This window comes from Pholcus phalangioides, unplaced genomic scaffold, assembly GCF_987345545.1.
Source record: "Pholcus phalangioides strain wild (caught in Gottingen) unplaced genomic scaffold, Ppha-v1.0 ptg000015l_1, whole genome shotgun sequence".
NCBI classification, from domain to species: domain Eukaryota; kingdom Metazoa; phylum Arthropoda; class Arachnida; order Araneae; family Pholcidae; genus Pholcus; species Pholcus phalangioides.
Window position 1 is genome coordinate 115172089 of NW_028301608.1, and position 230319 is coordinate 115402407.

A 230319-nucleotide genomic window follows, 5' to 3' on the forward strand; every position below is an offset into this window, starting at 1 on the left:
TTGCGTGGTTAGAATCGCAGCCTAACGCTGATCTGCTTCAATTTTTAATGTTGAAACTATTACGGGATGAGACGGCAAAATGTCATATAAGCAAGTTGAAGCAATTAAAGATGGATTTATTTTTTCTTTTGTGATGCACTGCCATTTTTAATTTACTTTTCAGAATAACTCGGTTATAAGTCGGCCACCCTTTATCACAGGGGTTTTTAATTATTTTAAGGTTTTGTTGCTGAATTTGAATTTATTCCTTTGTGTTATCGAGAGAATTAGTTTCGAAATGGATTTTCCGAACCTTTCACTTTTCAGAACACCTTTCAGTCCCGATGTGTTCGGATAATCGCTGTTCTACTGTACATAGCTTAATGTGCACCAAAAATGTATATTTAGACATAATGTAAGATGCTCATTGATCATTTTTGTTGCACCATGGTCATTTTCTGCTAATTAGACTGGGACCTACAATTCATTGCCGATTCCGAACAGCATGCTTGTTTATTATACTCATCGAGAGGTTGGTGCGCTAACCCCTCGATGGGGGACTCCCTGCGGTAGCAATTTTTTTCTGCGGTCAACTTGCTGTTTTTTGTTGTACCCCTGTGTCAGGAAAGTTTTTTGACAAGGACGAACTGGGTATCAAACTCACACCCACCATATAAATCCAGAGAAAAAAATACTCACAAATGAAGAGAGTTCCATATATGTTATAACTGACAAGCATATTTGCTTATTTGCAGCTGTCATGGCAGTTGAAAGGAGAATTTTTCAAGCACTCCGAATATAGTGATTGATAGAGGGAGATGAAAATAAACCCTTTTTTTTAGGGTGGGGACAAAACTATAACCATGTTCCAAATTATAAAAACAAAAAAACATAGTTGCACACTCTTTTGCAAGGAAAAAAAATGATGCCTAAAAATGACTTTTGATTAGGATTACATTTGTGTAAAGTTCATACACAGATAATGAAATGGTTAAAAATTCAAGGCCAGAGGACCCATTAAATGGCTAGCATTTGCACATGGAATGTTCAAATCAGCAATTGAGTAAACCTTCCTTGGCAGCGATACATACTTGTGCACGTCTATGTAAGGAGTGATAAAGGTTCCTATTCTCATCTTGCAATACATTCTGTTGAGCATTCCTCAATTGTCGCTCCAGATTTGCGACATTTGGGGGTGCCCAAATCTGGCATCTTTACATGTCCCATACATAGGCGCCGGAACCTAGGGGGGGGGACAGAGCACCCCCCAATAAAGTATGTAAGGGGGCTGAGCTTCCCACTAATTTCTGAAATGCAATGCACCTTCCCCCTCCTGCATAAGCTCGAGTCCTATATATACAGGACAACCAACAACTTTCAGCCCCCAATGGTTTCTTTATGTCAGTGCCTCTGGTTCCATACATGATGTTTATTGGAGGAAGGTTTGGTGACCTTGCTTGCCAAGAAATATTATCAGCAGCATCCGGCAGTCCAGGGATATGTCAGCTGTATGAGGCAGAGAATTATCTTATTGGAAAATGGCTCCAGGATGATGTGCCATGGACAGGATGTCATCAATTTACCATTGAGTTGTTAAATTTGTATGCAGGATGACTAGGGGTGACCTGCTGTTATAAGACATAACACACCACACTATCACACCAGCGAGTAATGGCAGTGTGCCTCTGCAAAACAAAGGTTGATTGGGACCATTGAACCCAACATCTCCACTCCAGAGAAGCTGAAGGTAATCTGCTTCAAGACTGAAGCAGGATGCATTGCTAAAAATTATGTGAGGACAGTTTGTTGGCAGCTATGATGATGAGCTATGGTACAACTCTACAACGACTCTATTGATGTTAGGGCATAAAAAGACACGGTTTAAAAGCAGCTGTGAGTGTAACTTCACCTCAGCCAAGTGCTGCGAGATGGTGGAAGGTGCCATGGATGGTAGAGAAGAGGCTGTAACACATTGAAAGGTGGACAATGATGTTGTTGGAGAGTGTTGTACAATCATCAGATAATTTCTCATATCTGTGCACCTTGGCTTTCCAAGGGCTTCTTTCTACTTAGTATCAATCTATGATGCCAGCGTCTTTGTACTGCAGGACCAATAGTGTAGGTGGAAGCCTATTGCATGGTATGACCAACCAGTTTCACACATCTTAACTATGCAACCAAGCTTGAAAGCATCCAATAGGCAATGAGGTCCTACACAATGTCTTATGAAACTATTGTTGTCTCCCCCAGGAAATACAACGGCAAAAATGAAAAAAGATAAAGCAACTGTTAACTTATTTCACATGATTCCAATTACGTAGTTGAAACCAAAGTAGAATGACCGAAGTTACACTCACTGGCAGTGAAAATTTAATCATTTGAATACTTTTTGTAAAGGAATCTGCATGCAAAATTTTGAGATGATTATTTTTGAGGCATATTTTTTTTGCAAAAGAGCAATTTGAATAAAGAAGATTCTAGCATATGCAAATCTGATAAAATTGGTGGTAATTTATGGGATATACAAATGATTTCTCAAACTAAATGTTCAATGGATTTTTACTAGTATGTATGCATATAATTCCAATATGACAACACAATCTTGAAGATACAAAAAAGAAATTCTTACAGATTTTCAATCATAAAATTACTTGATAACTTCTTTTCCTAGATGTCTAAATTTATTATATCTATCAGATGCATGATTTACTTCATGTTGCAACTTTTCTTTACCATATCAATCAATCTTTTTTCTATCGATGGTATCAGAGCAATGTGCGAATCAGCACATTTAACTACACACTGTTCGAATTCCCCTTTGTAATGAATTGCATCGTCTCCAGTGGCATTTGGTAATTTGTCCCGCAGATTGTCTTGACATTGTAACACACAGCGTTGTATTCGATCCTGAAACACAATATAAAACTTGAGCATCATTCAATTTAATTTTCTATTAACAGTGAAAAATCTATATGCAGTTGACGCTTGTTATAACGACCATGAATAATTGTGATTGTTCTATTATAACGATCCATACAATATAAATACCTTTTATTTTTCTTATTCATCCCCATTATTTTTCACCCAATATATTGACCTACAAAGATCATTAAATCCCCTACACTGTCTGCCTGACTCTTTTTTCTGCAACGAAATGTACAAAATTTGGTATATAAGTGTGTATGTATGTAATTATATATATAATTATTACAATTTTATTATTTTCTAACCTGATAAATTTACACTACAACAGCTTACATGGATAACAAAATGAATAATTTTTCATTCTGTTCAAAATTGAATTAAAATTGTCTTGAGAAGCTAATTTTGATCCAGAATTTTGATTCAATTATCTCTCAACTCTCAATTTAACATTTTTTTCCACAGAATGAGGGGGAGGGAGTCATTATAATGAGCATAGACTGTATAATGATTTTCAAGAGGGATCTGAGAAAATATTTTTTTCTGATGGAATACATGCTTGTCAGAAAAGATTGTGAATTACGAAAATACCATTTGTTCCATAGGAAAATGATAAATATGGATAAAGTCATGTATTTCTTTTAAATTCTGTCAAGTTGATGACCAAGTCAATGATGAAGTTTGCGACTGGGTTTTGTCGATGTCTCTCCATATTCTTTATAAGGTCAATGACTGAATGAACACCAGAACACTGGCACTGGACTTATCCCATTGCCAAGATCTCTTCCAGCGCCCAGCATCGTGGCCGAGTTCAGAACACTTTATTTTGAGTCGAAAAGAGAAAAAAATTTAACAAACATACAAAATTTTTACAATATGTCTTCCCCAAATAACTTTGTACTATTGCGATTAACAGATTTTGTGGTGACAACAGACAAGATGGAATTGGGAGTTGTTGGAGGAAAGTTCTGAGGTTTTATAAGGTCACCAGAATTCACGTTGACAGACGAAAAGAAATGAAACTAGAAAAGCGACACAGAGTTCTGTGGGATAGCCGATTTTTTGATCTGTATTACTGATCTACTGCTTGAATACAGTATAGCATCAATATTATCCGAAACAATTGGGAACTGGGAGGGAACAATTGGGAACTGGTGTTTGAATAACTGATTTTTCGGATAACCGATCACTCCCAGAAAAAAATTGTAACAGTGTCATAGGAGCAATATGAAACTGTGATATTAAACATAAAACTGTATACATTTTGCAACGCACGTCTTACAAATAACACAGAGAATTAGCCATCCTAGTTTGAAAGTTCAAAATGGGCATTAAAGTTGGCCTACAGTTTCGGAAAAGAAGTTTTAAGTCCAAATTTTTTTTTTGCTTTCAGAGCTCGTTTTTTTTGCCTCTAAATCTTGCAAATGTTTTAAAGACAGCATCACATTCCTCTCGTTGTCTTAACCACTTCACAGCCATTTCAAGGCAATGAATTTGCCAATTAAAACGTAATTCGGATAATCGATGCTCTACTATAATAGATATAATGTGTATTCTTGCTGTACAGGTCAATCGATCTTCATCATTCAAAGTCATCCAGTATCCCCTACTACCCCTTTAGTTTTTTGTGAGTACTGGTCACAAAAGTTTATTTTTGCAGATTTTGTGCTAATTCAAAATAAACTGTCTGATTACTTGTGGATATTTGTTGTCGATTAAAGGAAACGTACAATGATACAATAACGAATAAAAGAAATGTAAAAAGGTGGTGTGTAATGTTTAATGAAGGACATACTAATGTGTATGACGAAACTCACATTGGATGCTCATCACTCATTATAGATGCTTTGCTGCATGAAAGAAATAACAATCAGCGTGATTTCAAATCAAGCAGTTCATTTTAAATTAACACAAAATCCACAAAAATAAATTTTTACAACCAATACTCACATAAAACTAAAGGGAATAGTGGGGGTTACTAGATGACCTTGAAAGACGAAGATTGTGTCACCTGCGCAGTGAGAATATGCAATTGGTACTTCATAGATGACTCTTGTATCAGTTTTTGTCTCTAATTTTAGGGGAGGTGGACCAGACCAGACCCCCCTGCAGTCCTTCTCCTCACTACGGCCTTGATGCAGCATATCCATGATTACTTTAAAGTTCTATAACGCATACCGAAAGATGAATTTTAAGACACTGCCATGATTTTTCCTTGGCATTTTTCTGTCTGAAAAATTAAATTTAACATAGTATTAGCTTAAGAACAAGTTAGGGGTTCTCAAACCTATGCTCTGTATGGCTACCTTGCCCTAGTCATTGTTTATCTGCAGTTCCCCAGAATGGTCAAGGAAAAAACCACATCAAAGAACTGAATAAGCACACATCAAAAATTTCTTTCTTAACAACCTCAAGTGTAAAAATATTTTGGTTAAACAAATTTTGAACTATGATGGAAAGATTTTAGGCTGTTTGGCCATCATGAATGTTTTTTTTTCTTTTTCTGTCGAAATAGAGTGCATGCTTATGAATCTGAACTGCCTCTCTGATATGAGAGAAGCATATAATAGGAAAAGAGAAATATAACAAAGAATTGTTTAATGATTTATTATAGGGATAAATTGACATTCACTCGAAAGTGCTGGTGTATCAGGGTGAAATATGAATTGAGTGGCAGATTATTACGCATATCAGAGTTCTTTTAACATTAATTCTCCCATTCTTCAGCCAGAGCTATCAAAAACTAATGGTATAAATGAAGTGAAGGTATAAAAAGGTGACAGCATAAATAGGTTTACTGTATCAGCATAACAAAACCTACTAAACTACAAAAAAAATTACCAGCTCAAAAAAAACAAAAAAACATGCAATTAAGGATTAAGTTTTGAAAAAGTTTAAAATCTTGATGATAATTGGCTCACAAATTATATTAGTGCTAATTCTTTAGTCAATGACCACTCATGTACACTTCTCCAGCCTAAAAATTGTTCTGCATCAGATACGAAAAGTTTTGCTGAGTGGACTACAAAAATTAAGAAAAAAAAAAATGTCTTTAAAAATAAGAAAAGCAAGAAACACCTGAAATTTGGTTTTATCCAATAATTGCGAACATAAATATGTGAATTTTTTTTTAGAAATTTTGCAGATTAGAAAATAAAAAGGACGAGGACGATTAATGTTTTTGGAAAATTGTTTGTCGTAATATGCAAACATATTCATGTAGTTATTGTCTGTGGAGATAGATAACAAGAGCAAAAATTCACATAACGAGAGAAAATGAATCAAAATAAATGTTCACATACGTGGAAATTTGATATTTCGTCCTGTAATAAATTTTGGACTGCAGTAATATCTTTGCCACATGATTCTATGCAATGTTGCACATCAGTTGATGAATATGATGTATTATCACAACATTTGGCCGAACATCTATGCATATCACCCTGAAGGAAATGAAAACAAAAAACAAAAATTAGCATGTAGAAGCAAGCATGAGAGGTTTCAATTGTCTTTTGGTTAAAACCGAATAAAGATCATAACAACTAAAACAATGATGAGCAAATCAAAGTATAGCCAGTCCCATGACTATTGATTACTTCACTTACAGAATTTTCAAGCTGAAAACCAGAATATTTGAAATTCAAGCTATTAACCAGATGAATCTTGAAGTGATTTTGACAAAACAGTGAATCCTAGTAATTTGATGCTAAAATTCCTTAGGGCTTCACACATGTAAGAAAGTGGACATATCTGACTAGCATTCTCCCGCAGTTTCACACTGCGGTCTTCAGAGTTTATCGTAGGGCTTAACAAATTGAAGAAAATAATAATTTAAGCACCAGCCAAATTCTTAGAAACAATGTCATATTTATTTAGAAATAACACTCCAAAAAACAATATTTATTTTGACTTATCCCAGTCTTGGTGACCACTTTCTGTTTGGTAGATGTATTCTGACATAATTTCAAAAAAAAAAATATTTTCTGGATGTTGTGCAGAGATGAACTAAAAAGAAAAGTCCTCTAATCTCTGCCGTGATTCAAACTCAAGTCCTCTGGTAAACTGGGCAAGCATGGCTGGAGACATGACCCTGGTCTCGTTGTTTCGCTCATCGGAATTCATTTAACGCACCACTTCAATATCCAGAAAATGTTTCCTTGATAACTTTGGCTGAGAAAAAAGCTGCCAAACTCTCTTTACCGTCTCACCTAGAGACCATTTGCTGAAGAGGCTACTAATGCCTCATGCTACAGTGCATGAAATAAGGAAGACAGGGCCCTGTCCCCAGTTTTGCACAATGGCCTGGATTAGAGTATACGGGGAGACCAGAACTTCTCTTTCCAAGTTCACCTTGGCATAATATCCAGAAAATATCTTTTTCCTTGATATCTTGGGCAGAGAAAAAAGCTGTCTATGATTCCAAAAAGCTTGTCATCTCCAGACTCAGTAATCACTTGTATAAAGTTTTTGGTTATGAATTGGCACCAATTCTTCAGTTGACATGGTACCTGGGATTTGTCAGGCCTTGAATTATAGTGGATCGGTGCTAGATTGCAAGACCATGGCACCCACAAGAAGGGCCTCTAGGCTGGAATCTTTGACGAATCCCATGCCATACTTTTTACGGGTCCCCTCTATAGTAAATTTATAGCGTGAAAAATAAAAAAAAATACTAAGAATAGGCCCAGGCCTGTCAGCCCCACTCTTATAGGGAGCCATATGCAAGGCAGCACTGTATTTGGCAAAAACACCCGAAATGACAAAAGTTTGAGAACCACTGGAGTACGGGTTATCAGGTTAAGGAATTTTATGTTTCCTTAGTGAAAACTATATTGCAGCCACAGTCATAAGCAGATGCAGATACATGCTTCCTGAACGGGATGGGGGAGCTTCTTTTGTTTCTTTCTTTCAAACTGAACACGACCAGGCTCTATTGGCTTTAACTAATTTTAACCACTGCCCTTGTCAAGGGGTGGGACTGTGTTGGAGAAAACTTTATTAAGCATAACTAATGTAAATGTGAAGAATTTATATATATATACATGGAATTTACACATAGGTATATAAAATATTATAGCACAAAAAAATGAGAAAAAAATTTTAAAATGAAGAAATGCAAAAATACAGACACTGCAAAAATATAAAACAATGCAAAAATACAAAAAGAATATATAGATTAAATGCTTAAAACATCTAGAATAAATTTAGAAAACACAAAAGAGGGAATTTGTCATTGAAGAAATAAATAAAGTTGACAAGGAATTATACAGCGCACCACAAAAAAATTCTGGAATTGAATCTTTATTCATTCAAAAGCCTCTCGTCTTTGCTCTTCAACATATGAAAGAACCGGTCATCTGGTTCTTGAGGATCTTCTGGGACTTGTTGTGATGGTACTTGGTTTCTGTTTTGGTCGATGGGTCTCTTTGTACCAGATTTGGATTTGGTTCCATAAAGTTCACCAAGTTTATGATCTTCATGACTAGAGCTTATCTTTCTGCATGGTATGTCCCCTCCAATTGTGAAAATTTCTAATTGCTGGAGTATGTTGGTGGTATGGTAGGCCTATAGTTGCTGGACATTTTGTGGTGCAATGCAACTCATTCCAGATTTCTCCGCACCTACACAATCAGGACTTATGAAGATTTTGAAGCGGTGGAGGTGCACTGGAAAAGGCCCATGTCCTATTAGGAACATTATGACCTCTCTTTTCTGGGGGATGTCTACCTCTACCCTCCCGCCTAAGCGAATATTTTTTTCACTGAGGGGGAACAATCCTCCACCCTTCCCTTTACCTCAGTATCCACCTGTTTGCAAATCATTGCAGAATCCCTAGGAATGACTTTAATGAGGGAACAGTGTGTTATTTCAGGGTTTCATTTTCGTGAAAATGTTTTTAACTTATGTGAAAATAATCTCTAATTTTCTGAAAATAAATACAGTAAAACTTCTCTCAATGGACATTTCTCAGATGCGGTCACTCCACCCTCTTTTACAGCCAAATAATAATTCCCTTGTATTATGTGCCTGTTCAGGCCTCCATTTTTTATATTACAACTGAAAAGTTGAAGCCACTATGAATAAAAAAAATTTGGATCTTTAATAACTAATAGGCCTCTTCTTGTGGAAACACACACACACACACACACACACAAAACATTGGTCTATCACCAATGGGAACAGATATAGGAAATCCCTTATTTCTTTCGCGACTTTTTTTTTGATAAATTTCGTTTCTAGCCTGTTGGCGCTTTTCTTTCTGGTTAGTGAAGTCAACCATTTCCTTCCATTGGTATTTTTTCCCCTGCCCATTAATGTTATTATTTTTTTGGCTTTGTTAGCTAGATTGTTATTCCCTATTTTTGATACTGGTTGTTGTCCGAAGATGACACACATCACCTTCAGAAGTTCACTATGATTATGATAGACTAGACTTTACAGAGGTGTTTGAATGTATAGAGTCTTTATAATATGCACACACATTTTCAGAACTCATCTTTCTTTTTTCATTATACGCTGTATCGTACACACCGTTTTCCTAATATGTCATTCGGAATTTGATCTCAGGATTGCATATAAATTTCCACAGATTGTACACATTTCATATTTCAATCTTAATTTTTTGCGTACTAGCCACTATAATATATGTTTATAATTGTATATATATTGTTTATAATTTGTGTTAATTGCATTTTTAATTGGGGTTACTGTATTTTTGAAATATATGACAACCATATTTTTATGGGCATCTTTTTATCAGCCACCTCGTTGGGCATTTTGTCTGTAGTGGCGTTGTATTTGTATAATTTTAATCTCACAATCGTGCTGTTACTGAACCCAGAGAATTTTTTGCTCTGACCATTGTATTTTTCAAAGTAGAGTCTAGGGGTTTATACTTATATACAAGAGAATATTTATTTATATAGCAAAGGGATGGTTGTTTTTCAGCGCTGGTTTTCATTACAGTGAAATCTCGCAGCAACGATACTTGATGTAACAATAAATCTCTCTATAACTTTTTGGTGCCCAGAATATCATTATAATGAAGTTTCACTGCACTTTCAATCCTGTATCTGTAGTCTAAGATGTTATATTTTAAATATCTATCCCTTATTTAGTCTGAGAATGTTATTGTTTTTGATATCCGTATTTCAACATTTTTTTCATTTTAACACTTCTTTTTTTTTAGTGATGTATTGACAATTTTTTACTTTAGAAAGAAAGACAATACAGATGCAGTATAATCCAGACCGCCAAAGCAGTATAATATAGATCACCAAGAAGATGCCAGGTTAATGTATTTTTTTTAGATTTTCCATTCCAGGTGGTACTAGTAATGCAAGCTATTCAAATGGCATCTCCCTTTGGAAAATAGTATTTGAAATGGCGTGATTTCATTTTCCGTTGTCTAAAAATGTCGCTGTCTTGTCTCACTAGGATTGTTTCCGGTTGTATTTTTCCGATATATTTATTCTTTTTATTTTTTGTAACTTCTGCCATTCCATTTTGAGTGTCGTAAAGAAATATCATTAATTTAAAGAGTCTGGATACCCAGTGACTTGTACCCAGATCAGTTTATTTTTCAAAGAGAGTCCAGGTTTTATTTTTTTTTTATGGAGAATATTTATTTTTACAACTAGAAGGACCGTAGTTTATTTAAGAGGGAATTCCTATAATAGTATGGATACCCCGAGAAACTTATGTCTGTATCGATTTATTTTGAAGAGAGTTCTGGTTTTATTTTGAAGAGAGTTCTGGTTTTATTTCTTTCACACTGGGAATATTTATTTCACTTTTGTTATGTTTTCGATGCTGGTTTATTTTTGTTCGTCGTCCATAGTCAGTCACTCCCCTGACAACTTTTCCTTGGGCTGTCAGACGTGTTTGGCACCAGAAAAAAATTCTCCAAGGGATCTGGATTATACTTCATCTGTTCCAGAAAGACATCCGAAAGCATGCCTGTTTCACTCTTGCCAACTTCTCGTCGTGGTTTTGGATGTTTTTCTCGACAAAGAAAAAAAAAGCCAACACATCGTCAAAAGGGGTTATACTATACCTGGTCCTGCCATTGTCAGCACCATCTTAATGAATGGGCCTGGGGCTTCAAAAAATGCTGTGGTTGAAATTTTTGAAAACTTACCAGGTAGGGTCACAAAAAAATTCATTTGGCCTAGAGGTCTATGATGCTCTTTTAATATGGCACTAATCATTTCGAGCAATTTACAACTGATTGACATCCCCCCCCCCATCAGAGGTAAGTATGGCGGAAGTGTGTATGCACCTAACAACCTGCCTGCACAATCAGAGTTGTATGTGAAGTCAGCACCATACATTGATAACTTATAGGCAGATCATGCTCAATTCATCCATGTGAAATTTTTTTCAACACCCAACAAAAGTTTGCTTAGTTTGGCAGTTGTCAAGACTGTAATTCCCACTTATCAGCAATTTTTTTCCCTATCATTAACTGACATTTGTGCAATTAAATTCGAGGCATCTTTGATTGCACAATCATTGAGGAAAAATGTTCATTTTCATATCAAATGGGCATTGCATATGGACACTGTTGATTAATTAGTGGTTGTAGTAACAGTGTATTTTTAGTCAAAATAAAATCTAAACATGGTCATTCAATTACGAACAATTTAATTAATTTTTGCTAAATGTTTAATGTTAAAAAATGTGTGCAGTAACGAAGTTAGTTATTTTGAATAAAGATAAAAGAAATTAACAATTCCTAATCAAAAACAGAGAAAACATAACCAACTTGAAGCCTAATTAAACAGCTGCTAAACAGATTTTCGACCATTGAATTAACGGCATCTTTAACACGTGCTGTGGCTAATTCAATCGCCATGATTGGTTTACAATGTTTTGGTTTTTTTGTGAAATTGTTAATGTAATTGCATCATACATCGTTGTAGTAGTTTTATCAACAGATATAAATTCATAAATTAATAAGACAAAAACAAACCAAATAATTTTTCATGCATCAATTTTTTAATTGGATTAATTATCTGTTATATATTATAAACTATAGTTTATAATACTTTGAATATTAGTTTTGTGTCCATTTTTGTCTGGGAAATTCCGCGCTGTTTACAAAATCCAAGGAACGAAGTCCAGGCCGTCCTGGGGTAACTCATTATATTTTGGCATAATTTGTTTGTTCCCCACGTAGCCATAAAATGAAGCTAATTATATATTTATTGCCTCTATTCGCTTTTGTAATTGCCGGAGAAACCAGTAATAAGAGAGTTTCAAGGGCTGTTGTGGAAGTAAAAAAATAAATATTTTACCTTTTATTGCTTTTAATCCAATGGAAATATCTTTTATTTGAAAGAAATAGGTTTTAATCATTTTGGATGGGGGGAATCATTCTTCATGGGGGAGAATACTTTTCGAAACATTTCATTAAATATTAGCAATTATAACTTCTAAATGTTCACAAATGAAAAGATTATTCACAGCTTCCCAAGTCTTTGTGTAATAAATGACAACATGCTATTAAGTATATGAGTTTTGATAATCATATTTTAAACTGTTCAAAAGAATGACTTGTACTTTAATTCTCTGACGTTTTACTTACTTTTTTCATTATAAGTTAATACTACTTTTAAAGGTGATAGTTAATATCTATTATAATAGATTAGATCAATTGCTGATTCATTTCACGCTTATCAGATCATCTTTCAGTTATTATTTATCAGTAACTTTGAAGATATATGGTAGCGATTCTCAAACACATTACACACACATCTGAGAATTCATAAATATAGAGGCCCAGGTCGATGAGATGCTCACCAAAGATTATTCAGAGGTGTTGCAACTTTGACACTTGATTCATCCTCGTCGAAATCTTTCCTGATATGGAGGTACAGTAGGGTAATTCCCAATATACAGTATACCGTTATATTGCCAAATTTTTGTCAGAGCCGAAACAGCGATATGTCGCCAACATAATCTTATGTAGATGTGCCACTGCTTAATTTTCTATACCAGCTTGTTGTAATTTTTTTTCTCTTATTCCGTGCCATTTTTTTAAGCTGTAGCTGCTTTTTCCGTACTGTTTTTTTTTGCTGCATTATGGCTGATCACATTAATTTCATGTATCTGCACCTATAATTCGAAGGGCCGAGAAGCGTTATTGACTTCTGTATGAATATGGGCCTGATACAACACAAATAAGATGACTGCAGAATACATTTCTTTCAAAGGAAGTTCCCCTACAGAAGGGTTAGCCTGCTAACCATTTGGCGAGATATAATGACATAAAAAACATTCTACCACTGCATTCAGATTCAGCAATACACTGTAGGTTCCAGTCTAATTAGTCCTGCTCGGCTTCCACTATGAAGGTTATCGTCAAGGTCCACGGGTTCGAATCTGGCCAAGAACATCCGAAACAAATTCTTCATCTACCGAGCCTGGAGCGACCTTTTTTTCAAACCAAGCACAACTCGGGTCTATCACCATCTAAGGGCAATTTATTACCTAGTGAGTTGTGCCAGAAGTGTAACTGTGTGTACCTAACAGTCTGAGTCATGTTTGATTTTTCAGTGCTGCTATCTAAGCCTATATTTCAGAAGTGAAGTGAGTGATGTGTTGCGATTGGATTACATTTATACTGTTTGTAGGTCTGTTGCTCACTGTGGCGAGACTTTTTAAAGGGTAGATCAGCTCGCATTCACGCCTTGAAGTTGGGAACCACAGAAAACCAACTTCAGCTGACCACCAGTAGACGGTGTCTTCATTTCCCACCCAATTCCACTGGTTGGAAATTGCTGTATGCCGATATATGATCAAGTTGGTGTGCGGCTCCAAAGCAGAATATGCCAAAATCTACGATGTACTTTGCAGAACAATCTGGAAGAATTTTGAGAAAAATGTAGAAAACACACTATTATGCAAATTTTTATTGCAGAACATTCCCTGTCAACCAAGGGCTCATTGCAGAACAATGCAAAACATTCTGCTTTAGGGGTGTGTGGTAAAATAGTCTAATTAGCCTTGGTGCGACAGAAGTCATCAAACATCTTATTTATGATGTTTCATCAAACATCTTATTTATGATGTTTCATCAAACATCTTATTTATGATGTTTCATCAAACATCTTATTTATGATGTTTGATCATTTTTAATAAGTTTTGAATTTACAGTAAGTGCTCGTTATAATGACTCCCATAGTTCCTTGGGAAAACAGGCAATTGGGAAGTGGTTATATTGAAAGTTTAGAAAAATAATTTGCTGCTTGTTTTCATATTTGGATGGAATAAAAAATTTCATTCATTTTGTTCTAACGTAAGCAGTTGAAGTGAAAATCAGTCAGGTTAGAAAATTATAAAAAAATTGTGATATAAATTTAGACCTTGACAAATTGAAAAAATATTTAGGTACCAGCCATGATTTTAATAAAGAAAAACAGTCCTAAATGTTTTTTCGACTTCTTTGGAACTATGGGAACTTATTGAAATCTGAAAATTTTGTGCCATATTCTTGAACTCTGATTTAGTAATCACTTACAAATATTTTAATCATCAATACCGATTTTCTAATGGCTTGTGTTTGTTTTTTTTCTTCAATATCTTGCCATTGGGATGTGGTATTTGTCAAGCCTTGATGTAATTAATTGCATGGTCACTCTTCCATTCATGCAATTTAAAGTTTGAGAGAAGACTCTCTTAAGAGCTCATCAGGCTCCCGGGTAAAGTTATTTTTCTGTGGCTCTTTACCTAGCTAGAAATGACTGTCTACCAATTAACATGCTTGCTTTCAAAAATTAGAACTGGATCTCATATTCATAAGGGTCCCCTTATTCAGAGGGCATTGGCTTGAGGGTATCACATTACGCTTATTTCAGACAGTCATGTTGGATGGATGTGAAAAAAATTGATTTTTTTTGGCATGAAAACACTATGACATGAATGTCGCGACATTCATGTCATATATATAGCTCTCTGGTGGCTCGTTGTCCATGAGCTATTAGCTGATCGGTTTCACCGTCCATTGCACGGTTCCGTTCGGCATATATACGCTCTAGCGAAGGAAAATCTCTATCTCCTCTGTAGCTTAGTGGTCAGTGCACTCGTCCGGCAATCGAGGGACCCGGGTTCGACTCCCGGTAGAGGCAGAGATGAGTTTTTCCCTTCCTTAAAAAAAAAATTAACATCTCAAATAATAAATATCTTCACAACATCCAGTCTTCTGTATATCTTGTATGAAAACACTAGTTAATTCATTCTTTTTATCAGTAGGGACAGCTCTAGAAAAAATCTGTACCCGTACAGGACCTATTTTTGGTATCATGTGAGAAAAATATCTATCCGTGTCTGACCTATTTTTGACGTCCCTCCACCCCCACCAACCTCATTTTTTTGGTTGACAATGCTAAAGCTTTCTTTTGCATTTCAACTCAGATTCCGCGCCCTTGCAGCTGCGTGATCCCCGAACCACCCCTGCTCCCCACCCCCGCCCATTTGAATAAAAGTGTTTCATTATGAACGCCTATTGGATAAAATGACCCTGTGTTGTGGTCAGAACCTTTCAAACTCTTCCTCCTTAATCCAGATTCCAAGAAATGGAGGAAGTCAGACCCATACACACTATCCCACACAGGTAGCTAGCTATTCTTGATGCACACTTGTTTTACATAAAAGAATTGAAAAAAAAACTCATCCTGCTTGACATGACCTAACCGAGTCTCGTCTCCTAGTTGGAGGACTGACTATATTTGTCAGATATCCTGTTGCGTTCTCGCCATCACCAGCAGTCTCTGGTTCTGTATGTGTGGGTTCCACGAAGGGTATATGAGAGTACCCAGTCAGATTTGACTTTAAACTTTATTTCCTGGTTGTTGTTTTTTTGTGTGCATAAAATGATTGCAGCATGACTGAAATGACTAAAATAAGTTCATTACTATAATGTTTTGTGAGACTTTAAATGGAGGAACTCAATAAAAAAAAACCTTGATGAAGCTTATATTATGTTTGATATTTTATTGCAAATTTATTTGCCAAATATTATTATACTTACATAAAATTTAGCCTATTATGTGATTTTTTTCTTTTGGAAAGAGTTGCGGTGGATGACGTTTGAATCGCCTCCCGGAGGTGAAGCATTTCATCTTCAATGACATTCCATTGTTGTATCCTTTTCACTATGAATGTATTCAAGTTTTTTTCTCTCACATGTGTTTGAACATTATTCATTTCCTGGTATCGAATGACATTGATTGTAGTCAAAAGAAATGTGAGTACCACACTCCCTTAACACAATATCAGTCACAATGTTGAGTTCAAGCAAGTTCGGGGTGCACCACCGGATCTGATTCTATTGAACAGAGCAGATGAGGAGATAGAAGTAAGTTTTTTTTTATTCTTGTATGACTCTTTAACAGGAAGATCAGCTCATATTCACACCTCGAAGTTGGGTATTCACTGAATGCTCATTCTTTGATTGGGTGATTATTAAAAAAAAACCCTTTACACAATTTTTTTTTATGCTTACATATTTTGCCATCAACCATTATTGAGTTGGAAAATCCTGACTTTTCATAACAAAACAAAACCTTATGGATGTCGGACCTATCCTTGTGTAACCCATGAAGGGGGGTGGGCGTAACCTCTTCCAGTCAGAAATAAAGAAAATAAGATGCAAACAACACTTTATGCTGATACTTCGATAAAAAAGCAACACTCCTGGTTCAGACTTTTTTTCCCTTGTTCAAAATTCAAAAAAAGGAAAAAATTATATTTCCTACTATCTTGACTAATGTACTCAAATTTCCCCATCATGTTCCCTTTACCATCTGTAAATGGTGGGTACTCCTGTTCACTACACAACAGAGTGCAAATTTACAAAACATCTACACATGTACAAATATTCTGAAAACAATGGTTCACTTAATCAAAAGCAAAATCACAGCAGCAAGGATTACAAGCCTTGCCAGATATATATATATATATATATATATGCCAACGAAAAAAAAAAAAATCTGTCCACCAGATTTATAAAACGTTTTAAATGTTACAAAAATAAGGGGGGAGAAAAACAGAAATGGATAAAAACAACAAAAATCATATCCACATGACTGCCACTACTAATACATAACCATTACATGTACAAGATATAGCATGTACTAATGGGACACGAACAAGAATTTTTATGACATTCCTGTTACTATGATGTAAATGTGATAACCACAAGTGTCTTTCATTCCGTTATTCTAGCTAGGGTGCTACGAGGGACAACACAAATGGTTTCATAATAACCCCCCCCCCCCAAATTACATATAGTTTATATTTTATATATATGAATTTTTTTTTAAATATAAATATAACCAGCCAGAGCGACTCAACTAAAACACCAAGACCGAAGCTGATCCTTAGCTAAAGCTCTCTCCAGACAACCCCCCATTTAAACCAAGCCCACATTGCTCACCAAAATAGGGTTAGGGCAAGACGACTCGACCTGGCTGTTATATATATATATATATATACACTGCTCAAAACAATTAGGGGAGCAAGCAAAAAAGTGAAGAAAACCGTGCGAGACAGCCACGTATTGGCATACAATGGATAGTATACGCGTATCAATGCGCAATACAGAAAAAAGACGTAAAGAAATTTGGACTTAAGCTTTAATTCTTTTAAAATATGGAAAAAACAATTTAGTTACATGTAAACGATAAAAAAAAGTACTGTTTAGACATGATGCATGAGTTTTAATAGGGCGTGTGGTCTCCTCGAACAGCTAAGACTGCTGCACATCTGTTTGCCATGAGGTTATCGATCAGACTTTGGGGAATACTGTTCCACTCCTCAAGAAGTGCAATCTGCAAGTCTCGGACAGTAACAGGCGGCCTTGGTCACGCAGCAATGCGTCGTCCGAGCATGTTCAGGTCAGGAGAGCACGCTGGCCATTCCATACGCTGTATTGTTTCAGCTTCAAGCATGTTCTCCACCAGAAGAGCTCTATGCGGTCGGGCATTATCATCCTGGAAAACAAAGGAATCTCCAATGGCTCCAGCGTAAGGGATGACACGAGGTCGCAGTATCTTGTCTGCATACCTTCGGGCCGTCAAAGTGTCATTCCGAATGATATGCAGGTCCGTACGTCCGCCTATGCTGATTCCACCCCATACCATCCAACCAGCTCGTCTGTATTGTGACCTTTCACGAACGAATGCGGGGTTATTTTGAGTGCCCCTGTCCTTCCATACCAGAACACGTCGGGTGTCACACTCCAGACTGAATCGGGACTCGTCTGTAAACAGCACTTGGCTCCAATCATGTTGCTCCCAATCTCGATGTTCAGCAGCCCATCTTCTTCGGGCAGCACGGTGGCGTGGGGTCAATGGAATGCAGACCATTGGCCTACGTGCATAGAGCCCTCCCCCATGAAGCCGATTACGTACTGTTTGGCTGGACACCCTTCGTCCTGTTGCCAAGAGCAACCGTCTTTGCAGCTGCGTAGTATTCTCTGTTCTGTTTCGACGGGCTGTTAACCGTCCATACCGGTCATCAGTTGCTGTAGTGGCGCCTGGCCGACCTTGGCCTGGTCGACGTCTAACATTTCCTGTTTCTTGGAATCGATTCCACAGCCTTGCAACAACACTTCTGGCGACTCCAACAGCGTCCGCGACACTACGTTGTGTTTGCCCGGATTCCAGTCTGCCTATAACACGCCATGCCATGGATTCTGGTAAATCACGTTGTTGAGACATCCTCAAGTCACCTTGTCTCAAAAAAAAAATACTGCGCAATCGAATTTCACAGTTACGGCAGTAAAACACACGTTTCTGCAACATCCCGATTTCTGCCCTTATCTCCTTTTTCTGGTTTTTGACGTCATGAATTTTGATTTGCATATGAAGTTTTCTTCTTCCGTTTCCTGCTAGGCTTTAAATTATGGATGATTCATTTCATGTTACTTATCGGTATACATCTTTGCGTAATTTTGTTAAAACCATGTGCTCTCCTAATTGTTTTGAGCAGTGTATATATGTGTTTCTCTTTCCTCTATTCAAGTTCATGCATTTCATGTCCACAACACACGTTCGTACTCATATTGTCGTATTCATGTTACTCACCAAATAAGGTGCTAAGCGAGATGGCACGGGTGATCCCTAATTGTATATATTCCCCCACACAATACTTCTATTTTGTATATTTTCATTAAATCCACCGGAGCGAATGAACTCAACCCAATAAAACTGATGCTGGCTTCTAGTCCGCAAGTTATCAAACCCATTTGCTCACCAATAAGGTGTTAAGCGAGATGACTCGCTCCGATGGATATATATTTTTTTTATTTCTCAATAAGATTCCCATTTCTTTTTCTATCCTGTGTATATAATGGCAAGTGTAAGATAACAGATGAGATGGGGGGGACTCAATTGCTTTTAAAACATACCCCCATCCTAATATGTGTACATTCATCCGTCTTAACTAAACCCCGAAACTTTTCTCCAGCTCCCAATCCTGCGTTGTTCTATGATTTGCCTAGGCTGTGATCAGTAGGAAAATATGACTGACTGCAGAAATAAGTATTTCTACTAGTTTGTGCAGGGTGCACACACATTATCTTTTTCATTGTTAAACATGGCATCATGCAGAAAATGGAAATTTTAATCAGCCGATATGAACAACATTCTGTTAAAATATATAAGATATATATATCGGTTATGATAAAGCAAGACTGAAAATGTCATGTTTTAATTAATTACAATTGATGCAATTAAGAAATATATTAGCAAATCAAAACTAGCATTTAAGTGAAAATCTGCTATTACAGGGCGATAACTGGGATTTTTGTGGAGGAGGATAATATGATTGTGTGCCACTAAAATATTTTTAATTTACAAGTATTTTTGTTGTTCCCTAAAATTTTCCCCCTCCTAAGTTTGCAGACTGGGGCAGTTTGTCCCTCTAATTCCAGCCCCCGTGCTATTTGGCTTATGTATTTTTTTACTAAATATAGGGATTATTTGCTTGCATTGAATTGTATGCCACTAATATGACTATAGTGTATTTAAATGTAAAGACTAATTTATGATTTTTCATTTTTTTCAGCGAATACCCTTGAGTGAAAAAACACAAGTAGAATGCCGCCAGTTACTTCTTGATAAAGGATTTTACATGAAAAAATCTGAGAAAGACGAAATACCCGAGGAATTCCGTGATGCACCCTATACATCTCAACATTCTGAATTTTAGATCTTTCTAAGAATTCTTAATTTATCTTTTTTTTCTAACACACACACACACTAAAGAAAGTTTCTTGATGCAATGTTATAGCTGTATATTTTTTGTACTTAAAATTGCGGTCAATATACTGTTGTATATAAATATACTTAACCTTACCTGGTTTACCAGTTTACTAACTCATCAGTGGAAAAATGCTAATCAAGCATGCTGATAGACTTAACGCAGAAACAAAGAGTATATGTATTTATTTATCAAGAGCATTTGCTTTTAATTGTCTTCTTGTTTTATGTCCGAGTGAGGTATATACTTACAACCTATGAATTTACCAGTTAAAATTCAAGTTTTTTTCCTTAAATGTTTATTTCCCTGAAGTAATTTCAAACCAGTTGATTTTGTTTCGAGAAAATGTGACTGAAGGAAGAAAAATATACTAGGATATAACTTCTATATATAAAACAACTTTTGCAGATTACATTACAGGGAGTCTACCAATGATCTGAGTGGTTTCAAGATTTGTAGTGGGTAGGGGTGGAGTTAAATTATGGTACTATAGAGCAGCATCCGCAGTTGATAAACATTTCCTATCACAACCAATTCATCGCTTTGGCAATCTGGTTCAAAAATTCAATAACATCATTATAGAAATAAAATACCTCCTGTTGTTAGAGGTAAAAGTTCACGGTGTGTCAGTCTGTAAGTGAAACTTGAGAAAATTTTCCAACATGTGTGTCCCATAGTATTCTATCTCCAGAAGGAAAAAGAGCAAACACCTCTTTTTGATGTAATCATACTAGAAGACAATCATTGTCCTTTCATCACCACAGAGATACTCTGAACATCAAACTTGATCTTTAATATTGCAAACATAAGGAAATCGTGAAACCACTCCAATTGATTGCAGATACCCTGTACAACCAGCTCATCGTATAAATATTTAGGTATTTTATACATGCTTATTTATTCCCCCTAGAATTCAACATTTTGGGACTAATTGTGCAATAATGTTGCATACAAAGACAAGGCCACAACAGGCAAAATGCCTAATGAGGTGGCTGAGAAAAAGATGCCCATAAGAAATATGCATGTCATATATTTCAGAAATACAGCTACCCAACCAAAAATGCAATTACAAAAACTATATACGTGATAAAATATGCAATGGCCATAAAAAATACTTATCGTTGTCTTAAGGCCCGTTTACACGAGGCAAGCGCTTTAGTTGGTAACTTAATTTTTAGTTGCCAAGTACGATACAATGTATGCAGACGATAAGGGCCGTTTACACGGCTTTAGTTGGCAAGTGATTTAGTTGGGATTTAGTAATTTAGTTGGTAAGTGAATATGAATGGTTCTATTTTTTTCCGGTTAAGTAGACGTATGCGCATGCGGGCATGACCTGCCGCGCTGGAGGGGTCTTTTTGCTCTCTCACGGAGGGGTTTATTTTGATCTCAAGCGTGAACCTGTTCATGCTCCGTCGTCTCCTGAAGTTTTGCTAGAATTCCGCGGAAATATTGGATGGTGAGTTGGCTAGAGGACACAAGCTTCAAGTTTGTTGAAAAATATCTTCGTCATGAATGTTTGTTGAACTATTGAAATGAAAATTACCTTAACAAACAAGCTAAAAATTATTCGATGTTGGAAAAAGCTATGGAATATTCTGTCGACGTGATGTCAGGAGTTGAAAAAAATTGAAGATTTATAAATTAAAAACTGGAAGGGGGCTTTCGAATATTTCTCTCGTCCAGAACGAATTTGCTGCCATCTGTTGTAAAAATACATGATCAAATATTCAACATAAAGATGTCATCTCTATAGATTAAATTAAAAATAATAATGATTTCGAAAATTTGGAAATTTTTGTTTAATGAATTTTTATTATTTAATTTTTAAACCTTAGAATTTCCTACGAATGCCAAGAATCTTCTCCCATATTTTCGGCTTACATAATTCATAATTTATCTCCTCTTTAGCATCGATTAAAATATCATATAATCGATATTTACAACTTAGAGGAGAAATAGAGAAGTCTTATATTTCTTCTCGATGACTTACATAAGTTTATAATATGTTGTGTATTCTTTTTTCACCTGTGGCGTCATCTCTCGCCCCCCTTACGTGCACCTCCTGATGCGTGGGTGGCAGAGGCGAAAAAAGGCGAGAAGCGAAGTGTTTCCCTTGTGTGACCTACTTCTTGCTCAGTGTGTTGCTCTTGCGCAAGTGATATAGTTTCCCTTTTTTTTATTGAATAAATTTATTTAAGTGAATAAATTTATATTCTTTAAAAAAAAATCATATAATGTGGCTGTGATCACAATATTCTTAAGTTCTAACTGATCATCATCCATCGTTACGAAAGCTATGAGCTTTAAAAAAAACACCTCTCTGAATGCCAGATAAATAAAAAATTATTGCTATTATACTCCCGCGCATTGCGTCTGTCTGTCTCCGTGGATTTGAGTAGACTGAAGCGCTAACTGCGCTCACCTCAGTAAAAATTATCCAATGAGCATCTACTTACCACTAAATCGTGTGGGCACCTTCAAGAAGAATCGGTAAGTTAAAATTAAGTTGCCCACTAAAGCGCTTGCCTCGTGTAAACGGGCCTTTATTCTAAGTATGGATAGCTTCTCGATTTATCCCAACATGTTTATGTAATTAATGTAGGTTTTATTTATTTTTCTACAGCATGTTCCCTGACGTTTTATTTAGTGGACCATCCAAATGAACCAAATTTTTTCCAAAATATCATTCAACTTTTATATTTTTAAACTCATTTTTAGGATTAGCATCTTAAAAAAATATATATATTTTACCAGATTTGCTGGCATCATAAGACTTGCATCTTTTTTATTTTCAAAGTAAAGAAACGTGTCTTATAGGTCAGCAAATACTTTGATTACAAGTGGCACAGATTAGATGGAGGAAAAAAAAGACAAACACAATGTGGTTAAGATATAATGAATTCTGATTTAACAGTTTTTTCTGTTTAAATATTTGTATTAATGTCAGTCTCGAGATATAACAATTTTCAATTTAACTAAAATACAAGTTGGTTTTATCCTATTCTTTAAATCAAGGTTTAACTGCAAATGCATGTCGTCAGATTTTAAAAGCAGCATTTTTAACTTGATCTGAAGCATTGCATCTATTTATAGCTGTTTTGAATTCTTCGGAGTTCGTGTGGAGAAAAATTCAGATCTCTTCTCAGCCACAGTGGTATTATATGGTGGAACCTCTTGTTAGAGAAAAAAAAATTTTGAATCACAGAGATAACTGACCCACTCTGGTGCGAAAAAATTGTTTAAACCATTCGTAACTCGATTCAGTTCTAATTATTAAGATAACTCAAAAAAAACCTATCATTCCTAAAAAACTCCCATAGCTGGGTGGATGCTTGTGTTGACCACAATTGTAATGAAGGGGAAAAAAAAAAAGAGTACTTTATCCACCAGTGAAATAGCTCTAGGGTGTTCGTTGAGCAATAATCACACATAATATGTTTTTTCTAAAATGTTCATCTTCACTTCGAATGATCTCTTGCATTTTTACTTCACTGAAAGTGTGATTTCATTCCGGCACTTATCTAAGTTGGGAAAAATGCAATCTTTATTTGTATATATATTTTTGGTTGATCAAATGGTATTATTATTGGTTGCATGAACAAATGTCTTCCAGTGATATTTTGAGCTATTCTGATGAAAATAAGTGTTGTTTGTTTGTATATTCTTTTTTGAAAGATCTTGGACATTATGGCAAATTTCAATTTTTATATCAATTGAACTAAATTTAAATATCTCAATATGTGTACTTTTTCACAAAAGATTTTTTTTGTTTGCGAAAAGGTTTAGTATTACATCTGACAGCGATTAGTTTTTTTTATAAATAATTAAAAATTATGAAACAGCAAATGATTCATTGAAAACCAAATTTAATGACAGTTCAGATTTAAAACTTGTGATCTGAACTTGATGGCAATTGGATTTTAATGTCTCCCAAGTTGTTTTTCATAATAAAAATGTTTTAAAAAATGTTTTATGGACTTTATTGAATGTTAGTTATTTCACCAATTGTTTGAACACACTTAAAATGTCTAATAGTAACTTTTTCATGCTGCTTTTCATTATGAACCTAATATTTTTTTTTACATTTATTCGTCCAGCAAGTTTTACTGGAAATATATTATGGGCATTAGTAAAATGTGTTAAAGTAAAAAGTGTTTTTGTATCCTTACAAGAACGAGTTAATTCGCCCCAAGCAATTCAGAAGAATTACATAAAAATTTCTATACTTTTATGACCATAGAGTGCGGTGATCTTTCAAATTGAAATGAGATATAAGAGTATTATCTTATAAATTTGCCATGTTTATAATACGAAACCAAAAAAAAAAAAAAAACCAGATGTTTAAAAAAGTGGTCCTTGGTCGATAACAGATGACATTCCATGTGGAAAACGAAAATATGAATTTTATACTTTATGCTAGCACTTGAAGCATACACTCGTGTGTAAAATTAAGAGAATTTGCATATTGTGTCGATTTACACAAAAAGTACTGAATGAACCAAAAGGTATTAATGTCACAGAAGTATGCAAATATTCAGTGTCGAATACGTAAGCGTGCATGTGGGTGGAGCTGTGACCACGGAGGGGATAAGGACATGAGGCGTTTTCCACAATTTGTTTGCTCGTACTCCTTGGCGGCATTCGCTGTGTTTCTTGCAATAGTTTGGTAAATTTTATAAGCTATTAGGTAAAATTAGTAGCCACAAAGGTATGGATGAAGGAATGAGATGGAGAATCATGGGTGGATTAGAGGCAGGGCAATCACAAGTGCAGGTGGCTACACAGCTCGATGTTACGTCTAGTGTCGTCTGCAATTCGTGGAAACAGTTTTAGGACACTGGAACCATATCGAGAAGACAAGGTCATCGAAGAGCCATGACGACCAATAAAGATCGTTATTTGACACTTTTAGCACAGGACTATCACAGCTCACACGAGCTGCATGCTGCCACTGGAACTCGTTTCATGGTTTACTGTTGCTCAAAGGCTTCACGAGAGGGCTTTATGCCAGAAGTCCCGCTAACTGCAGCACACAAGAGCACGTTTAGTATGGTGCAGACAACATCAGCCTTGGATCAGACTTCAGTGGAGCAAGGTGTTCTACACAGATGAATCAAGATTTAGCCTGGACACTGATTCTCGACATACACTCATCTGGAGAGCCTGGTACCCAATACAACCCTCCATCAGGAAAATGGACCAGTATGGTGGTGGTGTCATGGTTTGGGCAGGCATCATGTTGGACGGCGCACAACCCTCCATGTGTTTGGCAGAAGCTAAACTAACCTCAGTGACTGCTAGGAGGTATAAAGCCCTATGTTCGACTTTTAGGGGGAGCAGTTGGCCCTCGGTTCCTGTTCATCGACAACAATGCTTGTCCACATCGGGCTCACCTGGTGAACGATTTGGGTGGAGGTGTACACACTGTTTTGGGGGAGGCAAGGCAAAGGCATTGTGGTTGAATGTCCTGACTTTCTACTGCTGGGCGAGATGCCCCCTTGCCAGGAAAAACATGAGGGACTGAAGTGAAAAATAAAAACTTCTTTGTTAACAAGCAAAGAAAAATAGGAAGAAATTTTCGCCATGAACACAATTTTGGAAAAACCGCCATCTGCCAAAGACAAAAATTTCCTGCCGAACCGTTTTCAAACCAGCCCAATTTGGCAGGAAAACCGCCAATCTGGCAACTCTGATAGGGGATGTTGCTTTAGCTGTATGAAGATAGGAAGAAAATGGGTGACTTGGTGACCTTGAACCCATAATCTTCCTAGAAGACAGAAACATGTAACGTGCCGATGGTCCCCCGACATAAAAGTCAGTAGTCGCCGTTACGTAAATCTGTTTACACTAATATTGTTACTATTCATCGGCAGCGGTGATTGTATGGCGACGATCAAGGCCAATCGTGATGTCCGCCTACGATCGCATGCAAATGAGATGACCTTGAAGCCGATTGGCTTGGTTAGACACGTGCGGTCGGAAGTTTTTCCTTCAAATACCGGCCGTACGTTGTAACAGGTCTGATTCCGCGTTCATCTTTTGTTTGTTCTATTCAACTGAAGCCCTTTAGTAGGACGGTTCACCGTCTTACTACCGTATCCATTGGCCTTAAGCTGATTAGTTAAAATGTAATAATTTACAGTGTTTGAATCCGTTTTCCGGCAGGTCCGGAATCGAAAATATTAAATAATCTTCACAGTCAAAGTTCTTCATTGCTGATCAAGGTGGTCCGACCCTCAACCGAGAGGTCCCCCTGGAGCTGATCAAGGTGGTCCGGCCCTCAACCGAGAGGCCCCCTGGAGCTGATCAAGGTGGTCCGGCCCTCAACCGAGAGGCCCCCTGGAGCTGATCAAGGTGGTCCGGCCCTCAACCAAGAGGCCCCCTGGAGCTGATCAAGGTGTTCCGGCTCTCAACCGAGAAAACTTCTCTGATACTTGCGGGGAGAGGCTAACAACATCGGATGTCCGATCAATATAAAAGTTGACTGTTGATGATCATCAATTGGTGAGCCAGTATCTTTCTGTTTACGTCAAATAGAGGGCTCCACGTTATACTAAACTATTGTTAAAATTGACTAACTTATAATTAAATTGAATAAATAATATTTCATGCGAAAGTTTATTTGCAATCATTTTCCACTTGTCGTTTGCCACTTTATTACTGGATATTTCGAACCGTGCAAGCAACTCCCATAAGGGATGTTGCAAACGTAGCTACTGGAAAAGCGCGAAAGACGTAGGTCACGTTTTCGCTAAAAAAGTTACCTCAGCCCGAAAATACATAATAAAAGTGACCCGTGCCGAGCCCTGCGATTATCGGGAAATTTAGGATATTCACCATATGGATTGGCCTGACCTAAACCTTATAGAACATGTCTGGGACACTTTTGGGAGGGCAATTGCATCTCGCCATCCCCCCCTCTGAGAACCATCCCGGAACTCAACTGCCTCGTGTCCAGTATGCCGTTGCACTGTGCGACCTGTCTGACTGAGAGGACCATACCCCATAATAATCATTTTCGGTTCGATCTCACGTGAATTGTGGACATTCCTGCAATGATGAGCTTTACTGACAATCATGTGTGCGTACCATGACTTTTGTATGGTACATCTTTCGGTAATATATATATAACTGTATTCATACCAAATTTCATTAAAAACTGTCCACTAGTTTTTCAGAAATTTGACATGTGCTAAATTCTTTTAATTTTGCACACCACAAGTTAGTAATGAAAAAATCTAATTAAATGATAAACAATGCTGATGGTTCAATATTACAATTTTTTCCCTTCAAACCTAATAGTCTACGTGCGTATCTAGTGTTGTGTCTGATTTTTCAGTGCTGCCATCTACAGTTCAGAAGTGAAGTGTGCTCTCGGTGACAAGACTTTTTTAACGGGGAGATAGACTCTCATTTGCACCTCAAAGTTGGGAACCACAGAAAACCAACTTCAGCTGACCACCACTGTGGCGACAATGGAGCTTAACTCGGGTCCCCGCGATGCAAATCGGCCAGTATGAGCACTCGACCACAATGGCAGCCAATATCATTATTACCTGAAGACCATGTGAATATCAGAGTTTACAAGCAAAGGCACGTGGAGATCCTCTCAAACTTTCACTTCTACAAACACAACCCCCCCCCCCCCATATCACCCAGAAATTTTTTTATGAATTACGAATATTCACCTCTGACTTTTTCAGGTTTTTGCCCAAACTTCTTGTTAATGAGACATCCTTAGGAACGAAATTTAAAGAACTGAATACAGTGATAACTCTGTTTTTGTCGATTTGTTTGAAAATGACAAACTAAGATAATTATTTCCATATGAATCAATGTAAATCCAATTAATTCGTTCTATAAACTCCAAAATAATATCAAAACACGTGTTATAGAGAATAAAGTGTTTAATATTAAAAACAATGAGAAATGAATATAAAAGACTAATGTAAAGAATAAATGAACATTTAATATGGTATTTACATTTTATATCTTCTTGAAGATGGCAAGGAAGGGAACAAAAATGCAGATATTGTTTGGAAGGGGAATTCCCCCCCCCCGCCCCTCCATAAGGACCTCAGGTATCAAGGCACTATCTGGGGTCACTTCCCTTCTTGGTTTTTTGGCACTAGGACCTAGCTTCAGAGTCAATGGACCGATGTTGCACAAGAAAGCTGACCAAATGGGTCTGTTTCTGCTGCCTCCCTAAGACTTGACTAAAATGGAGGCCCAAGACATTATCATTAAACAAGTTGCAGCTTTCTTCAAAGGGCTGCTGGCAACTTTTTATAGTCCCATGGAATTGTTTGGCTAGACGCGTTTGCGGGGTGATGCTCAGAAAACGGCAAGCTAAACAAGAGAATGAAAATTAGTAATAAGCTCACATGAGCACGACGTCGAAATCCAAGGCAATTGATGGAAAAAACCACAAAAAATTGTTTTAAGAAAAAAATAGACCATAACCGAAGTCAACGAAAACAGTTATTGCTTTATTTCGCGATACTCTTGCCTGATCTCAAGGCACTTTGGCAGAACTTTTTAAATTCAATGATAAACTGAAAGAAAATCATACCCGTGTGCGTGTATCACTACATTCCGTATAATTTTTTTCCTTGAAATGTCTGCAGATATTTAGGATTTAGAGACTCAGATGTAACAAATTATGAATTTCACTATATACAGCGAAACCGCTCAATTATACTCTTCAAACCACAAAAAATCTTTATAAAGTGTTTGTTATATCGAGAGGTTAGCATTTTCATCAATAGCCACAAAATTTGTGCTAAAGGTGATTTGGGGCAAAATATAAATAAACTAGTTCTAATACCTGCGCTAACCGGGTTTTCTTCAATGAGGCTTTTTGGATCATGGATATTTCTTTCTTTGAGGGACATGCAAACAGTGTCCAAGTTAACCAATATGTTGACTTCCTGCACGAATCATGAAATAAAGAAATCCAGATTCAAAGAAACGTAGAAATGAATATTTTTCCTTTTTTTAAAGGGTCGCTAGGTATTTTGACCCCCCCATTGAACTTCAAGTTATCCATCTGCCTGTTTCTGCTTCAAAAAATACTTAATTAAAGTTTTAATGTGGAATTTCTTCGATGTACTTTACGGACCCATAATTAAACAATATGAATTTATGCAGTTCGATATCAAAAGACAATACAGAGACATTAATTTTCATGCTTGGTAATATTATAATAATTATAAAAAGTTGAAATCAATGTTATTGCATGGATATCCAACTGAAAAGCAGTTCCAGCTAATTAATTCATATTTAATTTTCTGGGCTTCGTATACATCTCTAATCAAACTCAATATTTCAAAAATCGAGAATTCAATACAATTTTTTAAATTATGTGTCGGAAAACCTCACTAAATTTTCACATTTCTATAGTAGAATCAGCAATTTCAACACTGATTTCTATGGGGATCATCCTTTGCCTGTCCCTCAAAGTGATGATGATTCTGACGACTATTGAAAAAGTGGCAAACCATTGTAAAGGCATATGCATGTCCGAAACATTGCTAGGGAAACCACGGTAACCAAAGTAAACGTTCCGAAAGTGATTGTTGAGGCCAAAAAATCATTGTTGCCAACAGTTTTTTTGCCTATTTGTCCTGCTCTGACAAAATTTTAAAGTAGCCTATCGTTCAAGTTGGGTCCCATTTGGTATATATGCGAAATTTGGCGACGATCAATCTAAAATTGTAGATTTGTATAGAGAACATACACACACAGAAAATCAATTTTATATACATTAGATATTGCAGTAGCTGAATCTCCTAAAAAATATTAGAGGGATTTATCACAGCAAAAGGTATTGTGAGAAGAGTTTATTATTAGACTATAAGCAAATATGAAATAGGGGAAAAAATATCATTGAAGAGAGGATTTATAAATTAATGAATATTCATAGCGAGATTCCACTGTACCATGTGTACATAAATGAATATCCCAACTTTGCAGGGCTATTGAAAGAAAACTAAATGAAGTATGAACTTGTTAATCGGAAATCAAAAATAACAGTTGAAAGTTTAAATTTGATGGTTATAAGTGTTTAATGTGAGCCCTTTTAGTAACACAAAGGATATTGAGGCGTATGATAACTCATCCTACACTCTTTTCAGCATGTCTGGTGTGACGGTTTAAAAGGTTGCAGAGATGCGTCTTAAGTTCGTCAACGTCATTTGGTAGCGGTGGAACAAACACCTGATGTTTGATGTAGCCCCAGAAAAAAAAAAAAAATCGCATGGAGTGATGTCAGGGCTGCGAGGAGGCCATTGATGAAGAGCAAGGTCCTGGGGTGCTCGGTGACAAATCCACCAGTGTGGCAATTTGTCATTTAAAAACCCACGAACAGCTAAGTGCCAATGGGGTGGTGCACCATCTTGCTGTAGAATGAAATCACCCAATTCTTCTAACTGTGGCAACCAAATCTTTAAAATATCGAAATAAGTAATTCCATTAACAGTCTTCTCATGGAAAAAGAATGGGCCAAAGATTTTGTCATGCGATATAACACATTCACCTTCGGTGAATCGAAATCCACTTCAATGGTGGCATGTGGATTAGATGGTCTCCAGATGCACACATTGTGGCAGTTCACTGTACTGTTTGTGAAATGTTGCTTTGTCACTGAACATAATCTTGGACAGGAAGGACTCGTTATCAAGCTCATGAAGTATGTACTCACAAAATTGTTTCCTTCCTTACTTTATCATTTTCAGTAAGCGCTTGGACTAGCTGCAACTTGTATGGTTTGAATGCTAATCTCCTCTGCAACACTTTTCAGACCATCATAACAGGCATTAGCAATTCTTGGCTGGCATGTTGAGTTGATTTGCTCGGACTGTTAACTAAAGTGTTTCGAGCACGTTCAACATTTTTTTCACTCACATAGGTGACCGCAGCTTTTACCTTTGTAAATACACCCTTCATTACAAAATTTCCGAAACCAACGTAAGATACTCCATCGATCGGATGGGGTGATTCCGTATTCATGATGAAATGCTCGTTGTACAGTCATACTGAGTTACTTTTCCAAAAAAACAATCATAGAATACTTTGTTGTGCGGTAAACATTTTAGCAAGAAATGAATCGCATACATTAAACTCGCAGCGTTCAGTCGTACAGCCTTGTGCCGCCATTTATCCCTATCTTCATGAACTTTCAACTGTTACTTTTGATTTCCAATGAACACAACAAGTTTGTACTTTTAGTTTTCTTTCAGTAGCCCTGCAAAGTTAGGATATTCATTTATGTACACACTGTATAGTGAAATATGTAAGCATTGTTTTAAGAAGTGTTACATTTCCAGAAGTGATCTTCTGAATTCTGAAGTAACAAATTAACCATCCGTTAATTTATTGCATCTTAAATGCTCTCATTATAAAGATAGTGTTTGCATTTATTCGTAATGAATTTAACATATTGGCTTGATTGCTTTCTGAGAATAGATTTCTTTTAAATGGGAGAAGCTCACATTTGTGACTAGAAGTTGGAACAAGCTTCAGCTGATGTCGGCTGAAATTAGTTTTCTATGGTTTTAATAACTTTAAGGTGCAAAATGCTAACCCTTTGCTAATAAGACATTTTTGTGATACATAAACATTGATACTACTACTTGGTTAGCCAGTCAAATTTGAGTTGTCAACTTTGTCTATATTTTACTTGAAACATTTTTAAAATATTTAAATATTCTTGACACACATGATGACCTTTGGTTAGATACTTCTGAGATTTAAAATTTTTATGAATCAATTGTTATGGAAGAGTTGATCAACTTTGCCCAAGAATATTAAAAAAACAACGAATTAGGCAAAATACACAAAAAATCCTAATGCATGTCAACACCAATGGATGTCATCTTTAGAGGAAAAATATTCAACCACTAATCACGCTGACCGAGTTTCCCACTTAGGTTGAATACCAAATCTTAACGCTCGGTTGCTCAGTGGAAAAAGTATGTATGTTCATTTCAAATGTCATCAGAATGAAGCTGTGAGCCTGCATGTGATACTAATGCAGCATCTTGATTGGATGTTTATGGTATGGTACTGTATGATTGGTCTATTCAAATTTTCTTGGAATTCCCACTCAAAATAAATTTAAGCCATGGTGTTGCAATCGGTGATGTAAATTTATTATCATTATAAATAAAGAACGATAAATTTTCACCACCCGATCGCAAAGATCAAAAGATCTTCCTATAGCTGGCAATGGAGGTCCATCAGTTTGTCTACAGTCACCTCCTGGCCAAGCAAAATTTATAAAAAAAACTCCAAGTGCTCATACGCATGGTTACAATGCGACATCTAGTTTCATATCATAACCAGTCAAGCCTATACACAGGTGCTCATTTTTCGAGTAAGGTACGCTGACTGGTGACTGTAGAGGAGAATGTTACCCACAATTCCATCGTACATGTGTGGATGAAAGCAAAAACTATCAGCTCAGTTGTAATAACATGAAAATAAACGAAGCACAAAATTTGTGGTTGTAGAACAAACCATCACTCATTAATCGAAGATTTTTGCTCCTTATGTGAATTGCTTGTTAACCAAAGTTCCACTGCATATAAAATTGATTTTGTGTGTGTGTGTATGCTCTCTCTACAAATCTAAAATTTTAGACGGATTGTCATCAAATTTTACATACATACCAAACAGGACTCAACTTGAACAGTAGGCTACTTTAAAAGTTTCTCAGCAGGGAAAATGACCCAAATGGGCAAAAACCGTCAGGCAACAATGGTTCCTGGGCCTCAACAATCAATTTTGGAATTTTACTTTGGTTACTGCGGTTTCATCCATTACAATGGTTTGTCACTTCTTGGATGCTGCCAGTATTATGTTTATTCCCTTATAATGGTTTGTCACTTTTTCAATCCTACCAGTAATTGAAGAGAACCTGCGCAGTGCTGGGTATTGTAGTTAATGGTAATATAAGTCTATTTTAGTTCTAGAATTTTGAAAAATTCTTAAGCTTAAAAAAATGTCTGTATTGAAACAAGATAATTTTTTTCTCATCCGAGAAGTTGTTCGGCGATTTTCGAAAGAAAAAAAATCAAATTAAATTCTGTATAGTCAAGTTTTTAAATAACTGAATACTGCAAAAATAAAACTCTGATAGACTCTACAGTAAACATTATTCATTGTGTGACTAAAATGGAGGAAGGAAAACACAGAACAATAACAAAAAAAACTTGATTTCAACAGTGGAATGTCACGCTATCCTATAGCACAAGTTCATTCACATCGCACATATATCTTTCTCATAAATCTCAGCTAAACATCAAAAGACCACTAATAACCTTGATTAAGAATGAAGAAGCATATCATATGTTTGCTGAACTGATGGAGCAACATCCATAGCACGAGACTTCAGGGAAAGCTAAAAAAAAAAAAAATTATGTTACATTCTTTACACTTACTAAAGCTACTCGTATTTAACTATTATTGAATCCTAAAGGGGTTCAATTTGAGCATTTATACTCTTGTTGGTTAAGTGTAAACCATGTGTTGTATGTGGTAAATTAAAAGTTTTTTTTACCTAGTTGACACTATTTTGATGTTATATATATATAATATATATATATATATATATATATAACATGATATATGATGTTATATATATATATAATATATATATAACATCAAAATAGTGTCAACTAGGTAAAAAAAACTTTTAATTTACCACATACAACACATGGTTTACACTTAACCAACAAGAGTATAAATGCTCAAATTGAACCCCTTTAGGATTCAAGAATGAAACAACTGAACTCTATGATTAGATGAATTTTTATGAGAAGCTTTAAAACTAGTTACTAGTACTACCTACTTACACTGATGGTAATTGACAGTGTAATGATATATAGTCACTATTATAGTATCTATTAGGCTTAGACCTTTTACTTAAGAGCACTACTGCACCACCAAATTGTTTTGAATGCTTGTATAAGATTTTGTAATCATGATATATTTGCTCTACACCACAATAAGAAAAATCTTATTAAAAGATTGAAATTACACTGATTTCAGGTCAAGCATGTGTTGCCATATGAGCAGTTTCTCCGATAGACACAGATGGTGCCAGTGACATGAAAAGATTCCTTATATGAAGACATACATTTATAAAGCACATTATATGCTTTGCAAAGTAAATTGTATAATATATTTTTAATATCACCCCTGTGATATTGAAGTGGATGCATACTTCTTGAATGGGGGTCGGGAATCACAAAGGTTTGTGTATAGTGAAGGGGAGATGCCCACCTCAATCCTCTTGCCTTGCCATTAATAATTTTTTTTTTACAGAATGGAGAGACACTGTATGTATTTGCCTATGCCCTGGGTTCAGAAAATTCTACAATGAACTCATGAACACTTTCTTTTTTTGCTCGTTGTATAATTGGTAACAATTTTATAACCGAATAAACAGTATTCTATGCCAAAGATAAGCTCTAATAAAAACTAATATGCAGAAATAAAAAATTCAAAATGTAAATGTGTAAATTGGAAACAAAACTCAACCACTGTTACCGTAAAAGATGGTAAACCAGGCTGAATCTTGACCTCAGCCAAGACCCAAATACCATTCGTCAGTTTTAATGATTGGTATAACATATCCTGACCATCCACATTGCGCTTTGCGATCGTGAAAATGTTGTTGTTCTGCAGTTTCTGCGACACTTGATCTGTGAAGGAATATTATAAACAATTATACAGTGTACATTCAGTAACTAAAAACTGAGGAAAAACAATTTAAAGCATCAACATTTCTCATATAGTTTCTCAATACAATGAAGACTCCAGAATCCAAACTGATCTAAAATTTCTATAGTTTTTCAAATCAAATTTATGCACATTTTGACCTGAAAAACGGCTTTTTAAAAAAAATGTCATCCTCACATATTTCCAAGAGATCTGTACGGTCTATCCAGGGGGACAGATCATTCAGTTAGTAGACATCTATGTCAGAACCAGGATTTGAACCCAGACCTGCACAGTCAGAGGCTGGCTCCCTAACCACTCGGCTGCTTTTATAATCCTTATTTTCTCTTTTTATTCCATCCATCTTAGAATTATATTAAAATTTGATATTTAACTAATATGAACTATTCTCAACAACGAGGAGTATATGGGAAAATGATTCTGTCATACAAAATAAGGATGTGTGGTCATCACCCATCAACTCATAACTTTGGATCTACACCTATTAATTAAGTGAAGAGACTAAATTGTTTTATGTTTAAAAATATTACAGCCTCAAATGATTTGAACTTAGACTGTTAGATAAGAAAGTGATGGAGAACGAAAGAAAAGTGATGGTCACGATCAATAGATGAGAAAATGAACATGAAACTTGATTTTGAATCAAAGAAAATTGAAAATTTCTTTGAATATGTCAAGGAAATATCGATGAAGAAAATGGTCCTAATCTGTAAACTGCGTAATATACATTCAATTACAATAGACCCTCAACTATCCGGCTTAGTTAAAAAATAATAATTTTCTAACAAAAATGACGAAAAATTTACTTTGCCTAATTGTTGCAAATGTACAATCATTTATCAATAAAATAAATTAAAATTTTACATATTTTTGTAAGAATTGAACTTGAAATAAGTTTTACATTAATATTTTATTTCAGAACTTTTCCATGGTATATTTGTGGTCAGAACTATTGAAAATGTGACACCACTGTAACTTTAACCCATCCACTTGTAAAGTACTGGCCTGTACTAAAAAGTCAAAAAATATGAATAACAGGTTGATACAAAAAGGCTGTATTTAATTGTATGGGGGGGGGGGGAAGAAGCGAGCATTTATAGAACTCTTGCATTTTTTTTAAAATTATTATCCGGTCTGCCCTTCCACCACATTAGACCGAATAGTTAAGAGTCTACTTACGGTACAGTCAAACCTCGTTAGTGCATCACCCGGTTAACACGTCACTCCGCTTAACGGGTCACTTTTTGGAAGTCCCAATTGTCCTAGAGCAGGAATTGGCACAGATATGGCTTACTCCGTTTAACGAGTAACTCCGCTTACTAAGTCATATTTTTGCTCTCCCAAGAGTGACTCATTAACGAGGTTTGACTGTATATGCATAAATTGGAAAATGAACATTTAATTTCCTTCCAAATGAACATGAAGTGAAGTTGCTCAGAAAAGAAAGACATCTCTCTCCAGGTCCTTTTAACCAAAGTCAATGAAAAAGCTGGATCGCTAACGAGTAAAAACACTGTGTGTGTGTGTGTGGGGGGGGGGGGGGGGTTTCAGGGATTAAACATTTGTGTGCCATTTCCCAAAAATCAGGTGTTTAACATGATATAGTGCATCAGTGACATCCATTATTAAAGATTGATTCCTGATGATTGCCAATAAAAAGTGAGAAAACAGCTTCTTTGAACCAGTGGGTTGAGTGTCGAGTTGCTTATAAAACAGGCAGTTTGATTCAAAATCTGGGCACCCATATGCCCAGAAAAAGAAAAAAAAAAATCAGTAAAGTCTGTTTCACCCCCTTTAAGTACGCTAAAAAATTCATCCTTGTTTTTCCTTTCAGCCGTCTCATTGTAATTTCATTTGCAGAACAATTAGGTTAAAACATTTATTAAAGAATCATTTGTTTACGAACTGCACCCTGTAATCTTTTTAGCAGTCACATTTCTTTTATTAGAAATTCAATTTTACATTTTTCCTGACCTTCAAACATTTCAACTGCTCAGTCATCAAACTATGCTCAATCATCCATAGATAATTTAGCAGTTGCAGGATTAAATATATCATTTACATACATACTGGTTTTAATGTAAGAAGTTTTGATTTGTCTAAAGCACATTTTTCATAGTAATTTGCATAATCAATTTGCAATAAATCAAACTCATAACTCAATTGAATATTTGTTTAAGTCAAAGTTTTCACTCAGGCTGTAAAACTTTTTTCATATTTTAGGTTTAAAATTTTCCCCTTAACTCAAAGTTTTCTTCCTTTAAGTTGAAGTTTTTGAGAGAAATTTGAAAAATAGCATTTAATAGAATTTAGCTGATTCATATGTCTGCTGACAAAAAGTGAATGACTTTCTCACGAAACAACGACAAAAAAGACGCCGTCGAAAACTTTTGACAGAAATTATCTTGTATACACTCACTTCACTTATAATTTGTTTCATTTGTACAACAATCATATATGCGTTCCTTTCCATGATACAATATGTACATCCAGTTTATTGCTAAATATCCTCATTCAATAACTAAATATGATTTAAATTAACTTATATTTTTGAATTTCTTCACCTCCAGTAGACTAATGTTTTACTAAGACAATATTTATAAATAGTACTGTTATTTTTATAAAAATCTTTATTTTTCCCACTCTGAAAATCGAAATATCTAATACGTTGAACTAAAAATAACTCAGTTTTTTTTGTCAGCTGCTGCACATTTTACTTAGAGATTTGACCGCAAAACTTGCAATTCACTTACCGGTGGTCATAATGACATTTTCGATAGTGTACTGAACTTCATTCTGAGCAGGTATATCTTTCCAAGTGGCTAAAAACACTCTCTTGTCCATCATTCCATCTTCTGCACATAGGACATGAAGTGGAGCTACGCAACTGAAGTAGAATACGTCCACATTGTTTTTCACAGCCACCTGCAAAAAATAAAGGAATAAAACGTTTGAGAAAAATATAAAGATGAAATTTGTAAAAAAATAAATCCATAGTAAATGAAACAAACTTTGCTAGTTTCAGAGAAACTAGACTTTGCCAGAAGAGCTGGTACAATGGAACTTCCACTACCCCTTTTAGAATCTGCATGCACATAAGTATAATACATAAATCGAGAAGCTATCCATATATAGAATAATACCCGCTGTATGCCTCTAGGGGCGGGACAGCAATATATATGATTGATACATAGAATAATACAACCATAAATACATTATGGGCATTGTATAGTATTTTATCGTGTATATATTGTTTATAATTTTTGTGATTGTGTTTTTAATTGGGTTGCTGTATTTTTGAAATATATGACATCCATATTTGTTATGGGCATCTTTTTCTCAGCCACCTCATTGGGCATTTTGCCTGTTGTGGCTTTGTATTTGTAAGTGAGGGTTGCTTTTTTAGCTTTATATATTCTTTCAGGAAGTTCAGCTCTAATTAAAAGGATTGTGTATGTGTTATCATCAAAGTCTAGGCTGAACTTCCTGAGGTTAAAAAAGAATATCTGCAGCAAGTAAAAACTAACGTTTGTTAGTACAGGGTCTGAAAGGGATATAAACACCCAGTTAGCAAATAACTCATATTAATTTTTCCAAGTAAACTTGCCAGATCCCAATGACAGCCGGCAAAGGCCATTGCGAGGACCACCTCTTATTAATAGACATTTCCAAATCAGTCTTGAAGAATTTGATTAATTTATAGTAGCCACTTGTTACTTCACAATCTGTTATATTGTTAAATACTTTGCTCTTTTACAAAAAAGCACTTAAAATTGAATTGACATTAGAATTTAAAAGTCATCAGGTTATATCACAATTTTCAGTACCTCCCAAAATGTGATAATGAGGGGTTACTGTATTTCAATACAAAAATCAGAGAAACTTTTATTGCGGATATTAAAACAAGGCAACCCAATGTCATTTTATGTACAGGAAATATAGGCTTACCAAAATCTGGGTTGCATTTTTATTATCAGGCCCACCTACTTATATCACGTTATTTTGCCTTGTTTGATTTCTAGTAGTAGTTTAGTAGGAAACTTCAAGATAAAAATATAAGCTAGGGAAGCTGTGATTTGTACAGAGCATTTTGACTTCAAAAACTGAACCCAATCTTGGCATGTCACTAGAAAATTATTATCTGCCATGTTCAGTGCACCACCATTTCAATACTCCCACTCTTTTTCACTACCGATATTCAGTTTTGCACAGCTAGTAATGACCAGCATCATGCACTGCTAAATTTATGTGCACACTGGGTTTTTTAATTTAAAACTTATTAATACATGGTTCCATAGCTGCCAACTTTTGAAAATGAAAATTCGGGAGATTTTCGAGCAAACCCGTATTTTATGCTAAAACCACTCCCTAATAAATACAATAGGGATTTTTCCAAATAAAATAGGGATTTTCCAAACATAAAAGTTAAAGCGTAGGGAATAAAATCCCTACTGAAGTCAAATTGAAATAGGGATTTTTTTACACACATGGAAGTTAAACCCTTGGGAATAAAATTCCTAAGCAAAAAAACAAGTGAAATTGGAGGCCAAAACTTCAATGATGTAAAAATAAATATTGTGTTCAATCAGAAACGCCGTGAACGAACATTCTGCGCGAATGACCCCAAAATCATCGGAAGATGAAGGAAAACACCGTCAATTTTTGAAGAACACTGACTTTTTGTGACACTTGCTTTTTTCATTTCACGAGTGATGATGGCAGTCTTTCCATGACCGATGTTTATGTCCGTAACACAACTTGTACGAAAAGGAAAAGTCGGCCCTCTTCTGGAACGTTTGATGAAAGGAAATTTATCGGAATAATTATCTTTAAAATTGATTAAATATGTTTTTGCTTATCATTATGCATGCTTTGTTATATCGCACGTACGTACTTCAACAAAAGAAATTTTGACCATATGCGCGTCACTAGAATCTTCAATTATTATCCAGGACTATTGGCTGCTAAGCCATTTCCCTGCACGATAAGACAAACAACTTTCTTGTTACCATCAGAGGGTTTGTAAAACTTCCTTAAAAAGGGAATTTCCCCATTTACGACGTGTGACGTCATTTCGAAAGGGGAAAAAAAAGATGCTTCATGCCCCACAAGAAATTCCTTAGGGATTTTTTTTATAAGCGGGGATTTTTTTTAATGAAGTAGGGAATTTTAAGGGACAATTAGGGATTTTTGTGATTTTTGTAAAAATTCGGGAGATTTAAGAACTTTTCGGGAGGTCGAGCGATGAAGCTAAAATTCGGGAGATTCCCGAAAAATTCGGGAGACTTGGCAGCTATGTGGTTCCCAGCAAAATCTTCTTGATCCCTGACCAAAACTGTTGAAGAAACAATGAGTTGAGAAATCTTAAGTTTTTTCAAATTTTTTCAAAACTCATTCTTTTGCTTAAGTTCATTAAGTATTTGAATATTTCTCTGACTATTACTAAATATTTTAAACTTTCCTTCACCATTTTTCATTCCCTGACTTCCAGATCACTGTGAACCTAATAGGAAAAACCATCCTAAGAAGATCATGCACTTGAACTTCAGCTAGAATTGTACATCAAATTAGGAATAAAAATGTTTCATTCACCTGCAGGTTTGTGAGTGGCTCCATTTTTTGCACTGGACCCACAGTATTAAGAGGCAAACTAACTTCAGCAGATGCATTCGGTAACAATGGAACAGGCACTTGCAGAGGCTGTGCTGGGGATAAACCAAAGCTAAAAAAAGAATCAAAAACAGTGATTGCTTGGAAACAAACTCAAAAAACATAGCTTACAAATTTTTTGCTGAAAAAAATTCAAGAATGTTATATAATCATGAGTTTGGATCTTAATTGACATCAAAATTACCAGATTTCATTTAATTGTGAGGATATTTAAGCACTTAATTGCATGTTATAAAACAACCCCTTTTTCTCCTTTAAAAGAAAAAAAAAACACCTGTTTTTGTTGAACTGAATAGCAAAAGATCCCATGGCCTGCATAGCCTTGTTTGAGAACGTCATTTCCATGGAAATCTGGTTGTTTGAACGAGTGAATGACCCACTAATTTCAAGACCTTTACCACGTGCAGCTGGTAGCCAAATCTACGACCACAAAGTTATTGAAATAAATTTGATGTAAATAAACAGAATTAAATGGCAATTACAAAAAAAGTCATTAAAATTGTCTATGTACAATAAAATAAACAGTTTATACGGTGAGACAATTTTTCACAGACACAGCAGACTATTACCTGTTTTGGAGGCATGAAAAATACAGGTGGTGAACTAACTCCAAACAACTCCCCAAGAAGACCTGCAGTTCCAGCAACAGGTGGAATAGCTACTGGTGGCACTTCAGTACTACTACCAGTGTCACCTCTTACTTGCACATCATTCAACTGAAATAAAAGTAATATTGAGGCATTCAAACTTAATACATTTTAAATTCATTTAAATGATACAGTACTTATTATTGAAATTTTTTTTTTTTCATTTGCAGAAACAAACACAAAATATTCTTAAAAGACAAAACCACATAGAAAGGACAAGACATGAACATTATGGTGGAACGAAAAAGGATGTTTTTCACGTTTTTTTGGAAATTGATGTTGCCTTAGTATTCAAAAGATGCCTTTCAAAGTTTTATGGCATTATACCAAAATCTAGGAAAATATTTTAATATCTTAAGGTTCTTAAAGGTTGAGCAAAAAGACTAAGCGCACATTATAATCTTTTTAAACATTATATATGTATAATAAACCCTTTATGGAGGGTGGGGACAAAACTATAACCATGTTCCAAATTATAAAAACAAAAAAAAAATAGTTTGATGATATAGGTGTTAGAAGAATGATAACAGAGGAAGCAATAGACACGGTTATTACATTTCACTTTTTTGCAAAAGAGTCAATTTTTTTTTCAAATGATGGAAGAGTACTTGATTTTATTCTGGCTTGAATGAAGCCTTCGTGACTCTCGATTGTTGATACAGCAAGAGATACTTCAGTTACGAGTCGTATGCACCGTTCAACTGCTTGTGTGACAAGGAAAATTTGGTATAGACGGAAAAGCAGGTTCAGATAATTTTTGTGGGTCCAGTTCCTGATTTTTTATAATAGGTGGTTCAGTCACTCGCACTTGATCACATGCAATTATTTCAGAATAGTGCTTAGCAGAAAAGTTTATTTTCGTAACATGGAATGTACGGATTTCTGCTTCTGATAATCCTTCATTTCTAATTTTTGGAATTCTCTTCATTCCCAGTTCTTTGCCCGTACTATTTCCACAAGATATCTCCGATCTGCACTTAAATCACTGTTGTCACTGTCCATTATTGGAAGGTACGAGATTGTAAAATTGTGAAACATTACCTATTGTGAAATTTAAACCAAACTTTTTCCGATATCACCTTGAAGCCTGTGTGGACTGAATCCATCTAGATGCTTCACAAGATGCCTTAGAGGTAACTCATTGAACTGAAAAAGACATAAGCCATTGCAAGGGATGGCCTATTTCTTTCTCTATTAATCTGATAACACCATTTTTATAACCAGTATTGGTAACAGTTCCGTCGCATCCGATCGCCATCAATTCTTTTATATCAAAATCTTACTTCAAAAAGTCTATGATTTATGACTTTATATCCCTTGCTCTACTGCTTCCTAGAGTTGTGTGACCAAGATAAATAGACCCGGGTTCCTGCAATATGATTATGTGTTCTTCAGATATGGTTCTTCTATGGAAAGAATAGCCTTCTTTGACATTAGCTAAGATTGTCTTTTCAACCATCAAAATATATTCCTCTCACATTTTGTTCTAGGAATTTTATCTTGCAAAAGAATTCTGTGATGCTCTTTCACGCTTTATTTTCATCCGGTCTATTGTAATATTTTGCTTCTCTTTCGTCAATAACCAAATATCTTCCAGCACAGCATTCGCAATAATTGCAGCTGATCGATCAGACACACCAGTTCGATCACAAGCAAGAGCAACATTTGGTAATTTTTTTTTTGTGAGGATGATGGCAGAACTTCAAAAGCAAATGAAGTACTTGCTTCGGCACTGATTGATGGACCAGCTTCAGGTACTGGTAGGTGCAAATGCTAACTTCAACGGCAAACTTTTGGCTCATATAGATCACTTTCCTCAGAATCGTTGGACATAGATGAGTTTTCTTCACACTTCCGCCGTTTCTTCTTGAAATGACTTTAAACGGGATACCATTTTCATTTTCCTTTGTTCTATTTTTCAATTTCTTCGTTGTTAGGACATTACTTGACCAATCACCATCTTGCGTGTACTTCTTTGATCTTGCAAGAAATCTCGCTTTAAATTTGGGACCTTTCTCAACTTGTCACACTTAGCCTTCAAAATCACATTTGCATGCTGCAATATCGAACAATTTCCATGCTTCGCACTGAAAAGGTTTCAAGTTCAACTTGAAAGTTTGAGAATCTTTCCTTGCTTTCATATTTTTCTGAAGATTCTTGTATTTACAGTAAAAGTCTTTGAAAATTTTACATATCCATTGCTGAGAAACCATAGGAATTAAAGCAGTTTTCCAAATATTTTCCATCTTTGGCACAATAGTTTCAAGAATGTCTGCAATAGCTGGATCTTTTCTTGATTGTTGCCTTCATATTGCATTGAGTCAGCAAATAACAAAGCATAACATCGGCATAGGTGGGCAAGACCAGAGAATCCAACTCTTTAGGGGATTTCCAAAAATGTCACAATAATAAAAGCTTCTGGTCGTCATTTTGACTGCTATACTCCCTCTCAGTTAAAGGGTAAGATTGCAGATGAATACTGAAAACAAGGGAAAAACATAGAGTTCACTGAACGAATCACGTGTTTAGGGGAATAGGAAAGCCTCCTCCGCAGTGTCAACACCTTCTAGAGCAAGAAGCCTTCGCTCGCGATTTTTCGATGCTGTGACGTCATCACACTCCGGCTTAAAACTCCGGCCTGTTTTTTTCCCGTCGATAGCTTTTCTTCCCTCTTCCCTGACCGCCATATTGACAAGTGACAACAGTAAGCACTCACGTGCACGCAGTTTTTTAGTGATAAATTTCTATTTTAAACATTTATTTTATTAATTTATGGACAAGGTAATAAACAATACTGTTGCACAAGCCCTTTTTAAAGAATAAGTTGGAGAAAACAACAGCTAATCCGGCCACCAGCGAGCTTCGTGGAAAGAAGTATAGGCCTATCTGTACAGCTGCATATAAAATCACACAGGTTAGTTCATTTTTTACTATTACATGAAATGCATTGATGAATATTCTTTAATATTATTGTTGCAAACATAGTTAATTTCATAATCCCAATTTTCATAAACTCAGTGCTTTACATAGGGATAGGGCTTTATTAAGTTAATTGATAATTGGCACTGTGCTATTTGAATCTTTTTTTTTTTTTTATGTTATCCTTAAACGTAAGAAGTTTTTGAAGAATAAACAGTTTTTGGGAATTTAGAATAATTACAGAAAATATATTTCATTTGTCGCCACCTCACATCCAGGAGCCGGGGTTCTATAAAATTTTTAGTGGATCCCACTCTAATATTTCTCATTGGAGCCTTTGTGATGGAACTTCAAATAATTACGTGATAGGAAATATTTTATTTCATGCCCCCTCCTGAAACTGGGTCCCTTGGTAAGATCTGCCAGGGTCAAAGCAATGAAAATTCTAAATTTTTTTTAATGTTATAATTTTGCTAAATTTCACAAATTTTGAAAAAATTCAAACGTCCAATGATGCTTTTATTTCATGTCAATAGGTGTGTATGACTTGGACAGTATCATGGGATGAGACCAGAATCATGTGAATTTGCTGAGCGCCCAAGAAGAGTGAGGACTGGATAGAACCACCAGACCAGAATCAAAGTTTTCCCACTGGCCAGCTCCATAAGGGCTGACTGTGGGACTACAGACGGGCCCAGATAGGCCTATGAAGAAGGGGAGATATGTGTTTTGTGCAAGTGTATGGATGTGTGTGAAAGAGAAAAGTTGATAATTTCGGGATTAAATGGGCCTGTTCGGTCATTGCTAATGAAAATTTTAGCCTTGGAAAAAAAAAACATGCCACCACAACATTTGAGCCTTTTCCTAAGGAGAGAAACAGTTCAAGAAAAATTATGATACAGTGGTCATTTACATGCGAGTTCAAAGCAAGCTCTGTATAACTCATTTTCTAGGTAAAGATATCATTTTTTGCAAAAACCTTAATTTGCAGTGAAACCAAGCAGGCACCACCATCACCAGTCAAATCACAAAGTTTGTAAAGATGTTATACAATAGTCACTCAAATATCAGTCAAACAAACCCTATTCGCCAGGGTGATTTTTTTTTTTTTAATTTTTGATATAAATATGATTAGTGCACACATCTATATTGGGATTACAATGTAATGTAGAAATAAAATAACTTCAAAGGTAAGTGTAAAATATGTGTCTAAAGTTTTATATCAAGAAATATTCAAGTAATGATGCACAGTTTTTAAAATTTCATGAATTTTCTCTTAAAATTAAATGAGTGTTGAAATATTTATAGAATAACTAAGAAGACAAAGTGTTTCATTATAAATGTGTGAATTTATGTAATGAAGCCCCTCTGAAACACTATTCCAACCATATTACCTGTTATAATGCCAAAATTCTTTGGGACGGGTGGTGGAATTATATCTGGGCTAGACTATTAGGTTAAAAAAATGTCAATTTATTTTTCCATATAAATTAAGATTCCTCAATACACAAAACAAAAAATATTTGAGTGATGATTATATTGATACCAACGTGGGAGTAGTGTATAATCATAGAATATTAACTAGAATTTTTCCCATGTCTATATAAATTTGGTCAGATACATAGTTTACCTGTCTTGAACATATATGGCTCATTGCTTCATAATGTAATTCTCAAAATTGTGTGATCCACTTTGGATGTTATTGGCTTTATTGGTGTAGCCATCGCAACTGATAATTAATTGCACTAATAACAAAATACTGGGTTTGTCTATTAGTCCCCATATAAATTTCCATGTTCATCCTTGCCCTTCAACATACACGGCCAGACCATTTTTGCCCTGATAGTGTATCTGATTAAAATTATCAGAAAAGCTGGCTGTATTAAAAAACTGAGGGTTTTTTTTTCAAATAGAATTTCGTCCCGCCTATAAATTTCGTGAGGTTCATGTTTTAGCCTTCTTGAACATAGATCACATGTTGCTTCATAATATAATTCTTAAAATTAATCTACGTTTGTCAGTGATTGGTACAGAAGGGGCATTTTCGAAATAGACTTGCAGTGCGTCATGATGAACAACTTTGAGTTCTTTAGAAATTACAAAATACTGTGTTAATGAATTGGGTTTTCCATGTTTTAACTGGAAAATATATACAAATACGTATTCAAAAGCCAGGTTTGGGAAATATAGACAGGTACTAACAATATATCTTTGAGGTAAGTTTTAGTATGTGGGAGGGGGTAATTTTCTGTGGAGTTTTTTGTGACGTATTTCTAAAGAACCTTCAAATAAAAATGCACTTTTAAAGGAAAATTATTGTCAATAAATTTTATGCAAAAAAGAAAAGTGACATTTTCAAAAAAGCACTATTTTTGATTTTTACTATTTTAATCTAGAGATATGAGGTGAGAATATTCTCAGAGAATGAGAATATTATCAATATTATCCTGGATGTAAAAATTGGAGAATAATCGAGAATATTCATTTTTCTTTTAAATTAAATTTTTTTTTTACTAACATTGTTTATATTGTGAAATGTAAATCAGTTTTCTTTGCCCGAAACATTTACAACAAAACAGTTTTTGGTATAGTCACCCCCCAACGATAACTTTTAGTTCTAGAATATTCTCAGATCATAGTGAGATGTTTCAAAAGTTTGGTTATATATAAAGATTTCAGAAACCTTAAAAAATTATTTTAGAATTAGTTATATTTTTAGAAATAAGTTCACAACAAAAGAAATTAAATGAAAGTTGATTGATAAAGGAAGCTATTCTTCCCACTTTCATTCTAAGAAGATACAGAACTCTTTTCTTCAATGCACATAAACTTAAATTCTGTATCACTCAGTTCTTTTAAAAGTTGTGCAATTCAGCTCTGTTGGTTTAATTTTCTTGCTTTCAATTTTTCATTTGTGGTCTACAAACTTCAACATTCCCATCTTGACGGGAAGAGAGACGGGGACAGAAAATATTCTCTCAAAGGACAACTATTATAAATTACAAGAGAATATTCTCAAGTTATTTATCAAGATTATTATAATACATGTTATTACATATATTCTTGATACTCTCTGGAAAGATTTTGGTTACTGAAGAATATTCTCTCTGCAAGCACTATTATTAATAACTTCAGAATAATTATTTTCTACATGAAAATCCCCAGTAATTTATGAAAGTTCTTCCAGAGAGTGCTCTCAAGGATATTATATGTAACTATATATTATAAATAACAAGAGAATATTCTCATCAAGAACTTATATAAGTCTCAAGTTATTTATTATATTTATTTCACGAAAAGTTCTTTTTACATATTTATTTTTTTTATAAATGACTTAAAATATATATTGTATGTGTTGAGAAATAAAGGATACTATATAGTTGAATTGGTCTCAATTTTCTTTTGGTATTCAATGGATATTTTTTTGGTTAAAGTCAACAGAAATGAAGTTCTGAAAAATTAATGCTCTTGGGGAAGTTTTGAGGTCAAGAGGTAATTTTTTTTAAATATTAAGTTTTTATCAAAACTCTGGCCCTAATTGATACTTGGAAATAATGAATTATAAGTATAAACTTGTCTATTCGAGTGCAAGTCTTTAATAATTTGGCATCTTTTTTTATATAACATTAAGAAAAAATATAGCAACATGGGTCGATGTGTTATAACACATCGGCGTTAGTGTGGTGCTGGAAAACGATCTTACAGGGAAGATGGGTTTCGTAGGACGGAATTCGATGACGTCACGAATCTCGGGGGCAGGCCTTCTGCTTTAGAAGGTATTGGCAGTGTCATGTTACAGAATTCCACATGTGCCTAAAACTTTAGGGGCGATGAGGAACCTCAAGAAATTTGAATTTGGGGAAAAAAATTAGGAATGGCATTTCTTCACATAAACACATATTTTAAATTCTATTACAATGGCGATTGCAAAAAAAAAAATTCGTTCCACCCTAAATGAACATATAATAATCATATTGGACCCCAAGGGATACAATGTCCTTCCAGGCAGCCCTATGAATTAAATTATATTTTGCCACAACTTTCTAAGAACCGTATGTTATGCTTTTATAAATGTTATGTAATAAGATATGAATATTTTAAAAAGTTTTGCACTGTAAAAATTTCGGAATTTTTTTTTTTCTATGGAATATAAATATACCTTTCCGTTTCACAATACTATTCATATACACATATAAATACTCTCATCAAGACAATATATTTATCCATCTTTTGTTAAAACATATTTAAAGTCATTGCTCTTTATACACTCACTGGCGAGAAAAATCAAGCGTTTGCTGTCCTGTGAAAGATATTCATATATATATACATATATATATATATATATATTTTTTTTCTCTCTTGAACGCGAAGTTACAGTTTATGGTATCAGCTGCCAATTCTTGAGACTGCCTTTTCTATCCACAGCTTTTTTTCTAGTGTTTACATTTTTCAGAATATAATCCCCACCATGCAATACCTCATTAAGATTAATCTAATAAACATAAAAAGTTAGAGCCTCTCTCAAACCTAAGTGTTTGTAAACAAAGGTGCCATTGCCAGATTTAATTTTATTTTGATTTAAACATAAGCATCTATTTAACCAAGTTTTTATTGCCATAGAAAATGTCTTTGGTTAATTATTTTTTTAAGCTCTTAAGCTGCACATATATTTGGAAATATACCTTTCTGCATACACAAGGGGGGAAAAATCCCACATTTTTCCTGTATCATAAATCAAAAAGTGATTCAGCAGACTATTATACTCATCTATTTACGATGGGAACAGTTTAAACATTTTTAAATGATTCGATTCTTTATATCATATGTCAGGATTGAACAAATCAAAAGACAAATATTAAAAATTTTTCTGTCAGATGACACCAAGTTCTTCAAGCCTATTTGGAAAAATTGCATACGAATTTCCATCTTTTAAAAACCATGGGGCTAAGTTGAAAAGACCATTTAAAAAAAAACCATAGAAAATCTTCAACGAAATTCACATATTTTATGACTGTCACTTAACAGTCAGAAAATAAATAAAAGTACTCAAACAGACATATAGCTGCTTTGAGAATGGAAATCTGTGATATACAACAGATCGATCCACAATCACCATGCTCCAGAGGAGTTTGCATTATTCTAACAGAATCAGAAAACAAACATAAAAAAAGCTTGTAAGAGCGAATTTTAAGAAAATTGACAAAATCAACTCTTAATATTGGAATTTGTTACCTACCAAAGTATCCAATCCACCTCCCAGTAAATCAACAGCTGCTGTATTAACAACTGGTGCAGCAGGTTGTGCTACTGCTGGTATACTGGCTGGTGCTGGTGCATTCAGATCTATGCTCAGCAAATCACCAATAAGTGTATCACTAGGTGGGATGACTGTTGGCTGTTCTGGCTGAGTTGCGCTAGGACTCCCACTAGCCACTGCTTCTTCTGAACTGTAAAATATATGTATTTACATACAAACTCTTAATTTTAACCACTTGCGTGATGGATTTTAAATTTTTTTCTGCACAGAATATGTCAGATATATGAATGGAATAAAAAAATACAAAAACCTATGACTAGGAATAGCAGACAATTACAGAAAATCATGTGTGCTTAATTTTTTAATTTGAAAATCTTAAAATATTTATTTTCTTACCTTTTTTGAAAAGCTTTTTTATTTCATTTTTTTTTAAATACTCTACCATGCGCTAAGAAACCGAAAATAGACAAATAATGCTGCAAATGCCCAAGTTTGAGTAAAAACAAGTAGATCACCAAAACAACTTGTCGATCGAAAGCAGCTGAAGAATGTAAGGACAAAAGAGAAATCAACATACTAATGAAAATATATTTACAAGAGTTTCCACCTATTGTCATTAGTGTGCAGTATGCTATAGACACCCGAGTAAAAAAAACTTTCTAGAGGAAGAAAACCGGGGCAAATCAGAACAGAAGTGCAAGAGATTACGATGCCCGTACTGTGCTCGGGCAAGTCAATTTTGGGAGGAAGAGAATGCCTGTGTCAAAGACAGTAGGAAATATCAGGCAAGTAATTAATTTTCTACATAGCGTATATGCATGTTGTAATAATGTAAGCATGTTATATAGATATATATTCTTATGTATGAATCGTTTTGGGAAAGATAAAAGCAGCGTCAATTAGTTATTTATCTAAATTAATGTGCTTTTATTTTCAGTTCTACTTAAACCTTTGTGACTAAAAAGCCTATTGAAATATTTGGAATGAAAAAAACTCGCAAAAATTTATAACCATACACAACATAACTAGAATGAAACAGTGATACTTTGACTACCATGGCTTAACCATTAAGAAAATATCCAATACTGAAAAGATTGTTTTTCAAATGTTAAATAGTTATCTTATCGACTTGAAAGAAAATAATTTATGACATATGATAGAAACCACGAAACATAAAAAATGTTTATGAAGAAAAACATACGAGCTTTGCCTAGGTGGAAGAGATTTGCGAATCCCAAGTCTTCCTTCAACAAACGCAGAAGGTGGCTTATGGTATACAGATGCAAGACTGCTGATGTGACAGATAAGTTCATCAAGAAGTGATGGCTCTAATAAATCGGTCTCCTCCGAGATGAGTGGCTTCTCTGCCAAGACGACCTCTTTGGCAGCAGCTGGATCTGTGGATAAGAGACGCCAATAGATGAAACCTCGATCCCTCAGATCAGGATTGTCACTGTCTTGAGTTGCAAGACTCAGAACTTGCTGCACTAAATCTTGTGTTTCACTGGGACGCTTGAGGAATAACTTTACAATGGCAGTTAGAAGTTGTAATTGAACCTGCAGTAAAAAAATCCTTTTCATCACTTGGGGGGAAAAAAAAATCTGAAATCAAGGTGGCTGGAAAAAAAAAAACTGAAAAGGTAAAAAGCCGAGACATAAATAATAAAAAAATTAAAATGTATGTTTTATTAAAAAAACATTGAAGAGGCTTAAAAATATGGCTGTCATAACCTAAACACAGCAACCCAAAATTAGGAATAATTCAAAAAATAAAATAACTAAAGGTAACTAAATAGGGTTTTCATTCAAAAGTAATGGTAGCTTCTCTTCTTAGGCCCTCCTCACACGGTTAAACTAAAATCGAACCCCAGTTGCTGTTCTCCCTCACACGGTGATACTAAAAAAATATTCAAAGCCCCGGAAATTGTGTGTATACGAGTAAAAACAATAGTCTATAGTTCTTATTTTCCGGTACTATCTTGTTAACCGGGACAGGAAATATCAAAATTTATTTATTTATATTTAAATAAATATTACAAAGAAATAACTGAAATAGTTTCTATTATAAAAGTGAAATAGTTTCTATTATAAAAGTGAAATAGTTTCTATTATAAAAGTGAAATAGTTTCTATTATAAAAGTGAAATAGTTTCTATTATAAAAGTGAAATAGTTTCTATTATAAAAGTGAAATAGTTTCTATTATAAAAGTGAAATAGTTTCTATTATAAAAGTGAAATAGTTTCTATTATAAAAGTGAAATAGTTTCTATTATAAAAGTGAAATAGTTTCTATTATAAAAGTGAAATAGTTTCTATTATAAAAGTGAAATAGTTTCTATTATAAAAGTGAAATAGTTTCTATTATAAAAGTGAAATAGTTTCTATTATAAAAGTGAAATAGTTTCTATTATAAAAGTGAAATTACTACAGAATTTCAGCTCACAGGTAAATACGCAATTTTTTTATTCAAAATGATATTTTGAAATGAAAAGAAAATGGGAAAATTATATAATTTTTTAGTATAATTTTGTTTGCTTTGAGTGAGTTCAATAGAAAAAAAATTCGCAATAAAATGTCTGTTTTCCCTCAATAACGGTACGTATATGTTGGATTGATTATTATATAAAAAAGTTATTATTTATTAGTTAAAGTATTGTCACGTAGGATTTTGAGTAGTTTCATTAGATGAAACAGCAAAAGCTATGGTTCCGAGAAGCAAAAAATAAACTGTAGGCAAAACTACAGACAAACAACATGAATCATTGTTTACGTTTAAGGGAATGATTTTCCCCAAATAATCCCACACACAGATGTGCATGTACGTGACCTAAATTACAGACATTCCAGGGAAGGGGAAAAATCAGAGACCATCCCTATACGACACATGCTTGTTTTGGTACATGTTGTGAAAGTAGACTGTATTTTGAAAATTTCTGGAGGTGCTTACCCAGGGCCGTCTTTTAAAAGCATCTTGGGTCCCTGAGCCATGTTTTTTTTTTTCCAAGGCCCTACTTGGCAAATTCACTTGGTTACTCCTGAAATTTTTTACCAGATCTAATTTTCATGATGCCCCATCTTCTTTTGAAATTTCCCCCCCGGGGGAGGATGGGCCCATGTGTTTACTACAGACCTGTCATTTGGGGGGATCAGGGGGCTATTGATCCCCCACGGCTTTCCAAAATGCACTAGAAATGGTGTATATATACATACAGTGTGTATATGTTCTTTGCCCCCCCCCCCCCCCGGAAAAAGGTTGGAATGACAGGCCTGGTTTACTATTTCATTCAGTTTCATCATAGCCGGAGGAGCTCAAGCACCCACGGTAATTTGTGGCATGGATCCGAGCAACCCCAGAATTGATTCAGAAATTAAAATTTCCAATATAAAACTAAAGACAAGTCCACAGTTTCGAAACAATTCAGATGCCCCTGATTTCATTATAATTTAAAAATAGTATCAATTTAAATAAAGAAATCGTATTTACCTGCGAGCTGAAATTTGCCAAAATTTCATATCCTTTCAACTGATAATTTATTACATATAATATATATATACTCTGGATTGCTTTTCAATTTACTTGAATGACGAAAATATGAAGGAATGCTAGAGGCAGTTTCTTGGTTTCCTCAACAAAAGTTGGCGGCGACTAGCATGCCAGTTGCCAAGTGATTAAGTTGCGTTCGATATTTGGTTGCCAATTTCCTCGTACGAGGGTGTCTATTGAAATATGCGTGCCGGTTTTCTGGAAACGGTTTCTCTTATCAGTTGCCAGACTTTAGTTTCCTGTGTGAGGAGGACCTTACTCTTAAAAGGTTGTACAAATACATCACCTTTTTTTTTAATTAGCAGCTTCAATTGTCAATCATAAATTGAATCTATAAAATTGATTGAATAAAAAATTAAGTATCAAAAGAGAAATTCTGTATTCCCCAGAGTTAATAATCTACGTTAATAAATCCAACAGAATATTTGCAGAAAACTTTTTCAGATAGTGAATCAAACATTGAAAATTAAAGGTGGATATGCTCATTATAATGACCATTCCATTATAGCAGGTCCCAAATGTTTTCCTATATATTTCCATCATGTTAATTTTTTATCCAACATAATGACCGGTTGATATGATTCAATCTGATAAAATGACTTACCTCACGCATCTATTTTTTGTTAGCCTTTTCATAAAGAAACGGACAAAATCTGTCTCGAGTGTGTTTGATCATAATCTTTGATGCTTTTAGAAGAACGGATATGGACATATAGATGGTTTAAAGATAAAGCATTGTCACTTATATGGAAAAATCAATTGACCAGCACCATCAGAGGAACCGGGGCAACCCATAGCTAAGCACAAAGTGCTCATGCAAAACGATTGGATAGGGAATGTTGGTGTTTCTTCTATTTGCTTACCATTCTGTTCTATTTTCGCACATGGTGGCTCACTCCCTGTTCCCTCGTGGTAGATTTTTCATCTTATTTTAAATTTCAGGCAAGTGAACCTACTTATATGTTGAAATGAGTAACTTACAGCATTCAGCATGGCTAATTCATATAAACAGAGTGCTATTTATACCTCTACATCTCAAATTGAAAGTTTTGGCAGAAGTTGACTAGAAATTTAGGTTGAGAGCCAAAATAGCCAAATCATTTCCGGAGAAGCTAAATTTTATAATTAAAAAAAGTTCAGTATAACGACCCCCCCCCCCCACAATATAATGTCAGTTTTCGTGGAACAAAAGGTGTTATAACGAGCCTCAACTGTATATTAAAAGTTAATTTCACTCACTATGATCATTGATAATTACTTTATAAACATGTTCAAAGAATATTCATACTAGTAAATTACGTACTGAGCATCTAAATTTTAAATATTTTTATATAAACACATCTTTTAAAGCTGGTGCAGATTAATAAATATTTTTGCACCTGACTTTTTAAACTGGTCAAGACTTTTTTTTCTCATACATATCCCATCTCTAATCAGAGTATTGCCGTTCTTTTAATACACAAATGAATTTTTAAAATCACCTGCATTCATACATTATTACTTACAAAGTATTAGCCAGCATGCTGCAAAAGAGTGAGGGTGACCGACTTGCCGGGATATTAGATTTTGGAAAATTCTTAAATATCTAGTCTAATAATTGATTGAATCAACAGATTTGAATCTCTAAATTTTGGAGATTGTTTCCACAAACTGCTTTTAAGTACTTCTAGTTTCATTTGTTACCACAAATCTTGATTTATTAAAAATGTCAGATACTAAGGATATTTGTTCACGTAGATTATGTGAATTAAATGTGGAAGTATGAGTAGACAGAAGTGTTTTTGTATTCCTTGATTATGTGTGTAAGATAGGAATGAGCAGAGCAAAAAATTAAAGCACAAATTTCATTGCAAAATATAATTTAATTCGAGAGCAACAGCATATTTCTTCGTTTTTTGGACATGCAGAAGATACCAAAATGGGGTACCCATTTGGTACCAAATGGGTACCCCATTTCATGATGATTATCACTCTGAATTTTAAACAAACAAAAACCAAACTTGGCGGCTTGCCTAGTCTAATGAACAGGGCACCATACTAGCCTCCCCTACTTGTGGTCCTGCCTACAACTGTACAAATATTAAAGCGTTACACTTCACTTACAATTCGAAATACAGATGACACCACTAATTTCACACACAACACTAGATATGCATGCAGATGATTAGGCATACATCAGTTAGGGAAAGGTTATTGACTGAAGATCATTTATTGTGGATTAGGTATGTTTTCATTTGCAATTTTAATTGAAAAGGTGAAGTGATGAATTTTTTTGTTCATTTTTTAATTTAATAACATACAATAATTGAAAAAGAAAAGATGAGATAATGGGGAAATTATAAGGTCATATTTTCATGCTTTTTAGATCATAAACGCTTGCATATTTAAGATTTTTAGGTCATAGAAATCTAAGTTCTATTCATTATCATTTTTTAAGAGAGGCCCGGTGTGGCCACACTTGTCGCACCTCTGACGGAGACTCTGCTCAACTAAATTAATACTGAATGTGTATTAAAAGTTGGAGAGTTTAAAACTAGAAATTCTTTTGAAGTACTGTATATACTCATGTATAAGCTGAGTTTTTTTGTGGAAAAATTTGTTCAAGTGGGGGGGGGGGGGGGTCGGCTCATACATGGGTCAGTTTTTGACGAGAAAATATCGCACCCCATAATCAGTAGTAATTTTTGTAACTATAGATGGTGCTAATGATTAGTAGCGATAGATGGTGTTGCAAATCATCAGAGTGATTTTTGTAGCTATAGATGGTGGTTGTGTTAGCACTTTCCAGGTTAAATCCACGTGGTAATTTTTCTCCCGGGCAGTAAAAGTCGTGATCACCCACAGAAAAATCATTGATCTAGTGTCGTATCAGTAAGTATCAACGATCAAAAATGGAGAAAGCAAAAAGATTTGCGCATGATGTGTCTTTCAAACTAAAAGTTATCAAATTCGCCAAAGAAAACAACTGTGCTGCAGCTCGGACATATAACATCAATGAGAAACAAGTGAGAGAATGGCGGAAAATGAAAGAAAATTTCAGCCATGCGGAAGACAAAAAAGGCTCTTCGAGGAAAAGTATCTGTGTTCCCTGAACTTGAGAACGAATTGAATGAATGGGTGCTATACCTCGGACTGAAAGGCACAATTGTGACAAAGACAGATATTCGTCCGAAAGCATCGAAACTAGCTGACAGCGTTAAATTCAAAGGCACAAATCCAGAAAATTTCTATGCATCCCCAGGTTGGTGCACTTGTTTCATGAACCATTTCGACCTGTGCTTACGCCAGCGAACAAAGATCGCACAAAAACTCCCAGAAGAACTGGAAAGCAGAATTTAATCTTTACAGAAGTTCATTATTGAACTGCGAAAAAGACATGGATTTGAACTGTCACAAATCGGTAATATGGACGAAACTCCAGTTACTTTTGATTTTCCAAGCAATAGAACTGTCGAACTCTGAAAAAAAACCCCATCTTTGTTAGAACAACTGCGTACGGGAAAAAGAAAACGATTAACTGTCGTGCTATCATGCATGGCCGATGGAAAGGAATTGCCTCCAGTTGTGATTTTCAAAAGGAAGAAAATTCCGCCGAACATGAAGTTCCCACCAAGAATGATCGTGAAAGCCCAGGAAAAGGGCTGGATGGATGAAAAGGGCATTCTACAATGGATCCAGGAAATATGGAACTAAAAGCCCGGAGCAGTGTTCGAGAAACCGGCATTATTGGTATGATATATGTTCAAACCCCCACAGAACCGATAATGTCAAAGCAGAGGCAAAGAAATCGAAAACATCATTGGCTTTGATACCAGGTGGGATAACGTCGATTGTACAGCCTTTAGATGTAATCATTAACAAGCCTTTCAAAGACTATTTGAGGCATTTGTGAATTGAATGGATGAGTTCTGATGATAAAGAAATTATAAAAAAGTGGTGCCTTGGAAGAAACCTGACATTGGCCTAGTGTGCCAATGGGTACATGAGGCGTGGAATTCTGTTTCCCCCGAAATTATCATCCAAGCCTTCAAAAAGTGTTGCATCAGCAATGCGATGGACGGAACTGAAGACGATATCCTCTTTGAAAGTGACAATGGCGATGACAGCCCAGATGAAGATGAAAACGAAAATGCTGCACCCTATGATGATCTGATAGATTATGATGACCTTGGAGACTCGAAAGAAACGGATTAAAAAGTTTGAATCATTTCACATGAAAATATAAGAATTTTTTTCTCTGTAATGCACGGATTTTTTGGGATCGGCTTATACACGGGTTTTCAATTTATTGCGGTTTTGGTGGTCCTGAAATTGGGGGGAGGGGGGGTCGGCTTATACACGAGTATATACGGTATGTTCACAATATCAAAATTTGCAGAATATGACCTCTGAAATTCACGAATAATCGTAAAACAAGCATTTATGGCAAGAAAAATTCAAAAAAGCGTTTATACAAAAAAAAAAGTTTGAAAATAGGTAAAAAAAAGCATTTATGGCATTTTGCCCAAATTTCCGGGCTCTAGTTATGATGAATAATCGTGTTTTTGTTAGTTTGAAAAGAGGTTAATGATTTTTTGAGCTCTTGTAATTTGTGGCTTCATTTTCACTTGGCAGCAGGGTTGTTTGGTTTTAACCAAGTGGTTTTTCTAAAAAAACCAGTTTCATTTTTTTCAAAAATCAAATAAAAGTGACCTAAATATAATTTTTTCCTTGAAAATATCATATTGGTTCATTATTAGCCAAAACATTTTTTTCATTCTTACCACATTTTTTTCATTCTTACCACATTTTATATTCTTGGGGACATTCTGATGGCATATCTTTAAATGGTATAAGTGGTTTTTTCCAAAAAGTCTCATAAAAGTGGCCTGAATGTATATATTTTTTTCATATAAAGTATCTTAGTTATTTAAAGTGATATACAGAAGCCAAAATTTCTCATTCTTACCACATTTTCCAACTTTTGGCTACATTCTGATGCTCTATATCTTTAGCAAATTCATGAATAAGGATTACATTACACATCTAAATGTAGTGGTGCATTATCTAGTTTTTTTTTCCCCACAAAGAAGCAGCAACAGTAGTGGCACAATCATGCTAGGGGCAGATGGTCTTATAATCCAAATAAAGACAGCAGCTGCCCTTAAAGGACAAAGACCAGTGTACTAGTAGCTACATTACCTCAGACATTTCAATTTTTTTCCCCATAAGTAGCAGCACATCTCTCACTATATATCACCCAGTCTTAATACTCGCCTAGTTAATCAAGGTTCTACTGTATAGTAGTAACAGATTTACAAAAAATAATCAGCTATATACAGGGTGATTATAATATAAAGTTTTTATTCCAAAACTATACAATATATACAACTACTGGTCAGAATGACTCGAAAATTTGCATGGATACTCCTGAAGTAATGAAAATTTATTTGGTAAAAGAAAAAGTGCAAAATGTGCAAGTAGATGATGCTGTACTTGGCCAGCAGGATAATACCATTTTGTGTAAACACATCATTTCAGCACTTCAACAACATTAGTGTGTGGTTAGTACAACTTTTATCAAGATGCACACTGCAATACCAGCAAAGCAGCTGCTGAAAAACCATTCAGACAATAACAGGATGGCATGACACCTGGCTGTCAGTTCACCTGACTTTAATCCTTGCAACTTCTGGCTGTGGAGAGGGGGGTACCTCAAAATGTTATGAACAGTGGTCGAATTGCAAACTCTGGTGGACATCCACATCATGACCTTTTTTCTTTCTTTATTTCAAACCGAGCACAACTCAGGTCTGTCACCATCTATGGGTGATTTACTACCTAGCGACTTGTGCCAGAAATGTACTTTACAGTCTGAGTGCGTATGCAGTGTTGTGCTTGATTTTTCAGTGCCACCATCTATATTTCAGAAGTGAAATGAGTAATGTATTATGATTGAATTACATTTGTACTATTTGTAGGTCTGTTGCGAGACTTTTTAAATGGGAGATTGGCTCGCATTCGCGCCTTGAAGTTGGGAACCACAGAAAATCAACTTCAGCCAACCACCACTGTGGTGACTGTGGGGTTGGAACCCAGGACCTCGCGACACGAGTCTGTCACTATGACCACTCGACCACCACAGCGGCTCCACATCATGACCATGGCATACTCTGATCTGTTGTTGAACAAGCATTTTTGTGCTTTCACCTCATAGCCAAAACACAGTGGACAACATATTTAACATTTTTTAAGTAAGTAGTTGTAGTTTTATTTGTTCAATTGCTTCATTTTTGTAATGTTTCCATGAATTATGAAATCGTGTAATGATAATTAAGTTGTTATTTTGCCCTGCCTCGCTATCATTTCTATTTCTATTCTGCGAGCAAATTTCCGTGTTGGATGAGTACAGTGTCGTTAATTTTACATCTTTAAATATTTTTTCCCCCTTTGCCATTCAAAATTCCATTGCTCCAGTAATATTCATGTAAATTTTAAAGTTATTCTGACGATGGTTATTTTTTCAAAGTGTTTTGAAATCACAACTTCAGTTGTAATCACTGTCTATCGTAAATCATTGCTAATTAATCTGCATTATTTATGGTTCATTAAATACATCATATTCACCTAATTTTTATAGCAGTTTTTGCAAAATAGCTTCCTAATTAAACATACTAAAAGTAACTGGAGAAAAAACCTTTATATGTTATATGGTTAATAACAACATTAAGAATTTTCAAACACAAAGTAATTCATAGAGTTAAGCAAAAAAATAACTAAAAAACAGAAGATGGTTTTTATTAAAATGTAATAAATATCTAGATTAATTAATATGGGAACAGTGTTAATTACATTAATAAACATTTTATTTTAGTTATTAGAAGTTTGAATGATTTTTCAGAAATTTTATTCTTTTTAATGTTAATGCTATTTAAACCAAAAAAACCTGTTATGGTTTTTCCCCCAATCCTGCTTGGCAGTCTACTCACAAGATCTGAAATATAATAGGCTTGAGAAATTGGCAGAAGTTGCATATGCAGAATGAAAAAAGTGAATAGCTGCCAAATCATGAGCAATGTAAAATATATATGTAACACAACTTTTCGATGCCAATCACATTGTACACTGAAATCATTTTGTCTAAAACATCACACCACTATAAAGCAGGCTAATTTATAGAGTGAAGAAAAAAATATATATATACAAATCGTCTCGCCCCCCTGGGCTGCCCTGTCCATGGGTAAAACTGTGAAAATGAAGGTTCTTTTTGTTGTGCAACATTGTACCAGCAAATGTAATACAGTAAAAACACAAAGATTTATAGAAATATTAAACAAAATAAATAACATGACAAGCTTCTTCAAAAATGCACCTTGGAATGGTACAAAGTATGTGATGGAGAAAAGCAAACACCATGATAGAATATCTGTTCCCTCAATATTATTGTTCCCATAAAAAGACTGATCATTTCAGCATGTTTTGCAATCATTAAATATCTCTATAGTTGAGAGCAAATTACAGCTACTGTCGTTCTAGGTAGAACTTCATTTTACCAATAAACTAGAAAACTAAAACATTTATATTTTAGGAATTCAAGAGCCTTCACAAGATGAGAAAAGTCATGAAATTTCACAACTTCAAACAAACCATTTGGGTGTAATCACATATCAAAGTAGCTTTGCAGTCAAAATTACTGCTTCCGTCATTATAGTTAATATGAATTATCACTCTTCAATGCATTTTTCTACCCTTGTTGTGAACCTAATTTTTCCCAGTATGTGAATAAAATACATAATATGCAATCTAAATTTGTTTTACCTAGAAATAAAGTTTGATGTACCAAATTTCCAGTACGTAACAGGAAATGATTCCAACATACCTGTGTGTTTTCATCATGGAAACCTTCTAAGAAGCTTTCAAGAAGTTCATCTGCATTATCAATTCTTTCAGCATATTCTCCTATGATCCATATCATTGATGCTCTATAAAAAATATTAAACAAATTGTTTATATATCTCCAATTTCACTTGGAATAAAAAGTAATAAAATCCTTGTGAAAAAAATTAATTTAAAATGTAAATAATGAATACAAAATTACAAAAATAATTTTTCGACAAAACCTCACTGAAAATAAAAACTCAACAGTTGTCATATACCTAACTACAGAAAACAATGGTTTTACATTTTATAGAATATATGGGGGAAAAAAAGGACAAACCATAGAACAGTAGCCGATATCAACCATTAATAAGACAGAAATTTATATTTGTATCATAATGAAGCTAATGATTTTGATACTGTTAACAATTTTTCTTAGATCTTTCCAATGATTTCCTAATTGCTTCTGCTAACCGATTTTTCTCCCTCCAACTGTTATAACAAAATACTTTGGGAAATTCTGCTTCAATTTTCCCTTTAAATATGTATTACACTATTATTCAATGTTTGCAAAAACCTAAACCTTTTCATGGATAAAATAATCAAATTATGAAATAGAACAATTAATTGAAATTGGGCTAAAGCAGACATAAAACAAACATGCAACGATATATATTTTTTAGTTTGATTCCAAAGCAATTAGGAAAATAAAAAAAAACAGAAAATACCTTGCTTCGGGTTCATCCAGCGTGTCTAAATTCTCACATAAAGTTGAAATGATACTTTCATATTTGTTCGGATATTTTCTAAAAATATCCTAGGCAAATAAAGATATTTGGGATTAGCAAAATTTCTTGTCTTATGAGAAAAGTAAATAATTACCTATATAAATTTTAAACAGATATAAAAAAGCATGCATTCAATTTTACTATATACTAACAATAAATCCTTGAAATTTTTACATTATAGCTTGGGCCTAGCAGGAACCATTAAGGCTACTTTGATATTTTGCCATTTGCTATTTTTTCTTTACCATGTGGTTTTTTGCACACAAAGGTTAATTACACCTGGACGTATGTATGGTATTCTTTATGTTCAATGCTTTGAGTGTTTCCGAGTTTTTGATGGAAAGAAGGCTGAACTAATGACTGACAAATCTAGTTACAAAAAATAAATCTTCAGAAATTTGAGAATTCTAATATTTTAATTATCGGTACAGCCAATCGTTTCTCTAATTATAATGGTCTAAAAGTTACAACAGCTAATGACTATATAGCTGGGGAATCGAATAACACTGATAAAGATTTGCAACCAAACTTCAATTTTTTTATTAGTACATTATATGGCAGACAAAAAAGAAAGTGATATACCTTTATGACAACAATTGCCTCTTGAACTACATAATTCACTTTGGTTTGTATTAAATCCAAAAGGGTGCTCACGCATCTCTCTGCTGATTGTTCAACTTTGATTGCACATCTTCCAATAGCTCTGACTGCTTTTCTGACAAAATCAACATCTACCTCAGTAGCATACCTATCAACAGACACATTAAAAAAAAGTTAAGTACATAAAACATAATTTAAATACATCTCATACACAAAAGGTGTTTATTAAATACATTTTTTTATGCAACTGACATCCACGAAATATATGAATAACTAAAGAGTAAAATGGAAGAAAGATTTTATTTGCTTAGAAAATTTAGGGGACATATTGGGATGTAAAATTTCTTTCAAGAGAGGGAAAAAAAATCCAAATTTACAAAATAACACAACATCCCTATAGCCCAGTTGGACCTTTATAACTCCCTGGCTGAGTGATTCATTGAGAATAACTGCTATAGACACATCATAACACTGGATTCTTCGGCCAATACAAATTTTATTAAAAGTTATTAAATATTTTAAGCTTCTTTCAGCTCAGTTATTATCAGCAACTTGAAAAAAAAACCAAATTGATAAACTTATTACTTTTTTATTCTGACTTATGTACAATTACTTCAGTTTGAACCTTGATAATACCAAGTAATTTACTGCTGTTTGAGAGCATATAAATGGAATTAAGAGTTAATTTAAACATTTAATTTTTTAGATACTTGCAAAGAACTAATACATAAGTAATGCCTAAAAGACTTCAATAAAAAGGACAATGCTGAAAAGCTTCACAATTAAGAAAAATAGACAAAGATAACTAATGTTCTAATTCTTACTCTTTCAACTCAGCCAGCACTTGAGCAATGTTTGCTTGCGATGCCAGACGTATCATTATATCCAGCTTTTCCAATTTAACATATATTGGATCGTTATACTTGACAAAGAACACCTTCATTTCATGCTTTAATATGTCAGGTCTGTGAAAAAAAAATTAAAATTAAAATAAGTTCACTTAATTAAATCAGTTAACTTCAATTCATTAAACAATTGTCAGAAATATTGAATCAAGTAGTACAAATTGTAAAAAAATTAACGCTACTTCAATTTAAAATATGGAAGAGTAACAGATAGAGTTAAATACTCAATATTGAAATAATTCAGAAACTAAATATTGTGTGATTCACAAATATCTCTACCTTTTCTGCACAATAAGGTTGATGTTCCTCAAAGCAACATATTGAACCTCAGGTTCACTCGAAAGCAATGTTACCAGTGGCGGTGCTAACTTCTTTGTCAGAGTTGTAACAAAATCAGTATCAGGACTCATAAGCTCCATCAGCTTCATAAGAACCTATATGTACATTAGAATTTTTCAAACGTTAAAATTTTAAACTTTGAATAAGATCAATGTATATTTGAGTGCATGAAAATTCAATGATAGTTTTAAATGCAAGAAAAATCGGTTCTTTACTGTTCAATGCAAATCAGAAATTTAAAAGCATTTCAGTCCTAAGTCAATTATTGAACATGATCATTAAAAAATGCTCAACACAATAAATGTTATTGTAAATTAATTGTACAACAGCAGGTGAAATGGTCGTACTCGTAAACTTAACGCACAAAATTGTTTCTTACTTTGACGGCAGATAACACCACAGCAGCATTTGCATGAGCCAGGCGAGGTGTGACTCTCTCAGCGATGCTATTTACATAACAGGAGAAAACATTGTAAGAAAATATTTGACACACAGACAGCACATTTCTACTAGTAATTTGATAACTTTTTTAAGGCTTAGAGCAACTACATGTTGAGAATACTTCTTTCAATTGGAATTATATTATCAATACTATTGAAGAAAATTTCATCAGAAAACAAATCTGCAATGCCACTTTACCATATCTTACAATAGCGAGCTATCAAATAGTTTTCGTACAGATAACTGTTATTTGATAATTTAACAAATTTTCCTTTGACCATAATGAATAACTAAAACCTAAATATCGTAACATTTTGAATTTTAATGTTTTCAATTAAAAAAAATACCTTTGGGCTTCTCGCTCATCTTTGGGAATACAATTGGCAAGGGAATCGAGAATGAACACCTGACCCCACTCTGTGCATTCATTAAGGGCAGTCAACAATTTATTGATGGTTTGGGCGTTCATATCAATCAAAGGTTGTCCACTGCTTGATGCTTCGTTTATCTCAGAGAGAGCAGCTACTGCATTTGCTACAACCTGTGAGGACCAGTTGAGAAACGAATGTTTTAAATTAGGAAAGAATTTTTTTTGTAGAAAAATAAAATTAAAATGAAAAAAGCCAATACAAAATTGAGAAAGAAAAGTTGAGCTAGTTGAAAAGTGGCGAGATAAGACTGCACTACTCTTTTGTCCAGCAATATAGACCCTAAATTCAGTTTTATATATAAGTGAAAAGAAATTGCTTCTAATATTAGATGTCTCTGCTTAAGGTGTGTTCCCATTGAAGAAATCTCATTTCCACAGTTCAATTCTTCCTATATCAAAACATTAAACAATCAAGAAGCTTCTAGTGCAATACTTTAAATGTAGTCCGGATGACATCTTAACCCATTTTTCACTGATGTTGCATTTGTGTAACGTTTTGTTTAAAAAATTTGCAATTAATTTTTAAAACTTTTGTATGAAACTTTTGTAACATTTTTGGAAATTATAAGGTTCAATGAATAATAATAGAATCCATATTTTTTAAAATTTGCTTACAAGGAAATTTAATTTTTTATGGCTTTTCAAAAATGTAAATTTTTAGAAATTTTATCCTGATTTTCGATCTGGAATTTTTTTCCCATGAACAGAAATAATTTTTTTATAAACATAAAAAAATATTTTTTCTTAATTTTTTCCTCACATGATACATGAGGTTTCCCAACATCATAATTACATATTTTAATTAGACTAAGTTAATTTACATTAATTACAAAGTTTATCAATTGTAAATTTACATTAATTGCAAAGAAAAACATGCTAAATTAATATGCAGTTTTTTTAAAATGTCTCAAATATGTTCTTTTAAGTAACCAGTTATACACAAAAAAATTATGCAATTAGGTCATGAATTTGAGGAACAGTCAAAAATGAGCTAAGCAGGATCCACTTCATCTACATCAATAGAGTAAATGCACCATACATTCAAGATTTTGCTTATGTTTTAATGATCCACTCTAAATAGATTTATTCACAGAAGATTTAAAACTCAAGACAGAACAGGGAACCAAATTTACACCCAGAGGTCATTGTTAATAAGCTTTAAATATCACTTGTTTAATTATGAGATTTCTTTTTATTTCAAAAACATAATATAAAAATATTACCATAGGATTTGAATCTGACAGCAAATCCCTAAGTTGATCGAGAAATCCCTGGTCTTCCACAAGTTGGGCATTGATATCATGAAGTTTAGCAACAGAAACAGCAGCTGTTTTTCGCACATATGGATCTTCATCCTTGAGACATTTGCGTAAGGGCTCACACAAATACTCAGTGATTTTATCTACGCGAATACAACCCATTGTACGAACAGCCAATGCACGAATCAATGGATTAGGATCCTCACAGTCCTAGAGATTTTTGAACAATTAAAAAAAATAAAATAATTGCTTATACATTCCAATAGAAGTTATAAGCCATTTCAGAAAAACAAAAATTCATCATTTAAAAAATTAGATACACAGTCGAATCCCACTTTAATGAATACAGTTATAGTGAAAATCTAATTTAAAAATTAAGAGTTTTTTTAAAACAAGTTTATATAGGACCAATGTATTGCGAATTCTGATAAGAAATAAAAAATCTGTTATAATGAATTCAAAAAACAAAAGTTTATGAAAATTAACAAAAGAGTACAGAGCATTAACTTGAACTATTGCGGAAGAAGGGCTTTGTTCTCCTGACCTGTGGGGGAAGAAATTTTAACCAATATGGAGTGTGAAAAAGAAATAAAACCTGTGGAAAGCCAGTGCTACGAATTAAAAATGTTTCCTACTTCTGTTTTAAAATGAGTGGCCTCAAAAGGAAGAGGTTTTCAATTAAAGAAAAACTTGATCATTTCTGAAGTTGATGCTGGAGTACATAACAATATGTGGCATTTTAAAATACAGCACATCTCCATCTACACTTTCAAAAATTTTGAAAAATCAAACCAAGTTCGAATTTCAAATTCAAACAGCTATAGGACACTTTTCTAGCACGGCCACTTCTTCGACCACCTGCTTATATATCTTCGTTGAGACAGAGCAGCATGAGACAGAGCGGATGATTATTATAGCATATATAGTATCCCATAAAAAAATATACTTTCAAATTTTCAAGATGTGGATGTAACTGTTTTTACAGGACATTTGTTCAAGACATTTTCTCAGATACGCACATGGTTTCAAGACTTTCATTCCCAAAATGGGCTAGTTACCAACCAACTCATATGAGAAAAGGCTTTAGAATTTACGTGTAGTTTTAGATACGAAATCTTTCAAGCACTTGTTTCAAGCTTTGCACACGTTTGAGTATGCATATACTTTAAAGGAATTTGTTGTTTCCTCAACTTTCACAATACTTGTAAAAAAACCTGGATTGTTTGCCTCAAATATGTTAAGTAAAACTTATCTAAAAAAATCCAATGTCTAGTTGGCTTTCGGCTTTTGAAGTTAGTTTCTGTGTAATGCTTGTTGTGTGTAGTGCTTCCATCTGCCATCAATTTTTCTAACTATGAGTAAAGTGTAATGATTGCATAATTGTATTGTTGTAGGCCTGTTGTTCTGTGACTCTCAAATACAAATACAACGCCACAACAGACAAAATGCCCAACGAGATGGCTGATAAAAACATGCCCATAAAAATATGGATGTCATATTTCAAAAATGAGTTCCCTGAGGAACTCCACTTGTGACGTCTGTCCAACCAGAGAATTCCCCGTTCACCATAACTCGTTGCGACCTATGTCTTAACCACGATTCTATCCAATTCAGCAAGTTGCCCCCTATTCCAATCTCGTGTAAACACTTCAAGAGTTTGCCATGTTGGACCCGATCGAATGCCTTCTGGAAATCAAGGTAAACAACGTCGACATTTTTGCTCTTACCGAAAGCCTTAGTCACGTAATCATAGAAGCAAAGGAGGTTAGTTACACACGACTTCCCCTTCCTGAACCCATGCTGATTATCCGACAATAAATATTCTCGTCTATCCACTTCACAAACTGCCTTTTGATGATAATTTCCAAAACTTTCTAGAGGGAGCTCGTCAAACTCAGTGGACGATAATTGGACACAGCTTCTCTACTACCCTTCTTAAATATCGGAACAACATTAGCAAGTTTCCAATCCCTTGGGACGATACCCTCAGCAACACTACTCCTGTATATCTGTGTGACTGGACCCAACAATTCATTAGCACATTCCCTGAGGACCCTGGGATAGATATCATCTGGTCCTGGTGCTTTGCTTGCACATACATTTCTTAGAAGATTTAGGACCTCCACGTCTTCTACTTGAATATCGTTGAGGGTTTTATTACCCCATGCAACACCCTATATATCGAATATCTTTATCTCCATTAAAAACCGACGCGAAAAAGTCATCAAAAGCATTACACATGCCAACATTGCTCTCTAACCTAGAGCCACCTATCGAGAGTGGGCCAACTGTCCCCTTACATCCATTATTGACGTATCAAAAAAATGATTTTTGGTCAGGGCCAATGTTATCTGCCAACCTAGATTCACCTTCCTTTTTACTATCCCTTATCACTTTCTTCAACAGTCTTCTTTTATCAATAAACAATGATAGGTCACCTCGTCCACTTTTATACTCCCTGAATGCTCTTTTCTTTTCAAGATAAAGGTTCCGCATGCTATCCGTGAACCATAGAGGGTGTGATGTACAAACACGCTTTTTTCGAACAAAGGGTATGACGTCGTGCAAAACAGAGGACAGCTTCGTACTAAATTCTTCCCATTGACTTACCACCCCTACTGATTCCAACCGGTCTTTGAAAACTTCCGCTAACCTTCTCAAAACATCAAAGTTAGTTCTCCGAAAACAAGGAACCAGTCTTTTGTTATCAACCTTACCCGAGGAAAAGACAGTGAAATCTGACTATACGATGATCACTGGAAGAAAACTCCCCCCCCCCCCCCCCGAAAAATGTTCAACTAGATCCTCAGAACTAGTAAGAACTAAATCCAAAATAGCAGTACCCCTAGTGGTTTCTGATACATGCTGATACAAAAAATGTTCGAGCACCAACTTAAGAAAGTCTCTTTCATACTGATTTCCAGATGAAAGGTTCTCGCAATCAAGACCTGGGTAATTGAAATCCCCTAGTATGAGAACCCTCTTTCGCTTACACATGTAGGAAATTTCATCATGCATTTTGGCGATGTAGTTTTGATCCCTATTCGGTGTATTGTAACAAACCCCAACAATAAGTTTATGACGTCTTTTGTTCTCAAGTTCAACCCATATGGTTTCAATATCACTTCTCTGCACGTTACACTCTTTAGTCTTCAAACAGGATTTCACGTATATCAACACTCCACCCACTTTCCTATCAGATCTATTTCTCAAAAAAGTATTGCATCCTGAGATGTGTAAGAAAGATTCATCCCCATCGTTTGCCCAAGATTCTGTAATGGCTATAAGATCCAAGCCCTCCACACCCACTATCATAGTTTCTAAAAAATCTTTCTTATTACCCAAGCTCCTGGCATTTATTAACACACATTTTAATTTGCCCGGTGATTTAGTGTCAATCGAGAAGCCATCCAAGTCAGAGGTGGGTAATTCCCCGTCAGTACTGTTGTGATTATCATTAACTAACCCGCATTCCCGACTACGGAGTAAAAAACCTGACCTAAGACTATCGTAAACCTCCCACCTCTTGATCGATTCCTTCTAGGTAATCTACATTTTGCTGTGATGTTAATTACATTCTAAGATTTCTACTGCAACTTTTCAAGGTTGATTGATGTTCAGCTGTTTTCATGTATTGTTTTCGAGCTGTGGTATGACTGGAGAGCTTTAATATTTGAATGTGTAGGATGCTGGGGCCGTGGATCTCTGGATGCATCCATCCTTTGGGAAAGTTTGAAACAGCACAATTGATGGGAACGTCTGTATCTGGTTCTTCAGGTTCAAATAATGTCAATGACTAACGGAAATATCAGTTTATGAAAAATAAACTAAATACCAATTAAGTCAAAAAACAGTTACTTACTTTTACAAATGTATTCACAGCCATAATTGCCATGTCTGGCTGACTTTTTGCATAATTCATCAAATACAAATAGACCAATTTCTTCAGTTCCAAATTATCGGTCTGCATGCAATTGACGACATCAGGAAACAACGCACTGTAAAGATAAAAAGAAAAAAATATTAATAAAATACTTTCATATATTTTGTTTTTTCATGATTTTTAACACTGTGCTTAAGATTTTTACAGCAATTATTTTCTTCACTAAACTGCATAATTGACGCTATGACCTGATTGCCTATATGAAAAAGTTGACTATTATTCCAGCAGTGAGCTCGCTCAAATTTGAGGATGTGTGAACAGTGAAATATTCAGTGATATTATTAAAATAAATTAAAATGAATTTTTATTTAAAAGAAATCCACTTGAATTCATCCAGAATTTTCTTTGTTTATATTGTTTTTAATCACTCTCCACTAGCTCTACAATATTGCAAATTATAGTTTCTCTAAATCATAGTTCCCCCCCCCCCCACCTTTTTGTCCCACACACATCGCCCCCTTCTTCAGAAATTTCTTTCTACCATTGCCCCAACACAATCTGGCCCATAGGATCCTATGTTATACCCGTAGCTTCTACCGCCCCCTGGAACATCCCATTGTCCCCCAGGGGGGCGTTAATGCCCACGTTGGGAATCACTGCTCTAAATCATTGTCTTGATCACTAAAAATGACTTCATGATTGTCTTTGAGAATTTTGTCTGAACTGCTTATGGCTGCTGTTCTCAAACAGTTGCATTCGGTCTAAATAACTGGTTCTGGTAACTTTTCAGACAGTGAAAATGATAGTGGGAGTAAGTGTAAAAGGAGGAATATGAGATGGATTGTATTTTCATGAATTTCAGAGCCCGCCTCCCCCTAACTTCGGGGGGAACTCAACCGACCCAAGCCCTGTATATTCCATACCTATGGCTAGATATATTTCTTTTGAACTAGTTACTGCTATTCAAACAGTTCTGTAGGCAAAGCAATTCCATACTAAAATAAAATTTGTTCACTATAACTGAAATTGACCAGCATGTGAATCACCAGACCAAAATCAGGTAATATTGGGTAGTTATCAAATAGTTGAAATATATAAAAGCAGTACCTCACATCTTTCCCAACAGTCATTGACGCTATGACCTTCTTTACAGCTTCCCGTTTCTTTTCTTTCTTATCACTGTTGAGTTCGCTTTTAAGCTCAAATATCTCACCTGTTCAAAAAAAATGAATGCAGATGAAACACTCAATTAAAATAACGCAAAAATGAAAAAGATTTTTGCTTGGCCAAGATACATGAAAATAGGCTGGATATTATGCAGAGGTGAACTTGGGAAAAAAAGTGTTGTTCTCTCCACTGGGAATTGAACCCACAATCTCTTGCATACTGGGCAAGCACACTGACCATTACTACCACACTACATTATACTAAAGAAAGAGACCATATTTTCTCCCTTAAAAGACGCGCAGTAGTGTAACGTGCTGAGTAGAGACTGCAACTCATCCATGATAGCCTATTGATTTGAAAAATGAAATAGTTTCTGTACTTTTTCAAAATGAAACACATGAACTATAATGTTTAAAAATTTGATGACAGTAGGTTTCTATTAACCCTTGTGAGTAAATAAGTCACATTTTGAAATCAGCATGGGCATATGCCATAATTTCTTGCCTATAACATACTAAGAGTAAATTGCTCAAGAAAATTTCGGTACTTAGAGGGAAAAAGTCCAATAACTTGTAGAGGCATCACACATGAATACTACGGTTAAAACTACATAAAAATAGTAATCTTTCAATCACACAAAACAAAGCATGATCTTTGTTATATTTTTAGGGTTAGCATTCCAGTAGTGATCTGTATTGCCACTACTGAATGACCATATCTCTAAAAAACAAGACATTTTATCGATGCACAATCCATTCAAAAATAAAATATAAAAATATTGAAGATAGCTTTTTCGAAGAAAAAGGTGAAAAATAAGCATTTCTACTAAACTGGTGAGACAGCCAAATATGAAAATAATTCAATCTCATGAAATAAGAGTAATATGAGAACACAGACATCAATGAAACCTTAAGGCTCTCCCATAAAAGTACAACGCCACAACAGGCAAAATGCCAAACAAGGTAGCTGAGAAAAAGAAGCCCATAAGAAACATGGTTATATATTTCAAAAATACAGCAATCCAAATAAAAATGCAATTACAAAACTACAAATAATACATATGTATACACACGATAAAATATCATACAATGCCCATAAAAAATACTTATGGTTGGTTTATTTTTATTCTAAGTATGGATAGCTTCTCGATTTACCCCAACATGTTTATCGCATTTCTTTTATAAACGTGCCAATTGTGTTAGAATTTACTACCTCTGGGATAAGCTATTCCATTTATTAACAACCCTATTACAGAAAATTCCCTGCAGCACCACAACCTAGAATTACCCTTTACCAATCGATACTGGTGTCCTCATGTAAAAGCAGTCAATTGACGGTATACTAATAATTCATTGTCCATCCTATCCATCCCGTTGAAACTTTTGAACACTTCGATCATATCTCCCAGACACCTGCGTTCATCCAATGCAAATATATACAGAAAATGAAGTCTCTTCATAACTCAAGCCCCATGCGGCAATAAGGACACCCGTAGTATTTGATTCTTTGATCACTGCTGAACAATGTTTAGAAAACCTAAGCCACTCGTCAATGAAAATTCCCGAATCTGCGACCATCTCCACCATTCAACTCAAAAAAGAAACGTGGGTTGTTCAAACCGAAATGAGTGACCATGCACTTGTCATCGCTAAACGTCATGTTCCATTCATGTGCCCATGCTCCAATCCTGTTTAAATTGGTCTGGAGCAACTCCCTATCGTTTTGATTCTGACTACCCCTGTTAGCTTCATACCATCTGTAAATTTGCTAGCAATCACATTGATACCCTGATCAAGTTTATTGATGAAAAGTGAAAGTAGTATGGGGTCAAGGGCACTTCCTTGAGGAACTACACTTGTGACGCATGCCCAACTAAAGATTTCCCCATTCAGCATAACTCGTCATCTATCTCTTAACCATGATTCTATCCAATTCAGCAAGTTGCACCCAATCTCGTGTAAAAACGCCTCATGAGTCTATCATGTTTGACCCAATCTAATTCATTCTGGAAATCAAGGTAAACAACTGTTAAAGACTAGGTGTTTGGATATTTTTAACAGATTTTAGAATTTTAATAAATTTAATCTAAAGTTGTGTTCCGTTTTGGCTTAAATGTAAAATTTTGTGAAGATTCATGAAAATATCCAAAATTAAGATTTGAAGTAACTAAATTTCATTGCTTGGTTTCAGAAAATAGAGCTCATACATTTAGGAAATGTACATGGAAAATTAAAATTTATCAACAGAACTGTTACAAAAGTTAAATCTTGCAGATTGAAAATCAATATTTAAACATCTAATTGCACAGTATTTTTTATTTTTTTGCCATTGTATACATACTTTATTATCACTAACTGATACATTAGACTCAATAGCCCAACCACGTGCTAGTTTGGCCTGTCCAGACATTTTTCTTCGAGCATAAAGGAGGAAAACATGTCACTGCATGTCTATGGGTAGAAGTTCATATTATTTAAATGGGCTTTTTCAACTAACTTTTTTGTAATCCGACAATTTCGGTGATCCAGAGTATCCTGGTCCAATACATGCCAAATTAGTGAGAATCTACAGTATAACTTTCATAAGTTCATGTTTGACTATGATAAAGTGAAAAAAAATCACTTAAAATTAAATTTCACTTTTTTCAATATTTCATCAAGAATTTAGGAAATACTGACAAAAAAAACCTATAATTACCTTTCTTGGTGGTGGTGAAGTACTTAGCATCAGTCATGTTTTAATCCTGAAGCAAAAAAAAAAAAATATTAAAAATATTATACCTGTTTTGCAGAGACAAAATATCATTCCCTATTCAGAGCAAACTAATGAGTAAATGTGTAGTCTCATCTCAGTATAACGTCACCCGGACACAGAATTAACTTTTTATAAGTTATTGTTGACGACTCAATGAGTTTACTTCACTAATTATACTGGGTTAGACCTTTAAATGTTGACATTGAAACGTTGACATTAAGAGTGGGTTATATGGAAAATGATAGACATCATACAGAGATCTGACCATACAATGGTGCAGATTAATACTACAATTACACGTAGATATGTTCACCTCGTACAAATTCCTCTGAGGAATTTCTAATTGGTACATACTACATGTGTAAACCCCTCGTGTATCTATGATGGCCGAGTTTGGAGTGGTTAGTGTTTGAGAAGTGCTGTCATTTGTAACAATGCACACTATATCATGGTTGGTAACCCTAACCTAAAGGCCCATTTACACAAGTTAAATGATGTAACAAAATTAAACTAAATTTTAAGTCAAGTACTTTAAAATCTATTCCAACATACATACATGGGTTGGTAATTTATTTAGTGGTTAAATAAATAGAAAAAATGTGTGGTCTAATTTTTAAATTAAATAGGCACTATGAGCATGTGGCCTCATATTATCCAATGATCTTTCACTACTTGATTTTAGTGATTAAAATCGGACAGATTTTAAAGAGAACCTGACCTAAACTTTAGTTAACTGCTAAATTACTTGACCCATGTGAAAAGGGCTTGAGGGCAACTTGCATTCATAAAAGCACAGAAGTAGGCTTTCTTAAAATTACTCCTTAAAAAACTAGTTCAAAAGACAGGCATTTGATACTGACTGTACCTGCTTGAGAGTAATCACAGGCAGATCTATGGTTTTGCTGCCTGTTGGCGTTTAAATTCTTCTGTCCTTTTCCCATTTTAGTCTGCATTTCTTGTCCACTCATTCCTCAAAGTTGCAATCCCAGGCTTTTGACAGCTTAGCTCCCACCCCTGTAAATACGTTTCTAAGTCACACTTTTGGTCTCTTCCCTGCTTGCATATGCTCTAGTTCAGTGGTTCTCAACCTTTGCAAGCCTGCAGCTCAGTTTCATTAATTTTTGTAAGTGGAAGGTCTGGTCAAATACACAACAAACAGAAAATTAATGGGGAGATGGCCAATCACTCACCGCCCAGCAGTTGAGAAACACTGCTCCAAGTCAATTTTTTGGTCATTCACACGCTTGCAGATTGGTTTGGTAACTCATATTTTTACACACATTCTGGGTTATTCTTTTAGTCACTCACAGATCTGGTCTCTTGTTCTTTTGGTCACTCACTGACCTGGTCTTTTTCTCTTTAGACAGAGCCATACTTACGGTTTTATCACCTGTGACGAATACAAATTTTTCTGCACTTCTCCTGATTTATTTTATGTTCTTGACCACTCAAATTACTATTATTAAACTACATTTTAGCTTTTTAATAAAGCAATAGCTTATATAAAATTCTTTCCAAGATAGGGAACTGCAGACCTGGAGTTTCCACCCTCCACGCCCAGTGCAGTCTTAAAGGGGCCTCAGCAAAACGAGTAGTTGAATTTTTCGACAACTTGCCAGGTAGGGCCTCAGAGGAAATCACTTGGCCCGGAGTCCCATGATGTTCTTAAGACGGCCCTGCCCACGGCAAGAGTGCACACAGGTTTGGTACCTGGGATGTTGGACTAGAAGGGGAGCACCAAGTTCTTTTTTTAATGTATTTAAAACTACATGGAGGGTGCATGCTTACCCCAGTCAAAAGAGTATTACCTCGACTGAATAGTAGCAGCAACTCTGGGTAGCGATTGTTTCGCCCTGACAGTTCTTCCATTGTCGCTTAAAGATATTGTAAACATGGCCAGGCTTCGCTCTTTTGGTGCTACACCACCCTCTCTCCAGGACAGATTTTTCACAAGCTTGTCTAAAACAAATTTATATGGTGAAGAGAGAAACAAAAATAAGAGTCGTTATGGGGTGAAAAGCCCCAATAGCTCCATCCTAGCTGGGACTGTGATTGCAGAACAGTGGTCCTAAACCTTGTGTGCCTAAATATGCACCTAGAATTATTCATGCCGAACAGTGAGTACTAGTGCCCAAATTTCTTAAATAACTTTTTATTACCATAAAATGTAGCAGCACATAGTGTGATGGTCGTTCTCGTGTGTAAACCTGTTGGGCGATGGGTTTCCTTAGTGTATTAAAAAAATCATGAAAACCATTTTAAAGGGCCGCAAAATACTCACGCCCATCCCTGTCAATAACCCTTTCAAATATGGTTCAAGCTGCACAAAACCTAAAAAGAATTCTAATATTCCGAATTCAAGAAATGGCATATAAATGTGTAATATATATACATTTAACCCTAGAATACTAACTCTGTCTCAGAAACATAGTCGGGGAAACATGCAGTTTTTATTTTAGTTAGTATTCTAGAGATTTCATTTTAGTTAGTATACTCTAGTTTTTATTTAAGTTAGTAATCTCCCAATTGTCCCATGGTAACAATCTATAAAATATGGATACCAGAATAATATGGGCAACACTACTGAGTAAAACACCAGGGTCACAAACATTTAAAACAAAACTGCAAGGGGAGCATATCCAGTAAATTATTTTAAATGAGAAATTTAAACAACATCAACAAATTATATTTAATTTTGAAAATACCTTTAACGTAAACTAAAACGCCCACAAATTCATTCGCCGATCTAATGAGCGAGCTCAGTTCTAGAAAGCGTCTTTTTAAGGAGTACTCGTAAGATGACAAGGTGACGTAATAAATAAGGATTCTTGTGAGCATTTAAAATCATATCATAATATATTTATCATAATAAAAGTTCTTATTATTAATGAGAGATATAATTAGAATAATTACTAATATAACTCTGAACATGAATGATAAATTTCAAGCAATTTACTAAATGGCTGTTTAAATACATTTGAAAAGGTTTGTCTTGTTTATAAAAATATAGTGACATTTTTGTTTATGAATAGTTTATTAAATTTGTTGGAAAACTTTTTTTGTTTTTTAATATTAGTGTGTAGTCTAGTTTAAAAAGTTTGAAAAAAAAATAAATTAAAAGTATTGATCATGTAAATCTTCTGACCATATCATGAAAAATTAGGACGGTAAAGTACGGGACATAGTCAATTATAGCCAAAACTGATGCCAAAAATGAAAACAATTGCCAATTATTGATAAAATTACGAGAAAATTGCCAGTCATATTCTCCTAGGTAATGAAGCACCAATGCAAATTGCAATGAATTGAAGTTAATTCCACTGAAGAAAACGTTTAAAAAAACGACGAATTTGTGTTATGAATATTCATATTTATATTCCTACACTCACAATCATGATAATGAAACTGACAAGTTAAGAAAATAATTTTAATTCTCGATTTCAATAAAGAATAAAAATTCAAGATGACTTCGATGAAAATACGTGAAAAAATGAGACATTTGTACAGAAAAATCGGGTTGACCAAAATACTCGACGTATGGTCACCCTATCTATGACATGATAGTTTTCATTTCGAGGAATCTCCAGTGAGGGCAGCACAATCGATGTTGTTTACAATTAAAGTGTAGGTGTTGCGCAATAGTTTATGATGCAAGGCTGTATTCATGTTTGATTGTTGTTAGTCAGACATTTCCTTGTGAGTATTTTTTTTCCAAAGAGTTTTTAAAAACTAAACGAGATCGATTCCAAAAGAAGCGGAGATTGTTTCGAGAGAAAAGAGCTGTGACATCGGTGAGTAGATTTCGAAGCGACTCGTTGAATATAAACAAGTCTCTGTACAAACATCTTTGTTTATATTTCTGAGCTGTAGTCACATGGTCAAGCCCCCATCAGTTGATGAATCTTTGTGATGGTGACGGGGGTGTAGCTGTACTAACTACTGCAGTATTGCTGCTGCTCCTACTGCATTATTCCGATCATGTCGGACAAATAAGAATATATATATTATATTAAAAAAAAAAGGTCGAATTCTTCGGGATTTCGCGATCCGCGCTCGCAATTTACAACGATTGTCGAGTTTCGGAAACAATAATGAAAATTAATAAATTTCCTTGTTTACATACATATCGATTCATAGTTGTGACACAAACAACTAGCTAAGAGAACATGGAAATAAAGAGTTTGCGCACTGAAGGAACATTTATAACTGGAAATTTAATGTTTTTTGTGGTATTAGATACAAATACAAAGGTCACAATGGGCAAAAAGTCCAAGGAGGTGGCTACAAGGAGATGCCTGTAAAAAAAATATGGATGTCAAAGTAACAGCAATTATCATGGGAAAACAAATACACAGTGAAATAAAACTAATGCAAACAAATGGTTATGATGAAATGCAATACACGCCATAAAAACTTATAGTAGTCGTTTATTGTATTTCTTTTTTGAACATGTCAATTGTGTTGGAATTTATGACCCCCTCCCCGAGGGTAAGCGAAACGTTTATTCGGCATACTACTGAACAGAGAGTGACGTCACTTTTGTGTGTTCAATGAGAGCATATGTGCATTACTCACAAGTGTATGCATAAGAATTGATGAATTAAATTAGTATTACAACTAGCATGAGCTATTATCTCGATTGGTAGAGTGTACAACTAGCAGTATAAATTTTGGTGGTTCAAATCCAGTTCGAAACTAGTTTTCCTTGTGTTATATATATATATAGGCTATTCTATTTTTTTCTCTTACTTTCTTGTGTTCGATGTTTTGGACGATTGCCAAATTATTTTTCTTTTCTATTCAAAGTTTATCAAGCATTCAGTCATTCCCCAGAGGGTCACCTCGTCTTGCATGACCCGGAACAATTATCATTTTTGCTTTTTCATGCTATAAATCCACTATAGAAGGGGCCCATCAAAGTTCCAAGCTTAGGAGCCTTCTTCTCCCCCAAGTTTGGGTGCCATGGTGTGAGCTTTTATGGCAATTAATAAATTTTTAATGACATTATTTTTTGGGGTGAACTGTCATGGTGCATTTAGTGAGCAACACATGCACATTGGGCCCCTACACAAGCCATCGTGACGAAACAAAAGTGAAATCCCTATCTCTAATTTTCATATTGATATAATGATTGTTTTATTTTTAAAAAGATCCAGCAAGGAGCCTGACCTCACTGCAAGTCTTCTGCTGTACACCAAATAAATGTCCAGCTTTACATACACATCCTCTGCCTAGAGAAAAACTCCCTGTGACACCACAACGTAAAATTTACCCTTACTAAATGATACTGGTGTTCCCTTGCAGAATATCAGTCGATTGACCGTGTATAAATAACTCATGGCCCATCCGATCCACCCTGTTGAAAATTTTAAACTTTGATCATATCCCCGACACCTGCATTCCTCTAATGTGAACATATTCAAGAAATCAAGTCTTTCTTCATAGCTCAAGCCATAGGCGGAGATAGACTTGAAAGTCTGGGGGCATGATGGTGATGTCAGTTCATAAGCAAATACATTATATCAGTCAGCTTTACCTTTGGCGCTGGACCCTGACCCCCGTATCTCGGCCCATGTCTTGAGCCTCGTGGACCAACAAGAGTACTTGTCGAGCTTTTCTGCACCTCCCCCCCCCTTCCTCAGCCACCTCTGTAGATATGTCTTCAAAACCTTACGCGTACTTCAGTCCAGAGTGAATGAACTAAGCCTCAGAAAATGATGAGGGAAGGAATAACTTTGACCATCTTAACGCATGGGCCCACCCAGGGGCCTTATGAAAAGGGGATCAGGTTAAAACTTTCAAGAGTAAACATGTAAACTGGTTGGAAAGTGTTTATACCCTCAGTAGGGCCTCCGAAAAATTACTTAACCCTTGGGCCCCATGGTGCTCTTAAGACTGTCCTGACAGAGACCTTTTTTAGAATGAAACCAAGTATTTGTTTCACTGCCATGGCCGAGCTTTTTTTACTGCCGTAGAACCAGGCGTGGATGATTATCTCCTTCTAAATGAAATGCGATAATTGATGCAATTTTTGGAACATCTATATGTTAATATTGCATTCAATTAATTCGTTGAAAATTACCTGTGTCAACACATTTTAGATTAAATAACAAATTCATGAAAAGTTCAACTAAAAAACAAGAAAACCTGTGACTTATTTTTAGAAAAATTTAGGATAGAAAAAAACAGCAAAACCGAAACTCCTGGAAAATGCGGGACATGGTCACCATATTCACAATGGCTAATTTTTTTTTAGAGATTTTCCAAATCACCCCTCCCAACAGTGATCTCCACACCCGCCCATGTGTGGAATAATATTCAGAAAAAATAATCAATAAAATAGTTTGAGAAAAAGCATTTCATCGATAATTTGTATATTAGTCGTGATCTGTCATTTTGATTATTAGATTTTATTGCTGGCTCAAAATCGTATGAAAGTCATCAAGGTTCAATGATACACAGTCAAATACACAGTGCCAAAAAACAAATTTTTTTGCGTAAAAATGAAAAACAAGTCACAAAAATTTTGATTGAGAAAAAATAAAAACTATACTATATTTTAGTATATACTAATGGAAATTATTTGTCAAGTTACTCAATCAGTGTTCATCTGAAAGAAGTTTAAATTGATGCACATTTTTTGTTTTTTTTAATCCTTCACAATGTCATGTATACGCAAGAGCTACGAATATTTCGGGTCCTATCTAAACAGTTTGTTTTTGATAAGCTTAGGGCTGGAAAGCAATTAAAATTTTTAACTGGTTCAAAAATTTTAATCACCTTTTTTGTTGTAACTGTAATATTAATTGATGCTATAAAAATATTTTTTATTCATTTCATGCAACTATTCACCAGATGTAAACAAATATGGGAATATGTAGATTAAAAAAATTAATTAACTGTCCAATCGAGGGAATTTAAAATGCTTAACATATTTTGTTAAATTCTGGAGTTTCTTCCCTTTGATCTTGACTTTTTTTTTTTTAAATCGGTTATTTTAGATCAGTCACTGATTTCGAAACAGCTTTCGATTATACTGTTGCTTGTTTTACTGCATAGAAACTCTCCCCAAATGGTACACGGGAAGAGAGGAGCTGATGCTGCCTAGAAAATAGGAAAACTACTGTTCATATTGGTGTCAATAAATTTTAGTATTGAATTCTGAATTTGAAACTGAAGTCATCAGCTTTCATGGAATCATTTGCATTTCCCTCATGACAAAAAATTTGATTTAAATATTTTTAAGTATGATCACTTATTTTAAATATTATGTGTAGGTACATAATTTAAGACATCAATTCAGTTTCATTAAACAAATACAGTTAAATTTCATACTTTTAAGCAGATTTTAATCGAATTGATCAAGTCGATTAAAGGAACTAAAATTTTTAATTGCGATTGACGATTGATTAACCAACCCGATTAAACGGGCCAGCCTTAGGTAAAATGCAGCCCTTTTACAGAATGTTTGGCATTTTTCACTGATACTTTTTCTAGTTTCTATGGATCATTTTCATCACCCAAGTCGGCCATACATTCAGCAATAATTTTTATATCAGTTTAGATGCTGCATGTTTGTAGTGAACTGTCCATTTCCACAAAACCAGGTGGCGTGGCAATCCGTGGCCTCTGTCTGTGATCTCACCCCTTCGTTTTGTTGAATGTAAACTCCAATGTGCTTATCAATTTTGCACACTTTTGTTGTGATCATAAGTGGATACATGCTCTTCGAATGGAAGACGAGTGGATGATAGTCTATTTCTGAACTCCCGCTTATGCCACTACAGTTTTTCAGGTTAGCTGTCCCATCCCTGTCAATCATATCAGCAGCCTATTATTGGCAAGATCTATCAACACAGTGGGTTGGGTTTCCGGAAAAAATCCAGATTTATGCGAAATAAAAGGAATTTACGTGTTTTCATTGTGGCTTTTGGTCTTTAAGATATAAAGTTTTTGAGAAAGAGAGGTTTTTGACTATTTAAAATTTACCTTGATTTCTTCTTTCATTAAATTCTCATTCTGTTCAAAATACAAAGCATATTGCAGTGAAACCACCTAACAACAGTCACTAACAGGACCAAGAAAACTTGGTCAGGGTATTATTGAAGGGTTACCATTGTTAAGAGGCACAGTATTCATAAAAAAATCTAATTTTTGATTGCATGTAAAATTGTAAAAATAGATATAGTAAAACTTTGATTAACCATCAGTGTCTGTTTCCCATCATCTAAAAAAAATACAAAAAGAAAAAAACCAGTCTCAGGTTTTAAGGTCCAAAAAGATAAGATCATTGCTACGGTCTGTGCAAATGCTACCGGTAATCATAGATTACCCGCTTGTAATTGGCAAGTCCAAAAAACCATGTGTTTTCAAAAATTTGAATATGAACGCATTGCCTGTGAATTATTATGGCCAAAAAGTGCTTCGATGGACCAAACAATTTTTTCAGAATGGTTCCACAGCATTTTCGTGCCTCAAGTTAGAGCTCATATGGTCAAAAAGCAGCTTCCGTAGTAAGCAAGCAGTACTGTTAATGGACAATGCCCATACACATCCCTCTTGTGAACTCAAAAGTGATGATGGCAAAATAACATGCCTGTTTCTTCCAGCAAATAAAACTCCACTTGTCCAGCCTATGGACCAGGGCATAATTGAAAATATGAAGCAACATTACAGAAAAGCTTTTATCGAAGGCTTGCTTTCATTTGATGATATGCCATGACTGTCAAAGAATTTTGGAAGAGATATAACATAAAGGACACTATTTTCAATGTCACCACTGCCTGATCTAGCCTTATATTCAAGTTTATATTGATCGTTTTTTAAAATTAATACAATATGTATGTAAAAGATTTTATTTTCATTTTCGTCACAAGTCCGCAGTGAAATAACGTTACTGTACATATGTATTAAGAGATTTCTGTTATCCGTCTCAGCCCTGGTCCGGTCGGTGACGGTTAATCTAAGGATCATTCCATTTCAAATCACCTGGCAAAATGCCAAAATGACACCCATAGTCTCAGATTTCAATGTTTTTTTTTATTTGTTGCTTTTACCAACTTTATTAACTGTGTGAAATATTATTTGCATATCTCTAAAACTTTTTGAGAAAAAAAATGTTGAAATTTATCAAAAAAATGCAGGTGGCTTTTCCGAGGCTTAATTTTTAAGAGGCATTGTTTGAGAAAATAAATCACAGCTTTTTCAATTTTCAATATATTCAAGTGCAATTTTCACTAAAGTGTTCACAAAAACATACAGAGTATGAATAAAAATAATTCATACACTTACATTTGAAATTTACATGCAAAAAATTATGTAAACTTTGTTTTTGTGGAATTTCTCGATAGAAAAAATACAATTTTTCTAACTTATTTTTAGACCAGAGGCACAGCAGTTACCAAAACAACTTTTATTTTAAATTTCTTTTAAATGTATGAAGTAAAAGACTGGAGAAAAAAAAATAATGGTTTTTTGATCGTTAGATATTTATTCTGACTCGCAACACAAAATTCATCGAAATAAGACTGGATCGCTCTGATTTCAAATCATTCAACTAAATACTGAAATGCAACCCATCATTCCAGATATTCCAATTATTATTTTTTATTTATTACTTCTACTATCCTTGTTGACCATGCAAAATTTCATGTACATATCTAAAAACTTTTTCAGAAACAAAAAATGTTTTCTAACCTCACAAATGACGTCTCTTAGGCTAACCCCATTCAAGCAATATTATTTATGAAAATATATCATAACTTTGCAGATTTTCAATACATTCAAATGAAATTTCCACTAAAATGCTCTCACAAAATGTAGATTATGACTAGGAAAGAGAATTTAAACCTTTGCATTAAAAAATTAGATTGCAAAAAATCATTGAAATTTAATTTTTGATTCTTTTTATTATAAGAACACAATGGCTCACCTTTGCTTTTTCATTTACAAAAGCTCTCCTGCTTTTCCCACAGCATATTCAGTGACATTGAACTCTTCACAGATTTTTTTCCTTGTTCCATGAAGCAGGGGCCAGAGTTAAAATTTGCAGTTTTCCCCTTATTGTGATGGTTAAATTGAGTCTTATTCCTAATTAACTTTATCAAAATAATCATATCATTTGCTTTCTGTTTAATATCTTCATTAAGTGTGCTTTGAGATTCATTTTCTGGTAATTCTTCTTCAAAAACTTTATAAACCTTTGATTTTAAAGTGTTAAAGGCTATTCAACTTTTCTTTTGGCATTGTTTGACTTGCACTGTGGAGCTACCCTATAAAGTTTAATTGGTGACTTTTTTTTTTTATATGTTCTGTAGAGATGAATTTATTTCTTCAAGTGCTTCTTGTTTAGTAATTGACATTTCAAAGTTACTTACTTCTACATTACTATCACTGTTCATCTCTTCACAGTATTCAGTTACTTCACCTATTTTATTGATGTTTATATTCACTTTGTCCCTACAGGCATGGTATATTTTTTGCCCTGGAATTGATTTTGTACAACCATCTATTTCATTTATACGTGAAAAAAAAAGTTTACTATCCTTAAACCTTTTGTTATTTTTTTCTTATGACATTTAAAAGGATTAAAGCACGCTTTCGGGTATATTTCATACTTCTTTGAGAGAAAAAGCTCTATGATGCTTACACACAGTAGATAAATGTTCAGAACTTGCTCCACTCCTCAAGATCAAAAGATTGATGTCTGATGGGTCCAATGATGTAATGGGTAACAGATTTTTCACTTTTGCATAACACTTTTTATGACAGTCAGATCCAGTTTCTTTTCCAACACTATAAATTTCAAGTGTCTTCTAACATTTTACTTTGAATTCCAAAATAATATAAAATATTTTGCTCAAATGGAAATTGTGTTATCATAAGAAAAATTTGTGCTGTAAAAATCAAAGTAATTAAACAAAAATTTAACACTGTTTTGGTAAAATAACTTTATAATTAAGCATGTTAAAAAAACTTCAAAATAAATGTACATCTATATATATGGGTCTACTTCTTTTGCATTCTAAGATTTTCTTTAGCTTTTTGCAAAAAAATGTGACCATAGCTTAATCCCTGATTAGTAGTATTCTTAATTTCTTTTAATGAAGCATAGAATACAACTTCTTTTTTTCTTTGCTTTCTTTTGCTGATTCACAGCCTGCCTTTATATCTTTAACAAAACACTTTTAAAGTTCTCTATACCAAACTGTTTTATTTTCCTTGGTTCCTTGCCATTATAATAATTTTAAGACATTGAAGCCTACCAAATATTTTCACAAGCTTGAACTAGTCCTCACATGATCAATTTGGTGAATTAAAAAGTAGCACATCAGACATTGTAATCGTAATCTGTGTCTGAAACATCTTAACAGGAACATATAGTGTTTGGAGGTCTGATGCTGTCCAATTGGACAGACTCGAATTTCTTTTCAAATTTAATTTAAAATTTATGCAATGAATCAATACAAGTTTATAATAATGATATCTGGATTTTTCAAATACAAAATAGTTCTTTATGTAAAAATATAATATCAGATTGCAAAAGTTTGCCTTTGTTGCATCATAAGAAATATTTATAGATCAATTAAAAGTGGAATTAATTATTCTTTTAATTATTTGGAATCTGAACATGAAGGTTTAATTTAAAAAATTATTTTATTCAACAATAAATAAATTTATTGTAAGTACGAATTTAAACCAAAAACCTTTTTTTTTCACCAACTCTTATTTGACACATTACAGCATTACAACTCTTATTGACACATTACTAACATTTCTAATTATTTCATGAATTCATTTAATCCTAGAATTTCAAAATTTATTAATTATTTTGAATTATTGCATTAACTACCCATGAAACTTAATTTAGTGAATATTGTAATAAATGTATAAGCGTACATGAAAAATTAAATACAAATTTCTTATTACTAAGCATGAATCATTATATTAAGTCAAAATGTACAAATATAATTAATGTAGTCATATAAGTATAATTGTGTTTTGTTACTCAAATGTATTAACTGTCAAAATAATGTTTACTCTTCTACAGTCTTCTTCTTAATATATTAATAGGATTAAATTTTAAAAAAATTGAAAATTCATGCGGTGCATCCAAAAAAAAGGTTTAAAAAATTGTGTTTTACAAAAAGAATATAATTTAAATGACTTTTTTCCTCTAAGGTTTAAATTTTCTTTTCTATTCATAATCTGCATTTTTTTGTGAGCATTTTAGTGGAAATTTCTTTTGAATGTATTGAAAATTATAGCCTAAGAGATGTCATTTGTGAGGTTAGAAAACATTTTTTGTTTCTGAAAAAGTTTTTAGATATGTACATGAAATTTTGCATGGTCAACAAGGATAGTAGAAGTAATAAATAAAAAATAATAATTGGAATATCTGGAATGATGGGTTGCATTTCAGTATTTAGTTGAATGATTTGAAATCAGAGCGATCCAGTCTTATTTCGATGAATTTTGTGTTGCGAGTCAGAATAAATATCTAACGATCAAAAAACCATTATTTTTTTTTCTCCAGTCTTTTACTTCATACACTTAAAAGAAATTTAAAATAAAAGTTGTTTTGGTAACTGCTGTGCCTCTGGTCTAAAAATAAGTTAGAAAAATTGTATTTTTTCTATCGAGAAATTCCACAAAAACAAAGTTTACATAATTTTTTGCATGTAAATTTCAAATGTAAGTGTATGAATTATTTTTATTCATATTCTGTATGTTTTTGTGAACACTTTAGTGAAAATTTCACTTGAATATATTGAAAATTGGAAAAGTTATGATTTATTTTCTCAAACAATGCCGCTTAAAAATTGAGCCTCGGAAAAGTCACCTGCATCAGTTTTTGATAAATTTCAACATTTTTTTTCTCAAAAAGTTTTAGAGATATGCAAATAATATTTCACACGGTTAATAAGGATGGTAAATGCAACAAATAAAAAAAAAATCATTGAAATCTGCGACTATGGGTGTCATTATGGCATTTTGTCGGGTGATTTGAAATGGAATGACCCCTGCATCATTTTTTGATAAATTTCAACATTTTTTTCTCAAAAAGTTTTAGAGATATGCAAATAATATTTCTCACAGTTAATAAGGTTGGTAAAAGCAACAAATAAAAAAAATCATTGAAATCGGAGACTGTTGGTTTAATGGCTGGGTGATTTGACTAATGCACAACAATATGTGAAACGTTGTGATATCAATCAAGATGCTCCTCAGTTATTGATTCGTCGTAGCCCTTTGCGCTTTTTTGTTTTCATTAATGATGTCTGTGATCTCAATTCTGCAGGCAAAATTATAACATGTGCCAATGATACAGTTTTCATTTATAAGGCAAAAGACTACCATTCACTGACTAACATTATTAACAGTAACTTAATTTAAATCAGAAATTGGTTTTCTGCCTCAAATGAAATAGTTCTAAAACCAAATTTTCATTAATTTTTCTTTGCAACAGATGTTCAACACAAAGCTTTAATCTTATCTTTCACAAATTTGACTGTCTCCGTACCCCTTGTGACTGTATTCATCTTGAGCAGATTAATACCATTACCTAGGAGTTTTAATCGATTCTAACCTGAAATGAAAATCACATATACAGCATATTCATTCTATAATATCTAATATATATATAGATTCTACTACACTTGAAATCATATATTAACTCTTCATTTCTTTCGGTATTATATTACTCCTATTGTCATTCTCATCTGCTTTATGATGGATTATCAATTTGAGGATCTGAGAATATATTACTTATCTACATGCCCTTTGGTTTGTATTCAGAAAAGACTAATCACCAGCAACTATAGTTCATCATCACACAAGCTTTACCTTTCATTAAATATCCTCCCTTTGCAGCATTTATATACTTTCTAAAATCTTCTTATTTTGAAAAAAAAAAAAAAGAAAAAAAAAAGCAATTTTCTTTACCTATTAATAGCTTTAGATCTTTCCCAAGATTTAACCATTTTTATTTGGTTCCAGAAATTAGTAATATTTAAACTTACATTTACCAACCCCCTTTTCTAAATCGTGTTACTTTTCATTTGCCAGGGTTACTTTAATTTTTTCTGACTACCTTCATAAAATAACCCTTTTAACTTATTATTATTTATTTGTTGTTTATTTTTCTTTTTACTTTTTGATTAAGTTCAATAAAATTTTGTAATAAAATGAAAAGAAAACAGATCAGTTTCTTTCCAATTACTAATGTTGCTGCATGGAATTGCCACCATTAACTATGTTTGTATTTTGTAATTTTTGAGTTTTTGTCTTTTTCTCTCATTTATTATTACTTTATCTAATTCTGGATCAAAATCCTTACAACAAGGGCTGTAAATGGGATTTTTGCAGCCCGGGACAAACATTATTTTGCCACCCCTACACAACTTTAAAATTTGATAATTTTGTAATGGTGTTCTTTGTTCCCACCTAAAACTGCCACCTCTAAATTTTTCCACCTTGGGCAGTCACCCCCCCCCCCCACCCCAGTTCCGACCCTGCTTACAACTAATGTCTAAAGCAACGGTTCTCAAAATTTTTTTACTCGCGGAGCCCCTTTAAGCAAAAAAATTCTATGGGGGAGCCCCGTAGGCCAATTTTTTAATTATTCATCGAAGTTACTGATTTATTTTTACTAGTTAAAAATATTTATAATTATTTTTTTTTACTGTTTTTTTTTTTATTTTCCTCGAGCGGCCGCAGAGCCCCTGAAGAGTACACAAGGAGCCCCAAGGGCTCTGCGGAGCACTGGTTGAGAACCGCTGGTCTAAAGAAATGTGATTGCTTGTAAGAGCCACTTCTTGGCTTCTTTGCAATTTTTTTCCCACTTGTATTGATCTGTATTTTCTGTGTTTATAAATAAAATTGAAAATTGAATTTAAAAAAAACCTATATGAGACGGAAACCTATCTGGAATAGAACAGAAAAATAATCTTGTGGATAATTAATGTTTTTTCAATCCTGAGAAACATCTTTAATAAGGGAACTGTCTAACATGGAAAAGGAATGCATATTTAGTCTATTTTCACATGGAAAAACCCTGCTAAAACAGAATTTTTAGACAAGTGTACATTTTTGTTCTTTGGACAGGAGGAAGTGTAGTCGTTCTGATCCCACTTTTGTTAGGGAACTCTTTAATTTCTTGAAAACATGATGAATGCTTATTATCTATCTGAACTGATTCTGAAAGTAAGGGGTTGGGCTTGAATGAAATACTACATACAGGCGCGAGTCCCGTATATACTGGGGGACTGGTAACTTTCAACCACCCTCCCCAATGTTTTCTTCATGTCGGTGCTTCTGCACACATTGTAGTTATTGGCAGGGCCGTAACTAGGAATTCCCCCACAACTTTAAAATTCGATAATTTTATAACGTTGCTCTTTGTTCTCACCTAAACCTGTCGCCCCTAAATTTTATCCCCCCCCCCTTCAGTTCCGGCCCTGGCATACGGTTTATGATTATGATCGTTATGATGATAGTTAATGTGAGCCTCTCTATACAGTGACCTGTTGCAGCCAATTCGCTCCATTCGTTATAGCCATGTGAAAATCATGGCTATGTTTAAACATTAAAAAAAAAACTGGCTGTGGTTCCCGCCCAAAAATTAAAAAAAGAATTTGATTCCAGTGATTTAATTACAGGTTTCAGCAACATTAAAAAAGATTTTAAAACTTCTAGGTCGAATAGCGATGCGATGCTGCACTTCCGTCTGTGAGTTGAAAAGAAAAATACTTTAGAACCAGAAAAATCAGATTCTGATTGAAATTGGATCAAACTTCCTTCCTGAGTTGGAACAGTGGAAAGGCGTCTCCCGTGTTTACATTGAAAGTGGTTTTTTTTTTTTTGGGTCATTCCATGGCGCTCATCAGGCGCCATTGTAGTAGTCCCTCTTTATTCGTTTACGAATTCCTTTACTCTCAGTACTATCGCCTTTTCTCTGAGCTGGTTATGTAACTGTAAACAAGCCTTTGCAATGGGGAAAAAAGAGTAAAATGTAATCTGTTTGCTTGGCTATTTGCCAACTAAAGGCTTGTCTCCTCCTCATCCTCTTGTAGTGGCAGCAGCTACCTTTGCCCTGCAGAATTTCTCCCCCCCCCCCATTTCAGTATTCTTCTTTTATATTTGTATATTTTTCTGCGGTCGACCTCCAAGTCAGCTGACTTCGTTTAGATTTTTCAAGGTTGTTCAGCAGATAACATTTATGATAATGCACTTTGAGGCATTTCCAATGCTTCTTCTCTTTTGAAACTAGAGAAAAAACATCAAACCTCTCTCTAATGTTTCGAAATCTTTTTTTTTTTTCCTTTCCAATTCCCAGAAGCTTGCTTTCACTTCGCGTTTGTTGTGTTGATCATAACTGATGTTTGTTTTAAAACTGGAGGATTTCTTTACTCTAAATAAAACGTCGCTCTGGTGATTTCCCAGAGGTTTTTTGTTATTGGATTCAAGATATACAGGAAACTGGATGTTATTTAGAGATGATGATTATTGGAAAGAAAAATTCACTTGCCTGACAAGTAAAATCAACATCTCCACATACCATCTAGTTTCTGTTTTTCTGGTATAAACAAGTGGTTTCACTTGGTGACCCATGGACCTCTAAAAGGGTAGGACTGACAATGCTCCAGCCCTGGGGCCCGGAACGATTTTCATCATTTTTTTGTTTTTCACGCTATAAATTCAAAATAAAGGGACACGTGAAAATCTGGCTTTGGGGCCCTCAAAAAATCTCATCCTAGAGTCGTCCTTCAGGAGTTGGGGGGGGGGACCATAGTCCTACCACGTCTGGGTCAAATGATGTAGGGATTCTCAATTTTTCCACATCCACGGCACCCTGGAAATCAGATTAGAAGAATTTTGTGAATATCTCGTGGCCTTCCATGGGTGAGGAAGGGGCATGACTGAAGGTCTCACGCCTCTATATGAGATGTCAGAGGCGGCGATTCAGTAACACCGCTATAATTACTGTTATACCCCGGAATGCTCAAAACGGAAACGGTCAAAAATCAATAAGCCTGAAGATATGCCGTATTCGACGAACGATGTCAGATTTTGTGATGTTATATAATCGTTACACGTTCATGGCAGACAAATTAATTATAGACGCGAAATGTAGCATATGCGTCTATGAAAATAATCGTAATACGTGTGAGCACGTGTTCAAGAGATGTTAGATAACAATAGTCATCGTAATGAAAAAAGCCGTCATCCAACACCCAATAAATCGACAACGATTCATGCTAAAATTGAGCTTTAAAAATAGATTTGGAAAGACCGATAAAAATATCGTGGAAACTGTGTATGGTGTTGATAAAAGAGTAAAAAAAAATTATGCGTTATTTGAGTGCCGTTCGAAGTCCAAACTTTTGCGTTTCTAATGTTGTCGTTACTCTCGCCCCACTAGATTTGACCCGGGAGATAAAGTCTTGCTCATTTGCAAATGAAGAGAGTGTGTCATAAGCTTAGTTAATTGAAGAAAAACTGAAAAGATTATGCAGTAGAACCTTCCATATCCGGGGCCGTCTCATCCACCTCGTTGGGCATTTTTCCTGTTGTAGTGTTGATTTGTATTTGAGCTTTATGGGCGCCCGGGCAAAGTTCTCCCTGTACCTCACTGCCCCCCCCCACCCGGCGTTGCCTAGGTGGTCCCATGCAATAAGATTATGGCACTATCCGTATCGGAAATGGAGGACTGAACCCATTTTGATGAAAAATATCTGGGACATGAATAGATATTTCTATGGAACAGAGAAAATATTAGAATAAGAGGCTTCAAGCCAATAACTATTTTAATCACCAGTGTTTCAAAGAAGTGGGCAATATCGGCGACGATAGAATTGTCCCGGGGGCTATTGAAATAGTCCAGCAGGGGTGGTAGAAGATATATGGGTTTAGTACAGGATCCTATGTGTTGGTTTGAGTTGGAGGTGATGAGGAAAAAATTTTAGAGGAGGGGGCGTGATAGAATAAAAAGTTTGGGGAACTATGGTCTAAACCAGGGGTTCTCAAACTGTGCTCCACAGACTGTCAGACTTCGAAAAACCTTTGTCGAAGATTTTTCGAAGAGGTTCTTTGTTAAATTGCCCTAGGGAGCCACCGATAAACGTTGATCGGGGGGGGGGGTAGCACTTAGTGAGGTAACCAAGAGGTATGGGAGTGCATGCATAATGGAGACTAGAAACAATTGTATTTTGTTCTACACCGTACATACCGGAGCAGTGAGAGAAAGAGGAAAGAGGTCACTCAAGGAGTTGCAAGAGTGCAAAGAACATATTTGTTTTCACCTTTATCTGTTGATTTTCGCTATCTGCTGATTGGCCTGTTTCCTCCCCCTTTTTTTTGTTTCCCTCTTCTGCAGAGGGATCATCATCATCACACCCTTTCATTTCAGAACCCCTCGGGTCATTTTCTCTTCTTCCACCGCTATGCATTTTTTCTTCCTTGTCGGAATTTTTGTAACTTGTACCTCCTTTCTCCACTATGAGCACAGCCTAAGGGGTGTGCCCCTGGTCTAAGCATCGTATTAATTTTCTTGTATTTATAAAATTTCAAAAAATTGCTCTCACAAAAAATTGTTTTCATTTGTTTGTTAGATCATTAATTTATGTATAATCTCAGCTCGCATGCAGAGCTACTGCAATGGTCTTGTATGGGGTATTTGAAAATAAGGGGGGGGGGGGGGCTAAAAGTTTCCAGTTGTCCTGTTTATACAGACTCGAGCCTTTATGTAGGATAGGAGGGTGAGTAGTATGTTGCATTGTGTATTCATTAATTATTGGAGGGTCGGCTCAAACAACCTCAGCCCTCAGGTTCCAGTGCTTATGGGCCTAGGCAAGATATTTTGGTGATTCCCAACTTCAAGGTGCGAATGCAAGCCGATCTCCCCTTTAAAAAAGTTTTGTCAAAGAGAGCAACAGACCTACAAATTTAATTCAATCATAACACATCACTCACTTCACTTCTGAAATGTAGATGGCAGCACTGAAAAATCAAACACAACACTCAGACTGTTAGGTACACACACAGTTACACTTCCGGCACAACTCACTAGGTAGTAAATCGCCCATGGATGGTGATAGACCTGAGTTGTGTTCCGTTTGAAAGAAAGAATGGCAAGATATTTTGGAGCCCTCAACCTCCAGCTAGAAGTACCAGGCTACTTAATTTGCATCACACAGGACAGGAACTATGGTCAGGGTATTCCCTCATATGTATCATTGAAAATGCACATTTAAAAAATTAGGTTGCTTAATCTGAATGCATTGGAGGTTCTACAGTATCGTCTATTGAAGGAAGCTGGATTTTCTACCTAGTTCATTATTTGCTCTTAACTTAAAACTCATTTTGAGATTTTTTGATTCACGATTTAGGGTTAAGAAATGTTAAAGTTCTGGAGCTTCCTGTGAGGACTTTGGTTTCTGATTCCTCAATTCCTTTATGGCAAAATTTTGTTAAAACAAAGTGATTTTCCCAGTCTCTTGTAGTTTGTTATGACAGGATTCGACTGTATTAGGAATATTATGTTCTTGATCTTGATTGTAAAGTGGTTAAAGTTAGTACATTACTGGGTATGGGTATAGAAATGCTTGCGCTATTTGAGGAGGGGGATGTCAAACTGAATCCTTTAACAACTTCAGTTCTGAATCCATCAGTCCATATATTTTTGGAATAGCCCCCCTCACTCTCATATACAGCCTATATATAGTCTGGTTTTTCAAAGTTTTGTGGGAAGGGGGGAGAACTTCACTTGATCTTTATTTTTTTTCTGATGTTTCAATATCAAAACTCAATTTGGTTAATTATTTATTTTTATCTATTTTATAGATCTATATTTTATCTATATTATAGATTTATTTTTATCTATATTATAGATTTATTTTTATCTATATTATAGATTTATTTTTATCTGTATTATAGATTTATTTTTATCTATATTATATATTTATTTTTATCTATATTATAGATTTATTTTTATCTATATTTACTTTATAGTAATTATCTATATTTATCATAAAGAAAACTGGGTGTTTCGAAGGGTGAAAGTGAAGTACAGTTTTCTCTGTTCAAAACTATCATGATTACTGTTCACTGGTAAAACTTTCCATTGGAAAAAAAAAGAGAAAATGTATTTATTTAATAAAATTTACGCAGATTTTCTTGGTCTTTACTTGGTTCATATTATTAACTGATTTATTCATATTTTTTTTGAGAAAACCAAAATAATGAATAATAACAATTTTTGCCACCAAACCATGAAGGTCCTTCAACAAAAATAAATATAATTTTTCAGCGTATATACAGTCTAATACTAACATGGCATTTTTTCTTCAAACTGTGTGAGTAATTCTGACTGGTGTACATTTTCTTTGTTTAGTCCAAGTGCTCAAAACTAAAGGAGTATGAGGGGGAAAAAGTTTTTTGCACAAAAAATAAACATTTGTATTTGTTTTAAAAACTGTTCGTGTGTGGATAACTCTGTCCCGATATTTATGTAATTCCAATAACAGTATCTGCAGATGGCCAACTAGATTTCCCTCGTGATTTTATTATAATTTTAATAATATTTACTTTTAATTTTCTCGTAGATTTGCTTCAGTATCTTAGGTTATTTTAATTCATTGTTAGCAACTCTCTTTCTCTTATCTTTATAAGTGTTGTTTATTTAGCTTTAGTATTAGTATGGTTCGCCCTCGATTAGTGTTGTGTAGGGGTTATGACGGGAGGTTTCCCTGAACTACAGGGATAGTAGCCATAGTTTCGAATGTAAGAGTTGTTTGGAGAGGGCGAGATTGCAGCTTGAGGTTGAAGCATTGCAGGAGAGAGTTAGAATTTTGGAGGGCCCAGGTATAACAGAGCAACCTGTTGTAAAAGTGTCATGATCGCAAACCCCCCCCCCTCCCCCGACATATTATTCTAAAATTCACACTTCATACATTTAAAATCGTGTCTTAGTTTTTTTCTTCCTCTTGCTTGGGAATCGTAAGATGCACACTTTTTTTATATAGATACGTACAATTTATTGCAATGCACTTATTGCAAAATGTTGCGCCATTAAATGTGGAAAACCTGTTTTACCTGCATTTAACACTGTTCTTTCCCACATTTCTTTTTTTTTTTTAATTTGAATATCTCTGTGAGTTAGAAACGTGGGATTTTTTTTTTGTTGGCATCAAGAGAGACAGGGCAACAACTTTTTAATTCAAAGTTATAGCGCAGGGGAACCGCATAAAAATTTAGATTTTTTAAAATTTGTTACACACTGTATTTTCACTCTCAAAACTGGTACAGGGTAATTTTTGAACCCTTGTTGAGCATTTTTTAAATTGAAATCATATCTCTATGACGGACGGTTGATGAGATAAAGGCCATGCTAGCACTTACAGGACACCCAGTATATATAAAAAAAGGGTGCATGTCTTACAATTCCTAAGCAAGAGAAAGAAAGAAACAGACTTGTTATCAAGATTATAAATTTATGAAATGGGATTTTTAGAATAATATGTTGGAGGAGGGGGATTGTGATCATGACAGAAAAAGCAATCTCAACGAACAACGACAGTTGTGGGGAGTGGTTGAGGATGAGGTAGAGGGGTATAAGGATAGAAAGATGAGGTATAATTATCGGCATTTCTATGATTAGGTAGGGAACTGAGGGTGTAGGGATTTTTGGGTTTTGAGCAGTTGTCTTCCTGCAGGGGAGATTAGCAGCGTTTGAGACCTTTTTCATCGAAAGTTCTGTGGGTGGGAAGGAATCAGGTTGGAGTGCATATTAGTGAGTCTGTCAGAATACCGGGACTTACTATTATCTGCTCGAAAGGGGGTTCAGATGTGGCACTGATTCCAGTACTGCCAAGGAGTAGTGGGGGGGGGGGGTATAGAAGCGGGATCCACAAATTCAACTTAGGCCTGATGGACATTTGCTCCTCACTTGGGGTCACGTTCTGGAGCTTTCTGTATTCACCTATAGGTGGCTTTGTTGGGATTCACCTGAGTAGGCGAGGTGTCTGGGAGGTTTTCGATAGACTTAAGTCAGGTTTTTTACTTCTAGATCACATAGATGAAAATGTGGGTTAGTTAATGATAATACTGATGCAGGTCGGATGTCGCCCGCATGTGTCAAAACCTATGTGCGGGCTCCGTATCCGCACATACAACTTTTGACAATTAGGTTATTCAGAGCTATTCACATGATGCGAATGGGGAGTGAATTCGTCCGCATCTTTGGTTACTTTTAAAGATGATTTTACACTGAATTTTTTTTTTAATTATTTGCCATAAATACCCTTAAAAACACCATATGAAGGTCCCTGTTCATCAATAGGATGTACCCACATATGTCTATCCCTCAGTTTTCTTCTGAGATGAAGGAGATATAGCATCTTTAACTGCCTTTTGTCCATACTTTATAATTTTATACAATAAAAGCTGCCAACAACAGCCACTGACGTGACCAATATTATAAACTGTTCTGTAATTCATTACGAATATTTAATTGACTAAATACTTTAATAACTTTTTAAATTTAACTAATAAAATGTTAATTTTTTTCTTTTTAAATGTTTAAAATTATTTTAAAAAATATAAATATTATTAATTATTTTAAATATTTATTTTTGTTTTAATTTTTTTATACTTTAAAAAAATACTTTTATTAAACAACGTTATCCACATACGGTGTTCACTCACCGCCGAATTAAGATGCTTGAAGGCCCTAAGTACTTGAATAGTTTTGGTGGTCCCCCCGATACCTACAAGTATATTTTACACAATATTGAGTCCATAAACTAAAAAAAAGTGAAATTTCAGAAGTGACTAATCTAAGGATGGGATTTCACTCTAAAAGGTTTATGAAAGTTATTTTATAAAACTTGAAAAAAGCAACCAATAAATTTATTGTTTGCATTCAAGCAAATGCAACCGATCAGCTTATTGGTTACATTTTTAAGAGAATTATTGTAAAATTTTTATAGTGCAATCTGGGCTTAAGGCCGGGATCACACTATAAAGTTTTATAAAAGCTGAAAATTCAACCAATAGGCACATTGGTTGCATTCAAGCGAATGCAACCGGTATTGCTTGAATTTTTCACGTTTTATCAAAGAGCTTTGGTGGTGGATATGATTGAAGTGCTTAAAATTTTCAATGGGATGGATAAAATGGAAAGAAAATATTAATACATTGTCAATCAAGGGCTTTGATAAGGGAACACCAGTATTGTTTGGTAAGGGACAATTGTAGGTGGTGTGGTGTTGCAGAGAGTTTTTCCTCTAATAGAGTTGTTAATAAATGAAATAGCTTACCTCCATGGGTCAGGAACTCTAAAACAATTGACACATTTAAAAAGAAGTAGGATAAACATATTGAAATAAACCGAAAAGCTATTCATACTTAGATAAGAGAACCACAATTTTTTATTGGCAGTATGTTTATATTTCATCATAGTTATTGGTTTTTTATTGCTCTTATTAGGTTGCTGTATTTTTCGTATTGTTTAGATATGTATTCCACATCATATTGGTCATGAGCATCTCTTATCAGCCATCTGGTTGGGCATTTTGTCTGTTTTGGCCTTGTGTTTGTATTTTGCAATAAATCCTCCTTCATGACCAAAGATGTTTTTTGGAATTTTTTACAATAGGGCTTGTTATGACAAAGACTAATCCTGTGTTTCATCACTTTAAAAAAGAGGTTTGACTTTGATTTTTTGAGCTCTTGTAATTTGTGGCTTCATTTTCACTTTGCAGTGCACTGATAAGGTTTGAAGTATAATACCCTTGAGAAATTTGCGGAAAGATTGCATGTGTGCAGGATGAAGAAACTGTGAATAGAGCTTTCAACCCCCCCAAGCCTTGAGCAATGTAAAATGCATACACAAAACAGCTCTTCGATGCCGATCTTAATGAATTCATTTTGTCAAAAATATCAATGACACTTATTAGTAGAGTAATAAAATTTTAAAATTTCTGGCAGAAATTTCCTTTGTCCGCAATTTAAATTTTGGTACTCAAGACCTAGATTTTCTGCGCTTACCAACTGTAGAATTATTTTTTTGCTTGATCGAAAGTATGTATGGTCGAATAATGACCTCTCCCCACATCATCCGGCTGATAGGGAGAAGAAATAAAAAAAGGATAAGAATCATCTTGGCCCTAGGCCACGATTTAACCCTTTTCATGAGTGAAACCATAAAAATGAAGATTCTTTCATCATGTGGCATATACTATTGAATGCAAGGCAGAAAAAGTGTAAAGATCTATAGAAACACTGAATGAATTGAACAACGTATGATGACAAGCTTTTTCAAAAGTTTATCTTTGAATGGTACAAAATGGGCATTGGAGAAAAGCAAACACCACGATAGAATACCTGTTCCCTCAATATTGATGTTCAATAAGAACTGTCTATTTCAGCATGTGTTTCAATCTTATTAGTTAATATCTCTAGAGCGGTCAAAATTACTGCTACTGTTGTTCTAGGTAGAACTTCATTTTACCACTGAACTTAACCTAGAACACTTATATTTTAGGAATTTCAGTGCCTTAACAAGATGAGAATGGTCAGAAAGTTTCAACAATCTGAGATGAACAGTTTGGGTGTAATCGCATGTCAAAGTATCTTTGCGGTCAGCATGACTGCTTCTGTCATTCTAGTGTTAAATAAAGACTTTTTGTAGAAAAAGACAAAAAGGAAAGGAACTGCACATAGATCGAGATAGACTTGAAAAGTTGGGGAAAGGGAAGATCAGTCAGCTTGTTCATTGATGCTGGGAGGGAGGCATTGCCTTCCATATCTTTGCTCATGAGGAGGAGACAAAGATAATAGAACATTTTATAGTAATGTGAGGGTATCAGTAATCTATTTTCATTTTCAAGCTAAGATACTGATGTGCAGTTGAAAAAAGGGAAGACTTAACAAAAATTTAAAGAAACTAACTGATGATATCTTAACCCTTTATAAGTGGCTGTTAGAAATCATTAATCCTGTCAAACTACTCTTCAAAACGCCATATCTTTTTTAAGGAAGTAGGCGTTCTCCCAATTTTCAGAAGGTGCAAATTAAAGGGTATAGGGAAAAGTTTTCCATTGAGAAATCAGTTTTACAAAATATCCAAACTTGTCAATGTTAAAATAGGAGGCTTTTATGGAGATGAGATATCTCGTCATAGCTGCCTAAAGGGTTCATTACAGCTTCTTTTTTTTTTTGCTCATATTTTCTGAGGTTTGGAGAAATCATACAAAATAACAATGCATATATAGGAAATCGGAAGGGAACGAATATGGTTTTTCCATTGTATCCAATTCTTTGCTATAAGCCAACCTGGTCTGCTACAGCTGAGTTTAACTTTACAACCACTGTTATTAAATTTATAAATTTAATTTTTGACATGAATCTTGCTGGTAAAGAGTACAATTCTGTTTTGCCTGCTAGAATTTAAAATTTTTTACACAAGTATGATATTTTAATATTTTTTATTCATTTTTTTTCTGATTCCTAAGCTTTCCGATGACTAATAAGGGCGATAATGTCTTCAACAATCATCAAAATGGATTCAGACGACTTCTCACAGTTGGCGACTGCTCTAATTGATTGGTCATCTGTTGCTTCACCCAATGTACTTTATGAGCAACAGTCTCCACCAGTTCAACAAACAGATTTCATTAACAGATCTCTTATAGGTAATGTTAAAACTGAAGTAACGATGAATCCAACATGTGAAGAGTATTCTGCTGGTGCTGTTGGAACACCTAGTTTTAATGTTGAAGGAGCCATGTATGCCACATCCTCTGAGCAAGTACCTATGGATGAGAACGACCCCCTGGAATCATTTACTTTCTGGGATGGAGAGACTTTCTATTGCAATCAGGATTTGGACAATACATGCAGAGTTTCTCCAGATGCATTAGTAGAACGGGATATTGCAGATATACAGGATTATCTTATGCAAGACAATTCCATGACAAAAGATGATCTTTCACAAATTCAAGAGTCAGATCTTATTCGAAATCCTACTCTTGCTGAGCTAAACTGTAGCGACAACATATTTGAATGCTCCGGTGATGGTAGCTTCCTTTCTGATGATTCTGGATATTTGATGACTTCAGATATGTTATCAAAAAGCATGCCCCTCAGTGAAGGCAGTTTTACGAGTCCTGTTCATGCTGCTTCAAGCAGCAGCAGTATTTATATCAGTAACATGAACAACATACCCATACCAAATTATTCTGAGCCAAGAGGTCAGCCAATGCTGTCTTCAAGTTGCCCTGTCCCATCAAGAATGATGAGCTGTCCACAGTATCTTAGCACATGTGATGAGAGACTCCTCCTGTGCCCTCAAAACAGTCCGGCTTCTGACTCTTTTGTTCCAAGACCCGAAAGCTTAAGTGTGGACAGTCGTTTCCTATTAGCAAGTAGCAACCAGAGCCCCATAAAGACTTTTTATTCAGAGAATTGTGGTTCTGCTACTGCGATTCTATCTTCTTCTGCTCCATCAGAGGGTTGCATAAGTCGTGCAGAGGGCATCAAGACAGAATCTCCTAGTACATCATCAACTGGGCGAAGAAGCGCAGAGAAGTCATTGAGCCAGTTTTCATCGTTGTCATTGTCTAATGATGATGAAAGTGGAAGTTATTTTGATGATTCAGATCGAGAAGAAGAAGACGACTTTTCATCTGATGAAGGTAATTTCTTTTTTAAAGAAAACATTACATAATAGTTGTAGCTTAATTAGTTCATATTTTACTATAACTCTTATGAGGCATTCTTCAAAATTCATGTGTAATGGGAGGGAAGATGGTCTCTTTTTCTCTGGTTTCTCACCACAACAGTCAGGGGCGGCTCGAGCTTACCTGCCCCATGAGTGCAAAGCCTCATGTGCCACCCCAAAAAGATGACACTGGTGAAAGGTTTACAGGACTTCGGCCATGGGGACCTTGAGATAGACCTGATTTTTTTTTTTAAGAACAAAGCCGCACACTACCATTGACCGAGCAAAATGTACGTGACCATATGTCTGGCTTTTAAATTTTTTTTTTTTTTTAAATTTCAATTTTCAATTTCAATTTTGCAATTTTAGCAAAATGTACGTGACCATATGTCCGGCTTTTGAAGAAGATTTTTCTGTTTTTTGGTCCAGAATCAGTTTGCCATTCTTAATGATGACAGATAACTTTATCCTCAAAACTTTTGAGGTTTTTGACAGTTTACTTATTTGTGTGCTATCATCCCACACTTATCTTGTAAAGATGATGTACATTGAGGTGATCGCTTTTCAGCCTTTTGGCTAAGCTCAAAGACTATGTTATAATGAGGGGATTTTTATTAAGAAGTTAATTTCAAAAGTGTTTCTGGTGCTCCAGGGGCCGGACAAGTAAGAAGCCAAATTCTCCCTTGGCCTTCATTTGACAGTTTGGAAAAAATACTAGATGAGGGCATCTCAGAATGCACACTTGATACTTGTGATAGAATATGGGATGGCTATTGGTCCATGTGCCACTCAAGAAGGACACTAAATCCGATGTGAATGGGTGAAAAAAGTTCATCGACCAAAAAAAAATTGAGTATGATTTCTGTCCCTCTTGGATGGGCGCCAAATCTGAGATGAAAGGACGAAAAAAAAAAATTCCCTTTAGAATTGTTGAGATAAATTTGGACAAATTGTGAGGGAGGCAATGCTGTCTTAATGCATGGGCTGATGCGATCACGGTCTGGAGGTCTCAGTGGGCAGTGGGGGGGGGGGGGCGATCCTAAATATGAGATGTGGTTTGAATTTTTGAAAGTAAACATGTCTGGCAAGGGGGTTCTCAGAGGAATCACTTTGCCCGGGGGGCCCAGGATGATTTTAAGACGGCCATGGAAGAAAGGGAGGGGATAAACAGGAGCCAAAAATAAGTCCTGAACATGTGTAGATCATGTCTCGAGCCGCCCACTGGTAGATTGTATTATTGTTTCTGATATTACGGTCCCATGCTCTGTCTGTTCCCCCAAGTTTTCTCAACATCTTCGTCGTTAATGTATGACTCGAAAGTGTGATGTTATGTGAATTTTTACTGTTGGAAATTTTTAAACATTTCGGAATCCAAACACTGCCTCCCCTTACAACCTGATGCCCGTGTGCACTCTCGTTTAAGCCGCCCCCTAACTACAGTAACAAGTTATTTGATACGTGAGACTAACAACAAAGACATATAAATATTAGTTAATTGGGACCAAATTGTTAGAACACCTGTCTTTTTGTAGAGGAATATGTCCTCTCCACTTGTTAATGCAAGATTCCTTGAAAGACTAGCTATATCTAGAGATGATGATTTTAAGACAAACAAATCATCTCTGCCTCCACACGGACTCGAACCTTGGTCTCTCGTTTGCCGGACGAGGGCTCTACCCCTATACTGTGGAAACATATGAAACATTTCTTCCTTGGAAAATGGAAAGGATATCTTCCTTTACATATATGTCACCATCTGGTGGCCTAATGTCATTCACGAGCGATTGATTGATTGCTGCCACCATCCATGTATGGAGCCATTAAACATATATATATATATATACATAGTTCCATCTGTTTCCATAGCTTAGGGGTATAACACTCATCTGGCAGATGGTAGACTGCCGCTGTGGTGGTCGAGTGGTCATAGTGACGGACTCGCATCGTGGGGACCCGGGTTCGAGCCCTACCGTCGCCACAGTGGTGGTCGGCTGAAGTTGGTTTTCTGTGGTTCCCAACTTTGAGGCGCAAATGCGAGCCGATCTCCCCATTAAAAAGTCTCGCCACAGAGAGCAGCAGTCCTACAAACAGTACAAATATTCAGTCACTACACATCACTCACTTCACTTCTGAGATATAGATGGCAGCACTGAAAAATCATACACAACACTAGATACCCACTCAGACTGTTAGGTACACACCCTTACAATTCCGGCACAACTCGCTAGGTAGTAAATTGCCTATGGCGATAGACCTGAGTTGTGCTCAGTTGGAAAAAAAAAATGATAGACTAGGGGTTCAAGTCCTCGTAAAGGCAGAGATGAATTTTCTTCCTAAAATTATCATCTCCAAATGTAACCAGCTTTTCATGGAATCTTGTACCAGTCTTTTTGTTTCTTACTATGACTATAAGGGTACTTCCATAGTGCACCGCTTCTCGCTTTAGCTCTTAAACCATGGCAGTTGCAGAAAACGAGATGGTCCTGCGCAATTCTAGCCAGTCGCTGTTATAGTGCACTGACGAGAGCTTCCACCTGCTTGATTAGTTGGCATCATAGAGCCATCACGTGGGGATCTATTATGTTTTTTGTTGACAACCAATAATATTTATCATAAAATTAAACCATGAAAGAATGACGAATGTCCATGAAGTGAATAGGGCTGGCCTTGAGAAGTTGTAATGGATTTAGTGTAATTGCTAATTGTAGTTAAAATTGATGATTAATCAGCGATTTTGCTTTTATGGTCATAATTTTCTATTAGAAAAGCTACAATTAATCATTACAGAATTCTGTTGGATTTAGTTTTATCATTAATTAAATAATTAATGGCAAAACTAAATCTCCATTGGAATGTTAATTAACAATTTTGCTTTATCATGTCATAACTAATTAACGATTAGTATTAACAAAATTAGTCATCACAAAAACTTCATTGGATTCACTATAATTATTAATTATCCTTAATAAACTAATGATTAATTATCAATTAATATTAACAACTAACTGCCACGAACTTCATTGGATTCAATATTATCATTAATTATTTATTAAATATTTTGCTTTTATTATATCATAATTAATCAACAATTAGTAATAAAGATAATTAATCATTACAAAAACTCTGTTGGATTTACTATTCCACTATAAAACAAATACTTAGAGGAAAGTATCCATTTTAAAGTGCAAGCACTGAGGCAGTCAAGCGAGAAAAAGGAATAATTCATTCTGGTTAAAGCAGGTAAAAGCAGGTAGGCGGGTGCACTCTGGCCGCCCTAATGAGTTTTCACAATCTTTTTTTCTGCAGCAATAATGCGAGAAGCTGTTCGCTTTGGACGCACCCTAATGCTGTGTTACTCGTCTATGGCTTCATAAAATCTAACTTGTGTTGTCACCAGAGGCACGGACATGAAAAAAACATTGGGAGGGGAGGCTGAAAATTGCTGGCCATCCTGTATATACAGGACTCAAGCACATATGCAGGGGATGGAGCATTGCATTGTTTTTCCAGAAATTATTGGGGGCTCAGCCCACTTGTAAAATTTATTGGGGGTGGGGCTCAAATGGCCTCAGCCTCTAGGTTCTGCCACCTATGGTTGTTATTGCAATCTGGTCCAGTTAAAGGACCGTTTTTTCCTAAAATCTGTTCAAATGAAAGTCATGTGTTGGATGCTTTAAATGTTTTGACACCTTGGCCCATTGAAAGAAATAAGCTTCTTGTATTTGGAGGCAAGAAAACAACTTTCAGCCATAAGTTGAAATAATTGAAAGTTACTCACCACTTGCATTTTCATCAAGGCGCATCACAATAATTATACTTCAAACTAGCATTGGACTTAGTCATGAAATCTTGCCCTTTGTAAAAATGGCCCGTGCCAAACATGCCTTGGGATTCCATTTCTAAATCCGAGCAAAGTTTTCATCTTTATATTAACCTAATGTAGCCTCTCAAAAAAAAGTGTAGTTTCATCACATATCATGTTCTGATAGAATAAAACAATTCTTTGCTTAAGGTATCCGACTACCTTTCTTGTCACTTTTCTTTAAAATGTTACTGGAGTGAACTTTGATAATATTTTTTGATAGAAAGTGTCTCGAAATGGTGAAAACAGTGACAAATTTTTTTCTACCTATGACATTTTGTATGAAAAAATCGTTTTTATGTCAAATTTTAGGCAAAATTCATGTGATATTTGAAACACGATTGCAAAAAATTTTATTAATGAAATGCTTTGTGATTTTCACAGTGCATTTAGCTAGTAATGTTGCAGGTTATGAACCAAAATTTGAAGGATTGCATGATATGTTCATAAGTTACACCAAAATATGTTTAAGTACGATGTGTGAATTTTTTGAAATTTCATCCTACATTTTGTCTATAAAACACTGTAATTCAAAAAAAAATATGTGATAGACCTTAGATTTTGGTTCATAACCTCAACAATATATAACAAAATATCACATTAAAATTTCGTAAGGATGCAATGCACCAATTTTTACAAATCATGTCACAAAGTCAAGTAAAATGTCAAAAATAGCATTCTTCGTAAAACACGTTTAAAGTCTTTATTCGCGTATTACTTGTATGTAAAAACGCAACACTAAAGTGAACGTAACTTTGATTATAAGCATCATATAAACAAAACAAGGACCGTTTTGGAATCACAACAAATAGGGCTTTTATAAAAAATGGAAATCCATATTTTCTTCCAAAATGACGTTTTCAATGTAGTCGGATACCTTAATTATCACGTAATAATCTCTAATATTTCAACAATAATCGTATGATTATGGTTGAATTTGAAATGTGCTGTTTTTTCGCAGAAAACGTGTAACTCTGAAATAGCGTAACTTGCGGTAGCTTTAGTTTGAGTATGTCACTGTAATACACTTTTATTTATTGGTTGGGGGGGGGGGGAAATTACCCCTTACCAGTGAATACAGAGAGGGTGCCCCCCTATATCTGCCTATGACTATGGGTACAGTCATGCTGCTTGTTATTTTAAGAATTTTGTGTTCTGAAGATTAACTCATACAGCCTGTATAAAGTTGTTTAACCCATTTTCATCATAAGTGCATATATATGCATGGAATTTTCCTGGCCATTAATCACCAAAGTGCATATATGCACGCTAGTTTTTTATACATAAGAACAAAACACTAGAGTACTACCATACTGTATAAAACTATTAAATTTAATTTTTCAAATTATTTTCAATGTATATCTTCATTGAACTAAGTAACATAAATTCTTTGTGTACGCCATTTTGTTTTTCGCTTTTTCTCATTTTGAAATATTTCTATCTTTTTACAGTAAAAAAATTGGTGGTATGGGCCAATTTTTTCCAATGATGCAAATGGGTTAATGGGAAAGAAAGTTTCAGTGTACCTTTTTTTTTAAAATATATGCCAGCACCACTTGCTTGCTCCTACCATAGTTGGAGAGAGGTTTTGAAATACAAGAAACTCATAATTTTTGACAAGGTTAAAGACTGTCCTGGAGAAAATTGATTTTCCCCCATTTATGCATGTGAGACATTATTGTGCATTTGATTATATTTCTAGATGCAAATAAGGTAGTTTTGAACTCAAACTTTAGTACAAGAATTGATAAATTTTTGAGTTAGTGAGTTTTTGCCATTGCTGGAAAAAACTATAGTAAAAAATGTCCTGACAATAATGGGTTTTTGCCAAGTATAAAAAATTTATACTTCCCACATTTATTTATATCTTCTAGCATCTCATTTCAGAAAAAATTTAATACGAAAAAATTGTTTGAAACACACAAACTCTGGTTTAGGAATTATATTAATGTGATATATACAGTCAAATCTCGTTAGTGCGTCACCCGGTTAACACGTCACTCTGCTTACCGAGTCACTTTTTGGAAGTCCCAATTGTCCTCATGCAGGAATTGGCACAGCTATGGCATATTCCGCTTAACGAGTCACTCCGCTTACTAAGTCATATTTTTGCTCTCCCAAGAGTGACTCATTAACGAGGTTTGACTGTATACTTATTAATTTTATCAAAGAATGAGCATAAATTATGTCTCACAAAAGTGTTTAGAACATCTAATACCCTGCTGTTCATTCAATTGTGTTTGCAATGAAAGTAGCAAATTGTGTCCAAAGTAAACCAATTATTTCTAAAATATACAAAGTACAGTAATACCCCGAAGTTATGTGATAGGTGGGACCAGCAACATCCGTGTAAGTCAGAGTACAGTTTTCTATAGAAATACATATAGATATTAGTTGATTGGGACCAAATTTTAGAAAGAACACTTTTTTCTTTTTTACTATGACTATAATACTATGGTACTCTTCTATGGGGCTTCATAAATTTAACTCAAAGAGGAAAATTAAAGTTTTCAGCTCACAATATTAAACTTGTAAAGCAATAAAATGAAAACAACATGGATGAATTGAACAACTTGCAAAGAAATATGAGTGATAAAAAAAAATTTGAGCATATCTTCATTGAGTTTATTGAAGGAAAAATGACACGCAGTTCTCTATATTTTTTAGAGTAAAGGTGATCATGAGAATGTCACTTTGTCAATCAACTTTAGTTTTATTTTTTGTGTTGAATTTATTTCTGAAAATTTATCAAATTTTTAAAGAAATTTTTAATTCTTAAAGGGTTCCAAAATCTTTATAACAAAAACTTTTGAAACCTCTCACTATGACAGAGAATATTCTTGAACTAAAACTTGTCATTATGAGGTGATTATGCCAAAAAAAATTCTAAATGTTTCAGGCAATGAAAACTGAATTATATTTAATAAATAAACAAAATTAGTAAAATAATTTCATTATTTGAAAGAAAAAAAAGAATATTCTAGATTATTCTTCAATTTTTACATCCAGGAAAATATTCTTGTTCCCTGAGAATATTCTCACGTCACATCTCTAGTGAAACCTCACTACAATGATGCTCAATATAACTAAATCCCTATGCAACAATATTTTTTTCTTGATCTACAGAGTATCATTATATCAAGATTTCACTGTATCAGGGTTGTCAAGTTTTTACCATAGGTGGAAAAAATCACTATAAAAACTGACCTGGCAAAAATAGATTCTTTCCCCATCTATGCGTGCGAGGCATTGTTATGCATTTATTTTTCTATTTATTTTGAAAATGGCATAAGTTTTGAACTGTAATTTTTGTTTAATTATCAGTCATTTTTAGGGTTGGTAAGTTTTTACTATAGCTGAAAAAACTAGAGTATAAAACATCTTGACAAAAATAGGTTTTTGCCAAGCATAAAATAAATTGATACTTCCTTCATTAATTTGTGTCTAGTATCATTGAAAAAAAAAAAAAACAAACAAGAGAATTGCATATTGGTGTAACAACTCTGATTATCCTGGATGATGGATGATCATTGTATGGAAAGGAAAAGTATAGAATAGAGTCGCTATATGAAACACACATTAAGGACTTTTCCTACAGGTAGTCGTAATGGAATGATCACTGCAACTTGAGCTCATTATAACAAGCATAGACTGTATCACTATTTATTTGTAAATGTATTTTACACCATATTACTTCACACTGCAACAGTATAAAGTTGATCATTTTAATGATTTCGAGTCTGAAGTTACATATAATACACATTGAGTCAAATATGTTTTTTTTTTCATAAAGCCATTTTTGCCTTGGTTTTTACCAGTGTCCAGTAAAAAAGTATTTTTGCCAGCAAAAATGCCCAACCCTGATTTTTCATTAATAAAACGAAGATAATTTGTTTCAGAATCACATTCTTTAGCCTAAATCTTCATTAACTGAAATGTGATTTCTCATGTCATTGAAAGTCATTCAATTTGTTCCAAGTATGGCATAATATCTGATGATAAATTTTATAAAACACTAAGAAACCCTATAGAAAAAACCGACCAAAGAATAAAATGAATGTCTTCACAATTGAATGAAGGAGAATAAAAAGATGAAATACTGAATTTTTTATTTTATTTTGCACCAGGTTTACAACCTAGTCAGGGTTGTAGGTGTCCTCTTCATGGCTTTCACATCCTGCAGCAGGGGCCCCTAGGCTGGGACCTTTGTTGAGCCCCCCAGTCAGATTTTTCACTGGTCCCTTCACAGTGAACTTATAGTGCAAAAATTGAGAAGAATTGTTCTGAGCCTCCAGGCTGAAGCTCTGTGGGCCTGGAAGGTCATGGTCCTCCTCTTATGTGATGGGGTCAGCTCATTTCTGTGTCTTATACATGCAAACAAAAAATATAATGTCCAGATCTATCAATTTGATACAAAGAATCTTGTGTTGAAGAATGTGTGTGTGCATTGAAGGCTTTCAAATCTTGACTTCTCTTTTTTTCATGCATTTTTTTCATAGTTTACCTATTCATTTTGCATGAAACCATTGTGTTGACTGAGTCTGGCTTTCTGCTCTTCAGAAAATTTGATCCAAGCCTGCTGGTTCTGTGGTCCATACAACTCTTTCGCGATTAGTTCACAGAATTACTCAAATCCTATGAAGCCTGTGTTTTGAAACTGTTGCTCACGACCACCATGGTTCTTCCTGAAGCATTTGATAGTGCTTGATGACAGAAGACATTATTATCATCTAAAAGTAGATTATTTTCTAAATCACTTCGCAAAGTAATCATCAAAATATTGTAAACTGTAAATGCATTACAATACTTCATGTAACTTAATACTAATACAAAAGCCACAGCAGACAAAATGCCCAACGAGGTGGCTGAAAAAAGATGCCCATGAGACAAATATGGATGCCTAATACATATCTAAACTATACCAAAAATACAGCAACCCAATAAGAGCAATAAAAAAACCAATAACTATGATAAAATATAAGTATACTGCCCATAAAAAATTGTGGTTGTCTTTTCTAAGTATGAATAACCTCTCGATTTATCCCAATATGCTCATCACATTTCTTTTTAGACATGTCAATCGCATTAGAATTCTCGATCCCCAGAGGTAAGCTGTTCCATTTATTAACAATTCTATTAGAGAAAAACTCCCTGCAACACCACAACCTACAATTGTCCCTTACCAAACAATACTGGTGTCCTCTTGTCGAAGCAGTTGATTTATGATGTATTAATAACTCATGGTCCATTTTATCCATCCCGTTGAAAATTTTGTCATATCCCTGACATCTGCGCTCTTCCAATGTAAACATTTTCAAAAAATCAAGTCTCTCTTCATAGTTTAAGCCCCATGTGCCATTATCTCCACACCCCCTTGACCAAGTCAATGTTCCCTCTGTAAGTATGGCTTCAAAACCTGACGGCATACTCCAGTGTGCAGGACGAACTAAGCCCTGGGGAAAAGTGGAAAGATCACTTTGGGAGAAAGTGAAGAGACCTTTTTGAAAATGAAACCAAGCATCCTATTCGATTTTTTGACCACCGCTGAACAATATTCATAAAACCTAAGTTGCTCATCAATAAAAATACCCAGATCAAAATTTCCTTTTACTATATTTTTTGATTTTAATTAACTTTTGTTTAAAAGTTATCTATAAGGTGTAGAAAATTATGGCATTAATTTAATTTTACCTCTAAATTCTACTAGGTTCCATTGGCGTATGCAAAGGGGGTTTTGAGGTTCTAACCCCCCCCCCTTGAGGGGGGAGATTTAGTGTTATTTAGTAGTTTTGAGATTATAGTGTTATTTTGCAGGAAAAAACGTAAACCCCCCTTAAGAATAAAAAAAATTGAAACCCCCCCCCCTAAGAAAATTCTGCATACGCCTATGCTAGGTTCATATCATCTGAGTTTTTAGTTATTAAAAGTGGGTCCAGTACGTATTAGCTTGGATAATCAGGGTCCTACTGTACATACAGTTTGCTTAGAACCACATTTCAAACAAAGCCATGTCAAGCTGGACTTCTAACACAGTCTGTAAGCAGTAAGATCATACTCATTTTGTTTTGACTGGCCTAGATATTTTTCATTAATCTTCTGATTCTTACCTTGTTCATATCGTTGATGATACTCTATATATTCAAGAGAAAATAGTTCTGTTGTGTAATGATGCAAAAAGAAAATCGTGATCATTCTTTGGTTGTTTCTTTCTCAGTGCAACTAAAGCTATATCTTCTTTGAATAGCGTGCGTGTATTACCTTTTATCCGTTTTCAAACATTTAATCAAAAAATTACCACAGCATATTCATATATTGCTCAATAAGCAAACGAATTGTTCAATTGATTCATATTAAAATCTTGGTTTTTAGTGTAAATGTTTTTTTTTTGGGTGGGGGCATGGTAGCCCTGACCAGTAAGACCCTTTTGTCCTGTACCGAAGGATATTCAGAGGTGTTGTGACTTAGATACTTGCTCAGTCTCTGTCTGAATCTTATATAAGAAAATAGTGACAGTAAAGTTCATTGTTACTGTAGGAAGTCCCCCCCCCCCCACAGTGCACATTAGCACACCAACCTCACGGCAAGTGACAAAAAGTGAAGGGAAAAAATTGTCAAACTTACCCATTTGGAATTTAGGGATGTGCAGAAAATGATCATGGTGCGACAAAAAGTAAATGCTTTTGTATGGCAAGCCTGATTAAATTTTAATCATTTCCAGCTTTTTTATAATTTTCTTCTTTAATTCTACGATGATGTGTGAATTACTGACATGATGTGAAAAAAAAACTCAGTACTGAGTATGACTGAATCTAACTTGGGCTTGGATAGAAGCGGAAAGATTAAGATAAAGTTCAGAGCTACTTTCATTTTCATGTCATGAAATTATGACTTGCCATTATCCTACCTTAACTATTAGTGTTTTGTGTCACTTTTCATTTCAGCTGAAAGAGTAAATGTTCAATTCAAGAGAGAGGGAAAAGCAGTTGTTCAAAAGAAAGTTAGAAAGAAAGATAAGAATGTAACATTTAAGTATGAAACTGGTATGTGTGCAAAGTATCATGTTGAGCGTATGTTTTGTGTCAGATTCATAGTCCCACCACTCACAATCACAGAAGAATATTAAAATATTTCTGCGGTATGAATCATTCTCCGGGAAAATTCTGAGATTTTTTCTAATTCTCCAGAAGTCATTAAAAAAGAGCATAAAGTCTTTTTTTTTTCAACAAGAAATAACTTGTTTTTCAGATAATTCAACTTTTTTTTCATTTCAGCATGTTGTTGGAATTCATTAGTGTAATTATGTTTGAGAAAAAAAATTCCCTATTGCATTAAACACATTCCTTTAGCTCCTCATGCTAGCAGGGCCGTCTTAAGAACATGATTTGCGCTAAGTGATTTTTCTGAGCTCTACCCTGTGCCATGCTCAGGTGAGCCCATGAATTAAGACAGTACTACATGATGGTTGGGTGTTATGTTAAAAATTTTTGTCTTATTGAACTTGCGTGCTCAATTTGTAATCGAGTTGACAAAAGACTTGTACTTTCTGATCATCTTGCAGGAATTTTTCATAATAGAGCTTAGTTCGGAAGTTCTTCACATTTTGACTTTGTCCGGTTTTTTTTCCTTCAGGTTTTGTATCTCGTAATTTGTATAGTAGGAAGTTGTGTGCAAGGCATTCTATGTAAAGTCAGAAATAATACAAATGACATGCTAATGCACTGGTGACTTTCTATTTCACAATTAACTTGATATTTCATTTACTTGCAAGAGGATAACGCAAAGAGCACAAAGCCATGAATTTGTTGTTTGTAGAATCTTGGGTAGCCTTGAAGAGTCATGATGTCACTGTTATGAATTGTGTTTGAAAAGAAGGCTTTTATTCCTCTGTACTTCAGCACCATTTCCCTTCCTCCCATCATAATACAGTAATGTGCCGTATGTGCTTTTCACGCTTTGCAAGCACCACAAAGATTGTTTTCCTATTTGAACGAAAATTTTTAACCAAAAAATATTTAATTTTTATTTATCCTTCGCAACATTATGACAAGACAGGTCTTTTTTTATAGAACAAACATGTCGAACCCCGATAACCAATCCAATGTATCCTTGAAAGAGTTGCCGAAAGTCCAGATAAATTTACGAAATTAGAGAGAAAGACTGTTTCTTGTTGTAATCAATTTTAGGATTTTCCCGGAAACCCCGATAATCTCATAAACGCAAATGCGTGTCAGTTTCACAGGCGAGAGAAAAAAACTTATTTCTTTCAGTAACATATTCCTTTTTTAAAAGAAATAAGAAAAAAGTTGTCACTGCAAGCAGCAAAAGTTATTATGGTCGATAGGCATTGCGTTAAAATCCGATGTTTTGTGAAAAAAATTTTCATTCCGAAAGTAAACGAGCAAGTCACAAATGTTAATTTGGAAACTTTGCCAAATAATGAGTGCTGAATCGCCAAACATCATGTTGATTCTTCCAAAATTTTCTCCCATTTTGCAACCATTTCCTTCTGAGTATAGCAAGAAACCAGCAGGAATCTTGCCCATAAAATTGAAAAAAAAAATCAATTGTTTATATTCATCCATCGTCAGTTTCTTACTTCCCATTTGAAACATAAATGGTAGATCCCTCTGAGCACATAAACACTGCTTAATTTTTACCAAAGAACATTTAAGGTTTTATGATTTCAAAACCTACTCATTCACTCCTTGTTAACAGGGGTGGCTCAAGGGCCAACCTCTGCACGGGGCAGGCACCACTCTGTAAGTGGTGGCTAACCTGGGGTGAATAAAGAAAATAATTGTCAAAAAGTATGAAAAAAAAATTGTCTTTGAAGTTCTAACTACAACTTTACAATATATAATGATGCTGTAATATAATTCTGCAGAAATGGCCTGGCAGTCGAGTGGTTAGGGAGCTCGCCTCTCACTGTGCAGTTCTGGGTTCGAATCCCAGTTAGGGCATGGATGTTTACTAACACTAACGAATTCCCTGGATAGATCGTGATCCCTTGGGAATATGTGAGTATCATATTATAAAAAAAATAGAATGTAGAACAGATATTCAATATATTGGGAGTGAGTGAAAATCTGCAGCATATCCAGGACTTTTTAAGATGTGGCTTGACACCTGCGCACTTCCCAGTCCGCTATTCCTTTGCCATGGAAACATTTTTTTTTTCAATCAGTAGACCTATAACACAAATGTAGGCTGTACCCAGTTACATATCCATTGTTATTTGGAATATAGGTAGCACCAACTACTACTGTACAACAAAAGTATAAAAATATCAAAAATTATATATACAATTGTTTCAATTGAAGAAATGATTAATTTAAGGAAAAAAACAAATTGAAAACTTACAGCCCATTTAAACTGCTGCTATTGTAGACAGCAAATATTACTCTTAGTGAGCAAAGAGTGTGTCATCTTATATAATGTATAAGATGACACACTCTTTGCTCACTAAGGGTAATATTATAAATAATAAGGGTAATATATGCAAATTTTTCACACCAATATAGACTGGTGTGAAAAATTTGTCTAGAAAATATGGCTGCTTATTATTGTTAAATTTTTGATATTTTTTAATTTTATTTTTATTATCAACCCCATATACTGTTGCTTTAATTCATTGTTTTTTTCTTGTAAAATTTATTTTGTGTCTCAAATTTATACATCTTTGCTCTATAACTTAATTTCTGCTGCTCTAAAGCTGTGTCGAATCCAATATTTTGCTGCTTCAAAAATTGCTCCAAAATTGACTTCATCAATTCCCACCCTTGAAAAAAAACATTTTTACCAAAAAGTTTGAAAATAGACAAAAAAGGGCATTTTGCCTGAACTTCTGAGAAGAAACCTGATCATCATTGGGTATTTTCTGCTGATTTATATGTATAGTACATATGTGAAAAACCAATAAACTTTAGACTAGATACAGAAAAATAGAGATAAAGATGTACAGATAGAGAGAGATCTAGCTATACACTCCACACCACTTAATACACTTACATCGGGACTTTGGGTTTCTTATAATAATAACCAAATGACTATATCTGAAAAAAGTCCTGTTTGCAATACTGTTGCCATACATCCTGTTTGATTGAACAGGGTGTGTATGGTAAATGGGTGTTGGTCAAACGGGTCAGCTGTTTTCCTTTTTACACAATTGGTGGCAAATTGTTCAATCGTTCCAATTTTTAAAATTCTAAAATGGAAGTTTTGTGGTTTTTTTTGCCTTTGAATAAAAAAATGCAGCATTTTTTTATTCAATCATTGTGAGCTGTTAGAATGGAAGTATGATGTATATTATGAATCAAGATACTTTTTATAATGCACAGTATGTTTCACACATTCCCTTGAGAAAGTCTCCCAGGAAAAATAAATTTGAATCTGTTCAACTATAAAATAAACTGATCAAGAATTCAACGGAAAAAGTTTTTTCTTTATATATTTCTTTCACTACAGGAAGGCCATTGCAAAAGCAGCTCTACAAGTATATGGATCCCAACAAGTACTACGTACTGATCTGATCACGACATTAAGTATGCAAATTTTTGTCAACAAGGAGGGATGTGAAGGAGCGCATGTTCTAGCCTCCTTCATAGTCTTGCAGCATGATAACTTACAGGGTAAAAAATAAAAAAATAAGTTTGGTTAAAGCTTAGCTTCAGAATGCACAAAAAAAACGATCATGTTATCCATAGTCTTGATAAATAAAAACGATTTTTTTGCCATGTTATGATATTGGTCTGTTCCATTCTTTACAAAAATAATACAGTACCCAAATGATAATATTATCCATGATTATATAACAAGTGGTATTGAATAAATACTTCTTCATGCACGAGGTAAAATAGTTTCCCCCGATTTTTTTTTATTATAAATCATTAATAAGTGATTCAGCATCCTGCTAAGCTCAGCTGTCATGTGGTTATAATGATGGTCTCTTAAAGCAAGGGTCTGGTCACTCTGCAGGTGGAATAGTGGTCGTTGGCTGAAATTGGTTTTCTGTGTGTACTTTTATTTGTATGAAGCTAAAATAAGTTTATGAATAGTGGAGACACGTGTAAAAAATTATATTATATAGGCTAATATGAAAATATGCATGTATAATTATTAATTAAGTCATTTTTAGAGATAATTTTAATTTTATTACTTTTATGTATTATTTTACTCTTTCAGCACAATATTTAAGTTGGCTTGTTTTTGTATTACTCTGCAATTGGGAATACGAGAATGCAAAAACATCATCCACACTTTATTTTTTTATAGTTTACTTACATAAATGTGGTAGTTAAACAAGCATGTTATTTTTCTACATAATCTCCTTCCTCTTAGATGCACTTGATCCAGTGGTCCACAAGTGTCCATATTTTCACATATTAGGTTTACAGCTGGTCGCCCTACTATGTATGCACTACTTCTGCTCTTCTTTGTCCATACAAAATTAACAATTTGTAAAGTATCTTTGAATGGCTCAAAGAAATGATAGTTGGAATGAGCGAGAGAGAGAGAGAGATCTTGTTATAGGATAGATGTTCCAGCACCTTGAAATGGTTTCAATGGTATTACTGGCCATTTGTGGGATCACATGTCATGCACTTTCTTTGACAATAGGCCTTGGCTGTTTGGTATAAAGTGATGGTTTCAGATTTTTGGCTACCATATCACAGTAGCTACTCATACACACTTCTATGTGGTAAAGCACTATCCTTGAACTGCACTTGTTCTCAAACTTTGGTCTCCCATGGCTCCCTTGACCTAGTCAACATATATCCGTGTCTTCCTAGAATAGTCTAACACGTAACTGCTTCAAATACAGAATAGGTACATATAATATATCACCAGCTTGTTGCGACACCCCTGGAGCTGCAATGCATGCTTTGAAAACCATTAATGTACTTGCGTTGTAAGTTTCCAATGAATTTCAGCTTCCAGCATGCCCTCTGAGTTAGTAGTGTCAAATCACTGTACCATCCACATGACTCAGGCAGCTCCATGCAAACCTAATTCATATACTACTATTACTTTATCACACGCCAACTCTTGTGATATCGCCACACATGAATTTACTACTGATCAAGTTGGGTTGAAATGAAGGTATCATCTATCTGTGGTCACCTCAGTTTCGGTAGGGGAAATAACATTTTATCTATGCTCTTTCCCAGAAAAGCAAACCCATAGGAAGACGAGCATCTTACCACTGTGCCACTCGAGCATTAATTGATGAACTGTGACAACAGGTAGATTCCAATAAGTTACAGACTTTCCTGGACTGTGCTGCTTGTCTTGTGACTTATCATCTTGTTCACATCAGTGCATGCTGGATAATGAGTAGTGCAGATGCATTTTAATAATTTCTTAATATTCTTATATCCAGTTGAAAAGGTTACATGTCAATATATGCATACAAAAATTTGTACATATACCATATATATATATATATCTTCAAACTGCCATATTCTTGATGTCTTTACATAATACTTCATTTTGTTGGAGGAAAAAGGAAAAAAAAAAATTTTGGTTATACAGATAATAAATTTTTTTCCAGACTTGTATCAATATGAAAGTGATGAAACATTCTCGACAAGTTGGCCACCTCGTAAAGAATCAAAAGGTCAGACTCGCAGACACAAGTATTTCTGGCAGTACAACTTGCAGTCCCGAGGAGTGAAAACTCTCAATTTGATGCCACTAACAGAAGAAGGTGATCCACATATCCTTAACGATGTGAAAGACCCTGTTTTCTCGGAGGAGTGCACTTTGCCGGTGAAACATTCGGGTAAAGCAAGAAAAGGTGATGGCAATGATCTTACACCGAACCCTCGTAAACTGTATACCATTGGTCTTGAACTGAAAAAACTTAACAAGCTGATTTATAACCTCAGTCCAAACCACGAATTGAGTGGTCATGGAAAACCATTATCAAGAAAAGAAAAAAACAAACTTGCCTCAAGGTAAATATCAATATTCTATTGAATGCAATGCATTATAAATTTCATATGACTCTAACTATATCAACTTGTTTTATATATTAAACTTATTGGGTTTTTTTTTAAGTTTGGAGTAGATCCAATTTACTTCATTAGTTTTGAGTTTGAATAGCTTTTATCCTTTACTTTGAATTTGAAAAAAACTACATTGCTCGACATGATAGATGAGCATTTTTAGACTGTTTTGATGAACAAAAAAATATGTAGTTTGTTTGAAAAAGCAAAAAAAGGTAATGTTTTGTTGCATAAACATTGGCAACACTGGCTTTGATTATGGTCTTTTTTCTTTCCCCTTGCAGTCTCTTTGTCATTACTAAGATGTGTCTGGTTCGAGTAACAAATGTGTAAAATGATGACACACAGATTCGAAATCCTGCCACATGTGAAATGCACTTTTCATCATTAAATTTCTTGTAAATTTTTTCAAGTTTGGAATAGATCCTATTGACTTTATTAGTTTCGGGTTTGATTAAAATAAAATTGGATTGCTCAAAATGGCATTTTCAGATTATTTTGATAAATAAAAATGAATGTAGCTTATTTGAAATAGCTAAAAGGTTATAAAGTTATATTTTTTGCATAAACATTGGAGTCTGATTTGAGTAACAAATGTTTACAATGATGCTGTGCAGATTGAAAATCGTGCCATTTGTGAGATGCACTGTCATAAATTTTCTGAATGCAAATGAGAAAATTTGCTCCCAGCAGCAAAATTCACTAAGAAATTGTTTCAGTTTATACAAATACAAATTCATTACATTATGCAAAATGGCGAATGAGGTGGCAGAATAAAAATATGGATGGCAAATATAACCAGAATACAGCAACCTCTAGTATAAAAGCATATATATCTCGAGAGAAAAAACTAATAATTAATACTATATGATATACTGCCGATAAAAAAGATTATGGTTATCTTATTCTAAGTATGGATAGCTTCTTGATTTATTCTACTATTTTTATCGTACTTCTTTTGAAATGTCTCAATTGTCTTAGAATTCACAACCCCTAGAGATAAGCTATGTTATTTATTAACACTTCTATTAGAGAAAAACTCTCTGCTATACCACAACCTGAAATTGTCCCTTACAAAACGGTACTGGTGGCCCTTTGTCAAAGCAGTTAATTGATGGTGTATTAATAACTCATGGTCCATCCTGTTGAAAATTTGAAGCACTTGGATCATTTTCCCCCCATCCCCACAGACACCCACCTGTGTTTCTCCAATGTAAACGTATTCAAGAAATGATAACTGAATGAACATAATGTAATGGTCTTTATGTTTTTACAATGTTTATGACTGAAAAAAAAGTAGTTTCAGGCTGCACCCATGCAAAAAATGTATCGTGTAGCATTTCAGGATAGATAAATTTACTGATAAATTTGAATTTTTCTGACACTGATAGGCTGATTTGTAGGCTAAAACGATGATTTTTTTCTTTCTTTCTCAAGGGTTTGCAGGTTGAAGAAAAAAGCCCAACATGAAGCAAACAAAATAAAATTGTATGGGCTCCAACAAGAGCACAGTAAGTCAAATAGTTTGAATTTATCACATGGATAAATTAGTGATTATCTAGCTCAGTAAAGAGTATATAAGAAAGGTTACCCACCCATGAGAGTATAACCCTCAAGTCAGAAATATACCTTTCCGCATGCACAAGAGAGAATTTCCTTTTTTTTTTTATCCTGTATAGAAAATTATCTATAGGCAATTTAGCAGCTTACTGAGCTCATAATTTATTCACAATCGATCCAGACAGACTGCACAGTGTCATGCCAAACCAAAAAAAAATAATAATAGGAAAAGTGACACACCACTACATAACGCTCCTGCTGTGTTGTCGTCAAGTTTGAACTCTTAAACAAAGCATTTTTATTTAGCTAACGTCCATGTTACAGCTAGATCATACTAAAAACTCTTAAAATGATTCCTCTCTCACTGCTGATATTTAATTTTCACTATTTAAAACACTTACACCATCTGGTGGTGTTTATTTAAATGTTCAAATCACAGTATTTCACCCCAAAATCAAACATTTCACTTGTAACCACAAAATGATTCTAATCAAGTTTCATATACTATCTCACACTTCAAATCATTCAATTTTTCACGTTAAGGAAAATTAAATTTCCTAAAATTTATTTACATTGCAGAAAGACTTCTCACTGTACTGATTGATTTAAAACGATTGCTTAAATATAAGGTTGAGCATTTTCAAGAGTCTTCTAATGTGCCATGTTCTCCGAAGATGGATAGCTACCTAAGGCTGCATGGTAAGATTCAGTTCTTGTTATTTCTGTAGATGAATTAAAGAGAGTAAGACATTCAGAATTAATGAATTACGAATGTGGATAACATAACTATTTTTTTTTTTGGAATTGAAAATTTTTAATGTGTGGTCTCTTCTAATCTCAAGCTTCTGAAAAATGTGGTTTTGACATAATGTAAAAACTAGGGCTGGGAATCGGTTAAAATTTTTAAATGGTTAATTAAAAGTTTTCAATAAATTAATTTACTGATTAATCTAATATTTTTTATAACCATATAATATTAATTGAGGCTATAAAAATAACAGATACTAACCCTCAACCTGACAAATATAATTCGCCCCTTTCAAATAGCTTTAAAAAATAAATTTTATTGATTTGGCACACCTATTTGCAAGATGTAAGCAAATAAAGGAAATAGATTAACCTTTTGCGGTAATCTTCTTATCCATATATTATGATATGCCCATTGACGAACATTGATTATATGTGAATTTATATGCATAGCTGCCAAGTCTCCCGAATTTTCCGGGAATCTTGCGAATTTTAGCTTCATCCCTCGACCTCCCGAAAAGTTCTTAAATCTCCCGAATTTTTACAAAAATCACAAAAAATCCCTAATTGTCCCTAAAAATTCTTTACTTCATTTAAAAGAATCCCCGCTTATAAAAACAATCCCTAAGGAATTTCTTGTGGAGCATGAAGGCTCTTTTCTTTCTCCTTTCGAAATGACATCAAACGTTGTAAATGGGGAAATTCCTCTGATGGTAACAAGAAAGTTGTTTGCCTTATCGTGCAGGGAAATAGCTTGGCAGCCAATAGTCCTGGATAATTATTGAAGATTATAGTGACGCGCATATGGTCAAAATTTCTTTTGTTGAAGTTACGTACATGCGATATAACAAAACATGAATACTGATGAGCAAAAACATATTTAATCAATTTTAAAGATACTTATTCCGATGAATTTCCTTTCATCAAACGTTCCGGAAAAGGGCTGACTTTTCCTTTTTGTACAAGTTGTGTTACGGACATAAACATCGGTCATGGAAAGACTGCCATCATCATTCGTGTGAAATGAAAAAAAAAACATCAAGCAAGTGTCACAAAAAGTCAGTGTTCTTTAAAAATTGACTCTTTTTTCCCTTCGTCTTCCGATGATTTTGGGGTCATTCGCGCAGAATGTTTGTTCACTGCGTTTCTGATTGAACACAATATTTATTTATTTTTTTAGATCTAAAGTTTGAAGTTTTGACCTCCAATTTCACTTGTTTTTTGCATGGGGATTATATTCCCCAACGCTTTAACTTTTATGTGTGGAAAATCCCTATTTTATTTGAAAAATCCCTTTCGTATTTATTAGGGAGTGGTTTTAGCATAAAATACGGGTTTGCGTGAAAATCTCCAGAATTTTCATTTTCAAAAGTTGGCATTTGTGCATATGTAATATTTTTATTTATTATTCTGAAGATATTTAATAAAATTTCAGACACACCCATCCTCCGGGAACGCTTCGATATCTCAATGAGATGGGAAGCGGGGTGTGTTTGGTTGTCAAAGGTAATCTGCTTAGCAAAACTCACGAGCTTTAGGGATAGACATCCAGGACCTTCTTCATTGTGGAGGAGTTGTTACAATGTACCCACTATACAAACAAAGTAATATTGATTCAAATATTTTTAAATATGGTCAGCTATCCAAAATGTTATACATAGATACATAATTGAAGACATCTGATCGGTTTTTTTAAACAAATCAAGTCAAATATTACACTTTTTCTCGAATCTTCATCAGTTTGATCATGCCAATTAACTCAACTAAAATTTTTAACTGTGATCAATCAACATTTGGTTGATTAACCGACCCAATTAATCAATAAATCTCACCAGCCCTAATAAAAAGAACTTTTCTTTATTTATTAAAGCAGTGTAAAGTGACATGGTGAGTTTATGTTGGGAAAGGAATTAAAGTTCTGCTGCAGCAAAAAAAAGAAGCTAAAATGTATTGCAATTGTTATATCTCTGGGCCTGTCAAATATCAGCTAATAGACCCAGTAATTTAAGGATGTGAGGGACCGTGGTAACATCAAAATGGATTTCTGGTTTTGTAAATCGCCCATATACAAGGAAAATCCTTAAACTCTTCCTGGCTTGAAAGAAGCCATTTACCATAGAGTCTCTATTATTCGAGGTTCCGGATAATCTAAGATGCTGATTTTTTTAAATTGCTTTTCGAAACTTCTCATTTTCACCAAGGAAACTTTTTATTTTGTTTCGTTTTCTCTATGAATGCAAGTAATTCCAGTTTAAAGGAATTCTTAATCCATTGAGAGAGTCTCTGGCGGATTCCTATGCCAGAATTTTTCACAGTCCTCTATAGTAAATTTATAGTGTAAAAAAATAACATATCATCCCCAGGGCTCGAGTTCTCATTAGCCTCTCTTATGCAGAGTCCATGGGTCTTGGTGGTTGTGTAATGAATAATGAATTAAGCTGTTAAACTGAGGGGAAAACGGAGGAGTAGGTACCTTCACCCCCCCCCCCCCACACCTCTTAAAAAGTTATTTTCTATTATTTTTCGGGCAATCCAAGATGGGCTCTGTCTCGTTCACCTTTGCTTATCAGTACTTTACTGTGTAAATTGGTAGTTATTCTTACTCTTATTGCTATTTCATGCTTCAAAAATGCCTACAATATCTATCATGTAATATTACATTCTCTCTCTCTCAAGATGTAGTCTTCACAAAGAGCTGACATAGGTAATCTCTTAATAAAGCTTTTGTTTGTCAGTTTAATACTGTCATGTGGAGTTGTCATCGAAACTCATTGCTATTTTTTTCACAGTTATTTTAACAGTTAATGCTTTTCTTAATGGCTCTGACATGATTGTTGAGCACAAACATCAAATAAAGTGTACTGTAATACCGACTTATATCTCCTCTTAAATTTAAGTCATTTTGCATTTATGTTGTCACAGAATGCAACAAAAATGTCATTTCATGTCTTTGCACAGAAGTTTATATTATTTAAATGGGCTTTTTCAATTGACTTCCAGTAATCCGACACACCCTGGTCTAATACGCGCTGAATTAGTGAGAGTATTCTGTATTTATCTTCCTTTTCCCCTCTTCTTCCTAAAAAGAAAGGGGCATTTATCAGTGGAAAAATTCACCTCAACTTGAGTCTTTTTCTTACTTATGATGTTAATTTTGGAACAAATAACTAGCATAAATTGGGATATTACTGTATGTGCAGTTCTATATGCATGCCTCAATTATTTCAGCTTCTAGGAGACACGTTTATAAGGAAAATTGTTTTATCCATGCTTTGTATATTAAATATTTATATTACTGGTGAACAATATGTATCTAAAGAAAACTATACAATTTCCCTCTTCTGTTCATTTCAGAACCAAAAAAAGTTGCTGGCAACACTACAGAATTTGTTAATGAAATACTTGAGAAAGTAGCTAAAGGAGAACCTGATGGTGGTCTGGGAAAACTGTAATTCTATTTCGATAATTTTCCCTGGACATGGATGTCAAACTTGTTTATTATATTGGTATCGAGTTTATCAATTCACTTCTGCTATATATATATAATTTAGGACTTGCCCGTATTTAAACCGCAACATTTGTAGTTACATGTTTGGGGATTTTTTTTTTTTCATGTGTGTGTTTATGTCTGTATATTTAAAAAGATCCCAAGGCAGATTTCATATTCCTCATGTTATTTTATCTAGTTTTTTTTCTTTTGAGCAGGCCTTTTTTTGTGTTTTTATCACTGATCATATATATATTCTATGCCTTTTTTATTTTAGAACGGAGTGGGGTCGTGCTCTCACTTTTTTTTTAATTGCATTTATATTTATCTCTGTCATATTGATGTGACAAAAAATCTGTCCGAAAGATATAAATATGAAGAAAGTTCTTTTATTTTTTTTTAGAAAGGAAGTAAACAATTAAAAAGAATTAAAAAAAGGAAGGTTCGATGGGGGTTGATTTTACAGAAATGTATTTTCAGAATTACATTTATAGATAACAGTTCAAGAGAAACTTTACCCTCAGTATGTTGTAAATAAGAATGTCCAATTCTTATCTGTAATCCACTGTGAGTGGGCTACAGGTTTATTTTCCCTCACAGAACCTCTTTTTGACATTAATTTATAATATAAATGAAGATAATTGATTTTTGCCAATTATTGGTTTAAAAATTGAGATTTCTACCATCCTATATCATTTGAACAATATTAATTAAAATTTATTTTCTTACAATTAAGGCTGGTCATCCACTGAAAGCTATTACAAGCAATAATGAATTGTATTTATGCTCAAGACTGCTATAGTAGTCTACTGCACACACACAACTTTTAATCGCTCGTAATACCTTCCAATAGACAACCAGCCTGAAACAATAGTTTTAGAGTGGAATCAACTTGTATCGAAAGCTGATGCACTTTCTCTGTCCATGGATTTCAAGGACTAGTTCAACAAAACTTTAGTGCAGAAATCTTTGAGCTGAATTAGTCATCAGTACGGTTTTGTATACTTTTCATTGATAAAAGGAATAATTTTGATGCCGGATATTAAACCTCATTGAGGAACTACTACTAAGGTATTTCTATAGCCTGTAAGATCTCTCAGAGTAGTTTTGAGTTATTGTAGTCCACAAACGATACTTGTAATCTGAGAAAATGTATATATCAAGGGTATATAAGTCTGTGTTATCACCCCCTGTGATAGCATTGGTCACAAATTTCAGTTAAGAAACGTTATGATTTCATTGTCTCTAGTCAGTCTACAACAACATTTCTTTTACATAAAGCTGCTTTCTTGCAGCAAAACTAAACTAAAACTTCTCTTAGGAAAGTCTTAAAAAATCTTTGAAAAATGAATGTGTGTGAAGATTTTATACCAGTACAGTCAAACCCTGTTATAGGGAACTTCAAGGGATTGAACATTAGGTTCATCCAATCTAATAAGAGAACATCCTACCAGACAGGACCAAAAAATCATTTTTTATGTCCGTAAGTTCGTTATAAGTCATGCTCACTGTAGCAGGGTTCAGCTGTATATAAGATTTTGTCTGTGATAATGTTTATCATGATGGCTATCATGACTCCGTGCCGAACTTTGTCAGAAATTCTACTTACTTATCTCAGCCTAAAACTACTTTTCATTCATGTTGAAATTTTATCCTAAGTGCCAGAATATCTGAGAATAATATAGCCTTATGTATATCAATGTTTTTTTTCCCCATTCAGTCGGACCTCTGGATACCAGGTAAGAGGATCAACCAGTTAGTTGAATACTTTTTCCTAGTCTCATCCAGTTTCCATACATTGATAGAAAATGAAATGGGATAGGTAAATAGTGCTTATTTATGGGATAAACTGCAAAACTGATTGTTATTTTCAGCTCAGAATCTTCAAACATGATGTAAATAGCACTCCCTAAGTGTTCATTGAATTTTTCTATCAGTTTTCTTGTCCATCTGTTTGCACAAAAGATAAAGATCATTGTTTCTCAACTGCCGGGTCATGGCCCATTACCAGGTTTTAACATTAGCCAAACTGGGCTATTAGTGATTATATGTTTTAGTCCCCTCGCTCCATTTATTTCCCATTAGTTGTGTAAAGGATCAGGCTTTCATATCACAAGAATAAATTAACCAGGGCATGTACTTCCAAAGGTTGAGAATCATTGATGTAGATGATGATGAGTAAATTCTATTCATTCATAATTTTGTAATACAGTAAGAATGTAATGAAGCAGTTTCACTGTATTTTGCATGACAGATAAGTGGATAAATTGCTTAAGCAGATATTTTTTTACAATCTCAAAGATATCCTCCACAGGTTCGACTGCATTAATGATGTTGGTCTAATTTGCCTCCAGATTTTTGCCACAGTATTTGTGAATAAAGCGTGCACTAAATTAGAGTGAAAGTGGAGAAAAACCTTTTTTAAGAGAAAGTATGCTGTATAGAAAATATTTTTAAACCCCCTTCCCTCAAGGTCATGGAGTTAAACCCATAGTACAAATTGTGAAAACGTGTGATGAATCAACATTGAATATGGGTGATGAAAGAAAACGTCTAAAAAAAGCAAAGCGTAGCTTAACATCAAAAATACTCTTTATTTTCAATTATTTGTTAATTCATTGTGTTGTAGTTAATGTGCAACGAACTTTTCCAAAAATGAACCCAGTGCTTTCAAATTAAAGGAATAAATAAATATATATCTTTTGATATCTTCATTTCTGAAAAGTGAGAGTAATGTGATGGTTAATGTATATTTACAGAGCGAGAATTATTTTCTGACAGAGTTGTTAAAATATTGTATATAAGTCTATATATTCTCTGTGTATGTATGTATATATATAGTTCACTACCTCTTCTAAAAATTGTTATGTAGTCAAGTAGTTTATTGTATTTCAGGAAATTATATCATTTATGTATAAATTGTAGTTAAAACAATTCTGATAAAAATCAATATTTATCAAGCTTGTACATCCAAATTAATTGAAAAAATATGTACATATAAATAGAGCAATTTTTTTAACAGCACTGTTAAACTTGCAGGAATATGTGAAAAAAAAGGGGAATATATGCTTTTTTCATATCATACAAAATGTGGCTTACTATTCAGTGTAATATTGTATGTAATAATGAAAACTATTGATAAGAGGAAAAAAATTAATCTTAGCAATCACTTCAGACCGTTGGCTGTAAATAGATTTTTTTTTTTTTTTCTTGCAAAGTGTATATAGTACTAGTCATTCAAATATTGTTGATTTTCGTTTTTTTAATCTTGAATTCTATTCGAAATTTTAAAAGCAGGGTGTTTCAAAAGTTTTTGTAGTTTGGCGTTTGATTACTAAATAATCAAAAATATATAACTGGTACTTTGCAAAGTATTACCGGTATGTGTGTATGTTTCATTTGAAAAATATTCAGGCTGTTCCAAGATAGCCTGTGACTGTGTCATAAACTAACAAGATTGTTGAACTCGTGCATTTAGATACATTAGCAAAGTTGTTGATTTATAAAAGTTTTCATTGATTACCGCAATATTTGCTTCAATACATTGACCTCACATTCTGAATGACTATTAATGCTGGACAAAGACTCTTAATAGGTGTCATGATCATTTAAAAACTATATAATGTTTTGGATATGTGACACAATGAATAAAATATCTGAGTGAAATAATAATAAAAGGAACAGAGATGAACCTGTTTGAAGGTGAGACACAGTATCTAATGTTATTTTTAATGCACAGTTTCATTTTCTTTGATTAATTTTATTTCATTGTAGCCATTTTATGCATCCTAAGACGAATGTTTATTTTACACTCTCAAGCTCTAATTATAATTAAACCAGGATGTATAGTCTGAAGTAGATTCTCAACAGCTTTGTTTCTTTGCGATTCATTAGGATTTAAATCTGAGCATAGTGATCAACTTTACTCATTAAAAAGGAAGAAACATCAGTTCTCTTCAAAGACGACTTCAAATTAATTTTATATTTTAAATCCACATATGGGTATTTAATACTTTCTTTTCCTTATTACTTATAATTCTGGTCTATTGCAGTTCCTGTAATTCACTACATATTAAAAACTTCAAATGTGAAAGTTTCTTCAAAGCAATATGTTTATCACATGTGATGAGCATATATGTAAAAAAAAGTGAAATTGTTCTTTACTTTAATGTATTAATGAAAAAACTTTTGAAACACACTGTGCAAAAACATGTATAAACCAAAAAATTAGTAAATTCTTTATCACATCAGCAAATCTATGGCTTTCATGTACGGAGAAAAAAAACTTGTTCATAAAATTATTGAAAATGTTCATCTTTTGATTGAAGTTCATTTGATTTTGATATTAAATAAAAATAATGTTGATGTTGAAGGTTTTGATTCTATAAAATTTTCTATGAGGCAAAAGGATAGAATGCAATTAGATGTTTCTCAATAGAATCACTGATTAGTGAAATCAGCTATTTATTGTGCACATTTATAAAAAACCTGAAACCGAATTAATACAAATTTAGTTTATAAAATTATTGCTTCTGCTTGCTTAAAATCATTTAAAAATTTTGTTTCCATATTTTTACCCACTAAACTCTTTGAATTAAATTGTGAACCTGTTTTCTGGTATGAATTTTAGATAGTTAATTGAATTTGCCTTCTCTCACATTTTATCAGTGGTGTGTAGCTATAGTAAAAATGCAGAAAACAACAACATAAATAAATAGACTTCCAGTCTGTCATTTTCTCTACACAGAGCCGGCAAACCTTCAACATGATATTTGCATAACATGAAAATTCAAGCATTTGCCCTTTTTATTAAAAAAAAGTATGGAAGTGAGATGGCAGCATCACCAGAACACAAAACACACATAACACATTAGGACCACGCATACATACACATCACGTTTCAGCATATACCAATTCATTAGAAATTCTGCATAGAAATACGTATGAAGTGCATGTGTGGTTAAGTAGTAGTATTCTGTATTTTGGGCTCATGACTGTAACTTTTTCAATAATGCAGCTGTGTCTTTTTTGGTGCAATGTGCACTTTAACTCTTCAGATGTGTTCACATAAATATTTGAGCATTGTAAAGAAAATTGGATCTAAAGGAATATGATGCAGAAATAAAACCACACTTTATAGCAGGCATTAACACAGAATTTACAATCTTTAATCAAAATTCATCTGTGAATCAAAGAATCAAATGTGATTCTATCAAGTGGGAGTCCACTGTATTATAAATCAAATTATATCAGTGCTTGAATTTCAACGATTTGATAATTTGCTGTGTGTGTTTTGTTTCTGTACTAATTTTATTTGAACAGTTTTGATTTTAGTGTTCATAGACAGAGAAATTTAGATGCACTCATTGTATAAATTATATATATGCTCTTTATTAACTTCTTAGATGTATGTCCAGCGACCTGATCATCTTGCATTATTGTATACATACATATTTGTGTGTATGCTTAAATAAATATATTAAGGATATATAATATGCATCCACTTAAAAAGTGCTTATGATAGAATTTAGTGCAGTGTTAAATGTATTTGAAAATGTGTAAAATATTTCTTTTTAATTGCCTGATAATTCAGTATAATGTGTAAAAAATATTATTTTTAACACTTGATTGATTTTTACATATTATAAATTACTTATGAATGTTAAGAATTGTCAAATATATTAACGTTGCAAATATGTATGGCTAGGTCCACAAAATAAAGATATCGATGATGCTATTCCTCAATAATATATTTAAGTGATAAATTGTTGGTAAATTCTTTTTATTATCACAAAAATTAGAACTTTTCCTGGTTTTAATTTATACAAAAAATTGATATGTTTTTAAGACATAAAATTTTAATTAGTCGACGTGTTTTGGCTCTACAGTGGAGAGCCATCCTTCGTGGTCAGAAATCACAGAAATGAGTCGTGGAGGGGTGATGTTTATGTATGGTCATCCGGAGAGTTCACCTTTGTATTTGCTGAGGCAGAGTAGTCTTTGGATGCGAATTGGGGCGCCATCTGTTGCAAAGTGTTGAAAATTCTGTCTTGACTGAGGTTGATAAAGCCTGTCCAAGCTGATGAAATAGGTGGCGTGTTCCTTCCATCATTAACAAGGAAATCCTGGCAAGTTCTGATGAAGTATCCCTCGAGAAAATTCAGTTCAGAATCATGTGTTGCTTTTTTAAAAACAGACGCTTTCTCAAAATCAAAATTATGTGAAAGTTGCCAACAGTGTTGGGCAATAGTCGAACTATTTGTCTGTCCTTTCTCAACATACTTTCGGTGTTCGAGAATTCGAATTTCTCCTAGTTTGGCCAATTTACCTTTTTTTCCCCCAATTCTTCATCCCATGCGAGAATTGCGAAAAAGGGTATATTGGCCAAACTAGGAGAAATCTGAATATTTGAGTTCTTGAACACCGAAAGCATATTGAAAAGGGACAGACAAATAGTTCGGCTATTGCCCAACACTGTGGAAACTTTCACATAACTTTGATTTTGAGAAAGCGTCTGTTTTTTAAAAAAAAAGCAACACATAATTCCAAACTGAATTTTCTCCAGAAATACTTCATCAGAACTTGCCAGGATTTCCTCGTTAATGATGGAAGGAACACGTTACCTATTTCGTCAGCTTGGACAGGCTTTATTAACCTCAGTCAAGCTAGAATTTTTAACACTTTGCAACAGATGGCACCCCAATTCGCATCCAAAGACTACTCTTCCTCAGCAAATACAAATATGAACTTTCCGGACGACCAGACATAAACATCACCCATCCACGACTCATTTGTGTGATTTCTGACCACGAGGTCCTGAAACGCGTCGACCAATTAAAATTTTACTTGTCTTAAAAATGTGTCAATTTTTTGTACAACTTCTTTTAAACTTTTTCTGATTTTGTAAACTTTCTGAATCATAGTCTTTGTTCAAATTCAAATTTTTTCAAAATTTCAATCACATTGTTTTAATTTTTGTCTGAATAAAATTGTTGAAAGTTATAAGATTGTTAAGATTTTTATTTAAAATTTTTTCAACACAAATATATACAGGAATAATTTATAAACAGTGCAATTTACATTTATACTTGTTATTAATAAATTAAATTGTTAATTTTTTATCAGAAGCAAAAGTGTAAGAAAAGGAAACGGGTAAACTTTGGCTTATTTTTAATAACCATTGATACTAAAAGAAACTTATCATAGGGAACGTTCATATAAGTGAATTTTTTTCTTTATCCAATTCACATATGAAACAGGGATTGTGTATATACTTGTTTGTCACCGAATATTGTTCTGACGAGTTATTTTGTTACTTCTGTGAAAATTGTTACTTTTTGTTATCAAAAGTACAATTGCTATTGCTCAATTGGATCTAGCGCCGTTGGTGTGTAATAAAGCTATGGTTGAATAAACAAAAATGTGTGTCAATTTATTTTGTGTTTGATCAACATTGTTTTGAAAAAAATTAAAATTGTTAGAGCTACAAACACATCCATGCCCAAACCAGGATTCGAATTCTGACTTAAAAAGTAGAAGACCCATACACTTACCACTTGGTTGTGAGACTTTAAGGAGCAGCTCGAATAGAGAAGCCTTGTTAGAGTATTTTTGATTTATTTTCCTCATATAACTTCAATTCTGTATGTGCTTAGCTGGCTAACAAAAAGAAATTTTTGTATCTGGCATGTGGCGTGTTTATAGTACAGTAGAACCTCGATTATCTGAACACATAGGACGAAAAGTGTTTAAAAGTTCGGAAAATCAATTTCGAAACTAATTCGATAATGTAAAGGAATAAATTGGAATTCAGCAACAAATGATTACCCCCCCCCCTCCCACTCCGGCAATAAGAACCGTTATAAGAACTGTACTACTAAACCATTCATACACCTCGTCCATATTCCTCTGCGGAACTTGATAAGAAGTTCCGCAGTCATAAGAACTTGTCGTTGTTGTCAGAATGCGCACTCCTCCCTCTCATTAAGGCGCCCTTAAGATCAAGATAAATTCGTCAGGTGAAAAAAAAGATGGCAGCTAAATCTGCTCCTATAACTACGTAAACTGCACCCGGATCCACCCCTACTTATACCTATAGCTCACAGGTACGGTATGTACAATAGAACGAAACTATTGAGTTGTGAGATAAGAGGATTCAAGTTCCAAAAAAACACCAACTGTTGGGTATCATTGACTATAGAAAACTGAAGGTGAGTTAGATTAAAAAGGTGTTCGGTTGACCGAGTTGTTCGAATAAACGAGGTTCTACTGTAATATCTTTATGAGATGACTATCACAGATGGCACTCCCTCCTTTCAATGATCAAATTTCACTTCCACTCCAGATGAGCAAATGTGAGCTAAAGCAATACTAGTCCCATGGAGAATGAATCTTAATTCAGTATGTGAGATGCGATACCTCTTCGGAAGGCCCATGTGAGTAACGTGTTGAAGGAAAGAAAAGACAATGGAGGGAGAGAAAGGTGAAATTCTTGGAGCAAAGGTTGAAGGAGACGGTCAAAAAAAGTGAGAAGTGATCATCTCTCCTGCTGGGCTCCGGTTGCACCAATGTAAAAAATTGAGCCAAAATATATTGTAATAGAATATATGGGTAAAATTAATAAAATATATTAAAAAGTGAACTCTTAGTTCATCGTTACACAGTACATCTATCTCCAGTGGTCATAGCCAAGGAAGTGAGTGAAAGGATTGTTTTCTAAAATGAAATCTTGTCCACAATTGTGAAATAAAACAGAATTTATTTTATTTTATTTATAAATTACACAAAAAAGTATAATTTAAATTTATTTCAGATTTGCGCCTAAAATGGGGAGCATAACAATTAGGATGCCTTTTTCTATTTTCGCTTCCACATTGTGGTTATGCCATTGTCTTTTCCTTCATTTACACTTTCTTGCATTTCTTAACTATTTCCTTTAGAAAATTAAACCCTTCTATAAACAAGTTGAAATAAAGATGAAAGAATTTCTTAAACTGTAACTAAGGAAAGTTATTTTCTTGCTATTTTCTGTGGGAAAGTAGAGTAACAGAGTTTATTCATTTTGTGCTCAGATGGGGCAAAATGTTATGTGCCACTTTTTTAAATTTCATGATAGCAAATTTGTAAATATTTTGCCAGCATGCAATGCGTTGGCTTTTTTACTCATTACAATTTGTCTTCATTGTTTCTCCATGAACTGAAATAGAAAGACCCTTCTCTCAGGGGCGTAGCCAGAAATTTCGTTCGGGGGGGGGGCCACTTTCATTTCGGGGGGGGACCAAAGTGACAGAACAATGGATTTGGCCATCTTTTTCCCTTTTTTCGGTCATTTTCTCACATTTCGGGGGGGACCAGACCCCCAAGTCCCCCCCCCCCCCCTGGCTACGCCCTTGCCTTCTCTAAAACGTTAACGAACAAAACTTTAGAATGCGAACAACTCATTTTTTGGAAAAAGTGACGAAACATTTTGCCATCTGAGCACAGAATTGTTGGTTTCTACTTTTTTTTTAAATTCACTATCAACTTATTTTTATATGCTGCGAGCACTTACTTTCTTCTCAATTTAGAGGTGTCATAATAGCAAAACCATCATTTTGCAGTTGCCCACTCCTATTTGGAACATAAATGGCATTTGTCAAAATGAGAAGGGTGAGTGATGAATATTCGTATTAAGTAAGCTGACCATATTTTCTCGGGAAAAATACAAGACATCGCCAATTATCGCGAAAATGTTGCTAAAATCGCTGAAAAATCGCGAATGGCAGCAAACGAAGCAGTACTGCAAGTTGTAGTTAGTTAAAACAAATTTCACGAAACAAAACGTTTGAATACATGAAAAATACGTGAGATGAATATTATTATTTATAGTTAGAGTTGCATAAGAATGTAATTTATGAGTTGAATACTAATTTCAACCCTTGATTCCAATAAATAATAAAAATTGAATAGGATTCATTTATAATAAGTGGAAAGACAGTATATTTTTACGAAAAAGTTGGAAAAGCCACAAAATTACGTGAAAATGTAGGTATGTCCCAAGAAATACGGGCAGTATGGTCACATTACTATGGTACTATGCTCCTTCAAATTGGAGGTGTTGGTTAAAGCCGACCGAATTCGTGAACTGGTACCACTTAATAACAGTTTCTTATTATCGCACATTTCGTTCGTATATTTTTTATAATCCCCAGAAAATACGCAAATATTGTTGTGAGACTCCCGCGTGAAAGTAGCATAGTAAAATATTGTGAAATTGTGAGTGATCTTAGTTTGTAAAATAATGGGTATTGTTTTGTTTATGGTAGTTGTGAAATATTTCTCTGAGGATCCCTTAACTTGTCGATAAATGAAATCTTGTATTCTAGATAAAAATATTCATGTCGAATCGAAAACGTTCATTGTTTATACCTGAAAATGATGTGTACAATAATAGTTCTTAGTTATCCGTGGTTGTGCCTTACCAAGGGCCTCAATAAAATGGAGTAAGGTAAGCTGACTCTGGTGCCCTGGGTGCTAAAGGGAGGTGAGCTCTTGAATTCACGTTTCAACCCACGCTTTCAAAATTACATAGGGGGATGACAAACTGCATGCGTTTCTGCTGACTTCTATACAGTCTAATCGAGGCCATGGTCGTACTGCAGTTACTATCCCATGTGAAGGAGTTTCTTCATATTTCACAGAGGAAGTAAAAATTAAATTTCCGAGTCAACAGAAGCTAAATCAAATTATTACGAACAGCTATAGTATTTTTCTTATGGTGATATGTGTTGATTTTTTCTTTAGCAAGAAAAACGTTTGAAAGCACGACGAGAAGAAGAAGAAGAGAAAAATGAAGTCACTCTTTCGAATGTCTTTCTAGACAAAGAAAAAAAATTGCCAACACATCAGAAAGGGATAACTCTATGGCTGTTAAAACGAAAAAATGAACGACTTACAAAACTCACTAAAACAATAAAATATATTTCACCAAACATTCTGGACTAAATAAGGGATCAAAATTTAAAAATATAACGTCCTAGACTAGACACAAGACTGAAAATAATAAAAACCAGAATTCTCTTCTAAATAATACAATGGTTAGGGCAAGAAAACTCTCTGCGTTTGGTCAAAAACGGTCTTTGGATTCAATAAAAATATGTTTACAGGGTTAAAACTATAATGGCTAGCGTGCAAAAAATAAAATAGAAATATGAAATGTATAACCTGAGAAAATGACATATTACAAAAAATATAAACAATGTAACGTGGGGAAAATGGTGCATACAATACAATGTATCAATGAGCAAATTAAAAATAAGCTCCAAAATTCCAACCGACTTGATTCAAATGTGACGTTATATGCTATACAGAGGCCTATTATTTCATCTCTAAAGGTGATGTCACCTTCAGATGAATAGTAAAAAAAATATCGCGACTAAAGCAGAAATAGTAATAATAATAGCCAGCAGAAAAAGGCAGAATACATGCCAGCGGAGAAAATAACCGTCCATCATTGACCAGGAAGAAAAGCTCCTACAAACTAGAAAGGAAATCACCAAAGAAAAAAAAAAGATTATATAGGTCTACTATAAGTGTTCCTATATTGGTCTATTATATACTCTGAGCATGATGACCACCGCTACTACTTAACTGTACATGCATAGTAAGACTTCCCCCGTATGATTTATCAAGAATAAGTCCGCTACGTTTACTAGTTACAGGGCCGTCTTAAGAACATCATAGGGGCCAAGTAATTTTTCTGAGGCTCTACCTGGCAAATTCTCAAAAATTCAAACTTCTCATGTTTGTGAGGCCCCTGGCCCGTGCCAGCCCATGCTTTAAGACGGCACTGACTGGTTGCAGTCCTACCTCATAACAAGGGCCTACACAGGATGCTCCTTTGTGGGGCACTTTTGGCAAATAAATTCACTTTGACAGCATTTAGTGAAAATGTTTCAAAGAAAAACGTGGCCTATGTTAAATACTCAAAGAATATATTTATGAAATATATATTTTTTATTATGGCATATACAGCGGCCCAAAGCAGAATGTTTTGCATTGTCCTGCAATGGCCCTCAGCTGACTGGAAATGTTCTGTGGTAAACATTCTCACTGCTGTGGTGGTTGAGTGGTCATAGTGAGGGAATCGCCTGGTAAGGACCTGGGTTCGAACCCCACCATCGCCACAGTGGGGGACGGCTGAAGTTGATTTTCTATTGGTTTCCCAACTTCGAGGCATGAATGTGAACCGATCTTCCCTTTAAAAGTCTTGCCACAGAGAGCAACAGGCCTACAACGGTACAATTATTCAATTATGACAATTCACTCATAATTAGAAAAATTCATGGTAGATGGCAGCACTTACACATAATAAGCATTACTGAATAGCAAAACTTCACGTTAGGTTCACAACACATACATGCATGTTCCAACATGCACCAATTCATTCCAAATTCTGTAAAGGAATGTGGACAAAGTGCATGTGTGGTTTAATAGTAGTGGTAAACATTCCCATATAGTGCTTTCTATTAATTCCTGAAAATTTTCGCCAAGATTGTTTTGCCTCAGCACTGATTGTTTTGCGACATGCGTCACAGTTTTTGGCATATTCTGCTTTGGGTGTGCGATGTACAACACGAAACTAGTACATCTCTAACAGCATAAATAATTACCATGCATATATTTTTTTTTTAGTTATAGTTTATTTAGAGTTTTATTTTATAGTTTATTTTTTGTTAGCGGCAACTATTTATTTTCTACTCTATATAGTATGCATACAAGATTCTAAGTCTTTACAGGCCTTTGATGTAACCTTCACTGTTGTGCATAATGTGTTCCAGTGATTTGGAAGCCTTTGAATACCATCGGCACTATCTAATCTCTGGATGGTGTGAAGAAGAGAGCTATCTGTTGCCAGATTCATTTTCACGTCCTTCTCTGAACCCTCTTACCCACCTTGCTACTGTTTGGTAAGGTAATGCAGGTGCACCGCAAGCTCTTGCAGTCCTCTGTGACAAATTGTCTGCTTCCAAATTTGGAAGCCAGATGACAGCACTAGTTTAACATACATAATAACGCCTGGGTGTCTCGTGGTTTCTCCAGTTTAACATACAGTGGTCGGCTGAAGTTGGTTTTCTGTGGTTCCCAACTTCAAGGCACAAATGCGAGCCGATCTCCCCTTTAAAAAGTCTCGCCACAGAGAGCAACAGACCTACAAACAGTATAAATGTAATTCAATCATAACACATCACTCACTTCACTTCTGAAATATAGATGGCAGCACTGAAAAATCAAACACGACACTACATACACACTTAGACTGTTAGGTACACACACAGTTGCACTTCCGGCACAACTCACTAGGTAGTAAATCGCCCATAGATGATGATAGACCTGAGTTGTGCTCAGTTTGAAACAAAGAAAAAATTTAACATACAGACGCCCATGTAGCTCAGTGGTAAGATGATCATCTTCCACTATGAAGGTTACTGTCAAGGTCCACTGGTTTGAATCCGGGCAAAGACCATCAGAAACAAGTTCTTTACCTACCAAGGCTGGGGCGACCACCAATAAATCACGGCTTCATTTCCCACCCAACTCTACTGGTTGGAAATTGCCATATGGCAATATATTATCAGAGTTTGTGTGCAGTAAAATAGTTTAACATACAATAAACATTTCTGATAAACTAACTTCACTGTCGGCCCACAACACATATGCACATTTCAACATGTATTCATTCATTAGAAATTCCATAGAGGAATATAGATGACATGCTTGCGTGGTTTGTCAGTTCTCTTTAGTGAATTTGATATTGTGACCTCTAGCACATTCAATTTTTAACCAGCTCCTCTGCTCTTGCCTCAAAAGCATTGTGACAGTAATCTGACTGGCTTGTCCACAACCACTCTGTTCCTGTTGTCGCTGTGCATGCACATGGTGGGGGGGGGGGGGGTTAATTTGCTCTGAAGGAAAGTAGACACTTAACTTACTTGTACAAACGACATGACCTGGCTCCTTTCCACGGCATCTCTACAGCACTGTTGCCACTATTAAAAATCAACTCATGTACATATACACACGACATGTTCCCATATGTACCAAAGGAATGTGTATACGAGGTGCATGTATGGTTAAGTAGTAGTAGAGTGCAACATGTGAAGAAATTTTAAAGCGAACTACAGTAACTCTCTCCCCCCCCCCCTTTCCAACTTCAAGGCTCAAGTATGACTTGGCCTCCCATTGGAAAGTCTCTTAGCAGAGAGCTAGCTGACCTTCAACATGATACATAAAAACGGAAATTCAGGCATCTGTCTGCTTTGCTGGGAAAGTTCTCTATAAAGGCAGTTGAATTTTCTTTCCTGTACTTATCTTCACATCAGACAGCTGTTGAAACCTTCATATCTGCCATTTTTACTTCAAAATACGAAATGTAGATGGCAGATCTCTAGAACACGTGGCATGCATAAATTTTCTGCTCCAAAAAGAAAAGAAGGAAGAATAAATATATAAAAAAATTTAGTTTTTTGTAACTTCAACTTCTTTGAAGTTGAGTTAAGTGAAAAGGAATGTAAAATATTTGATTGCACAAAACTGCCTGCAACTTCTCTTGGTTTTCCTCTAAATACAGATTTAGTCACCTCAAAATATAAATCATGTTCTCTTTTAAAGATCTGTCTCATCTCTGGCATCGGTCAGAGTGAAATGTGTCCTGTTTATATATGGTGCCTCTGTCTTTGCTGTCAGATTATTTTTTTCTAAGCATGCTAGATATCGGTTACTGGATTTTGTGACTGCAGCTGTGTTCTTTGTTTTCCATACTCCCATTGAATTGCTTGTTTTTTCCCCAACTGCATGTAATTAATTTGTGTATGTATGATTTATTTTTTTGTATTTCAGCTCATGAATTGGTGTCATTATGTCCCTCGTGGACTTTGGAAAGCGACTTCTAGAATGTGCGAAACAAGGTGAAACCGAAGAAGTGAGGTTGCTTATGACTAATGGTGCTCCATTCACAACAGATTGGGTATGTTAAAGAAATTCACTCAACTGAAATCATATTTAAAAATGCAGTAATGATTGAGTGCATTTTGATCCACTAAACTTCATCAATTTCAATTTTATTAATATGTTAGATGAATGATAACAATACATTAGGTTAGTGAAAACCACCCAAGAGACATCAAGGTCCCATACTGGTTGTTACAATGAACTTAATTCAATAACATTTCAATTATCATACAGTGTAAAATGTAGAGTCATTAGATTTTTGAGAGTGAAAACAAAAAATTATGAAAAAACATCAAAATAGGAAAGGGGGGTTGGGGGGGGGAATGCGATTACACAAATACATAAAATATATATATAATACAAATATATATAAATAATGCAATAATGCAACAATCACAGGGGGGTGCTTTAGTTATTATAAAAAAAAATCTATAAATCAACATACGATTATATATGAATTGGATTGGCAGAGCAGTTGACAGCAAGGGTATTTTAATGAATAATTCGACCGGGGGAGGTGAAAAGACAGTAACATACACACAACAGATTGAGAATCTGAGGAGGATGAAATCAGAAATAATTTTCACTATTGAAAATTTGTAGCAAGTGTTTTTTGAGGTTTTTTCTTAAAATTGAAAATGAGAGGGACTGTATGAGATCATTTGGAAGGCTATTAAAAAATTTAGGAATGAGAAAGCTAAAATGTTTTTTGAGGATAGTTTTATGAACTAAAGGCATTGAGTAAATAAAATTGTGTCTATTAGACATTCTTGACGAGTTCAGATGTAAAGAGAAGTGTTTTTTTTTAATTATAAGTATGGATCGGTAAAAGTATAGATGTCTTAAAGGAAGGATGTTTAATTGAAGAAAAAGTTTATTTGTTGGAGTGAAGTAATTGCTTGCCAAAATTCTAATAACTTTTTTTTGTAAAGAAATAATGGGAGCAATATTGGTGACATAATCACTTCCCCAAAGTGGCAGGCCATAAAGTAAGTGTGAATGAAACAATGAATAATAATAGGTTAACAAGAAAGATCGGTTTACATATGGTTTCAGGTTGAAGAATTTGTATAAAATGAAACGAAGTTTTGATTTTAAATGATTACAATGAGATATTCATTTTAGATTTTGATAAATATAAATATCTAGGTATTTTATAGAGAATATTTATGACATGAATGTCGCTCTCCACTTGTTAATACAAGAATTACAGAAGACTGGATGTTGTGAAGATATTTATTACTTGAGATGTTAATTTTTTAAGGAAGGAAAAAACTCATCTCTGCCTCTACCGGGAGTCGAACCCGGGTCCCTCGATTGCCGGACGAGTGCTCTGAACGAGTGGTCCAGAGCACTCGTCCAGCAATCGAGGGACCCGGGTTCGACTCCCGGTAGAGGCAGAGATGAGTTTTTTCCTTCCTTAAAAAATTAACATCTCAAGTAATAAATATCTTCACAACATCCAGTCTTCTGTAATTCTTGTATTAACAAGTGGAGAGCGACATTCATGTCATATATATAGCCCTCTGTTGGCTCGTCGTCCATGAGCTATTAGCTGATCGGTTTCACCGTCCATTGCACGGTTCCGTTCGGCATATATACGCTCTAGCGAAGGAAAATCTCTATCTCCTCTGTAGCTTAGTGTTCAGAGCACTCGTCTGGCAATCGAGGGACCCGGGTTCGACTCCCGGTAGAGGCAGAGATGAGTTTTTTCCTTCCTTAAAAAATTAACATCTCAAGTAATAAATATCTTCACAACATCCAGTCTTCTGTAATTCTTGTATTAACAAGTGGAGAGCGACATTCATGTCATATATATAGCCCTCTGTTGGCTCGTCGTCCATGAGCTATTAGCTGATCGGTTTCACCGTCCATTGCATGGTTCCGTTCGGCATATATACGCTCTAGCGAAGGAAAATCTCTATCTCCTCTGTAGCTTAGTGGTCAGAGCACTCGTCCGGCAATCGAGGGACCCGGGTTCGACTCCCGGTAGAGGCAGAGATGAGTTTTTTCCTTCCTTAAAAAATTAACATCTCAAGTAATAAATATCTTCACAACATCCAGTCTTCTGTAATTCTTGTATTAACAAGCGGAGAGCGACATTCATGTCATATATATAGCCCTCTGTTGGCTCGTCGTCCATGAGCTATTAGCTGATCGGTTTCACCGTCCATTGCACGGTTCCGTTCGGCATATATACGCTCTAGCGAAGGAAAATCTCTATCTCCTGTCTGAGAGGCAGAGATGAGTTTTTTCCTTCCTTAAAAAATTAACATCTCAAGTAATAAATATCTTCACAACATCCAGTCTTTTGTAATTCTTGTAGAGAATATTTGTTCTATACGTTGACAATCACATGAATTATTACTAGTACAATTTGGTTCATGGATAATTATGTCATAGTCAATATGTGGAATATTGTGTAAAAAGAAAACTTGATAAATTTACTTTTGGAAATATTGATATGGAGATCATTAGAAATAAACCAATTACGAACTGTTAACAGATCGTATTTATATTGTTGATAAGTGTTGGGTAGTCATCTCCTGAATAAAGAATTGCAGTATCATCTGCAAATGTGATGATTTTACCCTTGATATATAAATTATAGCGATCGTTGATAAAAATTATAAATAATAATGGTCCTAAATTAGATCCTTGTGGGACACCTTTGATTATCTTCACGGCCTTACTTAAACAATTATTGCATTTAACTTTTTGAGTTCTATTAGTGAGATAAGAATGGATAAAATTAAAAGTATTTCCTCTAATTCCATAGAAATTTTGTGAGCAAGATTTCATGATTCATACTGTCAAATGCTTTTCTTATGTCCAGAAAGATACCTATTGTTTTTCTAGATTGGTCAATATTCTTGTAGACATATTCAGAAAAGTTTAAAAGAGCATATTCAGTATTTCTATTTGGTAGAAAACCATGTTGGTTATTTTAGAATAAATTATTGTTATTTAAAAAAGAGTAAATCCTAGTTTTAATAAGTGTTTCAGTTATTTTCGAGGTAAGTGACAATATTGAGATGAGCCTATAGTTGCTGAGGTTATTTTGATTGCCATTTTTAAAAATAGGAACAACTATAGCTGATTTGAGTGATTCAGGAAATTCACCCCTTTTAAAAATGCAATTGTTAATTAGGTCAGCCATTAGTTGATACATGCGTTCAGGAAAGCTCTTTAGAATTTTAGTAGTCAAAGTATCATAACAAGATGCAGTGTCTTTAAGAGATTTTGCTATTTTGTAGACTTCAATTTGAACCTGTGGGGGCCAGAAAAATTGATTTGTCACTGCAAGGAATATACTGCTCAAAATTTCCATATTCATGGGTTTGTTGTGTAATATTTATGAAATGGTTATGAAAATCATTAGTCAGTACGTGCAAATTAGTTTCTGAAGGCAGGGTGTAGTTTTTTTTATCATATCCAAGTATTTTGTTAATTAGTTTCCAACATTCGGATTCAATCACAGATATTCAATCAAATATCTATGATTGAAACATAGATGTTCAATCATAGATATATCTACAAATATCTACATAGTTCATTGGATGCTGAGTGGAAAAACTGAGTTGGGAAAAAAATCACTGTAAAATGTATTCATTGAGTAAGATCTGCAAAAGAATTGTGTTAATGTAGACACAGGAAATACATTTTCATGGAAAAAATATTACCTAAATCTTTTGAATCCCTTTCAGTTTTGTATTTTGATATTAAGTAGTAGTTTTTTTAACACACGTGAACTGAGAATTTCTCTATTCATTATTTTAGCTTGGCACGTCCCCATTACATATGGCTGCAGAATATGGCCACGTCACAACAGCCGAAGTTCTTCTCAGGGCAGGCATTAGCCGTGATGCAAGAACAAAAGTGGATCGTACTCCTCTACACATTGCAGCTCAAGAAGGGCATACTGCAGTTGTTGAACTTCTCATCAAGCATGGTGCTGAAGTTAATGCCCAGGATATGGTAAACACAAAAATATTGAATTTTACTCAAAACGTTTGCAAAATTTTCATACAAAGATAGTTTGCTACATGTGTACCATGTGAAGAAACAAATCATCACCTGAAAGTTACCCCCCCCCCCCACTCTAGAAAAACTTTATATTTTTGTTGAGTTTGCATTTGCTTGTTTCAAAGAGATTTAAGCGATGTGCATAATGCATTGCCAAATTTGAGGACATTTATTATTTAACAAGTTTTTACTGGATTCGTATTCTACATTAAGATTTTTTGTTTGTTTGTTGAACAGCTGCAGATGACACCTCTCCATTGGGCGGTAGAACGAGTTCATATACCTGTCATACAATGCCTTTTAGAACATGATGCCGATTTGAATATTCGTAGTAAGTTCAATAAAACAGCAATGGATATTGCTGTAGATAATGGTACATATGAGGTGTTCCAAATATTAAGAGAGGTGAGTTCATTTTAATCTTTTCTAGAACTATTTACGTTAACATACTGACAAGATTTCATTCCTTACATTTTCAAAGGTACAAATTAGTTTATTGATAATACAATCAAATTTTGATACTACTGTTGATAAGGGGGAATTTTGCTTAATAAAAATTTTGCAAAATATCATGTATGAGGAGTCGTTTGATAAGTGAAATAAATCTCTATGAGATCATCATCATCAAGTATCACTCTTCAAAACCTGTCATAACAAGTCCGAGCACATTCATAGCTTCATCCCAGACAGCTAGGGACTAGGTCAAAAAGTGACCTAGAGAGTTTGTAAGCACATGAATGACTATCAGCTACTTGAGCATGAGCAAGCATGTGAATGACCAGAAGAATGACCCACAGAGCGAGGAACCAGGTCAGTGAGTGAGCTACAGTGTGTTTAAGCATGCCAATGACCAAAAGAGAGACCTAGAGAGTGTAAAAGCATGTGAATGACCAAAAGAGTGACCCACAAAGCAAGAAACTATGTCAGTGAGCAAAAAAAAGCATGACCTAAAGCATGTGCAAATATGTGAGTGGCAAGAATGTTTGTGACAGAACAGTATGCAAGCATGTGAGTGACGAAATCAGTGTGCAAGCATGTGAGTGACGAAATCAGTGTGCAAGCATGTGAGTGACGAAATCAGTGTGCAAGCATGTGAGTGACGAAATCAGTGTGCAAGCATGTGAGTGACGAAAACAGTGTGCAGCAAGCGTGTGGGTGACGAAATAGTGTTTGAGCATGTGAATGACCAAAAGAGTGACTTAGAGAGTGTATGAGTATGGGAGTAATAAAAAGAGTGACTCTTAGAGACACAGGTGTACTTGCAGGAGTGGGGGGGGGGAAGGCCAAGTTATAGCACAAGGTGGGAAATTTGAGGGGGGAAAGTAGTCAAAAAAATGTATTAGACTAGAATGGGGGAAGGACAACAAAATGTGTGTAATCACAGGCGGCAAAACCATAAATGTGCTTCTGTATAAAGGAAGGAATTACTTCAAATTATTTGAACGGTTGTTTTTAAGCAACCATCATGATATCAACTAATTAACATCTCTGGAATTTAGAGAAACCACAATGAGGAAGATGAGAGCTCAATGCTCTGAATTCACACCAACTAGCAATGACAATCTGTACCATTCCATTAATTAATACTCAAAACACTAGCTAAAAATATAGTGTGTGTTCATTGTTCTGTTTGTTATCATGTGAAAAATGATCCCTGTGCATTCATAGCAAAATTCACCCTACAGCGTGTGAGACAGTGGTGATTGGACTCACTTTGTGTATTCTTGAAGGGCAATCCCAATCAGGAGAGTATGCAGTATCAATCTTTGGAGGGGGCACAATGGATTTCTCAAAGAGGAATTCTGAGTTATTAGCTTTCAAATAGCATTGAAATTAATATAAATTGAACGGACTGTAACAACGTACAAAGGTATTTTCTTTCAATATTTTAATTTTGTTTAAAAATATTTTTCTCCATCAAAATAAATTTCTGATTGTCTTGGGGGGGGGGACACGAGCCCCCATATGCCTGTGATCCGAATATGCGGTATGCTAACGAAATTTTGCTGGGAGGAGGGTAAAAAAATGGCTAAAAATCTGCTGACATAATGCTTGGTTGACCGCATACCACTTACTTTGCACCTGCTGAAAATTGAGGGGAAGGTTACTTTATTACAAAAAAAAGATGTGGCATTTTTTACAGGATGTTGAATGATTTTTCTGCTGTTCCGCTTAAAAGGATAATAGTGTCTTGTAGTTTTGGGTAATAAATTTGCTGTGTGAGATTTTTGGCACATATATCTGTAATCACTTACAAAACATTTTAAAATTTCTTTTTTTATATTCAGGACTACTCACATGCAAAAGAAGTGAAAAACAAAGAGAAGGAAAGCCCACCATCACCACCAGTATTACCTGTGAATAAAGCTCCTTTGGTTCTACCAAAATCTACTGCAATACCTTTCAAAGTGGTTAAAGCAGATGCTGTTACCAGCACACATGTGAAAGAAATAAGCATCAAAAGTGCAGTTCAAACTTTAAATAGTGTCACAGCTAGTAACTCTTTCAGTGGGAGTGCAGATGATTCATTATTACCTCGTCCAGTTTTGCTTAAAACTAATTTATCGAATGCTAACAAAGATACGAAGTCATCATCTTTTAGCGACTCTGATGAAGGTATGTCCAAGTTTTGAGAAAGTTCATAGAAGCCTCTCATATTAATATTTATCATTATTTAACATAACTTGTAAATTGATAGCATAAATGCGAATGAGTTGAAAGCACAAAAAATGTTTTGTCAGTCAAAAAAAATCATGGTCTGGGGTGTCAAAAATAGGTCTCGCAAGGGTACAGATTTTTTCCTCCAGCTGCCCCAGCCATTTTATGTCTGCAGAGAGAGAAAAAAAACTTTTTTTAATTGGTTCAATATCAAGAAATGCATGACCTTTGAACCAGTAATCTTGCACATGTGAACAGGGGCTAAAAGACTTAAACTTTATTATTTGACGTTTTTAATGTGTGAAATGTGTTTAACATGCAATTACATTTGATGCTAGTATCATAATGATAGTTACTCAAAGAATTAGAGAATAAAAAAAATGTTACTCTTTTTTTTTGCCATCCAGGAGAGCTATCTGAGCAAAGTTGTACTAATGTGTTAGCAGCATTTGCAGCTCTTGCTGAAGCAACTGCTCCTAATGCCAGTATGTATGCATCTTTATAAGTGAATAAATTTGAAAAATATTCTAATGACACACACATGTACAGTAGAGTTTTCTTTTTTTTTATACATATATTTAATTTCACATTTTAGCAACATCGATGCAGGAAGCCTTGCAATGGTTAGAAAGGCACGGTATAACGATGCTGTCTTCTGATGACACAACTACTGTAGCTTCCGCTTTGGAAGGTGGACAGACCGTTTCACTTACAGGTAAATCAACTAGATGGAAAAAACTTACAAAACTATAACAGTTATGGAACTATAGCCGCTGAGATTAATCAAAAATAATTTAAATTCAAAGTGATTTTCACTGATTCTTATACATTTCTTATATATGTATCATTATATGCAGCTAAAAAAATTCCTGAACAAGAAATTTCTGCAGCCGCAAATATAGAAAAATGAATACAATTATCATATTTGCTAATTTTTTTTTTCCAAATAGATTTTTTTTTTAAAATTTTTATTCAAGCATGAAAAGTACATATACAATTGAAGGAGTTATACCCAAGGAGTCAGGAAAGGCTCATACTGGATATCTAATACATAGACAAATCGACTAACATAAAGTGTAAATGACACACGATACAGGGCTCGGCACGGGTAACTTTTTAAACTAAAAGTCACTTTTTTAGAAACTGGTCACTTTTATTACTATTTTCAGGCCCAGATCACTTTTTCCACTTTTTTAGCAAAAAAAACCTCGGTCTCGCACGCTTTTCTGCTGTCAGTGCTTTTCTTCTCTTCAAGGAGGAACTTTACCGGTTCAATATCGCAAATTTTCTCCCTGCCTTCATTGAACTACGTTCGAAGGCTTCTTATCTTCCCTGGAGCATACCGTGTGACGTCAGCATAACTTGATTTCAAGGCACTTGGAAAGAAAGCTCCTTGGTTAAAAAATCGTCATTTTATGGAAAAGCTGGTCGGAAAAAAAACTAGCATAAAAGGCGTACTTACAACAAAGAATTTTTTCCCCCCTCTACTACCATTCTTTCTTATTTCCCCACGTGTACTCGTTCTTTCATTTTCATATTATTTTAAAATTGATCCTTTATTTTATTTGTTTTAAAAAGTTTTAGTCCTAAGGGCCGAATTCCCTTCTTGGAGCATCGAGCAAGTTACATTTGTTGTTTGTTCTATCGTTACTTTTGTTAATTTTTTTAAATGTTATTTGAAATGGCAATTTAAGAGAGCCCGTGCAGAAGCTAACTTACGCGCAGCGGGAGAATACCAAAACGCGTATTATTAATACGTATTAAGCGTATTAATATGCTTTGGAGAATACTCTTCTAGCTGGCCAAGGTTAAAGAAGCTCGCAGGTATTTTGAATTTACTTACAATTAAAAAAATCATCCATTTGAAAATCGCGATCTATCTACAAATAAAATTTGTACTATTTTTCTAACTGGATTTAAATCTCAGCAAGAAACCGTACCCCCAAATTTGATCGAAAGGAGAACTATTTATGAAAAGATCATAGAATCCTGCAATTCAACATTTAGTTTAACACAATCAGATGAAAATTGGTCATCAGGCTGATAAAAACTCAGTTAATGCGAGCCGTAAATAGAGGCAGATTTAACGGTGGGCACCCCGAGCGCGCCTTTGGCCCCTACTTTACACTTTTTTCCTAATTTAAAGGGCCTAATATTAATTTTTTTTTTATGCCCGGGCCGTCAACTGATCCGCTTCTGGCCGTAACTTAATTTAGAGCATCTTCACGATACTGATTGCTGACTTAATAGCGACATCTTGCGCTCCATTCTTGATGTTGTGTAAAAAAAATCCCATTTTTAGACCTCGAAAGTTATTAAAACGTTTTTGTCTCGAGTCGTTGTTATGACCGCAATAGGAGAGGGCGGGGGTCTGGTTCCACGGGTGTTGAACGAGGAAAGGTGCCGAGTTTACTCTTTTTCCGTTAAAAAGAGTGGATACCAGCCTCGTGCGATAGTAAATTTTCGTTCGTACTTGCGACCGGGTGGCTACATACCGTGATAAGATCCAAAACTGGGGGTGGGGGGCAATGCCTTGGACGGCGTTTTTGATGGAAATTCAAGAAAAAGCAATAAAAATTTCTTTGCAAAATTATCGAATTTTACAGTGAAGGGGCAGTAAAATTACGTTTCCCCTCCAGAAAAAACAATTGTATTACGGCCATGGTAAATCGGGTGGGGGCGAATTCACTGTTTTTGTTCGTTGAAAATTACTGGAGGAGTCAGCGCTAACGTGGCGACTTTCTCTCGCGCTAAAATAGGTAGCCCTGACAGCAGCATCCATAAACTCTGTATCAACCGCATTTATAAACCCCGTATGTCGTTGATTTTCGATTTTTGTGTTCATTTTATCCTAATTTTCCCGATATATTTCTATCGATTTTCGCATCTTGCCGCATATTAGGTTGATTCATATTATAAATTATATATATTTTTTGTAATTTTTTATGTGCCCTTTGTCAGCCATCTTGAATTGACTACCGCAAAACGGCGATTCCTTGGCGCGAAAAAAAGTCGCCACGTTGGTGCTTACAAAGATTATGGGAAATTTACCGGGGAAGGCCGCGGTGTCTTTTTTTCTGTTAAAAATTACGGGGGGAGGGGGCCACAATTATACTGTTTCCAGGGGTGAGAACTCTGCGCCACACTGCGCCAAAATTAACATCTTGCGCCATCCTGCTCAAATAGTGTATTTTCGTATTTTTCTACGCCAAATAGGTAATTTTTCTTTCAGTATGCCCGGAATTTCGGAAAGGACGCCAAAAAATTTTCGCCGTGAAACGATTCTTTCTAAGAGCGTGTTTTATTCCACTGTACGCCTTATTTAAACTATCGGCCTTTCCATCGCGAAACCCCGATAATATCCGTGATCGTGCAACTGAAGATGGTTTGCAATGGTCTTTCAGCTTTAAAGCGCAAATGCGAGTCAGTTGCCGTTTAAAAAAAAGTCGTCACTGGAAGCAGGAGAAACTACTGTGGTCGATCGTCATTGCGTCAAATTCCGATGTTTCGGGGAAAAAAATTTCATTCCGGAAGTAAAAAGTGCGTTTTCGCCGAATTATGAATGCTAATTTAGAAACTTTGCCGAATAACGAGTGTCAGATTGCCAATCTCGCCAAATAATGAGTACTTAATCGCCAAACGTCGTGTTGATTCTTCCGACATTCTCTCCCATTTTGCAACGATTTCTTTCCAAGTATGAAAAAATCGAAAACTTATAGAAAATTTTTAGCCCATTTGAAGGGCGGCTGTTCCAGACAGCTAATAGTGCCCTCAGTAAGCGAAAATCATCTTAAATAGACTGGTGTGAAAAATTTTATGACAGCCTCTCTTTCAAACAAGGTGTCAAAAGCCTGAAATACCAAAAACAAAAAACAAGCTGATGAAAAGATGTTTGATAACAGAAGACAGTGCAGCTGTTTTATTTTGAAAAGGGATGAGGGTTAACGTAAATATTCTTGTTAATTTCCCTGCTCCAATTTATAAATATCTGCTCCAAATCCTATATTTTGCTGCTCCAAAACTGCTCCGGATCCTGAATTTTGCTGCTTCAAAGCTGCTCCGAAATGGACTTTGTCACTTCCCACCCCTGTATTTCTGGGTAAAGGAGTAAATGTGGTTTTTTTTTGCAGGGGTGTATGTTGTGTGTAAAAAAAAAGGAAAATATATATTTTTAAAAAATTTTCTCTCGAAAAGCAAACAATTTCAAAACTGGTTTATGTTCTCCCTCACCCAAGGACAGTATTATTTTGGTGCCCCCCCCCCCCGCCTGTAAAATAGTACTCACCCACTTTTCCCAGTCCAGCCATAGGTGGAGATACTTTAAGGTCTTAGGGGTGTGGCACGATGACAATTGATATACATCATATATATGTATACATCAGTAGGCTCTGCCATTGACGCTGGGAGGGTGGATTGCCCCTCCCTCAACATATAATAATTTAAATATTTTATTCAATTTAATAATTTAAATAATTTATAATTCAGTAATTTAAGTAGTTTTTTTAATTTAATAATTTAAAATAATGTTAAAAATTTATTTTATGGTTTTTAATCATTATAGTAAATTTCTTAAAATTTGTTGGAACGTATTATACAAACCTAGGTATGTAAATCAAATTTGTACTAGTTAAAAAAAGTTTGAGTACATTTTTTATACTGTCATTCATAGCATAACATGAATGAAAAATCCACTGGAATGTAGATGGGAGAAATTCTCTCATCAAATTTTGTGTTATTTCATTTTTTTCCCTTCTTTGAATGTGAAAACTTTTCCTGTTTTGAAGTTTTTCCTGCTTAAATTGATTTTAAGATGGGTTGTGGAAAGCAACATGGGGGAAGGCATTGCTACTGTTACTCAGAAAGGATGTAATGTAGTTATTCTCTCACACATAGTTGTTGATAAATTTGATAAGTTATTCAAAACTTTTCTGGTTAGCAGAATGCGTTTGAGTTTGATTTAATTATTTCACACTATTATGTAAAAAAAGCAATTTCAATGAGTTCTATTGAAATGCAAAGTTAAAACTAAATTCAATTCATTCAATTTGGTAATAAAAATTCATTGTCCATTTGGTCTCTCTCTAAAAATATTTTGGTCACTTTTAAACATTTCGGTCACTATTTGGTCACTTTTAAACATTTCGGTCACTTTTTCAAACATTTTGGTCACTATTTTCACTAGTTTTGAGGCCATGATCCATGCTGACCCCTGACAATAGAATAATTATAAGAAAGAAAAAAAAAAGAGGGGGGGTTAACAAGATATATTATTAAACAGTGACAACCATGGTGGTGGTGTTTTGAGTAATTAACATGGAGGAAAAAATTACAAGGTAAAAAAAAGAAAAAGTGCTGATTACATGTAAGCTCTAGACATTTACAGTGAAATGTCTATATAACGACTCAAGGAACCAGAGAAACGTGTTGTTATAGATTGAATATATTAACACTGTGAAAAGTGCATTGGAACCAAAAAATTATATTATTATGTTGGGGATTCTCTGTTTTAAGGGTATCATTATATAGGATTTTTACTGTATACACATTTTTTGGAAGAATTTTACATGGGCAGTGCCATTTTAATGCACGGGCACTGCCTGGGAGCCTCAAGAGAAGAAGGGCCTCACAAACATGAGATCTGATTGAAATTTCAAGACTAAGCATGTAAATTTGTAAGCAGTGCCATGTTAATACATGAGCCTTCACAAAAATCAGTTTTGGTTGAAAGGGGCCCCATGATACTCTGAAGACGTAGGTAGGGTAGAAAAGTTCTGGACACTATGAATTGTAAAAGTTTGTTAACCACCTCGATTGCACCCAATTATTGAGAATTTCTTTGGTTTGAATTAAAAAAAAGCAAACATTTAGATTTAGTGAAAGCTAAAATTTGATGGATTGATTGAAATTACTAAGAAAAACACTTTTCAAGAATGAGAAAGTTAATCATATTACTTTTCCGATTCATGTTTTTGCTTCTATTTTTTTCCTTCATTTTTTAAAATTTGTTTCTGCAAAAAGAAGTTTATTAGACTTGAAATAACTTTTTAATTTCAATAATTTTATAAAAATCTTTCTATCAAATAATGTAAATAGTAGTCTATTCATAGGATTGGTTGTATTGTGAGACATACAGGGTAAATCCGACCTATTCGTAGCAATGCAAGAAAATAATAGGAAGCAAGTGAGTGCAGGGTGAAAGAAATAGAAAACGACGAGCTAATGCAATATAAACAGTAAAAAACGTCAAAGAAGCTGATGGGGTTATGTTTGATAAGGTAGATTGACTTGCTGTTCTTGTATCCATGAGTAGAATACATGTGCAGGAAGCTTGGAGCACATCTGCATATCTGAGATAGTGATAGATTTACATATGTTTTCATCCCCCTTAGTTTTATTTCCCGAATGTTCATTGAACCTCTACTTGAGCAAATGCTGAAGAAGTGAAGAGGGTATTGCAAGCAAAAGTCTGAATTTCTCCTGACCCAAAACACAGATATGGTTCATTATAGGCTCTTTTGAAAGCTGGCAGAATGGACAAGTTTTTTGTAAATTTGACTGATTGTAGCTAGAAGGGTGTTTGCAGAATTGATGGTTACAGAATTTATTGACAATTCGATTTTAAATGTCGCCAAATTTTTCAGCACTTGTGTGTGTGTGTGTGGCTCATCAATGAATCTAGATATTTCAATGAAAATGGCATCATATTATTAGAATTTTTTCTGTTCTTTCCAAACATTAGTTTGCCAAACTTTTCCAAACTTAGTTTGCATGTCGATTTTCCAGAAACTTCACAAATTTGTATTTTTTCAAACTTTCCCTGTGATCGATTATCCACCATAACTCGAAAACGGTTTGACATAGGACAGGGTGGTGGGGTGTTTCATGATCCATTTGGGCTCATCTGTCACCTCCTCTCGTTTTGCAGAATAGATCGGATTCACCCTGCATATCAAATTATCATTAATGAGGATTTTTGATCATCCCAGTGAACAGCTGTATAAAACATGCACAGATAGACTGATATATTAACATGCCCTTCTGGAAATATGAATTATTCCTAATTATTAGAAATTTCAATTTTAAATCAGTTTTGAGTTTACAGAAAAACATAGTATGCAAAAAATTTGTTTGAGATTGAAAGTTTGACTGTGTTTAATTGCTTGTTGAATTACAAATGAATCTGTATTGTTTATGTCTATTGTATGTCTTTATGTTGATAACTCTGATGTTTACTCAATATAATACACCACAGAGGCATTAGGTTTAATGACGTGGCAAATTAAAGAAAATGTTATGTTGGAAACTTAGTGCAAATTATGAATACCAATAAAGCAGTGATTTCCAAACAATGTGCTGCCGCATTCTATGGTGGGGTGAGATCTTTTAAGAATGCTGCGAGATATTTTGGTCATAAAATTATAACACTAGCTGTAATACTAAATGCTGCCCAGGTTTTTTCTATATACTGGGAGCCTAAGAGAAGTGACAAACCATTGTAAAGGGATAAACATGTTTGAAAACCATGGTAACAAAAATGTACATTCAAAAAGTCATTGTTGAGGTTCAGGAACCATTGTTGCCCAACAGTTGTTTTGCCTATTTCAGTCATTTTCCCCACTCTGACGAACTTTTAAAGTAGCTTATCATTCAAGTTGGGTCTTGTTTGCTGCATAAGTAAAATTTGGTAAAGATTGGTCTAAAATCGTAAATTTTTATATAGAACATACACACACACACAGACAAACATACAGAAAATAATTTCATATCAATAGATAATGATAACACTATGAGGTTCTTAACCAGTGTCTCATGACAACATCTTGATACATAACACACACATTTACATGCTTAAAATAATCAGGTGGCTTCAAACCTAAGAAGTTATCACTGCATTAAAGATAAATTGATGAATCCCACAAAGGATAAATTGATGAGAAAAGAATTCTTTGAATTTTACACTCCTGAATATTATTTTTTTCATTCATTTTTTTAAGAGGCTGGAAAGTTGGCCTTGACATGGGTAAAAGAACAGAAGCAATTCACTGGTGATAACAGTCAAGACTTGGCTAATAAGAAGGAGAAGCAAGTGTTTTGCACTTTACAGAGTAAAACTGTTTCACCCAATCAGGTAAATGTATGAAATCTGTATGAATTTATTCAGAGGGTAGTAGGTTATGGGGGGGGGGAGAGAACATATGTAGTTCATGCCACTTAATGTGATAGCATTGGAACTCATTGTTTCTGATAAAAATAATCGAATAATAAATGTATCCAAAAATGATGACCACGTCCTGTTTGGTCGAGTGGGACATATGGTAAATGGGTATTGGTAAAATAGAACAACTCTGTTTTTCTTTCCCACCTAATTGGTTGAAGAATGGTCAATCATACCATTCTTTTTCTTTTCTAAAATGGGATGTTTTTCCCCCTTTGTGCTAAAGAAAAAACCTGAATTTTTTATTCAGCCATTGTGAGCCATTCAAACGGAACTGTCAAATGTACAGTATATCATGAATTATGATATTTCTTTTAATGTATAATACGTCTCATAGATTCCTTTAGAAAGTCTGTCGGAAAAAGAAATTTGAGTCTAGTCAACTGAAACTTACCAAGAACTGAAGGAAAGGGTATTTTTGCCCTTACATTACATTTCCTATAGGAAGACTATTGCAAAAGCAGCTCCACGTGTACATGGATCGCAGTGAATACTACAGACTAATTACTACATTAAGTATGAAAATGTTCATCAATAAATGAGGGAGGAGAGAACACCTTCTAGCCTCCTACACAGTCTTGCAACCTGATAATGATAATTTGCAGGGAACAAAATAAGTTTGGTACACAATGCATATGGATACCACATTTCATATGGATTTTCTTTAATCCTGAGAAAGTATTTTTTGAAAATCAAATGTGAATTTCCGTGAAATCATTTTATCATCAAATATGAATCTTTAATATCTCTGGAAATAGTTTTCATTATTATGAATCATCATGAATTGTGAAATTATTTTCCCACCAATTCCCTGTAATTATATTTCTCATTGGTTCTTGAATTATTTTAAAAACCATAAGAAATGCAAAAACATTTTCTGTCAACAACTCATTCTTGAAATGCTCCCATTAAAAAAACAAAATTTCCCCCATTAAAAATGTAATTGCCCCTCTTGTGAGGCGTGTGACCCCGTGTTGGGAATCAGGGTTGTAGATAGGTAAACCTGCTAAAACGGAAAGAATTTCTGGTAAAATGAAAGTCTTTATCCTTTGGATGGAAGTTAATTCGTTCTGATCCCCTTTTTTGTTAGGGAATTCTTTCACTCTTTGGAAAAACGATGAATGCTTATTGTCTATCTGAACTGATTCAGGAGTGAAGGGGGGGGGGGTAGTTTAAGTGGTAGTAGAGATTTACTATGCAAAATTTAGTAAAAGTCTATTTTGCATTTCATCTATGATCGAAATGATGGCTTTTGTTAGAAAATACTCCTGTTTCTTGAAGAAATTTTGATAATTTCCATTTTCACTAGTTCAGAGATGGAATTATTGTTTACAATTTAGCAGTACCATATTTTGGCTACTGCAGTGATTTTCATTCAGTGTATAGAGATGGCCACCAGCTGCAAAAAATGTGTGATTGAATTTGAACACAAAAATGTAGATCATAGAGGTAAAAAAAGAGCAAAATTTAAGTGTTACGGAGGTGAAGAATCATTATCTTTATGTGCACCTGTATAAAATTAAAACCTGTCTGGAATGGAAAACAAGTTCAGTCTTTCGACGTTCCATTTTATATTCCATTTAATAAAATTCCAGTTGTATTGACTAACAATTTATAGAATAAATATATTGGTTTTGAGTCATATTCCAATGGAAAATTTCTGAAACAGAGGTGTACACTCTGTTCCAGAAAATTCCTAATTTAAATACAATAGACTTGATAATCCTGCCGTGCACTAGTTCGGCATCTTTAGGCAAGTTTTCTTCAAGCGATGGAAGAGGACTGCATGTCTATGTGTAGAGATTTATGTTATTTAAATGAGCTTTTTCCAACGTACTTCCACCTTGGTCTGATATGTGCTGGATTTTATATATATAGCTAGAGTCTACTGTATTTTAGTAATTTTTATCTAATTGATAAGGTCTTTAATATATTTTCCCTCAAATTCATCAGTTAGAATTTTGTTGAGCTCACATACTTCACTATTCTTTGTCATTCATTCTCTGAAAGTTTTTATGCCATTTTGAATCAAATATTTGTTTTGTAGCTCATAAAAGTTGTCTCTGAGAAGTCTCAAGTGCCATCTGTGATAACCCAACCTCAACCAATATTTATAGTTAGTAACCACGATTCAAATTCAGCAGGTAAATTTGTGTTTTGATTGATTTAAACTTATGTTGATTCAGGTACGACTTATATGATCCAAACTATATTGACTTGAAGCACCCCAAACCAAAGTGCTCAGTACTCCTGTCCGATTTTGTGCTCCCAAGCAGTTGGTCAACTTTACAATTAAACACCTTTGCAAATTGCATTCAAGGACTGTAAGGACTGAAATGAAACTGATTTCATGCATTTGTATGCTAAACTTGCTGTCAGGGTGCTCTTCTTTTGATGATGTGTGCAAGCAGTGCTCGCAAGTAGAAAAAGGTTGAAGACCTCTATTCTAGAACAGATTTTTTTTTTTTTAACTTCAATTCTAGGCATATGACTTATTATATGTTCTTTACCTAAAGCCGACATTATACCATAAAATTTCCAGAAACGTTTTATAAAACTTGAAAAGCGAAACCAATAAGCTTATTGGTTATATTTGCCAAGTTTTAAAAAATAATTTTTGCAAAATTTTTATAGAGTAACAATACCAGCCTAAGTTTCATAAGGAACTAAAAATAAAAAAAATGTTTAGTTCAGAAAACGATGAAAATTTGATTCTGCGACGAAGTTTTAAATCAACTTTTCTTCGAATTATCTAAAGCCTATATAGCAATGCAGATTTTTTATGCAAGCATTTAATGCAAGCATTTATACAAAGTTATATCTCTCTCTTGTCACGTTCAATACCTAGTTCCCAAAAGCAAATTCAGTACTTTCTATTGGTTATTTATTTTTTTCAAACCAGTCATATTCAATTCTTGTTGAACCAATAAAAGTTGAATTTCATTTGAATTAAGAGATCAGTTTCTTAATTTTTATGGTGCTCAAACTTTCTTGTAGGAACTTTTTTTGTTCTTTTTCTTTTGAAATTTTTGTTTTATAGGAAATAAGAAGGAACAGCCGCCATCAAAGAAGATGAAAGTAGACGATATTAAATTAGATATCAGCTCTTTCTTGGAAAAGCCAAATGTAACAACGGTTTCGAATATCAAAAGTGTAAGTTGAATTCACTGAGCCAAATTTACATATCAATACATTTCTAGCGATTTTTCTATATAGGTAGTTTTTGTGTGTTAGGTTGACACTCAGATAAAGCCCAAAAATGACACACGGCATTATCGATATAAACTACTTGCCGAGAATTTTTCTGGTAATACCATAGCATTATTATACAGGTTTTGGTGCTTTTATTGTCCATGTGACTCTGCACCCCTCTAGTCCCATAGAGACCAAATCATGTGGCACAGCTTAGTCCCATAAGGGAATATCATAGCAGTTATTGGCTCATAGCAATATGCTGGCACTGTGGTCACTGCTAAGATTTGAATGTTTCGTGTGCTATTCTAAAAATGAGTTTAAATTACCATTTTATTATTTTTCCCCTTCTGTAACTGATTTAGACATCTGAAGACGAGAAGTCACTGTTGCAAAAGGAGTTAGAGAAGATTAGAAAACAGGCAGAAGAATATAAAGCGCGTTTGATTGTGAAGGAACATGAAGCCGAAGAATACAGGAAACAATTGGAAGAGTTGAAAAATGCTTCAGTGAATCTATGACGAAGAAAGAAGATTGTGTACATAATATCTTTGAATGACAGACGACATGTGACATAATGTAAAAAAATAAATTGCTGATAAGCGTTGTGATCAGAGGCAGTTTCAATTTAGCATAATGAACGTATTATCTTTTGTAAACCATACTCTTTTTAAAAATTGTTAATTTTTGAATGCGTTATTGAATGCAATTAGAATAGTGTATTCAGTACAAATTAGTTAGTGTTCTGAGGTAACTGTAACTGTGCACACGTGCATTGCATATCCAGCTCGAGAAAACTCTTAAATTAGAAGCGAGTATAGATTACAACTCACAATTTCTAGATTTTATTCTTGGATAAAAAAAAAATGGGGAGGGGGGTGGGTTGCTCTTGTGTTTTAGGCCTGCGGTTGCTCATCTTGAACTTCATGTAGGAAATTTTTGTTTTTGAGTTAATTCTGGAAATGGTTGATACCATGCTACAAAATAATGTAGGTGCAACAATTTAAGTTCCCCCTCTATTTAAAGTGGGGGCCTGTTAGCTCACCTGATAAGCTGCCACTGCACATGACATTATGTCCTAGTTAATCTTACAATACTAAACACTACTGCAATTTGAATTGGTGGCCACAGGCTTCATTAATTTGTCCCACAATATCCCAAAGGTTAAAGACCCCTGATATATGGTTTTGCTTTACCAATGTTGTGGTAGAGTGGTCATAGTGACAGACTTGCAATCGTGAGGACCCAGGTTCGAATCCCACAGTGGTGGTCAGCTGAAGTTGGTTTTCTGTGGTTCCCAACTTTGAGACGCGAATGCGAGCCGATCTCTCCATTAAAAAGTCCTGCTAAATTAATATTCAATCATTACAATTCACTCACAATTTAAAATATAGATGGCAGCACTGAAAAATCAGACACAACACTAGATATGCACTCAGACTGCTAGGCGCACACACACTTTGTTCCAGACCCTGCCACGAAGCTGAGCTGGAGGAGATCTCGGCAACAGGATAAGTTCAAGAACCCTGGCTTTCATTCGTTCATTATGCATGCTTTTAATTTCATTAACAGAAGTTGCGCTGCAAAATTTGTCATGGTCAAAAGATAGCTGTATGAGAAATCTTGTGCTACGTGGCAGCAATTTCATTTGTACTCCGAACCAAATTACAGATTGAATTTCCAGCACCAGAACATCTTCCACATGGAAGTACACATGGGCACCACAGTGCTTACTGAAGTGCTCCATGTACATGAGTTCATTTTATGCTCTCAAGTTCTTGACATACACCTATATTCAAGAGAGAAAATTTGCACGTTAGTATGAGCATATGTAGAGCTGCATGTGAACATTTTCTTTTTATGCCGCCACTGAAAAAAGTTAAAGGCCCTTCTTGTAATATAGTTGAACCCCAATTTAAAAAATCGGAAGAAATCAATTTGATTCTTTAAAATTGGGGTCAAATTGATCAGGAGCATAAACACACTCAAAACGGCAAATTTTGAAAGCTACTCACTTTGGGGATGATGTTACAACTTATTTCTGACAACAATTGAAAAAAATGTATAAAATTAAGAATAAAGACAGGATGCATGACAAAATTGCTTGATCGAAGTTTGATACGTTCAACGTTTTTATCAAATTCTGTAGAAAATGTCATTTTTTCGCTAATTAAAAAAATGGTCTCTTAAGATGGCCCGCCATTCGTTACTCGTCAAGACAGAGCCATAGGTGGAAATAGACTTGGAAGTCTGGGGGGGGGGGGGGGCACGATAATGATGTCAATTCATATATACATTAAATCAGTGGACTCCACCTTTGATGCTAGGGGGCCTGTATGGATGGAGAGCCCATGGATGGAGCACTACTTGAAGTTTTATTTGTTACTGAAACTTAAATATGTGGACAGCATAATGTTTTACGATATTGGTGTACAACAGTTCCCAACTTCAAGGTGAAAATACGAGCCAATCTCCCCGTTAAAAAGTCTCACCGCAGAGAGTAACAGGCCTACAACGTTATAATTATTCATTCATTACACTTCATGCTCTACAAGTTGAGGAAAAACTCATAGTTTAAAAAATTTATTGTGCAGAAAAATCAATTGCCCACTGAAACCTTCCCATATATTCTGAGGGAATGACTTTATTGTCTCCTTTTCTCAAAAAAGGAACAAACTCCTACTGTTCCCCTCTTTTTTTTTGTCGCTAAAGAAGGGCTGCAGTGTAAGTCCTGCAAAGTGAAATCTTTGGATTGTGGTTTTGGGTGACTAGCAAAAAAAAAAAAAAAAAAAAATTGGGTAGTTTAAAAAAATATTTGTTGTCGAAATTTTTTTTATTCGTTAAACATGTGGATTTGACTTCTATTTAAAAAAAATTCTTTAAATTAAGGAATTCGTTGAATTGGGGTCCGACTGTGCATGTCTTTTCAGAACAAGATCATTTAGACAGTCCCTGCAGAAATCGAAAGAAATTCACACGTTTCTCTACAAAATACTTTTATGTAATAGCATTCAAACAAACAAAAAAAAATATTTGGTTTATCCAAAGCAAGCAATAAATAATAACATTCCTATAATCCTCTGTGTCGCAAAACTTGACGTCTGCGGAAGTCAACCATGACTCGCAAAAGCTTCAAAAATGGTACAACAAACATCTTATGAATTCTGACTAATATCAAAGTTATAATAAAACTGAAATAGACTAGAAAGCAAACTGTCAATAAAGCCAAAATCAAAGAGAAGCTGGTAAATTGCGGCGACAACGGCCAGTGTTCGTGGATATGTTTAAATGAAAGCCAAAAACTCTTCCATGCAGCTGGAACCCACACGTTGCTGAAATTACAGGCGATATCGAAGCTCTTATAGTTAATGTCAATGGTTGTGTTCCAAAAATAATCATTGAGACCCTGAAAAAATAATATTGCAGTCCTCAAATTATCTGAGCAATCGTCGATACTCGTTTCCTCACTGGGCTGCTCGCAAAAGACTAGGAAAAAATGGATGACTCTGTGGAAAAATCTCCATAAGGCTCTTATGGTCCGTTCATTTCCTGCAAAATTACAGCTGAATACGTAATAAAATATATGCTTTATGTGAACGCAGACGTTAAGAAGGTAGGAGCTTATCTCTTGAGCACAACGGCTTGTAACAAATGTAAATGCCAGTATAAGGACACGATTCTGATTCATTATGTGTGAAATTCACACATCAAGTGGAAAAATGTGAGTTATTTTAAAGATTCGAGTTGATCAGACTTTTTCATGCAGCATCCCACAGCGGCAGAGCATCATTTGATGGCTATGAAGATCTTAACAGTATTTCACTCAATATGCTTCAATCTTGAATTATCAGCTTCTTTTGTATGAACTTGAACCTGCAAAGAAAAAAAAATTGAAATGATGTTAGTTATACAATGATCTGTTTTTTTTAGCAGATCGTTTATCTCTTTAGAGATCTCACCGTTTTTTAGATCTTTTAACAGACTTGTCTATATAATACAGTAAAAGTTTTTAAAAAGAGTATGGCTTATAATGAGAATGAGAATCTTGCTATAACGAGTGATTTGGAAGTGGTTGTCAAATAGCTAATGCAAACCTTTACAGTGACAATGATGAGATATCTTGTCTAACTTGATTTGTTTTATTTTGGCAATAAAATATCTCGGTTTTTTAAAACCCCATCATTTTGGCAGGGCTGGATTAACCATTAAGCAAAATAAGCATGTGCTCAGGGCATCAGGAGGAAAGGGGGCACCACAAAAAATTATCAAATCATATATATTTTTTTAAATGAGAAACTGTTCTTACAGTCAAGCATGTTTTCCATCTCCTCCCCAACCTGTCGATCAACAGCCAACAGGAGGAGTCAGCTTTTGTTCAAAGTCTGATAACAGGAAAGAGAGAGAATTTTTTCCCCTTTCCCTTCGAGGTAGTATACCATTATGCGTACAGCATAGATAATAAGAATGGTAGAGTTTCTCCCTTCTTTGTTTTTTCATTATTATTGTTTGCGGTGTTGGAGGGAAAGCATTTATCAGCTCACACAATCTGAAAAAAATATTCTTTTGAATATAGGTGGCAATTTCCAGAAGGTTTAGTGATTTCTACTGTGGCAGTTATAATGCAGATCAAGAACATTTTAAAAACAGCTTAAAGGGTTAAATATTCAAAACATATTTGACTATAATGAGTTAGAAATTTAAAAGCATTAGCTATAACGTTTTTCCCTCTCTCTCTTCAAAAAGTTAAACATGATGACTCTTATCATGGCACACATGCTCCTCAAAAAACATAAAAATTCTGAGGTACTTTGAACAAAGTAACAGCACAGAACATTCGAATTGTTTATCTCCTTTATCTTATTTCGGGTTTCCCCACTATATACATTATGTGACGCTTTTACCAGACTTTTATCTTTTCTAGTGACTAAGTGATCACAAAACCAGAAGTTTACAACCATTTCCGAATGAGTAAAAAAACATTTGCGGGAAAATGCACACGAGTCTATACAGCCATGGGAGTGAGCCGAAATATAATAACTGAGACTTTTAGTTGTTCAGTTGATAGACTAAATTGCTTTGATGATATGAAATTCCGTGCAAAAGTGTCTGAAGGGAATCAACTGCTGTTAGACCAAAAATCAATTTTATGACTAGAGTTCTGTTCATTTGTGTTAATATTAGAACAAAACGATCTGAAAGATGTTTGACGGCACCTTCTCTCTCGATATCTACCTCTACTCCCCAAAGCAGAATATGCCGAAATGTGCGACGTACGTCACAGAACAACCAGTGCTGTTGCAGAACAATCTGGAAGAATTTTAAGAAAAGTGTAGAAAAACGCTATTATGTAGATGCAAATTTTTACCGCAGAACATTTTAAGTACGCTGAGGGATCATTGCAGAACAACGCAAAACATTCTGCTTTGGGGCCTCTACTTAACCTTACATGCACCTCATACACATTCTTCTGCGGAATTTCTAACCAATCAGTACATGTCGGAATGTGTTGTGCGAGTGTATGTTATATGCATGGCCCTAATGCATTTCTGTTATCAGTTGTGTTTGCTTCGCATTCTTGTTGGTGCTGCCATCTGCTTTTCATATTTTGAAGTAAAGATGATAAATGCTTGAATTTCATGCTATGTAAGTATCATGTTGAAGGTCTCCCTGCTCTATGCAGAGAGATTCTTTCAAACGGGAGGTCTCACATTTGTGCCTTGAAGTTGGAAAACCCCAGAAAACCAACCTCAGTTGACCACCACTGTGCTGTAGGGTTCAAACCTGGATTCTAATGATGAGAGTCTAGTATGATGCCTACACGACTGAACAGTGGCACCTTTGATGACTACTTTTAAAGCACACATGCACCTTGTCCATATGCCTCTGCAGACCTTTGATGACTACTACACTACTACTAAATCACACATGCACCTCGTACATGTTCCTCTGCGGAACCTCTAACGAATTGGTACATGCAAGAATGTGCGTGTACGTATAGTGAAACCTGACGTGAAGTTTGTTTCTGTGTAATACTTGTTATGTGTAGTGCTACCATCTGCTACCAGTTTTTCTAACTATTGGTGAAGTGTAATGATTGAATAATTGTATTGTTTTAGGCCTGTTGCTCTCTGTGGCGAGACTTTTTAATGGGGAGATTGGCTCACATTTGCGCCTCAAATTTGGAAACGACAGGAAACCAACTTCAGCTGATCACCACTGCAGTGACGGTGGGGTTCGAACCAATCTTGATGACTGCAAGACACAAAACTATACACCTCACTTGGGCCCACCATTAAACTGTTGATGACTGAAAACACATTGCCTGGTCTGACGAGTCTATGTTGTCAGTTGTATCTGGCTGATGGACGTGTGTGGGTACGGATAAAACCTCATGAAGCCATGGACCCTGCATGTCAACAGGGAACTGTTTAAGCTTGTGGAGGCTTTACAATTTAGTTGTAAATTTGTGATTTAATTATAAATTTTAACTTGTGTAGTTTTATGTTAATGACTAAGGACAAATAAATTATGGTATGTTTAATGGTATGGGGCCTGAGTATTTGACATGATATGGGTCCCCTGCTAGGACTAAAGACTAAAAAGTGACTGGTATTTTAACACCCACTCAAATTACTCACACCCATTAATGTGCTGTGTGCATTGGGATGGGCTTGGACAATTCCAACAGAACAATGACACGCTGGGGTTGCTACCGAGAGGGACTACAGGAATACTCTTCTGACTTCAGCATCCTCCGTTAGCTCCCCTAGAAGTGACCATTATTGAGCATGCATATGGGATACCTTGCAACATGCTGTACGAAAGAGATCTCCATCACCTTATGGAATTGTGGACAGCTCTGCAAGAATCATGGTGGGAATTGTCTCCAGGATACCTTTATATATTAGTGGAGTCTATTGTTCATGCCATGTCATGTTGCGGAAGTTCTGCGTGCTTGGAGAGGGAAACCTACTCGATATTAAGTAGGCATACCAGTTTTTCTTACACTTCAGTGTACATTAGCTTGGGTAATCAAAATCATTCTACAGTAAAACCCTTCTTTTGTGGACACTTGAGGGACAGAAAAATTTGTTAGTAAAAAAAAAAAGGGTGATCGTATTGGGGGGGGGGGGTCCCGTTGAAACTGTAAGATAGAGTATTAACAATAACTAAAATATTTCTTTATTTGAAAATAAATGAAATTCTCACAATAAAAGATGTGTTTAAAGTCACGAAAACACATGATTATTGTACAGATATGCAATTAAAATTACAAAAGAAATATGCAAAATTTGCACTGAATTAACGTGTTTTTTGGAAAAATTGATCAATCAATGTTTGGTGGGTTTTGCTGTGAGTATTCCAACTCATTAAAAATGTATTTTAAGCTGTGAGACTAAGTCCAATGCCTTTACGTCATTGTGTTTACAGAAAAATGTATGTCAGATATTTCGGAGGTTGATCTATTTTCACCCCTGGAAGCATAATCTTCTGCCGATACCAAAGCTTCTAAGCAGCATGTGTAAAATGCATGAGCACAATCAGCAACACGTGATTTTAGATTGTAAACCGACATCAGAGTTGCGAAACATTATGCTGCCATCTAGCTAGCATAAATTGAAATAAAATTGCAGCTGTTTGTGTCCGTACAGGGGCTTTAGTCAAATGGAAGGAATAAAGAAAATTGTGTCTGTGACCGCTAAGCAGGGGTTTAAAACACATTATTTAAATAGGCTTTTGGGCAGGAAATTTTCATTTGGCCGCAACACAGATGTGACTGTTAAGAGATGTTTTACTGCATATAATTATTTATTTACTTATTCAATATTGGTTGTAGCGGCCTATACTGAGATGGGTCAATTATTTAAACAAGTTAAATTACAGATAAGATATTTCCAGCTGCTAATTGACTGTGGGCAGATATATTAAGTTACGAATGAAACCGAGGCAAACATCTTCGGATTCGAATAGAGCAATGGCAGACATCTTAAGCTGCATGAATGAATGAACACCAGAGTCTCTGCCACCGGACTTATCCCATTGCAGAGATCTCTTCCAGCCCAGCTTCGTGGCAGAGTCTGGAACAAAGTGAGTGCACCTAACAGTCCGAGTTTGCAGCTACTGTTGATCTTAAGCTGCAACTGGAGTGAAAGGAGACATCTTCAGCTGCTAATAGAATGGAGGCACACGAATCCAGGGTGATGTGTTGGAGAAGTGACTTATTGTAAAGGGGCACTAGATTATCCCGTATTTGCCGAAACAGAAAAATTTCTCTTATATTATTTACTCGTAGGAGGGGTGGTCGTCCCCATCTGGATCCGTGCTTGGATTTGAGCAATTGAAGGTTTCGTAAAGGTTTGTGCGTTAAGCAGTAGTTTATTTTTGATTATAACTTCTTATAATTATTAAATTTTGAATTGAATAGCACGTTTTTATTTATACTTATGGCGTTGGAGCCCAGCAAAGAGGAGCTTCCTAGTCTTTGTGTGTGAGCCCACGCTATAAATTCACTATACAAAGGGATGTGAAAAGTCTGGCTTGTGGGTAAGGCAAAGATCCCAGCTTAGGAGGCCCTGCTCCAGGATGTGATGCATGACCCATATGTAAAGTAGTTACGCTTATGATAATCAAAAACTACCTATGATAATCAAAGTGGATAACATACTCATGTGAGCTTTAAAGCGCCATCTTTGAAACCAACTGCGAATCATCATACTGATTTGTTTTTGAGTAAAAGTACTGTAAGTTAAAAAAAAAGAAGCAAATATTGAAATTACTCTTGGAGATGTCGCCACCGGCAATCATTACCTTTGGACCATCAGCGATCAAATCTGGAAATTAATCGAAAGCATTTCTTTCCCCCCCCCCCTTCATTTACTGATAAGGCTTTTAATTTTTAACCCAAAATTCACGCTATGTCTAACGCCACAAAGTAAATAAACAATCATTTTCTCTCGGTAAACACCCTCCACCCATGTTGATGCTGATGATGCTTGTACTTTTTTGTAAACAGTTATAACAATGACCATACGTCCCGTATTACTCAGGACTGCCGTTTTTACATGAGAAGCCAACTTGAATTTCAATTTTTTACTGAAATCGAGGGAAAAAAATGATCTCCCCAACTCACAAATCATGTTAAGACATTCAAGACTAAACAAAGAATATTCATCTCACATATTTGTCATTTTTAGACGTTTTATTTCGTAGGATTCATTTTTACCCACTGCCATTTTCAGTAGAGCTTAATTTCCCGCCATTGGTGATTTTTTAATGATTAGTTTGCTTTGGCAACATTGCAATAGTAACTTTGTTTCTTTTGGCGTCACTTTTGGCAATAATTGGATGTCTCGTATTCTCTCGCGCGTGTTTGGAATCCCAATACCCCGTATATTTTTGAAGAAATATGATCAGTCTGATTGTTTCTGATTTCAATTTCAAAAATAATCCTCCATTCAAAAGAAATTCAACTTTTGCGGTCCTATGTCGAGGTGGACTCCGCCAAGGGCGTAGCCAGGGGGGGGGGACTTGGGGGTCTGGTCCCCCCCGAAATGTGAGAAAATGACCGAAAAAAGGGAAAAAGATGGCCAAATCTATTGTTCTGTCACTTTGGTCCCCCCCCCCCCGAACGAAATTTCTGGCTACGCCCCTGGACTCCACATAGGACCGCATCGAGAACTAACGGTTCTTCGTTGTTACGACGACCCCATACGACAGGTATCTTCAACCCGTTGATCGCAAGCACCCAGAGTGCTTGATGCTCGTGACCGATTTCGAGCACTTGATCAGAGTTCGAATCGAATTCCTTGTAAAAATTGCGTTCTAGGATTGAAATCATCCTAATTACATGCATTCGTATATCGAACTTGCCGAAAAGGGTGCTCTTCTTTTGAAGATGGATACAAGCAGTGCTTGCAACTAGAAAAAAGACCTCTGCGTTAAGATAATAAGCAGGCCTCTGAATTAATCTCTTATTAACAATATTCATAAACCATACAAAAACCGTAAACGGCAAACATCCAAGGACCTTCCTCATTGCGGGGGAGGCGTTATAAAGTATACTAATAGCATACAAAGTGTGTATTTTATACGAACTTTACCAACGAAGTGTCGGAAAAACCTCTGGACCCCCGAAAGGGTTAAGGTACACATTTACGGCTTACAAGCCGAACAAGTAAAATTTCCCGAAATACTCGCAGATTATGTGTATGCATCAGAAAAGGTACAATTTTATTTCCAAGTTATTCCATTAAGTACACACACACATGTCCATAGCGGTCAATTTTAAATCTTTTTTCTTATCACTGATTTGATGGCCACCGATTTCACTACAGTGGTGCCCTGCGTGGCCACCGGAATCACATTTTGCTAGAGCAATACATATCACACTAGAGATATCTATAGTGTGGTATGTATTACCTGGAGCCGTCCCTGAAGACAGTCGGAGCTGGAGCACTCAATTCAGAAATCAAAATTTCCTACGCAAAGCCGAAGACGAGCACCCACAGGTCTTTGAACAGGATGGACCATGAAATATTAATATTCCGTCCATCGACTGTTTTGACAAGGGAACACCAGTATAGATTGGTAAGGGACAATTCTTGATTGTGGTGTCGCAGGGAATTTTTCTCTAATAGGGTTGTTAATGAAATAGAATTCAAAACCCCCGGAGGTATAAGCTAACTCAATTGACATATTTAAAAGTACAATAAACATAGTGGAATAAATTGAGAAGCTACCCATACTTTATAGATAAGGCAATCAAATATTATTTATGGGCAGTGTATTATATTTTATCACTTATATATAGTTTCTGGTTTTTACAATTTCACTTTTAATTGGGTTGTTGTAGTTTCGGAATATATGACATCCATATTTGTTATGGGCCTCTTTTTTCTCAGCCACCTCGTTGGGCATTTGCCTGTTGTGGCCTTGCATCTATATAAAACATTTCCGACGACCTTGGGCTAATATGGACATGTCCATTTTATCATTTTTCCAATTTATCAATTACATTTTTACATCTTGTAAGAAATTGTGAACAAATCAAAGTGTCAGCAATCAATGACTGAGGACTTTCCATGAGGTTGCCTGGTATCATAGTCTGAAGTACGGCAGCACTTATTTTTTCGGCGAGCTTTCGACTTGAAAGAGGCAGCTCACACATGCATACCCATGTATTTTAGCAATACCACACTAGAGATATCTCCAAGTGTAGTATTGTATAAGTCTGGAGATAAGTGAAAAAATGTTTGCCATCCTCTAACATACGGTGGGACTATAGCGACGGGATTTTCTGGATTTCTTAGAACGTATACTGCGTAACAGTGTACTGATTGCAACCGCAAACCATTGCAACTGCAATGGTTTTTTTTTTTTAAGTATGGGAACGTTCGACAATCCTGACTTTCCATAAGCTGTGTGCTGAAAAATGGTAGAATTTCACATAAGGTGACTAACAACATCATGTCGAAAACAAGAGAAATTTATTTCCAATTTTAAAATTTTGACGTACTAAAGACAAATTATTGTACGGAACATTTCGAAAAGAATAAAGTTTTTCAATATTCAGTCCTACGTTGAATATAATGATAATAGCTAAAACAAAAACATGACTTTACATATCAAATCTAATTGACTAGAGAGAAAAAGAAACACACAAAACAGCAAAATAGTTTCATTCCCCTTTTTTCCGTGGCCAACATGAAATTTAAACAAAAAAGACAAAAATTCACGAGAAGCTGAAATATATATATGAATATATAATATATAAAAATGCAAAAGCACATTTTGTACATCCACAGGCTGTGAAACGTCTTCCGGAAGAGATTTCAGTAGAAAATGAAAAGAAACGTAATGATAATCTTCTTGGTAAGTTCTTGAGGAGGTGGGAGAGAGGTGGCGACATCTTAGATTACATCTTAGTTACATTTACATAATTTTTGAAGAAAATCACAGTTCTTACAATTTTTACATGAAAAAAAAAAAACTTTTGAAACCTTAATTTCAGATATGCAAATGAGATCCAGCGATTCTTTAATGAGATTACAGTTGACAATAAATCGGCAAACGCTTTAGTTCATGGCCTTATTACATATAATAAGAGAACATTGCAGAGAGGCGAATGCAGAGCCATGCATTCCTCTGATTAAACAAATTGTAAGCGAGAGAATGCGATTACTGTTCTTTATTATATGGACAGGGTCTTTTTTTCTCCCTTGCATAATTTAAGTGTAAAAACTGATTGCCGGCGTTGCTTCCCATTCGTCACTAAAGAAAAAACAAAAGAAAGTTTATTTGTGAAAAATTATATATTTTTTCTAAACTTGCTACAGCAGAGCGCCAAATTATTCGACCAAGAAATGAACTGGAACATACAGTACTTTAACGGTTTCGGCTGGAAAATGCCAGGATGCAAATTGTTAAACCACGCGTTTCCACTGGATAGACCGTTATGAATAATCACGTCGTGGTTTGATTTATCACTAATTGTAAAATTGCTTTAATTTATAGGGTGACTTGATTTGTGTGTGTGTGAAGTAGAGCATCTGTCATGGTAAATTTTCGAGTTGTCTTGTGAGATCGTAAATATTGTTCGATTATCTACTGGTCGTAAATATTTAGCGAAAATAGACCAAACGTTCCGCTTTTGTTTTATTGGAATATGGTCGCGCTAGTCTTGTATCAGCTTTTCAATCGAATAACTTTACTGGTTTAACCCTGTTACAACAAACAACGTACGGACACAAAATATCACGGCCCTATGTAGACGAAAGAAATGCATTCGAGCTCTCTCCCTTCTCTAGAGACTCATACAATAGAGAAAATATGTCTGGGAGAGGGTGAAAGAGAAGCTCCCAAGAACGTCTTTCCCTTCGTTTACTAGGTACAATATTATTAGAGACACCAATTTTTGCGATTTATCTCTGCTTGTTCAATTGCAAATCGTCCCAATTTGTTACCAAAAGCCGGTACGTAAAGAAGTTGATTTTTTTTGTCACCAAAAATGATTTATGAATGCAGAGGTTGTTAGCACGCTTGTCCTGGCACGAATTGGTTTTTGTCACTTAGTTATTCCCACCGCTGTGTCGTCAGTGCCGTTTCGGCTAGAAGTCAATTTTAATGGATGCCAAAACATTGCTGAAGAGGCTAAAAGAGATGAATACGACTATCGCTAAACTGCATCTTAAGGCCTATTTGGGAAAAGAACATAATAGCGAGATATCACATGATGTATCAAGTATATTATTCTTTGTAGAACTACATAAACCCTTCATATGCGGGTGAATCTAGCCTAAGCGCTGTAAGTGGGGGTTTAGCCTACTTCTTGGCACAGTATCGCCAACATTGGCGAATTTCTATTGCAATGCTAACTGATGAGAACACCCTTTTATAAGTGACCACTAGGAAGCAAAGAAAAACACCCATAGGGTGTAGCGCAGCAGCACCTCCTATAACTACACACATCCTGTAGCTATAGATGGCATTGGTAGGACAGTGATTATAGTATCTCGCTTACAGTCCAGCAAAGAAAGAAGTGATATTGCCGATAGGTGACTTAGCCTGGGCTGGTTCCGGTCGTGATAGTAGGGTAAGTCTCTCTCTTGCAATGTATTAGGACATTAGGCAATGTTGGCGGATGCCTCGTTAACCGATTTCATGATGCAACTCAATTTCTTAACTTGATTTCTCGTTTTCTCCGAAGATCTGCTCAAAATCGAAGAATATTTATTGATCGATAAGTCAAATGCATGTCTGATCAATGTCTAAAATACTCAGAATTCGGACATTGGCTGTAACATATATATTCATATAACCGCTACCCACCTCTCTTTCCTCAATACCATCGACAATGCAAGAAACAATTTTGATTTGTAATTCAATCGCGAGAACAAAAGAAAAGCGTGAAATATTTTACAAATGCATAAGTTGTTTTCTCACGCGTGCGCAAAACACACTTTAGTAGTACATCAACAACCACCACATACAATAACAGTAGTAAAAGGAAGAGCTCAAAAATGATCGACCGATGATAACTGCTCGATTCATTCCGCGTTGTAGAGTTTCCTGTAAAAGCTTTGGACGTACGTGAAGACACACTTCCAGTCTGGCTTCTTCATGACGACCATGTCCTCGACATCTAGCAGCGGTGCGATGTCCGCTCTATCCCTGAAACAATAATAATAATGTCTCAATGATCGAATAAAACCGAATAAAAGGATAAAAAAAATATTCACACAGTTCTGGGAATGTCTACGTATTCTAGTTAAATTTACGAACAGGAGCACTGGAGAAGCTTACTCGGCTGTTTTGAAGGCTAGTTCAAAGTTGTGCCTCCTGTTCTTGGGGTTGAGCTTCTGGAAGTCGAATGCATCCGGGTAGAAATGGTGGATGAGAGCACAGAATGCCATACCGTCGTTCCAAGACGTCGAGAAATTCGTGATTTCAACTTCCTAATATAAGAAAAAAAAAATTATAACGACAAGTCCCAAATATTTTCCTATTTCACCATGCCATTTTTTATCCAATATAATGATCGGTAAAAATCATCCATTCCATTACAACGACCAAAAACTCAGCTCACCTACCCGGTTTTTTTTCAAAGAAATGGACAAAACCCGCCGTTGAGTATGTTTGACTGATGCTTGGAGAAGAAAAAAAATAAAGATAAAGCGTGTGTGTGTTGTCATTTGAAAAAACATATCAATATGTTCGGCCGTCCCACTTTTACAGGCATACGGCAAGGTGGGTTCGACCCAGCGATCACAATTTCACAGAGATAAAAGGAAAGAACTCTCTCTCTCTCTCGACAATATACCTAACTTAAAGGCGTTAACAACAAAAACATATAAAACTTCAAAGTCAACATATAAAAAGTAATTGTGTGACAAATAAACACATTGACTAAAAATTATCCTTGAAATAAATAAAAAGCTTAACATAAAAGATTAAAAACTATGGAGAAAAGAAAGCTAAACAACAGGTAACAGTTCTCTTAGGGGCCGTTCAAGTATTACGTCATCATCGATGAGAAGGGGGGGGGGGGTTCCGATTTGGTACTTTTGATGGTAAGGGGGGGAGGGGGGGTTTGGATAATTGGATAATGCTTACGTCATCAACCACCCTTTATGAAAATATGAGTTATAGGATTCAGAGGGGCAGAGCTGATCACGAAATTTTGCTGACAGGGGGGGGGGAAGGGGGGTCAGCGTTTTGCTGATTTTTGCTGACAGTGGGGGAGGGGGTCAAAAATGGCTAAAAATTTGCTTACGTAATACTTGAACGGCCCCTTATGTACAAATATGTCAGGAACAGAAAAACTTCCTCTTGTGTTGATCGGCAAGTACAAAAATCCAACACGTTATGTTAAAGGTGTTAAAACATTGCCGGTTTCCTACAAAAATAACTCGAAATCGTGGATGACAGTGAGCATTTTCGAAAAACGGTTGAGTAGTTTAGACAGACTAATAACAAATAAACGAAGAAAAATGGTCATTGTGATTGACAACTGTGCAGCCCATCCTAAAGTAACTGGTTTGAAATCCATCGCGGTGGAATACTTGCCTCCAAATGTGATTTCGTGACGTCAGTCCTACAGTCGCCTTAGATTAGGGTATGGCTACTATAATTAAGTCATCTTAGATCAGGGTAGAACCCTTTATATACGAAGGTAAGTATATGAAGTTGTCTTAGATCAGGGTAAGGCGAATCCAGTGGATATTCCAGCTGGATATCCAGTGGCTATAGGGAATTGCTATTAAGGAGGATCGTTTCATCACTGGATGAAGGTAAAATTTAGTAAAAGTGAACATGCTTACAGCACCGCACATTTCTGAAACAGCGTGGAATGCAGCTTCAGAGAAAACAATTAAAAACAGCTTCCATCATGCTGGTTTCATAGTGGACTGTTTTGATACTCAGCCAGTAGGTGATGAAAGTTACGATGATGATGAAAGGGATTTCTGAGAGATTGAATGTCAACGACAAAACTACACTTGATGATTTTGTCATGGTGGAGCGAGATCTGGAACACGAAGAAAAGCTAACTGAAAATGACAATTTCTCAATATCGACCTGAATGTGAAATATCATCATCGGAAGAAGAAATTCAGATGCCGAATATCAAAAGTGTTACGAGTGCTATTGATACTCTAAAACAGGCATCTTTAACACGTCCCTGTATAGTGCTCAATGCTCGTGTCCGATTTAGTGCTCGCGAGCATTTTGATCAACGTTCGTAAGCACTTTGTACCTGATTTTACTTTCCTTAAGGCTAAAATGCTGCACAATTTATTGTTTCAACATGATAATTACCCAAACATACCTTAGATTTAGTCCGGAAGAGGTTGGAAGACAAAAAAAACGCCTTCTCAAGGGAACGGGTCATCGGAGTCTCCTGATCATAATCCCATAGACAATTTGTAAGAATAACTGAACCATGGTACATCATCGATTGCAGCAGTGATGTCTATACCAAAGCCAATAAGTGAGTCAAAAATTGATGTGGGACAATGTATTTGAAAAACGTAGAAAGTATTTTTCCACGTATGCCGTTACATCAGTGGGCCCACATCACGAAAATGCATCTATAATACATTCACTCAACGCTAATTTATCACTTCCTGCTTGGAAAACTGATGGCAGTTCTCTACCTAACATTAGGAAAGCACCGCCTTATTTCTCAGACAATATCATCAACCCCAAAACGTGGGATGCCACCATCGACGTCAATGGTGCTGCTAAACTGAATGGTGACATCCATCCACAGTGAAAGAAGTCGATTTATCGATAGATCGAACATAAAGCACACATTCGTTAACTTTAAAAGTCACCAATTTGCAGGGTCAGATTTCCGCATGGACAACATGGGCATTTGCCCAGAGAATTTATATAATATAGTATATATTTTACTCATATTTAAAAAATTGTATGTGGTAAAATTTTGGAAAATCAAAGAATTTTTTCTAAATCACATCATACTATTTCCAAAGTGCCCATTACATTGCTCTCAACACTCATTTTGTTCTTAAAGATATTTCAGTGGTTTTAGATTAAATTTTGGGGGCCGATTCCTAATCTGGCATTGGTTTTACCAAATTGGCTCTGGTTTTTGAGATAATGCATACTCTCAACAACATAATTCGTATTGATTTCGGTCATTTTTTTAGCTTTATTGTGCATTGAAGGTTTTTTCCTTTCAAACCGAGCACAACTCAGGTCTATCTCTCTCTATGGGCGATTTACTACCTCGTGAGTTGGCCGGAAGTGTAACTCATTTCATTCCGTGCACCGCCCAGGCTCTATCGACCATTGTCAATTTTAGCCATTGCCCGGATGAGGGGGGCTGGGCGATGTCGGGTGCTTTATTATGCATATAAAAATATAAAATACATGAACATTGAATATAAAAACACATTATTAAAAAAAAAAGTATATACAGATTTAAATATTTCTATTATACAATATGCAATTTATTCCGATGAGCTCTTCTGATGTCTTTTTTTAGCTTTATTGAGCTTGAGACCCTTGTTTTTCCTCTGTGGCCAAGCGCCAGGTCCTGAACCACGTTTTCCCTCATTGGCTTGTTGGCTCGGGTGAGCTCTCCGCCGTGGCCAGGCCAGGTCCACGTGTCTTCCCTCGTTGGCTTGTTGGCCAGTGTGAGCCCTTCTTGTCACATTGGTCCGACCAGGTGCCAGGTCCTTTCAGCATGAGAGGAGGGGGTTGTTCGATTATTCAAAAGCTCCTCAGCTTTTGGTAGGGTGCTTCGCAGTTTAAACACTGATCATTGGGACTTTGTTTCTTGGTTACTCTTTCACTGGATCATCCTATTTGAAGTCAGAGTCAGAGTCTTCCCATATTTCGACCACTTCTTCTCTCTCCTATTGCTCTCCCTCTGTATCGTATTCTTCGTCTTCTAATTCTTCTATTTCCTGGGAGAGTACCCTATCGACGCTGTCTTCGGCTTCTGCCCTTGCTCTCAGACTTTCGCTCCTCCTCAGTTGTTGCGTTTCATGTGGAGTCTGGATGGTCTCATCCCTCTTGCTCTTGGTGTGGAGATGTTCCTGGTTGGCCTCTAGGAATTTTACCAGGTCCTTGATGGTTTCCAGGGCTTTTCCATCTCTCTCCATCCTTTTGAACCATTCATGCTCCAACTGAGGGAGCGGCTTAACCAGGTGGAACTCTGAGGTCTTTTCGCACTCTGTTGCGTAATGCAATGGGCTTCCGACTCCTCCACACAGGCACTTGTCATTGTTTGAGATCCCGAAGCGGAGGAAGTGGGTGGGGAACGGCCCGTGGCCCGAGAGGAACATCGTCTTCTCTCTGCTCCAAGATCTCTCTCTCCACTGTATTTTGGGCAGGACCCTATGGATTAACTTCCCATGTGTGGCGGGGTGGTCCTAGAATTTCTGCCACTCAACAAGGATGTGAATCTTTATTATCCTTTTTGCAGTCGCTGCTGGAATCTTCTTTTCCAGGAGGATCGTACGGCTCAAGGTTGCTCCTTGGCCAATCGGTACGCCTCCTCGTTCCCTTTTTCTCCGACATGGCCACGAACCCAGTTCAATTGGGTGTTTGGATTTTTTTAATAGAGCCCTGCGGACGGTCCTGGCACCCTCGTGTCTCGTGAGGGGGTCTCTTATGGCTTCCAGGCTGGATCGGCTGTCTGTGTATACTTTGGACTGGGTCGTTGTGTTTTCCAAGCTACTTACCGCTTCTCTTAGAGCGAAGAGCTCCGCCTGGAAAATCGTGCACCCTGTCAATATCCTCTGCTTCCACTCCTGGGGTACTACATCATCTTCGTATCTCACGAAGGCAGCACCCGTTCCATCCTGGGTTTTAGAACCGTCTGTGAATATGGCGATTCCTTCGTATGAGATAGGGCCCGTTTCTTCCAGGGTGATGATCTGGCTCTCCTGGATGTCGGTGGCGGGGTGCACGTCCCAGCCTATCCTTCTCTGCTCTAGCTCACTCCACTGGTATTGGGCCTTCCCCCAGACTGATGTTCCTCTTGAGTCTTGTCACCATGACTGCTTTGGACACATACTCCGTCTGAAGACTCAGTGGGGGAACTCCTGCGATGGTCTGCATGGCTGCTTTTGACGTCTTGTGGTAGGCTCTTGTGAGAAGGTGCAGGAAACCTCCCTGCAGGCTGTCCAGCTGCCTCTTGAGCTTCTCTGATGGGCCCTGGTACCACGCAGCAGCTCCGTATGTTATTATCTTGATAGCCACCTGGTCGTACAATATCCTTCTGAGCTTCTGCGTTAGTCCCCATCTTGGGCCTGCCATGCTCACCAGTGTTTGAAGGTTAGCGTTCGCCTTGGCTCCCTGGGTTTTTAAGTGTGATATCCAGTCCAGGTCTTTTTCCAGAGTGACCCCAAGATATTTCATCGTCTTCTTTCATGGAATCCTGGTTCCCTTCATCCCTATCTTGCAGGGGCGTAGCCAGAAATTTCGTTCGGGGGGGGGGGGAACCACTTTCATTTTGGGGGGGGGGGAGGACGAAAGTGACAGAACAATGGATTTGGCCATCTTTTTCCGGTCATTTTCTCACATTTCGGGGGGGGACCAGACCCCCAAGTCCCCCCCCCCTCGCTACGCCCTTGCTATCTTGGGTCTCTTGAAAGCATGTGAGTGAACAGAACAGTGTGTGGGCGTGGACAACACCTATTACAGAAAGCCTCCACGCGAAGCTTGTGACGTTACTGAAGTCGTCCGCTTCACTTATTGTCATTGGATATACTGCAAAAAAGGTAAAATTTCACATTCGTCGGTCTGCTTTATCCAATGGCTACAGGTGAAATGGACTTCGCTGACGTTAAAGCTTCACTCGAAGGCTTTCTGCTATAGGTGTTGGCATGGGAGTGACGAAAAGAGTGACTTAGAGACACAGGTGTACTTGCAGGAGTGGGGGGGGGGGGGCGAGCTCCCCAGCACCGGATGGCGAATTCGAGGAAAGTGTAGCCAAGAAAATTAGACTATAGTGGGAGAAATGCGTCAAAATTTGTGTATCCCACAGGCGGCAAAAATCATAAATGCGCCTCTGGGGGGCAATACTTCTTTTGTCTAGGGCCCCCATCAAGTCAAAATTGGGCCCTGCATATTTGCCATGTACCGCTAGTTTGAAAAAAGTTGGCCGAAACAAGAGACGCTGAAAAGCAAAACGGAAATTTCTCAAAGGCTGTTTATTTTCGAGAGGTTCAAGGTGATTATTTTGCAGAAAACGACGTCGATGAGAACGAGACAGAACGAGACGAGCACTTGACTGACACAGTCAAGGAAAAAAAAAAACTGCTCTTTCAAGTGGAAGCCGTTTGTCAAAGTCGATGACTGCGATGCCAACAAACCATCGGGGACATCGACGGTGACGTCATCTTCTTGATACTTTGTACGTATTATAGTAATTCTTTTCTCTCACAATTTGCCTTAGATGCCAGATGCGAAGGAGCTTCGACGCAAGGTCGGCAGAAACGGCCTCCAAAACAAAATCAAGAAAAGTCTTTGATAACCAGCGAATATGGAGTCCTTACGATAGCTGGGAAGCCATTTTTCAACTCATAAAAGTGGAAAAATAACCAGGGCCACCCTTACCAGATGCGGAGCCCGGTGCAAAAATAGAAGCGGGACCAGAGGCATCTTAATAACTTTGGGGGCTCCTTAGCCTCGATTTTGTATATTATGTAGGAGAGGGGAGTTGGCATCCAAAAAATTAATACATTATTACAAAATATTCAGGAATGCTCAAAAATATCCACGCAAAATTAATAATAAATTGATAAAAAAATGATTTTTTTTTTACTCTCAAAATTGACGAAAGAAATAATTTCAAACCCAATTACAATTAGGATCTAATGAAAGAAATTGCCTGAGAAAAATAATTGGTAGAGATGATTACAGCATCCATGAAAATTCAGAATATGTGGAAAAGAAATAATTCCAGAATTGATGAAATTTCACAAAAATGATGAAAGTTCAGAATTTCATAATTGATGAAAACTCTGAATTTATGAAAGAAATAATTCCAGAGTTATTTCTTTCTAGATGAAAATGCATATTTGCATTCATGAAAATTCAGAATAAATGAAATAAATTATTATTACCGTAAGTACGGGGCCCGTTGCGACAACACCTGTCGCACCCCCCTAAGAGCAGCTCTGAAAATAGCCATAGCAAATTTAGGATATTTTTGGCTCCATTGGCCTGCCTGTCTTACCTTATATTCTTTGGTTTTGCTCTTGCACCACGACAGCAGCATGTCTTTGATATCACTGGCGCTTCTTGTGACGCCACCACCAGCCCTGAAGCTGCAAACAAACAAAACATACGCGCGAGTTAGAAACCTGAAGCATTTCTCAATCGAGTCAGAAAATATGGCATAAACATTGCTTTTCGTGTCCATTCAGGCCAATATTAGGGGCCATTCAAATATTATGTCAGCATCGATAAGGGGGGAGTTGGATTTGCTGACTTTTGAGGACAGGGTGGGGAGGGCGTTTGAATAATGCATACGTCATCAACCACCTTTTATAAAAAATATGAAATATTCTTAATGATATCTTTACTGGGAATGCCAAAAACGAGGAAAAACCTTTTCGTAGTTTGTGGGCACCTAAACTAACATCTCCCTCCCCCACCTTCGCACCGTCTATGGCCCTGTGTGATATGGACGAGAAACAAGCTGCGATGATTTACGGAAACTACTACTTGTGAAAACAATTTTCTTGTATGAGTGGAAAGCTGTGACCACAACTAGTTTGTGTGTAGGGTGGGATATTAAAAAAGAAGCAAAGGTTTGGTCTATTTATTTACTATTTTCCTGAAGTAATTGATAACGCGTGGTGTGGGGCCCACCTTGCACCCGGAAAGAAATAGGTAATCATTGGCCAGCCAAGACCAGACATCAATAATTCCATTCATCGCATCCATAGCTAGTACTTATGTATTTATGTATAAAAAGTTATACTGTACTTCAAATTACATACTCCAATGGTTGTTTTTAAGCAACCATCTTGCCATTGACTGATCAACATGTTCATCAAAAGGCAGTTTGTGAAGTGGATAGACGAGAATAATGTATTGTCCGATAATCAGCATGGGTTCAGGAAGGGGAAGTCATGTGTAACTAACCTCCTTTGCTTCTATGATCACGTGACCTGGCTTTGGGTAAGAGCAAAAAATGTCGACGTTGTTTACCTTGATTTCCAGAAGGCATTCGATCGGGTCCAACATGGCAAACTCTTGAAGCGTTTACACGAGATTGGAATTGGGGGCAACTTGCTGAATTAGATAGAATCGTGGTTAAGAGATAGATCGCAACGAGTTATGGTGAACGGGGAATTCTCTGGTTGGACAAACGTCACAAGTGGAGTTCCTCAGGGAAGTGTCCTTGGCCCCATACTTTTTTCACTTTATCGATAAACTCGATCAGGGTATCGATGGGATTGCTAGCAAATTCGCAGATGATGTGAAGCTAATCGGGGTAATCGGGAAAGAAAGCGATAGGGAGTTTTCTCCAGACCAACTTAAACAGGATTGCAGCATGGGCAAATGAATGGAGCATGACGTTTAGCGTTGATAAGTGCATGGTCGCTCATTTTGGTTCGAACAACCCACGGTTCTCTTACGAGTTGAATGGTGTCACTATCCTGGATGCAACTAGGGTCACCGATTTGGGAATTCTCATTGACGAGCCGCTTAGGTTTTCTGAACATTGTTCAGCGGTGGTAAAAAAAGCGAATAGAATGCTTGGTCTCATTTTTAAGGTCTCTTCGCGTTCTCCTAAAGTCATTCTTCCGCTTTTTCGAGGCTTAGTTCGTCCTGGACTGGAGTATGCTGTAAGGTTTTGGAGACCATACCTACAGAGGGACATAGACTTGGTTGAAGGGGTGCAGAGAAGAGCTACGCGTGTCCTTATTGGCACACAGGGCTTGCGTTATGACGAGAGACTTCATTTTTTGAATATTTTTACATTGGATGAACGCAGGTGTCGAGGAGATATGATCGAAGTGTTCAAAATTTTCAATGGGATGGATAGGATGGACCATGAACTTTTAGTACACCGCCAATCGACTGCTTTTACAAGGGGACACCAGTATCGATTGGCTGGGGCAACCGGAGGGACAACCGGACAATGCAAGGTTATGGTGTCGCAGGGAATTTTTCTCTAATAGGGTTGTTAATAAATGGAATAGCTTACCCCCGGAGGTAGTAAATTGTAACACAATTGAAACGTTTAAAAAAGAATACGATAAACATGTTGGGGTAAATCGAGAAGCTATCCATTCTTAGAATAAGACAACCATAAGTATTCTTTATGGGCGTTGTATAATATTTTATCATGTGTATATATTGTTTATAATTTGTGTTAATTGCATTTTTAATGGGGTTGCTGGAATGACATCCATATTTTTATGGGCATCTTTTTATCAGCCACCTCGTTGGGCATTTTGCCTGTTGTGGCGTTGTTTTTGCATTTGTATTTAAAACTTAGAGAAACCATGAAAAAGACGAGAGCTCAATGCTCGGTACTTCGCACCAACTAGAAATGGCAATCTCTATACCGCTCCTTCAATTAATGCTTAACTTATAATGCTTAGGCTTGGGTTAAACCAGTAATTTATAAACTTGAAACACATGCCAAAAATATAGTGTGTTCAGTCTATAATCATGTGCAAAATAATCCCCGTGTGTACATAGCACTACAGCAGTGTTAGACGGTGGTGGTCACACTCCCATCGTATATTTTCTAATGGCAATCCAATCAGGCGTACGCAGAGGATCGACTTTTGGAAGGGCACAAAAAAGCTTACGGGAGTAGGTCGCAATGAATTTCTTAAAGAGAAATTTTGAGTTTTAGTCTCTTCAAATAGCATTGCGATTAAGCTTCCGAAATTTTATTTTTAAGAAATTATGTTTTTACATCAAAAATAAACTTTTGATTGTCGGGGAGCGGCGTAGGGGCTTCGCCCCCCCCCCACATACACGTCTCTGATCCAATATGCGTTAGAAGGCCAGGGGGCAGAGCTGACGAAATTTTGCTGACGGAGAGGGGTCAAAAATGGCTAAAAATCTACTGACGTAATACTTGAATGGTCCCTTAGATCAGGGGTAGAAAAGCCAGACAGTCCCCACGTTAATATTCCACAGGAACATCTAACGTATAGGGGACGTGTTGGATAGTATTTATGACAACTCCTAGAGAGCCCGGGCCACATCGCTGCATTTATTATGTATAAAAGAAACAGAAGGGATTGAACAAACTTTACAAAGGCAGTTATATCAAGGGTGCTATGCCAAGGCCACTAGTAATCCATAAAAAATACCGTGGGTCGCTTGAGTGAACTGTAAATGCATCGCGGGCCTCCTAAGTAATCTGTAAGTGTGCTGTGAGCCACTCAAGTGATCTGGAAGCGTGCCGCGGGAAACTCGAGCATGGCCGCAACTAGAAACGAAAATTTAATTCGTTGCCTGGGCCAAAATCAATTTTGGAGACCCCCACCGATATTTTGAACGGAAAAGAATAAATTCGGTGCCCTTCCCAGTCCAGCGCCCACGCACAAGATCCTCCCGACTTCCCCTGGTTGCGGCTCTGCACTCGAGTGATCTGAAAATGTGTTTCCAGCCACTTAAGTAATCTGAAAATGTACCATGAGCCACGTTAAGGCACTGGAGGTGTACCGCAAGTTGCTCAAGAATTTGAAATGTGCTTTGGGTCACTTGTGATCTGGATATACGTCGCTGGCAGCTTAAATGATCTGGAAATATGCCACGGGCACTTAAGTGATTTGATAGCGTTTCGTGGGCCTAGTGAGTGATTTGGTTATTTGTAGCGGGCCACATCAGAGGGCTCCAAGGTCCATGTATTCAGCATGTATGCCTTAGATCGAAATATATACTGAATAGTTAGAGGGACATAGATGACCTTACTTTGGCCTGACAGCACCACCCTGTTGCTTGTTCTGTACGGCATCCATCTGCTGGAATTTAGCCTTCGCTGACACTTGATTATCTGGAACAGAGAAAAAGTTTGTTTCCAATAATGTTTTATAATCATATGTTGGTCATGTAGGCAATTCGGATGGACCGATAGGACTATCCGGCTCTTTAAAGTCCTGCTTTGAACAGAGAAACTTGGACTCATTGGGTCGAGTGCTGACTTTCTATAACTAAACAGTTATAATATACATAATGTCCTTAAAATCATGACCCAAGAGTTAGGGGGGGGGGAATCGAACCAAGAGCGGGTACGGGGGGGGGGACGATTTTCCCTCCCGAATAATCCGCTGCACTTGCGCAATAAGTCGATTTTTCGACACATCAATCTATATCCCCTGGCTTTCCACTCTATCCACAGCTGAACATGTCTGCATCTGCTTTATTCGGAGCTGAAGATGCTTGCCTCCACCGATTTAGAGCTGAAAATATCTTTTGATATATCAGCTCTAAATCGGCCTCCACTCAATTCCTCCGCCTCCACTTCATTCGCAGCTGAAGATGCTTGCTTTCCCTCAATTCGGAGCTGATGATGAATGCCTCCACTCCATTCGAAGCTTAAATGTCTGCCTCTGCTTCATTCACGGCTGAAGATGCTTGTCTCTGCTCGATTCGGAGCTGAAGATGCTTGCCTCCACGCGATTCCTCCGCCTTCACTTCATTCGGAGCTGAAGATGTCTGCCTTCGCTCAGGTGCGGATTTAGAGGAGTGCGATGGGAACGACTGCCCCTCCCGAGAGCCTAATAATATTGGATAAGTTTTCTGTCTATCCCGCAAAATACGGGACGATCGAACGAACTTAAATAATTCGCCCCTCCCATCACATCTTCCTGGATCTGCACCTTGGTTTCATAATATAATAGGGATCATAAGGTCACAAACGAAGCCTGGTGTTGGTAGGGACGCAACTAGTACAACTTCAAGGCGAGTTTAACTACAACAACTTGCGAATAGACAGAGCCATGCTATTCAACTTGGGTAATGTATAATAACGCTACATGTAGTTTCATAATGATGTGATTAAAGCCCAGCTCTTAGATAGCTGTAAAGTAATGCGGTATTCATTCGCAAGTTATTTCAGAGTTGAGTGACTTTACGTGACGTTTCGTCTGCGTTAACACACTGAACTGAGTTTGCGACCACAAATTACATAATGATTATCGGTGGGTTCAATGAGTTCTACTAAAGCCTCCTACTTCTTAGGTAGTATTTAGGAGGGGGCTTCTTCCCACCGGAGGCATGAATACAAGAAGGGACATGTACAGTATTTTAGCGAATCGTTGCCACCAGCGGCTCCTTTGCTTAAGGCAGGTCTTTCACTGGAAGCTACTACGAAAGGTAACAAGTCATGTATGTGTACAGGGCTGGATTTTGAATCTTGCGAAATACGCGGTCACAGGAGGTGTCAACTGGAGGGGCCCCGATTTCTTAGGGCACCAACTGAAGGGCGATGTTTTTGTCACCAAAAAATTATTCGCTTACACTTGAAAAATGTCCAGAACCGGCTCCACACGTGTATGCGTATGACTGCTTAGTAGTAGCTTTCAATGGACGACCAGCCTTAGTCATACTACGCTGACCTACTTCAAAGCACTGAACAGGTATACACAGTTATCGCCAGTTCATCGCAACACCCCCTATGAGCCGTAACCTACACTTCGAAAAACATTACATAAAAGAAAAACTTACTTTTAGGCGGCACGATCGTTCCCATAGTGCAATCTGATGGTTTGGACGGTTTCACTGGAGGCGCTGCGACAAAACAATTAAAGAACACCGAGTCACTTTGAATAATTAAAACACATCATCAAACAATTTTGGTTTTTTTCACAATTACTAATTCCTACAATTCATTTTTACACCGGTAGAAGGCACAGTTTGGTTTGGCATTCATGAAAATTTCATGCTCTCATTTTTCGGGATTCATAGAATACATCCATCATGTGCGAAACGACAGTCGCAGATGATCACCCTATGCTAAAATATTCCCAGGACGAATATAATTCATTGAAAGGACACATTCTAAGCATGCCAAGCCAAACACCGCCCCCTAGAGGCGAAAAAAATAAACAAAACCCGGCGTTATAAATAAGACAATGATTAAAGGAATGAAGCAAGTAAGGAATTAAGTCGCAATTCTTGTGTTGTTCTCAACCGACAGAACCTATTATAATGAACGCAATAGTTCTTAAATAGATCGCTAGAGCGTAAATACGTCACTAGTGTCCATACATTGTAAAGCAAAAAATTATTTTGAAATGTGCTTTATGATTTTTTGACACTCTGTCTCATGAATTCAGAAAACAGGTCACGCTACTACTTTACCGCACACCAACTCCGATCATACATATATCTCGCCATACGGCAATTTCCAACCAGTGGAGTTGGGTGGGAAATAAAGGATCCATCTATCGGTGCTCGTCCCAGGCTCGGTAGGCAAAGAACATGATTGGCGAAAGTATAAGTTTTGGCATAACGATGAATGACCATAGAAAGAATTCTGCTCCTTTTCTTGTTCATCCGGGCATTCACACTCCCCTCCCCCAGTTATGTTTAACGTTATATTACATATCTTATTCAAGTGACTTCACGGCATACTCGTCATACGTGCAGAGGAGCCAACATTAAAAGTATCAACAGCCATTACACCATTTGATTTTTATGTGGCATCCACAATTTCTCACAGGCACAGATTCAGAAGTAGGTCGATCACCCCTTCCAAGAGGCGAATGATATGGGGGGAAAAGTTGTTCTTTCCAGTAAAATACGGGACGATCCAACGGAACTACACACAATGAGTCGCCTCTTCAGATACATTGCCGGAAATCTCGGAACACATGGAATCATTTTTTTTGACGTCCCCTTGCTTGAGCGCATATCGGTGTTCACTGTACCTGACCTGAATTGAGATTTGCTCGCCCGCTTCATGGCACTAATTTTTAGGCCATTCTTCCAGACTTAGGGAACGGATGCCCTACGGAGGGGATCTATATGTATGTGTGGATGTGCGTGTATATGAAAGTATGCGTAATTTATGTTGTGTGCAGAAAAATTGACACCTCCAATTTAAGGTATCAAATATAGCAAAAACAATGAGTACATCCAGTCATTCAAACAACATGGTACTTTCACTGTAACACCCGAGAGCACTCAATTTCGTTCTTACGCGGTTTTTAATACACTACATACTACACCAATCAAATGCCCTGACACAAGTTGCTTTCAAGAATTCTTATTACGATTTGAGTATCAGTGTACGTAGTGGTTTTGATATAGGTGCTCTTCTTTTTGAACTTCAAGAAATTCGTAGACCCTTGCTACAGTTTAAGTTAGAGAATAATAATGTAGAGGCCGGAGGGGGGGGGGAAGAGTGGGCTAAGGAATTTTTTTCCCTTACTAGACTGCATTTTCTCGGCCGCATCGAAATCCGCGGTCTTTGGGCCAGCCTGACCGGACCTTGCGGCTGCATCATAAGCGGCCAGAAGCTTCTTCTTCCTGTCCTCGGCTTCTTTCTGTCTTTTCTGGATGCCTTCTTCGACGAGATCTCGGCTGTCGTGCACGGGAATCGGCTGAGGTGCCGATCCTGTCAAGCAATCAATAATTCGCATCAGATATAATTATAATACAGGGTGTCCTGTAAGTCATATAATGCAGCCTTTATCATCGCATCAACCGTTCATTGTAGAGTTTTAAAATATGCTCAGAATGTGTTTACTCTGTACTAGTTTCGGGGGTGTAAATACAGTGTGTCATAAAATAAAATAAAAATACAAATTTTTATACGGTCCTCCTGTTCTCTAACTTACAATTAAAAAGTTGTTTCCCTGTCAACAAAAAAAATGTCCACGTTTCTAAGTGCATTATTCGCTGATATATTTGAATTCAAAAATCGGAGAAAAGTCGGGAAAGAGCAACAACAACCAACAGTCGACGCTTCTTTCCCTCATTTGTGCTGTTCTCTCTCTACTTCCCTCTAGTTTTCGAGTTCAAATATCTCAGCGAATATTGCACTTAGAAACATGAAATTTTTTTTGTTGGCCTCGAGAGACAGACAGGGAAACAACTTTTTAAATGGAAGTTAGAAGACGGGGGACCGTATAAAAATTCAGATTTTTTTATTTTATGACACTGCATTTCCACTTCTGAAACTGGTACCGAGTGATTCTTGAACAGATTACGAAAATTTTTTAAATCGGAATCATTCCGAAACAACGAATGATTGATGAGATAAAGGCCGAGTTAGGACTTACAGGACACCCTGTATAAAAGTAAAAAGACAGACCAAAACTGGCAGATTGTCTCCTGCGCAATTTACGATCAGTATAATTACTCTACTTTAAGAATGAAGACATATCGATAGAAATAAAAAAAAGTTATTTACCATCGTTCTTGTAGATGCTGATGTCCATGACCTTATTCTTGGCCATCTGGTCGTACATGGCCAACGTCCGCCGCTTTTGTTCTTCAGCTTCCCGTTTGCGTTGCAGAATCATGTCCTCGCGTTCCTGTTCACGCTTTTTCATCATCTCATCCCTCTTGGCTGCAATAACATTGACAACATAAGAACTGGAAAAGCATTCGATAGAAAAGGCTCACACTCTGGGTGTAGATAATAATACTGTGCAACGAAGCCTCTCTAAGCCGTTCTTAAAAAAAAAAGATTTTCCTAAATAGAAATGTGTGTGTGAACCACGAGAAATTCGTGTCCAGAAAAAATTGTCCCCACAAGTAGGTCACCCATCAGAGAGGCTTTAGTGCATTATAATAGTATTATTGGTTAAATGCAGAATACTGTCCTTCTTTGGCAACTTCGGAAATTTTACACGCCAAGTTTGTTCGCTAAGGTAGCTCCAGTGATTGCTGGAGCTATCTTGGCGATCCTGATCCTATCCGAACCTAATATTTTATCACTTTGATTTGACCATTTACAGGAGCTTAGCTTCACCTTTTTAAATATCAGTGACTTGATTGGATGAATACCGTACGGTCGCCAGATACCAAATATTAAAATACGGTATACGTTAATTCTCGCGATGTGGATTAAAACGCTGATGCGTATAGATCAACACAAAGATTGCTTATAGATTAAACACTATTTTTATAGCATCGTAAGGAACACGAGGAAAATGGAATGGTGCCATAATTGGCGATTAATTTCGGTATAGACTGCATTCTGCATTCGAACCATATTATCATCACCGATAAAGGGAATGGCATGATTTGTTGAAGGCTTACTTCTCTGTTCAGTCTGAACCTGCCGCAACCGAGCTCTAATCTTCTTCCTCTCATCGTAATCTTCCGTTTCATCCAACTGTACAAAGTAAAAAAAAAGCCATGCACATTGAGGATCCAATATTCAGTGGCATCTCAACCATACGTTAATGTATGTGGAATGCTATCCAAAGATCTTTTTTAGCATCAAAAATGCAGGATGTGAAAATTAACCAAATTTTGATAGTTTTGTTGGGAATATTGGGATTAAAGGAATTCTCAGAATTAAAATCATTACGTGAATAGGTAGACGGCCAGATAAAACACACCTAACAAAAAACTGTCTTGTGTGTATGTATGAACACTGTATGATCAAAAGTTGCAGGACGCGCACGTACGCAATAAGGTATTCTGCCGCAAACTTCACTATACAAACTAAAAAATGATTTTAAACGGCGTAGGTCGTGTCCAAAAGCCGATTATATAATTTACATTATTCAAATGTTTCAGAGTGCATAAAATGTGAAGCAGGAAGAAATTCGTCCTAGATGACTCTGAACGCGGTGAAATTATTGAAAATAATTTGGTAGAGTTACATGCATTACTACTTTTACCGCACATCAACTCCAGTCATATCGCCACACAGCAATCTACTACTGATTGAGTTGGGTCGGAAATGAAGGCACCATCTATCGGTGGTCGCTTCAGGTTCTGTAGTGAAAGAACTTGTTACCCATGTCCTTCCCCAGGACCGAAACCGCGGACTTGATTGCTACCTACATGGTGGTAGATGAGCATCTTATAACTGCACTATATGTACTGAGCGATAAAGAGGATGACATGATTTTAGATTACCTCATGCTGCAAACGTTATGGCAACAGCTTGATTGGGGGGGGGGGTGTCTCTATTATTATTTAGCACTATATATAGTTCTCCTGCTCCGCACCGTGCAGAACTAGTTCGGTAATAATGATGTTGAAGAATTAGCCTGTGAACTATTCAGAGTCTGACCATATATAAATTTGTAGCATGAAAAAACAAAAAGTAATGGTAACTGCCTCGGGCCCAGGGGCTGGAGCCCTGTTAGTCCAACCCTTGGAGAGGGCATCGCGAGCAGGACAGAGGTGCATTTATGGTTTTGTTACCTGTGGGCTACACGAACTTTGCCGCTCTTCTTCCATTCAAATCTAATTTTCTTGACTACTCTTTTCTCGAATTCGCCACCCTGTTCTATAACCGTCTTGACCTCCGCCTGACTCCTACAAGTACATCTGTGTTTCTAAAGTTACTCATTTGGTCATTCATATGCTTTCTCTCGCTCTAAGTTACTCTTTTGCTCACTCACGTGCTTCCAAATTCTCTAGGACCTAGAGAGAGTCTAGATCACCGTATCAATAGACTATCCGGATATTATGCCGATTTGAACTTGGGGGAGGGGAAGTGTCATACTCTCCACAGGAAATCGAACTCAGGACCTCCTGCATACCGGGTACTGATCATTATACCATACAGAGACGATATTTTTTTCCCTTAAATTCTTCATTCATCACCGTCACTTCTTTGGTCACTGACTGACCTAGTCCCTTGCTGTCTGGGCAAAGGCGGAATATTATTAAGGTGTTGTACAAATTTCGCCCCCCCCCCATTTCCTATTCTAATTTTCTTGGTCATCATTCATCTCTCAAATCTGCCGCCCCTTTGAACTTGCCACCCTGGGCCGTAATAGGGGGCTGGGGGACAACTGCCCCAGGCGGAAAAACTTAGGGGGGCGGCAATTTCAAGTGGAAACAAAGGAAACCATCATAAAATTGTTGAATTTTGAATTTGGGGGCGGCAAAAATCCTAGTTACGGCCCTGCTATAGCCAGCTAAGCGCCTCTGTAAATACGCCACTGGAGCGGTACCATTACGCATATTCGTCCCAAAGAAAACTGAAAAGGTTGTGCACCAGTGATCTAAAAGAACCTTATGATTCGCGAAGTACAAAATAGGTATGTCCCAGCGAATTTGCTGAAAAGTCGATTTTCCATCTTCGAGTTTCCATCTTTTTTTGGGCTCATTTTGATAGTGTAGAAATTTCGATTTGTACAAATAAATAGGAATGAGTACACAACAATTCACAAAATAATATACACTCGCAGTGTTAATGGATAGCGAAGGGTAGCAATCAAGGCTGGACAAACCTATTGCCCAAGGTAAGTATAAAGTTTGACCAGGCACGCAAATTTTTTGGAGATTTGTTTAGGCTTGGTAGCAATGCAAACATTGGATTCAAGATCTGCGTCTTAGTGAGCGTAAGAATAATAAAGCATAAATATTTTATCGCATACCTCTCTTAAAGTCTAGAAGAGTTGCAAGATAAATTGTTAAGTAGCCCATCAATGCATTAATAATTAAGAAAATTAATCAAGCCAGAAGATCTTCACACACACTCACCAGTTTGTAGAGCTCTTCTTCATTGCTCATAGACTGGATAGAAATTCCATTTACGACTTCCGCCATGACTGGCTAATAATCAATAAGGTTTTAGTCAGTCTTCGGATACTATCTCAAGAATCTGTGCTTCCTTCTGGAGGAACTCTTTACCTGCAGAAGGACATGGAAGCGAAAGAAAAAAAAAAAGGAGAAGCGTCCTTTAAGCGGAGAAGCTTTTTCAAAGAAACTGAAAGCAAAAATGTATTTTTAAATGTCATCGCGAGTGTGAGTCAAAAGGTTTTGCAATATTTTTTAGTCATCTACTTTAAAGTATTTATTTTTTTCCATAAGTCATTAATGTGACGAACTGTCCTGGAATGTGAGATGCCGAGTTCGTTTGAATACCTTCAGGCTCTTATTTAAAATCGTCGGATTTGTTTTAACGGCAAGCGTGGATCCAGTGGGAGTGATGGGAGAATATGAAGAAAATTTATCTGTCTCCCCCCGTAAAATACAAATGATCCGATGCACCTACATAATAAGTCGCTTCTCCGACACATCGTCTTGTATCCGCTTGCCACAGCACCATTCGCAACTGAAGATATCTTCCTTCGCTCCGTTTGAAGCTGAAGATGTGTCTTCTTCGGCTTCATTCGCAGCGTAAGGTCTTCAGCTTCATTCGCAGCCAACGATGTCTGCTTTCGCTCAGCCATGGCTACGGGGGGGGGGGGGAATGGAAACGACTGCCCCTCCCAAGAGCCGAATATTATGTACCGTAAAATACGGAACGATCAAACTAACTCATACAATTCGCTCCTTCCACCACATCGGACTGGACCCGCATCTGCTTTACAACGCGGGGCTTTGGGCAACACGACTTAACTCTTTAAGCGGCTCCTAAAATTTTCTTATTCGCATTATAACTGCCACAGTAGAAATCATTAAACCTTCTAGAAATTGCCACCTATTTTCAAGAGTAATATATTCTTTCCGATTGCGTGAGCTGATAAATGCTGTTTCTCCAACACCGAAAATAGTAATAAAAAAACAAGGAACCGAAAAACTATTGTTTTCTGTTATTTATGCTGTAAGCAATAATCCTGCACTATCTCGAACGGAAAGGAAAAACATCGTCTCGCTCCTACTGTTATCAGGCTTTGAATGAAAGCTGACTCCGCCCACTGACAGTTCATTGGCAGGCTTGAGTGGGGGGGGGGGAATGGGAAATATGACTAAAAGCAGTAGCTGGGCCAGGGATTGCCGAAATTATAGGGTTGTAAGGCTGAGCCGAGATACGTTTCGTGATTGCTGAAATAAAAGGGGATCAAGTTGGACGAGATATCTTGTCATTGCCGATGTAAAGGTTAATGATATTTGGCGTACCTGATATTAGTTACGTGCTGTGTGCAACCAACATAAATGTCGTTGTGCTCTCAGCGCAAAATCCTTTTATATTTTTCGATTCGACAATAAAGACCGAATTTTACCTCATTATATTACCATAGCTAGCGATTTCACAGGGTTCCCCATCTGTTGATCATTTTTATGACCAAAACTCCGAAAGAAAGAAATATAATTCAAAATTTTAACCCTCCAAATTTCAAATTTGTTTTTCCGAGTTTCAGCTTTTTACTTTCACGGAACTTTTCTCCTCCCTTTTATCAAATATTTGCATACTTCCCAGGCATTTGCCAAATGTTTTATACTTTCCCTGACCTTTTTTTATTTCCCTGACTTTCCGGGTAGCTAGGAAACCTGTTCTAACTCTGCAATCCATTTCCTCTCTCTATAAGGATTACTTATCATTCAATTTTGTTAGCATTGATGGGAAAAAAAAATCTGGTATCACACATTTAGTTACATTTTTACGCATTTAAGTTTTTTGTGTATTAGGCCGGAATTACTCTATAAAAGTTTGATAAAAGATCTTTTATAAAACTTGAAAAAACCACAACAACCAATAAACCTATGGTTGCTCGATTGTAATTTTGTTCGCTGCATTTACTCGAATGCAATCGATACGTTGCTTATTAGTTGCAAGTTTTACAAACAAACTTTTCTAAAACTTTTACAGTGTAATCCTGGTCTTAGGAACCAAGAATCATTTTGATCAAAGAAAAAGTTCCTAAGTAATGTTTTTTCCCACTTTTTCAGAGACTTTATATCCTTTACCTATGTTAAAAGACACACACTGTTATGAAATCATAAAATTTTGTTATGTTTATGGACTCCCATTTAGCAATCACATACAGAAAATTTTAGGTGCCAATACCGATTTTTTAATCACCATGGTGACCTGGCACTTGGGATTTGTCAAGCCTTGCCGTAAGTTGAATTGTTCGTAAGTCAGAAATTTGTGTGAGTTTTGAAGAAAACTACTGTAATTTATTGAGACGATAACAAGGACATCTAGCTAATTATAGCAAATAAATGTCTAGCACAGAAATTTTCCAAATACAGTAAAAGTCCGTTATAACGACAGTTCACAATCAGAGGCAAAATTGTCGTTGTAACGGACTTCTCGTTATAAACGAAATTTGGTTTTTTTTTGCTCTGTAGAAACATATAAATAAATAAATATATATATATATGTGTGTGTGTGGGGGGGGGGAAACAATAAGATTATTGTAACATTCGAGAAAATGTTACTAACAATCTCATAGGGTTCATATGCTAGAAAGGAACATGCTTTCGCGCTACTTATTAGTAGCATGTGTATCACGGGCTAAAGGGTTTGGTCGGTCAGACTACGACTGCATTTATCTCGGTCACACACAGAGTACGGATCTCTCAGATCACGATCGCACGGAGCACAACACCCTGATATTGGCTTAAATTTTTTGTAATATGAATGAGGTTTCGTGTATCATCAGGTATATATAAACGCTCTGATTACATCTCTGTAATCTCTCTCTCAACAGAACTTTAAATTTTTGCAAGAAAAAATATTTCCAGTTGATTTTCCACTGGATTGTGACCCGATTCAGTCCCAAAAAGCAAGCATTATTAAGTTTGGAAGAGCTGCATATGCATGTTTGCACCCTCTAACATGAATTTAAATAATACACAATTAATCATCCGGTCATGAATTAAATATTGGGTAACTCTCCAGTGGAGATCAGCTTTGGCCACATTTGTCATATACGCCATAAACTACACTCGTAAACGAATATCGCATAACTCTTTTGACTCACCTCAAAATTTTATTTCAATGCGACAGTACATTATTTATACTGCAAAGCCTGCAGAGCATTATTCAGCAGTATTCACACATTATGGGGGTGGGAGAGAGACTCGTTATATGTGGTTTCAGTCCTGTATCAGATTGAGTGATGAGCAAAACACGAGAAAAAAATCATTAGAAAGCCCAACAAAGATGGATAAAATAATAACGAGAGGGGAAAAAAAATGAATATACCTGATAATGTTGGTTCGAGACTGCTGACAAATCAAACGTTTCGTTTTGACTTTGGACTCGAACACCATCATCGTCATCGACAGGCGGCATCTGGATCTATTTCCTCGCAACGGAGAAGTCACAGAAAAAACTCCAGACAAGTCTCTCGGTATCGTAAAAACACAAACACACACAACGTGCGCTCGCAGTGAAAGTCGTGTTGGCCAGATAATTCACAGCAAGTCAACAAGATTCCGAAACTGTTTATTTTCCTTATTCGAAGAAAATTAGTTCCAAGATTAACTTTTCTACAAACACGCACACAAAATAAGACACCGAGCGATGAAAAAAAAACCGTCCTCTTCGGTTGTCCAAACGTACGACAATAATTGCGATTGCTTGCGGTTAAGTTAGCATTTCTCCTTTTCGACAAAAGCTATGGTCCTTTTTTTTTTGTTTTCCTGTAGATTATATTCGAGGGCAGGAAGTCCTTAATTCTCTCCTGCCTTTTCTTTCAGAAAAGCATCCACTGTCGAAACGAGGACCTTGACCCTGGTGAAATGACAGACCTCTTTTACTCTCATACGAAGCACTTACAACCGACTACTCATTGGAGAAAATTTAATCCTACGGACCGTTGATGGAATAAAGTACACACAAACACACATGAAAACCCGTGTTCATGTGCGTCTGCGAGATCACGTGATTCTCCTCTTCTTCAATAACTCTTTTGTCCAATATCCGTCAGATTCGGATCTAAAGCGTTTGTTTATTTCCATCTCGAGGTCCTCAATCAACGGCCATTTCAAGAAGTCGTTTCTTCTTCTTTTGAAGGCTCTCAATCAAAACGAATAATCACATTTTATATCGGCAGAATTTTATTTCATTTTCTTTTTCAATTTTGCTGTAAGTGGCGTTTAATGGCGTTGATTTCGACATAGTGAGACTCTGTGCGTTGAAATGATTTCGGTTGATCCATAACTCGATAAGAGAAACGACTCGAAGGTCTCTCTCTCAGACTGGCAAGTATAATCGCGATTATAATTGCTGACATTTCGCCAGTGAATCGATTAATTTTTCTTCGATGATCTATCATCGATCTCTCGATGCACTTGGCGCGGAAATAATCTGAAATACTGATGCATTAAGGTCCAATCTGTGATCAGGGTCCGACTTTGACATGAATGGACCCTCGGGCAAAGTAGGAATCATGGGTGGGGAGGGGGGGGGTTCCCTGCAACTGATGTTCGGTTAATCAGTAAATCATCACGCACACATTAACCTTATTATTTTATTCATCACCCCTTATTATAACATTTTCAATCCACTGCTAGATTGGTCTGGCTAGGTCTCCTCTAAAGTTTTCCACTTTGCCTGATGCTTTTGCCATCTGGTTGACTCCAGCCACTTTTCGGATCTCATCGCTCCATCTTGTTTCGGGTCGCCTTTTCAGACGTTTAACAGCGCGAGGGTACCAATCCAAAATATTTGTGGTCCATCTGTTGCCCTATGTTCTTACAATATGTAAAGCCCATTTCCATTTTAGATGTTAAATTCTTCAGCATATCGTTAAGCATTCTATAGTATATCGTATATTATATCGTATCATTCAACAGCTTCACTTGTTTAATACTTTTTTTTCAGGCATAATGGCTTGTGGCTCTTCAAAATCAGTTTTTGCCGAAAGCGTTCCCCCGATCCTGATTCTTCAGTTTATTTCATTGAGGATGGTGTTTTCCATGGTAATTTCTTGTCCTAGGCAGGCCCGCAACTAGGGGGGAGCAGGCGGGTCTGGTGCCCCGGGAGATGGACCAGAAGGGGCACCGAGTTCACCCTTTAACTGCATCTTCTACATGGCAAGGGGCCAGAATGTCGCTTTGCCCCCGGATGAAAAAATATCCAGTTGCGGCCCTAGTCCTAGGTATACATAGTTTCCTACTTCTATCTCTGTGTTGTTGAACAAGATGATCTTCAAGGCAAAGGAGTTAAACATAACTTTAGTCTTTTGCAGATTCATTTTCAAACCACCCGTATACTTTCTTTCGCCAGTTCTTGTATTATTTGTTCTAGTTCATCTGAATTACAGCTCCATAATAACAACAATGTCATCGGCAAAAAGTGATTGGTTGAGAAAAATTCTCCATTTATTTTAATTCCTTTCTCATCCTAATCAGTTGCCTAAATGCTTCTTTTAAAGCAGCGGTAAATAGCTTTGGTGAGATAGTATCGCCTTGTCCGACTCCTTTTCCAAGTTTAATCTTTGCTTTTCCTTTATTCAAACGAATGGTTGTAGTTGCTTTGCCATATACTTTCTTAATGATATTGATATTTCTTTTTTTACCCTAATTACATCTAGAGCTTTAACCAACAGCAGATGTGAAAACAGTCAAAAGCTTTCTCAAAGTCAATGAAAGACATACAAAATGGTATTTCGTATTACTTGTGTTTTGGTGAACATCACCATTCCTTTGTAAACATGTATCTGCTGATACGAATCAGTAAATACATGTTTACATTTTGGTGTATTAGGCAAATGCTCCCACAAGTTTATGCGGGAATAGGGCTCTGCTTATGATTTGAAATAGTATCACCACAATAAAATTTATTGCAGTCAGAGTCTGGTACCCAAATCCAAAGCTACATCAACTCTGAAAGGATATAATTGGGTTAAAAAAATTTATCCGTTTGGTCAAGTGGATCAAAGCTAGTTACCACTAGCTTGGATCTGCATTGTATATTTCCTTAGATAGCGTAAAATGATTTTGGTATGTTACAGTCCATCTGGTATCGAAACCTGCAGTAGCATTCATGTCAATGCTGCATCGTTGGGCTTGCTTAAATTACCGTAGACGTCAAAAGCGGGGTCCATACCGGCAACACTACTGAATTTGAGCTGCGCAAGAACGGTTTTTTCCGAGTGGCTGCGCAAAATCTACCAGTGAAATCGTCCTCTCTGTTCTAGTCACATCCAGCGTTAGGTGGCATAGCCGGTGTGGAGCCAGCTAAAGAATCTTACGGTGCGTCCACTCTTACGGGCAAATCGCGCAACTCGTGCCTATAGGCAGTGTTCCGCAATTGTCTTAGTGTGAAACGACCTCAATAATATCTTCATCTGGAAAAAAATCGTCAAATTACCAGGGTTTTAGCATGTGGTTCATTGATCCGTTCTTCATTGAAGTCAAACTATAGTTAGCGATACCTTCATAGGCTTCGGACATTTATTTCATCTGCCTGCTGAGAGGCCCATGGGGGACAAGAGCGAGAAGATGGCACTTGTACCTCACTACCATCGAAAATCCAGCGCTTATCTGATGGATGAAACACTACCTTATCGATGTAAAAACTTTTCAGCTCGAGAGCTTTCATACAGGATTAATTTTGCTGGCCGTTATAGGAGCGTTTCATATTTTTGCTGGCCGTTATAGGAGCGTTTCATATTTTTGCTGGCCGTTATAGGAGCTAAATTAGTTTCCCTAGCTTTTTTTTGAGTTTTCACCACGGTCCACGTAACTAACCTACGCCAGCAATACTAGAAGCATCAAAAGAAAACGTCGAAATTTCGAGTACAAGCTGGTCTTTGCTTGGTCCCTCGATTCTCCAGATTTGAACCCAATTTAAGATGATTCGAACCAACTCGATCATGTTCGTTCTTTCTAGATATCTTGAATTCGGAACAGCAATTGAATGAACTGTCTTGGATCTGCCTGCATAAATGTAACAGACATCCGGCATCTCATCGTGTCACTTCCCGATCATATTTTGCTATAACCCGGACTGCATGACACCGTTTTTCAGGATATAAGCTTGGGGGTCGCATCCATGTTACTCAACCGTGTATTTTTCCGTCCTAAAAATGATATACCCCTTTTTTAGCTTCAATATACTCATTAATAATCTTAGATCACGCTTGGTGCATTAGATAAAGAATTATTTAGTTGAAAACGCCATGTAGGATTTACTCCAAAATTATATATACGCGCATTTGAATTTTTTTTGTGACCAGTTACCAATCAAAATCTCTCATTGATGCTTGAGAAGCAAGCAGTTTATTAGGCGTTTCGTTTTTTTTTTCCATACTGAAGAGGAGTATCGTTTGAAACTTCTCAAAAAACAGCATTTGCGTAGTAGTATCCATCATCACCTCGTGACGTCGCGTAAAAAAGATCGAGCCAAGGATTGAAGTAGTCTTTCAAAGAGAGAGGCTATTTTCAAAGCAGTGTTTCGTGAAGTGGATTCAAGAAGGAGCGTCGTCGTCACAGACTGCGAGTCCCCTGGAAAATATCTTGGCCAATGATTCATATACAATGTGCGAGATGCAGCTCTGCTTCATACAGAATTAAAATAAAAACCAAACAAACTGATTGCAGGGTAGAATTTGAACCCACGCCTGCTGCCACCATTAAAAAAAATTAATTTTTTTGAGAAAACAAAGTTAACTGTTCACTGAATCAAAACAGCTTTTCATTGTGGAAACCATGAATTTATTTACAGTTTCAATCACTTATTTAAATTCGTTGATATGCGATTGCGATATCAGTTCAATAATTTGTTCAAATAAAAAGGCTATTTCAATCTATTTTTAGACCTAATCCGATGACGAGGTCTGGAGCTGAATAATACTCGTGTACTTTACGTCAAGCCATGATCTATGTCTGTTATGTCTAGAAAGCCAAAAAATAATGCATGTGAATCTATTGAATCAGGAATTCTCGATGCTCAATAAATTCACTTGCACAAGGTCTTGAATAACAAGAACCTCACCGAGCAACAATAAAACAGAACGGCACAAACTATATGGCAAAACTATATTCATAGGCTAATAAAATTTTCAATTTTAAACAATAAATGGCTAGAAAGCTTCCCATGATGGAATCGGTCGAATGCCTTCTGGAAATCAACGTCTAAACAAAATAGAGAACTTCAGATTAAATAATTCATATCAAGTGCCGAAAATAAATAAAACATTTATTCCAAAAGACTTAAAGATATACTACTCCAAAAATTATGAATCCATCTAATTCTATACCATGCAATTAATGATACAAATAACATGAGATCCAATCACTATATCTTTATATCCTCAATAATCTATATTACAACAATAATAGATCCTAAAATAACACAATACATTCTAAAATTATTAAAAATATATTCCTCTGTTGATCTAAGGAAAAATATGCGAAAATATGACTGAATCTGTGCACTACGTCAAAGAACATAATTTTTTGATGTGCAGCATATGTATGTTTTTTTTGTTTAGTAACAAAAAAAGTTTGGAGCATCTCCTTAGGGGCCATTCAAGTATTACGTAAGCAGATTTTCAGCCATTTTTGACCCCCCTCCCCCCCTTGTCAGCAAAACACTGACCCCCCCTCCCCCGTCAGCAAAATTTCGTCAGCAGCTTCGAATATTTTATATCTTCAAAAAGGGGTGGTTGATGACGTAAGCAACCTTCAACCCCCCCCCCCTGTCATCAAAAGTCAGCGAATCCGAAACCCCCTCCCCCCCCCCTCGATGCTGACGTAATACTTGAATTGAATGACCCCTTATTGCATGGAGTCCCGACTACTCCCATTAGTTTCATGTCATATGAGAATTTATTAACAATCTCATCGATAACCTGATCGAGTATATCGGTAAAAAGTGAGAAAAGCATGGGCTCCACTTTCACACATGTCTAATCGGGAAATTCACCGTTCACCATAACCCGTTATGACCCTCTCTCTCAACATCTATTGTATCCAATTCAACAAGTTTCCCTCAGTCCCAATCTTATACGTAAACGCTTCAAAAGCTTCCCATGTTGGACCCGATCGAATGCCTTTTGGAAATCAAGGTAAACAACGTCGACTTATGATTTTCGTTATGACTTTTATGAATACTTGAAACCCTCATAGACATCCTCGACTACCACTGCGAGAAATATGATATATGTATTCCATTGGCCCTTCACCAACCACGATTGGAATCCACGCTTACCTCAATGTAGAAGAAAGTATCAGTTAAACAATAACACAGCTGAAGAGAAAGCACTTTATTATGAACAATAAGCATTTCCCATCCCAATGATTAACTTGGGTTTTTTTTTCCACAGACGAATTACCTCTGCAATATAGATCCGATTTTCACATAGGCGAATTTCAACAGGATTCATCGAGGTCTCAGGACAATTTAGCGTCGAGTGATTCAGCGCAGTGATTGTGTTTTGTGAATACCAATTTCCTTTCCCCACTTTTTCTAGACTTAGGACTGGTATGCTTTCAAAATACTTTGAAATGATTTTGAAAATAAAAAGTGCGGTTAGAATTTTTTCTTTTTCTGACACGAATATGTCGTCATAAAAAATGCATCATCATCGTATCATAAAAAGGAGTTACGCTTGCAGCTGAAAATTATGTGCTATTCCTCGTAGAAATTCATCTGATGCTCGATTCTCGTAATATTGAGCTATTTCAAAAATTCTTTTTTTTCAGTCTCTTAGCTCTTTTACGACGCTTAGAATGTTCTTGAGCGGAGATGCATTGCTCTAATTTAATTTCTGTTAGTTTCTCCTCTTTCTGCAGAGCCAAATATTGGGATGATGGACTTCAATATCGCTACTTATCGAATTATGCCAGCCCTCAATATTATTGCATAGTTTTTTTTTTTTGCAAAGCCGTCAATAGTGGCGTCGAACTGATTCCATAATTCTATTGCAAATTTTGGACCTCTCTTACGATTTCTTTATGTTGGCCTTCCAATCCAGGTGTCTTCGAAATAATTTACAATATCATATAAATCTTCATTGTCTCTGTAGTATTCACTATCTATCTTCAGACTTTTTAACTACCTCTCTGGCTGGTACGAACGCTAAATGCAGCTAATCGACGCTATAAACAGTGTGATAAATGGAAAAAGCAGCCTCTTTGTTTGCATTGTGGAAACGCTTACTTCATAGCAGACAGGGACACTCTCCTATTTTTTAAATTACGGCATTAATCATTTTTTTTTCATTTATATCTTTATGATTATTTTTTTGAATAACATGTGATAGCACTGAACTGTCCGCGCTGTGTCGTTGGTGCTGAACTGTTTTGCACTGAATCTTCGTAGATTCCTTCTGCCATAAAGCCGGGCTGGGAGAGATTTTGGCATCAGGATAAGTCCGGTGGCAGAATGCTGGTGATCATGTCATGTCTAACTTGACCAGAACGGAATATACTATTCTGTATGTTTCAAAGAAGTATGTTTTAAGAGGACTAACGCACCCCTATGGGGACAGAGCGGGAGTCAAGGTTGGGCTGGATGTAGAAGACTAACGCAGATACAGAAAAGTGAATTCATGGTGCTTAATTCGTAAAAGTAAATTTTTTTTTTATGCTGAGCACAACTCAGGTCTATCGCCATTTAAATTCATCTCGTGAAAGTAAAATAAACAGAACCAATCAAGGAGCGATTTCTACGAAAAAAAACAGGGGAAAAAGTTTTTTTTTTAAATATTTGTTAAGAAAATGATTGGCTCTCTCGAAAACTCTTTGGTGCCCGGAAATATTGGGAAGGAGCCAAAGTAAGCAAATAATAATTCTTAAGGTCATAATACTGCTTATCTTCATAAGCCACGATAAGAAGAGTGGCGCAAGGTCAGACCACTTGGCGGAAGAAGATACGACAGCGAATATATGTATCATTTCTACGCTACTGCTGATGATACATCGCTGTCTTCATTATTTCCAAGTGCGTGCGTTTGGAAAGGGAGGGATTCAAATCCCGGGCTCTTTCAAAAGTCTGTGGCCTCTTTCACGGTCGAAATGACACTTTATGACTGTTTAGAATCAAGTTTTTTATAGTTTTTGACACTTCTCTTCATCCTTCATCGAAATAATGAGCCGGGACGTTTCGCAGTTAAAACAACAAAACGTGGGTGAAATATCGCGAGGAAAAACTATAAGTCGCGTACACCATAACAACATACTGTTAATGCAGAAATATTGTACATAAACTGATTGGAACAGCAATTAGTTTTAGTTTTTGATGATGGGCGTAAGCCGATTGAATAAAAACATGTAACGATATCGATCAACTAATGCTTTCGGAATATTTACGGAAAATAATCGAATGTTCCCCCTTCTACTTAATTCATCGATGAGTTTTTAGCTCATTCGACATCACATTGCAGCTCTATAACATACATGCTTGAATTTAAACAAAAATGAATTAAGACGCCACAGAATGCCGCTGTGGTGGTCGAGTGGTTATAGTGACGGACTCGCGATGCGAGGATCCGGGTTCGAACCCCACAGTGGTGGTCGGCTGAAGTTGGTTTTCTGTGGTTCCCAACTTCAAGGCGCAAATGCGAGCCGATCTCCCTGTTAAAAAGTCTCGCCACAGGGAGCAACAGTCCTACAACGATAAATCATTCAATCATAACACTTCACTCATAGTTAGAAAAAAAACTGGTGGCAGATGGCAGCACTACACATAACAAACATTACATAGAAACAAACTTTACGTCAGGTTGCACTACACATACACGCACATTCCCGCATGTACAGGTTCGTTGGGGGGTTCCGTGGGGGGGGTGCATTTGGGGTGTAGCAGTAGTAGGTAGGGCCTCCAAAAAATGGCTCGGGGATCCATGATGTTCTTAAGTCAGCCACCTCGTTGGGCAATTTGCCTGTTGTGGCGTTGTATTTGTATTTGTATATTCACAGATAACTAAAGTGACCCGTGCCATTCTGCGTCACTTAATCCCTTCCAGCGGTTTTTAAAATTTTCCTGATTCGCATTATAACTGCTGCATTGGGAATTACCGAACCTTTTAGAAACTGCCACCTATTTTCAAGAAATTTTTTTTCCCTGATTGCTAGCTGATACCAATACTTCCTCTCCCAACACAAAATACTAATAATAAAAAACTATCGTATTCTGTTATTTATGCTGTACGCAACAACCTCGAAGGGAAAGGAAAAAAATATATATCGTCTCTCTCACCTTTTGTTATTTCACTTTGAACAAAAGCTGACTCCGCCCACTGGCAGTTGATTGACAAGAGGGAGGGGGAAAGGAAAACATGGAAATACTGTTGTACAGAGCTGGATGGGATCGTCAATTCCGAAATGAGGGCGTTTTAAGAACCAGAGATGTTTCGGGGTTGACGCTGTAAGGGTTAAGTGGCCAGCGGCACATTTCCAGATCGCTCAAGCGCACTCAGACTGTTAGGTACACACACAGTAACACTTCCGGCACAACTCACCAGGTAGTAAATTGCCCATAGATCGTGATAGACCTGAGTTGTGCTCGGTTTGAAAGAAAGATCGCTCAAGTGGCTTTCGGCACATTTACAGATCACTTGAGTGACCTGTAACGTAATGTTACAAATCACTTAATGGCCCGCGACACATTTTCATACCAATGAAGTGGTCCGTACACGTGCATATCATATGCACACAATATATCAGTGTGCATATGTAGGAACTTGCTACAGTCGATTCTAGTTTTAACGAATACTGTTACAGTGAAAAAAAAAAATCTCATTTTAACGAAAACTTTTCTAATCCCCCAGATAAGTGTACATAGCAACAATGTAAAAATTTGGAATTCCTTTATAAAAGTGACTCCGGTCTCTTGGGTTTCGTTATAACGGGATTCGTCTGTATAATAGAAAAAATACTACTGTAATTGAAAAACAGTTTTGTGAGCAAGGGTGACTGTGCAACAACCATGAAAATGTTATGAATACTGTGGTGTTTGGTCAGAACATGATATCTCTAAAAAATGGCTTTTTGATTTAAGAGGAAGTCTTGCTAATTATAACTAATTAGAAGTGAGGTAAATGCGCAAATACGTTCGAACGGCTAAACAACAAGTTGATGTGTGATATTTTTATTTGTATTTGTGTATATGCTTTATTTTTGGTTTTCAAATGACAATGAAAATGCTTATATCTTGAAACTGTGATTTTGGAGTTAGCATGTTCTAACCAAACACAACAGAACATTCAAAATAATATAACAAATCAACAAAAATGATTATTCCTACAAAGGAACCCAAGAATATTTTCGCACGGACCCCTGCGTTTGGTAATGGTGACCCTGAGTTTCGTTTTGTCAAGTTATTCCTCTGCATCATTATGATGTGCAAGCATAGGAGGAGATAGACTTGGAAGTCTGGGGGGGGGGGTGCAAGATGATGCTGTTGTCGATTCATCTATACATATATGCATTAGATCAGTCGACTTCACCTTTGATGCTGGGGGGCAAAGCCCCCCCCCGCCTCCCCCGTATCTCCGCTCATGTGTACAAGATACACATTCTGTTTTAACTTAAGGCTGTGTTTGATGACACCGTCCCCAGGATTCAAAGCTAAAAAAACACGTGGTAGTTTGAAATCATAATAAAACAGTTCTGCCAACTAAATATTGAAAAATGATTTCATTCACCATGGATTACGGAATTTATGCAGCCCCGTTATAATGAACTCCAAGAGATCGGAAAAATAATTTCGTTATAAAGGAATTCCAGGTTTTTGCATTGCTCTTATGTAAACTTATCTGGGGGATATAAGAAAGAAAAGTTTTCGTTAAAACGAGATTTTTCCCCGCCATAAATGCATTCGTTAAAACGGGATTCGACTGTATTAACAAAAAAAAAAAAAAAAATCAGAAATATCCCGAAAATCGGGACATATCGTCACTTTATGTAGTGAGATTGTCGATAAAATTCTTGTCAAAAAAGGGGTCGCGCTTCAAAAAGTTTGGGAACCACTGCTCTATAAAGAGCGGTAATAAATTGCCCTGTGGCGATATAGCGTGCAATGAAAAGAAGGAACACTAACAAGACATTTGTACAATGAGAGCTCTATGGAGCATGCGATGAACTCTACGAATGCACCAAAGTTTCTATGACCAGCGAAATGTCCATGATATTTCATAATCAGTGCCATTCCGAGAAGGTTATGAAATGACTGAATCATCGCCATTCCAACGGAACTTCATCAGAATTTCAACCGAAAGGTAAACCATCAACATTCCGAGATCCTCGTAGAAAAGGTCATTACCTCGTTTTTATCATTAACTCTTTTTAGATTTCAGAGAAGATATTATTTACAAGAAAGTCGGTGAATGTAACTGCTTTTATCCATTCGTAAGTGGAAAAGAAGTATTGAAGAAGAAAAACCCCCAGCCCACATCCAACGCATATTTAGCCACAGACATGGCTGCTGAAGACACCGCGGAATCCAAAAGAATTTATTTTTAATGAACGTATTGGTGAGAAAATGAAATATTAACTGGAGACATGAGAAGATTCCACCAAAAAATTGCTTCCAAAATTTTTTTTTTTGTTTCTTGGCGATGAGCTTCGGTTGGCGGAACGAATCATCATTAAAAGGATTTTGTTATCAGATGAAAAAAGACATTATTGAAGCTCCATCCACATCTTGTTTCAAAAAAGAGGCGCAGAAACTTGGAGAAAATCGCGTAAAATGATATAAACTTTACTCCTTCCTTTTAACGAATGGATGGAAGCCAATGTCTTATTTTAGCCATTACCATTCCCTTTCCCCGAAACCACCAACAAGAAAAACCACATGTAAAAGTTTATATTAGCATTTTTTTTTGCAACACCACAACCACATGACGATGTCTCCGGCTAGAGTTTTTCGACCTTGTGGATATTCTTTATCGGTCACGATCTTGTCGCGTCTTTTGAAGGCCGCCATCTTGACTTTCTACTACGAAATGACGGTTTGTAAACAAAGAAAGAGCGAAGCATGTGTCAATTGCTGTTTGTTTTATGAGATGAAAGCATTCGAAGACTGCCCACCCGTCCGACATTTCACAAGGAAAAATTCCGAGACACGGGGATTGTGGGAAGGAAATCTCTTGCCCGAACCTGTTGGCAATTCTAAAATAACATCTGCGTATAAACTTATTCACCAAATGGGTTTTTTTTGAAGTAGAAATCTTTTGAAGATCTCAGTTTGGTTGGACTTTGAAACATTTATGTCAAAAGCCGATATCATTCCAACATCTACACCAGGGGTTTTCAACTTGTCGCGAGCGCGGCCTATACTTGTCATCGAAAAAGAACACCTCCCCGCCCCCCTACGGCAAAGGCGCTCGACTTTTAGGAGCCTGAGGGCCACTTCATTGGTGTGAAAACGTGTCGCAGGTGACAAGCACTCGACAGCCACTTGAATGACCTGTGAGTGTGTCACGGGTCACTTAAATGAACTGGAACGATGCGGTGGGCCACCCAAGTGATCTGCAAATGTGCTGCTTGCCGCTAAAGTGATCAGAAACTGTGTTGTGGGCAACTTGAGTGATTTGTGGATGCGCTGTTGTTCACTTATTAGATATGTAAATATGGCACGGACCGCTTGTATGATCTGATGGAACTGACCACTGGAACAGGTCACTTAAGTCATCTGTAAATACGTTGCAGGCTACTCAAGTGATCTGGAAATGTACTGCCTCTTAAGTGATGTAAAACTGCACTGCGAGGCCACTCAAGTTATCTGCAAATGTACCACTTAGCTAATTCTCGCAAAATTAGGGTTTGAGGTCAAGGGGAGCGAGTTGAGCATATTATGCCTTAGGAAACATTTACATATCCATGCATGAAATCTGCATTAATCGTAATTCTCAAATGCAATTTTTACAAGGTATTTAATTGAAGAGTTGATCACGAGCCCGAAATCTCGCATGAGCATTGAGCACTCTTGTTGCTTCAGGAACATGGCGCTCACGAGCAACAGGTTGAAAAGATGCCTGATCGACACCAAGTGTTCAGCGTCAATTGCTACCACCTCTCCAAACTGCTCTATGCGTGGCTTTTTGCACCTAATAAAGGGCTATGTCACCACTTCAACTGCAGACGACCCTGTAAGCATAAACACGTGGTTGAATAGTAGTCCAGTATGATACCAATGGACCCGAGTGGCCCATTGTACCATACTGGACTACTATTCAAGTAATGCAAGATAAGATGCTCGCCTATCAACATGGATGCTGCCGTCAGGTCGTGGGTTTGATACTCAGGAAGGACATAGATAACAACTTCTTTCCTTACTAAACTCGAAGCGACCACCGATAGATGGTGCCTACATTTCTGACCCAACTCAATCGGCAGTAAATTGCTGTACGGTGATATGATCGCAGTTGCCGTGCAGTAAAGTGGTAGTGTGACACCAGTAAAGAGCATGATTGAGGGTGCATGAGCACTGGTTCCATCAATAGCCTAGATAATGACACTAGTTGGGTGCAGCCATTCTAGTTTCTAGCAGGTTTCTACAGCGCACGCAGCGTAAAAACGCTGCGTGCGCGTTTTGTTCAAAGAAACATGAATTTCCGGTTTTAACCAATCAGCGTTTTCACGCGCAAAAGTTCTACTCCTTGGAAAACCCGGCTTAAGCAACGTAAAAGCATCCTACAATGAGCTGAAGATGATGCAACGGGTAACCGGTTTACTTTCCGACAAGCTTCTTATTTAGGGTGGCACCACAATCAAGAAGAAATAGAGGTTGCATATCTGTACCTCAGAACCATACTATCGTACGGTATATAGTATTTACCTATATACCTAGTTATAGTATTAGCCTGCGTGAGGGGGCCCTTTGATATGATCTTGCATAGCAAATCAATTCTATCGAACCACGAAGGACACACGTGCATTGTTCGGCCAGGAGGTCCACGATTTTGTTGAGCTGGCCTTGGAAGCTGCATCGGTGCTTCCATGATATCAGACGATAGTACCGTTTTGTAATGGTACCGAGACACAGCGGTATCATACTAAAAACAACATATTAAATGACACCAAAATTCAAGTCATGTCTAAAAGGATTTAGTCGCACGGGGTTGGGCGTTATAGGCGGGAAAGCTCACATCCATAATTTTATGCTGGGCTCTTTCACGCTGGATTTTAATACCATGCATCAGAAGGGTCAAAACAGCGGGTCTAAACGCACGGGCCCACCCGGGGACCCTAAGGAAAATGAAATCTGGTTAAAACTTTCAAGGGTAAGAATGTAAACTGATAGGCATTTCTCTAACCGAGTAGGGGGCCTCAGAAAAATCACTCTGCCCAAGGGCCCAATGATGCTCCGATGACGGCCCCGGGTTAAAAAAAACACAAGAAGATTGTCCTTCTCTATAGAGATCATTGTCTGATTCGATACTGCATTCTTCCAAATTTAGTTATCGAAGATAGACGATTGCAAGCACCTTAACCACGCCCAAGAACTCGATAGCAAGTGTAAAATACCAATTGAGACAAAGCTTGCAGTTCATGCCCAGTATTTAAATTTTCACTTCGAAATTTGACAGACGGATGGTAGCATCTGTATAACACGAAAAAGCATAAATCTGACAACATTGATACGCTAGGGCCACGCATACACACACACACACGCGCGCGCGCACCAACACCACATTCCTGCATGTTCCGATTCGTTCGAACTTCCCCAGAGGAATATTTACGAGGTGCATGTATACGGTTAATTAGTAGTAGTTTATGCACAAATAAAACAAGTTGCAATACCTATACATTATGAAATGAAATATAATTTCGCACGAGCGGCCTTTCTTCAACGGCTGTTACATGTTGAAATAAAAGAGGTCTTCTACCTTACGGATGAAGAAATTTGTGCTTCATTAATCAAAAGGCAGCTTTGCTCTGACTTTGAGGAAACGTCTTGTAAATAATAAGCTAAAATAAATTTAAGAAAAAAAGGTTTAAGTCGTGTTAAAGCGTCGTATCATGGAGGAAAGTGTTCCTTTCGGATAATTTTTTTGGCACACGAGCAGTCGACGAAGCCTTAAACTCACGGAAGTCGTTTCGCAAGACTCTTATTTTTTTTTTTTTTGTCATTTTTTAAAAAGAAAAGTCATGTTCCCCTTCTTTTTGCTTGTTAAATAAATCAGCTTTCTGGAAATTGCCGGGGCTTTTGAGCCTCCAAAATGAGAAAAGTTTATTTGTGCTCCTAGACCTGTGTATGTGTGTGTAGTATATGTATATACACTGATCGTCTCGGCGCTGTTAAACGAACGACACTCAAAAGCAATCCCTTCTTGGCCAGATTACAAAGCATTCTACTTGCAAAACACGCGCGTTCTCTCGCAATACATTTATTTCTTCATGGCCAGACAATTTAAATGTTTCTCTGGTTTCGAGCAGTGGCAAATGGGAATGTTCGAAATTGTTTATTTCCACACGACTTGTGGAAACGTCATCTCGCTCAGCGTAAATCTTCTGGGAAGATGTGATGTATATTGATGGTTATGAGAATTTGTGCGAAATTCGCTGGATTGCAAAGAATTACTATTATTGCCGTAAAGGGGCGTGATTATCAAATGACGAGAGCAGATCTTCAAGATTCGCTAATTTCGACTTTTGTCGCTAGAAACACAGCGTAGAATTACGGTGACATATGACACCGTATTTCACGCATCATATAAGTATTCAATTATCGTTTTAAGAAAAATGCTCATTTTGCCAAATTCACTAAAAAAGCTCACTTTTGAAATTTTTAAATCGTAAATTAAACGCGATTTTTGTGTTTTAATGGAATGCCCCGCTTTTTCGAAATATTGTCATCACATGTAGAAGCATCCATAACATTACTTGTTTCGTAAAATTTGGCTGCAGAAAATGTTATGGTAAACAAGCTAATTTGCCATTTATACAAGGTGGGTGATTGAAACTACGTAAAAACTTTGAGAGAAAATAAAGGGCATCAACAAAATGAACCATGTTTATAAGGAAAGCATGACCGGAAACTTTGCTAAAGTTGATGAGAGGGAATAAAGTTGTTGATGTTCCCCAACGCTTCTAAAGGTCGATCGGGACTCGCAGAAAAGTTCCCCAAAGAAAACATCACCGACATCCGTCGAATTCCCGTAAATGAACGGTAATCAATGCATTGCCACTGTCACGGATGTATCACTACTAATATATTACTAAATCACACATGCAGCTCATACGTGTATATTCCTCTGCAAAACTTCTAACGAATTGGTACGTGACGGAATGCGTGTGTCCGTGTTGTGAACCTAACGTGAAGTTTGTTTCTGCCTGTTATAGTGCTGCAATTTATTTTTCGAACTATGAGTGAAGTGTAATGATTGAATATTTTTACCGTTGTAGATCTGTTGCTCTCTTTGGCGAAACCTTTTTAACTGGGAGATCGCATAAGGAGCCACACGAAGGTATATGATATCACGGAAAGAATTAAACGTTTGAAATGGGCTAGACATATTGCAAGAAGACAAGACTACAGATGGACCACAAGTATTCTAGATTGGTGCCCCCGTGTTATTAAACGTCCGAGAAGGCGTCCCCACGCAAGATAGATTGACGAGATCAGGAAAGTGGCTGGAATCAACTGGATGGCTAAAGCATCAGACCACGACCTCCTATATAAGGTGGTCGTGATCAGACAAAGCAGAATGGAAAAATTGAGAGGAGAGACCTTCATCCAGCAGTGGATTGAAAATGGATGATGATCATGTAACGCATTAAAATTCTACATAAAATTTACTAAAAATCACTTGAAGAAAAATCATATTCAATCAAGTGTCACAAATGTGCTTTCACTCACTTTTATGGAAAAAACATGAAAATTAATTAATTAATATATTTATTCTGAATCCAAAGACAAAATTTACTTATCGAAAATAAAAGAATGACACTCCTCACATTTTTTAGTTTTTAAAATCGTGATTCCTCACGTTATGTTGCCTGTACAAGCGCAGCATAAAGATAAGTTTTTCCTACCTTTTTATTTATACGTTGCAGCGAAATATTCTAGCGAAGTGACTGCCCTGAGTTCATACGTTTGTGACCAGAGGCGTGCGCAAGAGAGAACATAGGGGGCAGGTGCTCTCCCCAAGACACGATCAAAAATTAAAAATATTTTCAAATATTTTAGTAAAAAATGAAAATATCGAAAGTAAATACCTTTATATACCGTGTGTTGTTTTTATCAGTTTCTGTTATTTTAAAATGCTTTTTGAATGTTAGTAGCTCGAAATTTCTTTGGGAGAGATTCCTTGTGCTTCCCCCACAAACCGAATGTGCTCCTCTAAAGGCCGATCTTATGTACACCGATGCTCATTACCAGGGTGCAGGGTATTGTAATGTGGCGGGCTTTCTTATGGTGCAACCCGGTAACACAAATCCTACGTCATTATAATTGTTTGACGCAGCATAACCTTGATGGTCTTTGCACCAATAAAAAACTCCAATCCAATCCGAAGGTGCATATGCACCCTCGAATGAATGATAGCTCATATGGTAGCGCAAATAAGTCTGAAAATATGTTTTTGGTGAAGTGCTTTAGTGCACTCTCTAAAACACCATCTACCGCCTTTGCTATTGCGATTCGACCACTTATTCTATGACCAAAAGTGCTTGTTCAGGTGTTTTATATCACCTCTTGAAGCTTCTCCCATGAATTTAGAATCACTCTGTATTACATGTGAGAAACATCAACGAAATAGAACCCCTCCCGCCACCTATTAAATGAAACAATTCTTCGATCAAAATTAGTGATTGAATTTTGATTAATGTACCGCATAAAAAAAATCAATACACGATATTATTTTGTATTTTATAAGCAATAATATTAGTTAAATTGTTGAGTTTATTTTCAAATTTTAACAGTTGCTATTTGTATGTGGTAAAAGAACGTCAGTAAAACACGCAAAGTGTAGCTTAAGGCCGTATTCGCCGACATGGTTTAAGCTGTTGTCACAATCCTTTGATAAGAGATCAAAATAGATTGGTTAAAAACCTGAATTTAACCAATCGATCTTATCAAAAATTGCGACTGTAGTTTAAACCATGTCGGTGAATATCGCCCTTAGTCAGGCAACCATCCTAGATCTTCGGTGGATTTATTCATAACTATATATCAAGAACGGCTACACATTGCGAATATTACTAACAATTAATTTACCATACACAAATAACAACTGTTAAAATTTCGTGGCAAACTTGATAATTTAACTAATATTATTGCTTGTAAAATATTAACTAATATCATGTTATGTTTTTTTTCACGAGGCACATTAATCAAAATTCAGTTGCTAATTTCAATGGAATAATTGTAACAGTTTTATTTGATAGGTGGCGGAAGGGGTTCTACTTCATTGATGTCTTTCTCACATGTAATATTACTGTACTGTATAATTGTTTTCAATATTTTCTAGAAGGCATATTTTCGCTGATGAAATTTTATTTTTACACGTTTATTGGTTATGGACTAAAGTGCATAAAAGAGGCGCCATTTTTTCATGGTGAATAAATTCACAAAATATGGCCGTTTAGAGTCTGAGAATGCTTCCGTGTACATTTTTTTTTTGCTGAGGGGAGAAAAAAAATTCCCTATATTGTATAAGGCAGCATGTTATTTTATCATCCCGCACAGATATCGAAATTCTGTGAGCAGAGGAAACAGGTCTATGCAGGTAAAATAAAAAAAGGCAATGCGCTCTTTATCTGGAAAAAAGAAAAGTTAAAAAGGCACACATTTCATGTCAGAATAAAATTTTTCCTTTTTACACCGCGAGAATCTTGGTGCTCGTCATGTCCTCCTCACTCTTGGAGCTAGGTCCTCCCAACACTGAGATCTTTTGTGGGGGCCTCTTCTATAGTGAATTTATGGTGTAAAATAAAACAAAAACAATGGGGTTTGTCCCGGGTACCCGTGCTAGAGCCCTGCCAGCCCTACCCCTGTAGAGATCATAGTGCTCACTTAAACCATTGAGGATAAATGCTCGATTTCATACTCAGGAGATATTCACCGACCACTCAGATGAACACCTTATGACTCAATGATTAGCATCACGATTATTTCAGTTAAAGCCAGATGTCGGAGTTCTTGTGCGGGTGCTTTTCTTCTGTTAATGGTAATAATCACAGCTCTCGATTCGTGAATATGCTTATCAAGAGGCTGACTGGGCTCCAACCACGTGAGTCCCAACGATGAGTTCAACCGGGAGCGGCACGGGGACCCATGATCCCCAATCCCGCAGTAGGGCCCTAGGCTGAGATCTTTGGTGAAATCCCAGGTCAGAATCTTCACGCCTTCCCCCCCCCCCCATATGACTTCGTAGTGGGGAAAAACAAAAATAGAAACACATCTGATGAAAATGAATTATCTCGGGCCCTGCCAGACCCACTCGTTTTGGGGGGGGGGGATGCAGCAGGGTTGTTTGGTTTAAACCTTGGTTTAACCAAAACTAAAAGCGGCCTAAATATCATTTTCTCCTTGAAAAATATCATATTGGTTCATTATTAGCCAAAATTTTTCATTTTTATCACATTTTATATTCTTGGGGTATATTTTGATGGTATATCTTTAAATGGCATAAAATGGTGTAAGTGGTTTTTTTCAAAAAGTCTCATAAAAGTGGCCTGAATATATATTTTTTTTTCATATGAAGTATCTTTAGTTATTTAAAGTTATATACAAAAGCCAAAATTTCTCAGTCTTACATTTTCTAACCTTTGGCTACATTCTGATGTTCTATCTTTACCAAATTCATGAATAAGGATTGTATCACACATCTAAATGTAATGGTGTATTATCTCACAGGTTTTTTTTTCTCTTCACAAAGAAGCAGCAACAGTAGTGACATCATCATGCTAGGGGCAAGTGGTCCTATAATCCAATAAAGACACCAGCTGTCCTTAAAGGACAAAGACTAGTGTACTAGTAGTTACATTACCTAACATACATTTTCATTTTCTTTCCCATAAGAAGTAGCACATCTCCTACTGTATATCTCCCAGTCTTAATATTCAATAGATGTTTTTTTTATACTTTCACACTTAAGCCCAGTTAATCAAGGTTCTACTGTATAGTAGTAACAGATTTATGAAAATAATCAGCTATATACAGGGAGATTATAATTAAAGTTTTGATTCCAAACCTATACAATAAGTACTGGTCAGAATGACTTGGAAATTTGCATGGATACTCCTGAAGCAATTGAATTTTCTTTGGCGAAAGAAAAAAAGTGCAAGTAGTGCAAAATGTGCAAGTAGATGATGCTGTACTTGGCCAGCAGTATAATCTATTGTGTGCAGCCACATCATTTCGGCACTTCCACAGCATCAGTGTGTGGATAGAACAACTTTTATCAAGATGCACATTGCAATACCAGCAAAGCAGCTGCTGGAGACCCATTTTGACAATAACAGGATTGCACGACACCTGGCCGGCCATCAGTTCATTTGACCTTGACCCTCGCAACTTCTGGTTGTGGGGGGGGGGGGGGAGGGTACCTCAAAATGTTATGAACAGTGGTCGGATTGCAAACTTTGGTGAATTGAAAGCTTCAGCGCATCCCCTATATGTTAGAAGTTCCTCAGGAATATTAACGTGGGGACGCGTTTGGCTTAATAAAGGTGAATTGCAAGCACATCCACATCATGACCATGGTATACTCTGATCTGTTGTTAAACAAGAATTTTTGTGCTTTCACCTCATAGCCAGAACACGGTGGACAACATATTTAGCATTTCTTGAGTAAGTTGTAGTTATTTGTTCAGTTACTTCACTTTTTGTGATGTTTCCATGAATTTTGAAATCGTGTAATGTTATAATTAAGTTATTTTGCCATGACTGGCTATTGTTTCCATTCTGCAAGCAAATTTCCCATGTGTTGGATGATGTCATTAATTTTATATTTTAAAGTCTTTTTTCCCCCCTTCACTTAATAAAATTATATTTCTTCAGGAATATTCATGTCAATTTTCAATCGCTCGTTTTTTTCTACAGTGTTTTGAAATCAGAACCTTAGTTATAATCACCCTGTATATTGTAAATCATCGTTAATTAATCAGCATTATTTATGCTTCATTAAATACATTATATTCACCTAATTTTTATTATAGTTTTTGCAAAATAGCTTCCTAATTAAGCATACTGAAAGTAACTGGAGAAAACATCTTTATATTATATGATTAATAATAACATTAAAAGAATTTTCAAACACGAAGTAATCCATTGAGTTAGCAAAAAATAATTAAATTGCAAAATTTGGTTTTTGTTAAAATATAAGAAATATTTATTGATTAATTAAATATGGGAATAGTGTTAATTATATTAATAATCATTTTATTTTAATTAATTATTGGAAATTTGAATGATTTTTCAGAAATTTTATTGTTTTTAATGTTAATAATATTTAAAACAAAAAACCTGGTCTAAACCAAAAAAAACCCCGTTTTTTTTACCAACCCTGGGATGCAGGGACCTACGTCCGAATACTAGTTTCCACGATAACATCCGGCACAATAATTCATGACAATAAATATGTAAATTAAGAAGTGCTGCCTAGGCTCACTTTCATTTTGCCCCGGAGCTACGATGTTGTAGGGACACTTTTTTTTGGATTAAATATTAAAAAAAAAATGTTTCAGTTCTGTAGATTAGCATTATAACTAAGAAGAGTTCCGCGAAAAACTTTGCGTTGGAAACCCTGGTATAGAGAACAGATGTAGGTATACAGAAATGGGCAGTCAGAACATTTCGGAGTCAAACAGCACCACTCTAGAGATTCTTCTATTCTACCATATTGGACGAAAGAAAAGAAAGTCGTTCGGAAAAATATTGATAAAGAGTTCTGAAAGAGCCTTGACAAAAAAGAGAAGGAACCTAATTTCTTTTCTGAAACCAGCTTCTCTAGAGATAGGATACACTTTTTGGAAGAGAAAGAAAGGAGGTGTGTTGAGGTGAATTAAGCATTGAATAGCAAAGAGTTTTGCAAAGCATTTCAGCGCTGAAAAGTGTTGCATTTACCTGCGCTTATTTATCCACTCACACTTTCCCTTCAAAAATATTTCGATGTATAAAAAATGCCACCCCTTTAATCATGCTGCCTCATCGCCTTATGCCTGGCCACCACAATAAATAGTTTATCACTTGAGCTTCGGCAACTTATCACCAAGCGTCACGGGTTTATTAACGAGTAATTGACGATTTTGCTTTTATTTTACCATGACGGCTCACTGCTCGCGTGCTAATCCACCAACCCGCGCAGGAAGTGTATCATGACCCTGCACTTCTCCGGAAATGTCAAGACGCTTGATATCAGCTTCGAGTAAAAGTGACACATGGGAAATAGAGAAAGCGGGTTTAAAACCCGGTTCAAGAATTTTCACCAATGACTGCTTTATATTTCTTTCCTTACGAAGGAAAAAAGTCGTCAAGCGGGTGCTGGAACTCCCGATGCTACCGCAATATTTGCACATGTGAACGGGGCTTGAAATGACAGTCTGACAGTCCAACGCCCTTCCTTCTCCACTTTCCGCGGATGCCAGTTTCAGTTTTAATTAAATATATCAATTGTTAAACACCCTCTTTTTTTACGTCAACCTTCAATTCTCAGATTCTCCGCCAATTTTGAAGCAACCTCACTTTGATAAACTCATTTCCAAGGTGCTTCGTTTCTCGGTTTCTATCGGCCGTTATGCATGTTTCATTTACAGTTTCAGAAGTTACTGCCAAAATCTCGCTTTTGGGTAGCAATTGCCAAGTGGAAGCGTATTAAAGAGGAAGTCGTAGCTTTCTGAACATAAACGGGAAAAATACGGCAACTGTTGGTAGCAACTCCTTTTTTTTACATTTGCATACTCCAATTTTCTTTTTTGGACTGCACGATGGCAAGTAATCAGAAGAAAGAGGTGAACTGCGCCATCTTTTATCTTTCTCCGCTCTCGTGGATTTTTGCCAAAGGTTGTTGTTGTTTTGGTGTACGTAGTAGTAGTAGCAGATGAGAAAGACTCCTTCCAACAGCAGAAGGCAAATCTCTTTCACATTTGTTACAAACGATCAAACGACCAGATGAGAATTACACGACAAACACAACAGACTTCCTTCCAAACGTCTGATATAATGCAAAAGTACGAAACAGAACAAAGATCGTCGTGGTGTCGCTAAAAATAATCGGGGGGGGGGGGGGAATGAATTCACGTAACACTTTGATAAGGAAACAACGAGAACTAGGTGAGAGACAGAGAACTCTGCTATCTTTTCTTCTTGACACAGAACTTATATAGAGCGTATAATCCACGTGTGATTTTTCAACAAGCCACAATGTCCAGAAAGAACTAGGGGAACTAGAAGCTTCGACCAATGAAAGCATTTTGAATCTTTGCCTAAATTCTAACGTTGGTGATTAGAAAAAGCAATATCCAAAATGCCTCGTTAAGCCCTTGGGTATCGAGAGCCGCAACTCTTTGTCTCACACGAAGATCAAGGGGATCTAGCTCTCTACGGAAACAGCAAGATCCATTACCATTTCGAAAGTTGCATTTTCTGCAATGAAGGAGTAAATATTTTTCGCAATGAAGGAGTAGATCTGTTCCGTAATGAAATATTTACCACAATGACGGAGATACTTTCGGCAATGAAGTGGATATTTTCTGTAATGTAGATTACGATATTTTCCATCTACATATAGTAGCCCAACCCCTGTAAATACACTTCTGTCTCTAAGTCATTGTTTTGACCACTCTTATGCTTATACATTCTCTAGGCCACTCGTTTGGTCACTCACTGACTTCAGGGGCGTAGCCAGAAATTTCGTTCGGGGGGGGGGGGGGGACCAGACCCCCCCAAGTCCCCCCCTCCCCGCTACGCCCTTGACTGACTTGTCCCCTCACTCTCTATGTCCCTCATTTGGTTCTTCTCATGCTTGCGCTCTATTTTGGTTAATCACATGGTTGCACATATTCTAGGTCAGTGTTTAGGCACCCGTGCAGTGCACCAGTTTAGGGCACCGTATCTGTAGGACCGGTTGTTGAGTTCCATTATTAAAGATAATAACAATCAGAAGGTTTTAAATAATACATGTTTAATTTGGTACGGACACATAAAAATGAAGGACATCACATAACGATGGTTGCTTGCCGACTGCGAGAAAATCATTCGATTTTTTATCACAACTAGCGTTGCTAGGTAACAATCATTCGCACCAGAAAATTGCGAAGCGCGACGTCATCATTTTTCCGCAATCGGTAAAAGTTCAAGTAGAGGTCGCTACAAGTGTTTCTCAAACCACCGGCTACTGATATCATTCAAACAGACCCGCGAGTGATTCACCGTTTCATATTTTCTCAATTATTTCCTATTACTCGTGTGTTGACCGGGCTTTCAACTTACAAAAACAAATCAACCGGGGCGTGGGCTTCCAAAGGTTGAGAACCACTGTTCTAGATCACTCCTATGGTCACTCAATGATTTGGTCCTTTGATCTCTATGCAGAAGCCGATTTATGGTTTTGCTGCCCTTCTCCCATTCTAGTATAATTGCTTTGACCAGTCAAATTAGCTGCCCTTGGCTCACCTAGCCCCGTAAATATAATGTCTCTAAGTCACTCACATGCTTACAATTTTTCTTGATCACTACCATGCTTACACACTCTCTATGTCACTCTTTTGGTCATTCACATGCTTGCAAATTCTCTACGTCACTTGTTCGGTCACTAACTGACCTAGTCCTCCACTTTCTAGGCAGAGGCGGATTTATGATTTATTATTGCCAGTGGGCTATATATACATATTTTGCCGCCCTTCTTCTATTCTAAATATCTTGACCAGTCATTCCTTAAATTTTCCGCCCCTCCGAACTTACCACCCTGGACTATAGCGCGCTAGTCCCCCATCCCCGTGAATACACCTCTGCATGCAAAGCTGGCAAATGCAACACTCGCGTTTAAAAATACGAAAGTGATGGATGCTTTCTGACGATCATCACGTAAAAGAAGATCTTAATCGGTGAAGAGACAAAGAGAGATACAAGACTTGACGTGACGCACATCAACATGAACTAAATTTTCGGTCCCAGGTGTAGAATAGCTAGGCGTATCTGTCTTTGGTGCCATCAAAGAATCGGGGCAATCTAGGTATAATACATAAAGAGCTCTGTACCAGAGTGATAAGAAGGCTGCGCCGAACAACCAACTGTCCACTCTTGAGTAATTGGGAGAAATAGGCCTCGAGAGACAATTCCAGATTCTTTTCCATCCCTTTCTTTCCACCATTTTTTCTCTTCGTTTTTTTTAACAATTATTTATAATTTCCGTACCAGAATCGTGTGATGTGGGGGCGAGTCTAGACAGAACTAAAAAATAGCAAATAAAAAACTTTTACCAGACCTAAATTTGTTTGAGTAAAGAATAACACACACACACACACACACACACAGAGCCCCCCCCCCTCCATCATGCATGTGTTCAACTGTTTTCGTCAGGATCAGGAAAAACGACACCAAAATGACGTAAATAACTCTTTCAAAAAAGATACGAACGAGCCTCTCCTTTCCACAAACTACGCACATAATAGGGTGGGGGAGGGGAGGGAAAGGAACAATTCCCTGAAACTCCCATTTTAGAGATTTTAAAAGTCCGGTGTGTGTGAGTTCACAACACACTCTGTCAGCTCACGTTGGACTCTGAGAGAGAATCGAATTTTTTTTAAAATTTGGTTTTCAGTTCCAGATCTAAAACTGCTGAAGGTTTTTTCTCTGAAACATTTTCAGTGCCTTTTAGCAACAGATCATAAAAATTAACACGAATTTATGTCGACTCGAAAGTTTTATTTTTTTTGGTTGATGCGCGTTCCATCGTTAATTTAACAGATCAGATTCCCAAACTGTGGATCGTGACTCCCTGGGGGCTGCGTAAAGGAGCTGGAGTGGGGAGGGGTTGCGAAAGATTTTCAAAAATTTAAACGCCTTAAAATAGATTTATTTTATTCTTCCGCAACGCAAATAAATATGTATCAAACATAAAACACACCTTAGCTCTTAGCTGTGCTACTTATTATCCATACACTCACATCCTAAAGTAAAGCATACAACTAATAAATGAGAAACACTACAGGAGAGAGAGAGAGAGAGAGAGAGATGTGTGGAAAAGGGAAAACCCCCAACTAAAATTGAAAATCTTGAAAACAATAAATGAAAAAGAAAAATTATTTTTCAAATGGTTGCGCAGACAACCCAGTATACAATGGTACAAACTTTCAATCATTACAATTCACTCATAGTTTGAAAAATAGATGGCAGCACTAGAACTTGCATTACACAGAAATAAACTTTATCAGGTTTACTACACGTACACACACATTTTCCAGCACGTACCAATTCGTTAGCAGTTCCACGAAGGAACATGGACGAGGTGCATGTGTGGTTTAGTAGTAGTAAAATTTTAATTTTGTCCTGTAAAATTTTAATCATCAGGTTTGACGAAATAATGTAGTTACAAATTTTGATGATAGGAAGCCCTACATCAACTATTCAACTTTCATTGGTTGTCAGACACAGCATAAATCCTGTGATATATCATATCATAGGCAAGCACGAGCACTGACGTATCTCGATCAGAATGTTAGTTAAACAAACTAGAAAAATGAAGAGTTGATTACGCACATATACGTGCGCATACATTAGCGCGCCGAACTTGCAGCGTTTGGTCCCCTGCAGCGGTTCCAATCAATTCGTTAGGACAGTCGTAAAAGCCTCATAGGGCCCCCAGGCCAACTGGTTTTTCTCAGGCCTTACCTGGAAAATTTCAATTAGTTCTCATTTTTGTGAGGCCCTCTTCTATTGAGGTCCCCGGGTGGGCCCATGCGTTAAGACGGCACTGCCGTTCGTGGGTACACAAACCTCCTTTGTGTTTTTTTCTTTCGTTTGTGTTCGTTGAAAAAATCGATTCCAAGTGGGTCCAGTTCAAACAGCTCAAGAATCGTTCACAACACCGTACAAATTACCGAATGACCAATTGCGAATGCCTTCATTGCATGATCCGCGCGCTAATGTATACGCGCCTTATGAATAGTATCCCTGCAGCGCTACCTATCGATTAAATTTTAACTGAAGTTTGTAAGAAAGGGGGATCGCTAATAAAATTCTTGTCAAAACGGGGGTTATGCTTTGTGAACCAATGTACAAGACTATCATTTTACCTACGAAGAGTTAGTCGTGTTCAGACTGACCATATTTTCTCGAGAAAAATATAAGAAATTTTGTAAACAGCAGGAGGTCTCCGCGCGAACCTCATGACGTCACCGAAGTTGGTCATCTCACCTATGGCCATTGGATACAGCAGGCAGACGCACGCGCCATCTTTATCCTTTTTTGTAGTATATCCAATGGCTATAGGTGAGATGACACGAGCTTCCCGTGGAGGTCTTCTGCTATAGAAGGTGTTGGCTTGGCCACGGCCGACTTAATTCAACAATCGAGTCACCTGTGGATTGGCTGTAGCACCTCGTTTCCCGCTATTGGCAACATTTCAGCAATTTTAGCGATAATTGAAAACTTTGCTCGTAGTTGGCAACTTTTTTAATGACAGTTGGCATTGTTCAACAATGTATTTAAGAACTCGTTTTCCTGAATTTTTTTCGGATAATTTCTAGTCAGCAAATGTAGCGTCAATTGATATGAAAAACCGTGCACACATCATATTTTTATGATTAGCAGCCACAGCACCATTAGCCCCTCAGGCCGAGCAAAGCACAAAAGCCGCCTATAATTCCGATATAATTGATGGTGATTATTATGCGTAAGAGGCCCTTCATGTACCAGGAGGGGTCTTTACAGGTGGGTCAAAGATCATTGATTAGTCAGTGAATGTGTATTGTTCAAATATTGGGATCCCTAAAATTATACACCTAAAATTATTATTAATGGGGCAAATACCCCATTAACCCATGCGGAAATCAGGCCTTTCTTAGAGGCTGATGAAGCTCTTGAGGTGGCCTATCATGGGCGACAGCCTGGTAGGCTCCTCATGCGTTAAGACGGCACTTTTTAGAGAAGTTTAAGAGAAAGAGCACACAAAAATTAAATCAAAGAAATAAATCGTACAAAACTACATTTAGAGTCCAATTACCGAATTTCAATCATAATTCGAATGTCTCTTGAAATCGATCAGAATCAAGCGTGATTCGATAATTATCGGTTAAGTATTCCATCATCACGGCTCTGATTTTTATGCATTTCAAACTCATAAGAATCCTTTTCTTATGAATGATGGCTTTGTAGGCTGCCAAATGGTAGGTATTACCTTCCGGTATGGTAGGTATTCTTAAAATAAAAATTAAGTGATGACTTTTCATTCAATGCTAAAGATGAAGTCATTGCCGATAGGTTAAAAACTTGAATTTACCGATCAGTAACGACGTTTCATCTTTAGGGGCATATAAATCAGAGACCTAAAATCATCACCCATAAATGAGTGCGTAATGTTCAGATTAAGTAAAATAATTAAGATTTGAAATTCAATCCTTTGATTGGCAAGCATTGAGATACCCAGAGAAGAAAATTTTTGAGGAGGTTATATATAAAGCAAATACCCCTGAATTCTATTACATGACAAAAAAAGTTGTCAAATTATTAAAAAAAATATGGGATGTTGCACTTCACGCTGTATTTATGATTTATATGTAGATTTTTGAATAGTTCAAAAATACCATTTATTGTTTGCCAATTTTTTTTTATATCATTGTTGAAGAATGCACAGCAATATGTCTTCTCCGCACACGGTATTCCCTCCAAAAATGCAAGAGCTATAATCGTTCTTTTTTGGCTTGTCCAGAAATAGGAGACATATAGTGTACCTTTGAGCCATTCTGCTGGTAACAATAGAAACTTCATAAACAGCTCACAAGTAAAGATCGAATGTGTAGGAGTTGTTTAAAAGCATCAAACACTGAAACGAACTCAAAATAAACACACTATTTGAAAAATATACTCATATTGCAGGCATCTTCGACTCGTTGCTCGCGAGCACCACGGTGCTCTATAAAATACTCAGAGCGCTCGATGCTTGTGTCCGATTTCGTGCTCGCGAACACTTGATCAACGCTTTCGTTAAACACCTTGGAGGCATTGCATTCAAGGATTGAAATAATCATCATTTCATGCATTCGTATACAGGGGCAGTGCTCGTGACTGGGAAAAAGTTGAAGACTTTTGTGTGTCATATTGCTTTTGAGAGCAACACGGCCAAATGAAAGGTAAATATTTAGGACAAGGGTACTCAATCTTTAGGAAAGGGCGGCCACTTCATTAGTTTGAAAAAGTTTCGCGGGCCATTTAAGTGCAGCGGGTCACTTCAGTGATCTGTAAATGTGCAGTGTAGTTCATTTTTACAAAGGTAGGCCTGAGGTCACGAACCTCATCCGATGCTGCAAGGGAGGGCACACATTTGGGCCGTGAGCCTTGGGTTAAACAATGCATGATTTAGGCCAAGTCAATACCCTTTTCGGTCCTGGCGTCGTCAATAGAAGGCACTGGACCAGGGGTGGCCAACCAACATCCCCCCCTAAATTTAGGGAGTTAAGCCTTATTACGCCCGATACCATGGTATCAGGAGTGGCACGCGAACGCTTTCAAAAACCTTTGTAGAGGATTCATTTCAAATTCATAAGAATCCTTTTCTTATGAATGATGGCTTTGTAGGCTGCCAAATGGTAGGTATTCTTAAAATAAAAATTAAGTGATGACTTTTCATTCAATGCTTTTCTTTTCTGTTCGGCTTTTAATCTTTGGACACAGTTGCTAGACGTGGGGGGGGGGGTGGCACGATGATGATGATGTCAGCTTATATATACATTAGATCAGTCGACTCCACCTTTGACGCTGGGGGGGGGGGGAGAGACAACGCGCCCCCCCCCCCCTGTATCACCACCCATGGTACAGCCGAACAATATTTTGAAACAACAGAGGAAATGCTCATGTCCCGTAAAACGGGACGTATGGCCTGCCCGTCAAAATCCGCAGAATGGCAGCGCATCGAAAATAATTTTAATTGTGACACGGTTTGGAAAAGGGTCGGCCACCCTTGCATTAGGCAATGCTTTTTTTAAGAATTACACCTAGCTAAATGCATTAAAATGTTCACAGGGACCTAAAAATTATTTCTAGATCTTATTAACATTTGATAGCAATTTTTATTCATAATTACGGCTGGTACGATTAATCCGGTCGGTTAATCCTTACAGCGGCAATCCCGAGATATCTCGTCACTTGATCTGCTTCATTTCGGTCACCCCGAAATATCTCGGGTACTTAACACGCTTTGATTTCCAATGTGGCAATTATAATGCTGATCAGGAAAAATTTTAAAAACCGCTAAAAGGTTTAATCGATCAACTGTTAATCGCAGTTAAAAGATTTTAGTTGAGTTAATCGACTAAATCAATCCGATTCGAATTTGCTTAAAAGGTTTGTTATTCAACTTGATTTGTTTAACGAAACAGATGTCTTCTGAACATACCATAAATAAAGACAAGACCGAAATTTATTGTCTCTACTACGCGAACAGAACAGTACTTGGAAGCACACCTGCTGCTTCCCTCACAAGTACAGTTTGGGAAGAGATTCTAGGGAAGTGAGCGATATAGGTACTATCTAAAGTACAGTAGTTTCGAAATCAGTGACTCACCTAAAAAATAACTGATTTTGTACAAAAACGGCGAGATTCAAGAGAAGGTGGAAAATATGTTCAAAATATATTAGATTACTTCAAGCGGGCAGCCCTAGTTTCTTATCTGTTCCTATGTTTGTTTATATCTGGCAAATAGGTGCGAGAAATGAATAAAAAACATTTTATAGCCTCGATTAATAGTATATGGCTACGAAAAATATTCGATTAAAAATATGTGATTAAGTGGGTTGGTGTACGCAAATCCCCCCCCCCAAAAAACAAACACATTTTAAAGTGTTTTCACAGTTTTAAATACTATAAAAATTTTCTGCGTCTGTGTTCAAGTTTTTGTTCTACCTGTACTAAAATATTTTTAAAACATTTGAATATAAACTGCTGGCCAGCATTATCCTCATGTTGATAGTTTTAAGAAAAAAAGCTTTTCAGTGAAAAACAAGTTTTTTGTTTTAGATAAGGAACATTTTTTCGAACACCGCTCATTCAAATAGCCAACAAGCCAATGAGGGAAAACATGGTTCAGGACCTGACGCTTGGCCATAGAGAGGAACAGGGGGCTCAGGCTCAATAAAGCTGGAAGTGACATCGGAAGAGCACATCGGAATAAATTGTATATTGTATAATAGAAATATTTAAATCTGTATATACTTTTTTTCTTTCTTTTTTTTTAATAATGTTTTTTTATATTCAATGTTCATGTATTTTATATGCATAATAAAGCACCCGACACCGCCCAGCCCCCTCGTCCGGGCAATGGCTAAAATTGACAATGGTCGATAGAGCCTGGGCGGTGCACGGAATGAAATGAAATGGTATTTAAAAATTGAAAAATTAGAAAATGTGTTTTTTGGAAAATTTGCGCGCACCAACCCCCTTAACTAATCAAATTTTTTTATCGATTCTCAGCCCTATTAATATTCATACGTCAACAAAAACTAATTCAAGGCGGCTTTATAAGTTGAAAAAAAATGAATTCAAAGTTCCGATTGAATTATGCAGGGCTATCGGAAATTCAAAGTTCTTTACAGGAGATTGAGGGGGATATAACCAGGACTGCACTTCACATGGAAAGTCAAATTTCAGAAATTATTTATTGATACGCATTAAAGCACAGTATTCAGTGCAAAAAAAAAGAATCACGTGGTAGGCCAAACGGCATGCCACGTGCTGGAAAAAAACAGACAAATCGATGCAAATTATGCCAAAGAAACGGAAAACATCACTTACCTAAAGTTTGAAGGGTACTCGAATTCCAATAAACTGTCGATGGCAATTAGGATCGATCCTTTTCGAAATCGAAGATTCCTATAGGAGTTGGATGATGTGAAAAGCTGTTCCGGCTGTTGCTGGGATTTTTTGGAGCCTGTGCCGATGCCGACAGGTTATGGAGTTTTAAGATTCACTTTTTGGCTGGTCTTTTTTCTCTCTTATCCCGAGACACACACGGTGTCTTGTTGCCTTTCTTCCCATACAACCAACTTTGTGGTGTGTTTTTTTTTGTTAAATTTTCCACCTCCTGTTCCTCTTTAGCCCTAGAAAAACGCACCACCTTCTTTTATGTGCCTCGTAAGAGAGAGCGAGAGCACCCACACTCTCGCCATACGATGAGTTGTTTCAAAAATAGATACCCCAGGGAGGAGAAGCAAAAAAACGCTTTTTATGTATATATATTTTTTAAACCCAGGCCACAACAAACTTGCCAGATTTTTTTTCTCTCTTTAACCTAAACTTCAATTTTTTTTGGCTTGGAAATTGTTTTTTTTCCCCGTACGTATATACAGAGCGCACATATATACTTACTAAGCTATTGGAATAGTAATTTTTCCGGGAAAAGTTCATTTCAAATTTGAGTTCGATCCTTTCTTGCATCGAGAACTGTTATCTGAGTTACAGTAAACTGGGGGTTACTTGTAACAAAAAAGTTAACATTTTTGCGCATTTCTTATCAAAGAACAGCCTGAAAAACATTAACTACGCCGATAACCTAATTTTTACTACTTTTGTGACAATTTTTTGTGATATATTTAATTTCGGGCTTTGGCAGTAACATTATATACTGAATAATAAATAAATTATTGCAATTTGGGTTCAAGTAACCCCCGCGTTTGGATTGCTTGGGTCCAAGTAACATCACCCATGAAATAATTTAAATTGGTAATGGGCTATAATAGGACCTGGTTATGGAAATATTGCCCGTCTTCCACCATGAACGTTACCATTAAGGCCAGCGGGAAGTACATTGAAAGCAACTTCTTTACCTACCGCGCCTGGGGATGATAACCGATAGATGGCACCTTCATTTCCCAAACCTTTGTCAGAGGCGCCGCGGCGCACAGTTTAGAACCCCTGCCTCAGAGACATTTTAATTTAATTGTAAGGGCCACGGCCCGACTTTGCCTTCATGGAGCCCTGAGCAAAAGAAGTATTGCCCCCCCCTCGTCTGTGGTTGAAGAGGTTTGGTACGTCAGCAAATAATACAGTATATGCTGTTTGTAAACACATCAAATAAAGGGGATATACACTATTTTAACTCAGAGATATAATGTAAACTTCTCCATGAAATATATCTTACAATACTTTTTTTCGCACTTTCACATTGAGCAAAATCAAATTAAAAAAAATCTCATCAAAATCTAATTTTTGAGTCATCTTAGCTTCAATACACAATAAAGCTAAAAAATGGTCACTTAAGTAATCTAGGAATGTACTGCGGAAAATGTTTTAGTGATTTTGAACTTTGCCGTGAGGCCATTTAATTGATTTGAAAGTACGCCGTAGGTTACATAAGTGATCCCTAATTGTGCCGCGGGTAGGTTAAGTGATCAGGAACGGGGATCCGCAGTGACCTGTCAATATGCTGCGGGCCACTAAAGTGATCTGGAAATGTACGGCGGCCACTTAATTGCTCTGGAACTATTCCGCATGTCACCACAGAATTGATGTGGAACTGCAACGCGGATTGCTTAGCTATGGAAACCACTAGGAAATGCACCGCTTAGTTCATTTTTACAAAATTAAGTTTACGGGCCACATCAGATGACTCCGAGGGTCAAATTTGGCCTACGGGCCATAGGTTGAGCATATATAATCTAAAAGAATCACTTCATAGTACTAATTAGGCAATCATCAATATCGACAGCTAAGCACGACTCTTCCAGCCGTGTGACGTACATTTTAAGAAACACATCTCCATTGGTTTTCAACCTGGAGACACATGCCCCCCCACGAGGTCCTGAGATGTTCTGGGGAAGGGGTTACGGGTAAAAATCAGATGAAAGGGGAGCCACAGAAAGCTGTAAAGAAATATAGCTTTCAAGTAAAATACGGGGTGATTATAAAAAAACTATCCCGACATATGGGCCCCTAACTATCATACCATTCACAGAAACTGAATGAAATTTTGGCATAAGGTATTTTGAGGTATGCGCTCAAGAATGATATGGGAAAACAACAATGTCACTCTAACAGTTACGGTTACAGTGAGAAAATTTCGAAAATATCAAATGGCAACACCAAGTTTTTTGTATTGGAATGCGATCTCCATACTGAAAAACACTAAATAGCGTTGGAATGGCACCTGTAGCACGAAAATCCCCGGAGCTAGGCAAAGAAAAAGGACTTTGCCGTGCACCAGAGCATTAATGTTCGTTTCATTCGTCACACCGTTTCTTCGGCTGAGATCCCAGCCTGATTAGTCCTCCACAAGGTCATGTGGAAAATTTGTGAAACACAATAAAATGCTTTATTTTATGCTGCTTCTCTGTCCTTATTGGTTGTCCTCACTTTTAGCCTATCTACCGCCGGTGATTTTCATGCTACAGTTGCCGTTCGAACGCTATTTAGGGTTTTTCACAATGGAGATCACATTCCAATACAAAAAACTTGGTGTTGCCATTTGATATTTTCGAAATTTTCTCACTGCAACCGTAACTGTTAGAGTGACACTGTTGTTTTCCATATCATTCTTGAGCGCATACCTCAAAATACCTTATGCCAAAATTTCATTCAGTTTCTGTGAATGGTATGATAGTTAGGGGCCCATATGTCGGGATAGTTTTTTTATAATCACCCTGTATATGGCTAATTTCGGAATCCAGCAAAAAGCTGTCCATAGAACCACGACCCATGGCCCCATGTGGGTATGACTCGAGCCCTCATATCTATGGGTGGAGGGTTGTATGATGAGATCTGGTACTATGATTACATATCACGCCGCTATGGTGGTCGAGTGGTCATAGTGATGGACTCGCATCGCGGGTTCGAACCCCGCCATCGCCATAGTGGTGGTCGGCTGAAGTTGGTTTTCTGTTGTTCCCAACTTCAAGGCGCGAATGCGAGCCGATCTCCCCTTTGGTAAAATTTTCATTGGGGTCCCGGAGTTCGCTGCAGTAGCGGTCCATACCCCTTTAAAAAGTCTCGCCACAGAGAGACCTACAAATGAATTCAATCATAACACATCACTCACTTCCCTTCTGAAATATGAATGGCAACACTGAAAAATCAAACACTACGTATGCACTCACTGTTAGGTACACACAGTTACACTTCCGGCACAACTCACTAGGTAGTAAATCACCCATAAATGGTGATAGACCTGAGTTGTGCTCGGCTTGAAGGATTATCAAGTGTAAATATGCAAGCTGTTACTTCTCTTCAGCTAAGTATGGGGCTAGGCGCGGATCCAGGACGATGTGTCGGGAGGGGCGAATTGTGTAAGTTCGTTGGAGATCGTCCCGTATATTACGGGACAAATTTTTCCATATTACTCGGCTCTTGGGAGGAGAGATCGTTCCTATCACCCCCCTCCCCCGGATCCGTGACTGAGCGAAGGCAGACATTGCCAGATTTGAATGGAGCGAGGGTATACATCTTCAGTTGCGAATGAAGCCGAGGCAGACATCTTAAGCGTTGAATAGCGCGAAGGCAAACATCTTAAGCTGCGAATTGGGCGGATCCAAGTCGATGTGTCGGACGAAGACTTATTATATAAGTGCATTTCGTCATCCCATATTTTACGGGACAGACAAATTTCTCCCACATCATTCAGCTCTTGGGAGAGGCGATCACCCCTTCTGGGTCCACACTTATATGCGGCCCCAGAACATCGCTTTGCCCGGAGACCTCCTCCTCCCCGCCTCCACAAGAACGAAGTTCACGAACTCTATCTAGCTCAGGGTAGGCGTGGACCCGGGGGGGGGGGGAAAGTTACTGATGTAGATTCGGTGGTTCGGTTCATCGCGTAGGTTCGTTCCGTATTTTACAGAGCAGTTTTTCTCCTATAACTCGGCCGTTGGGATTTACCTTCTGGATCCGTGCTCGGCCCAGGGTTCCAGAGATCGGTCTTTTTATAGAATTTTTGTTCGTTATAAATTTAGTTTTGATTAAATTCATTAAGTAGAAAGGATAAGGGAAGTGGATCCTGCATAAGACGGGGGTGGGGAGTATGGGCTGAAAAAGGGTGAGATACACTGCTCTAGACATAGCTCCCCTACGTTCTGCAGCCGGGCCAAGGCTGGGATTTTCAGTGGGCCCTCAATAGTGAATTTATAGTGTGAAAAAAACAAGAAAAATAATAAGAATTGTACCAGGTCAGCCTCTCACATTTGTAGGGGCCCACGGTTCTAAAACAATGGTTCCCAAACTTTTCCCCACTATCGGCTCCTCTCTTAGACATCGTTTAACCACGGCTTCACAGAATAATATCTAAAAGAATCACTTCATAGCACTGTTTAGGCTATTCCAGACTCGGTCACGACGCTGGGCTGGAAGATATCTCGGCAAATCCGGCGGCAGAGTTCTGGCGTTCATTCATTCAGCACTGATTAGGGAAACATCAACATATCCACAGCTTACAGCGATGAACACTACTCTAAGCGAACATAAATTCGTTTGCAGCATAGGCAGATAAATGAAGCATGTATTAGTAGTGCTTTCAAGTTCTTGAGGTTGTTCATTTCAGTATATTATACAGGGTACTTTATAACCCATGGGCAAAACTTTGAGAAGTGATAGGACGCATCTGAACAAGCAATTTTCACCTTACAATGCATTGGGTCATGCATTGAACATGGGGGAGAGTGGTAGGGGGTGATCATCCCTGCCGTTCCCCCCCAAAAAATTTGTATTATTACCATAAGCGGGAGGGTGGAGGTGGAATATTTGACCTCTCCGTTCGACGAACCTGTATCTGTTTATGGCATGGCCATGATGCAAGCGCTGTACCGCTAGACGCTGTCAGTGTAAGCATAAAGCAATGATTTTGTCACTTATCGTCATTTTTATCTTGGGTTGTAGAAAGGATGACTGCGATTTCATGAATCAGAAAAAGGATGATTGCGATTTCATGAATCAGAAAAAGGATGACTGCGATTTCATGAATCAGAAAAAGGATGACTGCGATTTCATGAATCAGAAAAAGGATGACTGCGATTTCATGAATCAGAAAAAGGAGGACATGCATTTCATGCAAAGCCACCCTAAGGGGTATGCGACAGGTGATTTTAATCAATTCTGGAATTCTAAGTTTTAATCAGTCCTCGAATTTTCTTTTAATTTTCACGGGTGCTGGAATAATCTGTCAATATTTCATATTTTTCATTCATCGATTCTGAATTTCTATTAGTTTTCAGACAATTTCTTTCATTTTAGGCCCTAATTTATAATTGGCTTTGGAATCATTTCTACTATCAATTTAAAATTTTCTTCACTTCGAAATTTTCATTTTTTATGTTAATCTGCATTAAATTTGGTCTGTATTTTTTTTAGTATGGATGTTTACAGCACCTGTATATTTTGTAAAAATGTATGAATTTTTAGATACCGATTACCTGGTCCCACAGAATATACAGAATTTGGGCGTTGGTAAATACTGGGGGTTCTCTGAGGTTCCAAAGCATGTCCACCTTTTTACCTCTTCTGATATCCACGATAGAAATGAAAAGTAGCAAAACCGGAGCTTCAGGCGCCAAATTATAGGAAATACTGAGGGGGCTCAAACCCAATATTTCTATAGGCATTATGGCAAATATATTCAGGAGGGAGAGGGACTCAGCCCAATACAACTTCACATCCATGCTGTCCAACGGTTCACCGCTTCTGTTACTACCATATATTGCACGATTGCTTATTCAGATATGTTCTATCACTTTCTAAAGTTTTGCCGAGTTCTTGAATCATCCTGTATAAATCATACATGTTCAATACATAGCCCTTGAAACTTTTTGATGTAGACCACGAGAATATGAATATTATTATAATTAATATCCAAAGAAAAATATGAATATTAAATATGAGAGGCAGACCTAAAAATCTGGTTCATCTGCAATTCAAAATCAGCTATCCTGATCAGGGCTGTGTTGACAAATTTAAAGGCTTTCTGAACATTTTTGACATTATGCAGAGTTTTGTCCAACCCCAACTTAGTCAAACATTTTCTTTTCCCTTTACTGACATACACTTGAACAATTTACATACATGCACAGCCTTGTCTAGCCATCTTCATATGCTCAAAAGCATATCATGCTTTTGAGCATGTCATATTGAGCATATCATATCAGCTCTTCATCAGCCCTCAAGTCGGCAGTTTACCCCTAAGGGGCAAAGAACCAACGGAAACTTTAATTCTGGTGGTGGTGAATATTTTTGTGCATTCCTTCTGGAAAAACTTTCTTTTCATGGTAAAACAATGAATGGAATATTCACTATCAAAATTGAAGAAATGACAAGAGAAGCAAACAAATATTCAATTTAAAAAACTACAATGCAAAAAAAAAAGTTTCAATGATAAAAGGCCTGTCTCTTAAAAAGGAACTGTTCTTTATTATTATTCAGAATTTTCATCAAGCTATTCAGTTGGACAATCTCCACCATTTAGCCCTTGAAGAGATAGAGAAAAAAATCATTGGATTGGCCCACAACTGTCACAAACCCATTAAGTGTCAATAAAAAAAGGTTGAGTACTTCTGAAATAAGCCATTGAAAAATAGAAGTAAATCTTGTATGAAGGTTTTGACAGCTGGCAGATGCA

The 230319-nt window shown here is 36.2% G+C and overlaps 6 protein-coding genes and 1 long non-coding RNA gene across 10 annotated transcripts; 3 read left to right on the plus strand and 4 right to left on the minus strand.

The window, feature by feature from the left end:
* Positions 1 to 2520: 2520 nt before the first annotated feature.
* Positions 2521 to 11801, minus strand: LOC149077653 (TIM double twin CX3C motif protein-like). 2 transcript variants are annotated; one of them, XM_089245216.1, is made up of 4 exons: positions 11669 to 11801; positions 6204 to 6344; positions 3028 to 3123; positions 2521 to 2886 (listed from the first exon to the last, which is right to left on the minus strand). In XM_089245216.1, exons 1-3 carry the CDS (start codon positions 11756 to 11758, stop codon positions 3040 to 3042), a joined length of 315 nt encoding a protein of 104 aa, XP_089101342.1. In that variant the 5' UTR covers positions 11759 to 11801; the 3' UTR covers positions 2521 to 2886; positions 3028 to 3039. The 2 variants fall into 2 exon arrangements, with proteins under 2 accessions (XP_089101342.1, XP_089101341.1); XM_089245215.1 differs by lacking the exon at positions 3028 to 3123 and having other exon boundaries at positions 11669 to 11799.
* Positions 11802 to 12024: 223 nt separating this feature from the next.
* On the plus strand, positions 12025 to 20975 carry LOC149077654 (selenoprotein M-like). Its single transcript, XM_089245217.1, has 4 exons — positions 12025 to 12179; positions 15976 to 16046; positions 16183 to 16261; positions 19975 to 20975. The coding sequence occupies exons 1-4, from the start codon at positions 12090 to 12092 to the stop codon at positions 20116 to 20118; spliced, it is 384 nt and encodes a 127-aa protein (XP_089101343.1). The 5' UTR covers positions 12025 to 12089; the 3' UTR covers positions 20119 to 20975.
* A 12337-nt stretch (positions 20976 to 33312) lies between these two features.
* On the minus strand, positions 33313 to 76175 carry AP-1-2beta (adaptor protein complex 1/2, beta subunit). Its single transcript, XM_089245218.1, has 20 exons — positions 76083 to 76175; positions 73321 to 73366; positions 70564 to 70669; positions 69436 to 69571; positions 65538 to 65783; positions 64232 to 64425; positions 63823 to 63889; positions 63384 to 63538; positions 63024 to 63164; positions 62182 to 62347; positions 61540 to 61628; positions 60813 to 60915; positions 50612 to 50967; positions 49390 to 49600; positions 41157 to 41303; positions 40862 to 41007; positions 40510 to 40639; positions 37671 to 37842; positions 34726 to 34880; positions 33313 to 33574 (listed from the first exon to the last, which is right to left on the minus strand). The coding sequence occupies exons 2-20, from the start codon at positions 73355 to 73357 to the stop codon at positions 33500 to 33502; spliced, it is 2832 nt and encodes a 943-aa protein (XP_089101344.1). The 5' UTR covers positions 73358 to 73366; positions 76083 to 76175; the 3' UTR covers positions 33313 to 33499.
* An 851-nt stretch (positions 76176 to 77026) lies between these two features.
* On the plus strand, positions 77027 to 130177 carry REPTOR (repressed by TOR). The gene is made up of 6 exons (XM_089245219.1): positions 77027 to 77168; positions 98892 to 100073; positions 116512 to 116917; positions 118406 to 118479; positions 119108 to 119227; positions 122630 to 130177. The coding sequence occupies exons 2-6, from the start codon at positions 98918 to 98920 to the stop codon at positions 122725 to 122727; spliced, it is 1854 nt and encodes a 617-aa protein (XP_089101345.1). The 5' UTR covers positions 77027 to 77168; positions 98892 to 98917; the 3' UTR covers positions 122728 to 130177.
* A 2693-nt stretch (positions 130178 to 132870) lies between these two features.
* On the plus strand, positions 132871 to 156452 carry LOC149077657 (uncharacterized). Its single transcript, XM_089245221.1, has 11 exons — positions 132871 to 133016; positions 137640 to 137766; positions 141531 to 141728; positions 142014 to 142181; positions 144065 to 144392; positions 144842 to 144919; positions 145030 to 145149; positions 152429 to 152562; positions 154697 to 154793; positions 155690 to 155802; positions 156207 to 156452. Exons 2-11 carry the CDS (start codon positions 137659 to 137661, stop codon positions 156360 to 156362), a joined length of 1500 nt encoding a protein of 499 aa, XP_089101347.1. The 5' UTR covers positions 132871 to 133016; positions 137640 to 137658; the 3' UTR covers positions 156363 to 156452.
* A 2379-nt stretch (positions 156453 to 158831) lies between these two features.
* LOC149077658 (uncharacterized) lies at positions 158832 to 164818 on the minus strand. The gene is made up of 2 exons (XR_016194182.1): positions 164507 to 164818; positions 158832 to 159714 (listed from the first exon to the last, which is right to left on the minus strand). It is a non-coding gene; the product is annotated as an uncharacterized LOC149077658 (long non-coding RNA).
* A 2695-nt stretch (positions 164819 to 167513) lies between these two features.
* On the minus strand, positions 167514 to 224531 carry LOC149077659 (uncharacterized). 3 transcript variants are annotated; one of them, XM_089245223.1, is made up of 10 exons: positions 223521 to 224531; positions 188479 to 188628; positions 186067 to 186142; positions 185213 to 185371; positions 184229 to 184414; positions 182521 to 182583; positions 180766 to 180847; positions 177053 to 177143; positions 170143 to 170294; positions 167514 to 170010 (listed from the first exon to the last, which is right to left on the minus strand). In XM_089245223.1, exons 2-10 carry the CDS (start codon positions 188542 to 188544, stop codon positions 169887 to 169889), a joined length of 999 nt encoding a protein of 332 aa, XP_089101349.1. In that variant the 5' UTR covers positions 188545 to 188628; positions 223521 to 224531; the 3' UTR covers positions 167514 to 169886. The 3 variants fall into 3 exon arrangements, with proteins under 3 accessions (XP_089101349.1, XP_089101350.1, XP_089101348.1); XM_089245224.1 differs by lacking the exon at positions 223521 to 224531 and adding an exon at positions 191876 to 192493; XM_089245222.1 differs by lacking the exons at positions 188479 to 188628; positions 223521 to 224531 and adding an exon at positions 191876 to 192450.
* Positions 224532 to 230319: the final 5788 nt, after the last annotated feature.

Coding starts and splice junctions, on each gene's coding strand:
- LOC149077653 (XM_089245215.1), bottom strand. CDS start 11,758: ATGGCGATTGAATTAGCCACAGCACGTGTTAAAGATGCCGTTAATTCA. Junction 6,345..11,668: donor GCTGTTTAATTAGGCTTCAA/GTTGGTTATGTT, acceptor CATTTCCTTCAG/GGTGATATGCATAGATGTTC. Junction 2,887..6,203: donor ACGAAATATCAAATTTCCAC/GTATGTGAACAT, acceptor ATTGTGTTTCAG/GATCGAATACAACGCTGTGT.
- AP-1-2beta (XM_089245218.1), bottom strand. CDS start 73,357: ATGACTGATGCTAAGTACTTCACCACCACCAAGAAAG. Junction 62,348..63,023: donor GTGCTGGCTGAGTTGAAAGA/GTAAGAATTAGA, acceptor GTCTGTTGATAG/GTATGCTACTGAGGTAGATG. Junction 37,843..40,509: donor AGCCACTCACAAACCTGCAG/GTGAATGAAACA, acceptor TATTTTTTGCAG/GTGGCTGTGAAAAACAATGT.
- REPTOR (XM_089245219.1), top strand. CDS start 98,918: ATGTCTTCAACAATCATCAAAATGGATTCAGACGACTTCTCACAGTTG. Junction 118,480..119,107: donor TGGGCTCCAACAAGAGCACA/GTAAGTCAAATA, acceptor TTTACATTGCAG/AAAGACTTCTCACTGTACTG. Junction 119,228..122,629: donor TAGCTACCTAAGGCTGCATG/GTAAGATTCAGT, acceptor TGTTCATTTCAG/AACCAAAAAAAGTTGCTGGC.
- LOC149077657 (XM_089245221.1), top strand. CDS start 137,659: ATGTCCCTCGTGGACTTTGGAAAGCGACTTCTAGAATGTGCGAAACAA. Junction 137,767..141,530: donor CTCCATTCACAACAGATTGG/GTATGTTAAAGA, acceptor TCATTATTTTAG/CTTGGCACGTCCCCATTACA. Junction 155,803..156,206: donor CGGTTTCGAATATCAAAAGT/GTAAGTTGAATT, acceptor TAACTGATTTAG/ACATCTGAAGACGAGAAGTC.
- LOC149077659 (XM_089245222.1), bottom strand. CDS start 191,965: ATGCCGCCTGTCGATGACGATGATGGTGTTCGAGTCCAAAGTCAAAAC. Junction 184,415..185,212: donor CAGCATCTACAAGAACGATG/GTAAATAACTTT, acceptor ATTGCTTGACAG/GATCGGCACCTCAGCCGATT. Junction 182,584..184,228: donor GGCCGAGAAAATGCAGTCTA/GTAAGGGAAAAA, acceptor GTTTTGTCGCAG/CGCCTCCAGTGAAACCGTCC.